At 39.2% G+C, this 277,405-nt stretch overlaps 6 protein-coding genes and 1 pseudogene across 6 annotated transcripts; 2 read left to right on the forward strand and 5 right to left on the reverse strand.

Moving 5' to 3' along the window:
- The first annotated feature begins 9,039 nt into the window (after window positions 1–9,039).
- LOC139442526 (UDP-GalNAc:beta-1,3-N-acetylgalactosaminyltransferase 2-like) lies at window positions 9,040–150,240 on the forward strand. The gene is made up of 8 exons (XM_071223345.1): window positions 9,040–9,086; window positions 121,250–121,366; window positions 122,920–122,998; window positions 126,765–126,948; window positions 145,415–145,537; window positions 148,702–148,861; window positions 149,608–149,664; window positions 150,014–150,240. Exons 3-8 carry the CDS (start codon window positions 122,923–122,925, stop codon window positions 150,155–150,157), a joined length of 744 nt encoding a protein of 247 aa, XP_071079446.1. The 5' UTR covers window positions 9,040–9,086; window positions 121,250–121,366; window positions 122,920–122,922; the 3' UTR covers window positions 150,158–150,240.
- LOC139443657 (chloride intracellular channel protein 6-like) lies at window positions 22,785–23,174 on the reverse strand. Its single transcript, XM_071224601.1, has one exon. It carries the CDS (start codon window positions 23,172–23,174, stop codon window positions 22,785–22,787), a length of 390 nt encoding a protein of 129 aa, XP_071080702.1.
- Window positions 108,537–116,456, reverse strand: LOC139443658 (fap1 adhesin-like). The gene is made up of 4 exons (XM_071224602.1): window positions 116,403–116,456; window positions 114,693–115,819; window positions 113,372–114,615; window positions 108,537–108,706 (listed from the first exon to the last, which is right to left on the reverse strand). Exons 1-4 carry the CDS (start codon window positions 116,454–116,456, stop codon window positions 108,537–108,539), a joined length of 2,595 nt encoding a protein of 864 aa, XP_071080703.1.
- Window positions 150,241–158,202: 7,962 nt separating the features above from the next.
- Window positions 158,203–188,172, reverse strand: LOC139443292 (UDP-galactose transporter senju-like). The gene is made up of 5 exons (XM_071224267.1): window positions 188,070–188,172; window positions 167,235–167,352; window positions 165,517–165,563; window positions 164,944–165,083; window positions 158,203–163,814 (listed from the first exon to the last, which is right to left on the reverse strand). Exons 1-5 carry the CDS (start codon window positions 188,149–188,151, stop codon window positions 163,131–163,133), a joined length of 1,071 nt encoding a protein of 356 aa, XP_071080368.1. The 5' UTR covers window positions 188,152–188,172; the 3' UTR covers window positions 158,203–163,130.
- Window positions 188,173–192,426: 4,254 nt separating this feature from the next.
- On the reverse strand, window positions 192,427–207,727 carry LOC139442170 (solute carrier organic anion transporter family member 4C1-like; annotated as a pseudogene).
- An 8,233-nt stretch (window positions 207,728–215,960) lies between these two features.
- Window positions 215,961–243,050, reverse strand: LOC139443150 (solute carrier organic anion transporter family member 4A1-like). The gene is made up of 14 exons (XM_071224104.1): window positions 242,957–243,050; window positions 235,259–235,432; window positions 234,528–234,586; window positions 232,548–232,864; window positions 231,368–231,586; window positions 230,430–230,535; window positions 229,982–230,103; window positions 227,572–227,687; window positions 226,726–226,864; window positions 222,377–222,572; window positions 221,784–221,931; window positions 218,635–218,822; window positions 217,797–217,861; window positions 215,961–217,352 (listed from the first exon to the last, which is right to left on the reverse strand). The coding sequence occupies exons 1-14, from the start codon at window positions 242,975–242,977 to the stop codon at window positions 217,129–217,131; spliced, it is 2,094 nt and encodes a 697-aa protein (XP_071080205.1). The 5' UTR covers window positions 242,978–243,050; the 3' UTR covers window positions 215,961–217,128.
- Window positions 243,051–254,005: 10,955 nt separating this feature from the next.
- On the forward strand, window positions 254,006–269,076 carry LOC139443905 (alpha-(1,6)-fucosyltransferase-like). Its single transcript, XM_071224796.1, has 10 exons — window positions 254,006–254,065; window positions 257,206–257,452; window positions 258,643–258,695; window positions 261,467–261,638; window positions 262,477–262,591; window positions 263,341–263,572; window positions 265,981–266,242; window positions 267,034–267,210; window positions 267,551–267,698; window positions 268,459–269,076. The coding sequence occupies exons 2-10, from the start codon at window positions 257,256–257,258 to the stop codon at window positions 268,783–268,785; spliced, it is 1,683 nt and encodes a 560-aa protein (XP_071080897.1). The 5' UTR covers window positions 254,006–254,065; window positions 257,206–257,255; the 3' UTR covers window positions 268,786–269,076.
- The last annotated feature ends 8,329 nt before the right edge of the window (window positions 269,077–277,405 follow it).

Raw genomic sequence — 277,405 nt, forward strand, 5'->3', positions numbered from 1 at the left:
AATCAATGGTTCTATGGATTGGTTTTGAATTTTAATTAGGAAAATTGAAATTCTAAACATGTCAAATTAAGGATATTGGCATCCCCTCTCCCCAAAGAACCCCCTTTTAAGTTTTCTGTTCTTCATTACAGTTGATCGACATTTGGCAAGTAGATCACGAATCTGTCAGCACCATGCCTGTGCCTTCCTACACAGACTTCCTACATTATATAACTTAAATATTGTTATTTATAAGTGACATTAAGCTGAACACAAATGGATTGCATGATATATCAGTGTTTAGAATTCAGATAAATTACAGCCAGACACATGGACTGGTACTTCAAATAGATTTAGTGAGTCAAGCAATTTGTAAATTGACTGAAATTTTCAGTTAGAATTTGAATTTGGATATTGACTGTGACATATCAATTGTCCTGTGTTAGTAACATGGGCAGAGAGATTCTTCTCACAATCTGTACTGATGAATCAATTTTTAACAGCCATGTTGGAAATTCCCTTTTGATTCCCCCAGGTGTCTTAATTCTCTAAGGGACAGGTAGTTAGTGTGAACTCTTGTATTTATTTCCAATGAGAAATAAAAAAGAAGTAACATCTTTAAGTTGCATTTGGAAGTTGGTATGATGAACAAGGGAGATAGTTCTGTGGAGATACAATAGATAATGCAATTTTGATAACAAAGTTGTTTATCCATAGAACTATGTTCCTTGTCGAAAAAAGAAATAGATAAAAGAAATGAAAAACAAAAAATAGGGCCATGCACCTTTAATGACTTTCATAATAAACTCTAATAAATTATTTAGAATTGGAGATTGCTACATTATAAGATGTGGTGAATTTTGCAATTGAGTAGGAAATCTAATTGACAAAGGTCAGAATGAAGCAGTCTCAAGAAGACAAACACATGGAGTGTCATCTATGTCTCGTTCATTTTGATGTGACGCATATTTCTGAAGTTCATTACTCTTCCAATTAGGAGCTCTATTTCAGACAGACTGCCACATACCCTTCCTTAACCTTAATAATGAATTTCAGAGACAGTGTGCTAATTTCTGCCATTGACACTGTCTGTATAGTATCCTCAGATTAACCAGACTATTGAACCACTTTATTGGAATTCATATAACCCTGTGCGTAAACACCCTCAAATGTATATACATTATTAAGGGCTTGTCTTGGCTAACCAATATTGCCAAATTTAAACATGACAGAAATCTGAGAAAATGTCTTGGAAAACAATTTGGTATAACTAGTATCCATTTCTTCAATCTCTTCAAGATTTTGAAAATATAGATACTCTGCTGCTATTTGTGAAGAAAGCAGATTTAAGATTTCCTATTTTCACATGAGCATGTTTCAAAACAATGTATCCGTGAAGAGGCACACATTGTGGGGTAATTTCAACAGACTTTATCATAAATGGTAAATAGTGAGTGATTCGGGTTACTTTTAGCAATATTCCATCAATATTCTCGATCGGCAGCTATGGAGATACACCAATGCATGTACAAAAATATTCACTTACGTTTTTTCTTTGATAAACTTATGGGACCTTGGTGCAACCTGGTTTGGTTTGGTCTGGTGCAACTAGCTTTTCATGTCAATGTGTACCTAGTGTAAGTTAAATCAAGTTCCTTAAATCGAGCCCTGTACAGGTTGAATCTGCAGGGTGAATCTGCAGGGTGAATCTACAGGGTGAATCTGTAGGGTGAATCTGCAGGATGAATCTCAGGGTGAATCTACAGGGTGAATCTGCAGGGTGAATCTGCAGGGTGAATCTGCATGATGAATCTTCAGGGTGCATCTGCAGGCTAAGGTTTGCTTGTCAATGGTGACATCTTGAGTTATGTAAGGTTAACAAGATGAATGAATGAAAAGTTGCTGTGGTCATACACATAAACATTCAGCTGCTGCTCACACCTCCATGGACTGAACTGATGACAGCTGAATAAAGACACCAGACAATTATGACATAAAGACACACTGATAAACGGATATTGCTTATAGCATCTAGCTATCAGTGTCAGTGAGAGACTGAGATGTATGTTGATTAGTTGGTTATATGCAACCTGTCACTGGACTGTTTAAATGTAAATATGTATAGTTATCCAGTCCTATATTTATTATTATTTGAGAACTTTAACATCTCATCTGGAACACACAAAAGAATCCAATTATCCAGGTCTTTCTTGTGGAATCTTTGGTTAACGAGAGACAACTGTAATTAGTCTTTTGTCAAGAAAATCATTTTGGTCCCAATACCCTCAACTACAACATCATGTTTGGATGCGCTCTTTCAAAACAACACTGTGGGACTAATAGAACAGAATATTAGACGAAATTAAGTTTTTAAGCCGATATTTGTCGGAAGACATGTGAGGTCAAAGATCATATGATCAATGACAATCCCGAATTCAGTTCCATGAGTAAACTGTTCCAGCTGTTTCAAGGTGGTTGAAAGCATGAACAGTGATGCAAGACACTGGGGCCTGACACTTAATTACCTAGGTTACAACCAACTGGTCTTCATTTGTAAACTCAGCTACCATGGACAGAATCTCCATGGAGTTCAGTATCAGAACTGGTTTTGAATCAGTTTCTTTGTTTTGTCGACAGTTTCATGAGTTTTGTAAGATTGTACAGTTAAAGTTGGGAGCCAGCCAAATGGGTTATAAATCAGGTCACAGCTAGCTAGGTCACAAGGCCAGTGCAATGTGTGAGTAAGACTAAATCAGGTCACAATTTTGGCAGATATTGAGTGATCTGAATCAAATTGAGTGTCTTCCCAGTTTTTAATAAGAGACATGCAGGTCTCTTTTCGTAACTTTATAGGTATGCAGCTAAATTAACCATTTATATGTTACGCCATCAAGGGGCAAATAAACAATTGCCAGACAAGAGTTGGAAGAAGGTTTGAATGATAACCTTAATAAAAATAAATAGATTTGGACTAAACTCAGTTTGAAGACATGTCCTAATCTTCAAGATGTCAAGGTTGCTATAACTGGATCATTAATAAAATGATCACAGAGATAGGTTCTGACATATCTTGGCAACACTTTCTTATGATGTTGATGGAATGCAATCAAATAAGGCTGTAGACATTCATATGTAAACAGAGGTCATGGTTGACAGGGAGTAATGTAGGTCAAGGTCATCTCACCAATTGGAAGATCTCTTAATGATTCTAGAAAATTGATCTAATGAATGACCCAGATATATTTCATCCTGAATTCTGTAAGACCAAATGAAATAGATATATTGAGTAAGGAAATAAAGGGATAGGTATAGCCTTTATTTGGAAAATGGCTTTGTCCAGTACAATTAAATTAATGGTTTTCATCGTGTTTTGGGAAAAGGTTAGTGGAAGTGAAAACAAGTAGTGTATGTGGCACCAGTTTTGTTAACAGAAGTGCAAAGCTTTGTTGTTGAAACAGTTTGACTTCTATTTTCGTTTATGCTCCAATAAAGTGGTAGTAAATACTTAATTCATTTCACAGATGTAAATGCTTGTAAAGGCATGGCATGTTTTAACAATGTGTACATTTCTTTAAACAGAACACACACAAAATTATTATGAATTACTGAAGAAAATATTTTTTTTAACTGTAAGGAACTTTGGACAAGACTTTTTAATCCACTATGTATTGATACAAAACGTGATGAAGATGTTGAAATGCAAGTACAACAATATTTACTAGTCACAAACATATGTCAAATGGTATACATGCAGATCTTTTGTTGATTGAACTACAAATGTATTTTCTGTAGTTGCACACTCGGCCATTACAGAAGCCATGACTTGTCAATGACACTGTTGTCTGAAACTCAACAATAATTGACTTCAGAATTCTTGAATGTTTTACCATTTTACAAGAAAAGTTTCGTATGTGTCTAGACAGTGTTAGAAAGTCTCTTGAAGGTCCTTCGCAAAAGAGATGTTGATTATTTGATGGTTGTAAATTGAAACACATTTCAGGTAACAATGCTTCATATAGGAGTCTCTGTGGTTGGTCTTTTACAACATCTGTTGATGGATGCATCGTCCACTTTTTGTGACGGAAGACTGTCGCCTGCTAATTATGGATATTCTTTGAAGTCCTTGTAGGTCAAGGTCACAGTGATGAGTGAAGGGCTGTGGATCAAGACATCCATTAGCAACTCTTTAATAATTCCCAATTCCCAAACAGCCATTGAGGCAAACATCTACATTCCCTTCATGAACCGAATACCCCTTGATTACCCTTCCATGAGTCACTATGGCAAATTACAAGCCATAGAAACTTACAAAGTTACTTTTGATGTTTCCTCCATTGTAGATGTCAGGCTTAATTTTTTTTTGTCTGGGACATGTTGTTTTGAATTTACTCAGTGAAAATAATAGTTTATGAAAGAAATAATAATAGTTGTGATCTTGTCAACAAGATATTATGTTATTGTTCCACAACAGCATCTGGGGTTTCTCTCAGGATTTTTATGAAGTAGCAACATGAGACAGTGTTACTTTTAAGAACTATTCACATGAACAAAATTTTCTTAGATTTGTAAACTTGCATGTTTGTGAATATACTTTTGTTAAATTAAATTTGACGTGTTTACTAGGTATTTATATAGAATGTGGAAATTATGCGTTCAAACTGTGAAAGATATTTTTCTACTTAGAATTTCTCACTTTTATGTCAAAGATGAATTATATATTTTCTTATCAGTTGTATTTACCCTCGGTATTTATACATTAAAACCACTTAGCTTATTGGTAAAATCTGTTTCTACATATCCTCAGGAATCTTTGTTCCCAGCTAGACCTGGATAAATTAAGAAATGAATAAACCTTTAAGAAACTGTTATGGAAACTATTGTAAATATTCAATTATTGTTCATAGGAACACTTGTATGTTTTTAGGTTATAATTAACACATTAAATGGAGATTTGAGGTTTTACTATTTTGGAGTTTTCTAAAAACCTTTTTTCTACTATTTCAACAAGAAGTCTTTGATTGAAAGCCTATTATGTTGGGAAATGTAAGTAAAGATGAAATATGTAGGTTGAGGCACAGATTTGCTCATGATTAAAATTTCTCTGGAAGTTTGGAAACCATGTCCACTGATGACCAGGCTATATATCAGTGACATGAAGATGTCCTGTCGTATTCAAGACAATATTTCTTACTTTTTTGTTGTCTAGAAAGAGTCCAAATGTTACCCAACACTTCCTTTGCACACATCAGCAGGTGAATATGAATAATGTCTGTGTTATCAGGTACACTTGAATAATATTCCTGTGTCAGCAGGTGAATATGAATAATATCCCTGTGTTAGCAGGTGCATGTGAATGATATTCCTGTGTCAGCAGGTACATGTGAATATTATCCCTATGTTAGCAGGTGCATGTGAATAATATCCCTGTATTAGCAGGTACATGTGAATAATATTTCTCTGTGTTAGCAGGTGAATATGAATAATATCCCTGTGTTAGCAGGTGCATGTGAATGATATTCCTGTGTCAGCAGGTACATGTGAATATTATCCCTATGTTAGCAGGTGCATGTGAATAATATCCCTGTGTTAGCAGGTACATGTGAATAAAATTACTGTGTCAGCAGGTACATGTGAATGATATTCCTGTTAGCAGGTGCATGTGAATAATATCCCTGTGTTAACAGGTGCATGTGAATAATATTCCTGTGTCAGCAGGTACATGTGAATGATATTACTATGTCAGCAGGTACATGTGAATAAAATTCCTGTGTCAGCAGGTACATGTGAATATTATTCCTGTGTCAGCAGGTACATGTGAATTATATCCTTGTGTCAGCAGGTACATGTGAATAATATTCCTGTGTCTGCAGGTACATGTGAATTATATCCTTGTGTCAGCAGGGACATGTGAATAATGTTCCTGTATTAACAGGTGCATGTGAATGATATTCCTGTTAGCAGGTGCATGTGAATAATATTCCCGTGTCAGCAGGTGCATGTGAATTATATTCCTGTGTCAGCAGGTACATGTGAATAAAATTCCTGTGTTAACAGGTGCATGTGAATAATATTCCTGTGACAGCAAGTGCATGTGAATAATATTCCTGTGTCAGCAGGTGCATGTGAATAATATTCTTGTGTCAGCAGGTGCATGTGAATTATATTCCTCTGTCAGCAGGTGCATGTGAATTATATTCCTGTGTCAGCAGGTACATGTGAATAAAATTCCTGTGTTAACAGGTGCATGTGAATAATATTCCTGTGTCAGCAGGTGCATGTGAATAATATTCTTGTGTCAGCAGGGGCATGTGAATACCCCATGTGTAAACAGATGTACATGAATGGGATAGTTGGCACCTATTAACTGATTGATAAAGGTATAGGAGACATTTTATCAATAATGCACAGATTTGACTGTGGCAGCAAATTTGTTCGCAATACATATGTCCATGCACCTCCATGTTCTTTGATTGCCTCCATTGATGTTGTTTTATGATCTGCAGTCCCCTTTCATGTCCTTTCTGTTAATATCTTTTGGCTTGGTCACTTTATTTGTGTGGCTTTGTTATTGAGGAAAAAGCTAGTACAATGTAGCAAGCAACGTAATCAATATATGTCTCGAGTTAATTTTACCTCTCATATTTCTTAGATGTCACAGCAATTGCATTGTGAAGAATTGTGTCCCTTTATTAGCTTGGCCCATTTCATGTAAGATGTGAACGGGGGTGGGTGGGGGTGTGTGGGGGTGTGTGGGTGTGTGTGTAGCTTAATAGTTAAAGCTTTCGCTCAATACACCGAAAACTCGGGTTCGATTCCCCACATGGGTACAATGTGTGAAGCCCATATCTGGGGTCCACCGCCGTGATATTGCTAGAATGTTGCTTAAAAGCGGTGTAAAACCATACTCACTCATTTATGTAAGATGTCCCAATTTCCTGTGCAGAGTTTTGTCCCTTGTCTGTATGATCAAGATATGTTGTTCATGGATTTGAACCCCAGATTCAATCTGTCTGTCGGCACTAGACCAGATAGTTCTGTGATCTGCAATCTTTCCACCCCCATGAAGCCCAAATGTTTTGATATTCCGGATAAATTTGTTTCTTGTGTACAGTGTGCAGCTTTTGTAAAGTATACAGCTGGGTTGAGGGGTCGAGTTAAGGAGATGCATATCAAAACGTTTGATTTTACTTTTCACCCAACGCAACGACATTACCATGAGCATGTAGCATCAGAAATAGCATGTCAACAAATCTACACAGACGTATGCAAGTTAGCCCTGTTATTACACTAACTGGATATAATATGTGTTCATTGTATATCTGGACTTATGTTTGCAAGCTGTTTTATATATTTTATTCAAAATTTTATTTATATCGTTTACATTAATTTCAGCTGATCGTGTGTGAACTCACCAACTCACTCTTATTTATAGCAGCCATGATTAGGTCATTGCTGTTGAGTACCTTGACCAAGTTTGTTATCTCAAGGTCGTTCACCTGAAGCAATACAATCAATTTTTTATCTGTGTGCATTACACGAAATAGAAATTTTCCCAAAACCTGTACCCAAAACTGATGTTGAGTTGTGACGGTTTGGGGGTAGCCTTGTGCTTTAAGTGAATGTTTGCAGGGTATCAGTGTCCAATGACCATTGTCTGTTTGAAAAGTCCAGTTCTTTTACAGAGTAGACCATGGGAATTCCAAGGCATAATAGGTCCCCAGTTTGGTGCCCATGTTTGTCATGACGATTGGATGGATGATCATTGCTAACACAATCTGGGCCAGATGTATTTTGAGCCTGACCATCATATCTTGAACAGTCTCATCAATAACAATATCAAAATGTTGTGATTGATTGAAGATATGGTTCTTTATCACACCTTTTTGTCTTGGTGGCAATTTATTTCCAGAGCTCTTTTGGATCGATGCTCATGATGTAAATCACTGGATTGTTCTTGGTCCAGACATGATTATTTACAGACCGCCATCATATAGCTGGAATATTGCTGAGTGCAACTTTAAACAACAAACAAACAAGCAAATTTTAAGTCATTCACTGATTGCCTGCCTGCCCAAAACTCACCCACACAAAGACTCACTGTTTTGCAAACCCCGAAAAGAAATTCTCCACACAACTCCGTGTGTTTACAGTTATCAAACTGGACATCTTGAGAACCCAAGAGTACAGAGGATGCCATCACATGAGATTTCAAATCTGTCACGAAACTACCACAATTAAAGTACAAAGAACATGAAAGATAAATTTGATTTTCAAGCATGGCATATTTTCTTTCCTGAACCATGCTTGAGCATCTTATTAATGGCTATCAGAATTTTCAAAGACACGCTGGTGTTTTTTAAAAAGGAAACTGTGCTTTAATCAAGTATTCGGGGACACACGTTTACCTTTGTGTTCAGATGTCTTGAAACGGAAATCCATGAATCATAGTTACTCTTAAAGGGGGTATATGCTATTAGTTGTACACACATCTGAATTGTCAACCAAAAAGACTGCCTTAGAGAGAAAGTTGTTCTTTAAATAAATAAATAAATAAATAAATAAATAAATAAATAAATAAATAAATAAATAAATAAAAGCTTACTTCTGTTTCATTGAGCATTTATTTTGTAAGGATTTTTAATGTGTTCATATTTATACTTAACTAATAATGCTAAAATAAGTGGTATAAAACTTTAAACAGGGCTTTTTCTGGATATTTAGATAATTACTGTACATTCTGCTGTTATTCATTTTGTCAGGTTCAGATTCATTTTCAGATTCAATTATTAACTCAAAACAATCCACAGTGGTGCAAGAGTTCAATATATAACTTGCTTCCTTTCTCATTTCTCGGGTATGGATTCAGGGTAAAAATTGGTCCCCAACCTATGCTGGTCGTAATGGGTGGCAAATGGATCGGGTGGTCTAAAGCTCAGTAATTTGATTGATTGTGTGTCATCATACACATAGGTGTGGGACATTTCTTGTGTAGCAGCCATAAAATTTCCAAGTCCCGTGATGGGATTCAAAACACGGACCTTCTGATCTGAGGTCAGACGCCTTGTCCACATGACCAAAGAGGTTAACCCCATCAGCAAGCTGACAAGGTAAGGATGTCATCTGTGGGATGAATCCACGCCCTGCTACATAATCCCGTCAACGGAAGGCACGTCCCAGGCCGCATAGTAGGGTGCTTATCTTGCACAAATTTAATATGAACGTGCTCAGCTCCACGTTGGACGCCAATGTAGCGGCCATAAAATTTCCGAGTCCCCTGATGGGATTCGAACCATGGACCTTCTGACCAGAGGTCGGACGCCTTGTCCACATGACCTAAAAGGTTAACCCCCGTCAGCCAGCTGACAAAGTAAGGATGTCATCTGTAGGATGACTCCATGCCCTGCTACACTTGCAATATCTGTTATGGCGTGTGTGGGCCAGACTTGAATATTTACAAAGGTCACAACAGCATGTTTATATCCTGAAAATACATTTTGTTTAGATACATTGATACCCACCATTTCAAGGCCATGTATACCACCGCAGCAGTAATGATTTAATTAATTGCTGTTGTCAATTTGCAAACTTCCTAATTCAGGATGTGTCTGATATGTCCCTGGTGTTTGAGTGGGTGGAAGGCTTATGCCACGCTTTTACATTGTGAATAGAATGTCGACAGGGGAAACAAGGTGTAAATTTCTCCTTGTTATGGATCACTAGGGCTGGCTGCCATTTAGGAAATGAGCTATTGAAAATAGATACTGGTTCCGTGAAACAAGAAGTGACACAAGGCAATTCACAGGAAATGACCAGTTTATGATATATTACGCTTGCTTTTATACTATACAAGAAGATGGAGTATAATATGCTTGATGCGATTCCATTGTGTGCTTGTGAATAGTATGGCATGCAATCAATACGCACTGTTAAGAATCAAATATTGAAGCTGAGGAACAAGTTATTTGAATAGTTTCGCACAGTCGTATAATATCCCAATGTTATTGTGGGTACTCATCTTGGATGTCTGACACGGAGACTGCGATATTGAGATCACCATTGATACCTTATTGAAACATGCACCAAACTATGCTTACAGTAATTGCCTGCTCGCTACAGCAGCATCCGGGTGTCTGGGTTGTCAGTGCTCCCCGGCTCACATGTTTCATGCTGTCTCAATGCAATATGGAGAAACAGTTATTCCCATGAGGGTGAAAGTAAATTGAAGAATACAGCTGACATGTTTGTTTTGTATGATGTCTGTCATTGTTTATGTTGATGATATTCAGGTGATATTCAGTTGACATATGTGGGATAAAAATAGAATGATTTCTCTCCCAGTTGTGAATTGTAGATTTTCTTTTCAGTGGGTATGTGGTTTGTTGTTTAACACTGCGCTAAGCAACATTTCTGCATTATGATGGCATCCTGTAAATAATGAGGTGTGGGCCAGACAATCCAGTGATTGATATTATGAGCAATGATCCACGCTTCCAGGGTAAAGTCATGTGCAATCAACCATATCAAAGAGCCTGACCATCCTATCCGTTAGATCACCTCTTACAACCAGCATAGGTTGCTGGGGATCTTTTCTAACATGTAGGCAGTCACTCACTAACATATTCATGCACTCACTCAAACACACATGCATGCAGTCACTCAAACACATGTGCATGCAATCACTCACACATGCATGCAGTCACTCACTAACATATCCATGCACTCAGGGGTGGTCGGGTAGCCTAATGGTTAAAGCGTTTGCTCGCCATGCCGAAGACCCGGGTTCAATTCCCGACATGGGTACAATGTGTACAATGGGTACAAAGACCATTTCTGGTGTCCCCCGCTGTGATATTGCTGGAACATTGCTAAAAGTGGCGTAAAACAATACTCACTCACTCACTCACACCATGCACTCAGTCACTCACATGCATGCAGTCACTTGCTAACATATTCATGCAGTCACTCAAACACATGTTCATACAGTCACTCACACATGGGGGGCCCAGTCGTCTAAGGTGCCGCGATTCGCTGTGCAGAGTTGCATCCCTTGGGCTTGCCAGAAACCTATGATTGTGGGTTCGAATCCCTGTTCGCCCTGATTATGTTTCTAGGTTTGTCAGCACCATACCCGTGCTCGTGGGTTTCACTGAAGTGGTAAACGTCTGAGACCTGCATCACTTCGGGCTTTCGCCCCACATTACTGGAATACTGTTAAAAGCGGTGTTCAAACCAACTCACTCACTCACTCACACATGCATGCAATCACTCACTAACACATCCATGCAGTCACTCATTAACACATCCATGCAGTCACTCATTAACACATTCATGCAGTCACTCACTAATTCATGCATGCAGTCACACACTAACACATGCATGCAGTCACTCACTAATACATGCATGCAGTCACTCACTAATACATGCATGCAGTCACTCACTAATACATGCATGCAGTCACTCACTAACACATGCATACAGTCACTCACTAACACATGCATGCAGTCACTCACTAACACATGCATGCAGTCACTCACTAACACATTCATGCAGTCACTCACTAACACATGCATGCAGTCACTCACTAACACATGCATGCAGTCACTCACTAACACATGCATGCAGTCACTCACTAACACATTCATCCAGTCACTCACAAATGCATGCAGTCACTCACTAACACATGCATGCAGTCACTCACTAACACATGCATGCAGTCACTCACTAACACATGCATGCAGTCACTCACTAACACATGCATGCAGTCAATCACTAACACATGCATGCAGTCACTCACTAACACATGCATGCAGTCACTCACTAACACATGCATGCAGTCACTCACTAACACATGCATGCAGTCACTCACTAACACATGCATGCAGTCACTCACTAACACATGCATGCAGTCACTCACTAACACATGCATGCAGTCACTCACTAACACATTCATCCAGTCACTCACAAATGCATGCAGTCACTCACTAACACATGCATGCAGTCACTCACTAACACATTCATCCAGTCACTCACTAACACATTCATTCAGTTACTCACAAATGCATGCAGGCACTCACTAAAACATGCATGCAGGCACTCACTAATGCATGCAGTCACTACATATTTATGCATTCACTTACTAACACATGCATGCTGGCACTCACTACACGTTCATGCATGCAATCACTCAAACATGCATGTAACCCATGCTGCATACATGATTCAGGTAACTTTCATCACATGTTGCTTTTCATGACCAAAGTAATTAATACAGAAGCAAGACCTAGTGGAAGAGACTCTGCCCAGAGTGCTGCCTCATACTCTGCCTAGTGCTCATCTTTGAGGAGCTAAAACAAGGATTGGTCATCTCAGAGTTAGTATTCTGTGTCCGAGTGGTAGAATAACATCTTGTCTCTGAAATGAACATATCATGAACATACAGAAAAAAACAGTTGTTCAATTATCTTCATAAAAATATAATAAAAGGGAGCCCAGAGACTCTCTTCCTTTTCAGAAACTGCAATAATCTAGACTTGCCAAACATGTTAGACTTGCATGGGCTGTATTTGATATATTTGTATCAGGGTCTGTAAGACTATCCGAGTGGGAGTGTTCATGTTTAACCACGGCATGGTATCTTAGTGGGCTAGCAATAAGTTCAATACTCTTCAATGCAACGACGTTAAACCCCATTTCACCTCACCACCCACCTTACAGTAGCACCACACATCTTGCTGGAACACAAAACATTTATTCATGTTGTATGGACAGGGACAGATGGTAAATGTTATCTGTATGGTGTACAGTTTCATGTAAAGTATCTGTAATCTGACACCCAGCATATGCTGCCAAGAATCTCCTGTATGAAAATATACCTCCTGTATCAGATATCACAAAACTTCAGTGCTAAAAATGATTGTTACAGTGTAATTAACTTAAGCAAACACTTGATATTTCTTCGGTGTAAAAAAGAAATGACAAAAACAAATCTGGCATCATAAAACACACAAGTCATAAGAGATATTCTAGTTGGCTAATAACCTTTTTGAAACATGTTTTATATTTCCAATTTTCAAAACATATCATATTATTATTTCTCGTTGCCTTGTTTTATCAGTTTTTGTACTCCAAAGAGTTATATCCAAGCTGCACCTGCCATGTTGAAAATATGGCTTCAGAGTTGAGATGATATAATATTCTTTATCTTGCATTTTTCATACAACTTGCAGGCCAATGAATCGGTTTAGTCTGTTGCATGCCTGTTGAATGTCAACACATGATTCCAAGGCAACTTGTCCAAGAAACATCAGGTCTTTGAAACCCAGTTGTCTAAATCACCAGGATTTCCCTGTGATAAGTTTCTTCCCTCAGTTGTACCAGGATCTAGGAAGGTCTTGGCTTGGAATCCTTGATTCACCCTAATTATGATGACTGTATTTTCTTGTGTATAATGCACACTTTTTGTCCCAAAATTACAGCTGTGTAGAGAGGGGTGTGCAAAATACTCGTAGTCAATGCATTCTGATTATTGTTCCCGACACTAAGATTCTACCGTTAGCATGTAACACCGGAAATATCATGTCAACAAATCCATACTGAAATGCACAAGTTAGTTCTGTTGTTATATTGTCTGGTTATAAAACATGTTCAAAGTATATCTGGAATGATGATTGTGATTCATTTTATTAAATATGTTCAAAATTTTATTTTGTACTGTTTGCATTAATTTTGGAAAAATTGTGTGTGAACTTTTGGCACTTTTGAACCAACTTGCCATTATTTACAAAAAAGCATAATCAGATTACTGCTGTTGACTCCTTGAAACCTTAGCTGACAGAAAATGGATACATTATCATAGATGCCATACTTTTTATCATAAAAAGTAATATTTGTTATAGTTTGGCTGTTATTAATCAACATATTGTTTTTACAGTACAAAAAGCAAGACCTTTGGGAAGCCTCAGTTCTTATGATACTCGTCTGTTAGCATAATCGTAATGGGTTGCAATGGTAGACGTTTACAAGTTGTGTAACTTTGTGCTTTCTACGTTTACCCTTACAAAGATATGGAAAAAAAATGTTTATAACATTGCATTCAACCTGCCCACTCATAAAGACACACAGTAAATTTTGTATCTTTTCTAAACCTTGCATGTATATATGTTGTCACTGACAAAAACACTTGTATTACTTGGAGAATAGATTAATGTTGACCTGCATTATACCAACAGATGTTAAAAGATGGTACTTGTTGTTACCCTGCCTGGCGCTCGGCATAAAAGAAAGGAAAAATTGGTTTTTCTTTTTCACAGATTTTCCTATGAAAATTTCTTTTTTAGTGCCAAGGGACTTATTCAAGAAAGTGATATGAGTGCTGCTACTGTTATAACTCCATGTTACACTGTGTTACATGATGTTACACTATGTGATATAATTGTGTTACACTATAAGTTGTAGCAGGATCACTTGGGGTACATGGGGTTTTATGTGTCCTGTGTTAGGTTAGGTAGCCGGAAGCGAGTGGTATACAACCTAACAAGGGACGCATGAAACCCCATGTACCCCGAGTGATGCTGCTGCAGCGAATTTTTCTTCCTGCTGCGACTGTTATGACTCCATGTTACACTATGTGATATGATTTTTCTTACCGACATGTTTTAATGTGGCATTAAAATATGTCGGTAAGAAAAATCATATCACATAGTGTAACATGGAGTCATAACAGTCGCAGCAGGAAGAAAAATTCGCTGCAGCAGCATCACTCGGGGTACATGGGGTTTTATGTGTCCTGTGTTAGGTTAGGTAGCATTAAAACATGTCGGTAAGAAAAATCATATCACATAGTGTAACATGGAGTCATAACAGTCGCAGCAGGAAGAAAAATTCGCTGCAGCAGCATCACTCGGGGTACATGGGGTTTTATGTGTCCTGTGTTAGGTTAGGTAGCCGGAAGCGAGTGGTATACAACCTAACAAGGGACGCATGAAACCCCATGTACCCCGAGTGATGCTGCTGCAGCGAATTTTTCTTCCTGCTGCGACTGTTATGACTCCATGTTACGCATGAAACCCCATGTACCCCGAGTGATGCTGCTGCAGCGAATTTTTCTTCCTGCTGCGACTGTTATGACTCCATGTTACGCATGAAACCCCATGTACCCCGAGTGATGCTGCTGCAGCGAATTTTTCTTCCTGCTGCGACTGTTATGACTCCATGTTACACTATGTGATATGATTTTTCTTACCGACATGTTTTAATGTGGCATTGCAAAAAATTTAACACAAAATTGATAATTGATAGAAAACAGCTGTTTGATTGAGCTGAGGTTAACTTTTGCTGTGTCACGTGACTTCCATTGACTCGGAAAAAGCATGTGGCTTTTCGCTTTGAAGCGGGGTATAAGAGATTTATTCTGTCTCTCAGAAATCCTTGTGCAGCCTGTATTGCTCATGGAATGCTATAAGAGATTTATTCCCCCAAGGCGGGTTACACAGTATTTTCTGAAAATATCATGGACCAATCATATCTCATCATTCTGAATGGAGGTATGATGACATGTGATATGAGTGCTGTGACTGCTATAAGATGTACTGGAGGAGGTACTATGTGGTCCAGTTACAGGTTATATTATTCACGATAGAAGAGCTAACTGGTTCAGTTATAGGTTATATTGTCCACAATGGAAGAGCTTATAATAATCACTGGTCCAGTTACAGGTTATATTGTTCACAATGGAAGAGCTACTGGTCCAGTTACAGGTTATATTGTTCACAATGGAAGAGCTACTGGTCCAGTTACAGGTTATATTGTCCACAATGGAAGAGCTACTGGTCCAGTTACAGGTTATATTGTCCACAATGGAAGAGCTACTGGTCCAGTGACAGAATTTATTGTCCATGATAGAAGATCTACTGGTCCAGTTACAGGTTATGTTGTTCGTGATGGAAAATCTACTGGGCCTGTTCCAGGTTATAGTGTTCATAATGGAAGATCTACTGGTCCAGTTCCAGGTTATACTGTTCATAATGGAAGATCTACTGGTCCAGTTACAGGTTATATTGTCCATGATAGAAGACCTACTGATCCAGTTTCAGGTTATATTGCTCTCTATATAACAAGCAATGGTCCAGTTACTGGTCCAGACTCGATTATTTACAGACCGCCGTCATACCAAAACCAAAACAGGTTATATTGTTCACTATATAACAAGAAATGGTCCAGTTACAGGTTAAATTGTTCACTATATAACAAGCAATGGTCCAGTTACAGGTTAAATTGTTCACTATATAACAAGCAATGGTCCAGTTACCGGTTAAATTGTTTACTATATAACAAGCAATGGTCCAGTTACCGGTTAAATTGTTCACTATATAACAAGCAATGGTCCAGTTACAGGTTATATTGTTCACTATATAACAAGCAATGGTCCAGTTACAGGTTATATTGTTCACTATATAACAAGCAATGGTCCAGTTACAGGTTATATTGTTCACTATATAACAAGCAATGGTCCAGTTACTGGTTAAATTGTTCACTATATAACAAGCAATGGTCCAGTTACAGGTTATATTGTTCACTATATAACAAGCAATGGTCCAGTTACAGGTTAAATTGTTCACTATATAACAAGCAATGGTCCAGTTACAGGTTATATTGTTCACTATATAACAAGCAATGGTCCAGTTACTGGTTAAATTGTTCACTATATAACAAGCAATGGTCCAGTTACAGGTTATATTGTTCACTATATAACAAGCAATGGAACAGTTACAGGTTAAATTGTTCACTATATAACAAGCAATGGTCCAGTTACAGGTTATATTGTTCACTATATAACAAGGAATGGTCCTTTGGAAGAGCCAGAGGATTTTTTTGAGCCAGTGCAGATTTGATTTGTTTTCACACGCTCCATGCAGGAAATGTTGAAACTTTATTTGATGTTCATCTCGACTTCTGTACAAGGTTCACTGTGAAACACTAACACTGACAAGTGTGGGAAGTGAAGTTTGATGTTTCAACACCATAATGTCAATAAACATTTACAGTCATCTGTTCCAGAAAGAACTGACATGAGGAAGTTTGTGATTCAAATCAAGTTAACACCATTTTGTAATAAAATCTCCATGATGTTGAAATTATATCTAAATGGTTCTTTTTAAGTGAATTTCTATGTTTTTACACAGATAATGTGTCACAAGTGTGTAATGGTTTTGTACATTTATGTTTACTCGATAGATACACTGTATCTTTTAGTGCATTCAGTTTATGATAATACCTTGTGTATTCACAGGGGGATATTTCCACAGAGGACCTTAATCAGTCATTCACTGTTCGGATTAGAAATGGATTTTTGACATGCAAACTCTTGGGAAGATTTAACTCTAAAGCCTTTGATCCAAATGGTGAAAAGAGTAGGTTCAATATGAATTAAGTATTGTGTTGTTTATTTTACTTTGTTTTTATGGTGATGGAACATGCTAGTCTGATGTTATGTTGTGTATCATTGCTGACTGTTTTGCATGTACTGTAGATGCCTAAGGATTATCAAATGAAGTTGATTGTACTGATACAATGGGTCGATAATATTGAGAATGTTACAATCACATATGCATGAACTCACATATGCACGCATGAATAAACTTTTTAATACTCGGAAGCATTATCACCCTTGCATATAGTTTGCAACAGAATTATTTTCTTTGAAGTTGTAATGTTCTTTTGTCAAAGAGGCACTTTGTCTTTGTTTCTGGATTCTTTTTAATAAAATAAATGTCGACAGAAAAATAATTAAAAGGCTGGCTTTCTCTCATGTACAATTTAAAACATTTTGACATTTTCACAAAAATAATTATGGTTTAAGGAACGGATATTTTTGTTCAATGTGTTTTTTTATTTTGTTGGAAAGGCAAGTTACAATTTTGTTTTTGAAGTATGGATTTTCTAGGAAACTATGTAAAGATGTGGTAAGAAAACTAATTGTTTGAATAATGATCAATTATTGAAAACATAATACATGTAGAAATAATACCATAACACAGGTGCTTATTATTAATACTGCTACTTTTTTTATTTTTCCCGAAAGGTTCATAATTTGAAAGAAGTAGTGGTTTTAAATAATCACATACTTTTTTCAATTGTCTAATTTTCCAATTTTTCAATTTTCAAATTGTCCTGTGAATGAAACAAAATACATGTTTGACCTTTCTTTATTTCACATTTTTCAGACTTGATTTGGCTGAGAAATGACCCAAATTATAGATTTGAAAATTCCAAGTTACCAACATGACAAAAGGCACCAGTTCCCAACTTTGATGATGGGTCTGTCTATTCACATGTCACACTTCATTTCCGGAACACAGCCTCAAAGATTTCAAAAAGAACAACCTCAGCACTTTGTTAATGTATAAGGAAAGGTTGATGAAGATATATTTTAGCCCTTTTCTGGACAGGAAGGTGAAAGACAAAAGAAGATGTTTCTCTTTTCCACAGCAGCTTTGTCCTGCAGGGTATAACAATTAGTCTGTTACAGGATTTCAGCTGCTCCCAGGTTCTTCCATATGAAGCCTTTAATCATTCATACTGATAAGAGCATGTCTCTCTGATGCTGCATAAAGCACTGGAATTACTTTGAGGTTTTACCTTACTTAGACCAACAATATTCTCACAGCAGCCATATTGAAAAGAATATTAATGACCATTGATCATTTTTTTCATCCACATCTGTACAGAAGAAACATTATCCTGAAAGGTCTCAAATTCATCCAAGGCATGAGAATTTGAAATTCACATAGAAGCTCCACTGGTCTGTTAGGTACCGGTAATATGGGCGACAATTTAAGTTGACCCCTTCTCATAATTACTTGATGTACAGATTTATTTGTTATAACTATCAGCCATGGTTAAAAGTTTAATAAATACAGAATTTGATGTTATCTGAAAGGATCTCTTAAAAGTTTTGTCAGCCTTGTGAAATAAAGAAAAAGTGAAATAAAAGAAAGTATTTCTACTTTTTAAATGAATCAGTGGGTCACATACTTCCATTGCCATTGACACACTTCCATATTTTTTGTATTGAGACTCAATGGGAAATATAAAAAAAAGTTCTGAAAATGTAAATTTTGTTCTAAAATTGTAAAGGTGATCATGTGATGTAAGTAATTAAATTAATTTTGTCATGGTGTGTTGTGTGTCAGTAGAATCTGCATGCTGTCTACTTGTCAATGTGCTTCTAAATTAATGCTTGCTCTTTTGAAAAACAATAGAAACTTTTTGTGAATGATTATGACCATGAGTGAGTGAGTGAGTGAGTGAGTGAGTTTGGTTTAACACTGCTTTTAACAGTATTCTAGTTACGGTATATCACAGCGTGTTGGCTTTATGTAGGAGGAAAGCCTGTGATGCAGGTCCCAGATGTTTACCACTAAGTGAAACCCCACAAGCACAGGTATGGTGCTGACATATCTAGAAACATAATTGGGGCAAATAAGGATTCAAACCTACAATCAAGGTTGGCATGCCCAAGGAACGCAGCTCTGCACAGCAAAATGCGGCACCTGTTGATGGCAGGACCGATCTTTGTTTGAGGCAAATTGTTCAGTCATAGTTTATGATATTGCAAATTAGCACAGTTTCAACTTTATCTTAGAACTGCATCATGGATGGAGTTGAAACTTCTGTAGTACGTGTCCTTAATTGTTTCCTCTTGATATGATATATTTTTTAATATCTCACGGATTCACTCACAACATGATAATGTTCATATTAACTCATTTACATTGGCCTTTTTATTATTATCAATAGGTTTATGGATCAACCGACTGTAAAAATCAGGAAAGTCGAAAAAGAAATAATCCCAATTCAGAGAGTTTTGTATTACCACAGAGTCTTAACACTCCATTTAGCAATAAAGGGTATCACAAATAGTTTTCTGGCATATTCCAAACCAAGATCGATATATAAGTCACCACAACAGCTTGTTTGAATAATTGTGCAGGGTCTTAGTCATCATGACACTGAATATATATTCTGCCATCCCCTGCAATAACACGGGTCTCGGGGTCCAATTATGAAATGTAGGACGGGTGATAGTGCAACTAAAGAGGACACAAATACATGTACTGTATATGCACACGTGAGGACATATGTGCATAAATGTGCATGCATGGTTACGACAGAAAAATTGATGGTGTTTGTGAGAAAAATAAAAGAACCTGTCCTGAAAGATTGAAGCGGTCATCCACGCATTCTTGGTCACAGCATAGTAGACAAGTAGGGACCATCGGTTCAGGTGATGGAAACATCATGGATTCTGTGCTGTGCCAATGATCAGGGACTTGGGTTTATGATTCTCTGTCTTGTTTGTAGTCAGTAACACAGTTATCACGAAAGTTCACAGCACTGATCTCAGTAACTACTCACTGTTGCAACATATGAAAGGGTCACAACTTACTTACGAGGTGAATGTTTATATATATTTTGAGTAGAATAGGTCTTCAGCAACCCATGCCTGCCGTAAAAGGTGATTATGCTTGTCGTAAGAGGAGACTCACAGGATCAAGCGGTCAGGCTTGATGACTTGGTTGGTTGTTGCATGTCATCGTTTCCAAATGCTCATGATATCAATCACTGGACTGTCTGGTTCAGACTCACTTATTTGCAGACCTCTGTCATACTGCTGGAATATTGCTGAGTGCAGCATAAAACAACAACAAACTATTTTTTATAACCTTCAAACAATATGTTTACTCAGAAGACCCAAAAAATTGAAAGTGCTTTCTGTTTATATTTGATCACTAACTTCAGTTTGTGAAAGAAAAAATCTATAAGCCTACAAATAACAAAATGCCCAGATGAGAATAAGATTATCACCTTTTTCACTCATATATTCATACTACTTAAGCTTGCAGACATCTCACAGGACATGCCTTCTTTTGAGTGACAGGACAATAAGAAATAGGTGATGCTCTCCTTATGATCGAAGTCCATAAGACATGTGCGATGTATCTTACTGTGGGTTATTATCATGGCGATCACACACCGATTGAGATACAATCTGATTGGATGCTACTGACTTGACAGTTATAATTGACTGTGACAAATGATAACTTGTCCAGGATTAGTGGTCTGAAGGTCACGATAGTCTTGGCATGCAGATTCAGCATTTCCATGATTCATTTATCAATAATAGCGCTGTGCCTTCACGTTTCTGTCTGTTTCTATCAAGGTCTTCTTTCACTTGTTTTCAAATACCAACCACTTGACAAAATATCAGCTGCTCATCCATCAAGATATGCAATGCCCATCCAAATACTATGCATTCGGACACCATCCACTTATCCAAATATCATCAATTCATGAAAAAAATATCAGCTGTTAATCCAAGAAACCTTTACCCATTTGAAAATCAAATGATCCAAATCCTTCCACTTTATACCAACTGTAGCTTGTTATTGGTGGAATCTTGCTGTAAACAGTGTAAAACCATATAGTGACTCACTCAAGCATGCACCTGAACTGTCCACCACAGTTCACATATGAACCCGTGAAGATCCGGGGTAGAATTGATCTTCAGCAACCCATGCTTGTGTAATAGGCGCCCTCTGGCGGGCTGCCCAGTGACAGCATTGCAATCGGGGAGTACTAAGTTCGAACCATGTTCATATAATTTCGGACTTTGCGTTGTGTTCTACTGTGATCAGTCATGAACAGTGTACTCTCTCGAGGTGCTATGGTTGGTCAGGTTCTCAACTTTGCCAAAACAAAACTAAGACAAAATCATAAATTAAATGATTTATTAAACTTAACAAAATGTACAAATTAACAGTAAACCAGAAAAATACAAAAAGAAAGCACTCACACACAGTTAAACCTTTGCTATTAGCCTAAATGTCTTTATCGTTAACTGCCTAATTTACTGCCTATTTTCTCCTGCACCTACTTCTCCCCGACGCCACTATTCCAATAACTATACTAAATAAATACCTTACAAAACCTACATTTTAACTTATTTCTTACTTTCCAACCTACCTAAGTCCTTATTTCTACATGTTTTTCCTACAACTAATTTTCCCCCTCCCGACTACCACATAAAATAAACCTACACCTAAAACTAGTCGTAAGGAAAACCTTATTGCCTAGAGGGATGTTCCCCCGTAGTGGGTGTTGTGGACTTACTTTTCAGGATACCAGAAACTTCAGACGACTAATCTCGGTCGTATCAGGCTTTTATACCCACGAAGCTAACCATATTCATAGGTCACGGGTCATACAATCTTCTAAGCTTCCCATTGGTCAAATGATGATTCCTAACATAGCATGCTCGGCGACACCTATAGATCCGGAAACACGCAGGAAGACATGTGGACCTCGCAACCATCATAGGGAATTCCAATGGAATTTTACTGCCAAACATGAGTAATAAATAGATTAATTGACTACAAGATAACGACTTCCACCAGATCTGCTGAAGCACTGCAAAGCCCTATAGTTTACAACCCTTACTGTACATGAAAATTAAACTTACCGCCATACTACCCGATAAATTACGATCTATTTTTAGCCCAACTACCACATTTGTAAGAGGCAACTATGCTTGTCGTAAGAGGCGACTAACTGTATTGGGTGGTCTGGCTCACTGACTTGAGTCATACATGTCATCATATCCCAATTGTATAGATTGATGCTCATGATATCAATCACGGGATTGTCTGGTCCAGACATGATTATTTACAGACTGCCTTCATATATCTGGAATATTGCTGAGTGTGCCGTTAAACAACAAACAAACCAAACAAAACAGACATTTGCATCTAAATTATCCACAGTGTGTATACAGCTGGCGCTGAACCTAAACTGTCCACAGTGTGGAGAGCTGGCACTGAACCTAAGTTGTCCACAGTGTGGAGAGCTGGCACTGAACCTAAACTGTCCACAGTGTAGAGAGCTGGCACTGAACCTAAACTGTCCACAGTGTAGAGAGCTGGCACTGAACCTAAACTGTCCACAGTGTGGATAACTGGCACTAAACCTAAACTGTCCACAGTGTGGAGAGCTGGCACTGAACCTAAACTGTCCACAGTGTGGAGAGCTGGCACTGAACCTAAACTGTCCACAGTGTGGAGAGCTGGCCCTAAACCTAAACTGTCCACAGCATGTATACAGTTGGCACTGAACCAGGAGACCCATGTGAACCAGAACATGTCCACAGACAGACACCTAAACTATCCACGGCTTGTAGAGCTGGCACTAAATTTGGCTCTGCTGGACTGAGGCTATTCCCTGAGTAATACGAAATACAAGCTGACAGCTTGGACAGTGTCCTGTCTGTCATTAATTCCATGGCTGGCGAAACAGGAAATGATCATTAGATCTTCTTACTTTTCTGAATAAGCAGGATGTCATCTGTGCAGTCTTAGGGTCATTGTATTTTTGGAAAGAGTTTATTTTCTCAATGGTTAATTTGGTTGTGAAGACTTTGACCTCATTTCTTTCTATGAACTGTTGGAGTGGCTTTTGTCTTCCCTTTAGTCATCATTCTGTGCTGCTCGTTGTCCTTCCCTTTGGTCATCATTCATTGTTGACCTTTGTCCTTCCCTTTCGTCATCATTCAGTGCTGACCATTGTGTTTCCCTTTTGTCATCATTCATTGTGCATCATTGTCCTTCCATTTAGTCATCATTCAGTGCTGGCTAATGTCCTTCCCTTCAGTCATCATGCATTGTTACCCATTGTGTTTCCCTTTAGTCATCATTCAGTGCTGGCCATTGTCCTTCCCTTTCGTCATCATGCATTGCTAGCCATTGTGTTTCCCTTTTGTCATCGAGTATTGTTTACCATTGTCCATCCCTTTAGTCATCATGCATTGTTGACCATTGTGTTTCCCTTCAGTCATCATGCATTGTTGACCATTGTGTTTCCCTTTAGTCATCATGCATTGTTTACCATTGTCCTTCCCTTTAGTCATCATGCATTGTTGACCATTAGTTTTCCCTTTAGTCATCATGCATTGTTGACCATTGTCCTTCCCTTTAGTCATCATGCATTATTGACCATTGTGTTTCCCTTCAGTCATCATGCATTGTTGACCATTGTCCTTCCCTTTAGTCATCATGCATTGTTTACCATTGTCCTTCCCTTTAGTCATCATGCATTGTTGACCATTGTCCTTCCCTTTAGTCATCATGCATTGTTGACCATTGTGTTTCCCTTTAGTCATCATGCATTGTTTACCATTGTCCATCCCTTCAGTCATCATGCATTGTTGACCATTGTTTTTCCCTTTAATCATCGTGCATTGTTCATCATTGTAATTCCATTTAGTCATCATTCAGTGCTTGCCAATGTCCTTCCCTTTTGTCATCATGCATTGTTGACCATTGGTTTTCCCTTTAGTCATCATGCATTGTTGACCATTGTCCTTCCCTTTAGTAGACCGCCTCCGTGGTCTTGTGGTAGAGCGTCCGCCCGGAGAGCGGAAGGTCCAGGGTTCGATCCCGGGCCGCGTCATACAAAAAGACGTTAAAAGATTGTACTTGTTGTTACCCTGTCTGGCGCTCGGCATTAAGGGGCTAAAACAAGGACTGGTCGGCTCGGAGTCAGTATACTGTGTCTGAGTGGGGTATTCATGTTAAACTGCGGCATGGTATCTCAGTGAGCTAGCACTATAAATCGGCATCAGTCCGGACTAGTACAAGCAGCCACACACACACATACACGCGCATGCACGTCGCTATATAAGTGCAATAATCTTGGACGCGACGTTAAACCCAATTTCACCTCACCTCACCTTCCCTTTAGTCATCATGCATTATTGACCATTGTGTTTCCCTTTAGTCATCATGCATTGTTGACCATTGGTTTTCCCTTTAGTCATCATGCATTGTTGACCATTGTCCTTCCCTCTAGTCATCATGCATTGTTGACCATTGGTTTTCCATTAAGTCATCATGCATTGTTGACCATTGTCCTTCCCTTTAGTCATCATGCATTGTTGACCATTGTGTTTCCCTTCAGTCATCATGCATTGTTGACCATTGTTTTTCCCTTTAGTCATCGTGCATTGCCGGCCATTGTGTTTTCCTTTAGTCATCGTGTAATCCTGACCATTGTCCTTGTCTTTAGTCATTTTGAAAGAAAAAGGAAAAAGTGTACAAAAGCTACAGGAAGAGGATAATGTATTAGAGATAATGTATCAGTAGGGTGAAGGAATGTATTAGTTGGGTGAATGAATGAATATCTCAGTCGGGTGACTTAAAGGATATATTAGTTGGGTGAATGAGGGGATATATTAGTTGGTTGAATGAAGGGATATATTAGCTGGGCGAATGAGGGGATATATCATTTGGGTGGAGTGATGTCATTCTGATGAAGGGATATATCAGAAGGCCAATATGTCAAGTAGAGATATGACATCACTAGCAAACATGGATATAAGCAGCAAGAAGCTTTATAAAATGTCAGTACTCCGAAGGTCCAAATTAGCAGAGACTGATGCTGGAATGAGCAGTGCCTGAAGAGGTAAGTGTTGGGTGTTAAAGCGCAGCAGGTAATCTGACTTGATAAATGATGCTTTGACTTAGACTGCAGGTCAGGAGATGTGATCCAATTATATGTTAGACGATCTTCAATATCAAGTCAAGCAGACTTGATGCAAATGTGTGAATGAATTTCAATCCAGCAAAAGTCTTGAACTTTTCATTCAAGAAGGAATTAGGTTAAGTGTTGTCGTGCAATGTTATTTTGGTTGAAGGGTATTGGAATTTCTCACTAGAGCAATATGTACAATTTTTTTCAGGTTAAGTAACCTTTCTTCCTTTTAAGGGATATTTTTTCAACTCAATCCCATGTAACACTCTATAAGAAAACACACTCAAGAATAACCCAAACATTATAATGTAAAAAACTGCAAAGGATGAAAAGTTCTTGAGAAGGAAAGAGGTTTTTTTATAGTTCTGTGTTGTGTCAAAGAAAAAGGAAGAATAAAAACTGGTAATAATTTTTTGTCAAGAGATTGTATCTGTTTGCTGAGATTCAACCAAAATATCTGTGAAGTATTCAAACAATTATTGAGAAAGACAGGAGATAAGGTTTTGCAGGACATTATCAAGATTAATTACACGTTTCTTAGGATCCATAATTACTGTGAATAGGTCATGAACGTAGTGAGCACATTTGTCACTTTGTAGAAAACATGAAAAAGTAGGGAAAAGATAAAGAATGAAACAGAAACAAATAAAGAATGAAGGTTGACAATTGTAGTTTTCTGGAGTGGAGTGAGTGTGTATTTTGTGCTGCTTTTAGCAATTTTCCTGCATTATCACAGAGAGGAGAACCACCAATGGGAATCACATTGTACCCATGTGGGGAATGAAACCTTTGACTTCAGCTTGACAAGTGTTTTGTGGCAGTAGATATTGTTGTGAGTTTATTATCCCTTGCGACGAAGTGGGTTGGGGGATATGGGAATAGAGTTTGCTTATTTGAGAGATACTTGTCAAAACTGATTTCGAAAATAGGTCCCGTCAATTATTTGTTTAATGAGTTATGGCCCTTGCTCTATACTTTTCAAACTAGTGCATACTGTGTGAAATGTGGACAAGTTTTCTCAGAAACTAATGAAATTGCATGAATGAAAGTTTGCATGCCTATCAGAGAGATACTTGTCAAGACTGATTTCAAAACTTGATCCTGTAAATTATCTTTTGACAGATCGAGTTACAGCCCTTGATCCAAGTTGTTTTTACTTAGTGCATAGCGCCTACAATGGGGACAAGTTTTCTGAGAAACTACTGACGTTAGCTTATTTAAGAGATACTGATGAAGACTGAGTTATTTTTTCCAGAGAAGAGCCTTTTGTGTGTATTAATTTAACATTTAATCATTTTTACTGATGACATAAGGCAACGCAAGTGTCTATCTCTTTTTGAGGCATTATAAGACTCTATCTTATAGTTTATATTCACTACGACATGAACAAACAAAAAATTCTAATGTGCCCCATGGCGGAAGATAGTGATAATGCTGTTTTTTGTAGTGATTGTCAGTGGCAGCAAATGATTGAAGCACTGGTAAAATGTCAAGTGTTGTAGTGGCTAGATTTAAACAGGAAGTGTGATTAGAGTTAAAAATTACCACCCCTGGTTGTTGTAGCAAGCTCGATTGTTTGTGAAGTGCTGGGATGGGACAGTTTGTGGAGAGCAGTGTGATGATAATAATATTTCTGTGTGAAACAATAACACAACTTCGCCAATCAAGAAATTGTTGCAATTGTTTGATTTTACAAGATGGCAGAGTGACCAACTTGTATTCTACTGGATGATTATGATTAAAGAATAGGGTTTATTAAATATTTAGGACCAAAAAAAGGTTTGTATTGAGGTCCAATGGTTTTCTGCGTTTACTGTTAGCTATTCATCACTCTGAAAAACGAAATAGTGTATAATTTGCACAAGTATTGTTATTCATCCAAGCTGTGATGAACTGTGACACCGCAAGGGTCCAGTCAACACTATCTGTCATCATTGATTCATTGGTATGTCAGTAGAGATCTGCTCTGTTTGCAGGTGGTCCACATGTGTACAGATCTGCCAATTTTGATAGCCTCTGCACTCAGTTCCCTGGGGAACATAGAGATTCAACAGCTATTTCCGTGATATCCGTTTATTGTAGATAACCTTGAGAATTCTGATAAACTTCTGTTCAGTTCAGGAATTGTACCATCGACTGGATCACTGTCTCTTGTCATGTGCAGCAAGAATGATGATGTCAAGATTCATCCTTGTTAGGGGATTCCACAGCCAAAGATGGCCCTGCAAGAACTCAAGAAATGGTGATCTGATGGAACTGGTATGGAAAATGCATGGACATACAGTTGGTAGTTATAAGATTTGAAGAAATGGGGCTCGGATGGTAACAGTGCCATCTGGGTAGGGAGATGGAACTGGTATGGAAAATGCATGGACATACAGTTGGTAGTTATAAGATTTGAAGAAATGGGGCTCGGATGGTAACAGTGCCATCTGGGTAGGGACAATACATGGTGAGACAGTCGGTAGTTATAAGATTTGGAGAAATGGGGACCGGATGGTAACAGTGCCATCTGGTTAGGGACCAAACAAGGTGATACAGTCGGTAGTTATAAGATTTGGAGAAATGGGGACTGAATGGTGGCAGTGCCATCTGGGTAGGGACCATACAAGGTGATACAGTCGGTAGTTATAAGTTTTGGAGAAAAAGGGACCGGATGGTAACAGTGCCATCTGGGTAGGGACAATACATGGTGATACAGTCTGAGCTGATGTGAACATGGATAGATTGCCTTCTGTCACATCAGATCAAACCAGGGGTCCGGAAACCGTCATATGCGCCGGACATGTCCAATTGGGAATCTCAAATGTCCAGTTTAAAATATTGCTTACCGGACATTTAAATTTTTCTGTCCAGACATTTTAAAAAGTATTGTCCGGACATTCTTAAATTTTGACCGGACATGATCAACAGTTAGGACTGAGCAGTTTCTGTCTGCAGTTGTAACACAATGAAGATTATCTACACTGACAAGCGTTGTTTGTTTTGATTGCTGTAAATACATTGTACCTACATGATAGTCCAATCGGTCAATCACTGTAACAGGCAATAAACTGAGTTTGAGTAAAATGTGTTTACAACTGTACATAAATACCTTGCATCATCGATGTACCTTATTATCCTCACAATGCTATGATACGTCACCTCAGACAAGAAGCGAAAGCGTTACGACAGCCAGTCGACCGATGCAAATCAGACGAGCGGATCTACCAAACCCTCAAAGTCTGAATAATCATTTTGTAAGTCGTGGCTAACGACGTTCACTTGGTTGACATACAATGAGGATTTGCAGATTTTATTGTTTTCAGTAGCTAGATCTAGTCGTATATTGAATCTTGATTGACCCCCATTTTGCTTTCTGTGACGATCGATATCAAATTTTTTTATGGTCAATAATTAAGAACAGATGAAAAAAGTATTCAAATAACTATTGCTATCAACGATATTTTAGTATTTATGATTATATTATCTGTCTTGTTTTTAAATAATCTTTAGTTTAAAAAAAACCTTTTCCCGTGAGGTCACGTGATAACCAAGTATGGGTTAATAGTCTCGATCCAAATATTACAACACGCACACTTGAGCAGACTCATGAATATTAATTAGACCATTCACTACGTTAACAGATCGTTATTATAACAGAAACAAACGTATGTTTTCCATATATATCTAAAATGATATTATTTGTTATTAATTGTCTGGTGAATTAAACAATTTAAATTGAAACAATTCATAATTCATCATATTATGAATACGTAACAACTTGTAATGTGTGTGTAAAAAGTCGTACTAAAATACGCTATTTGCAGGGGGCATGGCCTAAATGCAAATGTCCGATTGGGATTTTAAATTTTCCGGACCCCTGGATCAAACTCAGTCGTTCTTTAACCTCATCTACAATCTACATCCAAGAAACATGACATTTGGATATATTTCATACTTACATAAAAGGTTATTACGTCATTTCTTTCCATCAGCTTTAAGCAACTTTTCTTTTTTACTTCTTCAGGAAGTGTATTTTCTTTCTTGACCAAGATCATAGAATTCATCTTCTGTGTACAGTTCATACTTGATTTTGCAATAGTAAAATGAAATAAAAAAATATATCCTATGTTTGATTAAAAATATTTTTTTAATCAAATTGATTTCTTTAGGAAAATAATCTCAAATTAACCATAACTATGTTAACAAACATTTTGTTAAAAATGATTTCATTATTACCATCAGATTGTGATTTTCGTTTCTTTTCTCCTGATCACATATATCATGATCAAATGTGTGTTTCTGATCTTAAGTAAACAGCAAAACTTCTAATTAGTTTTACAGAAACAGCATTTGGAGCTTTAACACTTGGCCAGTCCTCAGTGAAGACACTTTTCATCTACCGGTACCATTTTCAAAGGTTAAAAAACAGAAATATTTTGTGTAAGCTGTGATCCTTCAATTAAGGATATTCTACTTCCCCAAAGATAGTATTTTATCCAGGTTTTATTATGTTAACTTAATGTGTCTCCATTCAACTCTACATTTTCAAAGCCAGTTGCATTATTGTCTGTTGGTCTGGATATCCAGGTTCAATCACAAGTTAAAAACCTCCGACATCCAGTCTGGATCGACTCCAAACTTTTCTAATGATAGTCTGCACAAACTGTATCGGAAAACCAACCCCAGCAAGAAAGGTATAATTGTAGCTTTTGAGGAGAGTTTTCTGACGCCACACAGCTGTGGGTTTTCCTTTGAGAATTTTTTGTTTAATTTTTTTGGCCATCAAGGACGACAGGCTGTGTTTTGTGTGAAATATAGGAATATTCTAATACGTGCCTTATGTAGTTTTTCCTGATCCAGGTGAAGTATGGGGAATTAAGTTATTTGGTGTTTTTGTTTTTTGCTTTTTTAATTATTGAGTCCTGTTTTGTTGGTTTCACAAGATTTGAAGTGATACCATTGCTTAAAGGAGGTTGCCTTTGTGATTGGGATCCCTTATAAATGCAATCTATTAACCACAGCTTGAACCTATCTGACTGAGGATTGAGTCAGTGTGATAGTCACTTAGAGCTGTTTTTATTGCTGTCTATTGATCTTGGGTAGCTTCTGAATGGCAGTGGAAAACCAAAATATAATAATAATAATGATGATGATGATGATGATGATGAGGCTATCTGAAGGACCACTGCATAAAATCTATGTGCAGTGTGTTGAGAAGGTCAGCAACCCTACAGAGTCCTTCGCATGAATGAGGCAAGTTGTCCTACTCCCCTTTGTTCTCGGTGCCTTAATTTTGCTACCAGGAATACAGCCCTTCTGACAATCTGGGTAATGCAGAAGGCTGCAGTGTTGTGGAGTCTTCACATTCTCCGAAAAGTTCTGGGTGGGTTTGACTAGGCAGCGCTTCCTGGGAGAAGTACCATTCGCTGTCTGGGCAGTGTGTAGTGGGGGCATTAGGGCCATGAACTGATGATGAGCTTAACCAGCCTGACTGTGCCAGGATCACCCAAACCCTCTTTGCTGCATACATAATTGCACGAGCCTCCGTACACTAAGTGCATGCTCAAAGCACAACAATAATCTTGCATTAATTTCATGTTCATATTAATTTCATGATTTACAGAGTCTATTCTTGAATTTCAAACTTAGGGGGGCACGGGTGGCCCAGTAGTCTTAGGTGCCACTATTTCGCTGCGCAGAGTTGCGTCCCTTGTGTAGGCCACAAACCTATGATTGTGGGTTCAAATCCCGATTTCCACTGAGTGGGTTCGTGGGTTTCACCGAAGTGGTAAACATCTGAGATCTGCATCACTTCAGGCTTTCCTCCCACATTAAGCTGACACGCCGTGATATAACTGGAATACTAGCTGTTTAAAGCGACATTAAACCCAACTCACTTACTCACTCAAACTTAGACTGTGCAATACTTTGTGAAAGCTCATTCAACATGAAGGGATGCTGGGTAATTGATTCTGCCCTGGAATACACACAGTGCATGTTGGACAATGAATCTTCATTCTGCCCTTGCATCCTTACAGGGCATGTTGGACTTCGACCCTGTATTCTGCCCTGGAATCCTACCCTGGAATTCTGCCCTGGACAGTGAACCTTTAATCATTTGATATATATCATTTATCATACAGTGACCCTTCAACACATGGTGACCTGTTATCATGTAGTGACGTTTATCATATAATGGATAGGTTTCTCGGCAGGATAAAGCCAATGGATACAAACGATACCTGTTGAGGTCATATGCAGACAGAGATGCAAATATTAAAGGTTTAGTAGTAGACTACTTTCAGTGTTTATAAACAAACATGGCGTCGCCGTTGTCATTAGAAGATCGAGTCAGAATTAATCACCGGGAATCTGGAGAAACTACTGGGATAATTGCTATCATTATCAAAAGAATAGTCTAATGTACTGAAAATCAGTGTTTAACTGTGACATAGCTGAGGCGTTTTCCAAGTTTTGGCAACTTTGGAGATATAAATTGCTAAACAATTTTGCAAGGGCACTAGCCAAGCGGGTTTAGTTTCTGTATCTGTGCTTGTAGACCACTGAGGCTTGGAACCTTTTCCACGAATTAAAACAGTTGAATTTGTCCGAAATATGTTTGAATTGTTACCTTGTCGGGAAACAATATGACTGGGCAATTAGCTGTCAATTGCATAGAAGAAAGAGACACATTTCTGAACTCAAATTGAAATATTGTTGTTTTTTATATTGTGTTATACAAAATTTGTTGACAACAATTCAGGCAATATCATGTTTTATGGACCAAAGAAAGTGATATTGACCTCGGCCTCTGGTCGCAGTCAATATCATTTTCTTGGGTCTATAAATAGAGGATGTTTCATGTGTCGAGTGAAATATCATGTTTCTCTCATCGAGTGAGGGTGCAAAGGAGATATTTTCATGAGAGGCATTTTATTTCATGAGACACATGGAATATCCTATTTATGATACACTTTGTGTGTAGTTGTCTACCAGAAAAATAAATATTTCAATACAAATGTAAAACCTTGAAATGTAAATTCTACCTACCGGTACCTAACACACGGGGATGATTCACTACCCCTTGTATTTGCGATACTTAAAAAGTGGTTTTGTGTTTGCAAAATCTTAAAAACTATAAACAAAAGCATCAAAAACTATTTAGGGTCATGAAAATTCTTTGTCATACATTTAGATATGAATATATACAAACCAACTTTAACCAAAAATATTTTTGAAAACTACAAGACCGCTGTTGGAAGCGAAAGAAGGCACTTTGTGAAACAGTCTCGATTGACAAGTTAAAAGAGAAATTTACAGTTTATAGCAAAACATTTTTGAGAGAATAACAAATGGCAAGAAGCGATATTAACTCCTTAAATGACATCTGTCATTTTTTGCCCCACGAATGTAGAACTTATAAATGTAAAAAGTTTACGATAAAGGGAGATAATTTAAGGGGAGGTAATTCTTGTATGACAATAGTTCTGTCAAAGTGTTATGGTCACTGCAGTGAAATATCAAGTATTCTGTTCACTGCAATAAAAATATAACTTTTCTCAACTTCGGAAAACGGAGTCTTTAACTCTGAAGTATCTAATAATACTTGATTTTGCCCTCATATAGGGTCTAGCCCATTTGTGGTGTCCCCCGCCGTGATACTGCTGGAATATTGCTAAAAGCGGCGTAAAACCATACTCACTCACTCACTCATATAGGGTCTATAATTGATAAATATTATCGTTAGATTATTGAAATATAAGACCATATTGATTAATTTAATCTACCAGATTCTGAGATAAATGTATGCTTGGATAGAATAATGTCTATGTTTTCCTGACAGATGGTTCAACATTACTATATGTAGCTGTTTTTCTATCATATCCATGTGTATAATAATACATATTTTTTCTAGTAATGGCATAATTTGGACACACAAATGTGATAGTTTCATAAGTAGCACCACAGAAGTAGGATGAGACATTTAAAAAGAATCTATCAGTTTTCTGTAAATTTAAATCGCTACAGCCAAGTCAAGAATGTGTTACTTGGCTGACTCTGTATCTAAAATTCATACCAAATCCAAGTTTCTGTCTTAATTTCGGGGTGAGACCATATGGAGACCATATATTCTATCTTACATAATGACCAAGGGATCCAGAAATTTGTCAATCAGACATTTGTGTTTTTTTGTCACAACCGCCTCACGTTTGACATTTACTGGTGGACGTTCATCTATAAATAAAATAATGAAAGAATAACACCAAGGGTCACTTTCATAACATATACTATATTTTCTTGAGTAAGTGCACACCATTTTCCAAATTAAACACACCTCAATGAGTTTTTAGTTTTTTACCCCAACACAAACTGCATTATACCATGAGCATGTAATACCGGAAATACCATGTCAACAAATCCATCCTGAATTATGCAATTTAACCCCGTTATTACACTATCTGTTCATTGTATATATGGACTTGTGTTTGTAATCTGTTTTATTAATTTTATTCAAAATTTCATTCAATATGTTTGGGTTTTTTCATTCATTTTGGCAAAATCGTTTGTAAAGTGACTCACCGTTATTTATTGACGCCATGAAATGAACTTTAGTTGACAGAGAATACATACATATATCATAAAGGCCACACTTTGACTCATTTAAAGTCATATTTGTTATAGTTTGACAATTATATTTCAACATAACGTTTTTGCAAGTCCGTGGGAAGTCTCAATGCTGACATCAAATTGTTCCTTATGTAAAAAATATCCAGCAATGGCCATCAGCTTTCAAAAAGTGCTACTCTTATGATTATTATTATTTGAAGTAATATGAAGTAATGGTAAAAGCTGCTTCTAAAATAACACAATACTTGAATATATTATTTCTGAAAAAATGAAAGTTTCAAATACTATTATTCCAATCATTGCACTTAAATTCTTTGAAGTTTTATTATTGTATAATTTTTAACCAAATCACTTGTAGATTGGTGGAAATTGTGTACACACACAAGAAATTATACGCTGTATTCTTAATTACTGCATACAAAACATTGCCAATCAGAACTGGAAATACAATTTAAATGGTGAATCATCGTGTCTACTGATATTTTATCTCAAATTTCACATTTTTATTAACCAATTTAAGTTTTCTTACCAGCTGAATTTCCTGGATGGATACATTGTAGTTTTTTACTGCGCATAATATGATGTTGACTGATAGCACTCGGTCACCTTGCAAATCTTGTATACACTAATCAACAACGAAAACACATGTCAGTCTGCCTGCACCTCTTTATTTTATATCCCTTGTTATGATATGTGGTCTCAGGTTGTAATGTCTGTCAAGTACTTTCTTGAAAATATCCGGTTGGCAAATTTTAAAATGTCCGATTTGATCCTTGTAATGACCCTTGTAGAATAGAATATATTCAAGAAAAATGCACCATGTACTATATGTTAATAGCTACAGTCATTATAGCCCAAGTTTCACACTCTCATGGAGAGTCTGGCTGCAGTAGGCCCCAAGTACTCAATGGTTTGAGATAGCTCCTGAAGTTTGGAGAATGTGTGACCTGACTTTAATTCCCCATAGTGTAGACAGGGCATGGAGTCATACCACAGATGACATCCTTACCTTGTCAGCTTGCTCACGGGGTTAACCTCTTTGGTTATGTGGACAAGGCGTCCGACCTCGGATCAGAAGGTGTTTCGAATCCCATCACGGGACTCGGAAATTTTATGGCCGCTACATTGGCGCCCAACGTGGGGCTGAGCATGTTCATATTAAATTTGAGCAAAATAAGCCTCAGTATCCTACTATGCAGCCCGGGACGTGCCTTCTGTTGACAGGGGAGTATGTAGCAGGGCGTGGAGTTATCCCACAGATGACATCTTTACCTTGTCAGCTTGCTGACGGGGTTAACCTCTTTGGTCATGTGGACAAGGCGTCTGACCTCGGTTCACAAGGTCTGTGGTTCGAATCCCATCAAGGGACTCGGACATTTTATGGCCGCTACAATAGCATGAGATGTTGTTCATATCAACACCTGTTTTGCCTGCCCCATACTGGACATGTACAGGGTGCAGTTGTACAAAGAGATCCTAGCGCTAAGGTGATCGTAACTCCCATACCTAAACATAGACTCACGACAGTCATAGCGCTAAGGTTGTTTTGAACAATGGCAGACAGATCTTCTGGTATAGCTGGAACATTGCTGCTGTTTGATGTCATTTACTGACTTACCACAGAGCTTGATGACGAAGTTAAGCTACATGATAGATGATTCCTAGAAACCATTCTCCTGTGATAACATTATCGCTGTATCACATCCAGTTATACATCACATGATATCTGAATGATGGTACATGCTGTTCTTGTAATGCCCATATTAGCATACAGATAAATCTATCAACCATGATATATTGAAATGATTCAGACAATAACTAATATATATGCTTAATCAGCTTCCTAGTCATTAATATTAGGAATATATATCCCTCAAGACTAAAGTTTATTGATAAACTACATTTAAGCTATATAGAATTATCAGAGACAAAAGCAAGATGGCTTCTTGTGAAAACCCTTGCCAAGATAAGAACCAGGCGATTCAAGTCTCCACCCTCAAACATGTTCTTTCCATGGATTTATCGCCTTGCACAAAGATGGGCATCTTTTTCAAGTTTTGTGTCTAGTTGCCACAGGGTTTTAAAATGTGATGAAAGCTCCATCAAACAAAATATAATCTTTTTCCATTAGAAAATGTCTTTTTTATCATTCAACTATTCTTCAGAACAGTGAACAGGAAAGAACCTATCCACATGTCGAGCATGGGGAAGGGATGGTTAGTCAGCTTAGTGGAAGACCCAAGACCAGTTCATGCATGGGTGCTGTTTAGTGGAGAAGGACAAATATTCACGATGTCAAAGATCTCTTCTACAAATCAGATATAGATATAGAAGAATAACGTGTACAAGCTGTGGGTTAGTCTACAGATGAAGTGTTCACATGTTCCACTGAAGATCTGGGTTTGAATCCACATATGGCTACTCTGAAGTCATTTAATTCTGGTTTACCCCCACCCATCAACAACCTCATCATTAGTGGACATTCCACTGCTGCCCTAATTCTGACTATTCTACAGCAGTGCTGAGACACACACACTCACCAACTCAAATGAATGGCAATGTGCAGCAATTTGGTTAATTTTCATCAATTTGAAATGTTGGTAATGAGGAGACATTGAATAAGTCTGTTTTAGATGGGCTCAACCTTGGGGTCACATGACATTATGATGATGAGCTAATAGAATATTGGTGGGACTGTCACATGCTGCTGGTGATGGACAAAAGATCAGCACACTCCCACCCTCACCTTACATTCTTTAAGTATTATTTCATGTCTATTTCTAATTTCTTTATCTTATGGGCACATCATCTCCGTGGTAGAGTGTCTGTATTGAAAGCAGAAGGTCATGGCTTTGATCCCCCTCAGAATCATACCAAAAGATGTTGAAAGATGGTACTTGTTGTTACCCTGCCTGGCGCTCGACATTAAGGGGCTAAAACAAGGACTGGACCGCTCGGAGTCAGAATACTTTGTCTGAGTAGGGTATTCATGTTAAACTGCGATGTTGAACCAATTTCACCCTACCCTCATCTTATAGGAGTTTCAGTTCTGTACATTAAGCCTGTTAATTATTGGCATCATGCTTGTCGTAAGAGGCGACTATATGGGACCAGGTGGTCAGAATCGCTGACTTGGTTGATGCATGTCATCATATCCCATTTGCATAGATCGATGTTCATTATGTCAATCACTGGATTGTCTGACCCAGTCTCTATTATTACAGACCTCTGGCACATAGCTGGAATATTTCTGAGGGTGGCATTATACAACAACAAGAAACATTAGCGTAGTTAATATGTCATATATTTTGCATTTGTTTGTATTACTCAGTCGTTTGTAACAAGTAGTCATGCCTGAAAACGTGCCGTGATTGAATGACATTTAAAGACAAGAAATTTTCCCTTCATTCTTAAAATGGATTTTTGGGGGGGGTATTTGGCATGGAGACATGAAAATCGCATTTATTTTATGTTGAGTGTGATTAATATTCATCTGATATCTATAATAAGGTTTAATTTTTTCGTCATTCTGTGATCAATTTGGGTTTAGTTTTCCTAGAAACGTAAGACTTTATTCATTTCTATTTTTGTGTCATAAACAGTGTATGATAATTAAAGTTTAGCAGATAATCTACCTTTTGAGAGTTTCTTCACCAGATTTCCCATTGAGCATCTCTCAGTAATAACTGTTGCCATGAAATGTCCAGATGAGGGACGTTACAAGGACTTACTGGCAGAATAAAGTGGAAGTGTTAGGATGACATCTAAGGAGGTTTATAAGATCATCAATTAATACCTCCTGTAGCATATCTTAGATGGATAAAGACCCTGACGCCTATAAAGGTCAGGTCCAAATACAGACATGTTTCAAGATCCTCACTAGGTGGGTGAAAGGTCATGACCTTGTCATACAATATGATGTTATATGTTATAGTTACAACATTACTCCGAGGTTTGGGTTGAAAATATACTTTTCCCTCAGTACATTTTAAACCAAAACCGAGCTGGAGTGTTTTAGCTAGTTTTTAGAACTGTCTAAGTGAAAGAAATACAACAAAGAATAAGAAAACATTTGGATATGCTGTTGTGAAAAAGTATAGTAGTCAGGGTATCAAACGAATTTGATGACAGCGGGCAACAGATAGACAACATGCAGCTTGCAAACAACTGAAGACATGACATGTAAGATTGAACACCCTATCATCAAATGCCCCTGTGGTCCAGTGGGAAAACAATACAAAACATGATATGTGAGGTTGTAGGTTTGATTCACATCGTGGAACTTTCATGTGGAAAGAATTGTGACTTTTAACCAGTCGTAAATCAACATTAAATGCATATATTAAATGGCTGTGTGTACAATTCAGCTGTAAAACCTAGATCTCACAATTTTCATCTTGTAAAACCTCCATTCAGGTTTTACAATTCGATTGTAAAACCTCCAAACAGGTCTTAAAAAACTCACCGGTCTCACTTGAAAGTTGTACCTATCACAAGGTTACTATAAAAAAAAATGAAAAGTTGAAACTTAATTAATCTGAAAATCACTACTTTCAAATGTATGTTTTTTTGTGTGTGTTTGTTGTTTACCACCGAACCCAGCAATATTCCAGCTATATGATGGCGGTCTGTAAATTATCGAGTTTGGATCAGACAATCCAGTGACTGACATCACAAACCTCTATCCACGCAATTGGGATATGATTACATGCATCAACCAAGTCGGTGAGCCTGACCACCCAATCCTGTTAGTCGCCTCTTCTGACAAGCATAGTCAACATTTACAGCAAGCATGGATTGCTGAAGAACCGTGATCCTCTCAGGTCCAACTGTATCAAAAAACAAATGTGCATGACATTATTTATACATACATACTTCAAAATCAACATATAATGATTTTTTTAAGTCTGGCCTGAAAGATCCTTTCCAGGGTCTGGGGGAGTGGGTGGCCCAGTTGTCTAAAGCACCGCGATTCGCTTTGCAGAGTTGCATCCCTTGGGCACGCCAGAAACCTATGATTGTTGGTTCGAATCCTGGTTCGCCCGGATTATGTTTCTAGGTTTGTCAGCACCATACCCGTGCTCGTGGGTTTCACCGAAGTGGTAAACGTCTGAGACCTGCATCATTTCGGGCTTTCAGCCCACATTAAGCTGACACTCTGTGATATAACTGGAATACTGTTAAAAACGGTGTTAAACACAACTCACTCACTCACTCACTCACTCACTTTCCAGGGTCAGCAGATCATTGGTTCAAATCAAAGTTGTGACCCTTGATCTGTCACCACCACAACGTCCACCAGTGCAATGTCTACATCCTGCATTGGTATTGGCTTTCATCCCACTTTAAGTTGACACACAACTTCAGAAATACTGAAATACTGTAAAAGCAGCTTTAACGCCAACTCCCTTTCTCACTAACTTATGTTTGTCCCATAATTCACTTTTGTAATCTCCATAGAAGCTTTTTGCATCAAGGGCAGGATATGCGTACCACACATCATGATGAAAAATTGATCTCTGTTTCCTGATTTCTAGGCTATTGCTTATTTCTTATTATATACTTAAGTATATAGGTAATGTGTTCTTCATTTCCACATGTATGGCACCCAATGTTATTCAGGTAAATTAATTACGTGTGCCATGTTTTTAACAATGCTTTTAGCCTAATGCACTGTCTAGTCAAGGGAGGATGAGGATTTGATGCTGCAATCATTTGACATTATGGAGGGGAAATATGATCCAAAAGGTTACGCATTTAGCACATCTGAAACTACTTGATAAATTGTCTGTTTTCTCAGTAATAGAATTATGACAATGAATACTCATGACCGGCAGGTACAGGTGTGTGCTGATACTGGAACAAAACATCATGATCATTTTGGAAATTAACAGCATAATTCTTATGTATCCTCTACCTCTTTTAAATCATTGCCATAAATGTGTATTTTGGCTGCAATCACACTATAACTAAATCTTCAAATTTTCAACATAAGTCCTCTTCACTGTCAACTATGCATAACTAGTTGTTTCCATTATGTTTTTAGATTAAATTTTAAGATACGTTTTAGTTGTGAATGTCGACTGGTCTGTATGCCAAGTTTTTAACTTTATAAGGAAGGTATCCTTAGAAGTTCAATTGTTTATCTGACTGTCCAAATAAAACACTGAGGGGAGTAGTGTGCCTCTTATTTTGCTTCTTGTACTGTGTTAGCCCTTAAATACCTTTTTCTGTATTAGCCCTTGGACATCCTTTACTGTATTCGCCCTTGGACATCCTTCACTGTGTTAGCCTTTGGACATCCTTTACTGTGTTAGCCTTTGGACATCCTTAACTGTGTTAGCCTTTGGACATCCTTTACTGTGTTAGCCCTTGGACATCCTTTACTGTATTAGCCCTTGGACATCCTTTACTGTATTAGCCCTTGGACATCCTTTACTGTATTAGCCTTTGGACATACTTTACTATATTAGCCCTTGGACATCCTTTACTATATTAGCCCTTGGACATCCTTTACTGTATTAGCCCTTGGACATCCTTTACTGTATTAGCCCTTGGGCCTCTTTCACTGTGTTAGCCCTTGGACACCCTTTACTGTATTCGCCCTTGGACATCCGTCACTGTGTTAGCCCTTGGACACCCTTTACTGTATTCGCCCTAGGACATCCTTTACTGTATTAGCCCTTGGACATCCTTTACTGTATTTGCCCTAGGACATCCTTTACTATATTAGCCCTTGGACATCCTTTACTATATTCGCCCTTGGACATCCTTTACTGTATTCGCCCTTGGACATCCTTTACTGTATTAGCCCTTGGGCCTCTTTCACTGTGTTAGCCCTTGGATATCCTTTACTGTATTAGCCCTTGGACATCCGTCACTGTGTTAGCCCTTGGACACCCTTTATTGTATTCGCCCTTGGACATCCTTTACTGTATTAGCCCTTGGACATCCTTTACTGTATTTGCCCTAGGACATCCTTTACTATATTAGCCCTTGGACACCCTTTACTGTATTCGCCCTTGGACATCCTTTACTGTATTCGCCCTTGGACATCCTTTACTGTATTTGCCCTTGGACACCCTTTACTGTATTCGCCCTTGGAAATCCTTTAGTGTATTAGCCCTTGGACATCCTTGAATATCTAGTTTTAGCCCTTGGACATCCTTTACTGTATTAGCCCTTAGACATCCTTTACTGTATTAGCCCTTGGACATCCTTCACTGTGTTAGCCCTTGGACATCCTTTACTGTATTAGCCCTTGGACATCCTTTACTGTATTAGCCCTTGGGCCTCTTTCACTGTGTTAGCCCTTGGATATCCTTTACTGTATTAGCCCTTGGACATCCGTCACTGTGTTAGCCCTTGGACATCCTTTACTGTATTCGCCCTAGGACATCCTTTACTGTATTAGCCCTTGGGCCTCTTTCACTGTGTTAGCCCTTGGATATCCTTAACTGTATTAGCCCTTGGACATCCGTCACTGTGTTAGCCCTTGGACACCCTTTACTGTATTCGCCCTTGGACATCCTTTACTGTATTAGCCCTTGGACATCCTTTACTGTATTAGCCCTTGGACATCCTTTACTGTATTAGCCCTTGGACATCCTTCACTGTGTTAGCCCTTGGACATCCTTTACTGTATTAGCCCTTGGACATCCTTTACTGTATTAGCCCTTGGGCCTCTTTCACTGTGTTAGCCCTTGGATATCCTTTACTGTATTAGCCCTTGGACATCCGTCACTGTGTTAGCCCTTGGACATCCTTTACTGTATTCGCCCTAGGACATCCTTTACTGTATTAGCCCTTGGGCCTCTTTCACTGTGTTAGCCCTTGGATATCCTTAACTGTATTAGCCCTTGGACATCCATCACTGTGTTAGCCCTTGGACACCCTTTACTGTATTCGCCCTTGGACATCCTTTACTGTATTAGCCCTTGGACATCCTTTACTGTATTTGCCCTAGGACATCCTTTACTATATTCGCCCTTGGACACCCTTTACAGTATTTGCCCTTGGACATCCTTTACTGTATTCGCCCTTGGACATCCTTTACTATATTAGCCCCTGGACATCCTTTACTGTATTCGCCCTTGGACATCCTTTACTGTATTCGCCCTTGGAAATCCTTTACTGTATTAGCCCTTGGACATCCTTAAATATTTAGTTTTAGCCCTTGGACATCCTTTACTGTGTTAGCCCTTGGACATCCTTTACTGTATAAGCCCTTGGACATCCTTCACTGTATTCGCCCTTGGACATCCGTCAACTGTGTTAGCCCTTGGAAATCTTTTACAGTATTATCCCTTGATGACTGACAGTTCCTGTAGAACCACTGCTATTTATTTAATGATTGACTGTCTATGTGGAGATTTGTTCAAAGGGACAATTGTTCAATAATTTTTCCATGAGAAATATAGTTAACATTTTCATTGAAGCATATTACCTACAGAACAACATCTTTTTGGAAAAACACATTTGAATATTAGTTCAAATCTAATTTAGTTGCTAATGTTGAGTCCTTGTGAACACCCCTTGAACTAACGAGACATAGTCTTGTCAAATCAGAAAGAGCACATTTTATATTCAGCATCTTAAAGGTGAAGCTCCTTTCTTATTTTGAATATTTAAGCTCGTTATCCTTTAATGCAAGGATCAGACAGCATAAGAGAGCTTATCACATCAGAAAAAATAGACATTGATGTACAGGCAGTCCCTGGGGTTTAGGGCTATTATACACCCTCCTTTATATTCCCACCCACATACATGGGTGGTTCTTAGGTCAGCATGCTGGTCAAGTCATGCCTTTCTGTCGCCTCTGACCATGGGTGAGGTTGACAAGAAATAGGAAATGTAGCGAGTAATCACATTTAGAGGTGTATGGACAGTCTATTTGTATGTAATATATTTGGGCCATTAACCAATTAGGATCATGTTGGGGAAATTAGGAAGGCTAGTTTGGGTAATTGGATTTTCCCCTGATGTGAGGGCTCAGTGGTTGATCTGTACGACCTGGTCAGTGGTCAGTCTGGAATGTGTCTAATCCAGCTTTGGCTTATCTGTATGATCTGGTCAGTTGTACAGAATACGGTTAATCTGGCTTTGGTTTATCTGTATGAACTGGTCAGTTGTCACAAAGAATAAGGTTAATCTGTCTTTGGCTTATCTGTACATTCTGGTCAGTTGTACGGAATGATGTTAATCCGTCTTTGGTTTATCTGTACGTTATGGTCATTGGTCACACACAATAAATTTAATCTGGCTTTGGTTTATCTGTATGAACTGGTCAGTTGTCACACAGAATAAGGTTAATCTGTCTTTAGCTTATCTGTACGTTCCGGTCAGTTGTACAGAATGATGTTAATCCGTCTTTGGTTTATCTGTACGTTCTGGTCAGTGGTCACACAGAATGAATTTAATCTGGCTTTGGTTTATCTGTATGAACTGGTCAGTTGTCACACAGAATAAGGTTAATCCAGCTTTGGTTTATCTGGACGTTCTGGTCAGTGGTCACACAGAATAAATTTGATCTGGCTTTGGTTTTCTGTATGATCTGGTCAGTTGTCACACAGAATAAATTTAATCTAGCTTTGCTTTATCTATATGAACTGGTCAGTTGTCACACAGAATAAGGTTAGTCTGGCTTTGGCTTATCTGGACGCTCTATTCAGTTGTCGCATAGAATAAGGTTAACTTAGCTTAAGGCTAATGAGCTTGTCAGTGGTCGTCTCTTACGACGGAACCCTTAAGACAAGCTATTCTAACCTGGATCATCACAAGTTGTTTTTTTATATAAGATCTTATAGGTTTATAGATAACAGACCATCAAGGATGAGTACATAAACCATGAAACTTCAGTGTATCATTCATAACAAAAATATAAAACTCAGTTTGTTGCTTTCCTAACTTTTGTAGATCCTGAAAAACTATCTGTTATCTGAAAGTTCAAGTGAACATTGAACCAATGAAATTGCCTGACATGTCATAAACCTATCAACTGCATGTGATATAAGGGCGCTTTTTCTATTTTTCTATTGACTGTAAAACTGTACCCGACATTTTGAAGAGACTGGATTGAGGTTATATAAACATCAGTGCTAAAGCAAAGTGACCAAATTTACACCAATGTGCTAAATTCCCCTTTTTTATCAAAACAATCCTTTTGAAAAACATTAGTAGTTTAAGTTGGAACTATTTTGCAAGTCCGATCTATAGGTTTAATTTTTTACAAAAGTTTTTTTGGTAGTTACGTGGGTGTATCCCCATTGTAATTGATACAAAATGCAGGCTTCCTTTTGTGTCAGGCCACCTTGATATAGCCAAGTGGTTTTGAAGAAAAGAATTGTCATTGTCAGTTAAATCATGTTTGTGTTAGAGCCATTATTTTACAAAACCTTGTGAAGCCTAGCTTTAGTTAAAAGTAAATACTTAATGATTTATGAGCAGAACATGAAAATAAGCTGTGAGGCCAATATCTGTATGTAGATTTATTGGTGGAAGTGAAACATCATGTATCAACCGCTGTTAGCGGATAAAACATGCGATGTCTTCAATCTTTGTAAGAGATGTTGTAGACATAAACCAACCACCTCAGACACAGGGAGAAGATCTCAAGTCATGCAAAGGCTATACTAAAAAATCTGAAATGATTATGGAGGCACAGATATACTGTGCAGAGTTGTGTCCCTTGGTTTTGTCAGGAAACAATGGTCATGGTTCCACATAGAAAACAGGTCACAAATCAGGCTACACAGAGTAGGGTTGGTGGATGAGTGTTTCTGGGCCCTTGGTCTTGACCCACACTGAAACACTCACTAGGCTGGAGGCTTTCCCCAAAATTTGCTTCGAGTGTGATTGTGAGAGTGGTGTGAAAACAAACCTTGTTACACCTTTAGGGCAGTTATGGTTGCATATTCCCAAGGGAGCTGAGAATGCAATATCAATTGGAATGTCTTCTGATCTTTTGATCTTGGTAAAAATGGATCTTGCTTTATAAGTTGTGTGTTGTTGTTGTTGTTGTTGTTGTTGTTGTTGTTAGGTCTGAGCATGGACCTTGGTTTGTCAGCATTCATGCTCATGGGTTTACCAAAATGGTATCTGTCCATGACCGTGTCAATTTGGGATAACCAGTCTTTAATACTTTAAGCTAACAGTCCTTGCCAGAAACCTTTTTGTGTCGGCCAGCTGAACATCTTCTCAGCAACATTTTCAGTGGATTTTAGTGTTAATTTATGGACTATTAATGGCTCCGCTTAATGGACAGGAATAAGTTTAACCAGACTCAGGCTTCAGACAAGTGGCTACTTTCACAGATTGTGCAGTAATATAAGTCCATAAATGTCAGGATGATATTAACATTTTCAAAAAATAACACATGATTTTGTTTGAAGTTTGTCTGTCATTTAACATTTTCCTTTTGACTTAAGCAAATAATTAAGAATTAATGCAGAGTGTCTTTATTGACAATGAATGTTTAACCCCATTACAGTCCGTTTGACTCCAAATGAGAACGATGAATTGCAAAATAACCTGAAATCCAGAAAAGTGTATGAAACATCAATACGGTACTTGACCATGAATACCCTGTACCCAACAAAATCTGAATTTTGTTTATTTTAAGACCCATGACGGATGAAGTTCTTTAAGAAACTATCATGTAATTTTGTATAGAAATGTGTACATGACATGTAGGGGGGACAAACCGTGGAAGGCACAGCGCAAGCACGCATGCACTGCACGTTCTGTGGTAGGGGAAATGACAGAGCGTTAGAGGGGCCGTCTCATGATAATTTCAGTCGCAATGTGACTCGATCATGCCATAGATCTCGTCGTCGGAACTGCTGGTGCCTGAACCGACTGCCACTATTATAGGTTGGACTGTTGCTGGCCGTAAAGGTAATGTACCTCCGTTGCAGCCAAGTAACCATGTCTCCTTTACGGTTATTAGAGGTTGGAGTCTTGCTTTCTGGATCCTGCACACTATGATACGGTGCATTGTCCATGACAATGAGAGACTTGGTAGGCAAAGCAGGGACTAATTTATCTTTCACCCACTCCAGAAATACATTGCCGTTCATTTCTGTGTGGTAGTCCCTGTTGTCTTTGGCCTTGGCTCTAAAGTCGACGTCACAGTCTGGGAGAAAACCCTGACTAGCAGAACCAGCATGGAGAACTACGAGTCTTTCACCCTTTCCCATTGGTAACTTTCTACCAGACTCCTTACAGTCACCACTGGGAACTCACTGACTGCTGGCTGTGTGTGACGCATTTACCCATGTCTCATCTAAGAAGACGGGCTCATATCCTTCTTCACATTTCTGCTTGATGGTACAAAGGTAATGATTTCGGAGACGAATGATGTCACAGCCCTATTTTCTCCAGTTATCGTTTTGTATTTATAACCAAATGTATGCAACAGCTGCCATAGTTTGTACTTTGTAACACGTAAATCATGGTCAGTTTCAAGGTGTTTCTTCAAAATTCTTAGGGACAGGTACTTGCAGTTTAACAATTGCATGTCTGACTTGACCCCTCTGAAAACTGTCTAATTTATATCAACCTTGCGTGGTTTTGACATGTTCCCTACCTCCTTGGCCTGACTATTTGTATCTCGTCGACTAACAACTTAATCAGTCTTAATCAATCTGGACAGATTTTTTAGTCAAAATGACTGAAATATTTACACATTTTATCAATTGCCTGAGAGGATCACATTTTACAAATTGACGGTAATCTATACACGCTTACAAAGGAAATGACCTGTGAAAACAACGTCTATCGCGCATTGAAGAATTTCCCAACCAAGACGTAGAAAAACAAGAACGAATCGGTTCAAATGAAGGAAAACAAAATGCAAATACCATAATTACAACTTACCAAATTTATGTGTATAAATAGGCAGCTTCCTTATTCGAGGAATGTATCCGTGAATATCCACACAAAGGAATAATATCCCACTCGTCTGCAGCTATACAAAATAACTTATTCGATGTCACTTGTCTCTGTAACTATCAAATATTCTTAAAGATATATATCGTTTCGGGTGTCAAGTCTCAAGGGTCGGCTGAGAAAGGCCACGTGACAACTATTTTCATTACGTCGACGGTTCCTAAAAAATCCATTGAGTTTGATAGAAATGAGCAACCAATCAATGTATTATCAGTTAACCCTTTGAACAAATTGTATGTTGTTTTTACATCGGCACTTCACGCCATGATATGAGTGTATTCCCTTTGTTTTAGTAAACCTAGAGATGTAAACACTCACTTTTGACATATCCACTGTGCAAGATAACAGTGATTAATCAATCAACGTATTTTCTGTTAATCCTTTGATGACAAAAAAAAGTAAATCAACTGATCATTTATCTCTTGCTTGGCTGCCACGTGCATATTACATAACCTCACTTCAAACCTGGATTTAGATTGAATAATTACCCCAGACACAATAAATGCCAAATGAGAACCTTTGTCAGGTAATCTAAGTTGTGCTACCACTAATTGTACCTGTAATAAATTCATTAACTGAGCATCAAGTGAATGACAACAAATACACAAGTGTAGGGTTATACGAAAAAACGTGGATGACAACAAGGGAGTAGTAATCGTATTACGCAATCCGAAATCCGAAATCCGAAAATGCTTTCACTGCATGGATACTTTTTTAGTATTAAACTATAACCATCTGGGGTATTTCCAAATGACGATTTCCGATGAGCTCCGCCGTTCTTTTTATCTGTTTGTTTAGGCTGAAGAAATTATTTAACATGCGCCCTTTGTCGAATCTTTATAGATCACAGTTAACCAATCAGTGTTTATGCAAAAATGCGTAAAACAAATATTGCCTCCAGCCTCCAAGTTTATTTAGCTGTCCTTGCAGACGGTAGCCCAGTCTCTGGTCACGCTCAGTTGCGTTGCGTATCATCCGGGTACTCACGGGGGGAAAAAACAATAACAAAGGCAACAACCAGTCCGGGGAATGGCGTTAGATCAGTGCCCCTTTAAGAACCAGAGATCCTGAAACCGCTCTGTGCGCTCTTGTCCAATTGTAACTGCAAAATGTCCAATTTGAAATAGTGCAAACCTGACATTTTCAAATTTGCCAACAGAACATTTTCAAAAAAGTAATAGCAGGGCATTACAACCTGGGACTGGATATCAGAACAAAGGATACAAGGTAAAGAGCTGCAACCAGGCTGACATGTGTTTTTGTGGTTGATTAGTGTATACACAACTATGAAAGTGACACTTGAATTTATTCTTTTTATTCATGCGTGAACTTCAGATATGAAGTGGGCATGGCCAAAATGCAAATGTCCGATTGGCAAAACAATAGCTGTTTTCCATCAATAAATGAGCATGTATTTCAATTTGTTTTAATTCTTTTACAATGGCAGATTGAAGCATGTCGGCAAGATAGGCGAGTGGTATAAAACCTAATGAGGGATGCATAAAACCACATATACATGTGTACCTACAATAGTAATGGTACTCTACAGAGGCCATGCCAATCCTGAAATGTCAGTGAAACAGCGACGTTCCTCACTTCTGTATCCTCTCAATAAGATAACCTAAACAACCCGAGTAGCTCTCAATTACATTGTAATGATCATTTTTTGTATTTTCGGTCAGATGACCTTTATGCATTGTGTCTGTTCGTCATCCAGAAAACTTGGTTCGTTAGGAATGAAAATGTTGAATTGAGTGAAACGAGGACACGATTGAAGGAAGCATTCATAAACTGTTAGAATATCTATTGTTTAACAACAAAACAGTTTCATATTGTAAAGGTTAAAGCTTTGAAATGTGTAAAAATCAACTGGATGTCAGTATCTATAGTTTCAGAAATTACAAACCTGTTGATTGTATAAAAGAGTTAGACACACTGTTTTTAAATTCATGTACACAGTATCATTGATTATGAAAAACAATCCAACTGAAGTGAGTTTTAGTATCTGTGACCAGTTCAGCTGTGTGTATAAGTCTACCATCCAGGTGATATAGACCGGTTCAGTTGTGTGTATAAGTCTACCATCCAGGTGATATAGACCGGTACAGTTGTGTGTATAAGTCTACCATCCAGGTGATATAGACCGGTACAGTTGTGCGTATAAGTCTACCATCCAGGTGATATAGACCGGTACAGTTGTGTGTATAAGTCTACCATGCAGGTGATATAGATCAGTACAGTTTTGTGTATAAGTCTACCATGCAGGTGATATAGACCAGTACAGTTTTGTGTATAAGTCTACCATGCAGGTGATATAGACCAGTACAGTTGTATGTACAAGTCTATCATGGAGTTGATATAGACCAGTACAGTTGTATGTACAAGTCTATCATGGAGTTGATATAGACCAGTACAGTTGTATGTACAAGTCTATCATGGAGTTGATATTGACCAGTACAGTTCTATGTACAAGTCTATCATGGAGTTGATATAGACCAGTACAGTTCTAAGTACAAGTCTCTCATGGAGTTGATATTGACCAGTACAGTTCTATGTACATGTCTACCATGCAGGTGATATAGTTGAGATCATTATGGCATCATCCCCTCTTGGCCATGTTGGAGACGATGTGTCTGGCTTATTGTGCCACAAAAATGTGACCTGTCACTCCATATTTCTGAAAATTTACACATTCTCTTGTGACACTGCAGGCCTTGAGGTAAAATGAACAGCCACTTCCACACCAAGAAACTTAGTCACTTAGCCTGGAAAGATTTTTTTATTTCACCCCAAAGTCCCAGTTTTGCAGTTGTCAATAAGACATGCAGGTGTCTTTTTTGTTGTAACCATTCCTTCGTGTCACAAAACTATTAGTCTGAGACAATTGTATGCTAATAGTCCTTCGGAGATGTTCCTTGGTGTCAGTAGTTCAAGTGATATTTGCTAACAGACTGACCATTTAATTTACTGGTGGTGGGTGGGGAACTGATGTCTTTGTTAGGGACAGAATAATGTTATTGTCAGTACATACAGTTGTTCTGTCTCAAATAAAGAGGTAAAATCTTGTATTTGCACACAGTGTTTTTCTTTTCCTGACAGGGGGTAGCATTGTGGTTTAAGCTTTAGCTTGTCATGCAAAGACCCGGGATCGATTACCCACATGGACACAATGTGTGAAGCCCCTTCCTTGTGTCCCCCGCCTCAGAAATCCTGAACTGTTGCTAAAAGGGGCATTAAAAACCATACTAACTCACTCACTCTTTCCATGACAGGGCAAGGGTGGCCCAGTCGTCAAAGGTGCCGCAATTCGCTGTGCAGAGTTGTGTCCCTTGGGCATGCCAAAAACCTATGATTGTGGGTTCGAATCCCAGTTTGCCCCGATTATGTTTCTAGGTTTGTCAGCACGATAGCCATGCTTGTGGGTTTCACTGAAGTGGTAAACATCTGAGACCGGTAGACCTGTATCACTTCGGGCTTTCCTCCCCACATTAAGTTGACACGCCATGATATAACTGGAATACTGTTAAAAGCGGCATTAAACCCAACTCACTCAGTTTTCATGACAATTTAGATGTCCAGTTATCAAATATTTTGGGATGTAAAATAAGAGGCAAAATGATTTATGCAAGTGTTTTCTGGAATATTTTCAAAAATATCTCATCTCTCCTTACCCAAACCCTTACCCCAATTATCAAATGGTCAGTCCCCCAGATTATGTTCAGCTCTCATTCCCAGGATGCTCAAAGGAAGTCCACAGATGCCCCTAATAACTCTGCCATCAGACGGTATCCTGACTGCATTATTCACCCTTTTGTGAGAACTATCATTCACAACACTTGTTCTATGTTAATTACTATTGAAATTGTGTGGTTGGCATTGGTGCATTCTTTTAGAAGTAAATGTAGTATATCATGGATGTTGATGCTGGTTTACATACAATGGGACAATGGCCCAGAATAAACTGCTCTGTCTTAAGTTAACTACAAAACACCATTTCAGTATTGTTTTATAAGGATGGTAGCTTTGATTGACAAAAATGCTGAATACTAAAAACCAATTGCTTTGGATAAGGGCCCTAACAGGGTCCACAAATTTGTGTTGTGATTAATTCGAAGAATATGTGAGGTGTATGTATCATCAGCCTTTTCTAAAGCCTTAGCAGTGGTGGTCCTATCTCATTAGGAAAACGAAACTGGGCGTTTATCGCATCTTGACCCATGGTCACCAGATTATTGGGTGAGTCTCCCATCTGTCTGTCAAATTGACCATCGATTTCTCTTTCGTTCATCTTGAGAATTATCTCCACGAATCTTTTAATTCCTATCTTCCAGAGGATCTGATAATTCACATCTAAATACTGATTAATTAGTTCTTTGCACTGTCTCTGAAATTGACCATTAGCTGGGTTGGTCACTGAAGAACGAATATTGACCAGTGAACATTTCATTGTAATCAAAATAGACCCTTCAAAGTGCTGTGGACAAAATGCATTAATGTTAAATTTTAGTGAGATGTCCCTGAGATATCGGGCACTATAGAAAAGTACAAGAATATTGTGATTAATGGTCTCTCTTTTCCAGGAACTATTCTAAACACCTTTCATCAAGAATATCCCCTTTTCAGTATAAGTGCCGAACATATTTGCAGATTCATTTGCCTGATGGGATATGCGAATACCAAACAAATACGCTTCACAGTGGAAACACAACCAAATAGACCTTTATGTGACACTGAGGATATAAACATGATACACTGAGTAGGGTTTGTGTCCTTCGTCTTCACTGCATCGGTGCTATAAACGTGAAGAATAGGTTTCATGTATTGAAATAAATCCTTGAAAAAACATGTGCCTAGAGGAAATGGCTTCCTTGAATGAGAAAAGTGATGGTTCAGAAGAAATAATACCTTGCTTTGATAAAAGGAAAATATGAGCTACATGTGAACTCACTCGTATCCTGACACTGCCTACATTATTGAAAGAGCCACTGTTTTCCATCAGCTGGCATGTGGTCACATTAAAGCCCCATGTCCAATATAAGTCAAAGGGCAGTGGGGTAGCCTAGTGGTTGAATCCCAAAATGGGTACATGGCGTGAGTCTCTTTTATGGTGCACTTGTTGCGATATTACATAAAATGGTGTAAAACTTTACTTGCTCACTCACTGACTCACTCACTCATGCCGGCAGTCACTCACTCACTCACTAACACATGCATGCAGTCACTCACTAACACATGGGGGCGGTCGGGTAGCCTAGTGGTTAAAGCGTTCGCTCGTCACGCCGAAGACCCGGGTTCGATTCCCGACATGGGTACAATGTGTGAAGCCCATTTCTGGTGTCCCCCGCCGTGATATTGCTGGAATATTGCTAAAAGTGGTGTAAAACAATACTCACACACTCACTCACTAATGCATGCATGCAGTCACTAACACATTCATGCAGTCACTCACTAACACATGCATGTAGTCACTCACAAATGCATGCAGTCACTCACTAAAGCATGCATGCAGGCACTCACTAACACATGCATGCAGTCACTCACTAACACATGCATGCAGACACTCACTAACACATGCATGCAGTCACTCACTAACACATGCATGCAGTGACTCACTAAATAGGGATTGAGTGGCCACAATGGACACAGAGTACTGATAGTTCTTGGGTTGATGAGCATCTGAAATATAATTTCATAAATAATCAGTTGTTTCCTTTTCTTCAGAAATGTAAGGTGTGGTAGTCCACTGGTAAAAGTTAGCTGATCACACAAAGCCCAAGTTCAAATTCACAAATTGGTAAAATGTGTGTAGCTCATAGTTAGTGAAATATATTAGCATTGATGTAAAAATGTACTCTCCCACTTTTTCTTGTTTAAGGTTCTTTTGTGTACATTTCTGTTTATTAATTTAAGAAATTTAGTTGTTTATTACTAGGACATTGATTTCAGTATCATGCACCAAGGAAGCTCAAGTTTTACTTTTATAATTAATACATATTTTTTTCAATGCATAAAAGAGTATTTAGAAAAAACTATTTCAGCCTATACACTGTCCTCATTCTGTAAGGAGTTGTCGCATATTTAACACAAGTGGAAGTTATGGAGCGATACAATGCCTTCTTTCTTTCTAACAAGACTGCTGCATCAACTGATATTGGTAGGCAAACTCAATTAATAAATGCTTGATCTAAATATATCTTTATCATACAAATGTTATATTGCCTTTGCAAGAGGTATATAAAGATTAACAAGGCCATGAACATTCCTTATAATTCCACTATCATTAATATTAGTCAGTCTCCCAGATCTATTAGTTTGTATTTGTAGTCAAGCGCAAACTAAGTTGACTGGAAAGACAAATAAATGAGGTATATGCAGACATATTGACAAGCTAGCCTTGTCGTAACACTTTGATTACGGAGTATTTGCTTATTTTTGTCTCATCTTGTACCCAGTAGCCATGTTAAGCTGACAACCAGTATACGATGTTAAGATGAAGTAATTGTCATTGATTATCATGATACATGTATCGATAGATTTCCATTGACCATTGGGCAGTCTGGAGGCAGGACTAAATGCAGGATGTTTGGCAGATATTTGCTGTGATTCCTCTCAGGTTTTGAAGGATAAAACGTGTGTAGGAAGCCTAGTCTATATAATACTACAGATAAAACCTATGGTTAAGACAAAAGCAAATTAATGGCTTTATTTTTGTCTTAGCATTTTCTTTTGTGACTGCCTATTGTACAAATGATATGTTGATCAGGCAATGACATCTGACATTTTCTTGAGCATTATCTGCTTTTAGGTAATAGATGAGGATTGTTGCCTCCAGTCAGAAGATACATGTCTACATAAACTGCTACAGGATTAGAAGATTCATACATTACTGCCAAACATTCCAAGGAGTTTGGGTCATGGCATCATGTTCTTTTAGGATTTCTTTTTTTCAGCGCTGTATACATGTAGTGTTGTAGTACATACAATGTGGCCATATTTGCCACCAAAGTTCTGTTCAAGGTTTTATTGGATCCATGACTAAAAGTGCATGTCTGCCCCTGTTTTGAACAAAGCCTCTTGCCTTAGGACACAGACACCACATGTTACTCGAGTTTCAGAGTTGGGCAGGACCAAAGCCCTAATAACTCTCAGAAGTCTTCCCGGTAATCATGGTCACCCATCCACCTGCTCTTCTTCACCTGATTTGTGAACTGTGGGCTGTTCACAAGACCACATTCCTTCCACAAGGCCGAACTTAATTTGTATATTGCTTGGGACATTGTTGGTAGGTAATGTACGGTTGCTTCCATTACTGTCTGATAGATGTCATCAACTGCTAGAGGATATTTCATTTGTCGAGTGAAGTATCATGTTTCTCTCAACGAGATGTGGGAAACATGATATTTCACAAGACACATGGAATATCCTATTTATTATATGCTTTTTGTGTAGTTGTCTACCGGAAAATTAAATTATTTCATTACAAATGTAAAACCTCGAAACATAAATTTGATCTCCCTACCTAACACACGGGGATGTTTGAATTTGGGACTTTAAAATTAGTTTCATTTTTGCAAAATCTTAACAAATGTAAACAAAAGTAACAAAAAATATTAGGGTCTGGAAAATTCTCAACATATATTTAGATATGATTATTTGTACAAATCAACTTTAACTAAAATTATGTAATGTAAGAGAATAACAAATGGCAAGAAGCCATATATTAACTCCAAAAATGACCATCTGTCATTATTTTGCCTTTGTCAGCAACATTTCCATGCTCGTGGGTTTCACCAAAGTGGTAAACGTCTAAGACCTGCATCACTTCAGGCTTTCCTCCCACATCAAGCTGATACTGTTAAAAGCAGTGTAAAGTCCAACTCACTCACTCACATTATTTAGCCTTCTCAGAGTGGAACTAACATAAAAAGAAGGTCAACAGTTTGTGTACAGGCCAGACACTTACGATAAAGGGAGATAATTTTGTGGAGGTAACTCTTGTATGACAATAATTCCATCAAAGTATTATGTTCACTGCAGTGAGATATCAATTGTTATGTTCACTGCAGCGAAATATCAAGTGTTATGTTCACAGCAATGAAAATATCACTTTTCTCAACTTTAGAAAACTCTTTCACACTGAAGTATCTAATGAATACCAATATGTCCCTTCAAACAAGATTTGTTTTGCATACAAACAGGAACTTATTTACAACAGACGCATGAAATACATGCTTTACCGTATAAAGGATGTAATTCCATGCCCAGCTCAAATGTGTCAATAATGGTTTAATTACTTGGTACAGTAGCTATGTCCAAATGACACCTTTTGTCCAAAGATGGATGTGGTCAAGTAACTATCAGCTCAACATATATCACTTCCAGAATATCTCAGTTTCTTCTAAGTTTGAATACATGTGAAGTGAGCCTTGAAATACAAGCGTCCGGGATAATATTTAGAATCAATATGTGGCTTATACCTGTCATAATTTGTGTGACATGATCACTAAAGCAGTGTATCTTCCTAAACACCTGTCAGATTCAGGATACTAGTCAAGCACAAAATACAAGCAAATATGACGTGAAGTGATAGGATAAGGCCATTAAATGTACATGTCACATGAAATTGAACACTGTCTATTGCAGATAGATCCAGCTTTGGATGAAGACAGTAAGATAAGCTGTACATCACATCAGCCAACAGGGTTACAAGTATAGGATAAATCACGCCTCTGAGGTTTTGGTTGAAAATGTAAAACTGCAAGCGAGGTTAAAAGGCCTGAAGGCTTTTCCTTAGCTCAAGATTTTACATTTTCAAACAAAACCTTGGAGGCATGTTTTATCCAACTTAAGAACCGTCTAAATTCAAGAAATATCATAATAAAAAAGAAAACACCCAAATACTTTATAGTGAAACAATACAGTGTTGTCATGGTATAAAAGGAATTTGATCAAAGCATGGGAGAGAAAAACCATGTGCAGCATGAACCAGCTGGAGTCATGACATGTATAACTGAACAACTTCTTGTCACCTGCCCCGGTAGCTCAGTGGGAAAACAGTGGGTTACACAACTTAACACCTTATGTGAGGTTGCATGTCATGGAATTTTCATGTAAAAGAAAATGTGACTTTTAACCAATCATCAAACACAATTTTGTTCATATCCAGAGACAAGTTTAGATAAGGTTTATAAAAGGTATTACAATTGAAATGTAAAACCTCAAAGCAGGTTTAAAAGCGACCCATTTCAAAACCTAGGTTTGGAAGATGAGCTGGTTACTAGGTTTACCAGAGGTTGTCAGGAACCTAATGCGATATAGGGTAGTACGGTGATGGGTTTATAAATACAGGAAAACATTTATGCAGTTTGGAAGTTTGTTATATGTGCATTAAGAGTTGTTGTCCATGTGAAAATATTGGTCAGAAATGGAGATTTAAGTTTAAGTAAATTTCACATTCTGCCTCAAAATTTGTCATTCTTTTAACACAAGTAATAATGAAATGTCTGGCTTTTGTCATTTTCCATTAGAGGTGTACCGGTACAACGGTTTGAAATTGAAAGTAAATGTTATGTGTGACAAGATACAGCATCAAGTTGAATATGGCCTGCAAGTAACTGGTTTGATGTGTATTCACACCCTTCATCAGTCTGTAAAACAGCATAAAACCATACACACTAGTAATACAATAAAATAGTGTATATAGATGTTGCATGATTGTTTAGTTCACCTGACAAAACATCAAGTGAGGTTGTGTGACTTCCCTCCTGGTTATCCACCTATCTGTCCTAAACATTTACATTTTCAGCATCCCCTCTAACACTACAAAACCTATGAAACTGAAGCTTTGTATGACTGATCTCAGCTGAGGTGTCTCTGAAAAAGGACATACTGAATTTCAATCTGACTTGGAACATTGCAATATTGAACATGTCATTTTTGCTTAATCATGCCGCATTTCTGCATGTGTGATTATGAAATTTTGTATAAAGCAAGTATGAGGTATGCAGAATGACATACAATAGGTTTCTGTGGTTCTATTATTTATTTTACAAAATAATTTAGGTGGCCATGTAAATGAGTTAATTGTCATTCTAAGGACAAAAATACAGTAGGTTTGATATGTGATACACATAACTGATGATGTATTGGAAAAAGTCAGGAAATTGTTTTCAAAATATGTGTAAAAGTTTCTTTTCAAATGTCAGGTAGTGTTTGCATCTTTAACCTTTGTTTGGATATGCAATCTCTCTAAAGATGTATCAACAAAGTTGATAATTAAAATGTACTTTTTTCTAAATTCATACATCCAACACAAGCAAACGTGATGTTTCCCTATATTTCGTAATCTAATGGCTGAAAAACTAGTCCCTTCAAACAAGTATCATGATTTCAAAGGATCATGCTGAAGGAAATGGCTTCTAATATCAACTCAGATGTTGATGAAAAGAAATAAATGTACCTGGAAGAAGGATATGAGATTGTTAAAACATTCAGGATTAATTTGGGAAAGTAGTGATACTTTTCAAGATTGTGGCAGAGATAAGGCCTTTGATATCATATCTTATTGCACAAGATATCTTATATTGGTAATCATTTATTCAGTCCTGAAATGTCAATAAACTGTGTGAGGCGTTTTGTAACAGATACTCTGAAATACAGTGAAGCGGCAATAGCTAGTTTATCAGAATGTTTCTTCTTTGTGGTTGACTCCAACCCCAAGTCAACCATCAACCATCATGTTATATCATACTGTGTCCTGCATCCTGATATACTGTAAATCATGAAATTAATGAGTCTCCATTAGTCTTCCAGAAGAATGCGACCACTGGACCCTAGCCAAAAATGCGACTCAATATGAATGCGACACCCCCTCCTCTCAAACATCAATGGATTTCTATCTAAAGATGTCCTCAGTCAGGTTTAGAATCCTCACCTTAATCAAACCTTACATTAATCCAATCACACACCAAATAGCATCGCTTATTAGCGCTGAGTAAAGTACTTCTGCAAAAACAATACATGCATGCTGGCTCGTGTCTGCCTTTGACGCAATCGCAAAGAACAAAGGGTGCACGGCGTCTGTCTGGACTTGCAGGTGTGATCAGTGATGACATAAGTTAGTAGAACTCTAATTGTCTTGACCCCAGCAGTGACAATTCACAATACCTAATTGGTGTTTGAATGACATTGTTTATATACTTTATATACAAATGCTGCTCAATAAACAGTGGTGTGGAATACATCTGCGTATATGTCTAAGTTGGTATTTTTGCTATCAAAAATGTCTTATTGTTGATATAAATGCGATGTTTAAAAATGCGAGCAAAGACCACTCGCATTTAATTCATGCTCACGTTAATTTCAAGATTTAAAGTATTGGCTTAGAAATTCTGTAAAACAGGTTAATTATATATGAGATTGGTGTCCTTACTGTTAGAACAAAACTACAGACCTATATATGCTATTCTAAAGAAGTTAAAGAATGTCTCTGATTCTTTCACTAACAAAAAATATCTCCAAAAATATTCATAATCCTAATTTATTTTGTTCAGTATATAATTGGTCATCGGCGTGGTTCAACAGCTCTGTACAAAGAAATAAAGTGTATATTTGAGGCAGAGGCAGTGATTAATGAAAAAAACACCCTCCTCCACACTCGCATAAACCTTCACGCTCCGATGAATATCAATATGTCATTTCATACATTGTATATACATAAAAATAAAAGAGAGGTAAATGTGGATGCTTTGGGATAAAAGAGTATTGTTGAACACCATCAGTTGTGTCGCACTTTGTCTTTTTAGAGCTGTATTTCTAAAACTGTGTTCTATTTTATTAAAGTATTTTTAACTACCATTATGTCAACTCCGGCGCTGATTTTAATGACTGTTTCTTCTTTAATTTTATGCACATGGATATTCCGTGTTAAAGATTTATCTCTTCGTACTACTTAGGTTTCCTATTATTTCAAGTCATTCTACTTTCGATACTGTCATGTATAGGTCAATGGTTACCAAATGAACAGAAGGATTGAAAACATTAACAAAAGGTTTTACTATATACATTCTCTGTAAACGTTTGAAATTCTTGGCTGTGCACATTTTGTAAAGAAATGAGTTTAATTTGTGTTATAGTGTCTGATATATACTGAACAAAAAAAGGGATCACAAATATTTTGGGAGTTAATTTTATGTAATTTTATTGGAATTAAACAAGATAATGATAAGTGACAAAATACAGTTTATCAAACTGACTGCTTTTAGGAGTTTGGCTTCTCACCTCTAATTCTGTAATGAAATATGAGTGTTTATTATTTGATAACTTCATAATTATAAAATGCTTCAAAATGTAGCAAATAATGCCTGACTATACCAATAAATTGTCTTCATAATTCAGGAGGGGAATTAATTTGCAATGTGCATCAAACCATTTAAGGCCCCTGTACTGTAAATTTTAATTTTATTTTAGGTACTCACACTGATTCCTAAACTTAACCTTGTGAAGAAAACTCACCAATGATATCACATGTTCCACATTTACTGTGATATCTCACCATATCCTGTGTTGTTTTCTGACATCCTCGGTCTTCCAGCCATCGATCATCAGGAGCTGCATGTTTCTTGCAGACCTTGCAATCATTTCTTCTGTTTAAAGAAAACTGCGTATTGTAAGAAATGATTTTCTGAATTAATGCAGAACCCCATGCTTGTTGGTATAGGTAACCGCTATGGGCATCCAGTGGACACATAGACTGTAAAGGTTTGGTACTATAATTATGTGTTTTTATTTCAAGAAGCACTAAATAAATTGTGTATGTATATATTGTAAGAATCACTTCTGATAAGATACCTGACACCTCTGTTGGCCTAAAATACCTGACATGTGTTTTTTAGGTTAGATAATGCATAATGTGACCAGTGATGGATGAAAAGAGGAAATAGTTGATTCAATTTACCACCATCCTCTACTTGCTTCTGAATTCTGTGCAGCCATTGCTTCAGAAAAATAAAAGTTGCATTGTCCTTTAATTATGAAATTTCTACCTCTATTACATATCTGCCATAAATCCTGTATTTTGGCTTCAATCAATTTAACTAAAATTTGCAGATTTTCAACAGACGTCCTCTTCCCTGTCAATTACACACAACTAGTTGTCGCCAAGTAGTCTCATAACTACCCAAGCTATGACATAATGGCGGCAACCTCACCTTTTTCTTGTGTGTGCTAGAGTCAACACTTACTATAGTAGTAGTCACAGCCAAGCACCTGATAATCAATGTTAGACAGGGCAATGTTACTGCTGAAGAAAAACAGATCTCAAACTACAAAAAAGAAACATATTTATTTGACTAATGATTCATTAGCAAATTGAGTTTAGAAGTGGAAGGTAGATGTCACTGTTCTTGTTCCAGTGTAGTTGTTCAAGGTCACCTTTAACAATGGTTAATGACTGACTTTCAACATAATTCAATTTTCTGAGACCTCGACATTGCAATTATATCCTGTGATAGATGGAAACGTATGTACTGGATGCTTCCATTCGTCACCACTCGCCCCTTTCCGTAACCTGCAAGAAGACTCGTCCCCCTATCGATGAATGTTATGTGCAAAAATACGACAAACCAATCAGAATGCGCATATGATTTCAAGTTCTTTATCAAAGAATCCCTCAGAAATAATTTTTGATTTTATATATGTCCTGCATCTAAAAATATACCCAAGACACAGCTAAGTGTGTTCAATCACATCCCGATGTGCTTTAAATTGCATCTGAAATATATATAATATATGGGGAAATATGTGTGAACCATTACGCAACGAGTTGACAATTGTTTAGGTATGTCCGTTTGCGCTAAGACGGAACCCGGTCGCAAAAAATGGCCACGAGAGGGGCATGAGTCGCTATTTGGCTTGTCCTGGAATAACACGAGTTGGTCACGAATGGGATGCTTCCCAACTGCAGCAGTAACAAGGATTTGTATGAGGCAATGTGCCCTGATGCTTTAAATAGAGATTTGTTATGCACTGAGTCCCTCTATACAGAGGTGTCATAAACTGAGGTCTTTCATAGTGAGGTGACCCGTGAAGATCCCGGGTAGAATACCTTTTCAGCAACCTCTGCTTGCCATAAAAGGCGACTATGCTTGTCATAAGAGGTGACAAACAGGATCAGGTGGTCGAACTCACTGACTTGGTTGATGCATGTCATCGTATCCCAATTGTGTTGATCGATGCTCATGATGTCAGTCACTGGATTGGCTGGTCCAGACTCGTTTACTCACAGACCACTGTCATATAGCTGGAATATTGCTGAGTGCGATGTTAAACAGCAAACAAACAAATCATAGTGAGGTGTCCTATGCAGATCTTGTAAAGTGAGGTGTCCTTTTGTAAGGTGTACTACACTAAAGTATTTTCATAGTGAGGTTTCCTATGCAGATCTTGTAAAGTGAGGTGTCCTTTTGTAAGGTGTACTACACTAAAGTATTTTCATAGTGAGGTTTCCTATGCAGATCTTGTAAAGTGAGGTGTCCTTTTGTAAGGTGTACTACACTAAAGTATTTTCATAGAGAGGTTTCCTATGCAGATCTTGTATAATAGGTCAACAACAGTTGACTATTCTTGTTGTAAGAGGCGACTAACGGGATCAGGTGATCAGGCTGACTGACTTAGTTGATGCATGTCATATTCCAATTGCGTAAATCGATGCTCATGATGTCAATCACTGGATTGTCTGGTTCAGACTTGATTATTTGCAGACCGCCATCATACAGCTGGAATATTGCGATATTTCATAGTGAGGCAGTATGATACTTGCACCACTGACTTGCAAGCCACTATAGCTTATTGGTGACAGCTTTTAACTGGTACAATGCTCCACACTCCAGATTCATTATCTTTCCCAAACAAAACAGAAAACATTGTCACAGCACATATTCATATTATATTCTTCACAAAAACACTTTAAAGCAAGATTGCTTGTCACTCCTCAGTGGTCAGTTTTAATCAAAGATTAGTCAAACTTGATTTTATACTCAAGGCAAGATGGCCTTTAAAAAGTATCGATTTGAAGAAATGTCATAAAAGCATATCCACAAGAGACACTAAGGCACCAAAGGCTTTCAGCGAAAGCGGTAAATCTATATGTAATTCCTCATAAAATATTCCAATTTTGAAAATCAACTCCACATGTCGATTTCATGATATACAACCGCTGAATACATTTCTTTTGATCAGTGAAAAAAGCAAAGAGAGATCAGCAACACTGCTGACAAAGTGGGCGACCTATACATCATAAATAATTGGTCAGCACAACACCTTCTTTGACAGAATTGGTGAAAATGATTGATGAGGGAGGCAGAGGGTGGGTCAGAGGTCAACATATATCCAGCTCAGTACATCATGCTCGTCTATTCATTTGGGCATTTATGTGGAGGAAAGACAGTGTATTAAGACACTAGTTTATCACCTCATTACCCATTTTCCTTATCTGTTAGCATAAATCACATCAAGTAATCAAAGCCTAATAACTTTCTTGGTCAAGATATTTATTTTCCTCAATAAAAACCAGTTTCAGCATGATTAAGCAAACTGTATGTAAGAGTGGATAGTTAGGTGTGTAATCTGTCAAATGGTCACAAACACTCATCCAATTTATCCTATCATCACAGTACAAATATTGAACACCCCCACTTCCATTGCTTTTTCTCAGTAGTGATGAAAATAAGGGGGTTGTTTAACCTTATCAGATGCTGTTACCAGTTACGCAACAGACCAAATACTTTACTCAGACATCTTTTTGAGAGAGATGAGAGTTACGTCCCTTGGATGCCAAAATCTGTTCATCATATCTTTGAATCCTATATGTCTATATGTCTATATCATGTTCATGGTTTTCTCAAGAACCTGATCTCATCAAATCTTTTACTATGATTCAATGTCTCTCTGCATGAAGATCTGTAGACTGTGGATGCCTGTTAAGTTTATTGCTTCCTTTATTCTTCTTTTGTGATGGAGATCTAAATATGCATAGCAATAATACATTATTTGTATAGCATTTTGCATATAAACATTATCAAGTTGTGTCAGATTTGTTTGACACTTACCGTATTCGACGTAATAAGCACCCCGCTCCAATAAGCGCCCATGGTGATATTTGCTAATATATTGGCAGGTGAACAATCCTGTTTGATCAATGTACGCAAGACTTATCTATTCGTGTATAGTACGCATTCGTGTTTTATATGCACCCTTAATTATGGGCATTTAAATTCTGGAAAATATATCTGTCGTTATAATACGCACACACTTTTCTTTTGTATCATTTCAGGCTGTCAGCATAAACCACAAAATTTACGATCTTTCAGCTCTGTTTATTTTTACCAAAAATTTATTCTAATAAGAACCCTCTATTGCTAATTTTGAGAGCGCCCTGGGCGCTTATTACATCTAATACGGTGATTTGTTTGGCACTTTATCTGTTTGGCAAATAAGTATGTATAAAACAAAGCAAGAATTGCTTTATTTTTTTTATTGCAATATTTTATTTTTTGAACAAGCAACAACATATGCATTCACGTTGGTGCAAAATTTCGGAAATGCAACAGTAATGCAACAAACCGATAATTAGCTTGGGGCTCAAACATCCTGTTACTGTCTGTAATGCACCTACACTTTCATACAATATTTGGGTTTGAAGAAATAAAGCTTTCTACAGAATCCTTTTGAAAATCCTCAGGGGTATCATCTATTAATATTGACTTTTTAGATTTTGATTGGGAAAGAATACACCTATTACAATACAACATTTTCCACTTTTAAACATACACTGGCAGAATAAGGTACTGACATTTGATAAAGCTAGACTTGCAGTCTGCAACAGTAAGATTAAAACACACATCACACAACCAGTTCCATGATTGTGCTGGTAAATGGCTTGAAATACTTTTGAACTTTTCTGAGTAATTGATAGCCTAGGGCCTGGTCTGCAAATGGAGTCAATTTAAGCAATAATTATTCTTCAGATTTCTTTTTTGTGATCTTGCAGAAAAGAGTTATATTTTGCAAGACGTACATGTACAGATTCTACTTGTAAGGTATTGGAACATTTGTACACTTGAAGTGTTAAAAGTTTTACTTCAAACAAACTTTGATGTAGATACACTAACAGGCTAAGCCTTCAAGGCATCAAATCGTTTTTGTTTTGTTGCAAGTCACTAACAGACAGATAAGAAAATTGAAACAAGGGTTTTGCAAAGTCAATTATTGATAAGATAGGGAAAAAGGTAATTTCAAAACAATTTGTGCAAGAAAATATGTTTCAACTTTAATGTAAAATTTATTTTCTTTGACAACCAATTTTAAAAAGTTACTTTTAAGAGTAAGTAATACAATTGAATGTTCAATTTGATTTCCCTAGCTGAGTGGGTTTTACATTTTAGTGGAAAAATATTTCAGTGCTTCCACAGATATAATCTGGTGAAGATGAATGTAAGGATATTATAACCCTTTATTACGGTTAAGCCACAAATTTGTAACATGTTCTTTCGGAAAATTTAAAGATGGAAGTGAATGTCGATTTCCGATACAGTCAATCCTATTCTAGCTATATCACAAAAGCCTGTAAATATTTATGTCAGGGACACGCACACAGGTGCTTGACAGAAAATGAAGATATGTTGGTGAACAGGTCAAGGATGTTTATTATGATAGATTATAGATAACCAGATAATGAAGAATACGAGGAGCTGGTTGTTAGGTGGATTAAGATCTTACAGAATTTGACATTCATGATTGGGTGTTATTATTGTGGCTCATAATGTCGAGACCATGCAATTAAATAATTATTTTAGTTTTGTCAAAAGTTCAGTAAAAGTGGAAAAAGCAGAAGAATTATAATTTAGTTTCCCAATTTACCCTAGCCCCTTATTTATTAAAAACTGTGTAATATACTGATATGTATGTTTTGAAAAGGCTAAATTTAATTGGTCATTTGCTCACGTTTAGCTTGTATTGACGGGCATGACAAACATGTGGAAGCATTCCTGTTAATTTGAAATTAATATAAATAGAGGAACTACATAGAATTTCATCAACAGCCTCAAAGTTATTTTTGTTGCCTTCTTCATTCTTTGGAAATATTCATTCTCATTAAGTTTTAAATTCTGTACTGTCTCTGTCAGTATCTGTCAAATAATCTTTTGATTATGTCATGTGAACTGACATATTTGACAATCAGAGAAGAGGCTTCTGAATTCTTAGGACAAGTGAAGCATTTGGAGCAGCATTTCTGACATTTGTATCTAAAAAAATGAATGTAAACAGGAAGTCACAAAAGGCAAATAAAAATGTCTGCCAAATATTGTATGTATTTTACACTGTCATTTCAGTCCAACTTGCAATTAATGAAATATCAATTTCTTTAAGCTGTGATTTTATTTCCCCTTCATAAGATAATTTGTGAAACTGCCTGTAAAGTGCTTTCCATGACAAATCATATAAGAAAGGCGACATCTGATTGGCTAAAAAAACACCTAAGCATCCTTCTGTTGTGATCAAAGTTCATCATGATTCCATCTAGATGCCAACTCTATATGGTGTTACTTGTCAGATCAAGATTGTGAGAGGTACTGAATCAAAGTAAAAGTTTTGATATCAATGACAATTCCTTGACTTGAAGGTTAGCTACAGTGTCTATTGTGTTTTACAACCTTGTCATAGCATTTGATTAATGTTGAAATAGACAGCTACAGAGGAAATTGACAAAAACTGTCTGCCGAACCCTCGGCGCCTATGACAGATATTTGACAAACACATGCTTCTTTGCCTGGAGCAGTATTTGCTGTTTTGCCAGAATACATAATTATTTCTCTATGACCCACCATATTGTCTATACAAATAAACCAAGAGGAGTTTTCTGCCTATTAGGTTGACCTCCAATAAATATGATATTGACAAGAAACATGTAACTAATTGATCGAGAGCAAACCTTGCTTCGAGCATTTTATATAACAGATTCTACCTAAGACTTGAAGCATTGCAGGTCATCATTAAAGACCCTAAGTAACAAGCTTGAGCAGACATACCACGTCAATTGCAAGTCGTTGAAAAAGGACTTTGTGGCATAACAACAAAAAGAACTCCGGTGGCATTTGGGTGTTAAAAGTGAATTGTGTGAATTCCAATTCTGGAAGAAAATGCTTAATCAAGTAGCTAGCAAGAGATCTCAGCAGTGGCTCTCAACGAGTTTGAAAGTGAAGATAAAATGGATTTAAATTCTGAGCTGAAAAAGTTACGCTCTCACCAAGGTGTTGGTCAATGGGGTGTGAAATTGATTCGATGCAAATGAAGGGTAATTGTCAGCTAGGGTCGCCGATTCCAGATCTCCTTGCCAGAGGGGAACAGTCATTGATCGAGTTTGGCACACATGGTATAAAATATCAATGCAAAGTAAAAACAGTCAAAATGCTTGATAAAAATTAAGAAGGATCTAAAATAACCCCACATGACCCTATCCATCAAATAAATAGGTTTCATTGATTAAAGGAAATAAGGCTTATACATGGAATTGAGTGATTTTCTAATGAGTCATACCCTTTAACTTTTCCTGAGGAATGTTCCAGAATTAAGGAGTGCCCTCTACTATTACCAGATAACAATACTCAGGAATGACTTTGTAGCTGACAAGTGCTGAGTATTCTGAGATTTGGTAATGTGAATGCAGATGCTAAGTGTCAAACATGTCTAACAGACAGCTTGAGTATACTGCCCAGGGAGTTGAGAATGCAATTTGAATGGGTCATGCATGCACCTTGAAAATATTAATGATCATTTTTATTTTTATTTTTGTTGTCGTAATCATCATCACCATCATCGTTGTCGTCGTCGTCGTCATCATCATCATCATCATCATCAGTGATCAAAGTGTAATGGTGATATCTGCATAGCAGTGCTCATAACAACACTTTTATTTATGTAACTTTAATTATTGTACCAACTTTCTATTACTCTACCATCCAATGCAGATTCCATGTCAGAAATAGTCTCCAACAATCTGTGTATTGTAAGAGTGAGTGAGTAAGTATGGTTTAACGCCGCTTTTAGCAATATCACAGTGGCGGGTGACACCAGAAATGGAAATCGAACCTGGGTCTTCGGCATGACGAGCGAATGCTTTAACCACTAGGCTACCCAGCCGCCCCTTGTGTATTGTAAGAGAAGACTTAATGGTTTGGGTGGTTAGACTGTGGCTGGTTGATTGCCTGTCATCACTGCTCACAATATCAATCACTGGTTTGTCTGATAAAGACTTGATTATTTACAGGTTGCTGTTGTATAGATGGAATATTGCAGAGTGTGCTGTTAAACCAGAAAAGGAACAAACAAATATTACACTAACCCAGCCAGATTGAGGTTTGGAACTAGTGTGTGTGGATGGGAGAGGGTGCATACTTATGTTACCCAAGTCATGTGAACAAAAGCACATGACATAGGCTGACCTGTGTCTGAAACGAATGGTGGGTGTGCACTCACTTACCATGCATTGTCTCTCATCCGTCCTCTGTCCCATCGAGCAGTCATGTAGCCTAGTAGTTAAAGCGTTTGCTCGTCACGCCGCAGGCCCTGGTTAGATTCCCGACATGGGTACAATGTGTGAAGCCCATTTCTGGTGTTCCCCGCCATGCTAAAAGTGACGTAAAACCAAACTCACTCACTCACTCACTCACTCACTCTTTCACTCACTCACTCACTCATCTGGTGTCCCCCGTCATGATATTGCTGGAATATTGCTAAAAGCGACGTAAAACCTCACTCACTCACTCACTCTCACCTCTGTCCCATCACGAAACTACTCACCTCAAGCATTCAGCAAACCTAGTTTCTAGATACTTTTTTCACTATTGTATGCTTATTTGATAAGGCTCAGAATTAAATTAGAGACATGTGACTTAAAAGAGGCCCTCGGGAGGCCCTTCAGAGCCTATTTTTCTGGAATTTCAATTCAAGGTGGAATTTAGCTTAACCAGGGCATAAACTACTTTTGGATTGAGTACTGTGTCAAGTGACTGGAAAAAGAGGCCCTCTAGGGGTTGGTACCTTATATATGCTGCTCTCTTCCATGGCAGATATTTTGTTTCGAGCTTTTGGTTTTTCAATAGGATAATTTCTCTACTTTGCAATTGCCTGTAGAAAAAATAAGTTCTTCTGCAAGACAGTTTCATTTTTTCATTTAGGTCTGTTTTCCCAGGTACTTGAATACCACATGTATGAAGGAGTCTGACATTTAAATGACTCTGATAGTGACACAATGTAAGTTTATTTGACTTGAGTATATGATTTGTTGTAGTCTGCATGGTTATTATTTCCACAGCTATAATTCAGAAGATATGCTGTATTGAAGATTTTTTTCTGAAAACATTTTAATCATTAATCGCTTCACAGTCAGTAATTTATCAAGTCTGCAGTGAACCTTAGGTCCAATTTCATGTTTATACACTACACTACACTACACTACACTACACTACACTACACTACACTACACTACACTACACTACACTACACTACACTACACTACACTATGGTTTGTAGGGTGAGGCTTTAATGTTTAGTTTTACATTCTTGCACTGAATGTAATATTCATATACAATTTTCAAAGACCACTGAAGTTCAAAAAATGAGAAGTTATGAAAATCCAATTTGTGTAACAAAATAACAGCTTTCCCAATTTGGCAATTGGGATTCCTAGATAATTCCCTGTCAATTGCTATTGGTGTCTTATGACTATTCAAGTGCACTTAATTTAGAATCTCAGATAAATCCTTGTCAATTGCTGTTGATGTCCTATGATTTCCCAAGTGCACTTAGTCTATAATCCTAGAGAAATCCTTGTCAATTGCTGTTGATGTCCTATGGTTCCCCAAGAGCACTAAGTTTATAATATAATCCTAGATTATTTGTCAATTGCTATTGATGTCCTATGGTTCCCAAAGTGCACTTAGTTTATAATCCTAGATTATTTGATAATTGCTGTTGATGTCCTATGATTCCAAAAGTGCACTTAGTCTATAATTCTAGATTATTTGACAATTGCTGTTGATGTCCTATGATTCCCCAAATGTACTTAGTTTATAATCCTAGATAAATCCCTGTCAATTGCTGTTGATTTTCTATGATTCCCCAAGTGTATTAGTTTATAATCCTAGATTATTTATCAATTGCTGTTGATGTCCTATGATTCCCCAAGAGCACTAAGTTTATAATCCTAGATTATTTGATAATTGCTGTTGATGTCCTATGATTCCAAAAGTGCACTTAGTCTATAATTCTAGATTATTTGACAATTGCTGTTGATGTCCTATGATTCCCCAAATGTACTTAGTTTATAATCCTAGATAAATCCCTGTCAATTGCTGTTGATTTTCTATGATTCCCCAAGTGTATTAGTTTATAATCCTAGATTATTTATCAATTGCTGTTGATGTCCTATGATTCCCCAAGAGCACTAAGTTTATAATCCTAGATTATTTGTCAATTGCTGTTGATGTCCTATGGTTCCCCAAGTACACTTAGTTTATAATCCTAAATTATTTGTCAATTGCTATTGATGTCCTATGGTTTCCCAAGTGCACTTAGTTTATAATCCTAGAGAAATCCTTGTCAATTGCTGTTAATTTCCTATGATTCCCCAAGTACACTTAGTTTATAATCCTAGATTATTTGTCAATTGCTGTTGATGTCCTACGATTCCCCAAGAGCACTAAGTTTATAATCCTAGATTATTTGTCGATTGCTGTTGATGTCCTATGGTTCCCCAAGTACACTTAGTCTATAATCCTAGATTATTTGTCAATTGCTGTTGATGTCCTATGATTCCCCAAGTGCACTTAGCTTATAATCTTAGATAAATCCTTGTCAATTGCTGTTGATGTCCTATGATTCCCTAACTTTTGAACTGAATTTGAGTCATTAAAATTTTAGAAAATGTCAAATGGGATTCAATAGCACATCTAAATCTCTAGTCCTTTTCAAGCCATATTTGTTATATCTTCATACTTATAATTCGATTGTCAATCCTAAAAAATGAAGAAACTGAAGAAAAAGGACCTCTTTCATTGAGCATGGTAACATGAATTTAGCTGAATTTAGCTGTTATGATATAATGCCTAGCTGTGATGTTTTTATCCCTGCTACCTCATACCACATAGGAATGGGTGCTTCCGTCCGTCACATTTCGTTTCCGGAGCAGAATACCAAAATCATGAGAGATATCTTAACCAAACTTCGCACAGAGATAGGTCTACTGGTGAACTGGTGACGTTTGATACTTTGGAATTTAAATTTTTTAAATTGTTGTAGTTTCCCTGGCAACGTCTTTGAATTAGACTGAAAATGTGGGTAGTGCTTGTTTCCAGAGCAGATCTTGAAAACCGTACAATATTCTGTCATGGTTGAAAGAAAAAAGTATCCAGGATCTTTAGCATGGGGCCTCACAATCCACAAGTCTCAAGGTAGCACCTAGGAGCAGATGAATGGGAAAATGGCAATTACACAAGGAAGTAAATTTAAAGGCCAGCTTGGTAAAGTGTAGACGATCAAGGAAAGGCCTAAAACTTGTAAGTTTTGCTGAACACAAAACTGTAGTAAACAAAAAAGCATTGGATGAGATGACTAGATTGCGGAATGAAAGACTGTTCACCTGGACACACCCTGTAGAGAACATTCATGGTGATGGACTCAAGGTGGCTCACTTGAATGTTCAATCCCTCTTTCAAAAATGTGAAGAAGGAAAAGTTTGTTGGTGTGCTTGGTGTTTTGTGTTTCACAGAAACACACATCAATGATTACAGTGAAAGAGACCTGCCAGGATATCAAGTCTATCCAGGAGACACTACACATGGTATTGCTGTGTATGTTTCAACAAGTTTCAAGAACATTCTCTGGGGATTTCTGAGTGAAAACTGCATGACTTAACTAGGTCATTCTCCAACTCACTGTCTTGGAGCTACACTGGACTTGTTGTTTACTAATCATGCCAATGCTGTAGCATTCCAGACTCCAGTCAACTACTCAGATCATCAGATGATTGGTGTTGTACTTCTCAGTACACCTCATGGTGATCCCCGCTCTCATTGATCTCTAAGTAAAGTAGGAACTACCTTACTTCTCTGATCATTGTTTAAGTAATAACACGACTCATTACAAATACAACAGTGTAACTATATCTTAAACCTACTCAACTGTATAAACACTGCCTCCTATCCTGTATATATTCTTGTCAACCATACTCTGTACTTCACTTGCTTGATAACTGTGTTAGAACCTCCACCGAAACGTCACTCCTAATTGTGATAAAGAAGTTGTTCGTCCATATGTCTCATCCTTACTCATTAAAAATACAGTTACTTATTCTATCATAAACTGCAGATGGCAAAACAACACCAGAAATAACTTTTTTAGTGCTGCAATAAGGCCATTTACAAAAAGGTCCAGTGAATATAGTTCACAGGAGCTAATGCATTGCAGACAACCAGACATGTCATATTGGCGGGGGATATGAGTATTTCATGCTTGTGTATGATGTTATACTTCTTATATATGTTCTACCACATGACTGATGTTATAATACCTGCTATAATGTTATGAACACTAGGGCTGGTGGGGTCTAAACCTAGTGGTTAAAGCGTTCGCTCATCACACCAAAGGCCCGAGTTCAATTCCCCACACAGGTACAATGTGAAGTCAATTTCTCATGTAATATTGCTGGAATATTGCTAAAATACTCACTCACTGTTATAACCCCTACCTGTAATGTAACAGTCCCTAACTAAACAAGTTATATTACCTAACAGATGCTATAACCCCTTGCTATGTCATAGACCCTGGTTATGATGCTTTAAGATCTGGTTGTGATGTTATAACACATACACCTAATCAGTTATCCACAGATAACACACTGACAGTGTCTGCTGCCACAAGATCACATCAACCTCATTACTTCCGATGCTTGTCCAAGGGCATCAATTCACAATCACAGCAAGTTGAGAACAGCCACATTGTAGTTGTTTCTGACCAGACAGAAATCTGACCTCCAGAACAATGGTAACGCAACATCAAACACACATGAGCTGACAATAGTCTTCATCTATGAGTCTCCAAATTTACCACCATCTCCATGGACAATTCGCTTGTTACGAACTGTCCGTGTAGAACTGGCATGAGTTCAACTGTGATTTATGTTCATAATGTGATTGATGGATTTATGATTTATACTGTGGAGCATGAAACATTGACTTGAAATGAATTCCAATATGTTCCAAAGTGTGAGGCTGATGAGGATTTTAGTGAACCATGGCTAGATATGTACACAGTGTATGACAGTGATCATATGAGAGTTTCAGTTTTGGAGTTATACCCACTTGCCATATTTGCCAACTTATTCTGCCCATATTGATGACTCATGCAGTGTGGATCCATAATTAGTATTAGTACATGGCGAAAAAAAAATAGGGATTCTTTAAGATTAGAAATTTTGAGGTTTTTGCTTCACTATGTGTCTCATTTGCAATTTTGCTGAAGACATTTTCAAACAATCCAGTGCAGATTTACTCACTTGTTATAGTATATTGGGCTCAGGGAACTCCATTTAATTATATCTAGGGGCTGGGGGCTGGGAGTTTTTTGAGACATTGCGATATTTTATTAGTCGGCGCTCAAACCCAAAACAATTTTCTTCTTTTTATTCAAAAGAGTAATTTATCATCAGGATTTTCAGAAACATTTGTTATTTAAAGCAAATAAATCCTGATCCCACTTGAATATCAATTCATTTCAACGAGTTTGATGTTGACATATATGTTATTCATCTGTATGTTGCAGTTGTTGTAGTCCCTAACAAAGCCTGGTCATAATAAGCTAGGGAGTATTAAATTCACTTTCCCATCTATTTTGTTGGGCCTCTTTTTGTAAATAGTTTGGATAATGTATTGTTTTCGAGAATCATCATGTTGGTGTTTGAAACAATTCTGAAATCCATTCTATATTTTTCTAGGTCTCGTTGGTATATGGTAAAATAAGGACACTGTTAAATGAAAGGAAACATATGGGAATGACCAGTTATCTAATTAAGTCTGTAAGAGTTTCTTCTCTTTCCCAAAATGTGTAGTCTTTTCACTTCTGTAATGAGTTAGGGTCTCCGTGGAACAAAAAGACTTCTTGCAATTTTAAGTATATTCCAAATTCATGAGATTTCGAGTTGCCAAACATGTGAACTCGGTGATATTGAAACACTTTTGGAGGCAGTTCTTCCTTCTGAGACTTACTGAACCCTGTCAACATCAGGGAATTCTACCATGACATTGAAGAATGGTTGATTCTGATTGGTTAAAAAGAGGTATTCTTTTTCCTACTGCAATCTCTTTTAAGTATTAAGCCTTCACACAAATACGATCCATATGACTACATTGATAGCCGGCCCGTGAAGATCTAGGGTAGAATACGTCTTCAGCAACACATGCAACTATGTTTGTCGTAAGAGGCGACTAACAAGTTTGGGTGGTCAGGCTCGCTGACTTGAAAAAATTGGTTGATGCATGTCATCAATCCCAATTGCGTGGATCGATGCTCATGTTGTCAATAAACTGGATTGTCTGGTCCAGACTCGATTTCTTACAGACCGCTGTCATATAGCTGGAATATTGCTGAGTGTGGCGTAAAACAACAAACAAACAAAACATTGATAGATTACATATCAATCCAGATGGCTGCAATCAGTAAGGTAGTGAGTTGCCACTGTGCTAGCATAAACAGAATAGACACAAGGCCTCTTATACACACCAGCCTCTAATAGATGCTGGGTCAATGGCTCGTAGGAAAATAATAGACACCTGGGTGCCTAATAGAGGAAATGCGGGACATTTAATATTGGGTGTTTTTGGCAAAGATTTCCATGATGTCAAAGGCTGAAATCCTGACTTGTTTGATGATAGGATGACAACACTTACAGAGGGCATATCTTTTGCAAACAAATGATAACGTTCATAAAACTTTTAAAAAAATGTTCAGTAATTTCCTCATTGAAACAAATGATATTGACAGTAAAATGAAACGTTATAAAAGTGTTTTGAAAAACTTTATTCATGACAACGTGTTTACAAACATTTTTTTGTGATCGATATTCATTGCAATCTCCATCAACCACAAACGTTAGGATTTTGCAGGATTGGTTTTGAAAGTCCATCAAAAACACTGCTCAATTCTAAAGGTCACGAGAACTCCCAAACAAATGTCCCAACATCTCACTTGGTCACAACAGCTGTATCAGGGCAACAACTGTCACATTTCTTTCACTCGCTGGGGTTGGAATGTCTTGAAATCATGAAAATGACAAGTCACAAAAATGAAGAATCCCTTATGTCATACAATTCCAGTTTGTCTGCAGCTAGGCCTAAAAAACAGCTGTATTCATTCTTACTACAGGGTGGTTCCAAAGGCAATCACATTGTACCAGCAGGCTTATTTGCAGTAATTCTATAGGTTAATGTTGAACCACATCATAAATCGGGGTTGTCATCTGACTTCATCAGAAGCATGGAGACTGTCAACATCAACACTGGCAGCCATTGACATTAGTGATGAGCAACTGCAATGTAGGTCAAGTGCTGCCACATCCTAATTCGGGATAGAGAGGCATTTATTTTAAATTTGTATTTGTATTGGGCCTAATTGTTAGCTAACTAATAATAAGATTTCCACATTGAAAATAAGTAACAGAATGTTAAATAATAAAGTTTGTCCAAACAGTGCAAATATGCAACAGGTTGCGATGAAATAAAACATATATGTGGTAGAGCGTCCAGCAGCGTTATGCCAAAAGATGTTAAAAGATGGTACTTGTTGTTGTTACCCTGTCTGGTTCTTGGCATTTATGGGCTAAGACAAGGACATACATGCACGCACGCACATGTACGCACATGCACACACCTGGTAGAATGTAAATTTTATGTAGTCACACTGTAGAGTAGATACCTCTTTTATCTTCCAAAACTGGCACCCACAGGAGATATCGCTTGGATGAGATCAAGCCATATCTACACTGTAGATATCTCTGCAATGAAATTACATCACAATGCTTTGCAGACCATAGTGACATCACTGGTTACCATGACGTCACAATCAAATGACATCACTAATGGCTCTGCTACTGAAGCTGTTAGCAGTACTTTTTACACTGAAGACACTGCTAATTATTGTCTACAAATTGAAAAAGTTGGAAGATGATGTTGGATGAAAAATAAAATCTCATCCTCGTGTCATTTGATATCAAATATATCAACTCTCGTTGATAAAAGTGGCAAAAATCCTCAGCAAGCCTCAGAATTTTCCACTTTTATCAACTTGAGTTGATATATTTGATATCAAAAGACACTCGAGTGAGATTCTCTATATGTATACATTTGAAACCGCATGTCAATGTGTTTGGTTCCAAATTGAAATAAGAGGTATCTACTCTACATTGGGAATTTCATAACACAGTAGATTTATCTACAAACGGTCAAACCTTTTGTTGCATTATGGAGTATTAAAATTAAGAATGTCTTTTTCACACTCAATCTGTAAACTGCTCTTCACTTTCATAAATCATTGAAAAGGGCACTAATTATACGTCCTCCTTTGAAAAAGGGGTGGTCGGGTAGCCTAGTGGTTAAAGCGTTCGCTCGTCACGCCGAAGACCCGGGTTCGATTCCCGACATGGGTACAATGTGTGAAGCCCATTTCTGGTCCCCCGCCGTGATATTGCTGGAATATTACCAAAAATGGCGTAAAAGCATACTCACTCACTCTCCTTTGAAAATATTTTTTGGTATGTGTGTGTGTCTCTGTTCTTCTCTGATCTGTAAGAGCTATAAGTAACTGTCTACTAGAAGCCATCCATTGTGATCGTGCTTCATAATTGCTAACTTCTGCATTAACAATAATTTACTGACTCTCTCACTCACTATATCACCCTGGTATATTAGGATGTGTGGGTAATGGTACTTCATAACACCAGATTAAATCAGCGTCCCCAAGTCAAGCACTGCCCACTCCCTCCCCCACATCCAACGGTCATTGCTGTTCTTGGGGGGCCTACAGCCTTGAGAGAGCCATTACCTGTCTAAACAGATCAGCCTGATTAGATTGTCCCTAATATTGGTAGGTAGTGTCACACAATCAATAATTCAGACCCCTGTCCCTCCTTGTTGTACTTTGGAGGGGATTGGGAGATAAGCTGTTTCTATACCACCATCAGCCTGTCCTTGTGGACAAAAAGGGATTAAATTTCACATGATGAAGGAACTGTATGTTCACATTGATTAAGAAACCTTAAATGGCTTGTGGACAGTTTGAAAGAAGAACAGGTTCCATCATTTTCTTAGAAAAGGATTAGAAATGGACTAAAGAAGATTAGTTGTAAATCTGGACTTGAATATTTCAAAACTAGGGCAGTTAATTATGACCATGTCATGTATTGAAAACAATTCCTGATCACAAACTTTTCATGTCAGACACAAATCTAAATAAATCTCTTCAAAAATTCAAGAATCCTTTCAAGAGAAATCTTGATGACATTGTAATTTATTTTTAGTAATTTGCCTTTTGGCATATTGACCAAATAGATCTCTAAAACAATTGGTCTTGCCAATGAGGAATTATCACCTGCCGGTATGTCTACAGATGTACTGTTTGACCTGTGTGACCTTGGTGTCTGTAGATGGTCGTGATACCCCCAGGTCAGAGGAAGAATATCTGTCTATGAATGGAAAGAACTTCCTCTTGGCAAGCGCTTCCTCATTAACCTCGCTGAGACAGCCAAAGGTTGTTTTCTCTTCATTCATAAATCCTTAATCCCTGTTTCCCTACGTGTTGGACTGAGGCTATGGATGCAAATACATCTACAAGAGCCTCTGACATCAGGTTTAAAGCATGAAAATACATGTTTTTCCGTCTTATATTATTATCACTGTCATTATTTTTGTCATGGTTACCAGTTACAAAACGGTCTTGTCATTTTTAGTGCAGTTTCTTTATGAAAATGTGTAGGTGTGGATTGATATTCCCCCCACTGATGCAGATGTAAATCATGTTTATGAATGATTATTATTTATAGCACATGTTGGAAATCAATATCATGAGTGATTGGAAAATGTCAATATCAAGAAGTTATAGATGACTCTCTGATGTAACGCATGTCTTGTAACAATTTGTCAAAACTCCTAACTCTAGACTGACAAATTCAATCATGTACTCAGTGGGGCAGAATAAAAGCCTGATATCCATGCTTGTCAACCTGAGAGGATTCAGGAGTAGAATAGGTCCCCAGTACACATTACTTGTCTTCCCATGGGGATTCTGGGGCAGAATAGATCACCAGTACCCCATGCTTGTCTTCTTGTAGGGATTCAGGGGTAGAATAGGCCTCCATTACCCCATGCTTGTCTTCCTGTTGGGATTCTGGGGCAGAATAGGTCCCCATTACCCCCTGCTTGTCATCCTGTGAGGATTCAGTGGAAGGATATGTCCCTAGTACCCTATGTTTGTCTTCCTGTGGGGATTCAGTTGCAGAATAGGCCCTCATTACCCAATGATTGTCATCTTGTGAGGATTCAGGGGTAGAATAGGTTCCCAGTAGCCCATCCTTGTCTTCTTGTAGCGGTTCTGGGGCAGAACAGGTCCCCATTACCCCATGCTTATCTTCTTGTAGGGATCCAGGGGTAGGATATGTCCCCATTACCCCATGCTTGTCCTCCTGTGAGGATTCAGGGGTAGAGTAGGTCCCCAGTACACGTTACTTGTCTTCCTTTGGGGATTCAGGGGTAGAATAGGTCCTCAGTACCCTATGTTTGTCTTCCTGTGCGGATTCAGGGGTAGGATAGGTTCCCAGTACCCCATGTTCGTGTTCCTGTTGGGACTTTGGGGTAGAATAGGTCTCCAGTATGTACCCTTGTCCGCCTGTGAATATTCCATGGTAGATTATAGATGATAAAGACATCATCATTGTGTTTTTGTAGGATCTTGAAGATGGATTAGGGACCCAGTTCCAATGCTTATCACTCTGGAGGGAGTCTTGTGCAGTGTAACAGTGCCCATGCTTGGTGAAAAGAGAATTAAAATGAGGATCAGTGGTTCCACTTTGTGACATGTGGTTATTTTGTAGTCCCTTACGGCATGGGTTGTTTCTCATGCCACCAACCACTTGGTTGCCTGGCCTGGTATATTGACGAGGAATCTCTGAACTGTTAAATTGTTCTTCCCTTTCATGAATGCTAGCATTCACTGAAACATATAGTCTCTACTACATTTACATGTTATTTGAGGTAAATTATATATTAAAAATGTAATTAAGGGTAGCATGTGGTCCGGAAGTTGGGATGCCCTTGAACAGCTTTTTTTCTAATTAGTCAATTTCAGTGTAAAATTACCTTGCCATTTTAAAACCTTTGCAATGAACAATTTATCTTGCATTAAAGCTACATCCATTAGAAGAGAAAGTGTTCTAATAACCCCTCAAACTGCATGTACACAGCAATGCTGGAAGTGTCATATGTGCATTAAGTATGTACATCGATGCAATCATCTGAGAGACCCTTTAAGGTCAAGTGCTGCATATGCCAGGAGGATACATAGTGAGATGCTAAATTGTTAACAGCAGTGAAGCACAATCGAACACATCCATACTGCTTAGACAGATGAACAAACACGAGCCTGGGCAGAGAGCTACACCAGGGTGCACTAGAGTATGCTTCCCTACCATGGGGACTTGTACGCCTACACTACTGCCACAGTCAAAGGGATGCGTTGGAAAGGAAAACAGTAGCAGATTGTTGAGCAAGACAGACAGATTTATTGGGTCAATGACCAATTGACATTAAATAATGATTTCAACTAGATGGTGCTTTCACATGTGTCTCTCTCGGCAACATTTTAGCTTCAAGCATAATCATCTTCACACCAGTTTCTGTCATTAAGGCAGTGACAGGTTAATGCCTGGTGGTCTGTATTTAGGGTACATGTATTTAACTTATACTAAGATAGGTATTGTAAAATCTAGAAGCATTTAATCTATGCTCTTAGTGGGAATTCTGTTGCACAAGGCACAGTTTATAACTACCCAATCAAATTTTGACTTTACTAAAGAAGCTGACAGTAAATGCAAACACTGTGTTAACAATTTTGCATCAAAGTATACAGAGCAGTATCAGGTATTACCGCTAACATTTATATAAGGCCTTGGACGGGTAACTCGGGTACTCGGGTCAGATTGGTCTTGAGTAGGACCCGGGTACCCACAGGACTACCCGGACCCGTGGTTAGTCACGTGATATGCTGTAATGACGTTAACAATAAAACTCAAGGGTTACACTACAAGTACAGCTTAGGTTCACATTTCTTTCTCACCATGCAAGCATTCGTTCTGACTTTTATAAGTTGGAGTAGGGAAAAAACGTCTATCAACTGCAGTGTATGCATGATCAGATCGTTTTATACATTATCTTAATAGATTTTGCCAGGGCTGCGGTAAAACAATTCTCATTCAGATATTTTGTACCCAACTCTTGAGACCTATTGCGAATCAGACCTATTGCGGGTATCCGGGTAGGGTCGGGTAATAGTGTGTCGAGTACCCGGGTAGTAAATTTGGACTCATCCCAGTCCTAATTTATATCATACCTAATTTCTGCTGTGCTGTTATTACATGTAAGAATCGTAAATGCAGCCAACAAACCTTTGAGGGAGAATCATATTCACATGTATTACATGTATCTGACGTCCAGCACACTTGTTACAAATCAATTTTTAATGGTGTCAACTTATTTCACATTTTGCCCAGATTGGCCCTTGTGGTGTTCAGAACACACAGAGGCGAGGGTGATTCAGGACTGTTTTGTCCAAAGTTTCAATGCTCTACCATCATACTGTTTGTTCAAGACTACTGAGATTTACATGATAATGTCTGTACCAAGAAAATGGAACGAATGTAATATTCCACAGGTATCTTAAATTCTGATTAAAATATGAAGTACCTTTAGTTATGAAACAACTCTCACTATTGCATTCGGATGACCCTAGGGACTGCCTTCAAGACCATGCACTGCAAATAGTGTACATTGTAATTCTTTAGTTGACGTGAGTGCAGTACTGCAAAGTTATGACAAAGACATTTTTAACGAAAATTTGAATTAGCATAGAACTTTCCTTAATGATGCAGATAACAAGAATCTGGAAAGTAAATCACTGTAATGTAATCACCGATAATCCATCCTCATAGCTTCTCTGTGTGATGATTGTTAACCTATAATTAAATACACACAAATGCACACTGATTGTGTTATTTAGATACACGGTCATTACTATTAATAATTACATATTTGATTGACTGCAGTAGTGCAAGCTTTCAAAGTTGTTATATTTGATGAAGGTATATGTCAATCAGATGTTGTATTTTTTCACTGATCAAAATATCAGAGTATTCTGTGTTGATCTGAAAGAAAAAATAACAGACTGTGGCGATGAATATTGTGATAATATTTTTTAATTATTTATTATGAAGTGGAAGGGGGATACATGTATAGGAATGGGTGCCGTCCATCCGTCCTTCCGTCTTTCCGTCCGTCACATTTCGTTTCCAGAGCAGATCTTGAAAACCGTACCATATTTCTTCACCAAACTTGGCACATAGATAGGTCTAGTGGTGAACTGGTGCCTTTTGATAGTTTGGGATTTTAAAAAAAAAATCATTTTTTAGTTTCCTTGGCAACGACTTTGATTTAGACTGAAAATGGCGGTAGTCCTCGTTTCTGGAGCAGATCTTGAAAACCGTACTTATATTTCTTCATCAAACTTTGCACATAGATAGGTCTAGTGGTGAACTGGTGCCTTTTGATAGTTGTGGATTTTTAAAAAAAATGTTTTTTCGAGTTTCCATGGCAGCAACTTTGATTTAGACTGAAAATGGCGGTAGTCCTCGTTTCCGGAGCAGATCTTGAAAACCGTACCATATTTCTTCACCAAACTTGGCACATAAATACATCTAGTGGTTAACTGGTGGTTTTTGATAGTTTGGGATTTTTCAAAAAATTATTTTTCGAGATTCCATGGCAACGACTTTGATTTAGACTGAAAATGGCCGTAGTCCTCGTTTCCGGAGCAGATCTTGAAAACGGGAGATGTGAGTATTTCATGCTTGTTGTTTATTTGTGATGCTTTCAACCTTTAAATGGCTATGGGGGAACTGGTGTCCCAGTCATCTAAATTTGTTGTACAGAGTTTAATCCCTTGAATATGCCAGAAACCGGTGATTGTGGGTTCAAATACAGATTCCCCCCGATTTTGTCTCAAGATCTTATCAGCACAATACCTGTGCTCGTGGGTTTCACCAAAGACTTAAGTGGTAAATGTCTGAGACCTGCATTACTTCGGACTTTCCTCCCACATTAAGCTGACACATTGTGACATAACTGGAATGCTGTTAAAAGCAGCATTAAAACACAACTCACTCACTCACCTTTGTCCATGGGAGACCTCTATACAGTCAAGGTCACCAGAAGTCATTACTCAAATTTCAGGAAATTTCAGATTAATTCATGAAACAATCATTTCAGTTAAGATCAGTTCTGTGCGGAGCTCTATTGTATTGGTTTTCAAGAATTGAATTGTGCATGGAGTAAAGGTCTGACATCACCCTGAGAAAATATTTCATGCATGATTTGAAAACACATAGAACTGTCAAAGTGCTGTCCCTTTAAGATAAATTCAACACCTATCATGTGTCATGATTGTGTCAAAATGTCAAGATGACTCTGATGGTCATTCACTCATGAAGTGATTGGCAGAAATAGTTTCATTCAGTGTTGTCAGTACAGTATGGAGATTCATATGGGCGGCCATTCGGTAAAAAAATATGAAGTTGAAATAAAGGACAATAGTACGCAATAAAAGTCAAATGTTACGAATAAAGTATCAAATGTTACCGATAAAGGTCAAAATACAAAACAAACAGACCCTGGTTTAAAAAATACAAAGTTGAAATAAAGGTCAAAAGTATGCAGTATGATAGTCAAATGTTACGAAAAAACGCACATGAAAAAGAAAGAACAATGTGTACTAAAGAACATCAGTGCACACAAAAGGACAATAAACTGCTAAAGGACGTTCACAATGAAGAACGCCAGATGGCGCTGCAATTTGTAAAACATTCCGAGTTTACACAATGTATTATGTCATTCCTCATGCACACACCATCTGACGTCACATGTATGCTTGATGAACCACAAGGGTGTTATGATTTATGAGTTGTGTTTCATATGCACATTTTCATAACATCTGAAAAGTGAACGATGTGCAAGAATTGCGCACTGTGTCAATCTCATTTATGGCAAGCTATTTTTCCTATCGAATGTATAACATTTTACACATGCATACAAATCCATTTGGTATATATTTTTGTTGTTCAGATATTTGGCAGCATTTGTTCGTTCACAGTTTCTGTTAAATAAAACAAATTATCGCACAATACTTATATCTGTGTACGATAATATGTGGCGACATTTGCTGTTTTTTATGCACAACAAAATCTCTGACAACACTTAGCAGTGTCTCTTTTTCAAATCAGTTTAATATTTGCAGTTACATTTACACCACACCATCAGACAGGAAAGTGAACATTTTACATCTCTGTGCAATTTTATAATCTAAGGTTGACACAGTGACGCAAGAGCGCAACATTCTCATGTTATGGAAATGACGTAATACATTGTGCACCTCAGCATGCAGTTATCATATACACAGCAGAACAAGCAGGTTAAAGTTGGAGTAGAAAGTTGCACCTCAACTCATCTTCCCCTTTGAGACTGCTGCATGCCTCTAATGTGAATTACCAGAAATCTACCAACATCTGTTGAAAGATGACAACACAACAAAGATTAGATACCCATGAAGATCCAGGTTAGAATAGGTCTTCAGCAACCCATGCTTGCCGTAAGAGGTGACTAACGGGATCAGGTGGTCAGACTCACTGACTTTGTTGAAACATGTCATTGTATCCCAATTGCGTGGATTGATGCTCATGATGTCAATCACTGGATTGTCCGGACCAGATTCGATTATTTACAGACCGCCATCATATAGCTGGAATATTATTATTATTTCTGCTGAGAAGAATGATCAAATTCCCTGCATATAAACACCTTTGTGTGAAGGTTGAAGGGACCTACATAAATTCTTTGCGTTATCCGAGGTTTGACACAGCAGAAAATGATCAATAAGGAAGAAATATGCAGGGACGAAGCTTTTGCTTTGAGACAACATACCGCACGTTCGACACTTCATAGTTCAACACAACAGTGTTTGACTGTAAATGTGGATTAATAATATAAAGTGTTTTCATGTGAGAACCTTGATTAGAAATTGTGTAAGTCCAATCACCAAAGTTATCTGTTCATGAGAGACATTTTATGACTATGAAAGAAATGTTTTGATCATTACATGACGATGTCATCACATATACAATAAATTTAATAACTGTTGCAAATGTCATGATTTTGTTTCAAAGAAACATGTTTCTTTGAAGTATGATAGCAGACTTTTTATTAAATGGTGTTCGAAAATAATATTTCATTTTTTCAATCACAGTCTATTAAAAGATGTGTTGTGAAAATCTTAATAACTGATCAAGTACATCAAAAGTCAGTATTGATGTTGGAGTTTTTGTTAATGATTTATTCATGAAATTTTGATTGGGTATCTATTTTGCCTTTGGTAACACAAATCTTTTGGATAATCAACATTGATCAAAGGTGGTGTAGTTCTGATTAGAGATCGATAATGCCTCAGAGTAAAGCAATGTCTTAAAAGCATCTATCAAAAACTGACAGCCATGTTTTGCTGATCGTACAGTGAACTATAACTTCGTCACAAGGTCAAAGAAGAAAGTTCCAAAATTGATAATAACTTTACAAAGCCTAACAATTATCTTTCAACATGATCAAAGGGGTATTGGAAATGAACTTTTGTTTTTAGACCATTTTTTATTCAGCACAGTTTGATATCTTATGGTGGCCATTTTGAAAACTCTATTTTGAAGTACTTTACCACAGAGGTCTATGGTGTAGCCATTATAATGTGGGACAGATCTTGATGGTGCTCATGGAAGCATAGCCAGTGGTCAGTTGTGTCAACATAATCCCAGATTGTCCAAGCATGGGCAATAGGGTAGCTTAACTAATGGTCAAACCTGGGTGAGACTCCCCACATATACCGTAGATACAATGTGTGAAGCCCATTCTTGTGTCCCCCATTGTTGAATGACTTGAATAATGCTAACAGTGGTTTAAAAAATGTCAGTTTCTCACTATGCAGGTACAATGAAATACTGCTGTGAACGCCAGCAGAGGGCGTTTTGCCTGGCACTTGAGCTCTGATTCTATGACTGTAACCTTGAAAACTTGCACAAGATGAATACTGTATTCCAAACTATGACAACAATGTATCTTAGATTTGAAAAAGTTAACATCATTTTCATAAATTTGTAGAAAAGTATTTTGCAATTCAGGTATCATCTTCCCAAGGCAAGGGCGTTAACTGACTTTAAAAGTCTGGGAACTGGACTTTTATAGTCAGTTAACGCCTTTGCCTCGGGAAGATGTTCAGATATAAATTATACAATTACTCCACAGTTTTAGACATCTACAAAAATTTCATCTTCCCGAGGCAAGAGAGTTCACTGACTATAAAAGTCCACTTTTCACCTTTGCCGAACTAGGCTGGTATTATGGAGTTACATTTTGACTGGAATAATGAGTCTTTGCATAGTCTAATCAAAATTGTGCAACGAAATCAAAGTCCTGTTGGTAAAGTGTGATGTTGATTTTGGCTGATTGCAGGATTTGCAAAGCACCACCAACTCATTGTCAACACATATTTTTCAAATCTTTTCATGTTTATAATCAAGGTGCTCACGTGATTTGATGCACTTTGTGATGTAAGACCCGTTTTATCACAATATGATCTGGATTATCGATCAGATCACTGCCATTTTGTTTGAAGCAAATGCTAGTGATACGAGAGGTGGAATCTGGACTTTTAAAGTCAGTTAACTCACTTGCTTCGGGAAGATGCAAAGTTTTGTTTAGAAAATATATTTACACTTGGTTGTGCTTCAACGTGCTGGAACATGTATCATGCCGGAAATGATGTAGGCAGTAGATAGTTAGCTTTGGTGAATTCCATGAACAGGGGTGTAATTGGTGAATCTTATGAACAAGGGTATATCTGGTGAAACCCATGAACAAGGGTATATCTGGTGAATCTTATGAACAGGGGTATATCTGGTGAAACCCATGAACAAGGGTATGACTGGTGAAACCCATGAACAAGGGTATATCTGGTGAAACCCATGAACAATGGTAAGACTGGTGAAACCCATGATCAAGGGTATATCTGGTAAAACCCATGAACAAAGGTAAGACTGGTGAAACCCATGAACAAGGGTATGACTGGTGAAACCCATGAACAAGGGTATATCTGGTGAAACCCATGAACAAGGGTATGACTGGTGAAACCCATGAACAAGGGTTTATCTGGTGAAACCCATGAACAAGGGTATGACTGGTGAAACCCATGAACAAGGGTATATCTTGTGAAACCCCTGAACAAGGGTATATCTGGTGAAACCCATGAACAAGGGTATGACTGGTGAAACCCATGAACAAGGGTATATCTGGTGAAACCCATGAACAAGGGTAAGACTGGTGAAACCCATGAACAAGGGTATATCTGGTGAAACCCATGAACAAGGGTATGACTGGTGAAACCCATGAACAAGGGTATGACTGGTGAAACCCATGAACAAGGGTATATCTGGTGAAACCCATGAACAAATGTAAGACTGGTGAAACCCATGAACAAGGGTATGACTGGTGAAACCCAGGAACAAGGGTATATCTGGTGGAACCCATGAACAAGGGTATATCTGGTGAAACCCATGAACAAGGGTATATCTGGTGAAACCCATGAACAAGGGTATGACTGGTGAAACCCATGAACAAGGGTATATCTGGTGAAACCCATGAACAAGGGTATGACTGGTGAAACCCATGATCAAGGGTATGACTGGTGAAACCCATGAACAAGGGTATGACTGGTGAAACCCATGAACCAGGGTATATCTGGTGAAACCCATGAACAAGGGTATGACTGGTGAAACCCATGAATAAGGGTATGACTGGTGAAACCCATGAACAAAGGTAAGACTGGTGAAACCCATGAACAAGGGTATGACTGGTGAAACCCATGAACAAGGGTATGACTGGTGAAACCCAGGAACATAATTTACTGTCAAGAATCATAATCAGGTTGATCTTAGATTCCGACTCATGATCAGTGGAACCTAACATGACAGAGGGACTATGGAGTTTCATGTACAGTATGTGTGAGGTATGTGGAATAACATATGGTCAGTTTCGGTGTGTTTTTTAACAAATTCAGATTTGTTTCACCCTGCTACGACCTTTGACCTTCTCATACTCCTGTTTATCTGGTTTTTGCTGCGTTTCTACATCTCACCTGAAACCACTGGCTGTATGGTGCTGAGTTTCATGTATGTGATCCCAGCAATTGTCTAAAATATTACTCATAGAATTCTGATTGGACTTTAAACATAGCCTCTGTAGCAGCCAGACTGACATGTCATTTTGATGTTGAATTTGATTGGTGTGTTATTGCTCAACAACATGTTTACAAATTGTCATGAATATTGAAATTGTTAAAACTATGACCTTTTTCCTCCATGTACTGCTACGGCTACAAAGGCAGCCATGTTGAAAATGTAGATTTGACCCCTCTACTCAGCCTATTAATCCTCTGTCAGTTGTACTGAGGTCCTAATCTGGTTTAGCAAATATTCCAGAAGAAAACAGTGTTAACTACAGAGCCTTGCTGCTCTGTATGAGTGTTGTGAGTGCATCTGAAATAATTATCCAGGGGAATGACATTGGCCTAGATTCTGTGTTTATCCATGATGTTTTTGAGACTCAGAATAAGTTAAAAAAAAGTAACCATATCTGTTATTGTTAATTTCCTATGCCCGTGTGTACATCATATGGAAAGCTGTGGTAAATAGCAACTGCTTGGGCAGTGTGGATAAATGACAGCAGCAAAATGCAATGAATACATGTGTACATAATGTAGCGAATCTGTCAACAAGTCAAGTGAAATTGTGCAATGTATTGCCAAGATTTGTATATAAATGGTCTGCACGGATACTGCATCAGGATATCACTATATGATTGTTCTGAAGCAACCCTAAACGTAAGTTTCATCCCGGTTAATTTCCCAAAGTGGGATTAGGTATGTAAATATTTCATTACAATTGGCAGGATCTGTGTCTGTGAGTGTTTGCGGGAATTGGACATGTGGGGAATTATTTCGTCCTGGAAGCTCCGAAATTAATGGCTGTATGATCCTGCAGGGTGACATATGTCGGGCGGTGTGGGAAGTTAACATGCCACATCCTGTGTTATTATACAGTTTTTACACACTGTGTCATATTTTGTCAGGGCAAGTCTTTTATTTCTAGAGGAATGAGTCTGTGATATTTGAAGGAGTTAATAAATATGAATCTCTTTATGTGGACGTTGTTGTTCACCCTCTCCTGTGTCCATTCTTTATATTCTCATCTTATAAAGGATGCATATATATATATATATATATATCTATCATGGCAAAGATGCATATCTATCATGGCAAAGATGTGTATCTTTCATGATGAGGGATCATATCTGTCATGATGTAGAAGACTATCTGTCCAAAGACGTATATACATCTTTGATCTGTCACAGCAAAAATATACCCGTCAAGATGAATAATGCTTATCTGTCTTGACGAAGGATTCATTTATTTGTCAGGTCAAAGGATCCATATGTCTGTCATGATGAATGATAAAGGATCCATTTAATTATCAGGACAAAGGATCTATATGTCTGTCATGATGAAGGACGAAGGATCCATTTATTTGTCAGGACAAAGGATCTATATGTCTGTCATGATGAAGGATCCATATATCTGTCATGACAAAGGATCCATATAACTGTCATGATGAAGGATCCATATATCTGTCAGGACAAAGGATCCTTATATCTGTCATGACGAAGGATCCATTTATTTTTCAGGACAAAGGATCTATATGTCTGTCATGATGAAGGACGAAGGATCCATATATTTGTCAGGACAAAGGATCTATATGTCTGTCATGATGAAGGATCCATATATCTGTCATGACAAAGGATCCATATAACTGTCATGATGAGGGATCCATATATCTGTCAGGACAAAGGATCCTTATATCTGTCATGACGAAGGATCCATCTATTTTTCAGGACAAAGGATCTATATGTCTGTCATGATGAAGGATCCATATATTTGTCAGGACAAAGGATCCATATAACTGTCATGACAAAGGATCCATATATCTGTCAGGTCAAAGGATCCATATATCTGTCATGATGAAGGATCCATATATCTGTCATGATGAAGGATCCATATATCTCAAAAGATGCTTATCAATAATGGTCACAAATACATGATGAAGGATGCAAACATATCTTTGTTATCATGAGGGATCCATGTATCTGTCATGACAACAGGCCCATGACACCCATGGTCATGATGCACGACATAGAGATGGTATAGAAGAAGTAAACTATTGGTATGAATAGGTAGCATGAGGGAAAAGCTCAGTCTTTGATGCTGCCAGTATTTTTATGTATGGTAACAACTCTCCAACTAGACAATGACATTTTAGAGACATTGATCTCCTGTTCTATCTCTATGTTGTTATGTATGTTCATGGAGATGTCTTCTCGGAAGTTGGGAGCCATTTCCTGGCCTCGGGTTGTCCATTTCCTGATCCTAACCCTATGTTGTACACATCTGGCTGTCTGCTGAGTGAGACAATGATCACTCATGATGATTATGCGGTCATGTAGACACCATTCTCCACACAGGTTGCACTGTAACAAATATATGCATGGTCTTTTAATTCTACAGGACATTTGTGTCGAAACCAGGGAATATATTTATGTTTTCACTGTAGTGTAAAGCAGACCTTATAATTTCCTGGTTTTGTCATTTTAATCCTTCCTAGGAAAGGATAAAAAGATTACTTTGCCTGATGATATCAACAGGTACTGCCACAAGACACAGCAGTGGAGAGGATATATCTACTGTATTGCTGGAGGGTTGGGAAATTTGTATGTGTTGTTCCATTTACCGCATGAAAAATGGATGTACATTGTCACTCTATGGTCTTGTTTTTTGTCTGAATCACAAGCTGGTTGGATCTGTTCGAATTGGTGAGACTTAAACAACATGTTATGTTTTGCTGAGATGGAAGACTAATGACTGTTATGAAATGATTGCTATCAAACCTCTCCCTTATAGTGGTTAAACTAAAACAATCAACCCACACAACTCACACAACTCACACAACTCACTCAACTCACTGAACTCAGTCTGAAACCACTCAACACACTTGACTCACAAAACTCACTCAACTCACTGAAACCACTCAACTTACGTGACTCACTCAACTCACTCGGGGTAGACTGCAGTATTTTGGTCCCCAAACTGGAACCAACGTTTATACGTTTTTTGGCCGCCATTTTTCTACCGAACGCTGTCTGCAGTTCAGTATTTTCTTACATAAAAGAACACACGGTGGGTTCAAAATATTAAAGTAAAAAAACGGGGGATTTTAAAAATAAATTGCATGATGGTAAGTTCATTCTGTTTCTAGAACAATATATTTTGTTAGGCGGACACCACAGTGGGGTTCAAGGCAGGCACAAACCCACCTTTATGGCATTTTTAAAGTAAAGTACAGGTTGTTTTTTTAAATAAATCAGTTCATTCATGAACGCGTGTGAATTTTCATAGGAAAATGATTATCGATAGATACTTACTCATTCAAAAAAATATTTGGTGACATTGAATTCGCCTTGACAGTCAAATAAGTTCATCTAGACCTAGTTCAGTATCTTCTGCTGCTTCTTTTTCATCTTTTTCTCAAACGATCATTTTGCTGTTAAGTTAAATAAATGTAATCACAGCTGATGAACTTAGAAACTGAATAAAATGATCAACAGAACAACTGAAATATTTCTTTTCTGATACTGTATTGAACAAATAATTGTCATTCGTCCCATACCTATGCAATGGGTCTTCACTGCTCTCCAAGTCGACTCTGTTTTATTTGTACAAGCCACAGTTTATGAATTTACAAGTTATGAGTGTAGTTGCTTTCATAGTAACGAGTCCATATAAGGAAAGTCACATGATCAGACACAAGATGTTTTACGTCATTTATGTCCTGTCCATAACCAACACGAAATCGACACGACGATAATCCGGCTTCACTTTCTGTCGTAAAACTCATGGCTCCCATAGGGGTGGAGTTTTAGAGCATACTCACACAACTCACTCAACTCTCACAACTCACAGAACTCACTCAACTCACACAACTAACTCACACAACTAACTCGCTCACCTAACTCACTAGACTCGCTCAACTCTCACAACTCACTCGACTCACTCAACTCATGCGACTCACAGAACTCACACAACTCCCTCAACTCACTCTAACCACTCGACTTGTTTGACTCGTTCGACTTACTCAACTCACACAACTCACTCAACTCACTCAACATACTCAACGCACTCAAACCACTCAACTCGCTCAACTCACAACCCATGAAGATCCGGAGTAAATTATCTCTTCAGCAACCCAGTCTTGGTGTAAAAGACTTGTCATAAGAGGCGACTAACGGGATCTGGTGGTCAGGTTCGCAGACTCGGTTGCTTCATGTCATCGAATCCCAATTGTGTGGATCGATGCTCATGTCAATGACTGGATTGACTGGTCCAGACTTGATTATTCTACAGACCGCTGTCATATGGCTGGAATATTGCTGAGTGCAGCGTTAAACAACAACTCACTCTACACACTCAAACCACTCAACTCACTCAAATCCCTCAACACACTCAAATCACTCAACACACATAAATCACACAACTCACTCAAATCTTACTTGACACACTCAACCCACTTGACTCACTTAACTAATTTACTCTACTCACTGACTCAAAGCACTCAACTCACTCACACACTCACTCACTGTTTTTAATCTAAAATATATTCAGCAAAATTATCTCCCCACATGAACAACAGATTAACTTGATCCCTTGTTTAAGTCCCTAGGCAGGACTGGGATTGAGGAAGACTGTCACTGAATATATTTCACAAGGTGCGAGAGTTCTTCACAAAATTAATGACATAAGATTTTATGAATTTAATCAATAATTTTAAATATTTTGCCAAACAGATAGCTATTTTATGGCAGATTTAGCATCAGTAACACACACTGAATCATGACTTTTCATTGAAATATTTCCCTTGAGTGCAGTGTTCATTAGCATGGGCCACACTATGCAGGTATTAGCTTGAAAAAACAGTCATTTAATACAAATACTGGGAACCAAATGCAAATCTTGAAAGCAATTTTCAATGATAATTCACGTCTTTGATTGATCAAATATTGCCCTTTATTCGTTTTAATGCTTGAGTGAGTTGGATTAAAGCCGCTTTGAACAGTATTTCAGTTCTATCACTGTGTGTCAGCATCATGTTAGCGATAACACCTGAAGAGAGGCAGGCACATTTACCACCATTTCAGTGGAGCCCACTGACACTGTGCTGACAAACCAAGCATCACGTGTACAATCAGGGCAAATATTGGAGTTGAAATGCAGCAGATCCTGACCTGCCTGTGTGTAACCAAGTGCCACCTAGACAAATGTGCCACATCTTCTAAATACTGTAGATCCTGATATTAATGCGAGCGTGAATTAAAAGCGAACAATGAGAGTGGTCTTTGTTTGCATTGATGAAACTTTGCTGCGTTTATGTCTCCAAAACAACTTTCAACCAGAAGACAGCCTCACTGCACACTTTGGATAACGGCAATACTAACATAAATACAAACACAAACCGGTTTATTGAGCAGCAGTTGTGATAAGTATATAACAAAGTCCTTCTAAGAATAGGAATTACACAATTGGCATCCAGTGAGTTATCACTGCTGTGGTCAAGAGTTCTATCCACTCGTGTCAACCTGGGCATCATTGACCACTCCAGCAGTCCAGATAGACACCACCCACTCAACATTTTGTCAGAGGCCCACACGACCCAACATGCACCAATAGGCTTCATCACACTCCAGAGATCTACAGTCATTGTCTTGTCATCTGCCTTCAAATTTGTTGACACCTTCTCCGCATAGTAATCAGTGAACTGTTGTTGGTTCAATTGTTTTATTGCATTTGAACTTCCAGTCGACAGAATAAACATATAAACTGTATGTTGTATTCAGGAAAACACTGTTTATTTTTTTTAAGTGCTCTACTCATCGCTAATAAGCAGTGGTATTTGTGTTTGATTGGATTAATTTAAAGTTGGATTAAGGTCAGTATATGTATCATTCCACCCAGGCGATGGGGAAGGGGGAGTTGCATTGATATTGAGTCACATTTTTTGGCTAGGGGTCAGCAGTCGTATTAATTTGGAGACGCATTAATTTCTAGATTTACAGTATATGCTTGAGATACTAGACAATAAGAGTGGATATTGACCATATTGAGGCGTGTTGTCTTAACCGTGAAGCATGGATCATTGTTTAGGTTTCATTAGGTGATTATTCATTTTTATCCCTCCGGCATATAATGCGGGGGGGATATAGCGATCAGCCAGTCTGTCTGTCCGTCCGTCTGTCCGTCTGTAATCATTTCCTTTTCCGGGGCAGAACTTCAAAATAATTCAGTGTATTTGATCGAAACTTGGCATATCTATCAGTCACATACTGAAGTTGTGCCTTTTGATATTTAGGAATTTTAGAAATTTTTATTTTTTACGTTTCCATGGTAATAAGTTGGACTTAGGTTCTATAAGGGTGATGTTCGTTTCCAGAGCGTAACTCAAAAACCGTTAAATACTTTCTTACAAAACTTTGCATGTCTACCAGGCACATACTGAACTTTAGCTATTTAGGAATTTTTATTTTTTTATTTTTTACGTTTCCATGGCAACAAGTTGGATTTAAGTTTTCATACAGGGTGGGTTCACTTATGGAGTATTACAAATAAATTGTTAAATATTTCCTTGCCAAACATTGCATGTCCATATATAAAGTACATACTGAACAGTTGCCTTTTAATATTAAGGAGTTTTAGACATGTTTATTTTAAAATTTCCATTGCAGCTATTTTGACATGGGCTAAGAGAAATGTTGGGTCAGTTACCTGGTTTGGGACCATAACGTGTTAAAATTGGTAGGGGATATAGATGACTTCGTTGACTATACGCTTGTTTCTTGTAATTTGTCATTTGTTTGCATAAAAAAAAACCACAGAAACACACGTTTTACTTTCCATTTCATATGGATGCGACCATGGTGGATCTTTTGTTGGTAAACAATGTATGCTTCAACAATGTATGTAACATTCAACTCTTGACTCATTACATACAGAATTGCACATTAACTTGTGGTTACTTTATAGACAACTGCCGGGGGGGATATGTCATCTTTCTTATGACTCTTGTTTGTATTGGCATAAATGTTTGATTTGAGCAGTGAATATTTGATCACCTGACGAAAAATGTTTGACAGTTGTCACAAGTGTGAAAAGTATTAAATATTCTGAGTTACTAAATAGTGGCAGAGAATGAAAATTGTAACCATTCTGACTTTGAATAGCCTTTCAGAAAACCCCAAATGTCACAGGCTGAACCCATGAGTACATAGTGCTGACTAAACAAGGTGCATGGTCAGGGTAATATAGCCTGAGATACAGACCGGGAGCAGCTACACCTGTGCTGGAAACAACAACATCCTTGCTGAAGATGTGCATCATTGTCACATTTGAAAGTACTTAACTACAACAATTGGTCTGACTTTAACCATTCGCAATTAATTATGTGCCACTTAACAAGGAGCTCTATGCATGACAATCACACATGCCTATCAATCCTTTATTAGTTTGGAAATAAAATTTTAAGAAAACAAATTAGATTGTTTTTAAAGTTTTTTGCATTTTAACTAGCACTTTTAAAGTTGTACAAAATATACCAGCTCAGAGTTTTGGTATTTCTTGCACAGTATGAATCTTTACTGGAATAAGTTCAACATGCTATCAGTTTTGTTATAAAATTATAAGAAAACAAATTAGATTGTTTTTTAATTTTTTTGGGGAATTTTAGCTAGCACTTTTAAAGTTGTACAATATATACCAGCTCAAAGTTTTGGTATTTCTTGCACAGTATGAATCTTAACAGGAATAAATTCAACATGGTATAAACCAATCAGCCTATTTGAAAAATTCCTCTATTCTGCATCAGCCGTAATTAGACTTGAGATCCAAAATTGTGACATGTTTGGTTTTTGTCCAATTACTCCATTCTTAACAAGAACACGTTTTTTTGTAGACGACTTGCTGTTCTGGAGATATTCCTATAAAGAGATGTTAAGCTTTGTTTCCTCTGTGAGTTGTAATTAACTTTTAAAAGAATATTCAGAAATAGATCTGATAATATTGTACTAGCTTACAAACCCACGACATCACGGCACCCACTGTCACTCTGTCTTAATGTAACCTTTCAAACATATCAAATGGATTTTTTACAAAGAAAATTATCAAATAGTAACTTATCCCTGATTAAAGAGACCTTGTAATTTATCTTTTAACTTGACAAGCTTGGAATGCATTCATTACACTTAATTACTGTAATCCAATTTGGTGTTTTGACATCTTCAGGAACTGAAAACCTTGGAACAGGATGAAATGTTTTGCAGTTTGTTCCAAAATACTTAAGAGCAGTCTGACGCTAACTAAGTCCCTTATGAGGAGACTTTGTCATGTTTGCTGACCTACGTATCCATCTGTGTCAACCTTGCAACCTGACACCTTCATAACTTATCAAGAATCAAGCTATCTGATTGGCCAGTTACTGTCTTGTAATAACCAATGCAGTTAGTCTGTATGGTGAGAAAGGTTGGCATAGCGCCAACAACTTAGTTCAGTGTTTGGTATGACGTGTTCCGTTATTGGTCTTGAACAGTTTCGTGGACTAGATGAATTACATGTAGTGTTGGTTTGTTAAATTACATGTATAAGTGCATAAAATCTTTCTCAAACTTCAACAAGTTTATCTATATTTTTTATGAAAACTTGGTCATGTCCTAAAGGGAAGTGACTCCTTTTGCATTGTGACTGTGTAATTTCATTATTCTCAACTGTCCAACCACAACCCCAGCACAGTGGTGACAGCATAACACCACTGCCACAGGCTAATGTTCATATCATGTAACCAGACTTATACCTTTCGGGGAGCTTTACATATTGTTGCACATAATGATACAGATATGTTACAACAACTGCGACAGTGAGGCGCATGACAATATATACTCTTACATCAAAGTGACCACATCACTAGCTTCAATGTGAAAAAAGAATTCCTACGCAAATGGAAATAGTTTTCGAATTTAGGGATATTTTCTCAATGAAAGTTAACCAGCCTATGACCTCAATGTTTATCTAGATAGGTAAACTTGTCAAATATGAAATATATGCGAAACTCCAATAGCTTGAATTGACTTTCTAAGATGTGACTAATCGTCACTTGGCTCTGGCCTGTAACAGATGTACTATGCTGGCCACTTGGAACTCTGGGTAGGAAAGTGTTGTCCAGCAGCATGAGTATTTATTGTTACACATGACTAAGACACTGAACTGGAATTCTTCTAACAGAGTCATGATAAATTTCCTACAAATACCATTAACAGGGCGTACAGGATTTTACAAACAACTCATGGAAATAACTCATAATATTAACTTGAAACTTATGTTTGAGGTCTGATAAAAAGGCATTCAGGCTTAGTTGTCGTTGTTCATTGTAATAAAAGAAATAATTCCTTCTTTGGCTTCTCCAAGTCCACATTTGGTTATTTTCTTGACTGCTGGTTCCCAGTACAGGGTTGATGGTGAACAGTAGTTAGTAGACTGATTGGAGGTAATATGGAAAGTTGGAAACTTCTAAATAGCAGTAATAGTTAGAAAACATTTTGATTATTGCAGTCGATAGTGTCACAATGAATATTGTCTTATCTAACCTCTGTAGACATATTGGACATGCTGCCTTATGGGTTGATTGCCAGTGAAAGTTGGGCTTGCATCATAATGCATTCTTATCTCAGCTAGACTGACAGACTAAATGTGAATAGTTTTGTTGATTATTTCATTTTGTTTGCAAGATCTCAGATTTCAGTTTCCAACATGGATACCATGGTAGCCATGTTAAAAACACCAGCTTGCAGTAAGTGAGTGTTGTTCTATGCTGCACTGTATTGCAAGTCTCAGATCTCAAAATGGATATGAACATGCCATATTGTTTGTTTGTTGTTTATTTGTTGTTTAATGCAACACCTGACCACACAATCTATTTAGTCACCTCTAATTACAAGTTTGGGTTGCTGGGGACCAATTCTAACCTGAAATGTATGTCTGCATATTAAAGATCCCTCTTTTTGCACCGGCAATATTGTGTGTTTTATGAATGAGTTAATGTTGACTTTCAGCTTTACCACAGCAAGCTGCGAGTAATCAAGCCTAGAGCAGACAAACCAGTGGTTAACAGTGTGAACAACAATCCACACTCTCTCAGGAAGTAGCTGATAGTAACGACACAACTCCCTTTCTTTAGAAATGAGGACCTCTTTTAAGCCAGGCTTATCACAGAGACTTTGTGACATTAATCAGAAACTTATCTTGCAGCGTTCATCTTGTCCATGTGCATCTTGATATTGCCCAAAGCCTTCTTATGGTATGGTTCGTCAGTCAGACTGATTGATACCAGGGACAGGTTTAACTTGTTTTTGGAATAAATATTTTGTATTTAATGAATTAGTGTGTTGGGTTTAACAGTGTTTAAACAGCATCCTCAGTTTTATTTCATGGCGTGTTTGCTTAATGTAAAGGAAACGCCTAGGGTGATGTAGGACATTGACACACACAGGGTTTCAAGGTGTTACTGACAACTATGATATTAACTGGTTGTAATTTATTGTACTGTACTTAGAGTGTATATAATAATTTCTACTTCTGCATAAATATAAGATGGTTTCTGAGTGCCTTCAGCTTTGTGAATGGATTAATGTTCCCTCCTTACACATCTACCCTCAGTATCTTCATGGGCACGATTCTACCCTCTCATTGATTGTGTTGTTTGTACCACTACAGTGCAATATTCCAGCTACACCTGCCCATGTATGATCAGGTCAGACTAGTGGCTGATAACATGAGCACCGATGATATACGACTACTCACCCTCATGTCACATATGGTAGGAACTCCATCCTCATGTTAGATGGCCACTCTGACATGGACACCACAAGGGATTCGAAAATTTAATGTCATCTTGAAAAGAATTCCATAATGTCCTTATCACTTTATGGCTGAAATATGACATTAAATTTGAAGTCACTCACTATATATCACCTGTATCTGGCAGTAAAAGTTAAAGAAAACAATGTTATCTCAAGGATTCAACTCTTGTATATATGTTCAAGTCGATGGGAACTGTTTTGTGTCTTTATCTTTTTTTGAATTGGTAGCAAAAACGTAAAACAGTGAGGCTATCAGAAACATAAAATGCAAAACCATTCCCCGGTCATATAACACATGTGTATCACGCTGATCGCACACCTACAAACTGATCTCAATTACAAAAAAACAGGAAATTAACATCTATTTTTATAAATCATGTTAACCAAGAATCCTAACCAAAGTAACTTCTGTTAAAAAATACTTTTGACATTCTAATTATAACGTCTTTGAAATGAAATAATGAGAGAAAGACGATGTGTGGTTGGTAATTCCTTTTCAATTGGACTATCTCACATTGGTCTTCCGTAACGCAGGAATCCTGGTGTAACACGAAATCATTTCTTCTCTTCCATTCTGAATTACTTTTGACCCGCAGGAAAAGAGTCCTGCTGTTCCTGACACCCACGCCTAATTGATTATAGTCATTGGAATTTTCAAACTACTTCTTGATTTTATGAGTGTTTCAAACATTTTCAACTTCCTTTCAATCTTTCCTTTTTTAATGTGGACGTTTCTAGAATCAAGAGATTCTTTTGTATTCCTATTCTGAGGAATGCAAATATGTGAAATGCTATTATCATTGGAGTCCACATGGCTTCTCTCCAGTCTATTCTTCATGGGGAGTCACAGGCAGGATTTATGTTCACAGTGGCCCCTGCTTGTCTCCGGTCGTGATTCAGTAGCAGCGTAGGTTCCCAGTGCCCCCTGCTTGTCTCCTGTTGTGATTCAGTAGCAGCGTAGGTTCCCAGTGCCCCCTGCTTGTCTCCTGTAGTGATTCAGTATCAGCGTGGGTTCCCAGTGCCCCCTGCTTGTCTCCTGTAGTGATTCAGTAGCAGCGTGGGTTCCCAGTGCCCCCTGCTTGTCTCCTGTTGTGATTCAGTAGTGAGGTACATTCCTAATGCCCCCTGCTTGTCTCCTGTAGTGATTCAGTAGTGAGGTACATTCCCAGTGCCCCCTGCTTATCTCCTGTAGTGATTCAGTAGTGAGGTACATTCCCAGTGCCCCCTGCTTGTCTCCTGTAGTGATTCAGTAGCAGCATAGGTTCCCAGTGCCCCCTGCTTGTCTCCTGTAGTGATTCAGTAGCAGCATAGGTTCCCAGTGCCCCCTGCTTGTCTCCTGTTGTGATTCAGTAGTAGTGTACATTCCCAGTGCCCCCTGCTTGTCTCCTGTAGTGATTCAGTAGTGAGGTACATTCCCAGTGCCCCCTGCTTGTCTCCTGTAGTGATTCAGTAGTGAGGTACATTCCCAGTGCCCCCTGCTTGTCTCCTGTAGTGATTCAGTAGCAGCATAGGTTCCCAGTGCCCCCTGCTTGTCTCCTGTTGTGATTCAGTAGCAGCGTAGGTTCCCAGTGCCCCCTGCTTGTCTCCTGTAGTGATTCAGTAGCAGCGTGGGTTCCCACTGCCAGTGATCAACTTTGCTCTAATTGACTGTACAGAGGAATGTTCCTTGGATGTGCTGATCATAGGTATATCAGATTCACCCATCATTAGTCAGCACCATACTTTTACTAATGGGTTTCATCATGGTGGTAAACATCTCATGCACTTTCTCCAGAAAGAAGTCTGACATGTTGTTATCTCTATATAATCAGGCAGTCATTATGATAGTCAATATCTGAGAACATTTCCCTTTGATATCCTTGTAACCCTTAATGCTTTCATGAAGTGTTTACAGGACCAGGAGTGTTTACATATTCTCTACCAAACCCAACGGGGGTGTTTTATCTGACTGATATGATTGATAAACAGTTATATTTTTCCCCAACACTTTCAATGAACCTTAGGGAATGGTATCAATTCTGTAGATGCACCAACTGAATATGGTTGTATTCTTGATGAGACGGCCCATATGTGGACAACTGGCCCTTGGCAAGTCATGAATGTTAGAATGAAAAAAACATGTGGGAAAGTAACTGTTCATCCATAAATCCTATCCTTACTTAGTACTCCAACTTCTAAATGCCTATCAAAGAAGTTTATATGAAACAGTCTTTTTTCATTTGTATGTATATTATGTTTGTATACTGTAAATCTTGAAATTAACACGAGCATGAATTAAAGTGCGAGTGGTCTTTCGTTGCATTAATTAACTTTGCATTTATGTGTCCAAATGACCGAACAATAAGATGGCCTCACTGCACGCTTAGGATAGCGGAAATACCAACATGAATATAAATACATACACGGTTTGTTGAGCAGCAGTTGTAACAAGTATATAACAATGTCATGAATAGGTATGTGCGACATACGCTGTTAGTCGGAAAGCGCATGTTAAATCCCCAACCTCGGTCTGTTAGAATAGGCATTATACAATGGGCATCTGGTGAGTTATCACTGCTGGGGTCAAGAGTTCTACCCACTTTTGTCAAGCTAATTTGTTGACACCTTCTCCGCATACCAATCAGTGAACTGTTGTTGATTCAATTATTTTATTGCCTTTCAGCACTAATAAGCAGCGCTATTTGCTGTTTGGATTTATGTAAGGATATGTACCGTATTTTCTTGAGTATAGTGCGCACTTTTTTTCGAAAAAACACAGCTGTCAAGAAAATACGGTATCATTCCACTGGGGTGGGGGGAGTCGCATTGATATTCAGTCACATTTTTGGCTTGGGGTCAGCAGTCATATATTACTTTGTAGAAGCATTAATTTCCAGATTTACAGTATATTGCTGGCATTTATGTACTTGAAAAAGAGACTACTTACAGTCTTGTGATTTATCAGTGACTAAAGGTTCACTCACTCAGCTACAAGTCCAATTATTGCAAGTTCAATGCCATTGAAATATAAATATATATTTGTCGTTTGATGTTCCTACTGGGTTTCCTAAATTTAGCATTATGATCTGTGACATGAAGATTGTGTTTTATAGCAAAATAAATCTCTAACTGGGTACATTCAGAATTACAGGTGTTTCCCTGTGGAAGACTTGGGGACTTTCTACAAAATATCCCTGGGACAGAGACATATTCTATGGAAAGTCCCTGCTAAGGGGTTATTCTACGAAAACAAGGCCCTGAAAAAAACAACAAGATGGGGTTTATAATAATCTTTGTTAGAATAGGTCCCCAGCAACATATTCTGGTCGTAAGAGGTGACCAAATGGATTGGGTGGTCAGACTGAGTGACTTGATTGATTGTGTGTCATTGTACCCTGATAGGTCGTTAATGACAATATTAATCTCTGGTTTGTCTGGTCTAGACTTAGAATATTTACTGGCCACCATCATATAACTGGAATGTTGATGAGTGCATTGTTAAAGAGAAAAAAAAAATGTTTTAGAAAGAATATTTTGAAGTGTGTAACAATAGACATTTGTCTTGAGAAGTGTTTCAAGACGATTTTTCAACCAATTAATGCATCTCATGTTCTGCTTTAAAGTTTAATTTCAATGGGTTTACTTTGTAATTGTTCTTGTCAAATCATCCTGAAGGTTTGCTATTCAGGGCATGCAACGGATTCTTTTCTTTGACTGATAGAATTAAGTCAGTTGTCCGTAAAACGTGCAACACTTAATCCAAATGAAATGACGTGCTGTTTGATGGATGTGTGCACATGGTGTTTCTGATGATCCATGCAGATATTTATTGCATATTGATTTTGTATTGTTTTAGGAAATGGTACATAAATATTGATTCATATATTTTATCATGTTCTGACAAATCAGGATTCACCAGTGCATGAGAACAAATATCATTGAAAATAGCTAATGCGGATTGAATTAAAAAGTCCATATTGAAAATGTCTGTTTTACATTGACTCAGACTTTTCTGCATGTATGATGTGATGTCTCATGTGAAGGAAGTATTTTCTATTTGGAATAACAGCTATAATTGATAAGTCCTTTTGCATATTTTGACCAAGCTGCAACCCTTGACCTTTGAGTATAGTTTTGACATCTCCCTCAGAAACCTCTGGATTTGGGGACCGACTCCGTGGTCTAGTGGTAGAGCGTCCGCCCGGAGAGCAGAAGGTCCGGGGTTTGATCTCCGTCGGTGTTATACCAAAAGATGTTAAAAGATGGTACTTGTTGTTACCTTGTCAGGCACTCGGCATTAAGGGGCTAAAACAAGGACTGGTCGCCTCGGAGTCAGTATACTAGCTGTGTCTGAGTGGGGTATTCATGTTAAACTGCGGCATGGTATCTCAGTGAGCTAGCACTATAAATCGGCATCAGTCAAGACTAGTACAAGCAGACACAAACACACACACGTACATGCATGTTGCTATATAAGTGCAATAATCTTGGACGCGACGTTAAACCCTATTTCACCTCACCTCACCTCTGGATTTGTGACACCAGTTCATCATGTACAATTATAAAGTATGTGCTATGCCAAGTAATACCTTATATAGTTTGCCATGTATTTGTGAATATTTGACACACTTTACCCTCATATACTACAGCAGTTGCCGGTGTCATTCTTGATCAAAATGTATGTTTGGCTCACAGTTATACATGTATAAATCTGTTTTGTAGAAACTTCTGTTAATTAAATTGCTTGCTCTTCTTTACCTCTATATAACTTTAGCATCTAATGTATACCATACAAATCCAGTTGCACTACAGTGCCTGAAATATATTTTAATTGTGTGTCTATTTGTAGTGCTGTGCCTTGCCTTGAATTTTGATTTGCTAAATATTGCAATATGTAGGTGTGTTTTGTGATACATTTCTAACCATAGAAATGCGTTCTAACTTTAACAACATCAGCCATGACCTCCATTCTACAAATACTGATGATTTCTGACTGAACCTAGTACTTGTGTGGTATATGCAGATTCTTTGATAAGTACAGATAGACATCATGTTTTGGATGTGCTTATTCTTTGATAAATGCAGACGGACACCATCTATCTGTTGCTGCGTCATATAACATGCATCTCTCGAAACTAGTCTTCAATAACATGCATGCACTTTGAAACCAAATTTTGGCCCATTGGAATTGTGCTTTTGGCAGTTATTAGCCATATATAAGGTTAAATCGAAAAGATTGTGACCTCATACAAATTGCTTTGTGTAATATGAGGTTTCAAGAGGTGTCTCAAGAATATCTTCTTTTGGAAGGCATAATATAGTTATAACTGATAACTGCATCTGTTTTGAAGATGTCACATAGAGATCACACGAATCATATTGAAGACCAAGGCTTAAATCTCCAGTGTGTGGAGCCCAGGGTCCCCTTGCTGTGATATAAATATTTCTTAAAGTGTCTGGATTATTGTAATAGCTTACTGTTGAGAACCTCAAGCAAGTACATTTAAAAAGGGGCAAACTCAGTAGCTCAAGTGATTTCCAAGAACTGTTTTGAAGATATATATCACCTGTGCTGTTATTAGGTTCTTCATTGGCTTCGGATGCAGGAGAGAATTGAGTACAAATTTCTCACTTGATTTCTCATTCATCAAGTCACTGTCAACTCCTGTATCTACTAGATGGTCTCCACATTCATTGAAAAATCATGCTATCTTTTGACATTTTCAAATTTAATTACAGAACTCATCTTTTTTTTTTGCTTCTCAGGGGCAGAGGTGGACCAGTTGTCTAAGGTGCTGCAATTCGCTGTGCTGAGTTGTGTCCCTTGGGCACACCAGAAGCCTATGATTGTGGTTTTGAATCCCGGTTTGCCCCGATGATGTTTCTTGGTTTCTCAGCACCATACCCATGGGTTTCATTGAAGTGGTAAACGTCTGAGACCTGCATCACTTTGGGCTTTTCTCCCACAATAAGCTGACACGCTGTGATATAACTGGAATACTGTTAAAAGTGGCATTTAACCCAATTCACTCACTCACTTGTTGCTACACTTCTAATGTAGACTTCCTGTTGATCAGTGCTTTGAGCATGCAATCCGATGTGGAGTTGCACTCATCAGAATATGTGCATTACATCATCAGAATTGGTGCATTACACCTTCAGAATAGGTGCATTACATCAACAGGATGTGTCTCCCGTGAAGGAAGAAGTAGTTGTATGTATAAATGGCCCAAAAGTTGCATTTTATAATGATCAATGTCCAAACTTAATATTAACTTAAACTAGACTTATCCCAATTCAAATTGCCAAGATAACATGTCTGGATCTACTGCCCAAATTTCAGGAGACAAAGTAAATTAGGATGTATATCTAGGCAAGAAACTCGGGACAAGAAACTCATAACCATCTGAGTTGAGTCAGATTATCAGGAGCTTATTCTGGAAGCCTACGAGATAGGAGTCTTGCCTCTCACCTCATGCACTCATGACCACCCCACGTTTCCTGAGATAATACAAATCTATCGAGACCATGAAACAAAGCCAGACAGTGATATTCATCTATAATTCTACATCAAATCATAGGAAAGACAGATCCTATCAACTTAATATGGCTGAAAAAGCAAGGCGGACACATTTGTCAACGTCCGACGCGTCTAAAAGAGACGTGGTCATGGAGAATCAACACGTGGGGATTTTGGACAGGATCATATGACTTCTAGACATGACTTTTAGCCATCATCATTGTTTTTTCAGCATTTTTCTATTAATGGTGTTTCCATTATTCAATTTTCTCACACTCTCTGGGTATTAAATAGATTCCAAGTTGTCTACTTATGGTATCGAATCTCAGCCGTTATTGGGCAACCATTCCCCAAGATTCCATTGAGTACATTTAAGTGCTTTACATGAAAGACTCATCATGACAGGAGAGTGCCTCATGCCCCAATTGCGTAATTTTGGAAAATTACGAACATGCACCATGGGTCGTTTTAGTTTGATTAGTGTACGCTTCAGAATGATTGGCCTCTAGATCTGTTGAGTTACTGGGTCGGAATCTATCTTTCACACATATGATGGCAATTTTGTTCAGAAAAAGTTACCACTGTGGTCAATAATATTTTAGGCATCCATTTATACAACCATTATAAAAAGTAAACTGAGGTCTTCTTTTTCAAACAGAAATATGCAAATCAATGGTTTCCTTACACAATTTGTTTAAATGTTAAAAAAAGATTAAAATCTTAATTGAACAGTTGATGATATGTATAGTAGAGATCTATAAATAATTGATTCTGCCAATCTAACCACAAGATCAATATCTATTCAAGTACTTATATCATGCTTGTGATCCTTGTTAATATCAACTTATGTTTCTTTGTTTGTTGTTTAACTTCACACTCAGCAATATTCTAGCTATAAGACTGCATGGTGTCTGTAAATAATCAAGCCTGGACCAGACTATGCTGTGATTGACACCATCAGCATCGATCCTCACAATTTTGATATGAGGACAAGCTATCAGCCAAATTGCTGAGCCTGACCACACGATCCATTTAGTTGCCTCTTACGAAATGCATGGGTTTTGGGGGATCTCTCTTCTTACCTGAATTCGCAATGGATCAACTTATGTGACTACCATGGTATATAGATTATAACTGTAAGTAGTGGTAGATATAACTGTAAATAGTGGTAGATATTATAATGGTAAATAGTGGTAGATTATAACTGTAAATAGTGGTAGATTATAACTGTAAATAAGGGTAGATTATAACTGTAAATAGTGGTAGATTATAACTGTAAATAAAATTGACAACCCTTTCCATAATCATGAGAAATCTCTGCTAGAAGCAAAGTCCATTGCATGATTCAAACTACGTTGCATGATTCCGACTACGTCATTAGCATGTGTTTATGAATCACTACCTTATACTGATGTGATACCTGGTGCAGGTAAAAGTAAGAATGATGTCATTGTATCCCAATTGCATGGATCTATGCTCATGATGTCAATCACTGGATTGTCTGGTCCAGACTCGATCATTTACAGACTGCCATCATATAGCTGGAATATTGCTGAGTATGGCGTTAAACAACAAACAAACAAACAAACAAGTAAGAATTTGGAATTGCATCAAACATCAGTTTAGTCGATGATGCATCAAAGCATTGAAGTATATCATTTTTCAGTTGACTGATCCAAAAACAAAACTCTAGTTCAGGCATGTTATTCATCCTGTGAACATGATATATATTCTTCTAAATTTGGAATATCTTGAAGAGTCATGTTATTGTATCATTCAATAAAGAGTAATGAAAATATCGATTATCATGTGATAGCATTTAGAAGAAACATGTACAGGATTGTTACTTTATGTCATGTAATGTAATGTAGTGATTCTACATATCATGTATTCCAAAGGGGAGAGGAGAGATTGTCTTGTGTGTTCGGTTACCAGTGCTCATGAGTTGATGGTAGCTCTCTTTAGCGTCAGCACATCTGATCAAGAGAAAGGCATGGTGTTGTTTAACTCATAACATTTTTTGCATTAGCTTTGTCCTCATGATCCATCAGGTTTATTCCTATTCTTCTTCTTAGGGCACAGGTAACTAAGTCCAGAGTTGCGTTCCTTAGATGTGGTAGGATCTGCTGCTGATCAGCTTGATTACCAGATTACCCTTTATTATGAGAAATGGTCTGTCAGCACAATGTCAGAGGACATTGGCTTCATGGTAGTTGTTAATATTTTAGAGAAATGTGGCTTTAGGCTTTCTACACACATTAACCTTCATGGTCTGATATTACAGAAATGCTGTTAAACTAGCATTAAACGTTACTCATTCTCTCTTCTCACACATCATATTGGCATTTACAGAAAAAGTAGTTCTGTGATGATTCTTGTTCATTAAATATAACCCTGAAACTTATAGGCTTATTAGGTTTAAGAGAATACAGAGAACATTTTACTTTATGTACAGTTGAATAACAATGAACACATCGGGGAACCATTGGCGTTTGCAAGAATGTACATTTTCCCCTGAACCAAAGAAATTGATTCTCCGTGGGCAGGAGGTCAGACAGGAAGTCTTGGCATGGGATTTGTCTGCATGACCATGCATGATCCGTCCTGATAATGTCAGAGGTGGAAGGTCAAAGGTTAGAAGATTTGCAACTGTCTTGTGACAGTTAACCGATTGTATTGTCACCTGTCTGGGGTCTTTCACTGCCTGACTCACAATCATCAAATAGCGTTAAAATATTATATATTAAGGTTCTTCTTATTTTCAATCTTTCTTGTGCCCTGGTTGTGTGTGATTGTGCCCTGGTTGTGTGTGAATGTGCCCTGGTTGTGTGTGATTGTGCCCTGGGAGGGTGGAGGGTACACATGCAGTCCTCATGCATGCATTACCAAGTAAAGACCTGATCACTGACACAGCTGGAATAGTGATGTATACCATTAAAACCTCACTCATTCTGAAGACTATCCTCTCTCTATTAATAAACAATGATTAGTAGACTATTTTCTGTAATTACATGATGCAGCGTCAATAGTTGCTTGCACTATCAACATCTGATTTGCCTGGTTCAGGCCTGATATGACTCTATTTTAACTGTTACAGTTTAACCCCACTTAAACAGTACAATCGAAGCTTGTTGTGTCAAACTTGGAAGTGTCAAACCCTTGGTTGTCTCGAACTCACCTTCTGGTCCCTGCAAATTCCTTCCAAATTTATCATCAATGATACCTCGATCGGTCAAACTGGACATGTCGAATTCCCAGTTGTCTTTACCTCGTTTAAGAGTTTAAAATATCAAAACTAAGAATAAACTTCACTTTGTTGGTTACCCTGATCCCTGAATAACTCATATCTTGTTCCAGGTCCCCACAAGTGTGACACAAGGTTCAGCTGTGTTTTGGTTACGTTATAGTGTATCTAAACTGGATCAGTTTGAGGAAAGCTCCATGTGATGGAGGTCGTAGACATGTAGCACTTGGGTGAAACCAAAATACACAGGTACTGATTCAGGAGGTGAATCTTGGATTTGAACTCATGACAAGCAGACCCAGACAACTTAGGGACACACCTCTATTTAGACACCTAAACCCCTAGCCGCCCATGATATTTTTTATAAAGCCATAAAGATATATTCACTCACTTCATACCAGCACCAATAAATCCAGGTACGACTTAACAGATACGCCATTCAACAAAAGTATTTTAGGATTTTGTAGAGAGTTAGTGTGTATGAATTTGCCCAGAGAAAGAAAGTTTTGTTAATCAGCAATAGGTTTAATGGTCCATAGAATGATTATCTTGGAGGAACAGTCCCTTTTGGAAAGCAAGCGTTCAGTCTTGCATGAGAAATTCCCTATTCATGGCAATAACTGTGTCTACGTACACTCAGGGATATTCGAGTGCTTCAGTGCTACTGAGAATGATGTGAATTATATCATTACATTTCTTTACAAGGCCACGATGATGGAAAGGAGCAATAGTTATTTATCCCAGCTTGGCCATCTTGCTGAAGTGAATGTGGAAAATAATTCTCACATATATCACTTGAAACAATCATCAATCTATTCACATGAATGAGTTTTCTAACATGCTAGCATTTACTTTTTCACAAATGTAGTATTGTATTACCTCAGATAAATACAAAATAAAAGTGTTGAAAGTATTGAAATGCTTATTTCAATGTATGGCTTGATGTGAAATAACTTTTTCAGAATTCTGTCTCGTATAAATTCTCAAAAAGTATTTTCCATTAATGTTATCAAACTGCTCATGGTGAAATTTTGTTTATATATTGGAAAACTACTTCAGTGCAACAGTAGAGAAAGAGAAACAGGGGAAGAATGGGTCTCCAGTACCCACTGCTTGTCTCCTTGTGGTGATCCACGGGCAGAATAGGTCTCTAGTATGTGCTGCTTGTCTCCTTGTGGGGATTGGGGCAGAACACATCTATAGTACCCCCTGCTTGTCTCATTGTGGGGATTGGGGCAGAATAGGTCTCCAGCTCCCGCTGCTTGTCTCCCTGTGGTGATCCCCGAGCAGAATAGGTGTCTAGTCCCCCTGCTTGTCTCCCTGTGGGGATTTGGACAGAATAGGTCTCTATTACCCCTGCTTGTCTCCCAGTGGTGAATGGGGCAGAATAGGTCTCTAGCATGGACTGTTGCTCAGGTTATCAACCACTGGTTTTGCTGGACCATTCTTGGACATTTACAGGCAGCAGTGATAGAGCTTGAATATTGCTGATTTGGCATGAAAAAACAGTCATTCACTTCATTGCAACAACTCTCATTCACAATTTCCATAGCAACAATACAGTTGACAGACCAGAACCAACAACTATTGCAGTACCCTTAACCAAGTATTAAATTCGACCTTCATTTTTCTATATATAGTTTTCCAAGTGCTGAATGATCAAACAGCCTACAGGAGCAATTATAAATTGATCATGCTAATTAAAAATCAATATTTATCTCTCAAGTTTGGTATTATAGTTTGATGGATCGATGTATAACTGACGATATATCCCACTTGTGAAGAATGTTGTTTGTTTGGTGAGGGTTGAGGGACCATTACCCTATTAGGGTCATTAGTTCTCCCAGCTAATTCTCCCTGCTGCCTCTAGTGCTGCATTGATGACAGGAATCATTATAACAGTGCTTGCTACATTGTGTGCTTCCTTCTCCACACCAATATTGCAGTGTAAGACAGTTTTAAAGAGACACTGTCATAGTGAATGTCTTAAACAGACAATCCAAAGTGAATGTCTTAAAAAGACACTGTCGTAAAGAGACACTGTCAAAAGTGAGTGTCTAAAAGGGACAGTCAAAGTCAAAAGTGATTGTCTTAAAGGGACGGTCAAAGGTGATTGTCTTAAACAGACTGTCAAAAGTGAATGTCTTAAAGAGAGACTGTTAAAAGGGATTGTCTTAAAGAGACGCTGTTAAAAGTGATTGTCTTAAAGAGACACAGTTAAAAGTGATTGTGTTAAAGAGACTCTGTCAAAAGTGGCAATCTCGAAGAGAATCTATCAAAAGTGATTGTCTTAAAGAGACACTGTCAAAAGTGATTGTCTTAAAAAGACACTGTTAAAAGTGATTGTCTCAAAGAAGGACATTGTCAAAAGTGATTGTCTTAAACAGACACTGTCAAAAGTCAATGTCTTAAAGAGACACTGTAAAAAGTAATTGTCTTAAAAAGACACTGTCAAATGTGAATGTCTTAAACACTCTGTCAAAAGTGATTATCTTAAAGAGAACCTATAAAAAGTTAATGTCTTAAAGAGACACTGTCAAAAGTGATTGTCTTAAAGAGACACTGTCCAAAGTGACCATCTGAAAGGGACACTGTCAAAAGTGATGGTCTCAAAGGGACAGTCAAAGGTGATTGTCTTAAAGAGAATCTGGCAAAAGTGATTGTCTTAAACAGAATCTATCAAAAGTGATGGTCTTAGAGAGATTCTGTCAAAAGTGGCAGTTTTGAAGAGAATCTATCAAAAGTAATTGTCTTAAACAGACACTGTCAAAAGTCAATGTCTTAAAGAGACACTGTCAAAAGTGATTGTCTTAAAAAGACACTGTAAAAAGTGATTGTCTGAAAGAGACACTGTCAAAAGTGAATGTCTTAAAGAGACACTGTCAAAAGTGGCACTCTTGAAGAGAATCAATGAAAAACAGAATCTATCAAAAGTGATGGTCTTAAAGAGATTCTGTCAAAAGTGGCAGTTTTGAAGAGAATCTATCAAAAGTGATGGTCTTAGAGAGATTCTGTCAAAAGTGGCAGTTTTGAAGAGAATCTATCAAAAGTAATTGTCTTAAACAGACACTGTCAAAAGTCAATGTCTTAAAGAGACACTGTCAAAAGTGATTGTCTTAAAAAGACACTGTTAAAAGTGATTGTCTGAAAGAGACACTGTCAAAAGTGAATGTCTTAAAAGAGACACTGTCAAAAGTGGCACTCTTGAAGAGAATCAATGAAAAACAGAATCTATCAAAAGTGATGGTCTTAAAGAGATTCTGTCAAAAGTGGCAGTTTTGAAGAGAATCTATCAAAAGTGATGGTCTTAGAGAGATTCTGTCAAAAGTGGCAGTTTTGAAGAGAATCTATCAAAAGTGATTGTCTTAAAGAGACACAGTTAAAAGTGGATGTCTTAAAAAGACACTGTCAAAAGTGATTGTTTTGAAGAGAATCTATCAAAAGATGTCTTAAAGAGACACTGTCAAAAGTGATTGTCTTAAAGAGACACTGTCAAAAGTAGATGTCTTAAAGAGACACTGTCAAAAGTGATTGTCCTAAAAAGACACTGTCAAAAGTGAATGTCTTAAAGAGACGCTGTCAAAAGGGATTGTCTTAAAAAGACACTGTCAAAAGTGATTGTCTTAAAAAGACACTGTCAAAAGTGATTGTCTTAAAAAGACACTGTCAAAAGTGAATGTCTTAAAAAGAAACTGTCAAAAGTGATTGTCTTAAAGGGACAGTCAAAGGTGATTGTCTTAAACAGACTGTCAAAAGTGAATGTCTTAAAGAGAGACTGTTAAAAGGGATTGTCTTAAAGAGACACAGTTAAAAGTGATTGTCTTAAAAAGACACTGTCAAAAGTGATTGTCTGAAAGAGACACTGTCAAAAGTGAATGTCTTAAAGAGACACTGTCAAAAGTGGCACTCTTGAAGAGAATCAGTGAAAAACAGAATCTATCAAAAGTGATGGTCTTAAAGAGATTCTGCCAAAAGTGACAGTTTTAAAGAGAATCTATCAAAAGTGGCAGTTTTAAAGATAATCTATCAAAAGTGGCAATTTTAAAGAGATTCTGTCAAAAGTGATTGTCTTAAAGAGATTCTGGCAAAAGTGATTGTCTTAAAAAGACACTGTCAAAAGTCAATGTCTTAAAGAGACACTGTAAAAAGTAATTGTCTTAAAAAGACACTGTCAAATGTGAATGTCTTAAACACTCTGTCAAAAGTGATTATCTTAAAGAGAACCTATAAAAAGTTAATGTCTTAAAGAGACACTGTCAAAAGTGATTGTCTTAAAGAGACACTGTCCAAAGTGACCATCTGAAAGGGACACTGTCAAAAGTGATGGTCTCAAAGGGACAGTCAAAGGTGATTGTCTTAAAGAGAATCTGGCAAAAGTGATTGTCTTAAACAGAATCTATCAAAAGTGATGGTCTTAGAGAGATTCTGTCAAAAGTGGCAGTTTTGAAGAGAATCTATCAAAAGTAATTGTCTTAAACAGACACTGTCAAAAGTCAATGTCTTAAAGAGACACTGTCAAAAGTGATTGTCTTAAAAAGACACTGTAAAAAGTGATTGTCTGAAAGAGACACTGTCAAAAGTGAATGTCTTAAAGAGACACTGTCAAAAGTGGCACTCTTGAAGAGAATCAATGAAAAACAGAATCTATCAAAAGTGATGGTCTTAAAGAGATTCTGTCAAAAGTGGCAGTTTTGAAGAGAATCTATCAAAAGTGATGGTCTTAGAGAGATTCTGTCAAAAGTGGCAGTTTTGAAGAGAATCTATCAAAAGTGATGGTCTTAGAGAGATTCTGTCAAAAGTGGCAGTTTTGAAGAGAATCTATCAAAAGTGATTGTCTTAAAGAGACACAGTTAAAAGTGGATGTCTTAAAAAGACACTGTCAAAAGTGATTGTTTTGAAGAGAATCTATCAAAAGATGTCTTAAAGAGACACTGTCAAAAGTGATTGTCTTAAAGAGACACTGTCAAAAGTAGATGTCTTAAAGAGACACTGTCAAAAGTGATTGTCCTAAAAAGACACTGTCAAAAGTGAATGTCTTAAAGAGACGCTGTCAAAAGGGATTGTCTTAAAAAGACACTGTCAAAAGTGATTGTCTTAAAAAGACACTGTCAAAAGTGATTGTCTTAAAAAGACACTGTCAAAAGTGAATGTCTTAAAAAGAAACTGTCAAAAGTGATTGTCTTAAAGGGACAGTCAAAGGTGATTGTCTTAAACAGACTGTCAAAAGTGAATGTCTTAAAGAGAGACTGTTAAAAGGGATTGTCTTAAAGAGACACAGTTAAAAGTGATTGTCTTAAAAAGACACTGTCAAAAGTGATTGTCTGAAAGAGACACTGTCAAAAGTGAATGTCTTAAAGAGACACTGTCAAAAGTGGCACTCTTGAAGAGAATCAGTGAAAAACAGAATCTATCAAAAGTGATGGTCTTAAAGAGATTCTGCCAAAAGTGACAGTTTTAAAGAGAATCTATCAAAAGTGGCAGTTTTAAAGATAATCTATCAAAAGTGGCAATTTTAAAGAGATTCTGTCAAAAGTGATTGTCTTAAAAAGACTCTGTAAAAAGTGATTGTCTGAAAGAGACACTGTCAAAAGTGAATGTCTTAAAGAGACACTGTCAAACGTGGCACTCTTGAAGATAATCTATCAAAAGTGGCAGTTTTAAAGAGAATCTATCAAAAGTGATTGTCTTGAAGAGATTCTGTCAAAAGTGATTGTCTTAAAGAGATTCTGGCAAAAGTGATTGTCTTAAAAAGACACTGTTAAAAGTTATTGTCTTAAAGAGACACTATCAAAAGTGAGCATCTGAAAGGGACACTGTCAAAAGTGAGCGTCTGAAAGGGACACTGTTAAAGGTGATTGTTTTGAACAGACTCTGTCAAAAGTGAATTTCTTAAAGTGACACTGTCAAAAGTGGCAGTCTTGAAGAGAATCTATCAAAAGTGATTGTCTTAAAGAGATTCTGTCAAAGGTGATTGTTCACACTGACCCCCATTACTGACACCCTTACTGAGACCTTCACTGACACCCCCACCGACACCCTCACTGACACCCTCAATGAAACCCATTACTGACACCCTCACTGATATCCTCGCTGACACCCTCTCTGACACCCTCAATGACACCCTGGCTGACACCCTCAATGACACCCTCACTGACACCCTCACTGATACCATTACTGAAACCCTCACTGACACCCTTACTGAGACCCTCATGGACCCCATTACTGACACCCCAACTGACGTCCTCGCTGACACCTTCGCTGACACTCTCGCTGACACCCTCGCTGACACCTCAATGACACCCTCACTGATATCCTCGCTGACACCCTCAATGACACCCCCACTGACACCCCCACTGACACCATTACTGACACACTCACTGACCCCATAACTGACACCCTTGATGACATCCTCACTGACCCCATAACTGACACCCTCACTGATCCCATTACTGACTCCATTACTGACACCCTCACTGACACCCTCACTGATCCTATTACTGACACCCTCACTGACACCCTCACTAATCCCATTACTGACACCCTCAATGACACCCTCAATGAAACTCTCAATGACACCATCAATGACACCTTCATTGATACCTTCTATGACACCCTCAATGACACCCTCACTGACACCCTCACTTAGACCCTCGCTGACCCCATTACTGACACCCTCAATGACCCCATTACTGACACCCTCCCTTAGACCCTCGCTGACCCCATTACTGACACCCTCAATGACAGCCTCACTGACCTCATTACTGACACCCTCAATGACACCCTCACTGACACCCTCACTGACCCCATCACTGACATCCTCATTGACACCCTCACTGACACCCTCGCTGACACCCTTACTGAGACCCTCACTGACTCCATTGCTGACACCCTCACTGTCACTTTCACTGTCACCCTCACTGACACCCTCACTGTCACCCTCACTGTCACTCTCACTGTCACCCTCACTGTCACCCTCACTGTCACCCTCACTGACACCCTCACTGTCACCCTCACTGTCACCCTCACTGACACCCTCACTGTCACCCTCACTGACACCCTCACTGACACCCTCACTGTCACCCTCACTGACACCCTCACTGTCACCCTCACTGACACCCTCACTGTCACCCTCACTGACACCCTCACTGACACCCTCACTGACACCCTCACTGTCACCCTCACTGACACCCTCAATGACACCCTCAATGACACCCTCACTGACACCCTCACTGATACCATTACTGAAACCCTCACTGACACCCTTACTGAGACCCTCATGGACCCCATTACTGACACCCAAACTGACGTCCTCGCTGACACCTTCGCTGACACCCTCGCTGACACCTCAATGACACCCTCACTGATATCCTCGCTGACACCCTCAATGACACCCCCACTGACACCCCCACTGACACCATTACTGACACCCTCACTGACCCCATAACTGACACCCTTGATGACATCCTCACTGACCCCATAACTGACACCCTCACTGATCCCATTACTGACTCCATTACTGACACCCTCACTGACACCCTCACTGATCCTATTACTGACACCCTCACTGACACCCTCACTAATCCCATTACTGACACCCTCAATGACACCCTCAATGACACCCTCAATGAAACTCTCAATGACACCATCAATGACACCTTCATTGATACCTTCTATGACACCCTCAATGACACCCTCACTGACACCCTCACTTAGACCCTCGCTGACCCCATTACTGACACCCTCAATGACCCCATTACTGACACCCTCCCTTAGACCCTCGCTGACCCCATTACTGACACCCTCAATGACAGCCTCACTGACCCCATTACTGACACCCTCACTGACCCCATTACTGACACCCTCAATGACACCCTCACTGACACCCTCATTGACACCCTCACTTACCCCATCACTGACATCCTCATTGACACCCTCACTGACACCCTCGCTGACACCCTTACTGAGACCCTCACTGACTCCATTGCTGACACCCTCACTGTCACTTTCACTGTCACCCTCACTGACACCCTCACTGTCACCCTCACTGTCACTCTCACTGTCACTCTCACTGTCACCCTCACTGTCACCCTCACTGTCACCCTCACTGACACCCTCACTGACACCCTCACTGTCACCCTCACTGTCACCCTCACTGTCACCCTCACTGACACCCTCACTGTCACCCTCACTGACACCCTCACTGACACCCTCATTGTCACCCTCACTGACACCCTCACTGTCACCCTCACTGACACCCTCACTGTCACCCTCATTGTCACCCTCACTGACACCCTCACTGTCACCCTCACTGACTCCCTCACTGACACCCTCACTGACACCCTCACTGACACCCTCACTGTCACCCTCACTGACACCCTCACTGTCACCCTCACTGTCACCCTCACTGTCACCCTCACTGACACCCTCACTGACCTACTTCTGCAGTCATTCAGCTGTCAACTGACACCCTCACTGACATACTCACTGACATACTCACTGACCCCATTACTGGCACCCTCACTGACATACTCACTGACACCCTCACTGACCCCATTACTGCCACCCTCACTGACCTACTTCTGCAGTCATTCAGCTGTCAACTTACTTACATGAAGATTCAGGTTGGATTAGGTCTTCACCAACCCATGCTTGTAAGAGATGACTAATGGGATCGTATGGTCAGGCTCGCTGACTTTGTTGAGGCATGGCATCGTATCCCAATTGCATGGATCGATGCTCAAGATATTAATCACTGGATTGCCTGGTCCAGACTCGATTATTTACAGATCAGTGTCACATAGCTGAAATATTGTTGAGTTAAACAACAACAAAAATAAAATTACTCACTCACTGGGCAGCATACCTACTCACTCACACACCAGCACACCCACGTCCTTATTCAGTAGCCCACTAACCCACTCACTCTGCCAATAAAGACCTTTTTACCTAATCTTGCCTTAAATAATCTTAAAGGAAAACAGTATTTTTAACACTTTCATCATCTTTTCATCCTTGCCAGAGAACAGCCTTCAACATCCTTAGCATAGTTTTCATGGACACAAATCCCCATTACGTATCTAATCATCTCAGAATACCAAATGCGTGTCTGCATCACCTAGAATATTTCGGCTATAAACAAACACCTAAAATAGGCGTTCATAAAACAGTTGTTACTGGCACTGTTACTTCCTTTGCTGATCAGTGAGTTGCAACATTCTGACTCTGGTAGACTGTGATGGTAGTTTATTGCTGGTGATTGTCATGAAACATTGGGTAATAGGTATTGACGGACTATTTCTGTTCCCAATACATCAAAATAATAGTAGGTAAAGGCTAATAACATTTTGATCTGGACTGTCCAATGGAACATAGTTGAGGCTTGATGGAGGCACATTAAAATAAATCTGAAATAAAGTTGTTATCAGCCCTCCCAGAAATCAGTCAGTGTCACAAAATATGTTTAATTGACTAGTGACTTTAGGGTCTTGTTATTTCACACTTCTGTTTGCAGGGACAGTCTTGACATTACCAAAGTTTGGTAATCATCACTAGCTCATCATGCGTTTGTCTCCAGAAATGTGTTACTAAATTGACATTTCATGTGTTACAAGCATGGATGTGAGTACACTATTCCCTTGCTGTTGCGCCCTTCAATATAGCGCTAACTCGGTTATTATAGCGCGTGGTAATGCATGGCTCTCAAAAGTTATATACAGTTTTAATAAGCTATGTGCTTGCACTAGTTCTTGCACAAATGACCCTATCATCTAAGGATCTATGGATCTTATGATCCTGGATTAATGATAGTTACGTCAGCATCAAAGATTTCACCAAAATGGTTAATGTCTTAGACCTGCATCACTCCAGGCTTCACTCCCAAATAAACTGATGTGTCCTGTGTTAAACCCAATTCCCTCACCCCCTCCCTCCTCCACTCACTCACTCACTCACTTGTGATACATATCAGAATCCATGTGTCATATGTCATAAAGTCATGTTGCAATATGGACAATAGATTATCATGTACTTAAGCAAATAGGGTTTAACTTGTGAAGGCCAGCATTCAGAGAAAAATCTGTGAAGACAAGCTTATAGAATCAACCTGTAAAGGCAATCATATAGGGATTAACCTGTGAAGGCAAACATACAAGGTTCAGTGAGTGAGTGAGTATTGTTTTGTGCCACTTTTAGCAATATTCCAGCAATATCATGGCAGGGGACACCAGGAATGGGCTTCACACATTGTACCAACATTGGGAGTGTACTCTTTAACCACTAGGTTACCCCACCATCCCCTACAGGGTTCCATCTGTGAAGACAAGCATACAGGGTTACACATGTGAGAGCAACAACATAGGGATCAACCTGTACACAGCTAGGTTTAACTAATAACTTGCAGAGCTCAAGCTGCTTCTTGAATCTATTATGTCATCAATAACACCACTTATTACCAGTTGTATCACTAACATTATAATATTACCATCCCTAATTTTGTAATAGATGATTCTAAATTTTTGTCATATATAAATTTGATCAAATGTGACCAAAGAATTATTCATCTCATCACAAGATCTGCTGGTTTAATGCTGTACATGTGATGCTTTTCTCAGGCTCTGACTGTTACATACTGTATGTGCTTGTATATGGCAAACAACATGCTCTGTACTCCAGCCTAGGGTCAATACTGTCATGATTGATGCCAGGAATGTTCTTTACAACTCTTCTGAAGGTTTTTATAAAAGTTTCTGGCCAATTTGCTTACCGATTGATCATGCGTCATAATTATTGCCTGTCATAGCTCAATATGGAAGTCCATCACCCAATCTGGAAGTGCGGCGCTGAAGTCCATTACAAAACTATATTGGGGTCCCAATTAAAAAAAATATAGAATGAGGCCACAAGAAATTAATTACTTGTTCATCAGATGTTTTTCCTGAGTGCAGAAGAGGAGGGCATTGATTGTGTGTTAGTGTTTTCGGTTCAGGGAAGTAATTTTGTATCTTGAGTAGATTAATTGCCACAAAAATATACCGCTAGTTTTTATGATTTCAGAAAAATGGAAGAGGAAAATTATCAAAAAAATAATCAAGTTTTGTGGCCTAAGAGTGTTTTTTGTTTTAGCCTGTGTTCTGTTACTTGTCTTGGATCTTATTAGGACCTGGATACTGTTTCAAAAACTGTCATCTAGGTAATTGGCATAATCATTTCACATCAGAAATATGTGTAAGCCTTTTTCTGCACGATGTCATGGAGGACAGTTATTATAGCGTCCTTCAACAACATAGTCTGTTGCACTAGAATAGTCTTAATAATAGATGTGTTGATGAGCTTGTTATTCCACACCTGAAATTAGCCATGAAGATTGCATGCTTCATATTTAGATCAAGGTGAAACAAACACTGATCTTATACATTTCTGTGTAAATCACATTGTCAATTTCAGTGTTGTAATACATCCTTTCTGAAGCAATGGCATCCTCCTCCATTAAGTTTTAAGCTTCAATCAGGTCAACATTCTTGTCCTTTTCCACAACTGAGGCATTGGGGTATTGGATAAAGTAGTTTATCATCATCCCAAACAATATGTCAGATTAACTTTACTTCAAATGTTTCAGTTGAACCTTGTTGTCTCGAACACCCTTATCTCGAATGTACCAATATCTCAAACCTATTCTCCAGTCTGACATTTCTGTATATCTATCATGACTCCTTATCTCAAATGTACCGATATCTCAAACCTATTCTCCAGTCTGACCACTCTGGGGTATCTCTATCATAACTCCTTATCTCGAATGTACCGATATCTTGAACGTATTCTCCAGTCTGACCACTCTGGAGTTTCTCTATCATGCCTTCTTATCTTGAATGTCCGGTTATCTCGAGGTTACAACATGGTCCTGTTGGGTTCGCGGTTACAGGGGTTGACTGAATATCACAATGTGACAGTTTAATGGTGGAGGTAAGCCCAAAGTGATGCAAGTTATGATACACAAATCTGTTTTATCTGACACTAATTTAGAGAAATAAACACACAGTATGTTTCAATATAAAGCTGTTATCTTTAGATATGATGATGCAAAGTTGAATTTGGATCCAAATACGAATTTAGAATATAGATCGAGGTGTCAGCAAGTAGTATCGTTGTACATTGAGTGAATGAGTATGGTTTTACGCCGCTTTTAGCAATATTCCAGCAATATCACGGCGGGGGACACCAGAAATGGGCTTCCCACATTGTACCCATGTCGGGAATCGAACCCGGGTCTTCGGCGTGACGAGCGAACACTTTAAGTTGTGCATTGAAAACAGTATTCTGTATTCTCCTCTGACAAAACTTAACATGAACAATTAGGAGTTAGTGAGCTGGAGGGTGGAGGCTTAAGCTTTGAGCACCAAACTGAATTGAGGAATCACTGATAATTGCCTTTTAAACAGAGCATGTTGTATGTGTATACTTTACTTAAATGAATGAAAGGTATTAAATGTATTGGTATGGCGATTGTAAGCATACATTGCCCATATTAGGGGACAGCCCTAGTGGAAATCAGTGGCCATACATATTGGTATATGGAAATACAGCAAACCATGCTAGCTTAAGAACAAGCTCCCCACCACTCTTTACCATTATGAATCCTGTGAGGATTCTAAGTTAGTATAGTTCACCAGTAACCTAAAATCTTTGGTTGCCATACGGGTTGACTTTACCCTGCGAGGATTGTGGATTGAATAGGCAACCAGTAACCTATAACCTTTGATTGCAATAGGGGGTGACTTTACCCTGTGAAGATTCTGGTTTGGAATAGGCCGCCAGTAACCCATAACCTTTGATTGCAATAGGGGGGTGACTTTACCCTGTGAGGATTGTGGATTGAATAGGCAACCAGTAACCTATAACCTTTGATTGCAATAGGGGGTGACTTTACCCTGTGAAGATTCTGGTTTGGAATAGGCTGCCAGTAACCTATAACCTTTGATTGCAATAGCGGGGTGACTTTATACCCTGTGAGGATTGTGGATTGAATAGGCAACCAGTAACCTATAACCTTTGATTGCAGTAGGGGGCGACTTTGATTGCAGTAGGGGGCGACTTTACCCTATCAAGATTCTGGATTAATATGAAATCAACTGTTTCAATTAGAGGTTTTATGTTAATTTGAACCACTTATTTACCAATTTGAATGGTGTTAAGAAAGACCAAAATGGCACATTTTGTAAGATACTGAAAGACTAAGGATCATGATCAAAGTTAATCTGATTTTCAAACCAACAATCAGCCGATTCAGTAAAACACTGCACAGCACATCACAGCCCCCAAGACGAATGGGCTACTCGTTCTCCACCAAAAGACTAAGGGAAGCACCTCGGCACAGCAAATTATGGCAACTTTGACACAAGGGCCACAAGTGACCCCACCAAGATAGCATCCCATGACTGATGGCCATGCTAGCCCCCTAAAAGCCTGTGAACAGATATACTTGTTTTTGTTATAAGTGCTTTAGAAAGGTGTTTCTCCATCTCCTAAAAGCTTGAACATTTGCAGCTTGGGAAATACCATATTCGATGTAATGAGTGCCAAGGGCGCTCTCAAAATTAAAAATAGGGGGCTCTTATTAGAATATTATTTTGGTGTACATTGATCAATCAGAAGGGGTGCTAATTGGGATTGTTCTCTAGCCAATATATTAGCAAATATTGCCGGGGGCACTTATTACATCGAATACAGTATCTCACACATATACTCTTTAAAACAACTGCCAGTTTATTATTTGTAGATTATGCTCCCTTGCATGATATAAGTTTGTAAGTGAAGATTTTGTCAGGTATTATGCACTGAATTAGTAAGTGAAATAATATTCCGTTTCAGGGTTTTCATGGAGAGCTAACTACAAACCTGACAGAACCCGAAGATCAGTTTTACACATCTCAAGATAATCTATGGCACCAGGAGATAAGCATCAATGGAAGAACCCTCCTTATTCAGGTACACTTTTCAGTCTATGACCTTTACTTCTCTGGGAGTGCTAAACTTGCTGTTTAAAAATTGGTAGTATCTTGAACATTTCAACAACAATAACTGCCATCTAGTAATCTAATCACGACATGAGTTTGATGCTTGCCATAAGCCATTTCCAGCTTGATTTAATGCTTGAGATGATTTGCTTTTTTTTACTGATATTGCTAGTGTAAGAAGTTGATACATGAAATCATTTAATGTCTACTATTACGGAAGGTAATTGCAGATCCAGCAGATTGTCCTATTGATCAATACAAAAAAGGGTCAATTACCTGAAAATATTTGCCGTTTTGAATCTGTTTAGCTGCTTGAGTGCACCAATTAATCATTATGACTAACCCTTTCAAAGAAACTTTTTTTATGTTTCTTAATTTTTTAGTAACTTTGTATGATCTTCATTTTTGTTCTTCTAAAAGTATTATGTAGAAAAGGTAAGTCACAAGGCTACAGCGGAATCGGTAAAAACTTTGAGTTCTGGAGCACACAAACTGGTGGTTGATAGTGTGCTGTCTATGCTGTGTGGTTATCATTGCAAACTCCATCCAGATCCAGTTCTTGGCATTCCCAGTGTGATGTGGCTGGAATATTGTGTTAACAGCCATATTAACCAATAATGAGCCAATTGTAATCGGTTTTTCAAGGGCTGATGATGATGACTACCGGAGGAAGATTAGACTTCTGTGTCTATCATTGTAGCCCAAAACATGCACACTAGTTCCTACCAAAGGTTTCTCTGGTCCAGGTTGAATGACGGTAGGTTCTAGGTTTGGGTTGGTTACATTTTTGATTGAAGAAAATAATTAATTCCTGAAAATACTGGAAAATAATCATTCTGCCTCCGGTTTCACGACAAAAAACATTATTCACAAGACATGTTGGTTGTCCTAATAGAAACCCCCCTGCCACTGATCCTCTTCCCGAGGCAAGGGAGTTAACTGACTATAAAAGTCCAGTTTCCATCCTTGCCAAACTAGGTTGGAATTATCTAGTTATATTTTGGCTGGACGAACAAGTCTATGCTTAGTCCAATTAAAATCGGGAATAAACATCTGGTTCGTAAACTGCCAAGCAGATTTCTGTCAATTGCGGGATTTGCGAAGTATGTGTACTGTCAACTTAGTGTCAACAGATATTTTCCAAATCTTTTCATGTTTTTAATCAAGATGTTCCCATGATTTGATGCACTTTGGGAAGTTAGACCCGTTGATTATCAATCAGATCGTCTTCACTGGGTGCCACCATTTTGTTTGAGGCAAATGCAAATGAATGGGAGATGGAATCTGATTGGTCAATAGAAGGGACATTACTCATAATAGCCACTGGTGGCGCTACAATAGAACCAAGAAATTCCAGCCCAGTTAGGCAAGGGTGCAAACTGGACATTTACAGTCTGTTAGCTAACTCCTTTGCCTCAAGAAAATTGACATTGATAAACTTGATCAGTCTCTTGAGGATAAAGAGAAATGGCTGTAAAATTGTTGACTAATCGGTTGCTTACTCAAATGGATTGTTATTTTCAGGGAATGAAGGAAGATAGAACTTTTGTGAATCTTACGAGGAAAGCAGGCTCACTTCTGTCCTTTATGTTTACAGTGGAAGGTAAGGAAAATCCTTTATGGTTTTATGACTGATTGTTCCATCTATATCCATCAGTTACTGAAGGCGAGTTTTTAACTGACTGCACCTGAAGTTAGAGCTGTCAGCAGGTGTGAGGTGTTACTAGGGAGCTGTCAGCAGGTGTAAGATGTTACTAGGGTGCTGTCAGCAGGTGTGAGGTGTTACTAGGGAGCTGTCAGCAGGTGTAAGATGTTACTAGGGTACTGTCAGCAGGTGTGAGGTGTTACTAGGGAGCTGTCAGCAGGTGTAAGATGTTACTAAGGTACTGTCAGCAGGTGTGAGGTGTTTCTAGGGAGCTGTCAGCAGGTGTGAGTTGTTACTAAGGAGCCATGATCAGGTGTAACGGGTTACAAGGGAGCTGTCAGCAGGTGTAAGATGTTACTAGGGTGCTGTCAGCAGGTGTGAGGTGTTACTAGGGAGCCGTCAGCAGGTGTGAGGTGTTACTAGGGAGCCATGATCAGGTTTAACGGGTTACAAGGGAGCTGTCAGCAGGTGTAAGGTGTTACTAGGGAGCTGTCAGCAGGTGTGAGGTGTTACTAGGGAGCCATGATCAGGTTTAACGGGTAACAAGGGAGCTGTCAGCAGGTGTAAGATGTGAGTAGGGTGCTGTCAGCAGATGTGAGGTGTTACTAAGGAGCTGTCAGCAGGTGTGAGGTGTTACTAGGGAGCTGTCAGCAGGTGTAATGGGTTACAAGGGAGCTGTCAGCAGGTGTAAGATGTTACTAGGGTACCATCAGCTGGTGTGAGGTGTTACTAGGGAGCTGTCAGCAGGTGTGAGGTGTTACTAGGGAGCCATCATCAGGTGTGAGGTGTTACTAGGGAGCTGTCAGCAGGTGTGAGGTGTTACTAAGGAGCTGTCAGCAGGTGTGAAGTGTTACAAGGGAGCTGTCAGCAGGTGCGAGGTGTTACTAGGGAGCTGTCAGCAGGTGTGAAGTGTTACAAGGGAGCTGTCAGCAGGTGTGAAGTGTTACTAGGGAGCTGTCAGCAGGTGTGAAGTGTTACAAGGGAGCTGTCAGCTGGTGTCAGTTGTTACTAGATCACTGATTTTGTGTGCTTGGGATTAGGTGCCTTACTCTGGCAGTGTGGGTAAGAATCCCAGATGGGACTCAACCCAAATAGTACGAGCATCTGTACTTTATTGAGAAAGTGTTATCCCAAATATATCATTTGTTATATTTACTGGATGCTTTGAAAGAGATTACAATATCACAACAGATGAGCTTGTATGGGGTCTCAATCTTAACAAGCCTAAATTAAGTAGCCTTAGTATTCTAATATAAGTGATGACAGGTTTACTTATATAAAATATTTCAAGGCCATCTGTGAAACTATGTAAACATAGCCTTTGTCTTATTGAACAGTAAGTCTGGGATATGGGTTCTTGTGACCTCCAGTAACCTATAACTGAAACAAACATTTCATATCTGTATTTTCCCTGAATCCTCAGCTATCACATTATTATGGATCTATACGAAATTTTGTGTAAATGTAACATCATGATAATTTTATTTGGGTACAATGTGTGAAGCCCATTTTTGGTGTTCCCTACGGGGATATGCTGGATTATTGCTAAAAGCATCATACAACCATACTCACTCATTCTAGTGGCTGAGAGAGTCCAATGTATCCAAAATTTAGAATACCGTATTCGACATAATAAGCCCTAATAAGCGCGCCTACAGCGATATTTGCTAATATATTGGCTAGTGAACAATCCCATTTAGCACCCCTTCTGATTGATCAATGTACACAGGACTCATTTATTTGTGTATAATACGCACCCTTAATAATGGGCAATTTAATTCTGGAAAATATATCTGTCGTGTATAAAACGTACATATTTTTCTTTTGTATCATTTCAGGCGGTATTAAACCACAAAATTTATGATCTTTCATCTCCGTGTTTTTTTCTCACCAAAATTATATTCTAATAAGAGCCCCCTATTTCTAATTTTGAGAGTGCCCTGGGTGCTTATGTCGAATACAGTATTGCAATAATACAGAGTTGCCTCCCCTAACATTTTCAGTCAGTGTATAATAGTTTTAGCCTGAAGTCTTGTTACAGTTATTATCACATTTTGCATCTAAAAACTACATGGTGAATGTTAAAGGTATTAATGCAGTGAAATGTATGGGTTTGGTAGTGGTTTAATCAGAGGGATTTCCACGAATGAGGCAATGTGTAGTCTGATGCTTATTGTCGATATCACTGAATGCACACTTTTTGTCTCGCTGCACTGGTTTTGTTACTTGGGAACTTGATCCCATTGTTCAATGAATTTGTGCTTCTCTGACTACACAATAAACCCTTTTCGCAAGGATAAGTGAGCATAGTGTCTGCCAATCGTGTTAACTGAGCAGAGCATTAAAGTCTTTGATAGGCATTTAGAAGGTGGAGAACACGAATACATGAAACTTTTTATGGATAGCAACTGCTTTTACTCTTTGTCACAACGTTTCAGAGCTACTCCTTGCTCCTTCATCAGGTGAATAATCATGAAGCCCATGAGAGTAAAGCATTTTTACTGACAAAATGGCTGTGACTGTAGTCATCAGTGACATTCAAGATGACAGCACCAGAACATGGTCACTTTTATGCATATTTGCTTATGATTAGTTAGATTACAAATACATTTTGAAAGATATTAAAATCATTGTTTGCATGTCTTGTTGTAATAAGAAATTTATTAGACAATATTGTTTGGGCAGTCAGAATCTTTTATTTCTATTTTCTCTAACATCTATACCTCAAAGCTTAAGGGCGGTCAGGTACCCTAGTGGTTAAAGTGTTCGCTCGTCATGCCGAAGACCCGGGTTCGATTCCTGACATGGGTACAATGTGTGAAGCCCATTTCTGGTTTCCCCCGCCGTGATATTGCTGGAATATTGCTAAAAGCGGCGTAAAACCATACTCACTCACTCACTCACTCACTCAAAGCTTAAATAAACAGTGAAAAAAAGTATAGTGTTGATCATTTACAATTTGTTTTCAATTCAAAGTACACGTTCTCTGAAGAACCATGTATGTCTCAATTCAGAAAACGTTCACACATTCATACCAAGACTGCAGACCTGCATGCACCTAAACAAACACACTAACATCCTGCTGCTTTGAGAATGTTTAGCTAAAACATTTGAGTATTGCTAGGAAATCTTCATTGTGGGAAGGTAAGGGTAATATTCATAATACTACTGTAAATGTTGCAATAGTGATGCCATTATTGTAACAGTGTTGGCGACTGTTGCAATACTATACTTTAGTTAAAATGCCCAAACTAGCCATTCCTCCTGTATATTTTTTTGTTATGTATTCAGTGATGAAATACTGTATTTATCATAAAATATAAAATTATTTTCTGACTGGAGTGAAATAAGATTTTAACAAAGTCTGCCTCAATGATGCTATGATTTTGGAAATTAGATAATGAAGATTATTCAGACATATGTAGTATTGATAATATGTCCATTTATACTGCACCAGATTCCATTCACCGAGTTAATGCTCATGGTGCTACATAGTATTAGCAAATACTAATGAAAGAGGAGTAGAGTTGATAGTGTTGTCTGAAAAGGTGTGTTTTCAGATGAGCCTTAAAGGATGAAAGTGATGGCGACAGCTTAAGATCGGATAGTAGTGAGCAGAGCATCTGTGTTTTCTATAACATTCATCTCATTGTCATGAAAAAATCAACTATTTCAGGTTATTCGATGACATAAAATCACAATATATTTTTATTTTCCGAAATAGATATCATCGACCTCCACAACCATGTCATGTCCCGAATGAAGAGGCAGGACCAGTGGGGGGAGCATTTGAAGGCGGAATCAGAACGTTTGCTTCAGGAAGCAGAGGAGAATGATGACATGATGTTTGTGAATGTGACGGACGTATATCGACATCTTCCTCACAAATTGCTATCATGTCATCAGTGGTGAGAAGCAAATTTTTTCTCATATTGATAGACCGTATTAGAGACAAAATTGGGCCCAAAAAATCTTTTAGAATAATCAATGCTTGTTAGCAAATTGAAATGTTTTGGAAAAAAGATCTTCGCCATAGGTGCTTTTTGGTGTAATTTACATTATGAAAAGAAATTGAAAATTATTAATCAAGTCATAAATTATGTACCCAAGCCATTGATGGGATAGTGAAATGTAATGTAGTGCTTTCTAGTGGTATGATAGTGGATATAAACCTCAGATCTCCCAAGCCTGATTCTAGCTTTTGCCTTGTTGATCAGAGCCATGCCCGTTTGTTCATCAGTGATGACTGAATTGATTTATTTTGGACCTCTCTCATTGTGCTCACTTAATTATTATTATTTCACAAAAAAAGCACTTGTATTAAATATTCTTGAAAGTTGTGTCGAATTTTCATAACTGTTCAGAATAAGCTACAACCTTGCAGCAATGTCAGGGTTGAAAACAAAACTGTTGCATGCATAAATGCATCCCCCTTCAACCAGGAACATGATCCCCATTCCCCATTCCATTGTCAGTACTTGTTCTTTGTCCAGACAATCATAATTAAGTGTCATATATCTTCATTGAATTGTTATTTTGTACTATTTTCTATGTAATAATACTCATTTTCCAATGACATTTAAGATCTATATTTTGTTGCCCATAAGATCTGTGTAATAGGTCACCATGGTCTTTGTATAAATAGTATCTCTATGGAGAGATAGATAGTAAGCGATGAAGAGGAGCTCTTCTCTTACACAGAGCAGACCGGATTGTTGTCGAACATCTGCAGAATATGGTTCAATGTTGACAGTATAACCCTCATTGACCCCTCCCTCCCACATCTAGCTGACATGACATAATTTTAGAATACTGTTCAAAGCACTCGTTCACTCACTCACTTGCACACTCACTCACTCACTCACTCACTCACCCACCCACCCACCCACTCACTCACCCACCCACCCACCCAACCACCCACTCACCCACCCACTCACTCACCCACTCACTCACTCGCATGCTGCCCACCCTGACTTGCCATATAATTTGATAACTGAACATGTACCTTTTGACTGTACAAAAGATTTAGTGAACATTTTTGCCAAAGTAAATGAAAACAGGCTGAGACTTTAATCATTAATTTTTAAGGAGAATCTTTATCTTAAGAAATTTTCAGAAGACAGCCTCTTTTGCTTCAGCATGACACTGGGTGTCAGAATGATCAGTTGTGTCTCTGAGCAGCATTATAATGATTTCCTAAAGGCAGTTTTCCAAACAGAAACTTTTTAAATTCTTTCAGATATAATTTTAGAGCCGACCTACGTTTGCCTTTTTTAAAACAAACCTTTTAGCTGCAAGTTATGAGGTACTAGAAAGCACTTGAAAGATCAAGGGTAGTCCAGACATCGTGAGTCAATATTAATTCTCAAAATCACTGACACATCATATCCTCATCTTAGTTCTTGTATCTGGATGCTTGCTGTATAATTTCACCTGCAACAAACTGTTATGTATTGCCAATTATATTGGAGCTATTTATCAAATTGCCAGGAATACGTGAAGAAAGTGTTGAGTCAATTTCAACCTCAACTGACTGCATTACTCTGCACACTTTTTTCCTCTGAAACCTTTTCCAAAACTTTCCACTTGAGAAGTAAGTAGAAATAGGAGATTCCTTAAAAAACATCAGCGTTGAAAAAAATCGTTTCAGATTATTCTGATCTGGCAAGTTTACAAAGCAGGGACCATTGGCCGTCCTTTGTAATAATTCAGTTTTGTATGTTTGGAATTATTTCAAATGATTTATTTTGCAAAATACACTTATTTTCAATCTTCAGTTAAATGTAAGGTGAGTGTGGAAAGTGTAAATGAAATTAAGACAGACTTTGAAATGATTGCATCAAAGTCTCTGCCCAGTTTCGAAGGGTTGCAGATTCTTTTCAATGTTTCTTCTGCTTTGAAGCAAGGGGACGATGTTCGATTTTGAGAGATCAATCAGAAATAATAGCCAGTGAAAACAGCAAGGATTGGGACAAGAAAATAGCGTTAAAGAGCTGAAATACTGAAACAAGTTTGCCTTCATGAGTAACAATCCTTTTCCGGATTTCACATGATGGTAGCGAGAAATCGAGACCCTCAAAGTAGGTTTTGAAAAGCCAATTTGGATCAATTGGATCACATTTGACAGGTTATTAGAAACTATGTGTGATTCTTTTCAAAAGGACTTGCCCTTTTAATTCGTAATCTCCATAGGACATTGAGAAATCGATGCAATGAAATTATAGCAATACCAGTCTGGGAAAGCTGAAGTAATGTGGGGTAAGTGATCCTAGTATCTCCATGAAAGTTCATTTCCAGAAGGTGTTATTTTCATTAAAGATTTTAAAATCTTTTAGATTTGCTCCCTTTTTTCAAAGACTGCTTTGATGTCCGAGAGCGTTTCTTGGAGTCATGAATACAGTGGTTTATCAATTATCCTTGATTTCATCCAAACTTTCTCTGAGTAATGACCTTGAGGAAAGAAAACTGATCGAAGTTCAAAATGATGTATTAGACTAGAGGAAGAACGTTTTGATGGGGGAAAAAAGGATGAAAAAAAAGATGAAATCTAAGACCTATCATTCATGCTTGGCCACACCAGCCAAGAATATACACTTCACGATTAAAGAAAACAAAACGAGGATTTGAAATGTGCTTAAATGTTGGTGATCGATAACCTTTGAAAAGTCATAGGGTGAGAACTTATAACATGGAAGCACTTATGCGCAAGTAAACTGAAAAAGGTAATATTTTTCACCGAAAAAAAATTGAAATAAAATGCTAAAAAATTGATTCAGTCAAGAAGGTACTAAAACCTGTAAAAATATGTTTGGGAGTTTGCAATTTCTTCCATGAGCAACTTAATGAATGTTTTGTGTGAATTACAATATTTGGTGGTAAACAATCTCTGGAAATTGACGGTGACTGGTCAGACATGTTCCATGTAAAAAATAATACCCGGGAATAGCGATCAGCTGCTTCGCTTAGGGTTATTATTATTTCAAATATGTTTAGTAAAGGCTGCATATAATTAAGAAAATAATGGAATGTATTATCCCTGATAAATAAAATAGTTTCAGATACATTTGTTGCCAATCCTTGCATTAAAAATCCTATAAAGTTATATCATTGGGTGTGTCTTGACCGAATCACCGGTCATTTCCAAGAAAACGTGTGTACAGCTGATTGCTGTTTCCGGCTCAGTTTACGAGAAAATACACAAGGTAATCTTAATCCCTAGATATAAAACAATGCCTAGCAGAACAATAAAGGGTGAAAGGGTACGGTGTAAATTTTTTCTGCGCATAATATTCAAATTTCTTTTTTTCCAAAATATTGAACCCGCTAGAGGGGGGGTGCGCATTATACATGGGTGTGCACTATACTCAAGAAAATACGGTAGTACTTCTGCTCTCTGATTGGTCAATCTCACTTTGAGACATAATATAGTATGATAACTATGTGGTGTTGTAAAGATAGCATGATATCGATGTTGTGTTGTGAAGACAGTAGGATATCGATGTGGTGTCATGAAGACAGAATGATATGGATGTAGTGTTGTAAAGACCGTATGATATCGACCTGTTGTTGTGAAGACAGCAGGATATCGATGCGGTGTTGTGAAGACAGCAGGATATCGATGTGGTGTCGTAAAGACAGAATGATATGGATGTAGTGTTGTAAAGACCGTTTGATATCGATGTGGTGTTGTGAAGACAGCAGGATATCGATGTGGTGTTGTGAAGACAGCAGGATATCGATGCCTTGTCGTGAAGACAGCAGGATATCGATGTGGTGTCGTGAAGACAAATTGATATGGATGTAGTGTTGTAAAGACCGTATGATATCGATGTGGTGTTGTGAAGACAGCAGGATATCGATGTGGTGTCGTGAAGACAGAATGATATGGATGCAGTGTTGTAAAGATAGTATGATATGGATCGTAAAACGGAGATAGTATCAATGTTTGTTTGCATTCTCATTACTTCATGGGTTTGTATACACTATGTTCCAATAACACATACAATGGCTTTGCGGTGTAGTCGCTATTTATAACCAACCAATCAAGCCATGACCTGGTTCCAGCAAGAGGCAGCTGGCAAGTTCTCTGACCAGTCAGCACTCAGATAACATTTCACAAACAGCAAAAGTTCATGCAACCCTATGGCAAAGGTATGTCTTTATGGGTGATGGAGAAACAGCAAAACAATAGTTAACATTGTTAATAATTCTAAGAATACAACCCTTATTACATCATCGCCATAATCCTTTATTTTGGCTGCAATCACACTCAAAGTAAACTTTCAAATTTTCAACAGAAGTCCTCTTCACTGTCATCTACACATCACTACTGGTAGTTGTTGCCCAGTAGCATTGTAACCATCCAAGCTATGACGTATGCAATGGTGACAATCTCACTTTTTCCGCACATCTAACCACTAGAGGTATGAATTGGGGAGGTTGGTGGGAGTACTTCAGAGGTAATAGAGGTATTATTATTAGAATTATTAACAATGATAACTATTGTTCGATAATTCTTACAAAACTTCTACATCTATTACATCTCTGCCGAAATATATCAGAGGGACCCATAGGGATCTGCCTCTAGTAAGTCCCTGTGTAACAGTAATCCTCTTCTGAAAACCATGATTCTATTCCTAATTCGAGATAACTTCTCTGAAATTCCCCCTGGGGACTTGAAAATCAGATATGTATCAAGAATCAGTCAAATATGTGTTGCATTCACTAGATCTAAATGACTTAATTTCATTTCTGGATGTCATTTCCAGTCTCATATAAGTCATGACACTAGACTGGTGGCCCTGATCTCAAATACTGAACATGTGCCCAGGATGGGAAGGGTGTCCTGAGCTTAGCGATAACTGGAAGCTATGGTGCACTTAAGCCAGGCAGCTATTGTGGCTTTAGTATTGTATTAGTATTGGCTACAAAGTCAAACAGAGTATATAATGTGATTGATTTCAGGTCCTTCTCATGAATAAGGCTTGAGTTGTCCAGGGTGTGTAATTTGGAAACCCTAGTCGCAGTTGCCATGCCTAACAGAGAGGCAGCTTTCTTTGCCTTCTAAAGAAATGTGGCATTAGCGAAGGGTTCATAAGGGTCAGTTAAAAGAGCCGATAGAACTACAGACAAATTCCATATAGGAAATGTCCTAGGAGTGCAAATGTCTTCCAGAGGAAAAGATTGATCGCATGAGTCTGTTCAAAATGTTGATAGACAGGTATGATCATTCTGTTTGAGATGGACTAGAAAAGCAGCAACCATGGGAATAGTGACATGGGAGTCTTCTTTTTTGCATTGTCCTCCCCACTGAACAAACGTCAAGAAGGGAGGATGATGGTCTCCATGATCGAGCAAAAGCTGTGGAGGCAGATATAGAAAATCCGAAGGCTTGCATATTCCGTGGGATGACTTGGAGTGTCCCACAGCGCCATTATCCAATGGAAGACATCCAGATGGAGGATCCATTCTGTGGACACGATCCTGCCTGTCCAGGAGAGACTGTGGGCCAGGATGTTCAACTTCCCTGGGACATGTCTCGCTTCTATCCTGCAATTGCAAGAGTCTACCAAGGCAAATATCTGAGAAGTTTCCATCATGAGGGAATGGGAATTGGTTCCCCCCTATATCAGGATGTATGGCACCACTGTGGTGTTGTCTGTGGCAACTAAAACTGACGAGTTGGGCATTAGACCCTTCCAGGACTGAAGGGCATGAAATATGACCTTCATATCTGGACTATTGATTTGGAGGAACTGCTCCACCAAGGTCCCTGGTCCCTGTATATGGAGGTCATCCATGTGGGCTCCCCATCCTGAGTTCGATGCATCGATGAACAAATGATGGGCTGGTGGTGAGTAAGTGAGGGGAATGCCCCAACATTACATGATCTCTGATAGTCCACCAGTGCAGTCCCAGATGTAAGTTGGTTGGTAAGGGTACTCGGGTGAAGAGAGAAAGATCTTATTTGGCATAGATCCATGATTGTAGGGAGCCTAAACCTTGTAAGTCATATCCTGTAATGAGGTCAACTTGCCAAATATGGACATCCACCACCTGATCGAAGGACGTGGATGAGATAGTGCCTTGTTGATCATTAAGACCATGGAGGTATATTTATTGTCCAGAGGGCAGAAGGAAGTGGGCTCTGACATAAATGATGTACTGAGTAGGAGGGATACCAAGATCTGTCATGAGTTGTGTCAGGAAAATCTCATCTTGATAACTGAGATTTGTCCTGATTTGCCGCTAGAAAATTGTCCATGTATCCGTGGAGGTGCACCAGATGGAGATGGATGAAACTGATGACCTGCGCTGTTATCCAGGTAAACAACCAATCTGGCAATCGAGAACTTGCAGCAGTGGTAGATGACTGCAAACTGAAGATATCATTTGGACAGGGGCGGTTGGGTAGCCTAGTGGTTAAAGTGTTCACTCATCACGCCAAAGACCCGGGTTTTGATTCCCGACATGGGTACAATGTATTAAGCCCTTTTCTGGTGTCCCTGTCGTGATATTGCTTGAATATTGCTAAAACTTGCTTAAAACCATACCCACTCACTATCATTTGGACAAAGGATGAATCGGCACATGGTACATATCTTGGAGGCTGAAGAGCCAAAGCCCTTGATGCAGTGTTTACCATTTTTGTCAGACAGATTCCATCTGAAATATTGGCAGAGGGATCAAGAAGGACTTGTTCAGGACCTTGAGGTCTGTTATCATCCTTATTTTGGTAGAACTTTTCTTGGGAACCAAGTGAACCGGGGAATAGTCTTGGACTTACCAAAAAGCCTGCTTGAGTAATAGGTGTTTTTATGGCAAGTGTGGCAGCCACCAACTTGTTCCCTTTCTGATGGAATCGGTGTCCTTTGTGCCGGGATTCGAAATGAAGTTTGTATCCATGTTTGAGGACCTTTAGGATCCAGTGGTCGGATGTACTGAGTCTCCAGGGACAGACATCCCTCCCACTGGTACCGGGTGTTGGTTGTATAGGAAAAGGTTGAAGTCGTAGGTCTGTGGACATAACCAAGTCACAAGGGTCTAGGACAGTAAAGGGCATGGGGGTCCACGTGGACTTCTGACACTTGGATTTAGATGGACATATGGAATCAGGCTGTTGTTGGCAGTGGTCAGGTCTCTGAAAAGTCTGAGAGGATTCTTTGCCGATGGGATGAACTTTTTTCTCAGAGATTGATGGAAGGAAGCATCACATGGAGTGCTCACATGGTCGCTTAGCCGAGAATGATGTGCTATGAGCCTTCACTGCAGTGGTGGTATCTTGTCTGACTTCGTTGATGATGGTCCCAAGCCAGTCATTGGAAAGTTTTGGGGCCGTAATGGGCTGTGTCTCTTTGGACTTGAGCTCCGCCAAGTGTCCGTATGGTCATGGCGCTTGCGGCAGATGATGATGGGTTTTGCTTAACTAGAAGCTGAAGAGAGGATTCTTCTAAGCCTGTTGTGAGGCATTCTGTTTAAGCTGTTCTATCTCCAGGAACAGGACTGAAAAACGTCATTCAAACAATTCCATTGAAGGTTTTCATTGGGCGAATAATCGCTCCAACATGGCGACAGGAAAATTTTGTGCTGGCCCCATCGGTTGTGGTGTCTGAGGGGTAGCAGAAACTGAAGTGATTTCTAAGGTAGCTGGAGGCATGTCTGGGAGCACCATAATGGCGTCCACCATATTCTTAGCTCTGTTTTCCTCCTTGCTTTGGTGATCGGATTGGAGAGCTTGGAGAAGGCCTTTTTTGAGAGGGGATGCACAGATCACAGCGGATATCCTCAGAGCAGGGGGAGTTTCTGCATTTCAAGCAGGACGTACGTGGATTGCCAGCAACCATGTATCGGCCACACTTCTTATATGTCATTGAAGCAGATTATGATATAGTTGAAATCACACCAAACACCCACTATACTCACGTGAAACATGCCCCTAAACTGCTTATTAACTTTATATCTAGATGAATAAATAGTAAATACTGACTATTTAAACTGAAATCAGACTGGAGTTAGTATGACTACATTAACCAAATTCTAGAGGGACGAAACTGTATTTGGATATTGACTCTAGCACACACAGGAAAGAAGTGAGGATTTCCTGCCTTTGCACATGGAAGAGTTCGTCCAAAGTGCTATTAGGGATACAAGTAGTGATGTGTAGTTGACAGTGAAGAGAACTTCCTTTAAAATATTGAAAGTGTCGTTTTAGTGTGATTGCATACAATTAGAGAAGTATGTTTTGGCGTTAATTTGTTGTTTTATGATTTATTCTATCAATATCATGGCAGCCTGTAAATAAGTCGGGGCAGTCAAACCAATGGTTAATATCATGGTCAGCATTCCACATTGTTTGGCTGTGATGACAATCAGCCACACCACAAAGCCTGATCCCCAATTTTCATGGCGTCTTTCAACAAGCATTAGTGAGTGAGTGAGTTGTGTTTAACGCCGCTTTTAACAGTATTCCAGTCATATCACGGCGTGTCAGCTTATTGTCGGAGGAAAGCCCGAAGTGATGCAGGTCTCAGAGGTTTACCACTTTGGTGAAACCCACGAGCACGGGTATGGTGCTGACAAACCTAGAAACATAATCGGGGCGAACCGGGATTCAAACCCACAACCATAGGTTTCTGGCGTGCCCAAGGGACGCAACTCTGCACAGCGAATCGCGGCGCCTTAGATGACTGGGCCACCCGTGCGCCCCAACAAGCATGAAGTACCGATGGCATATTTGACCCTGAACAAGGGCTATCAATTAGTAAGTCAGCTTGTTAAAACATAAACTTTTATGGGGAAGATTAGTATAAGATGCTTGATTGAAAAAACATTGTTAATGGGTTTTTTCTGGATTATATACTTATTTAAGTACTCTCCTTTTACCCTTTTACCAATAACTTTGGTATTGACAGTTTTGATAATTATTGTGTATTTCATATTTTAAGGTATTATTTGAAAACACATTATGATTATCTATCTACTATAAAACTGTTATTTTATTTAATAAATACATAAACAAACAAATCAAAATTCATGCTAAAAAAATGAAAATGTACCAACGTTGCGTAAACCCCATCATAATAAAAAAAATTATAATATTTTGCCAGCCATATGTTTTGGCTCAAAGCAGTCCAAAATATATTTCTTTGAATGTTCATTTAGAAGCTGGTAGAATATGAAGATGTGGAACTGTATGGGCGACATTTTTTGTGTGTCTCATCATTTTTGTGTTTCTTATCATGAGATAACATAATAGTTTGCCTGTGTTGGTAAAGTTAACATTTGCAAATAAGAGGTAAAACATAAACCTGACAGAAAAGAGCCCATAAAACCTTACAAGCAGTATTCTTAATTGTGGAATAAATGACATCCTGCTGTTGTCCCGTCATTCATTATGATAAAAACTGTCTGATGTAACAATGGATTCTACTAAATGAGTTCAGGCGCCATTTTTAAATGTCACCTTTCTAAGATGAAAGAAAGGTAAATTGTTTAAAGCCCATTCCTGGTGTCCCCTAAAGTGATGGGAACTTTGCTAGAAAGAGTGTAAAAAACAAACTCACTCTTAGAAGATGGAAATGTATGTTCCACTCATCTTGGTGACCTGGTCATTTTCTTATGAAAAGTGTGGTCCAGATGAGCAATTTCATCATTCATATATTGTCCACCTCTTCTTTAAATTGTAAATTTTATGAAAAGTATAAAAACTTGGTGTAGGAGTTTGTTTGTTGATGAAACTTGGTGTAGGAGGTCCTGACTGTAAGCAGTATGAAACTTGGTGTAGGAGGTCCTGACTGTAAGCAGTATGAAACTTGGTGTAGGAGATCCTGACTGTAAGCAGTATGAAACTTGGTGTAGGAGATCCTGACTGTGAGCAGTATGAAACTTGGTGTAGGAGATCCTGACTGTGAGCAGTATGAAACTTGGTGTAGGAGATCCTGACTGTAAGCAGTATGAAACTTGGTGTAGGAGATCCTGACTGTGAGCCATTTGTTGGTGAAACTTGGTGTAGGAGATCCTGACTGTGAGCAGTATGAAACTTGGTGTAGGAGATCCTGACTGTGAGCAGTATGAAACTTGGTGTAGGAGATCCTGACTGTGAGCAGTATGAAACTTGGTGTAGGAGATCCTGACTGTGAGCAGTATGAAACTTGGTGTAGGAGATCCTGACTGTAAGCAGTATGAAACTTGGTGTAGGAGATCCTGACTGTGAGCCATTTGTTGGTGAAACTTGGTGTAGGAGATCCTGACTGTGAGCAGTATGAAACTTGGTGTAGGAGCTCCTGACTGTAAGCAGTATGAAACTTGGTGTAGGAGATCCTGACTGTGAGCCATTTGTTGGTGAAACTTTGTGTAGGAGATCCTGACTGTGAGCAGTATGAAACTTGGTGTAGGAGCTCCTGACTGTGAGCAGTATGAAACTTGGTGTAGGAGATCCTGACTGTGAGCAGTATGAAACTTGGTGTAGGAGATCCTGACTGTAAGCAGTATGAAACTTGGTGTAGGAGATCCTGACTGTGAGCAGTATGAAACTTGGTGTAGGAGCTCCTGACTGTGAGCAGTATGAAACTTGGTGTAGGAGGTCCTGACTGTAAGCAGTATGAAACTTGGTGTAGGAGCTCCTGACTGTAAGCAGTATGAAACTTGGTGTAGGAGATCCTGACTGTGAGCAGTATGAAACTTGGTGTAGGAGATCCTGACTGTGAGCAGTATGAAACTTGGTGTAGGAGATCCTGACTGTGAGCAGTATGAAACTTGGTGTAGGAGCTCCTGACTGTGAGCCATTTGTTGGTGAAACTTGGTGTAGGAGATCCTGACTGTGAGCAGTATGAAACTTGGTGTAGGAGCTCCTGACTGTGAGCAGTATGAAACTTGGTGTAGGAGATCCTGACTGTGAGCAGTATGAAACTTGGTGTAGGAGATCCTGACTGTGAGCAGTATGAAACTTGGTGTAGGAGCTCCTGACTGTGAGCAGTATGAAACTTGGTGTAGGAGATCCTGACTGTGAGCAGTATGAAACTTGGTGTAGGAGGTCCTGACTGCAAGCAGTATGAAACTTGGTGTAGGAGATCCTGACTGTGAGCAGTATGAAACTTGGTGTAGGAGATCCTGACTGTGAGCAGTATGAAACTTGGTGTAGGAGATCCTGACTGTGAGCAGTATGAAACTTGGTGTAGGAGCTCCTGACTGTGAGCAGTATGAAACTTGGTGTAGGAGATCCTGACTGTGAGCAGTATGAAACTTGGTGTAGGAGATCCTGACTGTGAGCAGTATGAAACTTGGTGTAGGAGGTCCTGACTGTAAGCAGTATGAAACTTGGTGTAGGAGATCCTGACTGTGAGCAGTATGAAACTTGGTGTAGGAGATCCTGACTGTGAGCAGTATGAAACTTGGTGTAGGAGGTCCTGACTGTAAGCAGTATGAAACTTGGTGTAGGAGATCCTGACTGTGAGCAGTATGAAACTTGGTGTAGGAGATCCTGACTGTGAGCAGTATGAAACTTGGTGTAGGAGGTCCTGACTGTAAGCAGTATGAAACTTGGTGTAGGAGATCCTGACTGTGAGCAGTATGAAACTTGGTGTAGGAGATCCTGACTGTGAGCAGTATGAAACTTGGTGTAGGAGATCCTGACTGTGAGCAGTATGAAACTTGGTGTAGGAGATCCTGACTGTGAGCAGTATGAAACTTGGTGTAGTAGATCCTGACTGTGAGCCATTTGTTGGTGAAACTTGGTGTAGGAGATCCTGACTGTGAGCAGTATGAAACTTGGTGTAGGAGCTCCTGACTGTAAGCAGTATGATACTTGGTGTAGGAGATCCTGACTGTGAGCCATTTGTTGGTGAAACTTTGTGTAGGAGATCCTGACTGTGAGCAGTATGAAACTTGGTGTAGGAGGTCCTGACTGTAAGCAGTATGAAACTTGGTGTAGGAGCTCCTGACTGTAAGCAGTATGAAACTTGGTGTAGGAGATCCTGACTGTGAGCAGTATGAAACTTGGTGTAGGAGCTCCTGACTGTGAGCAGTATGAAACTTGGTGTAGGAGATCCTGACTGTGAGCAGTATGAAACTTGGTGTAGGAGCTCCTGACTGTAAGCAGTATGAAACTTGGTGTAGGAGATCCTGACTGTGAGCAGTATGAAACTTGGTGTAGGAGCTCCTGACTGTGAGCAGTATGAAACTTGGTGTAGGAGATCCTGACTGTGAGCAGTATGAAACTTGGTGTAGGAGATCCTGACTGTGAGCAGTATGAAACTTGGTGTAGGAGATCCTGACTGTGAGCAGTATGAAACTTGGTGTAGGAGATCCTGACTGTTAGCAGTATGAAACTTGGTGTAGGAGATCCTGACTGTGAGCAGTATGAAACTTGGTGTAGGAGGCCCTGACTGTGAGCAGTATGAAACTTGGTGTAGGAGATCCTGACTATGAGCAGTATGAAACTTGGTGTAGGAGGTCCTGACTGTGAGCAGTATGAAACTTGGTGTAGGAGCTCCTGACTGTGAGCAGTATGAAACTTGGTGTAGGAGATCCTGACTGTGAGCAGTATGAAACTTGGTGTAGGAGATCCTGACTGTGAGCAGTATGAAACTTGGTGTAGGAGGCCCTGACTGTGAGCAGTATGAAACTTGGTGTAGGAGGCCCTGACTGTGAGCAGTATGAAACTTGGTGTAGGAGGTCCTGACTGTGAGCAGTATGAAACTTGGTGTAGGAGGTCCTGACTGTGAGCAGTATGAAACTTGGTGTAGGAGATCCTGACTGTGAGCAGTATGAAACTTGGTGTAGGAGATCCTGACTGTGAGCAGTATGAAACTTGGTGTAGGAGCTCCTGACTGTGAGCCATTTGTTGGTGAAACTTGGTGTAGGAGATCCTGACTGTGAGCAGTTTGTTGTTGGTGTAAGAGATCCTGATGAAATATGATTTCTTTCTGTGACCCAAGTTGATGAATTGAGGTGAATCGTGGTAAAGGATTTCCTCACTGCAAGAGGGGTTTGTTCAAGACGTCAGGCTCAGAAATGTATTGATGATTTATTTCTTTGAAATTGCCTAAAACCAAACTCCTTAACTGGTTATCAATTTATACATGAGATCTGATAAAAACAACAACTCATAGCAGACATCTTAGAGTAATCAGAAGGCTGCTATTCAATGTTAGAAATAGCTTGATGTCAATTCATGCCTTTACACAGTTGTTTGCAGACACAGAGAAAAGGGGTGATGATGGAAATAAGTGATAACTTATGATTTACAATATCAATAAACATGATGATTTTTCAGATTTACAGGAGTCTCTGGTTCCAAATGAAAGTACTGGGCATCCAACTGCTCATTATCATCCACAAAATTGAAATTATATAGTAATTTTCTTCTAAATGTTTGAAAGGATTTATCTAGACCTGCTCAGAGGCTGATATTCAACCTCAAGTCTGCAGCAAAGGTCAATAAAATTTCGCAATTTCGAAGAAAACATTTCCCATTTCATGTTACAAAAAATGTAATAATAGGTATGACTATAACTAACTGTATGGCTTTGTAGAAGCAACTTGTATGCACTTATAACAAGACCAATAAATAGGAACAGATTTTAATGATCCATTGCCTGGCAGTGGCACTTAGTTAGAAATCCTGGATAAATCCCTGGTGTGATAATTCATCAGATACAAACATTTCACTCATTTGTTGAGTGAGTGAAAAGGGTTATTTCAGCAATATCACTGCAGGACTCCAGCCATGTGGAGTATCAAACCATATTTTTGGCATCACAAGTTAGTGCTTTAGCCATGGGGATACCCACATCCCTTTTTTGTTTATATGAAATATTTACATAAAGACAACAGTATCACTGTTGCCAGCCTTACTGTTTTATTTTCCTATTTCTTTCCATCATCCTGTAATTGCCATTCTGAGTTTCAAATGGCTCGGAAGTTAAGTGAGTGAATGGGTTTGGTTTTACAGTGCTTTTAGCAATATTCAAACATTATCACGATGGGGGACACCAGAAATGGGCTTCACACATTGAACCCATGTCGGGAATCAAGTGAGTGAGTGAGTATGGTTTTACAGTGCTTTTAGCAATATTCCAGCAATATCATGGCGGGGGACACCAGAAATGGGCTTCACACATTGTACCCATGTCGGGAATTGAACCAGTTTCATCGGCGTAAAGAGCGAACGCTTTAACGACACGGTTGTCGACTGCCCCCTCTGAAGTTGAGACACAACATAGACAACATTTAATAACAGCTTAGTGAACATGTGTGAGTGTGTGAAGGAATTTGATTTTATGCTGCTTTTAGCAATATTCCAACCAAGACATTTGAAGCCGCGAGTGGAGTCATCATTCAGATGACATCCCTACCTTGTCACCTCTTTGGTCATGTGGCGACATCTTCCCGAGACAAGGGAGTTAACTGATGTTATAACTCCAGTTTCCACCCTTGCCAAACTAGACTGGAATTTCTGGGTTGGATCGTAGCGCCACCAGTGGCGCTAACAAGTTGTCCCTTCTATGTCCCCCCAACCAACTGACCAATCAGATTTCATCTCTGATATCACTTGCATTTGCAATGCCCAGTCAAGACAATCTGATCATTAATCAAGACCTTTAAAATAATAAAATGGTCTTACTTCGCGAAGTGCATCAGATCACTTGAGCACCTTGATGAAAAACATGAAAAGATTTGGAAAATATCTGACAATGCCCAGTTGATGGCACACATGCTCTGCAAATCCTGCAATTAGCTGAAATCTGCACATACTTTTAATTTTTGTCAAAATAGTCTGTTAAAACATACAATAAAAACAGCTTTCAGTTGCCAAACGATGTCAGATGTGTTTATTCAGTGGTGTATTATATTTGAATAATTACAGTAATAGAATTTTTACATTATAACAATAAACGAACTATGACTTGCTTGATGTCCCAAGGCTTGATGGTTGTATGTGACTTGCCATAGAAGCTGATCATTTGACACCTAGCTAAATAAAGACCTCTTTGCCTTGTCTCTTGAGCACAGCTCTGTGAATTACACAGATCAAATAGACACACTACAAATATTGGACAGTCATTTCAAAGTCGAATGTATGGCAGTGTAATTTTTCTAATGGATTCCTGGCACATCATTGCTAAAGAGATGCTCTCAGGAGTTAGTCGTTTGTGCTTATTGAAGTCCCAAGACCAGAGACTCCCTGAAAGTACCAAGTAGGTGCTTGATTGAAGTTTGTAGTATCAGTTATTTTAGTAGGATGACTTATCATGAGTGTATAGTTGTGTGTCTGTTGATCTTTCATGAAGGACATCTTTACTTTCGTTTGAATAATCGGGTTGTTCTATTACTCTACTTTTTGTCAAAGATAGATGTTCAAAGGGATTTATATTAATACCTTCTTGTGGCTAAGATATTGACCAGATCTGATACAAATTGAATGGTTCTTTTCACTTTTACCATCTGCCCTTGAACCAACTTCAAACGGTGAAGACACTTAAATTTACATTGCAATTCAGAATTTTGATTAAAACAATAAAAATTCTGAATTGGCTGATAAACCTTTTGACACTTACCAAAAAGAATTGAAGCACCCACTTCAGTTTTCAAAGTAATTTGCGAGAAATGATAGTTTAGTACTACTCAGTCTTGATCAGTCTTACACAAGTCCAAACTACATAGAATTTGCAGCCATATTGAAAAACTAATTAGTGTGCCAATTTTGTTTCAAATGTAATGACATTTGATATATGTATAGTAACTAGTGGTTTTGAAGACAATTGTTCTGTTTTATGCAGTATTGTTTTGACCATCATTCTCTCAAAATGTTTTTTAGGCTCTGCAAACATTTTCTCTGTTAAAATTGTCAGACTTGGGAAGGTAAACTTTTGCATGTATATTTCTTGTTTTGATGACATCATATTGTCTTCAGGTCTTTAGAATTTTAGTGTTGGTTTGGTTTTGGTCCTCAGAATTTAGGCTGGAACTATTTGAATATCAATGCTGACAGAAACTTAAGTTTTAAACTGTTGACTACTCACCAGGGAGTTACAGTGCTAATTTTCACCATTTATATGTGCTGTTTTTATGCTGTCTTCTGAGAAAATCTGTTCTAGTTAAAGTCTTGCTAATGTTCCAATATAAGGAAAACGCTTCCTGCAAAAACTCAACCTGTTTGATACACATTTATTCTTCATCCATTTAATATGTAAATCTTGACCCCTTTTGGGATTTCAGGAAAGAATGAGGGGTGGCCTGTTGATTAAATCCTCCTGCTGGGATTGATTGCTCAAATGGTCTCAATATGTGAAGTTAATTTCTGGCATCTCCCTATACTTAATATTTCTGAAAGTGGCGTAAAGCAATAATCACTCTCACACTCCCAGGAAGAAAAGGCCCCCACATCTCATGCTTCTTGTTGCAGCTGACTCAGAAGTGGCTCAGATGGTGAGACCTAGACTAACATCTAGTCCCTGAAATAAACATATTTTAAAGAAAAAACTGTTGTTGAATTACAGTTGTAAAATATAATAAAAAGGAGCCCAGAAATCTTCTTCATTTCCTGATTCTGCAGTAATCTAGACTTGCGAAGCATTATAGACTTGCATGGGTTGTATTGGATAAATTTATTTCAGGGTCTGTCATCTAAGGCGCCGCGATTCGCTGTGCAGAGTTGCGTCCCTTGGGCTTACCAGAAACCTATGATTGTGGGTTCGAATTCCGGTTTGCCCCGATTATGTTTCTAGGTTTGTCAGCACCATACCTGTGCTCGTGGGTTTCACCAAAGTGGTAAACGTCTGAGACCTGCATCACTTCGGGCTTTCCTCCCACATTAAGCTGACATGCCGTGATATGACTGGAATACTGATAAAAGGGGCGTTAAACCCAACTCACTCACTCACTCATCCTGCCCCAATGGTCCTCATGCTTTCTGTCACTTGTGTGTCTGAGTGATGATGAAGCCTGCTGATATCAATTGTTTCTAAGATTGAATAATGTGTAAAAACCTTAAACAAGGTTAACGTGAACTCCCTGCTAGAGCTAATTGAAAGAGATAACCTTTATCATGCATCAGCATGTTAGTTGTCACAAAAACACTGACACCAACTCTCATGGGACAGGCAAATTAATTATGAACAGTGGTGGAAAAATTGATTTAAATTTTAGTATAAAACATCGACACCAGAGAATACCCAGTCTTGATCATTTGCCGAAACAGATTACATTGGGTGTAAAAGACAAAATAGCAGTTAAAATGATATGAATGGATCACTGAAAATCAGTGCTGACACCTGGTGTTCACAGAAAGGGTAAGCATGTGCTGCCCTACCCTTTGCACGCACCACTCACACGATTTGTGTAAAAAAGTAAGTGTTAGTTAAAAGATTGCTCCTTACTGCAGCCTCCATGTGTCTAGATGGGCCTAGCCATGCCAGGATGTGCTGTCCGTGGGTCAAATGCAGGATTTGACCATGCAGGGAATTGCCTGGATCTTTCTACTGGGGGTGGGGAAGGCTGGGGGACTGATTAAAATATTATATATGATAGCTACGCAATAAATTGCAAAGAACAATGAAGAACGAAGTGTGGTTTATTTCACGATAAAATGTTGCTCTATTGTGATGTCATTTCTGGAGATTCGAACATGCGCTCATAAATAGGACGATGTTAGTTTTGAGAGGGAAGTGTCTATTGAGTTGATTCTGATAGGTGTATCTGGACAGTGCAGATGAACGCAGTGGCCGAACGATCACTTCCAAAAGTGAAAGAGATATGATAATCAGTATTGGGAGAAAATGTGCCGATAATTGATGTGAAAATTTTTAGAATACCAAACTTAATGCACCTGCACATAACAAGGAATTGTCCGACATTGGTCGAATTGTATTCAGGGAGTCATCATTATTCAAATACGGGTAAATGTTTTTAAAGCTTGTACAGTTTATTGACATCCTTAAAAAGGCTGTACAAAATGTTGATATCCCATATAGGAAATAAATGACGAGTGGGAGATGTTTATCATACAATAAAACACTGCTGGGAGAATAAACCACTCGGGGCAGCACCCCTTATGGTTTATTCTCCTTGCAGTGTTTTATTGTACGATAAACAACTCGTCATATATTTCTTAAAAACATTTACTACATCAAATATACAACACTGAACAGAGAGCTGGGAATCGGTGTGAGCATGGTGATTTAGAAGGGGTGTTGGCAAAAGTCCATCAACATCATGGCAGGGGACACCAAGAATGGACTTGGACTCATGAACTAGTGTAAGGAACAAAACCCAGATCTTCATTGTGATGAACAGATGCTTCAACCACTAGACTATTCCACAAGATGGAAGTCTCAACTGGTGACTTCAGTGTAACATATATGTTTGTTCTTGCAGGTTGCACACTCATGCTGAAGCCAGGTTTGTCCTGAAGACGGATGACGACTGCTTCATGGACTTGGTCAAAATAACTGACGACGTTAACACACTGTCCTCTGTCCAGAAACTGTGGTGGGGCCAGTACGTACATTGACTCCCTTCAGACAGAACAATCATTTAGGGATAATACTGGAAATATGTATCTTTTATTAGAGTCTTAGCTTGTGATGATAAAAGTATTCTATTCATTGTTAATAGTGATGAATCCAGGATTTAGAACACCAAGTCTCTATGTGAACAGAAACATGTAGGGACTGACACCGTCAAGTATCTGAGAAAGGTAGAGTGGGGAAGTTTTTTACTCACACCCAGCATACACCCTTTCACTCGACATAATAAACCCTGCTACCCTGGGTGTGGGTAACTGTTGCTTTATGCCACAATTTTTAAATCTTATATTTACAGCTTTTCCGAACAAGGTTGGTCAAAATGAAACACATAATGTCAATCATTTATTTATATCAAAATTATTCTGCTGTGGAGTTGAAACTGCATGTGGCCTCTTGAATCACTGATAGAGACATGGGAGTTATATATTACATTATCATATATGATGAGATCTCATTGGTCCACGTGATCTTGATAAATACTATGTAACCTGCCTTGGAGGGTAATAAATTTCTCAGCGGGGGAATAAATCTCTTATAACTCGCCATGAGTTCTACATGCTGCACATGCCTTTTTCTGAGAGACAGAATAAATCTTTTATACCCCGCTTCAAAGCAAAAAGCTGCTTGCTTTTTTCCATGCCAACGGATGTCACATAAGCTCAGCTCAATCAAGCAGCTGTTTTCTATCAATTTGGAATTTATTTGAATTATTTCATAAGGTCTTATTTAAACATGTCGGTAAGATAAATTCGTTGTAGCAGGATCACGAGGAGTACATGGGGTTTAATGCGTCTGGCTCGTGGTATAAATCCTAACGAGAGATGCATAAAAACCCATGTGCCCCTCATGGTCCTGCTCAACTTATTTTATTTATTGTATAAGTGGGTCTATATTACAAGCAGGAGAAATAATGAAAAATTAATATTTCTATGTGTAATTAATTTCTTCGACTGGCTGCTTTCCAGTAGGGACGGTGGGCCTGTGGAATGAAAAATATATATGTGTGGCTTTAACATCAGCAAACTGGCAGCTCTTCAGACCAAACACTCTTCTAAGGGTTACTTTTCCACAGATAATTAACATTTCTGATTGTATATATCTATACTTGAAAGCATCTTGACAGATGACTGTTACTGTATCGTAAAGAGAAATCATTAATTGTTGTTCCTTGATAAATGATTTTCTTCCAAATTTGTTTGAAATGTACTTTGTATTTCATCAAGTGACGGAAGGCAGGAACACACATTAAAGTGTTCTTGTGAGGAGATACTTCGGACATTAAAGTGTTGATTTCTCAAGTCCATAGTATTATCACAAGTATTACAGATTTTACCAGTTAAATCAAGATCACATTTTTACTCCATCATTCACTTCTTAACACAGTTTTTAATTAAAATATCAGGAAGCATATAGCTTAATTGTACATGAGAGCTGCCTTTTGATACTTCATCACAATCAAAGTCTAGCTTGTTACAGTTGCACTGCAGAATTGTGGTCCAAGGGAGATAATCATGCAATCAACTATTTGTCATCAAACTGTGTCACATCTGGAGGTTATGGGTTCAAACCCCATGAGATTTAACTGAAACAGTCTGAAACTTTTTCAAGTACAAATGGTAATGTTTTATCTTCCCTTTTGTGATTTGATCATTTTTGGATTTTTAACATTTGGTTAAACTTAAGGTAAGGTTTGTTTGTGGTGTCGAACTTTAGAGTTACATGGTATATTTCATAACTCTGCACACATCCCAAGTGGAACTTGCAATCATTTAATTTGGATTTCTCAAACATGCCTTAATACCATTAAGTAATCTTCATGACCGTTTGGTGGGCACTGGCCCAGTTGTCTAAGGCGCTGCGATTCGCTGTGCAGAGTTGGGTCCCTTGGACATGCCAGAAACCTATGATTGTGGGTTCGAATCCTGGTTCGCCCCGATTATGTTTCTATATTTGTCAGCTTCATACCCGTGCTTGTGGGTTTCACTGAAGTGGTAAATGTCTGAGACCTGCATCACTTCGGGCCTTCCTCCCACATTAAGCTGATACGCCGCGATGTAACTGGAATACTATTAAAAGCGGCGTAAATTCCAACTCACTCCTTCACTCAGGACAGTTTGCAGGGTACTGTCATCTTCTGTGGATGGTTTTGTTAATGTTGTGAATGTTTATCTTCTATCCCAACTGAAGGCATTACTTCCTCTTATACAAAGATGCACAATGTTCATGTTCTTGACATACAGAGGTGCACAATGTTCATGTTCTTGACATACAGAGGTGCACAATGTTCGTGTTCTTGATATACAAAGGTGCACAATGTTTGTGTTCTTGATATACAGAGGTGCACAATGTTCGTGTTTTTGATATACAGAGGTGCACAATGTTCGTTTTCTTGATATACAGAGGTGCACAATGTTCATGTTCTTGACATACAGAGGTGCACAATGTTCGTGTTCTTGATATACAAAGGTGCACAATGTTTGTGTTCTTGATATACAGAGGTGCACAATGTTCGTGTTTTTGATATACAGAGGTGCACAATGTTTGTTTTCTTGATATACAGAGGTGCACAATGTTCGAGTTCTTGACATACAGAGGTGCACAATGTTCGAGTTCTTGACATACAGAGGTGCACAATGTTTGTGTTCTTGATATACAGAGGTGCACAATGTTTGTGTTCTTGATATACACAGGTGCACAATGTTCGTGTTCTTGATATACACAGGTGCACAATGTTCGTTTTCTTGATATACAGAGGTGCACAATGTTCGAGTTCTTGACATACAGAGGTGCACAATGTTCAGGTTCTTGATATACACAGGTGCACAATGTTCGAGTTCTTGACATACAGAGGTGCACTATGTTTGTGTTCTTGATATACAGAGGTGCACAATGTTCATGTTCTTGATATACACAGGTGCACAATGTTCGTGTTCTTGATATACACAGGTGCACAATGTTCGTGTTCTTCATATACACAGGTGCACAATGTTCGTGTTCTTGATATACAGAGGTGCACAATGTTCGTGTTCTTGATATACACAGGTGCACAATGTTCGTGTTCTTGATATACACAGGTGCACAATGTTCGTGTTCTTGATATACACAGGTGCACAATGTTCGTGTTCTTTTCCTCAGATTCCGGGATGAGTGGCTGGTGGAGAGACATGGGAAGTGGAAGGAGAGGATTTTCCCATCATCCATCTACCCAAGGTTTGCCTGTGGGTCTGGGAACATCGTCTCCTGGGACATTCATACCTGGATTGCAGACAACTCGAATCAGCTGCACCATTACCAGGTCGGGATTAAGTGGAGCTTTTCCTTCTCACACTTGAAGTTCTGAACGCCACAACTTTTTCAATTTCATGCAGCAACTTTAACATTCCACAACTGTAGTATTTCACTTTGATTGATGTTAAAAGCATACTTCTTCTAGTAGGGCTGGGACGAGTCTAAATTTACTACCCGGGTACCCATCACCTTATTACCCTACCCGGGTACCAGCTGTAGATATTTAGAGATAGGTACAAACTGTCCGATGTGGAAAAATTTGACCTTAGCCCTGGCATAATGGATCTAGATACACGTGTAAAACGATCTGGTCATGCATACACTGAAGTTTTATCTTTATTCAAACATATAAAAGTCAGAAGGAATGGGTGCATTGTCAGAAAGAAATGGGAACATTAGTGACTTATTGTGTAACCATAGAGTTTTAAATAATTTTTGTCCTTTACAATATATCACGTGACCAACCACAGGTCCAGATAGTCCTGTGAATACACGGTGTAAAGTCTGAAAGTATACCCCCCTTCAAAGTATACCCAGGTAGATTTTGGGAGCTCCCAGAATCTACCCGGGTATACTCTGAAGGGGGGTAGATTTTGGCACCTTACACCGGGTCCTACTCAGGTCCCACCCGAAACGAGTACCCGAGTTACCCGTCCTAGCCTTATCTTCTGGTTTCATCAGATATGAAGTTGTGCTGACAGTGTTACTTTATAAAGAATATATTGAAGATTAAAATGTCATGTGTTTGTTTAGGGAGAAGATGTTTCTCTGGGTATTTGGCTTGCAGCAGTCGGTCCACACTATCAGCAGGTAGGTCTCTGGAATGTCTAGTGTCAGGGAGTACATGGTGAATTATCCATACATATCCACAAAGCAATTGCTGTGATGCAGCGTGGTTACTCCAGTGTAGCAATGTTTATGCAAACAGAACCAAGCTCAGTACAATCATCTGTTTTAAGACATTTCTGGATAAATGCATCATTGATGCAGATTAAAGTCGCTTTGTACATTCAGACATTGCAAACAAGATTGCCTGGTGGACAGGGTTTCCAAGTTAGCAGGGTTACATTATTAGATTTGATTCTGTAAGATATGCATTTTCTTGACTTCCAATGAGCATTATCTTCCAATCTGTGTCCTCTAGGCTTTCGCATGGCAGTGTTCCAAGGAGTGTGAGGAGGGTTCCTATGTACTGCCGGAACTGAGTGTGGAGGAGATACGGCTCCACTGGGACAGGAAGCAGCAGTGTGGAGATCCCTGTGTGACATGTAACTTAGGAACAGGGGAGACAATGCTAGACTAGTCTTAGATGTTCCTATGTACTGCAGGAACTGAGAGTGGAGGAGATACAGCTCTACTGGGACAGGAAGCAGCAGTGTGGAGTGAGGAGATCCCTGTGTGACGAGTAACTTAGGAACAGGGGAGACAACTCTAGACTAGTCTTAGATGTTCCTATGTACTGCCGGAACTGAGAGTGGAGGAGATACAGCTCTACTGGGACAGGAAGCAGCAGTGTGGAGTGAGGAGATCCCTGTGTGACGTGTAACTTAGGAACAGGGGAGACAACTCTAGACTAGTCTTAGATGTTCCTATGTACTGCCGGAACTGAGTGTGAAGGAGATTCGGCTCTACTGGGACAGTAAGCAGCAGTGTGGAGTGTGGAGATCCCTGTGTAACTAAAGTACAGGGGAGACAACTCTAGACTAGTCTTAGATGTTCCTATGTACTGCCGGAACTGAGTGTGAAGGAGATTCGGCTCTATTGGGAAAGGAAGCAGCAGTGTGGAGTGTGGAGATCCCTGTGTAACTAAAGTACAGGGGAGACAACTCTAGACTAGTCTTAGATGTTCCTATGTACTGCCGAAACTGAGTGTGAAGGAGATTCGGCTCTACTGGGACAGGAAGCAGCAGTGTGGAGTGTGGAGATCCCTGTGTAACTAAAGTACAGGGGAGACAACTCTAGACTAGTCTTAGATGTTCCTATGTACTGATGGAACTGAGTGTGGAGGAGATACAAAACAGGAACCAACAGTGTGGAGAACCCTTTGTAACTTCTCACTTAGGAACAGGGGAGACCACTATCTACTTTCTTAGTGGTGCTCCAGATGAGGATGATTGATCAAGGAAAAATCAAAAGTGCTTACACCACAGACTGTTGGCTGACCTTGTATCATTATGACCCAGTTTTCGGGACCAGTGCTCTCACAATATGATGCTGGTTACTGTAAACAGGGAATTTTTTGCGACCGTTTTATCATTGCGAGTTTTGCGAACGAGACTCAATTGCAAAAATTAAAAACGCAAAAATAAGTATAAATAATACATACATACTTTATTCATTGCAACACGTCATCAAATGTTGAAATCACCAATCAGAACCACAAGTTACTCTATAGGTTTAATAACACAAATGAATGCAGAACGGTCACACAGTGCATCACAAATGACCGTGTAAACAGACCAATTAGTGTCACTGTTAACTCACAGTAATCATGCCTTCTCCCAACCTCGCTTGATTGCGCCAGTGTCCTTTGCAATTTGCTTACTTACTTACTTTGGAGATTTAACGTGTGCTTTCTGACTGATGCGTATTTCGCAATTTGATTTAAATCCTTCTTATATATTTTGCATTCAAACTCACAGTCATGACACTGAGTTGAGTCAATTATCAATTATTAACTTTCCGGCCAACTCAGATTAACTAGCTTCGGAGAGAAGCTGTCTATTGTTTAGTAATCGAGGGGTCATCTCAACACGGCAACTCGCAAAAATATCTCGTCGCAGTATTGTCTTTGGTGTGGTATTCGCAATATTTTAACGGCGCAGAAATAAAGCTGTTGATAGTGAGTCATCGTACCCAAAAGCCATGGTTAGCCGGAATATCGCTGACTGTGACATAGTACCTACATTGATTATAATTATAAAAACAGAAAAAAGTAATTGTGCTTCATATAAAGGGGTGTAAATGTTATGTTATTGAAAATAACATCATAAAATTTGGTCATTCGTCTGATCAATGCTTTATCATAACACATTTATTGACATAGGAGACAGAGCAAGACCACCTACAAGAGGGGTGGTGTTACAACTCAATTAACAATGTCAATTTCAGGTGTGACCATTTTTGGGGGTGATACAGGCAACTCACCCCCAAACTGACACCTTTAGCCATGCTTGCATAATTCAATGTTATCTCCTGGACAGCTGTATACCCTCGCACGACCATCAGAGTTCTCCAGATGAAACCCGGACTCACCTGCATACTTGATATCATCCCAGATTTGTCTTCTGAACCTCAGATGCTGTCAACACCAACCTAGGTGTGCCTGCAGTGACATGGAAGCAGAATTGGGCGTATCGCTGGACGTTGGGGATGAAATTGCGAAACAGAGTCGAGGAGATGTCTTCAAGAATATATATGGAAAGATGCATTACTTAATTTCATTGAACTCAATATGAAGCACAGTTACTTTTTTCTGTTGATATATTAAAGGTTGTAAACACATAAGCTCCACACAAGCTCCGCACAAGCACCATCTGTCACAAGTGATTCATACAAAGGCACTTTCAATATTTTATTCCCGCATAAAAACACTACATATAATTCTGTAAAAAGGCAACCACACATCAAACATACATATAACACTGTAACCATGATAACAAGTTACCATCCAATGTCTCCTTGACTTCACCCAAAATTTGTAATTATGATTACAGCTGTTTGCTTTACCAAATGTTTACCTGTACCAAATTATTATTGAATCTGATGTGAACATCGCATGAACACACTATAATTCTTATATATATATAAATATATTATGAATTACATATATTATGCAAAAACATCAACCAAGAGGTGTCCTACAACAAAACCCAGGGTGAAACATGTTGATTACTATATTACAAGCTTAAAGGGAGATTTGTTATATATACTCAACACAACAAGTTAAGGGTCACTAGTAGTTTCGTAAACTGATATGGATGTAGTGTCATGCATGAGATTATGATACTGCAATTCAATCAAGAATAATATGCTGATTGAAGTTGAGCAAGGCCAACCTTATCATTTTTCATGCAGTCACAGTATCACTGTTAATGGCATTTTAAAAACTGAAAGACAGTAGGTTTAGTGGAAGCTAGGTCATCTCAGGTGGAAAGCCAATCTGTTGCAGTCTGATCTTTGATATGTCATTTCTATCTTTTTCAATGGCTTCAAAGTAATTTTGTAACCATTTCAACCTCAATAAAACATTCATTGCTCCAAAATATAGTGACAGGTTGCCCTAACTCTTTTTATTTTTGACGTACTCTATTTTCGAAAGTTAAGATGGCATTGCTGATATTTCGAGGGATGAGTGAATCAAAACTCAAATTCTACTTCATTCCAGTTGGTGATAGCTTCAACAATAGAATTCAGCTACAAAGAAAACAAATCCTTGATAAAAGGCTTCTGAGTGACGTTACCTATTCTTGAACACCTGATTGGTTGGTACTGTAGCAGGGTTTTCGTGAATGAACAGACGGGTTTCGGTGCAAAGTTCTCAACATAACTCTTGCAGGTCAGCATTATAACTTAAAAAATAACTGAAAGTTTGAAAGCGACATACAAAATATGAATATTTGTCAAATTAGAGTGTTCACACTAATTTACTCTTCCTCTTCATCATACACGGACACCAAAACTCTGACAACAGAATGTTCTGACAAGTGTACAGTGCTTCACATGAACTCAATGTTGACAGGCTGAAAGCCTGCATTCTCAAGTTGCCAGCTTAAATGACGTCATACCTCTCATTATAATGTGACAAATCAATATCATATACGTCTGTTTCGAAAATAGGTGTCGTTCGAAAATTTGGTGCTTGATGTTATATATTGTACAAAATAAGTTAGGCAAACCTGTCTCTATCACTATATTTTGGAGAAATGAATGCTTTATATATATGGTCCACCAGTATAGTAGGTGCTTGCTATGTCAAGTTGGTTTAATACATGTCATGTTTTTTTATTTCTCAGAATAGATCATTTAAAACCTACATAAGTTGTAAGCCAGAGGTTTCAAATGTTAAAATTTCTCCATATGAAATACTCAATAACGCTCACAAATCTGAAAACACATGTTGATCTACAGTGTAGTAATAATTACACAGAGTTTCCTAATCATAAATTTATAAGAATAAAAATTGTATTATGCAAGCATAATAATCATTTTATGAACGTTCATACTCAAACTGAAAGTCAATTCTTAAATGTAAATTCTCAAAATGGATACAATGGGAAAGGTACCTGTTTTCTTCAGTTTTGAAGAATATGCATAACATGATACATATTGTCTCCATAAAAAATTCTTTCTACAAATGGCCAGAAAGTAGTGTTGGTGAACTAATGCCATAGGAAACAGATTGATGATGTTCAATGTATGCAGAATTTGCAACAATGAATCCGTAAGTGCCATCGCATCTGTCACTGATGAAGCAAGTGATACAGAATAGCTTCACTGCAATATGTATAATCACCTCCATGATTGAACTTTAAACATAACATAGCTAAATAACAATGAAGGAAGAAGTGTGGTTTATTGTCATGATAAAACGTTGTTCTATCATGATGTCATTTCTGGAGATTCGAACATGCGCTTGCAACTTGATGCCGTTGTATATTGGACGACTTTAATTTTTGTGAGGGTAGTGTCTAGTGAGTTGTTCCCCATCGTTGAAGCTGGGCAATGTAGATAAATGTGATGGCTGAACAATCACATCCAAAAGCGGGAGAGATATGACAATCGGTATTGGGAGAAAAGGTACAGTCAATTGAGAATATGGGAAATATCCTCCTGTGCATAAAATGGACTTGTCTGACATTGCCAAGGTCGGATTCTATTGATTCTATATTATGTTATCATCCATAAAGAGGCTGTAAATAAACAACTTGTGGTCGTTAATCGTACAATATAACACTGCAAGGAGCTGTGCCCCTCATGGTTTATTCTCCTTGCAGTGTTTTATTGTATGATAAACGACCACAAGCTGTTTATTTCTTAAATCTGTTACCATAATACCCAAAACCCAATCCATAATACCTGACATACTTTCCATTTTATATATATATACAAGACTTACCATATTCAACGTAATAAGCGGCCAGGGTGCTCTCAAAATTAGAAATATGGAGCTCTTATAAGAATATAATTTTGTAGAGAGAGAAAAAAAGAAAAGATTTGAAAGATTGTAAATTTCATAGTTTATGCTGACAGCCTGAAATGATACAAAAGAAAAGTATGTGCATATCTAACACAACAGATATATTTTCCAGAATTTTATTGCCCATAATTATTGGTGTATTTAACACAAGAGTGTGTATTATACACGAACAAATAAGTCTTGTGTACATCAATCGGAAGGGGTGCTAATTGGGATTGTTCACTAGCCAATATATTAGCAAACATTGCTGTGGGCGCTTATTATGTCGAATACGGTTGTCCCTTACGACAACCAAACTAATAACTCTGTAAATATCCATCACTGGTGCTATTAGCCCAAGGATCATAATGAGAGAGATTTGAACATAATCAACAGATGCTGGCATAGCTAAGGGGTGCATTCCTCACTGTAAATTGTAGTGCCTTATATAACTGGACTGCTGAGGTTTGAAGCCATTTTGGGCAAAATTTCAGCCATTTCACAGCAGGGGACACATTACACCAACATGGGGAATGAGACCCATGTCTTCAGCATGACACAAACTTTTGAACCACTTAGCCACCCTATCACCCCCTTTAATATGGTGAAAGCTTATCGAGTTTTGTTAAGGACCAGTTGGTTAAAAACAAGATTTTTGTGATTTACGATAAATAATTTATCCTTTTCTCAACTCTTGTCAAACGATGTATTCCATTACATAAAAGAAATTCAAATGCACTTGTGTTTTGCCATTTCACTGTTTGGATTTCATTTATAGAGAACTATTGAAAATATAACAATAAATATAATCTGTTGTTGATTTCCATAATGATTTATGTACATTTGAATATAACAATCACAAATTAATCATGGTTAACTCTCATGTAATATAAACAATATGAGAATAAATAATATACATGTATAAGGACAATATGTGTTGTTTGACACGTTGGAATGTTAGTTTAAAGAGAAACAATGTCCAGGCAACAGAGATGGCATCACTTAGTAACCCCAGGCAACAGTCTTGGACAAAATGGCAAAAGGCTGGGTCTGAAATCCCCATCCAACCACCAAAAAAACAAAACATTGTTGCTAGGTTTCATTTCAGGTTAATTTCACAGCAATCATTATTCTTTTTTAAATTATAGTTTCAATAGTTAGGGAAGTCATCCATCATTACACTCAATCTGGTACCATGGTTACAATCATTCTGTGTACAGAACTTATTACTATTTTCTGATATTGTTGTTGTAAGGCAATACAAGGCACTGTACCATAATGCAGTCCTCGTATAGTCTTATCACTGTATGTACACTTGTAGCTAAGACGACAATATCCACCAGCTGTTCACAACCATTGGGCCTGTACAGTGTGTAGTACCATAAGCTGGGTGAATTAATGTAAAATTTGTTCAAAAATATTTATGGAGTAAATAATGGCGCTGAGAATGATATTTGTTCAGTGCAAATAATATGAGGATACAATTTGTCAGTATGAAAATCCTCATTTGAAAACAAAACAACTTTTTTTTCATTCTAAATATTATGCCTTGAAAATTATGTCGTGTAGAATGTCAGAACATATTTAGAAAAAGTATCTAGTCAAGCTTAAGAATGTAGGAATTTATGCATAAGGCGTGGAAATGAACACATTTCTTAACTATAACAATTTTAAATTAAACAATGATCTGAAATTAATCATAATTGGCAAGAATTATTTATGCAAAAAATCAACAATGAAGAAAACCTGTAAAAATATACAAACATTGCTAAAAACTACTGAAAAAAAGAAAACATCACAACAACATGAACAAAAACATATGTTCAAATCAGATTTGACTCATTCTGTAAGAGAAGGAAGTGGCAGATATCTCGTCATTTTGTCTTTACATAGAATCTTTTGGAACCATGACGAGAGGACCATAGTAACAGCTTAACAACTTGAATCTCAAAGGACAAGGTGTGATTAGGGGTCTTTTGGACCCTGTAGTTCACTAAACATGCAGAAAAAATTCAGAAATTGTCATGCAAGTTCTTTGATGTCTTCCAACAAATGAGAATTGGACCACATACATGTAGTTGAATATTTTTCTAAGGTATGAAAAAAAGTCCTGTTCATTTTCACCACACTTTGGTACTTAATCATGCCTCTCGGCTCTCTGTCAACATTAAAAATGCCATTTTAGTGAGTGAGTGAATACGGTTTTGTGTCACTTTTAGCAATATTCCAGTTATATCATGGGGGGAAGACACCAGAAATGGGCTTCACAAGTTGTACCCATGTACATCGAACCCAGGCCATAGGCGTGATGAGTGAACGCTTTAACCACTAGGCTACCCCACTGCCCCCGCCATTTTAGAGGCCAAAAGGCCCTTACCATACCTTGTCCTCGCATAGCCTTTACATTCTTTGACAAAACGTGGGCTGTGTAACTTCACTGTTGGGACAAAAGTCATCATAGCGTTACAGAGTTTGACTTACTGTTTAAAAGGCAAATTTTGGTTTGAAAATTATTTTTTTACAACTCAGTCATCCCTAAAAATTGAAGAAAAAAATTATCTGAAAGAAACATTCCAACACATGCTGACCCGAATAAATTGTTTATCATAACTGCAAGAGTTTCATTTTTCAGCATGACATACATAACATGTACATGTGTTTTGTTGACCTTTCTCCAATAAGAAATGCAAATTAGAAAAGAGTCATACTTTGTACAATGTTCTATTTTGTATTTTTGTCCCAACGTTATTTAGATTATCGTTAAGTCGTCATTACTTCACGATCTTGTCTGCACTATATTCTCCTATCATATAGGAGGAAATTCGTATATACAAGAATGTGAAATGTTGTTAACACAGTTGTCCGATCTTCCAATCACTTCACACATGATATTGACGAAATGAAAGTAAAGAATATTGATTTAAATTTTGAATAAACTTAATAAAATACATTACAAACATAAGTCCACATATACAATGAACACTTTTTATAACCAGACAGTGTAATTACATGATTAGTTTGCATACTTCAGTACAAATTTGTTTACATGGTATTTCCGGTGTTACATGCTCACAGTAATGTCTTTGTGTTGGCGAAAACAACATCAAAACTCTTTAACCCTGTGTATAAGAAGACCCCCCCCCCCCCCTCCCAATGAAAGCCCCGTAATTCTAGGTATGAAAAAATCACCTTGTACACAGCAATATATGGTATATTGTTTTCATCTAACTAAAAAAAAGCCACCTATCAAAAGAAAAGATAAAATCAACAGAACTGCACACATAATTGGAAATTCTTAACAAAATCAACACTGCAAAAAGCTCTCTTTCCATCAGTAATGAAATAGGACAACTTGCCTGATGGCCAGTGTCAATGGAAGATGCTAATACTGTCAACACAAATGTCTTGGAAGCAAATAGTAAACAGCCAGGCAGTTTGTTGTGAACCTAGCTTATATCAAGTCAATATAAGACCTTTGTCAACAACAATATACATGGACATAGTGTAACACAATGTGAACACTCTGTAACAGGATAACAACACAATAGTGATACTGGTACCTAATATGCAAGGTGTGTTAAATATCAATGAACAAGTAGGAACATGATGAAGGCACTTTATCCTGATTACAATCCCAAGGCTAGAGAGGAAATCGAGCCTGCAAGAGTGTGTGTTGGTTTCAGGGCTGAGAGTGTTAGGGACATGAGTTTTGGCTAGTAATTTTTCATCCATAAACAATAGTCCCCTTAGGTATGTCGCTTCTTGTTGAACAATATTGCCAAAGCCTATTTGCATAATAATAACATGAAATGGCACAATAACTAATTATTAGATTTTCATCTAAATACTGAAAATAGTGCCTGCCTTAAAATTGAGCATTGCTACTCAAATGTTTTCTGCATAAATACTGAAGGCCGAAGTATTAACAAATATGAAACAAGTGACTAACTATCCACAATGTTTCTAAGTCTTCACTGGAGAGCGAACGTTGGTGGTTCTATCCCCAGCAGTGTCCTTCTGAAAGACTTTAAAAGATCTGGTGCCCCTGCCAAGATATTGCTGGCGGCGTGAAACCATACTCACTCACTTAAAAGATAGTTATTGTCGTTACCCTGCCTGTCGTTTGGCATTAAGAGGCTAAAACAAGGACTGGTCAGTTCCAGATCCAGGTCAGTGTACTGTGGGTATCCATGGTACACTGTGGGATGGTACCTCAGAGGGATGGATACACAACAGATTCAAGTTACTTTACACAACGTTTCAACTCCGAGCCTCATAAACCTTTGAAGGAGAATAATGAGTCTAATACCATCCAGTTTGTTTAAATGTTTCACACACAAAAATCCTAAAGATTTGAACAAAATATGATTTCATCATAAGGAGAACAATACATGCCAAAGAAAAGCTTCCTCAGTCTAGCAACTTCGGAGATGTGTATAGAGAAAACACTGTATTTTGAGGGAATTTAATATTACAGCACATTTTGAGCAGAAACTGTGGATCATCCGCCATAAATAGTTTTATAAATAGCCATACTGAAAATCATATTCAAACATGTTGATCAATTTCAGGAGTCATTAATGGTTCTGCGGTTTTTGAGGGAAAGCTGTTACAGTGTAAGGAAAGCTGTTACAGTGTGAGGAAAGCTGTTAAAGTGTGAGGAAATGCATTTTGAGAGAATTTAGGAGCATGGTCAAATGAAGGTCAAAATTTATAATGTATCAGAAACAAATCTGGAATGTTTTGAGCCCAACGACTAACTACACATAAATCAAATATTAATACATTTTGAAACAAAAGGTTGAGTTATGGCCGCAAGATGTCAAATAAAGGTATTGTCGTGAAAAAACATATATTTTGAGGCCAACTACCTATTACACATCAATAATTATTATAACATTTTGAAACAAAACATTCAGTAATGGCCACTAGAGGTTTCAGCTTTCAGTACGGCAAAGTACAGAGGTCAAATAAAGGTCATGTCGTAAAAATCGGAACATATCTGTTGAGCTCCACCACTAAGTACACACACTAAATTTCATTCAGTTGAACAAAAATGGCTGAGAAATGGCCAGAAAGAAGTTTTTCACTATAGCTACTGTGGTGGGCATATGGACATTCGGATTCATTCAACAAGAAGAAATTAGGGGGTTTGTGGAAACAAGTATGTACAGTTTCATTCTCATCAGTTCCGTGGTTTCTGATGTTTAGGGCAGACATTGCACACCTGGTGTAGTTTATTTTTAAACAAACTGTCCAAAGCATCTGTGTACCAACTGTTGATAGATGTTTTTCCAATACGCATGAATGTTTGTCATAAGTAAGAAAGAAGGCCACCATGTGATAATTTTGTCTGCAGGAAAATAAGATTATGTGAGGCAGTGTCTTTGGTACTGTAGAGAGGCAGGCTCAGATGAAAGCCTAATAATTCATTTATTAAAGCCAAATATAAATAATTTCATTTTTATATGAATATTTTATCTTCAATACAATATATAAAATGTTCCCACCCTCTCCTTCTACTTGCATTGTTGACCTGCCCTTCCCGACCTTACAATAACTGAACAATACCGAACTACTAACAAATGATACTACCAGTTATCAATGCTGTTTTTTGCCCGTCCAGCATATAGTGACATGGTTACCGAAGACATAAAACACGTCCCACAGATGCCTCTTTAAAGTGCAATTATGCATGGGCATCCATCTGAATGTAAACGAGTGAGTGAGTGAGTGAGTGAGTGAGTGAGTGAGTGAGTTGGGTTTAACGCCGCTTTTAACAGTATTCCAGTTATATCACGGCATGTCAGCTTAATGTGGGAGGAAAGCCCGAAGTGATGCAGGTCTCAGACGTTTACCACTTCGGTGAAACCCACAAGCACGGGTATGGTGCTGACAAACCTAGAAACATAATCAGGGCGAACCGGGATTCGAACCCACAATCATAGGTTTCTGGCGTGCCCAAGGGACGTAACTCTGCACAGCGAATCACGGCCCCTTAGACGACGGGGCCACCCGTGCCCCCTGAATGTAAACGAAGTCCAGGAATGTTTTCAGTGAACATGTACATGAACAAACATACATCACACGTGTGTTTACTGAACATGCAGAGGTTGAATACAAAACTATGAATCCATCACTTGGTAAGGCAAGCATATTGTCAAACTTCTAATCACATAAAAAACATATGATTCAAACTTCTAATCAATATAAAATTAAAACACAGTATGGTGTGACTGAATTTATGTTCCTAAATTCTATTTCTTTATAGAGTTGGAATAAAAATGAGTATGAAATATAATAATACATATAACAGTATAATTTGACAGAACGTATTTATCATCTCTCCCGATTGCACTAATGATGATGTTTATTAATAAGCATGTCAATAGTTTCAATATATATCATTATCTCCAATGAATTGCATGCCAATTATTCAGTATTTTAGCTTGTCAATACCGTCATACCTTGCTGAGAACAGAGCAAGTTGGGTTTAACACTTTGAAAATGGTATCAGTTACATAACTGCATCACTGTTGTGTTGCCAGAGTGATGCCAGAGGGATACCTTGTACACCACTAGCACAGGTAGGATGCGTACACAATCTGGGATTTGAACCCATGACAAAGGGGAGCAGCTTTACATGGGTGCCTTGGATCAGTCCACCAACATATAGACCTGATGATGTTTTAAACCACGTGGCAATCCATGCTGGGAACATATCATACCAAATATTATGCATATGAAGTCGAACCCCATTGTCTTGAACTTCTGGGACCTGACAAATAGTTAGGCATATCTTGGGTTTGACACATCCGACTCAGCCTTACTACCATCTGACTAGGCCATCAGACAACAGACAGAAAAGGATCACATTGCGCACATTATGTTAATAACATTTGTATAATAATGACGATCCCGTGATCACTATTCGTCAGACGTGGGTATTGTCTACATGGTCCATTATACGGGTTAAAATAGTCATACATATAGAAAGAGTTTGCCGAAATGTACTGTGAGTTCGACACAACCGGGGATTTGACACATCCGGGTTAAAATAGTGATACAAATTGAAAGAGTTTGCCGAAATGGACTGTGAGTTCGACACACCCGGGGGATGTGACAAATCCGGGTTAAAATAGTCATACATATTGAAAGAGTTTGCCGAAATGGACTGTGAGTTCGACACACCCGGGGGATTTGACAAATCTGGGTTAAAATAGTCATACATATTGAAAGAGTTTGCCGAAATGGACTGTGAATTCGACACACCCGGGGGATTTGACACATCCGAGTTAAAATAAAGCGTTTGCCGAAATGGACTGTGAGTTCGACACACCCGGGGGATTTGACACATCCGGGTTAAAATAGTCATACATATAGAAAGAGTTTGCCGAAATGGACTGTGAGTTCGACACACCCGGGGGATTTGACACATCCGAGTTAAAATAGTCATACATATAGAGAGCGTTTGCCGATATGGACTGTGAGTTTGACACAACCGGGGATTTGACACATCCAGGTTAAAATAGTGATACAAATTGAAAGAGTTTGCCGAAATGGACAGTAATTCAACATAACTGGGAATTCGACCCATTCACTTTGACACATCCTGGTTACAGTAGAGATACATATAGTAAGAGTTTGCCGAAATGGACTGTGAGTTTGACACAAGTAGGGATTCGACACATCTAAGTCCGAGACAAGGAGGTTCGACTGTACTTGTACTTGGATATCTATGACCGCAGGATCATAGATGTTCAGCTAACTTACCACTATCATGGCAAATGAAAAATAAAACACTGTGCACTCATTATGTATTTTCTGAGATATCATCCTGAGATTATGTTAACTCTCATCCACAACAAATTCGGAACAAGAAGAAATATAAAAATATTATCTTTTCACATCCATGTCATCAAGTTTCAAAACTATTATCTATTATTAAATTTTTTGAACTGAAATATAAACATGAGAAATCACATAAAATGTGAAGAAATACAGTAAACAAAATAGTGATAATCATGATTATTGGGAGCCCTGATATCAAAGTGATCAATCTTGATCAATATTAAAATAAAAACAATAATCCAACAATCTAAACAGTTTCTCTACTTTTCTCAGTCTTGCTTGGTTCCTCAGTTAACTCATTCTTTGCTTTATTTACGATTGGATTCTGAGCGTAAAGATAGATGGAGGCACTAACTACAAATATAGCTGCCACCGTGTATACATCGACCGGAATGTTGAAAATAAACCAACATAAAATAGCAGTGAACATGATTTCTAAGGCACTTGCAAATGTTTTCAAAATACAATTCAATGATCGAAGAAACAAACTTGTGACGATGCCACAAGCCGCAGCATTGAACACAATTGCTATAACACCTGGCCGTGAAAAAATGGCCATCACATCGTCGACTGAAAAAACACTTGCTAGGTCTCCACGGAAACCGAGCACAAAGATGTTGCATATGATAGAGTTTACATACATGAAAATGTTCTGCATCATAAGATGCACATCACAGCCTTTGTCCTTGAGTAAGTATTCGTTATACACCCCAGCGAACACGGAGCAGAACACCTGTAGCATGATGAACAGCAGGTGAATGTCCAACAGTTTGTCAAAGCTGAGGAACGATGGGCCTACTGTGCTGGGAGATTCCGTGGAACCGGTTTTGGTGCCGCTGCCGTGATGGTTTAGTTCCTTTATAATGCATCCAAATGTGAGGAGAATGAGAGACGCCCATTGTATTCGGCTCAGCTGTTTACGGAATAGAATCTAGAGAAAGAAACAAAGGCAATTCTGAATGGTGTGAAAATGCATGGCTTTGTCAAATGGAGGCAATGAGAGAGCATTGCTATTCATCTCTCTTTGAAAAGAAAACAAATAGCACATGTGGTAGCCAGGATATACCTGGAAGAGAATCCTGTGATGACCAACACCTAGAATAAAACTCCAGTGGTAAGTAAGACTCACCTAGAATAAAACACCAGTGATGAGTAACACTCGCCTAGAATAAAACACCAGTGGTGACCAAGACTCACCTAGAATAAAACACCAGTGGTGACCAAGACCTGGAATAAAACACCAGTGGTGACCAAGACACACCTAGAATAAAACACCAGTGATGACCTAGAACTGGAATAAAACACCTGTGGTAAGTAAGACTCACCTAGAATACAACACCAGTGATGAATAAGACTCGCTTAGAATAAAACACCAGTGATGAGTAAGACTCGCTTAGAATAAAACACCAGTGATGAGTAAGACTCACCTAGAATAAAACACCAGTGGTGACCAAGACTCACCTACAATAAAACACCAGTGATGAGTAAAACCTAGAATATAACACCAGTAGTAAGTAAGACTCACCTAGAATAAAACTCCAGTGGTAAGACTCACCTAGAATAAAACACCAGTGGTGACCAAGACTCACCTAGAATAAAACACCAGTAATGAGTGAGACCCACCTACAATAAAACACCAGTGATGAGTAAGACCCACCTACAATAAAACACCAGTGATGAGTAAGACCCATCTAAAATAAAACACCAGTGATGAGTAAGACCCATCTAAAATAAAACACCAGTGATGAGTAAGATCCACCTACAATAAAACACCAGTGATGAGTAAGACCCATCTAAAATATAACACCAGTGATGAGTAAGACTCATCTAGAATAAAACACTGTGATGAGTAAGACCCATCTAAAATAAAACACCAGTGATGAGTAAGATCCACCTACAATAAAACACCAGTGATGAGTAAGACCCATCTACAATAAAACACCAGTGATGAGAAAGACTCATCTAGAATAAAACACCTGTGATGAGTAAGACCCACCTAGAATAAAATACCTGTGGTGACCAAGACCTGGAATGAAACCCCTGTGGGGACCAAGACTCACCTGGAAGAAAACCCCTGTGATGACAACTCTGAACTGTAGGAGCAGGTAGTATGTGGTTGGGTCATAGGCAGCGAGGTTCACAAACTGAAGGTTGTTGTACAAACAGTAGAGAAACGCTGGCACGAAGTACAGTCCTAAAACTGGGAGACAAACACAACTATGGTCAAAGTTAATTCTGTGTGTTACAAATCTTAGGTCATTAATTAAACTAAATCAATGAAATAATCATGATAATGGGTGAAATCTGGGATATTTTTTAAAAGAAAAATTTGGCATCATGGAAAGTATATTGTCCCTCCAATGATAAGATGTATTGAGGGTGATAACAAGTTGTCAAAACCAAGGTAGGAAAAGTAGAATTTCAATTAAGTAGATATTTTTGGTTTGGTTCCTTGAAACTTCACTTAACAAGAGTTGCTTGTATATATAACAGGACTTATAGCATTACACACATGGACGTTTCTATCAAACATATTTTGTTATTCCAAAAATGTAAAAAAGAACATAAATTTCAAACATGGCTCTTCAAGAAGGCTTTCACCACAACTTGACCACATCAAGTACCCCACCTACCCTGTCTATGTTTGATGATGTCAGCCTTCAGTGTAGTACAGGAATGGCTAGAAACAGAAAGAAATGGCTGTTACCATGGTTACCAGTGACCTGAGGTCAAATAAAGTTTAAACATGCTCCTCATCATCACAGGGGTCAATTAAAACATGCTTTGGTTCCTAACGTTTTGTTATCTGTTTAACACCTGGTGTCATCACTATTAGATTGTGATTCATAAACACATGCTCATGATATAGTCGGAATTGAAAATAGACTCTGACTTTTGGCAGAGATTTCTCATGAAAATGGAAAGGGTTTTGTCCCTTTTATTCATATCAGTACAAAGAATGTAACATGATGTAATGATCTTTGCATTGGAATGATTTTGTGTTTTCTGCCAACAGAAACAAAAGTAATGAAACAAAAAAATAGTGACTGCATATTTAGAAATAAGCTTGTGATGAGAAACATTTAATCTTCGGGAAAGTCACACAGATATAGCAATGGTTCCAAAAGGAGATATTACTTTCCTGATCAGTAAATGGTTGCTTTACGGAAATATTTACCTATAAAATTTACAATCTTACCCTGGCAATTGGCAATTCTGTTTTAGACTACTTTCTACTAAACAAATGTTTAGGTTTTATAAAAAATATATTAAAATATCATTTGTTCTGTTTGTTATTTAAAACCACAATCAACTATATCATAGCCATATGAAGGCAGACTGTAAATACATGACATTCAACAGAGACAAACACTTGACAATTGTTGTTTTTTGTTGTTGTTTTTTTGTTGTTTAAAGCCTCACTCAGCTTTATTCCAGCTATATGATGGTGGTCTATAAATTGTTTGTTTGTTTGTTTGCTGTTTAACACAGCACTCAGAAATATTACAGCTATATGAGAGCGGTCTGCAAGTAATCGAGTCTGGACCAGACAATCCAGTGATTGGCATCCTGAGCATCGATCCACGCAAATGGGACACGCAAATCAATCAAGGCTAACCACCCAATCCATTTAATAGCTTCTTTTGACAAGCATAGGCTGAATCTATTTGTTGTAACCAGACCGCCTCCGTGGTCTAGTGGAAGAGCGTCCACCCAGATAGCGGAAGGCCTGGGTTTGATCCCTGGACACGTCATACCAAAAGATGGTACTTGTTTTTACTCTGTCAGGCGCTTGGCATTAAGGGGCTGAAACAAGGACAGATCGGCTTGGAGTCAGTATACTGTGTCTGAGTGGGGTATTAATGTTAAACTGAGGCATGGTATCTCTGTATCGGCATCAGTCCGGACTAGTACAAGCAGACACACACAGGTGCATGAGCGTCACTATATAAGTGCAATAATGTTGGATGCGACGTTAAACCAAATTTCAGAAATGGGCTTCACACATTGTACCCATGTTGGGAATTGAACCCGGTTCTTAAGTGAACGCTTTAACCACTAGGCTACCTGACTGCCACAAAACCGAATTTCATGTCACCTCACATTTGTTGTAACCAAGCTACAAAAGCGGGTACTGTGAGAGCAATTTGAGCACACATTCACCTGTCGCATCCCCTTTAGAGGATCTATTATATTCAGGGATACAGCTGCTTGTCATGGTTGTCAGTGTAAACATGAAGTCACACATTCTTAAAGGTATAAAATAGTGATTAAAAAAGTATAGGAATTGACATTGGCTTTGCGTGAGTTGTCTGGGGTGTAAAGTTCCGTGAGTGATGGTATTACTGACTCCTTGAGGTACAGGATGAGGGACGTCACCAGCTTGACACACTCAGTCAGGAGAACCACCGTCACTGTGTTGTACTTATAGGTGTTACTGGACGTCTTCGATGCTGTCACCAGGATTGCTAAAATGCAACAAAGAAAAAAGACACTGATTCTAAACACATTCAATTTAATGTCTCATTCTATTTGCAACAGTTCTGTAAAATGGCTGTGGGCACATTGGGGTTTATGGGTAATTGAATAGGAAATTGATGCAATTCAAATTTTGTCTACAGTTGTCTGTGACAATTCAGTTTTGGTGTATGTGTTTCATACATAACCATGATGTTGTTAGTTGTTCAGTTTCATTTTAACCGTCACCGTAAATTCATAAAATGTGTTGGGGAAAAAATGTCATAATAATGAAAGGGAGACCCTGAATAGTCTACCACGCTTATTCCAACAGTGTAAAGGAAATCAGTAGGGTATGTAACCACATACAAGGAAAAGACAACAGTGAAACATATAGATGTGGAAAAAGTGAACAAAAATAGGGCCTTTCAAACGATTAGTTTTTTCCCCCTGCTAAAAGTGTCTGTGTTCATACAACATGTACAACATTCTTAATAACTCATTTTTCTGATTGTAATTTATTTAAATTTAAATTAATAATGTAATTTTCTGTAAGCTATTATATTCTTTTGCTATTTTCTTTCCTAATTCATAACAACATAAATCCGTATTTTTATCTCATTCAGCCATTCCCGGCCTTTCGACATTTACAGCAAGAGTTAACAGCTTGTTAAATATTTTAGAGATACAAGAATTTTTAAGTCAGGGGGATATAGGAATGGGTGCTGTCTGTCATCCGTCCTTTCGTTCGCCCATCTCATTTTGTTTCCCTAGCATAACTTAGAAACCGTTTAATATTTTATTACTAAACTTTGCACATGTATCAATCACATACTGAAGTGGTGCTTTTTGGTGTTTTGGGTACTTCTAAAAGTACTTTTTGGTTTCCATGGAACAAATAGGGCATAGCACTTTTTGCCGAAGCATATCTCAGAAACCATTTGATATTTCATTTTGAGTCTTTGCATATATATAAAACACATGTGCCAGAACTTGTGATTTTTTATATTTTCGGTATTTCTGAAAAAAATATTTTTGTGCTTTTCTTCAGCAATAAACCGGCCTTAGACTCAAATATGCGTAGCATTCGTTTCTGGAGCATAGTTCTTAAATATTTTATTATGAAACTTGGCATATATATCAAACATATGCTGAACTGGTGCCTGTTGCTGTTTCCTTGGCAACAAGTTGGACTTAACCCAAATACATGTTACTTTCATTACCAGAGCATAACTTAAAAAAGCAGATGGGTTGTAGTGTTCATTTCTGGATCATACATCCATACAAACCACAATTTACAATTTGCCTACTTCCTGCTTCCCCGCAGACTTTAATCATTTCTTTAGTGCGTGCCATTAGGCCATTCATGAAAACTTCCAGTGAACTTGTCAAGGCTGATGCCGTAATGTTTTTGTTCTAGAGATACACACGCCCTTTTTTCGTGTATTTTCACTACTATACGAACAAATGAAATTTCAATGTGCCCCATGGCAGGGATAATGATAACATTGTTTTCTTGTAAATTTAATCAGATGAACAAACAGTTTGCCGTCATGTTGATGCAACGCATCAAACGTTTTCTTGTATATAAGTTTTTATTTGTTTGTATGATGCATGTTTGGAAAGCTTCTACGACATTACTTAAACTAGCCAAGTTGTATTTACCTCTAGGCTGTCTAGTTTCTACTTTTGATATACTATCGTACCTATTCTACTTTATGGTTGTGGAGTTTGGTGCGATGAGAAAGGAGATACAACAGATCGTGTACATCTAAAGTTCCTAAAAATGGCCCCTGGTTTAAAATTTATCACACTCACTGATATCACGAACATTGAATTGGGTAGAGAACCACTTAGCCTTAAAATTGCTTAACATGCTATATCCTACTGGTGCAAGTTCGTGAGAAGATATTATACAAAGGGATCACTAATTTTAGTTTGTGATAACCATAGTTCTCTTTAAGCATATTTGCAGCATATATACAGCACACGGTCAGGACAAAAAAATAAGTCTTATATCCGTCTGTTTGTTATAAGCGTGTTCCTTATAAACTGTATCTCGATACTGCATATGTAACATTTTGTCCAGAAAACCCAGTCATTAGTCTGAGAATAGAGTCCATAGACTCACTCATAAAGGTAAAGAAGGACAACTGACTTATACCCATCAACATGACATTGACTTCTGTGTGAGAAAATAATAAGAAACAAACATGTTTACGTACTGTATTATTGTTTTCACATCCAAACTATGAAAGCATGTTATATTCAAGACATTCAACAGAGACAAACACTTGACAATTGTTTGTTTTGTTTTTTATTGTTAACGCCGCACTCAGCTATATGATGGTGGTTTTCAATTGTTTGTTTGTTGTTAAACACTGCACTCAGCAATATTTCAGCTATATGCATGATAAGACGGCGGTCTCTAAGTAATCAAGTCTGGGTCAGACAATCCAGTGATTGACATCATGAGCATCAATCCACGCAATTGGGATCAATGACATGTATCAACCAAGTCAGCAAGCCTGATAACCCGATCCCCTTAGTCGCCCCTTACGACAAGCATAGTCGCCTTTCATGGCAAGCTTGTGTTGCTGAAGACCTGTTCTACCCCGGATCTTCACGGGCTGGTCTATAAATAATCAAGTCTGGACCAGACAATTCAGTAATTGATATTATGAGCATCAATACAAACAATTGGGATACGATGACATGCATGACTTGTGTCATGGTGCCTGTTATTCACTGTTGCCGCCACATGTTTGACCCATTGTATTGCCTTTCTTATTGTAATCCTGTGTGTTTTAACATAATTTGTTGCTTGTGCATTGTCCTTGTGCGGTTATTTTCTGATTTTACAATTTAATCCTGTAATTTCAGGGTTCACCATAGTTCAGTTTGGGAATCAACCATAACATATATGTCACAGATCTCGGGCTGGGACAGGTCAAAATTTACTACCCAGGTTCCCACCTCCCTATTACCCGGACCCAGCCGACCCGAGTACCTGAGTTATCCGTCCCTGCCCTACACAGATTGATTTGTGTAGAAGTTCTGGGGTCTGCTTTGCCCATTGTGTTATAGGTCACTGCTAGATCCAGGTGTTCCAAGAAATCAATAACCCATTCAAGATAAAACATATTCAACACAGACGCACACACAAGTATGGATCAGTATGATTTCTGAAAATTTGGGAAATTATTATCATTGAGAACTTGAGTTACTTGGTTTTGTTTGTGAGTACTGCACTTCATCACATGCACTTTTACAGGTTTCAATTAGCACAGAGGATTGAACTCCAGCTGCCAGCTTGAACTTTGAAGCCAGGCTAATGACTTTATCCCATTAGCCAACACTTTACCACGGCACGGGTGCCATCATGAGAAATAATTAGTGATTGTTTACCAACTGATTAGCACCCGATTTTGTACCTACATGCTAGTGTATGAAAGAAGTGCCCATGGCAGGTAAATCTCGTGTTGGGCCCATAGTTTCAATTGTAAGGGTCCTCATGGTCTGCAGTAAAGTTACGTGACACAATTTATTTGTCCCAATAAGCTGCAGTTTTTAAAATGAGGGCCTGAAGAGTTTGGTCAGGACCTGATGCTTCTAAAGTATGTGGGTCCAAAGCCAGCCAGACAGTTTATTTTATTTCAAACACTGCTTGATCCTACATGAAACTAGAAACTTTATAGACATGGACATTCCTCAAAGTTATTTAGATTAATTTCGTTGAGATAACCAGGGTTTTACACGACACAAAAATGTGCATCCAGTTCGCACACATGTTGAGAATGGATGCAGGAAAAAGTATACTGCATTCTGAAGGATGCACAATAATATTCATTGTACCCACAGCGCGTCAAGAGCAATTATGTGCATCTGTCGTTTCATCAATCAATAATGACTGTCCACATGATCATTGATTCATTCCAGGCTCTAATGTAATTATCCAAATGTACAGTACACTATACCATTTCATTACATTGGCTGCAGAGACCCTTAAAATACATTATTGGGGGTCCCCTGGATCTCCACTTTTGTAAGTGAAGGTAAAACCTTGGATAACAAACACATTCCAAACCACTAAATTGACCCTAAGGATAATGGGGTGCCTAAGCCTATGGATCAAAAAGGGGTGTTTGATCGAAAAGGAGTATCAAAGCCTACTGATCTAAAACGGAGCTTGATCGGTAAGGAGATCCTAGGGGTAATGTAGAATTGGTGGTAGCCTACCTAAACCCTAACACAACTAACCCTAAGGATAAAAAAGGCAGGCAAGACCAGTGAAGCAAGAGGCATAGCCAGCAACCAGAGCCAAATAGCTCTCTATATGCTACGCCTGGTAACCATGGTAACTGCGGTCCTTACCTTGGTGTCTTGTATACATTGGTGAATGCTTATCTACGGAAATGACATGATGCAAACATAGCAGTCCTAGGTGCCACACAGACTTTGATGACAAAGCTGTAGAATGGTACACTATATTATCACGATAGTTAAAGGGAAACAACACTCCAACTTTCAGTGGTCATCTAGTTGGCCCATTTTAAATTAGCCTGCGTAATCATCAGAAGCCAATTAGCACCAGCAACCCAATAAACTGGGTTTCTGACCAGCAAGGTGCCAACTGGAAAACCAAATTGACAGCAAGGGGTAATCCCCTTGAATCCTTGCATTTCACCTTGCAAATTCATCAGCGTGTGTAAATCTGTATGTACAACTACCGTATATGACCGCGTATAAGCCGAATTTTAAGGACCAGAAAAAAGATTCTGTAGAAAGGGGTCGGCTTATCCACGGGATACACTTTCATGAGATTATTTTTAAGATCGTGATCTGTCAGAAACATCGCCTGAATGACGGTCCAATAGATTACAACTTCCCGAAAGTTTGGAAGTTGCCACGACTAGAGCCATTATTGTTATAAATTATCAATAAAGTTATTATTATACACCAATGTTGTCATTATTAAAAAAATGTTATGCATGTTACTACTTCCGATAATAAGTTTTTAATTGAATGTTCAAAGTTTATCGTTCTTCATAAATTCCACAATCTTTACATGTAACAATATATGTATTTCACAGCTATAATATATAATCCCCAGATGAAATCGCCAATAGCTATTATGTACGTTTTGCAAAGTTCATAAATTGATAGTGAACAAATGTCTACCTTTATTGAAAGAGGCAAATAAACAACTGTATCGGCGAGTTATTCCGTTCGCCATTTGCAAAAACATGTGATCAGCTGTTTCCCGTGACGTCACAAACGGTGATCACTGTGATTGCTTCCTGTTGTTTAAAAAGCAACACGGTACACATGGAAATGAGCACTGATAATTACGGGCCGATTGGTATTGTCATGTTGTTTACACAAACATTTTCAAGTTGTGGGTGCTTAGCGATCGTGTTGGGAGTAGGGGCTTAATTCCTTTGTTTTCGAGAGATTAGTTTAATAAACTGGAGAAGCCTGTGAGTAAGTGATGGTCATTCAATGTGTTCATAGTATGATAGTTTATTTAATTCAATTGGATTAACATACAATAGTGGTGTAAAGGGGGTTATAAAAGTTGGTATATATTTACTGACTGACAATCTCATCACGAGTTTGAAACAAAAACGCCATGCTTACGATGCTGAATTCAAACAGCTTCTAGCTGATATATTTTCTCACGGGTTCATAATTCTATATACACCGATTCACAAAATGGCGCTTCGTTGTTGATGGCAACATATAATGATCATTATGAGATTAAAAAAACCCAAAAGAAACGGCTTCCCACATTATGAAAGTGGATGACTGGTTTGTTAAATCTTTATTAGAAATAATAATGACTTTTTCAATATAATTACAACGTTTTTCATCTTATATTTTTTTATATCTGCGAGTACCGGCACATGTCTTGCAGTCAGACTTCGCAGTGTTTTTTGCCTTTCACTTCCTGGTTCGGCTTATCTGTGGGTCATATCATTTTCTCTCGTATTTCAATGGTCATGTTAGCACCTCGGCTTATCTACGGGGTCGGCTTATCCGCAGTCATATACGGTTTGTAGTTTTGTATCCAAAAAAATATGTGTATGTATGAATTTTCTAACAATGACATCCAGTTCACATACTCAACAGTAAAGACCCTTATTTTTCAGGCAAATTGCACATAGTACAACAATTACTACTCCCTTTTTGTCAGATATGTAACACGGTATAACCACCCGTCTGTGTATTTGTCGTCATTCACTTAATGCTCAGTTAATGACTTTATTACAGGTATAATTAGTGGTAGAACTACTCAGATTACATGACAAGGACTGCAAATATCTCAATAACATTCACCGCTGCCTATGAGCATGATGAGGGTGTCCAGGTAATAAAGCACTCACTTCTCACTGCCTGGGGTAATCATTTAAGAATTGACTTTCACTTTGTGCTGAATGAACCTTCATTGAGTGAGGGCCAAACTGTGTGAACGTCGGTGCAAAGACAACATAAGCAAAATTCAGCATGTGTAATAATTAATAGGTATCCAAAGCATATTTAACGGAAAGTAAGTTCTTTTTCAAAAGATGAACAACAAAAAATCAGAAAAAGATATTTTAAAAAATTGGATGCAAATAATTTGTCAGAAGAAGTTGACAATAAATATATAAAAAGCACACCTTTAATGACAGCAGTATGTATTTATCATTTGGCTACTAGTGTTGCTAAGTATGCATGGCATTGGGGCCCTTATTATCTTCCTAAACATTTCTGGCTGCATCGTGGGAAAACTGTGTAGATTACTTTACTTCCTTATTTGAGATCACGAATATGCAGGCCATCTAGCTCAGGTCGATATAGAAAGTTTACTTGGGAAACTGGGGGTAAAATCATAGTCCATTGATAGATGGATAAGGCAATATTAAAAAGATACCAGAAGTAAGTATAAAAGTGTTAATAAATGCCTACTTACAGTAGTCGGAACAATGTCTGATTGGGAATTGTTTTACCGCAGCCCTGGCAAGAACCTGTTAGATACATGTAGGCCTATCAAACAATCAGATCATACGTACACTGAAGTTGACTGAAGCTTTATATTTACTCAAACAGTAGTATAGGTAATGATGGTTCTACCGCAACTCCACTGGAGCCAGATTTATACACCTATACTGCTACTACAGGTGGCATTTTTTATGCCAAAATGACTATGCGATTCAACGATAGTCATGAGATTAAGTTAAATTGACTCTAGCTCACCACCACCTGGAGTCAATGATATAAATTTGTATAGGTAATGATGGTTCTCCCGCAACCCCACTGGAGACGGATTTATATACCTATACTGCTACTACAGGTGCCATTTTTTATGCAAATATGATTATGCAATTCAACGATAGTCATGATTCGTATTAAAAGAAACATCAATATTAATTAATAATGAATAAAATTTACTATAGCCCACGAGGATATTGGAAAGGTGTAGGAGCAATAAAAAAATTAGCCACCGCGGCTAAGGTATCTAAAGATGTGGCCAAGGATTGGTTAAAGAATCAAGCGATGTGGCAAATATACTTACCGGCACCGCGTTATATACAGAGGAAGAAGTTTGATATTTTTACAACGAATGAAGTTCATCAGGCTGACCTCTTGTTTCTTCCCCATGATAAGGTAAGACGCAAAACATATAAATACGCTTTAACAGTAGTGGATGTGGCTAGTCGATACAAAGAGGCTGAGCCATTAACCTCGAAAGATTCAACAGAAGTAGCTAATGCACTGAGCCGCATATATAAACGCGGACCACTAAAATGGCCTAAGCTATTTCAAGTAGATCCCGGTCGCGAGTTTATGGGATCGGTAAACTAAACTGTTAACAAAGCACGATGTCGAAATCAGGCGTGGTGAAAGAGAGGCCCACCGCAGTCAAGCTATCGTCGAAAGATTTAACAGGACATTAGCGGAACGTTTGTTTGGCTATCAGTATGGGATCGAAATGAAATCCGAGCGATTGAAATCAACCGAATGGGTGACACGATTATCAGCCATTATATCAGCGCTGAATAATGAAGTAACGAGATTAATAGGGAAGAAACCATCTGACGCGATTAAAATGAAATATGTGACTTCCGAAATCTTCAGCACCGAGGAGAGGCAAAGAACAAAAACTTCCGGCTAGAGTAAGGGTAAGATATTTATACCAGGCCGGTGAACTCGAAGGAGGCCTACGTCGCGCAACCAATTTGATTTGGTCCCTCAAGACATATAACATTAGTCGATTGGTTTACGAAAGAAGGAGAGCTTATTCTTTATTATCTTAATGATGGACCGGGCAGGGCATTTGTACGAGAAGAGTTGTTCATAGTTCCCAACGGTACGGTTTTACTGCCCTAAGTAACCATAAGCATAGGTAGTTACACCATCATTATCAAACCATCTCTTTGTATCTAAGGGGGATAAGGATGTCTTGTTCATTCTTAATCCATATATCCTATGATTGTAACTTCTTAAAGAGTTCGTCTCGTGTTTGAACGTTCTACCATTGAATAATGATTCTTTATACTGTTCGTGTTTGATATGCTTTTTTACCACATACTTTTTAACACCCTTAGCTTTTCTTATCATTATCAGACTTTTTTTATAGAATACATCTTAGGTCTTAATCCTACATACGCCGCTATAGGGGTCCCAGCACATTCATCCTTCATCTTACCTAATACCTTTTTTTTTACTAAGCTGTGCAGGGGATTATCTTTTGGGTAATCGCTTGTGTCGTACATATCTATTTTTTCTGCCATATCTTTATACACATCCTCGGTTTGTATTTCCATCAACAAAGAATCTGTGTCGGTATATAACACCTCACATCTATCGCCGTATTGCATCTTAACTTCGTTGTAATAAAAGTCATACATTAAGTGTTTTGACAAGTCGAGAATACTCATACCAACGTACACCGGTCTTTTGAATTTTACATTACTCTTCTGCATATGCAACGCGGCTAAGTCATTATCGAATATCTTGCTTCTGTTAAAAGCCGGACTGGCTATAAGTTTCCTGAGTCTTTTGTCCTCATTAGATCTGACTAATTTAACATCAACACGCTTCCTTAGATTCTCCATAGTTTTACCAAATACCTTGTGAGACATGATCAGTATATAGGTTCTTTTCGAAATCGCTGGTAGCTATCTTTCTTAAATCTGTGTTCAACCTTATATAGGGCTCCATCCAAGGACTTTGATCAAACTTTAGAACTCTGTGTATTTTCTTAAGTTTCATACCTAACGATAGATATAACTGGAGATTTCTGTAGTGAACTATATATTTGTTTTTATCCATCAAATTTGGTACGAGTTTTTATACGTTAGCTAACCTACTATTACCCATCAAGGAGTGTTGATATTCCAACATCCAATCCTTATTAACCATTAATCTTTCGGGAGCTAGCGGATAACTGTTATGGTCTTTAAATAAGGAATTTGGATATTCCAGGTCAACTTCTAGTATTTACCCTTTATTCACATCGATATTATTCACATTGATATTATTCACATTGATATCATCGACCCACTCAAAACCACCCGTGGGTAAAGGTTGACTCATAGCCCATCGGTACAAATTGTTGGCGTTGAGATATAATATATGAGTGTCGGGTTAACTCGGATCATATCCTTCCACTAATTTATTATTAGCCTTAGAATAACTTTTCACTACCATCGATATACCCCCTCTTAATCCTTTCTCAATAAACAAGTGCATATCGTAATCTGTGAGTAGTTTTAGTTCTACGCCGGTCTTCTTCAACAATGCATCCCACGATAGTCCTGGACTGGAAAAGTACCATGCAGGATCCAAACCGTATTGTTTTAAACATGTCTTTCGAAATATCTTGAATATATCGGCGAGTAACAGTACATCGGTTTTTAAGTACAGATCGTGATAATCACCTAAATTCTTACAACCTAATTTATCCCAGACCGTCAAAGCGTGTTCATAATCGGCACCTGTTATTTTAGTTTCTGTTAAGATACTATAGAATGATTCAAGGGGTGGTAATTTAGTTTCATCGAATCTAGACCAATCATCCATATATTCGTAAGGATATACACCTTTTCTCAGCAACAAATGAAGTGTTAACCTATCGGTATATTGATTTGTTATCTCAAAGTCATCCGGATTGTTCGCATTAGCTAAATTGACTTTTTATAGGCCCTCCAATTATCCCTCGTCATACACATGGGTTTCTTACGCAATAAATTTTCCCTGATTATTCTCTCTTCGTTTTGTAGATATTCTAGGAACTTTCCAGATGCATCGGGACCTCTGTAAATCACGACCGGGTTTGTTTTCCCATCATACCTTACAACTATATATCCAAACCCACAAGGAATATGTTCTTGAGTTTTGTACGTAAAACTATCTTGATTATTGCTATGGTTGGTATTTTCTATGGGTTTGATAAGCGCTTTGAAATCGGCGTAAATTACGTATGGTACTGGCATTTGATTACAATAATGTTCAAATTTTAATATATTTTTCCCCACTTTAGGCATATCGATCCTGATAGCGGTCTTCCCAACACCTCTTGTCTGCTGTACCCATGTAGGCATCTTTCGCAGAAATATTTCTTTCTAGCATGTTTAGTTTGATCGTATAATAGCCTGTTTAAACTCTTTATCCATGTATAATGGTGTTTTCGATCTTTTTCGATCAGAAATGAATTGATTCTGGGAATATGTTCCGGAGAGGAGCTTATCCTGTGTACAACAATTCCTTTAGAATGTCCGAAAACATTTATAGCTAAATTATTTTGCTTTTCCACCTTATCAATTTGTGATATTGGTGTAGGTTCGTCTATACCATCCAAGTTGAGTCCATCGTTTTGGGGATAGCTAGAAGGTCTATTTGCAATTTTAGAATCTACGGGGAACAATGCAGATCTTATCATCATTCTTAAACAGTCATCTGAATTATTTTTTACATTAATTATGGCTTTTTTCTTCTTATAATACAGGGGTAAATCTATGTAAGATCCACCTTTGAAGGGCATATAATTTGCTATATCTAAATATAAACTATCGATTTTATCCACACCCCAACCCGAACCTCTATTAGTCCAGCGTTCTAAAGTTTCCTGTATCCTCTGAATTGATGTATCTAATGATGCGTTTATAGTATCGGATTCGGTTATAACTTCTTGATTGCTACGGAAATATGGTTCGGTATATTCAGTGCTATCGTCTGTGTGACTTTTACTCAATGACATTTTAATCGTCAGCTGGTATTTTATACTATGTAAATCATCTAACTCCTCGTTAATTTTGCTCGATATGATGGGCTTAACATCATTAACATCCATTTTAGAATTAATATCTATCTTCCAACCTCTTAGATATTTACCAACACCGGCGGATGTGGGTACAAATATTAATTCTTGTTGTTTTTTATCAACATCATCAACATCATTAGGTGGATTATTATCTAGTAAAGCGATCAATTCAGCTTTTCTCATTCGAGAATATCCACGTAGACCACGTTGCTTTGCCATAGCCTTAAACTCTCTGACAAAAACCATTGTGGTTTAATGGTATATGCAAAATGATTCATTTGTCTAATTGGTTGTTTTTCATATATCTAAATACGTATTCTCCCAAACCTATTCCTCTCATTGATGTTAACTCTCTTCCTAGCGTAAATAATCTGGTTCCTGACCCTATCAGCACCGTGTTTCTTACATAAACAATAACGACCTTTGACCCCTATCCCACATACAGAACACGTATAGTTTATATTTCCCCGCCTGATGTAATAAGAGTGTATTCCACAGTAATTATCAACACAGCGTCGGTTACATTGAATTTTTTTCCCCATGAGTGTTAATCTGTATAGATTCATGGTTATACATCTATCATATCATTTGTCTAAATGCAAAGCAAATCACATCTCCACGGCTATTTATAGTTTAGCAGTCATGGTGATTAATTGATTAGCTGTCACTATGACTAGGTCATGGTTTATGTGTAGTTATTGTGTAGCTGAAAATCAATACAGCAGTTAACCCAATTATCACGAATATGACCTCGCGGTTCTTTTGTTCCTCTGACAGTGTATAAAACTGATTCATTGTTGGTCACGGTATTGGGTCAATTTTTTTCCCATAAACGAGGAAGTATTCGTGCATGGCAGATTCGACATCCTTAAACGTTTGAATTGAATGTCCTTCCTTACGCAGTTCTTCATGAATAAAATCTAATCTCTTCATTCTCTGCCACGCCCATTGTGACTGAGCTTTTTCGAGTTGTTATTTATTATGTCTTTTACGCTCCTCTTCAACTTCTTTAGCGTTTGATTACCTCATACTAGAAAATAAAAAAATAATCCCGAAAAAGCTAGAGCATTAACAATAGCTCCATCGACCATCATCGCAATTGTTGCCATGTTTAATAATAGAAAATATTCAAATGTTTAATTACTTCATTATGTCTTCCGGGATAAGCCCTTGTTTGATGACCATATCTTTCGTTGCCATTGCTAATCCAATATCCAGAATCATCATACCGATATCATAACCATTAAAATCTAGCTTGGGAGGTGTGGCTTTAGTAATCATTTTAGCCATATTGGCATAGCCAATGGCCGAGCCAGTGACCACCGCTGAATGATACGTTGCGTTTACCAACATTTTACCATCTGTAACTGGAGAAATCATGCTTCTTATAGCATTATATAGGGGCTAACCTCTAATTGAACTTGTTGTTGTGACATCGGGGGAGACGTTTTCTCTTCTCCGGTCTTATAAAACAACCATACAGCCACTATAGCAGCAACTCCTACTAGTGCCCATGTTTTAATTGGATCAATATTGGAACTATTCATTAGTTTCGCTTTGAGAGTGAGTCCTCCCATCCTGCCTGCAGAGATTTTAGGGGAGTTTTTCCTCGTAACTCTGGGTTTTAGTATTTTCTCATTCACAATCGCTGGTGGTGGTTCCTCATTCACTCGTTCCGCAATCGGGGTTATTATTTCCTCGTTCACAATCTGTGGTGTCTGTTGAGTCTCCATTATTATTAAGTGGGCGCTTATGTTTGAATTGACAATACCTAGCCGTTATTAATGCTGCGGTGAGTGGAGCTAAGAACATTCCGTATCTATGATAAAACTCACAGCTCACTGAGCTAATAGCGTGTTCGATGAATGGGTCTTTCTCGAGAGATTCGCATAAATACATGCCATGTTCTGCTGGGATAGGGAGAAAAGTACTAGCTACGACTGTGTATAGTTGTGATATAGCCGACCCTATCGTTTTAGTCATGGTAGCTCCCAGTCTAGACTCGAACGCGCGTACAGTTTTTTAATTTCTTCGTCGGTCATGTTATCAATTATTTCAATGGTATAATTTTCCCCAAAATATTGGGGACATTTTCCATCGGCTACCAAAGCGGTGAGTCTTTCTCTATTTTATCTAAAGATTTATCTGTAACTACTTCAGCATGTTGATCAGATTCTTTGAGCATTTGTTCGATGAGTTCGTCGCATTCCATAATGTAATACCTAAGGAGATATTTAAGTCTAACATAATATAATATGGCATATCCAATACAACCCGTAATAATGAACTGTTGCGAAAGAATGAGGATTTCAAACCACATTATGTCATATTAACCGCTAATGTTCAATTTATCGTATTTTTGCTATAATTTTGCTACATTTGCTATAATTTTGCTATAATTTTGCTACATTTTTGCTACATTTTGCTAAGCAATTGCATAAGCAGCTGGTTTTTAATATGAGTTGACAGTGCTTCGTTGCCGCTAACAGTTTTCTGACTTTATCTCGTTCGAGCTTGGTATAAATAACATCATTTTTGCATAAACATTCCTCGAATGAATCTCAATCTTTGCAATGAAACAGTGCTACCCATTTGGTTTGCTCTCTTAGATCTTTCAGGACAGAGTTGTATTTTTGAGAAAGTACTCAAAAGCTATGGTGAGTATGCCGTTGGGAGAATGCTAAATACGAAAGCATATCTTTCATTTTTGTGCGTTCTTTACTCGCACTGCAGTCGTCTATTACGAAAAGGGTTGATTCTCCTTTGTATTTTTCATGACATACTCGTAAACGACCGCCCGGATCGACTCTGTGTACCCCGTCATCATTCATTACCCAATCTCTCGATAAGTTTGTTTTATTAACGCTTATAGTCGGGCACAGAATAATAATATGATCGAAAACGTCCCGATAATGACTTTGCAAAATATCTAGAATAAAAGCTGTTTTTCCACAGCCTGTTTGCCCGCATATGATAGCGCAGTGTGGTTCTTTAGGTAAAAGATTATTAATAGATTGCTTGCACAAATCGTCCATTCTGTATATTAAGTTGCGCATCCATAATCACGTACAAATATATTTTTAATTTACCAGCTGATTCCTGAAGCTTCGTTATTTGTATAGTGACACCCTCGCTAGCATTTTCTATTCTCCTCCCACTGCTGTGTAGTTGGCCATCGTCCGTTGTTCGCATGTCGAGCCATAGCGCGTACTTCGTGGTGAGGTATTCACCCATCGATACACCCCCGAGAGACAGATCTTTCACGATCGCGTTGACTTCTGGGCTTCGTTTTATAGAAGGGAGTTTTTTAATCTCATCCCACTGGTGATAAGCTAGCATTCTTTGGCTATATAGTTGATTAGGAACGCCCTCGATAGTCAATTCTACTTTTGTAATCTTGGGATTGTAGAACTTCTCGGTGTTTCTTTTAAATGCATCGGAGGGGTCCTCGAACAACATTAAAATACCCTTTAACGATCTCGTGGGGACGTTTAGATTGATATTCCACGTCGTATCTTTTTTCCCTCGTTATCTTTCCGTGTCGCAGCACGCGATCATACAAAATGGCTAAACTTTGCCGCTCTTTATCCGTTCTCCAGAGATCCATGTAACAATAGTATACATCGCTATCGTCAATACTCAAAACCTCATTACCGCTAATTTTAATCGCGATTTTCTTAACGATAGCACAACCTATGTTTTGAACGGGCTCCCTGTTAACGTCGGTGGAAGTCAAAATAATCGTAAATGCTACTTGGACAGTTCCCGGAACTAACACATCGTGTGCGCCGAGATTAGGAAAGCGAACCAGAAGCGTTTGATTCTGATCGATGGTACTAGGGTTATTAGTTATAGTTACAGACTGATGAATTGCTTTGACCCCTAATGGATCTCGAAGTCTACGTTGTGGGTTTAACTTGCGTCCGTATTGCGAAGACATTGTTATATTGAAATTATATAACCATATGTTTAATATAAAAATGGATGATTTTAATCTAGATGATTTTGATAACCCGAGTACAATCGAAGAGGGTACTGATGAAACCAGCTTTATGAATCTTAACGATGAACTTTTACAATCAACCCTCAATGATTATTACGATACCTTTAAAGATGTTAGTCCTATTGTTCGTGACTATACAAAGTTAGATTAGATAGTAAAGGAATATTGCGACTGCGTGGCTCTCCGGATATTGATCTTATGCATTATCGTACTCGTAAGCCCCTAGCCTTGTCTACAATAGTCAGTAAACACGGCATCAGCACTGTTCGTGATGAATTAGGTTTTGTAGACTACTCACGAGGAGCAAAACTTTCCGAAAAGACTACTAAGGTTCTTCGGACTGTGCGTGATGAACTCGGTAACATAGATAATTTGGAAGCTTCCTCGAGGGTGGCCTCGGACAGACTCGGAGAAATCTTGGATACCTATTACGATAATTCCACATTACAGGTACCATCCTCGGAGTTCAGTATTATGGAATTACGAGGTCTTGACAAGGCAATACGAACAATGCGGGGAGAACTCATCAATAATATAGCCAAGCTATCCGAAATCAACAAGCATATAGCTTATGAGAAAACAAAACTTGAACAGGCGGGTGATGAATTCAGTAGACGCCGCGTAGCGGAAAGATTGCGTAACTTAGAAGAGGAAAGATCGGCCCGCCTCGAGGCTGCTTCCAGTAATAGAAAGGCACTTTGTTCACAAATCAGTCGAATTCGCGAAACTATCGATCAAGTTCTCAACGATGACACTACACTGGCCGATAAAATTAAAACATTGTTCAGAGAACAGGGAATAACAATTGCCAGTATTTTAACCGCATTGGGATTTATTATTTCGACTTTGACTCTCGCGTTAACCAGTGGCAGTACAGGTGGTAGTGGCAGATCACCGCCTAGTGGTAGGGATGGTATAAAATAGTGGATAAAAAAGCATTTAAAAGCATTAGGTTCAGCACTGGGAAAGCTCGCTGAGAAAGCCGCGTCTGCACTTCCCGGTATAATAGGGAGTATAGTTTCCTGGCTCTTGAATTTATAAGCTAAGACCACCACTTGGCTTAGTCAAAACCATTTAACCAAATCAGTTCGCTAAGAACTATTTAACCAAATCATGAGTAAACCAGCCGCGACTCCACCTAGTACAAGCGCTGTTTTTTCATCGATATGTTGTTGATTTTTAGGCGCAATATGCAGTGGCACTTGTGGGTTGTGCGTCAGTAGATGTTTTAGAGATAGTAGATAACTGTGGCTTGACTATTCCCGTTTCGCCTGTGTTTGTTTGCGTTATTAATTCTGCGTTAATATCTGAATTCATAACTGTTTTTTGTTGATCGGTAGCAATAACAATTTTATTATTATAGCTTATCACTTGACCGATCTTAAGTTCCATATTACTCGGATACATGTATAGTCCCGGTGCATAAAAGTAGTCTACTTTGGGTTGAGCGTACTGTAATACATCTTGATAATGCTTTATAGACGATGGTATGTCAACTGGTGAATAAATGGCGTCCTCCACGTTTGCGACAAACTGTTTTTCCATGCTCGATCCTGCGGTAATGGCGCACTAATTTCTTTAAGTATACGTCTAATCTGATAGTACACGTGAAATGTTACAACAGACTTATTCAGTTCAAATCCTGGAGCATAAAGAGATACACCACATCCCGTTGTGGTACACCATATGGCAAAGTTTAACTGATTCTGCCAAAATTGCATCGGATTGTGAAACCAATCGTGCACCATTCTATCGCTAGTTGCCGTGAACCTGTACTTTTCAAAGATATCGTGGAATTTAACGATAAACTCAGCACTAGAGGCAGTTACTAAAATCGACTGATTAGTAATGTATCTCGATTTCATATTTAAGTTATGATATAGTATCATTGTATATTTAATATGTATGTTACACTCCCTGGAAAAACAAATGGTCAGTCTATTGAACTGCTTCATACTATCGATAATTCAGATGGTCAACTTGAAGTCGCCCTATGCGATGTAACATATTACCCACGGTGGACCAATATAAATACTGTGAAAAGAAATAATGAGATGTCTATATTAAGTGGGAAAAACAGCATTATTATACCTGATGGGTATTACAGTATATGCTCACTCAAAGATAAAAATTTTAAGCCTATTGGAATTAGTCTCACACAAAATGAGTCGAATGGGACAGTGAATTTAAGCGCTGGAGAAAAAGGTGTAACTTTTTACGATAACTTAGCAGCTAAACTTGGATTTGCACGCGCATTACCCGATTTAGTTCCCTATAAAGAGTTGTGCATCCATCTTGATCAAATAAGCACGACGGATAATATTCAACTAGAAAGTCCTTCAACTCTACTCAGATCTATTCCAGTGAAAAATGAAAAATACAATAGCGGTAGAATGGAATCTTTCTCAACATTACAATATCAAAAATTAAAGCGGGGTATTATTTCAGACCTCAAAATTTCTGTATTAGATGTAAAACACCAACCTGTACATATAGGATACTTAAGTGTAACACTCCATATGATAAATAATGGTTGATTCATCAGGCCCTGGAACGCTCAGACAATGTAATACAATTGTGCTTTCCGATCTCGGAGACACAGAAGGATTCGGTAGACCCTGTACCAGTGGTAAGTTATACGCTTTACACTTACAACATAATGTATACAAGTGGAAAGAAGTCGCATTCACTGGGAATCTAGAAGATTTAAGCGATGTCGACGTTAGTAGACTCCATAAAAACACTTTGTACAATATTATTCTCAATGGCGATAATAAATGGACTATGGTCGAAGCAAACATCGAGTGGCTACTGAATATCGTCATTACCCCACCTTATGTGATGACGGCTAAGGCACATAATTTAACTAAGATAATAAATAGTAGCATCATACTCGCGGCTTATATCCCGTTAAAACGAAAAAGTGTGTTAGTCAACCCCCTACCAGAAGACCCAGGTCATATGTTATATAGTCGTTCGGCCGTAAAAAATGTTAGTTTAAATTTGGTTACTGAATTCAATGATATTAAAGTTAACTTGAGTGCAATACCTAATATTTCTACGCTTATTATTGAAGTCTTGTTCGGAGATGCACCGGAAGATGCCTTCGAAATATTACCAGGTCTATTGATTAAATGGCTCAAGAAACACGACCGTCGACGTTGCAGTATTATTCATATCGGAGCATCACCCGTTGCAATCCTCGAGGGGGTCCAAATTATTAAAAGTGGTAGTATTTCTCTTACTAAGATATTCTTGCCATATAATATTAATTTGATAAGTTTGATGTATACTCTCAAAAACATTTAAGCAAGACCAATTAAAGACTATTGTATGACCCTAATATACACTATGAGTTTATATCCGGCGCTCGATGAGGCATTTGAAAAGATGGATACTGTTGATGGATTTCAATTACATCAAATAAGCGACATAAAACATCGAATAGAGAAGGAGAGGGAGTTAAGACTTGGATTGTATAAAAAGTATCGCAGAGCCGTGAATGCTCTGGACGGAGTTGACACCGCGCTTGTAGCAGCTGGCATGGGACTCGGTGTAGCAGGTGTTGGTTTATTATCAACTATAATCGCCGCGCCTTTCGTGCTCGGCATGGAAATAGCTGCGGGAGTCTCGAGACTGGCAGGAATAATGATAAAATTCATTTCTCGTAGGTTGCAAAAGAAAGCATTAAAACACGATACTATTAGGATACTCGCCGAAGCAAAGTTGAACAGCATTGAGGATCATATTTCGACAGCAATGGCTGATTTTAAGAAATCTGAGGAGGAGTTTCGTTTAGTGTTGTCAGAACTCACCAAATTCAACATAATGAAGCAGGAGATTCGATCAAAATCTAAGATCAGTGGTATTAGCGAAGACGAGAAAAAAAAGTTCATAGAACAGGGGAGGCAACAAGCACGTCATTCTTCCGTGCCAAAACCAAAGAACTGGTTGGAGATTAAAAATAGATTGCTTACTATCATTAGATCACATTTAGACAAATGCTTACATAATATATAATAATGGAGCATTACAACATTTATGTTCATGGACAAAATTATCAAATTGAGAGAATTACCACAAGGTATATATTATATCAGTAAACCAAACAAATACGATCATCAATTACCAAGAAGAGTATATAATCTGGCCTACTTGTAAAATAATAGAGAAATTTATATTATAGACTCCAGGTGGTGGTGAGCTAGAGTCAATTTAGTTTAATCTCATGACTATCGTTGAATCGCATAATCATTTTGGCATAAAAAATGCCACCTGTAGTAGCAGTATAGGTATAAATTGTTTGATAGGCATTACTTAGAAGATGACGGATGACAAGATAGACACAATTTTTTTATATTTTTTATGGATAACAACTTCTTTAATACTGTAAAAGGCCTTTTACAGTATTAAAGAAGTTGTTATCCATAAAAGTTGTTATCCATAGAAGTTGTTATCCATAAAAAATTGTGTCTATCTAGTATAGGTATATAAATCTAGCTCCAGTGGAGTTGCGACAGAACCCCCATTACCTATACTACTCAAACATATACAAAAGGAATGTGTGTCATCGTCAGAAAGAAATGCGAACATAAGTGACTTGTAGTGAACCATTGAGCTATAGTGAGCTTTAGTTATATCATGTGACTAACCACGGGTCTGGGTAGTCCTGTGGGTACACGAGTCCTACTCAGGACTCACCCGACCCGAGTTACCCGTCCCAGCCCTAGATGAATGGTACCACAGGGTCCAAGCATCATGACGTACCCTATTTTTGAACAGTTAAGACGGCATTGCTGATATTTCTCAGGTTGGCAGATTAGATGATGTCACATCTCTCCCTATAATGCGACAAATCAATATCAAATACAGCTGCTCGAAAATAGGTGTAATTCGGAAATAGGATACTCGATGATATACTCTTGAGTGTTGCTTTTTGCATGCAAGTTCACCATTCACTTCATGTTCTTGGTTGAAATCTCCAGTTTAGTTATTTTTTCGCAAAAGGTAGGTGGGTCTACTGAAAACTAACAGTCAATTTGTAACTTACTTGAAACATGTTTCATATTAAAGAAGTTGGAAAAACTCAAGTGTGTAGGCCTACATACATGACAACACCTGTTCTAACTTTTATGACACACAAAAAAGCACGCACGTTTCAGAGCCCGAGTTTCTTTTTACGCTTTCATCTTAATTATAACAGGTAAACAGCTGCTTGTAAGACACGACATAGTATAAAGGTTAGACAGTAAGGGCCTAGCCTGTTAGTGTTACACAAACGTACAGTGTTACACTACATTTTCCGGGCTGCTAGGCCTAGTTTTCATGGCTACATTTTCGCGTTACAAGTTCTACTATTTTCAAGTAAACAATTGCAGATAATACTTGATACAGGTAATATGAAGCAAACTACTTACCTTGGTTAATAAAAAGTGCCATATACGATATAAACACTACAAAACTTAGTTTTGTCGGGAAGACATCCCCGAACCAACCCATTTCTATATCATCGGGCACCGACTTTAGAGTTGCCTTCCTTGTATTTTCAAGGGACGTAATTTCACCACTAACCCAAACGAACAGACACTTATTTTAGTTCATAATGTCGAGATCCGAGGTTCGAGTCTCGTCGCAGCAAGGCAAAAACGAAAAGAAAATAATTTTTGTGTTAAAATTGCGAATTAAAGTATTTTTAACAAATACGGCAACGTTTACAACTGCTAATGTTCTTATGTACCTATTTATAATATTAATGGCTTGGCGGAATGGGAATCCTGTATATCTGATTCCAGACATTCAAACACCATTTATGTTATCTGCTTGCTATATTTTATATTGTTTTATGAAGTGTATCGGTCTAACAGCAAACTCTGACTACCCAGATACAATATCCCACTTGTACTGATTGCATTATATTTTAACACATTTTATTCACAAAGAAAAGGACTGGACGCAAGATTTCACAACTTAGATAGTCCTCTCCCAAAACATTATGATTATTACAGAATTCTTGTGGGTAGGGATCACATTCCGGCGCAGTGGTGACTCAGCATAACACCGCTGCCACAGGCTAATTTGCATATCACGTCACCGGACTCTTCTCTTGTTTGTAAACAAACGTGTTTTTGCAGAAATCAGTATAGAACAGACTAATGCAAGTATTTTGGGGCGCTTATCATATCGTTTTGCATAATTATATAGATATGCTACTACAACTGCGACGGGGAATTTCATGACAATATATATTTATACATCAAAGTGACCGTGTCGCTAGCTCTCCGTTAGGCTTCGACGCCAGCACGTGGAGCCGTTCAACCAATGTAAACAAAGGATACCATTCTTTGACATTTGTTTATGAAAATGTGTGGTCTTGTCAAACATGAAACGGATGAAAAGCTATTCAATATCTTGAATGGACTGTGAAAGATGTGACAAATCGTCACATGGCGCTGGTCTGTGGCAGAGGTACTATGCTGGCTGGCTGTCGGCCGCATGGAACTCTGGGTAGGAGAGAGGGTAGGTATCGCCCTGATCGTGATCCTTGGTGTGTCAGAACCACATCCATGTTCTTGTTAATGCCAACAGTCACGAACGAAATGATAATGAAACCAATTTCAAATCTCAAAATGATAGGCGGAAAGGATTCAAATTAACGACTTTTTATAAAAGGAATATCGGTATTATGCCTGAATATCTGAATGAACTTTGGTACCAGATTTTGTGACATCCTTTACTCTCGCCTCAGGCTTGGTTGCAGCATGTTAATCGCTGATAAATTTAATCGACATGTTGCAGTCCAGAGCAGACTGTGTCTGTGGACATGCACGTATCAGAAGTCATGTGTATTTTACACCCATCGTTATAACATGGAAACAGACAGACAGATATTTTCGCAAATGTGGCCACTGGGCCAATAGTACAAACAGTTACATGGAAACGGTTCATTCAATGATTCAACCAACGTGGTAATTCTTAAATCAGTCCAAGACTTTGTTGTCAAGAACGAAATATTCGAAACTAAATAACGCAAAAGATAACTTTGTATAGAATATTTCACTGCAATAGTTATTTTCCTGACACATTACAGCTTACGTTGGTGATTTAATTTCATTTATTGTACATTTAATTATGTTCATCATTAACATGTTTATGATGCCAGCTGTTGTAAATCGTGGAGACAAGTCTGCCGTATTTGGGTTCTCTTATTTAGAGGCCTCGTGGGGATTTCGGGGGGAGACGTGGTCCCCAGTAACCCATGCTTGTCAAACTGAAATGGTTTGGGTGAGCAGGCTCACTTTCTCAATTTAGAAATTTCGAAAGTAAACACGTTAGCATTCATCTTAGGACATGGTGAGTGAGTGAGTGAGTTGGGTTTAACGCCGCTTTTAACAGTATTCCAGTTATATCACGGCGTGTCAGCTTAATGTGGGAGGAAAGCCCGAAGTGATGCAGGTCTAAGACGTTTACCACTTCGGTGAAACCCACGAGCACGGGTATGGTGCTGACAAACCTAGAAACATAATTGGGGCGAACCTAGGACATGGTGTTCATGTATTCATGTACGATGTCTCATGTCTTGTACGATGTCTGACGTTCACACACGACGTCTGACGTTCATTCAAGTCTGATGTACGATGTCTGAAGTTCACATACCTCTGATTTACAATATCTGACGTTCATACACGACGTCTTACGTTCATACACGTCTGATGTACGATGTCTGATGTACGATGTCTGACCTTCACACACGTCTGACGTTCATACACGTTTTTTGTACGATGTCTGACGTTCATACACGACGCCAAACGTTCATACACGTCTGATGTACGATCACTGACGTTCATACACGACGTCTGACGCTCATACACGTTTGATGTCCATGCAAGATGTCCGATGTTTATGTACGATGTCTGTTGATCATGTGCGATGTCTGACGTCCATGTACGATGTCTGTTGATCATGTACGATGTCTGGCGTCTATGTACGATGTCTAACGTTCGTGTACGATGTCTGACGCCCATGTACGATGCCTGACGTCCATGTACGATGCCTGACGTTCATGCACGATATATGTTGATCATTACGATGTCTGACGTCCATGTACGATGTCTAACGTTCGTGTACGATGTCTGACGTCCATGTACGATGTCTGTTGATCATGTATGATGTCTGGCGTCCATGTACGATGTCTGACGTTCGTGTACGATGTCTTACGTCCATGTACGATGTCTGACGCCCATGTACGATGTCTGACGTCCATGTATGGTGTCTGACGTTCGTGAACGATGTCTTACGTCCATGAACGATGTCTGACGCCCATGTACGATGTCTGACGTCCATGTATGGTGTCTGACGTCCATGTACGATGTCTGACGTTCACGTGCGATGTCTGATGATCATGTGCGATGTCTGACGTTCACGTACGATGTCTGTGGTTCATGTACGATGTCTGACGTTCATGTACGATGTCTGTTAATCATGTACGATGTCTGACGTTCACGTACGATGTGTGTTGTTCATGTACGATGTCTGTTAATCATGTACGATGTCTGACGTTCACGTACGATGTCTGTTAATCATGTACGATGTCTGACGTTCACGTACGATGTCTGTTGTTCATGTACGATGTCTGACGTTCATGTACGATGTCTGACGTTCATGTTCAATAGCTTACCTGTCTGGAGTTTGTGTACAAAGCCTGGTGTTAATGCACGATGTCTGTACACAATAGATCCCTGTAAAACAGGACAACTCCTTTGCCGACATGTTGCAGCGAGAACTAGCGGAGTGAGATTTCGCCGTGTCTAACCGCACATACACGCCTGGGATGATTATTTATAAACAAATACATGTGTTCTAGAAGATTCTAGGAAATTAGGTTTTACCCAAACTCTTTATTGTTGAGCATGCTGGATGTCCGGAGCAGACTGTGTGATAAAATGATAATTGTTCGGCTTTTCCTTCAAGAGTCAATCGATCAAGCACGGTCATGTAGAATACAATTATGATTTTGAGAAGAGTCTCTTATTATTTTCTTGTTTGCCGCTTCTAGTAATAAAACTACACACTTACAGGTAGACCAATAGGAGAAGGGAAGTAATCCTTTGACTTGTCATGTCAAACAACACTGGCATAAAGAAAAATTGAATATAGAGTTTAGTAACAGTGCAGCAGTATCGGTCTTAGAAGAACAAGGCGCTCGTTACCATGTGGGGGATTCTAATCCATGCCATAGACTCTAACACAGCAATACAATGGCGGAAAAAGGAACCTATGGAAATAAAACAAAGACATATGCAATGCAGGACAACGACAAGAGCGAAATCTTCGCCTATGTTAAGAATGATATAAGCGCTACATACTACAAAGTTTTACTTTCGCTGTACAGAAACACTGTACAGAGAAACTACTCCAGCGTACGCCACAAGACTTCCTTGTATATCACATCATTTTACGTTACAGCCGATTCCGGATGTAGATGAAAATTTGAAACATTGATCTGAAACGTTTATGAAATAGAGACTACAGATGTTGCAAAGGGACAAAATAGACATAGCCTTTCATGTATCATTTGGGAATAAATTTATTTTGGAAACTACAACTGCTTCTGGTCTTTCCTTAAGTAAATACGAATCACAGATGTGTATGCTAGTATTCAAACAACGTTCCACATCTTAAAACCCTTCACATTTTCGAAGTCCTAATTTTGTAAAACAATTCACAAAAGGATGATAAGTATTTTCCATATATATTAAGATGATGACAAAATCCGTCTCATAGTCTCGTGTCTTCATCTTTTTGTGGGTCGGTCTCCCTTCTGCGCTCATTTCCTTTGTTTTGTTCCGTCGTACATTGACGAAGGACGCCATTAAGAACAAACATGCGCTCAAGAGGTTCGCGGACAGCCATGTGAAACAAAATCCGTAAGCTAGCTTCTCCTTGTCATACACCTGGCAATACCGAGTTCCCACCCCTGGCACTGGATCACTCCACACCAGGCAGATAGCGTCCAAGATGGCCCCGATGAACACAGGAGAAGGAATGTTACCTGTTGATAAAATGGCAGAAATCAGAATCAGTTGCAGTTTGTATGAAAGAACAACTAATTCCATAGGTTAATTACTCAATTTCCATAATATGAGATGCTTATCCCCATTTACAATCCTCATCACCATTGTTGTACTGTCAGCCAACATGAATAGCTATGCATCTATTTATTACCGAGGCATATACATGTACATGTATTTATTACTTACACACGTGTCAGTTGACCTTGGCTGTGTAAGCCTTGGTCCAGAGACGAAAACAGTAAGGTCTCATCTTTAGCCTAGATAGTGATAGGGTAGGTGCTTCGACACCATCTACCCCTAAATTACATTGTTTGCTGAGTGCTTTCTTATGTGATTCATGTCATTGTGACACGTGGAGAACAGAATAGGTTACACCGGTTTTATATTCTTTCAGCGGCTTTTTCAAGTATATACATCGGTAGTCAACCAGATTTGACAATTAACCCGTGCAAGAATGTGTCATTAATGCTCGCATTAAATTCATGATTTACATTAAATATTCCCTGCATAATTTCCGATATAAATATTTCATATGTCGTTGTTGCATTTTAACGTACTTTTCTGAAATACCGGTGGTAACATTTTCACGACCAGTATATTTTTACCCTATCAACGAAACATATTCCTTACACATTTACACAACACTTGAATTCGTAGATACAAAGCATGTGTTCATCCAGGTGGTTTTACATGGTGATTCAAAAGGATTCTTTGTGTCACTGATAACGTCACATAGCCAGGAGGACGTAGCTGATTAAGAGAACATACCAAGAAGACGCATGATCACCCACTGCACCCCGAGGGCAAACGGACGCAGATCCTGATCCACACATCTGAAGTAACAAACACAGACATCAGCTTAAGGCTACACACATATATAATACATTCTAATATGTACATAATAATACAAGGTATGACGAGGACCACTGTACCGGCCTAATTTACCAAACAGACAACCCTATGTGTTTATATGAAATGGAAAAAGACTTCAATTCAACATAAAAAAAAGATAATTTATGGATGTCAACTTCTTTATTACGAGAAACACAACGTAACACAGAAATAAGCATACACTCATAATAAAGAAGTTGACTTCCATAAATTCTCTTCTTTACGTGTGTATCACTTCTAAATGCCTTTCAAAGACTTGATTCGATTCGACAGTTTTACTTGTAACAATCCCATTACAAAAGGCTCATTTAAGTATATATGAGCATAGCAAGAACATAGCTGATGTATTAGAAAGCTTAAAAATGAAGAACAAGTAAAATACGTATCATTGGCCGCGGATATCCTTCACATGTTTAGCTTGATCTGTTCTTCATAATTTCCGATGCTAGCAAGACTAGTTGTCAGTCACATGAATATGTCTTTGGTACATCTTGTTCCAAAAATGGTTTCCCGAAACTCGATAATTTGCCTTTTCCAATGTATTCCAAATATAATTCGTCACCTTTTCCTGACCTCTCAAAATATCAAAAGAATGCCGAAAAAGTCACGTGTGTGTTGTTTGTGTTGCACTAGTCGTATATTGTGGAGTATCAAGCCTGTTACCTTAGGGTGGCTATCGACTCGTTCGAGATGCTGATGACCATAAAGAGCGTCATTAGGAAGGTAAACGGCGTTGATATGTAGACGCCATAGCAGTCGGTTTCACACTTCCCGGATCTGGCTGTAGGGTCAAGGTCAGAGCTGGACTCAGCCCGATGTTGAATGCAGCTGCAGTTGGTGAATGACTGAAGTATCAATATCAGAACATCTATCTTTTTGCTTCCCAAAATCATTTGAAAACCTTCTAAATTGTTTGATGTTTAATTTTACTAACAGTACCTTTAAGAGCTCTTTCATTTGGATCAAGTTTTCAATATAAAACGTCACTGCTAAAAATTAAGGCAAATCCTCGCAAGTAAAATTCTTCGAAAAACACCACTATGATCGTTTTAATAACATTTCCCCATGCCAGTCCTAAGTGAAAAAAACAGATCGCGAACCATGAGAATGCTTGAACCAGGTACCTCGTAGCGACGTCACGTCAACGTCCACAAGAACATATGACACTAATTGCGACATCATCAACAGGACAACACCGTCAGATGCCGTCCCCGTAGTGTTCCCACACCCCGACAAGGACTGAAATGATTGTGATTGATTGGATACCCGGATGAGATTTTATAAGCGGAGATTTTACCGTTTTTGCAACAGAACGATTCAGAACAAATCTGACATGTCTGGGATTACACAGAACGACGTTTACGACGTGTTCCAAAACATCCCCCCAAAACGTTGCAGGAACTCCGGCCTGTCACTTCTCAGAAATGCTGCCTTTCCCCAGGCCCTTATTCAACCGCTAGTGGCCCCAATTAGGCCAGGTCTGCCTCATTCCACAGGGTTCTTACACTAGTCACTAACTGCGTGAATGTGTCTCTGAACCACCTCGTTTCATTTGAATGTCAGGAGTGCTCTTCATATGGACTGTTGCTTGTTGACGCACCTTCAGACGTTGTCTTTCCGTGTGAAACCATTCCATCCACGGAAGAAAAAAAACATATTTTTTGTACGTACCATCACAATAACCTGCCTTTGAGTATATATAGTATATGCCATTTTGGAATACAAGCTCGTGTATTGTAGGAATGCTTCAAACAATTACTGATATTTAATCAGGATTAGCTTCAGCCGATTCGTCTTTAAACTATTAATACCACCCAACTCTTTGAGAAAGAGAGAGAAGCAATCGTACAACAAGAACGCTTATTATGCATCTCAAAATGCCGGTGACCATCTCGTAATTTACGGGTTCTTGAACAACTAAAGGACGTAACTCTGCACGGTTTAATGCAGCGCCACCTGGACACCACTTATGCACATAACATGTTCCATTACCCGGTCCGATCCATTGACCATCATATCTGTACAACCAGCATGACACGGAGAGTAGTACACAATGTCGTCTGCTCCACAAACTGGATTGAAGGGGTGGCCTTGACATCGACAAGAACGTTGGCACTCCGCCAAAAGACCGTTTGTTGCGCTAGAAATAAACATTGAGCCTTAATCTCACGAAGGCCATATTTCTCAAGCAAAGACGATGCTAAACATACGTATTAAAATACAACAACTTTATTGTTGGTAATTTTACATCAAATATATAATTTTGTTGTTTTGTATTCCGGTACTGAAAGAGATAAGGGGACGGTGGGGAAGCCTATTTATTTAAGCGTTCCATCTTTACGCCAAAGGTCCGTGTTCGCGGCCCCACGTTGGTACAGTGTGTACATCCCATTGCAATGATATTGCTGGACTATTGCTAAAAGTTGGGTAAAACTCTTCTTACTTACTCAACAGAGACAGTCGGTTTCATGAAAGTCGCCAAGAGTAACGTATTGACTGCTCGAAAGGACTTGTTTTTCCACCGCATCCGTTACCATGCATTAAAACACCCAAAACATATTGGGATAGTATGTTGTTTAAAGACCATGGTTCATGATCGGGTCGAATCTAGGATTAAAACCCACGTTAAGCAGGTCGTGGCACGATCAAGTGGCACAACTCCGCATTGATAATTGCATTGCCTTAGATCGGTGCGCGCCATTCCCCTTTGATTTCCGACAGTCGTACTGCTCTTAGACCATTCTGTGAAAAACGGGACCCATACTGTTCTACTTGAAAAAAATACCCAAATGCGAAATCGGATCAATAGGAACCGCAAATCAAATCATCACCACCACCACCATCATCATCATCAGACCTACTTCTCTCCCAGATATGGGACTTCCACTCCTGCAAGCTGGACATTAGGACATCTGGCCAGCAGCCCTATGCTCATGATGGCGGAGGCCAAGGACAGGCCAAAGCTCAGACGTTCAATACCCAGAGCGTGTAAGTTGAATCTCCGGATTACAGCACTGCAAGCAATGTAGCCCAACCCTGATAAAGCTGACTTGGTACCTTTCGTGTTCATGGAATGATAACAATCATAAATCACCAATGATTATAACTGAAGTATAGACCTAGCTCCCTGGCACCACAATCAATCAAGATCCGTGAAGATCCGGGTTAGAATAGGTCGTCAGCAGTCCATGCTTGTCGTAAAAGGCGACTATTCTTAGTCTTGTCGACTAACGGGATAGGGTGGTCAGGCTCCCTGACTTGGTTGATGCATGTCATCGTATCCCAATTGCGTGAACCGATGCTCATGATGTCAATCAATGGATTGTCTTGTCCAGCCTCGATTATTTACAGACCGCCGTCATATGCCTGGAACATTGCTGAGTGCGGCGTTAAACAACAAACAAACACAATCAATCAATCAATCACACACTCAATGTCCACTATTGTTCTGTCATGCAGGTTTCATGGCTTCCTTCGTTTGATAAGAGAATATCCCGTTTATACAGTGCGCATGCATGTCAGTTTCATTCAACACTCGGCAGTTTCATGGTGGACTTATCCGAGGTCATAATGTTAAAATATGCGCCGAGGTTGTTGAGGTTATATGCGAGATGTTCTGGCAGTTTCGGTAAAATAAGTCAATATTAATTCCTGTGGTTCAGAAAAGTAACACAACCCAATGGCCAACGAGAAAACCTTCCACCCCTGCTGTTGATATGGACTGCACGAACTATGCAGATCCGTGTGTTCAACTGTGTGGACTGATTACTAGTAATCTACAAACCTACCTGATATGTACCCGGCGACTTGGAAGTTGACATCGTACTGCATAGTGAGAAATTTGTATGAGAAGACCCCGATTCCTATAGCAGCACACGTGGAGACGGCCGAGGCTACGCTGAGAAGGACGAATTCAAGGTTGAAAAGCTGTAAAAGTGTAAGAGCGGGAGATGGATTTCACTGTGCTTTGATCAGTATTTCAGTAGTTTCTCGGCGGGTCAACATATAATAGGCAGTGTCCTAAATTGCCAGGTCGTATCCGTTTATAGATCTTGATAAACCCGTTCAGAAGGGTATTGTGCTGACAGATCATTGGTTCTGAGTTTGGAACCCACGTGCATCCTGGTACGGATCAATCGAAAATGCGGAAGGAATATCTGAGCAAACGAACACCGCCGAATCTAATCTATGTGGGGAAAGGATGCATGTGCCTCTTTTCAGACAGCCTACGTCTGACAATGGCCGTGGTTTCATCTGGTGGCCAGAATCGTGATATGGCTAGAATAATGTAAAACTCTCCTAACTAATCAACAAACGACAACAAGATATGTACACATAGTAGACATGTTAAGCGCCCTATAACATTTTGACCATGAGGTTTGAAGACTTATGTGCTTGACCGTACCCTATGGCAAAGAAACCAAGTAATTTGCTGTTTCCCCAAAGAGTAATTAATTGTCGATACATAAGGACAACAATCATGACCTTCAGAAAGTGGTATTCAAAATGTTGGTGGACATTTCAGTGTGCGTGTTGATAAATTTAGTACGTCACTCAGGTACGGAGCTGTAGGTTGCCCTGGAGACAGTTGTGGCTGGTTGTTGCTAAAAATGACCAGCATGACTTCCAGTGACCAGATGGTCAATGACATGTTTCGCCGCCACGTGCCCGTCCTCCTCATGCCCCGTATAGGCTGTTGTCATTCTCGGTGCAATGTTTGCGCCAGTTCCTGTAGATTGGCTCTGGTGGATCCAGCCTATGTTCCTTGCGTCCCAAATGTGTTTCAGCGAGTTGAGATCTGGGCCAAGGGATTGTCGTGAAGGCGTTATCTGTCGGGAACTGTGTGGTCTCGCGTTATCGTCCATGTAGTGGTCTTCTGGTAACCAGAAAGTGGTTATCAAAATGTGGCAGAACGATCGGAGCCAGGATTTGACACCTGTATCTCTCACCCGTTACATTCCCCTGCACAGTGACCATGTCCAGTCATGGGACAGGCAACCCCAGATCGTGACTGATCCGCTTCCAAAGGGGACTGTGAAATGAATGGTCATGGGCGTCTATGTCGTGTTTCTTTGCCGCCAGACCCGAAAACGCTCCTGCTCTTCCAAGATCATAATATGACAGCATAGAATGCTTAATCACCATTTTTAGACTTAAACCTGCCGACTGGAGTCGCTTTACCATTGTCAGTGGTGACAATTTTCTCTGGGGCATCCAATTCTCATTCTTGCAGGTGCTTGGTACCCGTGAAGATCCGGGTTAAAATAGGTCTTTAGCAGCCAATGTTTGACGTAAAGGCGACTCTGCTTCTCGTAAGTGGCGACTAACGGGATCGGGTCGTTGACATGGTTGATGCATGACATCGTATCCAAATTGCGTAGGTCGATGATCACGATGTCAATCACTGGATTGTCTTGTCCAGACTCGAATGTTTACAGAACGCCGTTATATAGCTGGAATATTGCTGAGTGCGGCGTTAAACAACAAACAAACCAAACAGGTGCTTAGGGAAAAGGGTTATAGCCGAACCAAGCGGGGCAGGTCGTGATCTTCACGTGCTCACCCACACCAGGCCGTTCAGACCTTGGGGGGTCTTTCTCGACATTCCTGCATTAATCATACTTATTATTCGCCACCTATTGCAAGGGGCTTGTAGCACGTACTACATAAACGTGCTTTGCGCATCACAAGGAAGCTACTTTTAAATGTTTTTGACTACCAAAGTGATTTTAACAATTACATTCGCGGTCGCGTGGCAGTGATTAACTTTTTCAGGGGGACACTTTACTTTTTTCAGGTTAATTATATATGCAAATTGAATTACTACATTAATATCATTTCTAGGTGCAGTAATAACTAAGGGTGTGGGGTAAATTGAGATTCATTCTTTCCACGATACGCATAACAATATCATTTTCCATGCTCGATATATCGAGTGATTTCAAATTGGGATTTTTATCATGTGTTCAGTGTTATATACTTGCCAAATGCCTTTGCTGAGCAGAAGCGAGCATCTGGGGCTCCAAGATGGCACCGTATTTATTGAAGGAGTAAACATTATGTTGTACCAGTATCTTGTTTATTTTCCATTTATGAACTTTAGTTCATACCTTAATGTATCAGGTTGTTTTTGAGTTACAAATTTAGAATTATACAATATATCGTGATACGTATCGCAATACGACATTGTGCATTGCAAAATTGTGTAATGCACTATAGACCTCCAATACCCATCTCTATTAATAACCATTGTCCGTAGGACAAAACATGAAATGATCCCGTAAATCAACAAATGGTATTCAGAATCTGGAAAACGAAACACCAAGGTCCTGTTGCCTACAAGGTGCAACCTTGTGTGATGAATGTGGTGTTACGTCTCGCAATTGGGATTCGATGACATGCGTCAACCATGTCAGCGAGCCTGACCACCCGATCCCGTTAGTCGCTCAAGTAAGAGAAGCATGACTTCTTGGAGACCTGGGTTAGAATAAGCCCCTGGCACTGATTGTTGTAAGTGCGAATAAATTGAATAGGGTGGTGAGGTACCGTGACTTTGTTGACTGCGTGTCATCGTGCCCGACGCCCCCGACGTGTCGACGTTCAGTTGCTGACTGCCTGATATAAACGTACCTTTCGAAAATCTAATAAATAACGGCAGTACTTACGAGTCGCCGGGCTGCATTTACGAAATCTCGAAGCAAGTTCTTGATCATTTCACGGAGTGTATTTCCGCTTACAACGACCTTGTCCTCTTTGTCCTTCTCGGGGCCTGAGTTGCCCTGGTTACCTGATATATTGTATTATAATACAAATCCTCGCCAAAAGTATCCCACCACCAAGATTTCTTGATAATCAGATAAGAGATGGATAAGGAGATGCTAGAAAGCGAAACAAACGCAATCAAAATTGTTACTTAATGTCAAATAAGGTGTTAATTGTATGAATAATAGGAAAATGAGCATTTGCAATGAACAAAAGCAACTTTATTCGCCGGCGACTACAATGATTCTAATTTGGGATAAATGAAGGCAGTATAAGTATGGTTACTGTCAGGAATGAGATGGAAAGGCCAAAACGAACGTGTCTTAGTAACGTTGTACTCATGTCATAGTTAAATTATCAACAATGTAAATCAATATCTGGGGTAGCCATCCCGTACACGAATCACATCAGCAAGACGTCTCCTCAAGCTCAAAATCAGATGTCTGATCGTCAACTGAGGGATGCGTTGCCATTCCAGATTCTGTACTGGAGAGTCCCTGGCTCTAACCCTACGTCCTAACTGGTCCGATGGACGCTCGATTGGATTCAGGTCTGGGCTTCGAGAAGGCCAAGGCAGAGTCTCAATGGCGTTGTGCCCGGTAGGGTCGGGCATTTCGTCCATAAAGACAGGACGTGCCAAATGCATGGTTATCAAAATGAGGCACAACAAAACCGTCCAATATTGTATCTTGGTACCTGTGTCCATGTAATGCCCCAACCCCCCCCCCCCCCCCCCCCCCCTTTCGAACTCAAGTTTACAATCAAGGGAGCAACATCTCCATACTGTCACTGAGCCGCCAACACATGCCACTGTTTTCCTGGATGTTGCGATGATGATAAGATGTTCGCTTTGCCCCCCATCATCGTGGTGCAAGAAAAACCGATTTTCGTCAGCCTACGAATCATCCATGACCTCAAGTTACAGTGTGATCGAGCCTTACACCAGTCTAAACGGACCCGCAAGTGTTAGGGTGAGAGGAGTGGACGTCTTATTGGTCGCTCTGTCCATTCATCCTGCTGCATTCAGTGGACGCCCGATGGTGCTAAGGGGCACTCTGTTGTGGGTTTGCCAGTAATGGCGAAGTACAGTGCAAGTTGAAGTTGGCAGACGTTTAGCCTAGCCTATAAGACCCTGTCCTCTCTGGCACTGGTCTTCAGTGTATGTCCTTATCTTGGCAAGTCCCTCACATGTTCAGTCAATGTCTGTTTACTAAAGAGTCGACTGATTACGGTTTGATTCATGTTCAACACGGTGGCAATAGCCCAATATGACATGCCAGTTTGGTGCATGCCAACGATTTGGCATCTTTGATATTCTGATAGTAGGCTTAGGCATTTCAGTGAAATCGTTAAAAATTAATAGCAGTAACTTTGTGTCATCAAACATGAATTTCTCTATAGAGACCCCTTAGGTCTCCCTTCGTGCCCACTTGGTTGGGCATACCATTCTACAGGCAGATCATGCGTCAACACACAGTGTACCATTTGAAAATCTCTACACTGAAAATGAACTCGCAATTACACTTCAAAGTTGGTGGTGAGATACTTTTAAAGAGATATATAGTATTTTTAAAACCGCGTCGTAATAGTATTCCCTCTTGTGTTAGTGCCTGGCCTATCGTTCCATATAAACATTTCCTTGCGAGTAAATCTGTAGTTATATTTCTGCAACTGTGCTCACCTGGTAATCTTTTAGGGTAACCATACAAGGGTACGACTGTCAAAAGAAAGAGCCCGGTCGCGTACATGAAATTCAGCCACCAAGCACCGATCCAGTTGGGGTCTTTGGGGTCTGGAATTCTGAAACGTAAAATTTATGTGTCAGACAATTAAATTTGAGTTTTTTTAACACAAAACTTAAAATCACTTTTAGAAGACAAAAATTATGAATCACAATTAATGACGAAATGTATCAGAGTTAATTTAGGTTCTTCTTCTCTAACTAAAATGAGTTTGATGATCAGGATGTCGGAAAACTTGATACTGTAATAATCTTCTCACTCCACATAATTCAGATTTCATGTGTCGCACGAACTGAGTAGAATCTGGTGTAAACATAATTTCTTTCGAATCTCTTGATATACCGAAGTTTATACCCCTTCACCTTAAAGAGTCGAATATATTAGTGGAGAACCGTGTCTTACTGAGAAGTTTTCTTACTGAGATGGGTCCACCTTGTCGAAGTCCACGTAGACGTTGTCCATGATGTAGCCGCTTAGGACGGCGTTGGCTGAGCCACCAATCTCCGAGGCTGCGTACGTCACAGCTGAATATAAAGTCGGGTCAGTATCAGAATAGTAATGCGTGAGTATGTCAGGTTGTAGGGTTCACGTTACGCTTCTTTTAGCATTAATCCAGGAGTTTTAAGTGATGACATAAGAGAGAAACTTCTAAAGTAGATTTCAACAAAACACTTGTACAATATCCACAGAAAGGTGTGTCATAATAGTTAAGTTTATTCTGTTCAGTTAGAATGTATCTAGTGATACACATTTATTTTATGCGAACATTAATATCAAGAGCAAATAAGACAATTCACCAGAACTGCTTTGATTCCGCCTCAGTGACTGGTTTTCAGACTAAAATCAGTAATAAATTGGAAATTTTTGTTTTGTTTTCTCGTAAAAGAAATGTCATGAGGCAATCTGTCAACGTTAATCTTTACCCCTTGGCTGTGTCTTTCGACAATATTAGTCTTTTCCCCTCAATATACATACTTATAAAGAGCGTTGACAAAGGATATTTGCCATTCTCGTCGATGTAGGCGGTTCCCAGCGTGAAGATGACCGTTGTTCCAAACCCCCTCAGTAAATCGCCCACGACCATGAAGGCGTATGTAGTGTAGAGGACGCTTGTTGGCGAGCTGTCGTTGACGGCTGTACTGATTGTGCTCAGTGGACAAATATCAGCATTGGAGGCATTTTTAACGTTTTCTAGAATATTTAATGGAAATTAAAATCGATAAATGGTAAATGAAGTAGAATATCTGGAGCCATGATGTCATCATAGTTGTCACTATAATATGATCTACTTTTCAAAATTGACACCGCCCTGGGTCGAACGATCCGAATATTATCGGGATTTGATCTTCACAAAGTCAAACGTATTCGGATAAAACATATATTTCGGATGGATAACGTTGAGCTAATTTGCATTAATCGCGAATGAAATATAATATGGTGCACACGTAGTGCAAGTGGGTGACAGAACGTTTCAAACACCTTTCCCTTTGGGGTAAAACGTTACTTATCAATGAAAATGAAGTTAAAGGGAAAACACCGTCAGTTCAGAAACCCGCCTTTAAAAAGAGTGAGTTGGGATTAAGGCCACTTTGAACAGTGTTATATTCATGTGTGTTTTCTTGATGTTCGAGAAAAGGCCGAGATGTTGGACTTCGATGCTTACCACTTTGGTGAAACCCACGAACGCTGGCCAAGGGTCATACTGTTGGATTTGAAACGACCAGCGGATCCAAGGTGACGTACATTTTTGATGACGTCATAGACAATTGGACAACCCGTGTCGAACAAATAGAGGATATTTCACGTGTCGAGTGAATCAAGTTTCTCTCATCGTGTGGGGGAAGGAGATATTTTCACGAGTGGCGTAACAACTACCGGAAAATTAAATTATTTCATTACAAATATAAAACCTTGAAAATTCTCTCTACCTCACACACAGGCACGGTTCACCACCCCTTAAATTTGCGACGTGAAAACGGAGTTTTGCACAATTTCGTGTTTGCACAATCTTTAAAAATGTAAACAAAAGTAACAAAAGTATTTAAGGTGATGAACATTCCTTATCATACCTTTAGATATGATATATTCAAAATCAACTTCAACAAAAATATGCTTCAAATGTACGAGACCGCTGTTGGAAGCGAAAGAATACACCCTGGTCAAGTAACAAAATACGAAAACGAAACGAACAGTCTCGATTGACGAGTTAAATGATAAATTTACACTTTTCAAGAGAATAACACACGGGAAGAAGCTATATCAACTCGATAAATGACCATCTGTCATTATTTTGCCAGAAACCTATGATTGTGGGTTCGAATCCCGGTTCGACCCGATTATGTTTCTAGGTTTGTCAGCACCATACCTGTGCTCTTGGGTTTCACCGAAGTGGTAAACACCTGCATCACTTCGGGCTTTCCTCCCACATTAAGCAGACACGCTGTGATGTAACTGGAATACTGTTAAAAGCGGCCTTAAACCCAACTCACTCACTCATATCAAATATTTTGGAAGTGTTTAAGGCAAAAGTATCTAAACGGATACTAAAGGTAAAATCTTGCTACAGATGACACTTACCAAACTTAGGTGCCTCATAGAAGAAGTGTGGGATACAGAAGACTAAGGCTCCGATGGCATTGACAAATGCTCCAATAGCGAGCCCTTTAGCCATGTTGTACCTCGTACCAATGAAGCTGACGAACAGCATTATACTAACTCCGCCGATGTCCAGGCAGCTGGTCAACACAGCGGTCATCTTGCTGGTCAGACCAAACTGCTTCTCTATGTGCGGGATGCCGGGGCCTAGTGAACACGACGACCACGCCAATATGAACACCACCGACCACGCTGTGAACCACGGCAAGGTATTCATCGGCTGCAGACATCTGGAATATGTCGATACACTGAAAACACACCTTTCATGTGGATTTACGCCACTTTTAGAATTCAAGAATATCAGGACATGACATGACTCAAGAATGGACACAGATTTTAATCATACGGGGAATCGAACCTCGAATCTTTGCGTGACGACCTAGGGCTTCAACTACTAAACAACCCCTTGTTACTAATATAGAAAAATATAACATACGTCCACATTTACGACGTTAGTTAAACCAACGAGCACAGGCCTGTCCAAGCAAACCAAACATAATATTTCTACATAATATAATACTAGCTAAGAAACGCAACTCTGCATAAAAAATCGTCATAACAAATGGTTTACCCGTATCCCCGTGTGTTTTATGAAGAAATGCAAGCTGAAAGTTCGTCCTAAGGTATTCACCTTCGAATTTGGCCTGAACAACGTGGATACCTTGAAAGTGAGGTGACTTGGGGTTTAACGTCGCGTTCAAGATTTATGTACTTATATAGCTACGTGCATGCATGTGTGTTTGTGGCCGCTTGTACTTGTCCGAACTAATGTCGGTTTTATAGTGCTAGCCCTTCGAGATAGGAAGAGCAACAAGAAGTATCAGCGTTTTACGTATTTTTGTATGACCTTGCCAGGGGTTTGAACCAGTGCCAACCCTCGGCCTTCCGTTCTCCGGGTAGACCAGTCTGGTTCCCTGGGTATGTTGCGCGGCGCTCAGCGTAGCACCAACGCAGCATACCCAGGGAACCAGGCTGCGGGTGGCCTCTCTATCCTCTAGACGATACCTTGGAGAACGGAACACGATGCGGCGACGACACAAGGGCTCTTTACTGTGTCCTCAACAAGCTCAAAACGTTCAACTGTAGTTGGTTGAAAAAGCAGATAATGACAGTGTGCTTGGGTTTACAGGATCATAAGACTCGTATGATTTAAACCAAGATTCTTCTTGGAAGAGACTGCACTTTTGCTGCAGTTGAGAAATGCGGACATCACACCAGGTAGGAGAGATTCTCACCTTGGTTTGAATGATCCCCAACCATATAGACAAGACTCGTCTATCTTGAGACATGAAATAAAGATAAAATACTCAAATGAGTAACAATGCTTCACATCTCATTTAGAGGGAGATGGGGCGGGGAATGTAGTGTGAGATGGGGCGTGGGCGGGGGCGCGTCAAACATGGGTCTTCGGCGTGACATGTACATTCAACCATTCCCCGCTAGCCAAACCCAATGACCGAAATACCCTATTAATAAGCCCATATATATATATATGGAATCCTAGAAGGGATATTATTGAGTTGTCGCTCTTACAGAAATAAGCACACAATGACAAAATTAACCAGAGACGCATTTCAAATAAAACCCTCAGGACGACAATATCACATAATCAAAATATCGAATTGTCGTAGATTACAATGTCGTTTTTTTACGCGTTTTTAGATATTATTGGATAATGCGACACATTTTGACCTTGTCGCACTCTGTTTGAAGCCAGAAATACTATTCACATCGTGACAGCTGACCTAAATGTCGGGTTGTCTCGTTATCCCGCTTTGGTTAATTTTGTCACTGTTTGCTTGTTTTTTTAAATGGCGGCAACACGACAGCGTCCCAAGGATAGTAATTTAGAGCTTACTTGTTTAGATTGTTGATGTTCCTCCTGGTGGTTGGTGGTGTTCCCTGTTCGGTCTGTAGCTGCTTCCTCGGCCTTGTCAAGAAGGGATAGCATGACCACAAAACATTGATTATTTGATCTTTTCCAAATTCAGAATATGAAAGGCATTTACGTTTGAAAATGACACCATTAATTGCTTTCAAATATAATATTTTCACACGTTAAGCTCGATTACAAAGATTTGATACTCAATATTAGATACGATTTCATTTGTTCCCAATCTGTTCTTGTCAGACATTGGGCTAAAACAAATAGAAAAAAACGGTGACGTGAAGACGGAAGTGAGTGAGTGAGTATGGTTTTACGCCGCTTTTAGCAATATTTCAGCAATATCACGGCGCGGGACAACAGAAATAGGCTTCGCACAATGTACCAAGGTCGGGAATCGAACCCGGGTCTTCGGCGTGACGAGCGAACGCTTTAACCTCTAGGCTACCCGACCGCCGCTGAAGACGGAAGACCACGAATACATGCAATAGCAATGAGCATTTCTTCTGAGAAGGGGCGGTTACAAAGGCCTTAACGGGCTAGCCGTAACCATACTCACCAGCAGACGCCAAAAATCTTAAGACAGAATTTTGGAATATAAGAATTTTATGCCAAGATTGTACGTGACAACGACACCTATGTCATAGTCCCGTAACGGTTTGATATATACTGGTCATATATCTATGTTCTGATTTTCTTGAACTCCACCGCTCTACGCTGTGCACGTAGATTTGCCTTTTAGGGTAAATGATCCTCTGGTTCTGTGTTCGAATCTCAGGTTTGCCCCTATCAGGACACATGGTCTATCAGCTCTATTTCCGTCGGTTTCACCAAAGCGGTATACAACTATACCTGTGTCAGTTTGGCCTGCCTACCATATTTTGCTGTCACACCAAGATTTATACATGGAACGGAAATGTTTTTTGAAGCGGCAGTAAACCCATCTCACTCACTCACTCGCCGGTTTGACATTTTCGCTTTAAAACTGAAGCACTTAAGCATTTAAATGATAATGCCAGGCAACGCCAAGGCAAAATTGTACAAAGAAGTACCTTCTTCGAGCTTTCCATTGCGTAGGGGAGCTTTATTGCACGGATGTGCGTCCACGGAGGCCGCTGTTAATCATCGGTCATCTCGTGCTATGTAAAATGTAGGTTGTTGTTTCAGAGACGGGAGAATGCCGTTGAAGCTTATCCCTTCTATACAAATAAACTGTAGATGACATTGTCTTGTTGTCCACAGACCCGTGCTGAGAACACAAACGTTTTCGTTACACCTGCTTACCGTATCACACATATAGCACATCATGTGACCGCAGTAAGCATTTCTATATCGTAAGGATAAGAATTTATGGATAAACAACTTCTTTATTACAAGTGAGGGAGTATGGTTTTACGCCGCTTTTAGCAATATTCCAGCAATAACACGGCGAAGGACACCAGAAATGGGCTTAACACATTGTACCCATGACCGGGAATCGAACCCGGGTCTTCGGCGTGACGAGCGAAAGCTTTAACCACTAGGCTTACTGCCCGCCCCTCTTTACTATAATTAAGAGCGACGTTTCGGTGTAGGTTCTAACACCGTTATCAAGCAAACTTGCTTGATAACAGTGTTAGAACCTACACAAACTTGCTTGATAACGATGTTAGAACCTACACCGAAACGTCGCTCTTAATCGTAATAAAGAAGTTGTTCATCCGTAAATTCTTATCCTTACGTATTCCAACTTGTTAATGCCTATCAAAGAAGTTATATCTATATAGTGTCACACCTTAGCACACAGCGTCACACTAAGTACAACACATGTACAGTATCACACTTGCAGTATCGCACCTTATCATGTCGTAATGCAACGTATCGCACATTATTACCAACGGGATGACGAGACAGGTGGATAGTGCTAAATCCGTACGTCACGTATGTGTTGTACAAAGTTGACCCACCCTTTAAGATCCGGGTTAGAATTGGTCTTCAGTAACCCATGTTTGTGGTAAGAGACAGCTTACAGGATCGAGTGGTCAGGCTCTCAGACTTGGTTGATGCACGTCACCGTATCCCAGTTTCATGGGTCGATGCTCATGATGTCAAGAATCGAATATTTCAGACTGCCGTCATATAGCTGTAATATTGCAGAGTGCGGCGTTAAACAACACACAAAACAAGGTTGACCTCGTTTTGATAACATGAAATATCACGCTGGAATGTTTTTCTCATTCATAAAAAAAACGAGATTTAATCGAGATTAACACTTCATAAAACCAAAAAAGCACGTCGCACGCTTCAGACACTTTGCATTCCACATTACAGTACATAGTTCTCCTACATACATTATATACATTTATACCAATTTTACATGAGCACGAAGCTCTTGATCAATGTCTATGAACGAGATGCACCCGGCCACTTTCGACACTCAGTTTCGTTTAATGCAAGAAATCCCCTTGTCAGCCTTAGCAGCCTATACTCATCCACTTCTTGGCTCAAGCAGCCTATACTTATTCCCTTGTCAGCCTTAGCAGCCTATACTCATCCACTTCTTGGCTCAAGCAGCCTATACTTATCCCCTTGTTCAGAGTTGCAGCCAATATTCATCCCCTTCTTGGCTCGAGCAGCCTATACTTATCCCCTTGTCAGCCTTAGCAGCCTATACTCATCCACTTCTTGGCTCAAGCAGCCTATACTTATCCCCTTGTTCAGAGTTGCAGTCAATATTCATCCCCTTCTTGGCTCGAGCAGCCTATACTTATCCCCTTGTCAGCCTTAGCAGCCTATACTCATCCACTTCTTGGCTCAAGCAGCCTATACTTATCCCCTTGTTCAGAGTTGCAGCCAATATTCATCCCCTTCTTGGCTCAAGCAGCCTATACCTATCCCCTTGTTCAACACTAGAAGCCTATACTCATCCACTTCTTGGCTCAAGCAGCCCATACTTATTCCCTTGTCAGCCTATACTCATCCACTTCTTGGCTCAAGCAGCCTATACTTATCCCCTTGTTCAACACTAGCAGCCTATACTCATCGACTTCTTGGCTCAAGCAGCCTATACTTATCCCCTTGTTCAGAGTTGCAGCCAATATTCATCCCCTTCGTGGCTCAAGCAGCCTATACTTATCCCCTTGTCGGCCTCAGCAGCCTATACTCATCCACTTCTTGGCTCAAGCAGCCTATACCCATCCCCTTGTCAGCCTTAGCAGACTATACTCACCCACTTCGTGGCTCAAGCAGCCTATACTTATCCCCTTGTCAGCCTTAGCTGACTATACTCATTCACTTCTTGGCTCAAGCAGCCTATACCTATCCCCTTGTCAGCCTTAGCTGACTATACTCATCCACTTCTTGGCTCAAGCAGCCTATACTTATCCCCTTGTCAGCCTTAGCTGACTATACTCATTCACTTCTTGGCTCAAGCAACCTATACTTATCCCTTTGTCAGCCTTAGCTGACTATACTCATTCACTTCTTGGCTCAAGCAGCCTATACTTATTCCCTTGTCAGCCTTAGTAACTAGCCTATACTCATCCCCTTCTTGGCTCAAGCAGCCTATACTTATCCCCTTGTTCAACACTAGCAGTCTATACTCATCACCTTCTCAGCTCTAGAATCCTATACCCATTCCCTTTTCAACTCTACCAGCCTATACTCATCCCCTTCTCAGCTCTAGCAGCCTATGCTCACATCTTTGTCAGCTCTAGCAGCCTATACTCATCCCCTTCTCAGCTCTACCAGCCTATACTCACCCCATTGTCGGCTCTACCAGCCTATACTCATCCCCTTGTCATTTTAAGAGATTTCAGAGTTCATTTAATACTCGCGGGCTCCCGTATTCAAATGAAATTGATTTAACTCTATTCGTAACTTTATTTCACCGACTTCAGGTTGTCAACCACTTACTGAATCACGTTGTTTAGGAAGCATTGAACACACAACCGCAGTTTACTGCATGTATACAACGAGAGGAAGATCATGAGATTCGTATTCATTTTGGGATGCTGTGTTTGTTTGTTGTTTAGCTCCGCACTCCGCAATATTCCAGCTATATGCAGGCGGTCTGTAAATAATCACCTGTGGACCAGACAAACCAGTGATTGACATCATGAGCATCGATCCACGCAGTTCAGATACGATGACATGCATTAATCAAGTCTGCGAGTCTGACCACCCGATCCCGTTAGTCGCCTCTTATCACAAACAGTCGCCTCTTACAGCAAGCATGGGTTGCTGAAGACCTATTCTTACCCGGATCTTCACGGGTTCATTTTGGTATGTATACACCCACCGTGTGTCATCGTAATGAAGTGTGCAATATGCAAACAGGTGTTTTCTATGGAATACTGTAAGGGACATTCTCGCGTTCTCGCATTCTCGCGATCTCGACCTTTGGAAACGAGGTAAATATGCCAAAAACACGAGAATGCGAGATCGCGAGAACGCGAGATTTGGCCAAAATGAACATGATGTAAAATCTCGCAATCTCGCAATCTCGACTTGTCAAATTAGGCCACAAAAACACGAAATCGCGAGAACGCGAGAATGCGACATTTCATTTTCTCGCGATCTCGCGTTCTCGTGTTCTCGCGTTTTAGACGCTGTCCGTGCGCATGCGTAATATCATATGGTCAAGGCCCATGCGCACGTTAGTAATCCTTTGGTCATGCTTCTTTCATGCTCTTCATTCTCCAAGTAGCATTTAGCAAACTTATGACTTGAGCTTGGAAATGCTATGTAATTTACATACACAAAGTCTGAGTCATCTCCCGTTGTTACAGTTTCCTATGTACTTTATAATAAAACCCTCAACATGCTCAATATATTTTACAAAAGAAATTGTGTGCATGAATGTCCAATGATGGTGAAAACATTAACTATCACCGTCAGTGAGTGAGTGAGTAATATTGCTTAAAGCCGCATCAGCAGTATTGCAGCTATTCGCGGCTACACTGTGAGTTACAGAAATAATCACAAGCCAGTGAGTTTCTCAATGAGGCAATTTTATACACGGCTAGAATATTCATTAAAAGAAAATTCTCACAGACCAAATTGTAGCATTCGGATAAAATGATATTGTCCGATGGTTTTTTTTGTTTTGTTTTTATACGATACCATATTCGCTACTTTAATAAATTGATGTTCATCCGCGCCCGCCTGACAACAAAACATCCTGCCTTACATTATTTTAATGCCCTCAAATTCCTAGAAATAGAAGTATCGTTAATATGAGTGTTTCTACTTTCTTTACCTGATAAAATACTCCGTACACGTAGCCCTACTGAACACACATGATGCATGTGAATCGCATCCGTCGACAGCAATTGTACACATATGCCTAAAGTAGGTCGATAAGAACAAAATAAAACGTTAAATTTAAATGTCTCCTGTCTCCCATATTTTTAAAAAATCAATCAAACTGTAACTATTAATTTATTGCGGCAATAACATCCAAATGACAGGCATGCTTATACTGGAAAAGTACCCCCAATATCAAGCCTGCGGGACCGGCATGGCTCTGAATAAGTGAGTGAGTTTGGCTTAACACTGCTTTGAACAGTATTTATATTTCAGTTATATCCCGGCTTGTAGGTTTAAAGGGGCACTAATCTTCTTCTCGGCTGTCTAACACTGCCAGCTGGGGTTCACTATCTGCCGATTTGCTCGCTGACGCAACTGAGTGTGACAAGAGACTGGACTACTGTGTTCAAGAACACTGATTGGTTACCTGTAATCTCTGAATTTCAGACACAGGGCGCATGTTATTTAATTTCGTCAGCCTAAACAAACGGACAAAAACTCATCGGGTGTCGTTATTTGGAAATACCCCAGATGGTTATAAACTGAGGGACAAAAGAAACGTTACCAACATTAACTGATTTGTCACTTTGAAACAAAGATGCCAACCTTTATGGCTATGTATGAAAAGGTTGCTGAAACACCCTATGGACAACTCACCATCGATCTAAAACCTACCACCAAAGATAAGGATCGACTGCATGTTAACCTCATAAATGAGGAAAACAGGAGAACAACAGCACAGTCTGAACCTGATCTGCGTAGGGAGAAGTTGACTACAACAGAATCTCTGGATAGTCCTCTGACACAAGAAGAGAGATTGCCCAAACATCAGCTCACTCCAATTGAAACCGATTCAGACACGAGTAGTGAGACATCATCGACTATGGCCACGGCTTGCGCAGATTGCGGGGTGCTGATAGATAACATGCACGATCAACAGCGACATATCAAACACTGGTGTCCGGCCAATAGCCTTCAACCTAAGAGAAAGCGTGCCAGACTCGAGAGTGATGACGATGACAGTGACTTTGATGACCTAGCATCTTCCCAGAAAGGCAGTGGTCTTGTCGTCAAACCTCCACGTGGGAAGTCAACATTCACTAATATGGAAGCCGAGGAGTGGCAAAATGTAGGCTTACAACGCATCTGGAAGCAGGTGTACGATACGTTTCATTACAAGAGGAAACTGCAGAAAAAACAGTACAAGCGACAGGGACGAACGCAAGAATGGATTGAGAGAAGATTGAAACTGAGGTGGGAGGATCTAGTGCGTAGTACTCTCAACTATGCGATGGAATATACCACGTACTTTAAAGAGGCACCTCTGTTTCAAAACATGCTATACAACCTGGGAGACATGAATCCTTCCACGGAACAATCCGTTCTCAAAAATAAAATCAAACTCCTCCTAAAACCCAAGATGAAAGAGATCCTGCCTTTGATGGATATGCCGGAAATAGAAAGTGAGACTGAATCTGATAGCGTTGCAGAGGATAACGACGGTGATGACGAGGAGGAGGATGATGATCGTGAGCAGAACGAGTAGGCATAAATACCCATCACTACTATATCAGTCTAACAGTCAGAAGAGAATGCCGAGTCAACGCCACTCGTCTAGTTTGATTCATATTTTGAAAACACCTCGTAAACTGAGGCGTTTGAACGATAAGAATCGCCGAATTTCCCTCTACGTGAGAGGAATTGTGAAACTGGGACCTCCTGGACGGAAATCGTTACAAGCAATGGATAAAGCATAGACTATAGACAACCATTCAACCTTAAAACAGCGTAGGAAAGGAAACATTCAACAGTGCGAAATGTGTTTCAAAACATGGACTCGCTGTTTAAACAATAGGGCCTTCGAGCAGCAGTAGCATGTGTATATGAGTGACTAAATAATGTTCCAGAGTGAATACTATTGTCCATTCGTTTATCACGGCTTTTTATGGAACCGATTGACTCGAATCAATAAATGATACGAATGAATTGTTTGTTTTTTCTCAGTTTTTGCATATTAGTATATAGTCTTCGTCATACTACACCCGTGAAGGTCCGGGTTATAGAATCGACCTTCAGTAACCCATGCTTATCGGCGACTGACGGGGATCGGTTGGTCAGTCTCGCCGACTCGGATGACACGTGCCATCGGTTACTAGTTGCACAGATCGCTGCTCATGCTGTTGATCACTGGATTGTCTTGGCACTTATAAGTTGTCTATCTATTTTCAAAATAGCACGTTCTGAAGTAAAACTGTGCACATCATGTTACACGGTTATAACTCAAACCGTGCGGCTTATTTGTCATCGCGTTAAAAGGAAACGCTAGCATTGAAACATCAACTATGCAACCCGTCTCTATTGTGGTATGATTTACTTTCAACACACACCCTGTATTCATCAAACCAGGTCGCACGCTCTAGCGAGCGCGGGTTATTTGAAACGACGAGGCCACGAGAGTTGTCAAGCGCACTCAATTCAAACTGGGCTGACGGGTACGGTGTGTCTATTAAGGGCAGCACGCTATACACATAGCTCTATTCATAACCCTTTACTTTTTTTTTCTTATGAATTCTTTTCTGCCTTATAAACACACACCTTTCATCCCCCCCCCCCCCGCCCCCCCCACCCCCCACCCCTTTCCCGACGCGCTGTTGATGCATGAGTCATCCTATCTGATCACGTGACTTGGATCAGCCAATCAACTTCGGATCCGCCTGGATCAACCGGATCAACCAAAAAAGGTTTCTGCGGACTGAGACTATACTACTAATGTTAAGTGTGTTTTACAACATGGACCAGGTTTATATTGTATCTTATGAGTGATGTCGGGATCGAGTTATCGCCCTTGATGAATTGTTTGTTCATTATAGGGTTAATATAATGATTTTGTATATCATTGATTAGTAAGTTCATGTTCATGTACAGAATAAGGATGTATGTTTATATGAAACGAATGAATGAAACCTATGCAGTATTGTCTTTATAAAGCTATTGTTTTGTACATTAAAGGATGTCATTATCTACTCTGGCAATAAACACTCACACCCGTAGTCTATGTTTGAAATTGTATTTTCCATCACAATCCCCGGTTACAATATGAAAATATGAAAGTTAATTTTGTATTACAAATTGGTCTATGAGAATTTTGCCTTTCATGAATATGCTAGCCGTGTATAAAATTGCCTCATGGAGAAACTCACTGGGTTGTGATTATTTCTGTAACTGTAGTACTGCTGATGCGACTTTAAGCAATATTACTCACTCACTGACGGTAATAGTTTTGTTTCCAGCTTTCAGACACATTAATATTTTCACTATCATTGGACATTCATGCACACAATTTCTTTTGTAAAATATATTGAGCATGTTGAGGGTTTTATTATAAAGTACATAGGAAACTGTAACAACGGGATATGACTCAGACTTTGTCTATGTAAATTACATAGCATTTCCAAGCTCAAGTCATAAGTTTGCTAAATGCTACTTGGAGAATGAAGAGCATGAAAGAAGCATGACCATAGGACTATTAACGTGCGCATGCGCTTGACCATATGATATTACGCATGCACACGGACAACGTCTAAAACGCGAGAACACGAGAACGCGAATTCGCGAGAAAATGAAATGTCGCGTTCTCGCGATTTCGTGTTTTTGTGGCCTAATTTGACGAGATTTAAGTCGAGATTGCGAGATTGCGAGATTTTGCATCATGTTCAAATGTCGCATTCTCGCGTTGTCGACTTTTGACAAAAATGGCTATGTACCAAAAACACGAGAATGCGAGATCGCGAGAACGCGAGATTTTGGCCAAATCTCGCGTTCTCGCGATCTCGCATTCTCGTGTTTTTGGCATATTTACCTCGTTTCCAAAGGTCGAGATCGCGAGAATGCGAGATCGCGAGAATGTCCCTTACAGTATTCCATAGTTTTCTGTCGTAACATTTCCCGTAATGGGATGTCCTCAGATCATCTTTTAACATCTGATTTTAATGAGTTTGTAAGGAAACAATACAATATCCAACAAGAACATTTTATTAACTTGTCAAATAAAAATCAAAGATTACATACTACATAAACGTAATCATTTTGAACAAATATATAACAAAATGTGTAAACATTAGACTATACTGATGTATCCATGTACAAAGCAGGGACAACAAAATGTTCTTAAGGGCCAAAACAGCCATCCAACAGTTATTTCACAAACACCTGAAGTGTATGTACCCTTTGTGTAAGAAAACCACAGGTCTCTATACGATACCTCCATTATTTTGAGAAGTAGGTTTAATCAAGTTGTTATGCTGCAAACGTATGCAGAAAACAATTCAACTGTGACGTATTTAGGTCACGTGTTAATTTAAATCTTCTATCCTTTTAGTACGACTCGATGACTACCTTTGAGTAATTAAAGTGAGTAGGATGAGGGTGCAGCGAGAATTCAACGAGCATGGAACTTAGACTACAAACAATGTGTAACATAGATAGCACCATGCGCGTACATTTAGGCAGTATTGAACAGTATTGCAGTTATAACAGTGCATGTCATCTTGTTGGGGTGTGGTGTGTGTTGATAGCTGTATGTGTAAATGTATCGATAAATGTAATGTAATGATAATAAGTTTGATATGTACTATATGCCTTTGTAGGCTGATCAGTCATCTAACGCTTATCGTTACTGACAAGAATCAATTATGTCGCTATATCAATTGTATAAATAACACAAAAACTTTTAACGTTTAACCGAACGATTTCATTGAGAACGATGCTGTCTGGGTTAAGGAGGTTTGCTTGGACAGTACATGATGATAAGTAATACCGCAGGTTTTGTGACTTACGGCCAGCAAAGTGATATTGATTCTAATGCGCATGGATAAGTATTGTCTCGCTCCACTAACAAGTGTTCATACGTATTGAATATTGCCACCGAAAATAATAATGCTCCACATTTCGACCCCATGTTTTTAATTTGTTGACCAATCAGATGCAGGTGATCATGTCACCTTGGGACTTGTCTCTGTACCTTTATATGCATATGATCTCTGTACAAGCGAAATGTTACCATGGAAGCCAACCGTTGACCAACGTCCACAGTCAGCACTGAACACTCCTTCGAACCAAAATATGAAGGAAATTCAATGTAAAGTCACAATCTCATAAAAAAAAAAAACTGTTGCTCGTAGGTCTACAGGTCCATTGACTTCCTCTTCCGTGCACTGGCAATGGAAGCTATCAAAAAGCAAAGTGCCGCAATGATGTTGACAACAATCCACCACGTGAACACACCTATGGACATCCTGTGCTTGTTATACAGCATGCAGAACCGTGTCCCATCTGGAGAAGGGGGACTCCAGATTTCACAGGAGGAATCCAGAACGAAGCCAATCAGCACCGGCCCTGGGATGGAACCTGCAGTAGAGGACAAGCATGTTTATTCCACAACTGATTTTCGTATTGCATTACCTAGTTCACTGGACCGCAGTCTTAACATATCACAAATATGAGATAAATTTACGATTTAAGAACCCTTTGTTTTCCGTCCCTTAGAGTTCCATAACAAATAGTAATACTGAAAAACAAAAACAAAAAGAGATCGATATTGCAAGAGAAGCAACTGTTCAAAAACCTCCTATAAACACATTTATTGGATTCCATTGTGTCAATGGCAGTAAGGTCCATACTGATTGTACTGTTAAGAGATGACCTCAGAAGAATTCCAGCACAGATCTTGTGGTCCGATACATAATCCGTAGACCAACCATGAATTAAATTTTGAAAGAACGTCTTTGCTGGTGACGGTGTCGGATGTCTAAATAACATGGGCTATTCATCACGCAGGGCGCTAAGTCTTACCTAACAGTCTCATCAGCATCCACTGGAATCCCAGTGCAAATGGCTTCAGCTGCGGATCCACGCATCTGGGACGGAATAACTTAAACTTTCAGTCGAAGTGAGACATATTTTTAACAATATGATAATACAAAAACAAAAAAGACAACACAACAATGAAACGAGACTAATGACTTTGTATATATGACTAAAGATATGGTATTAGGTTTTGATCTTATATTTCACAGGTGCATTTTGACTAACATCGGTTCGTTACAGCCGTTATGGCCAAAAGCGCTTGTCCGTTTTGACGGGTACTCTGCTTGACGACTTGTTTCAGAGTTGATCAGATTTCAGCCTGGAAATCCGGGTAAGAGTCAGTCCAGAGCAACTTATGCATGCCGTAAGAGGCGACTAAATGACTTGGTTGAATGTGTGTAATCGCACCCCGAAAGTCTTGATCAGTGCTCATAATATCAATCATTGGAATGTCTGATCAAGACTCGATTATTTACAGACCACCGTCATATAGCTGGGATATTGCGGAGTGTTGCGTTAAACAACAAACAACAAAAACAAACACAAGGAGTTTGTTTATCAAAACTAAAAACTTAAACTATATTTCAGATGGTGTCTAGTGGCCTAAAGCGCCGCCATTAACTGTGCGAGTTGTGTCTCTTTTCCGTGCCAGGATCCTATGGGTTAGAATATCAGCTTACCCTGACTATGATCTTGTCAGCTCTAACTACAAATTGACACGAGTGTAGTAAATCACCCTTTGTGGACATAACTACATGCAATGTGATACAATTAATTGTTTTGAACTCGTAATATTGAAATCTATATATGCAAGGAAACTCACCTGAGTGTTGCCATGGAAACCGGTGTTGTTGTCGTTAATACTGATAGAAGCATAACAAAAAGTAGAGGCGCTAAGATGTACAGGTTGTTACAGTCAATATCACACCGCCCCTTTACGGCAGTGGAAATGACGTCATTGGTAGTCCTGTTCATAGTACTATGTGCCACACAACTGCAGTTGCCGTAAGTCTGAAATAGAAGGGTGGATATTACTCAGGTCGTCGTTAATTATTTTTGTGTTTCTCATCTCGCGTCGCCTGCAAATTTCCCTTCCACGAAAAGAAAAAAATAGTTTGAAAACCACGGTCATACATATAAATGACAGCCTGCGTTCTTAAAGTGAAGTGTTGAAATTTGGAATACAAGTATCTCTTTGCAACTTTTTTTTCTGTGTTGCGATATAGGATTCGCCTCAACTATAGTTCATATACAAAGCGGGGAGCTGTGTTGATGTTGGAGAAAGTACATTGCATGAAGACCACCCAGACGGGCCTGTTATTTGTGAAGTTCGGAGTTCATGCAACCTTGGTCGTCAAACTTCTGACTAACTTTGGTGATTCTCTCAGCGATAAGAGAGTTAAAATGACTTTGTACCACCAGCTTGAATCCACAGAGCCTGTTCAAGTTTCTCTTCATTAACGTATGCGCACGGTTCACTAACAGAGGGCCATTATGGTAACATTTACTGTTCTATTTGTACGTATATTTATTATTTCATACTTCATAAATATAAAATATATACATACGAAACCGACAGGGTAGCCAAAGCCTACCGGGTAGTTACAACTGTTAAAAATAAACACCACTGTGTGCTTGTCTTATTTAAGAAAATTCAAGAAATTCTTATTCATGTTTGATTGTGCAAAATCCTCAGTTTAATCAATGCCAGCAATATTAAATAGAATTTGCGTGACATCTGTGAGATTATATTTTACTTAGTTGACTGTCCTATTTTCGTTCAGTTGTGAAAATCGAAAACAAACATGTAAATATTGTGGAAATTTATTTATGAATGATGCTAGGATATGAAACCTGCTTCACTTAGGAAAGGTAATTTTGCATTTCTTTGTTGTAACTGTAGACGTTACAAGATCAGGCCTGTCTGTGCTTCATATTCATATGTTCTGGTGTCCCCCGCCGTGATATTGCTGGAATATTGCTAAAAGCGGCGTAAAACCATATTCACTCACTCACTCATATTCATATGTAAAAATCACATTTAAGAAACTGTCTAGATTGAACCCCGTGTAGAACGTTTTTCCCTTGTTCGTAGATTTACAACATAACACGCAGTTCCATTTTCCCGTATCAGAAAATACATATTTGATTTAAAATTGAGGTGATTTTAGAACTGTTTTGAACCCGTGTTTTATGTTTCATGACTTGAAATAGGTCAATGGAAAAACGTTCTTCATTACAGTATAACTTTATAGTGATGGTTTCTTTTTATATAATACGTGTGCATATCTGTTACGCTTTCCACAGTGTGTTTAAATTTCGGTTTTCGGGTTCTTTGTGTGACATAAACTGTCGTCGCATGATCCCAATAGACATACATACATAAGAAACAGTGAATCAAGATAGAAGTAAACACGAAACGTTTGTTAAACGTTATTGAAAGATTACCCTACCGCGCCATCAATGCATTTAATGGTCTAAGGGAGATAATCATGTTATGATAGACTGGTAATATAAGAGTAGGGTCCCTTGTCATGAGCTCCGTACAGTTTGTTCACGTAAACTCCGTACATCGTGTGGAATGTTCCGAGTTCTATGGGGAAATTCAAGCTCTTCACAACGATAGTCCATTCACGCACTGAGCTTAGAAATTACTATTACCCTTGTCGTGATAACTTAGTTCGGACATGCGCATTATTTTACAGGTTAAGGACAAGGTACCAGTCTAAGATTATTTTCTGAACACAGTAACTCTAAAAAAGTACAAGGCAGTGTCTGAAGTTTTCACATAGACCGGGGCGGAAGCTCAAGCTGCTTCCCAGCGCGTGTGACACCTTCGTTACACTCTCGGTACTATACAGAGCTCCGCGAACGGGCTATCGCTGTGAGGAGCTTGACGGAAGCTTGTACAAGGGACATAACTTCGTTTGTAACTACAAAGTAAACTGGTTTCACTGTTGGTATGCGCCGCAAGTTTAGCGCTTTTAGTCAGACAGGAGCACAGTCTAATTATCGAGCTGAATTACTTCCCTTTGACCACAAACAAACTTTAACACATGGAATAAAATCGATTGAATTGTCTCCCTTTGACCATGACAAAATGTGAAACGTCGCAGATTGTAGACCAACATTAGGTCCATCTGTCATTCTTATTTCATAACTAAACCATATTTAAAGAATACACGTAATCTAGATCTTAAGCTGTGTAGAAAGATTTGTCCTTGTTCGTAAGTTAACAAAGTGTATACATAGTATCTGGTTCCATTGTGCCCGAGACTGCAAGTCAGAAGATACATATTTGTTTATAAAAGTGATTTTAGAAGTGATTCGAACGTGTGTTTTATTACTTGAAAAAGGTCAATGGTAAGAATGATTTTTAATTACAATGTGACTTAATGGTGATGGTTTCTTTTTTTTATCTGTGTGTGCTTTCCTCCTAAATGCTTTCCACAATGTGCTTAAATTTAGGTTTTGGGGTTAAGCTTGCTTTCAATAGTCGACCAGACGTGTTTAAATTGACGAAAATTTGGTCTCGATCGTCAAAGCCATGAATATGTATTCTGCAACCTTTTTACCCTTTTTTGTTTTTCTCTGTAAGCCCGCCCACCTCCTCTGGGAAAAGCTTGGCAATAAGAAGCACAAAACTAAGTAAGGACGCTCAAACAAACTCGAACAACTTTTACTTATAGAGTGTCGTGAGTGAATTGTTGAACATTTGTCTTAATTAATTTGTAGTACGGGTAAATAATATCTCTTGTTTCATGTTTAACATAATGCTTCTAGTATAGGCATAATTCTAATCCACATTGCAACATTAAGAAAAGTGGCAGACATATGTGTTCTCAGCAACAAATGAGAATATGGTCAACACGTGTACGCAATACACCATACATATACTATATCTGGTCGTATTATGACATGAGGTAAATAGTTTCTTTCAAAATTAATACAGCTGACTCAGCGCATTCTTACAGCCAATGGTCCGAGGGTGTTCTGGTTGATACAGCCGGCGTGACACGGGGAGTAGTAGACGATGTCGTCAGCGCCGCACACGGGGTTGTACATCTGCTTCGAGCAGTCACATGACTCACGACACGTTGCGGTGTTGGCATCCACAGAGCTGAATATACATCACACACTAGTTTGTGTTGGGCGGAAATAGGTCAGTATTCTAACAGTAGCATACTGATTGTGATAATGAATGTCTAACACTTAATCAATGAAAACATACTTCCTTACACTATAACTGCTGATAATATTTTTATATCAGGTAAAAATTAAAAATTAAAAAACATAGTTATTTATTTGTGTTGTATTTTTTAAATATTTGTTAAATGTTTGTAAGGTGTTATTTTCCAACGAATCCTCAAAACCTCTGGGTTATGTTGTAATCTTAATAAGTACTTTAAACATATAGGTATTTGTGTTCTATTAAGACACAAATTAAACACATTATTCATCAGACCTTTTATATGCAAAACGTGGTGTTAATTAAATAAAATTAAAAATAAACATTTCAATGAATGTGTTAAGTGTATGTTTTCCATGCTTCATGCAAGACTCACCTCTCGCCCGGGTAAGGAATTTCCATGCCTGCCAATTGGACATTGGGGCACTTGGCCAGCAGTGCGAACCCCAGGATGCTTGACAGAACACACAGGCCGACGTTGAGTCTCGCCATCCCTACCCCTTCAAGGTGAAATACCCGGATGAGGATACCACCAAGCACCATCCCAAAAGCGCTGAACAATATTAGACCTCCTGCAAATATTACAACATTTATACAGGTATAAACGGGAAGAGTTTGAAACACCTGAAAAAAAATCACTTAGTAGCCGTACAAGAATGGTGAGACCGTTGAAGAATGCTCTATGGATATAATTTGTTTTTTGTTTGTTTGTTTCTTTGTAATATTGACATGTTATAGAAAAAATGTTGGTTTCCATGGGCGAATGTGTTTCTATGAGTCTTTCTATGTTTCTCTAAACCGACACCTGCAAACAATTCCGTTAATCGTTCTCCAACGCTGTCAAGGGTATAATTAAATCGAAAAAAAATATTCAGGAGTTGATTTATACTCCAATATGAAAAATAAGCATTTTCAGTAAGAACAATTTATTTCAAATCGTACAAGGTAACCATATTTAGCTACTGAATTAGCTACCCACTAGAAAATATCTGAGAAAGGGTGTATGTAGATTAATTGTAAACTCATGCTTATCATGGAGGGCAGCGAATAGCTGGAAAATTGCTGATGCGGTGTAAAACAATATTCATTCATTATCATACAGGAATGCTCACTCCATGAATCAGTAATATCCTTTATGTAACATCGGTTAGATAAGCATTGTCATTTCAAGATAAATAAATTTGAACTGAACTGACGCCCAAAAGAAACTTTACCAACTGAAAATATAAATTTCAGACAAAGTATAATTTTTTTTCGATGAAGTCTATCTAAAACACATAACCTAAATACAACAATAGTGTATGCAAGAAATGTTAATCGTCTGTTACTCGCGAAAAAGTGAAAAACACGTGCACCATGGACAACTGCAAATGCACGTGCGGGTAAGAGTATAAAACGATTGTAACGGCAAGTCAGACATCCACAGTGATAAAAAAAACCACAAAAGAAATACCACCACTCACAGTCGAACAACGTGAACGAGCCTTGGGTAGGGTACAGATGGGAGCCACCCACGCCCATATTGCACGAACCTTCGGTTGCTCCCGTGTTGCCAACTTGATGCAACGTTACAGACAGACAGGGCGGACCGCTGACAGGCCAAGAACAGGCAGACCCAGGGTGATCACGCCCCATGATGACCGGTACTTGCGTACCTTGCACCTCCGAAATCGCTTCCTGACTGTGACGTCATCGGCAACAAATGCCTTAGATCACAGGGTTAGTCGACAGACAGTGGCCAGGAGACTCAGGGCTCATGGAATCAGGGCTTTTAGACCATATAGAGGACAGCTATTGACAGCGCAACATCGTCGTCTGCGATTGAGATGGGCCCGGAGTATACGACGTTGGCAACGACGTGACTGGCAGAGGGTTGTCTTCACTGACGAAAGTCGATTCTGTATGTTTAGGGCTGATAGAAGACAACGTGTTTACCGCCGAAAGGGTGAACGAACGGCGGCGTGTTGCGTGCAGGAGGTCGTACCATATGGTGGAGGGAGTGTCATAGTGTGGGGAGGGATCTGTGGGAAGGAGAGGAAACCGCTGGTCATCATTGACGGAAACTTGACAGCTCAGCGGTACATGGATAACATTCTTCGTCCAGTTGTCCTACCATTTCTCCAACAGCAGCCACGTGGTGTCATTTATCAGCAAGACGACGCTAGAGCCCATACAGCCAGAATTGTCACTAACTTCCTCGCAGCCAACAACGTCAACATCCTGCCGTGGCCTGCACGCTCACCCGACATGTCCCCCATAGAACACCTCTGGGACTTTATGGATCGTCGTGATCGACAACGACCACACTCTCCAGCCAACCGGCAAGAACTGATCTTGGCCCTCAAAGACGAATGGCGTCAAATCCCACGTGACCTCATCAGACGACTGACTTTTTCTGTGCGTCGAAGAGTTTTTGCGTGTATTTAGGCATTTGGTGCTCACACACGCTACTCATGACTTGTTATTGAACGTGAGCGATTGTTTATGTACTCTGCCTATTGTCCATGATTCTGAAAGCTCGAGTTTTGTACCACACCCAACTTTGGGGGGCTTTGACGTCATTCTCGGTCCCGGTATGATTGTCATTTTCAGTGTTGATTATGTTGATATATTGATCTTCTCAATACACTTTACTTCATGCATGTATGTTTTGCTCTTTTTGAGCAAGAGTGATTTCAAACTCTGGTAAAGTTTCTTTTGGTCGTCAGTTTATTTCGAAATCAAATGTTGTTACCATGTATAATACCCTCCGAATTTCACTGTAGACAAAGCCATCTAAAGAACAGATACAATGGAATATGTCGAAATGGACTTCATATTAATTTCGGATTTCTGTCAATACCGGACCAAATTTTATAGTTTTAACTTTAATGTAACTTTATGATTTAGGCAGAATTGGTATGGGTACCATTGTCTAATAGCGAGTTTAGGTCAAAGAAACACTCGACGTGAATTCGATGATACCAAGAACCCATACCATACTTCAACATAGAATTACAATAGTCGAACTTGGAATAACATTATACACTCTTAAAAAAAAGAAACTTGACACTGACTTTCAAAATGTAATATAATGCGATTGTTTCCAATAGGACACAGAAACCATAAAATTGAAACACTGTTTGAAGATCAATGTACACAATGTTCAAAACATTAATCGTGTCACCTGGACAGACACACGTACACGATACAGTTAGTGTCACAGGGGTACAAAAAATGTCAGTATCGGTTGTGCCCACCACGTGCATCAATCACCGCTTGACACCGACGACCCATAGCTGCAATCAAGTTGTCAATCACATGCTGTTGGATGTGCTGCCATTCATGCTGAAGTGCATCAAGAAGCGCCGGAAGTGTTTGGGGCAGTGGATTCCTTCTGCGAACGCGTCGATCCAACTCGTCCCACAGATGCTCAATCGGGGACAAATCTGGTGACCGGGCTGGCCAAAGTAATGTCTGGATGTTGTTGTGCTGTAAGAAGTCCTGAGAAACACGTGCAGTATGCGGTCGAGTGTTGTCCTGCTGGAACTGTCCGCCATGAACGTTGACGTGAGGAAGAACGTAAGGCTGTAGGATCAAGTCTCTGTAACGCACACCTGTCAATGCACCTGCCACATGCACGAGAGGCGTCCTACCACGGTGATGAATTCCGGCCCGTATCATGACCCTCCCGCCGCCAAATGGGACAACCTGCTGCACAAAGTTGGGGGCGTAACGTTCACCCCGACGTCTGTAGACACGTGGGCGCCCATCAGTACGTGTGAGTAGGAAACGGGACTACATGACGTCGAACAGGTCTTCGTGCAAAAAGTCCAGCCTCCCTCAGTCTGTCCGTTTGATCTGATATTCTGCGTACCCCAGGGATCTGTGTGGTTGTAGACGTGGCTGTGGTAGTGCGGTCTCGGAGGTGTCGCAGCCGGATGTATCGATCTTGAGCTTGGGTTGTCACCCTTGGTCTTCCTGACCTTGGTCTGTTGTCAACTCTGTTGGTGTTGTTGTATCGGGTCCACAGTGCGGAGATTGTCTGTCTGGATACGCCAAAGTGCCTGGCCACTTCTTGCTGAGTTGCTCCAGCTTGTAATCTCCCAATGGCGTTGTTCCGTTGAGCTGCATTCATTCTTGGCATTCTGTCACCGCCTCTACTGCCGTTATAAGGACTGTATGAACAGCCGTTGATGTGGATTTTTATACCCATTCAGGAGGGGGGTCTGCATGCCTAAATGCAGGATCCTGTGCAGCACGTTTTTTACAGGCGGTTGCGTTTGGATGAAGCTGTAAAATTGATCCCCAAACACTACGTTTATGTGCTTTGCATGTGTTTTCGCGAATTATAGACACATCATCTTTCTGTTTAACGTATTTGGTTCTCATTTAATGTAATTATTTTAGATATTTGCCAAAAAGTGGTTTTACATCTATGTTACGTTTCTTTTTTTTTGCAGAGTATATATTGTGTTCTATTCATGTACAAAAGCTTTACGTTACTAGTCATATTTAACTATTATCAACTCCAATGCACGTTTCTAAGAAACTGCAATTCATCTCAACACATATGCATTAAGACCTCTTTGATGTGGAATTAAAGAGAAAACGCCTACTCGAGTTATTTTATAATCACATCTTTATATAATCTTAACAGAAATACACATTCATGTGTACTTGGTGGATCTTAAACGAGACCAACCTGTCCTCTTTCCCAACATCAAAGTAAAGTCACTAACTCACCTAACAGGTAGCCGGCCTGATCAAAGGGCATGTCGTACTGTTCAGCCAGGTATTTGAACGCAAACGCCCCAACTCCGAGGATAATGAGCGTCTCGGCAGCTCCCCCCAGACTGAGAAACATCAACTCCAAATTACCCAGCTGAAACATAGGAGATCTGCAACTTTGCGGGGACGTCAGTAAGATCGGTAGTGATGGAAGCCGTATGTTAAAATGTTCACGCATGTAGGTACAGGGGACAAATGAGTTGTGTAAGTTCAAGTGTCAGTGCATGTTCATATATAAATGTCAGTGTCAGTCAACTTACGTGTAATTGTCATTGAGTGGAAGTCAGTGTAAATTTTAAGATTAAGTGTCAGTGTGTGTAAGTATGAGAAAGTGTCATTTATTTGTTGTTTAACGACGCACTCAGCAATATTCCGGCTATATGACGGCTATCCCTAAATACTCGACGGACCAGACAATCCAGTGACTGACATTATGATCATCGATTTTCGCACTTGTGATACACGCACTTGAAAGACATGCATTCAACAAAGTTAGCGAGTCTGACCACCCGATCCCGTTAGTCACCTCTTACGACAAGCAGGGGTTGCTGAAGATTCCATCCCGTATCTTCACTGGGTAAGAAAGTGTAAGTGCGGGTGTAAGGTAACATCTTCATCAAGTAAGTGAAATTATATGGTAATATCTTTCTAGACAAAAGAGATAACAAACTGTTATGAAGTGAAACTTGGGTACTTGCGAGCGTGCGAGGATGCACATTTCGCTCCAGCTGATCAGTTAATGTGAAACTTCAATGATAAATTAAAGAAATCACTGCAATATCTGTGATTGTTTATACTTACAAATTTCAAAACAGCTTTAAAGAAATCTACGACGGTGTCTTTGATCACAGTCAGAACAGGTTTCTCCTCACGGTCATTCGCGTCTTGCGCCAGTTCATTGCTGTGTTTTTCACTCCCTGTAATATGAAGGTTGAAATATTTGTCTCTTTAATCTTAAATAATGGACGTCCAACATATCAGAGAATGAATTCATGTCATTCTGTATCTTTCACCTAACGTTTCTACCATCAAGCTAAATATCTGACGAATGTATAACTTGAGGTAACAGAAGAAAATCCACGGAAGACCGATAAATAAAACAAATTTGGAAATAAAGAAGAAAAAGAATATGTTGCATGTAACAAATTACATTAAGTTCTTTGTTTCACGGAAGTGGTCCCCTTGTACCCCTTGCTTGTTAGTGTGTGTCACCATAGAGGGGTTCCGATCATGTTTTCCATATATTGTTTGTTTGTTGTTCACCGTCGCACTCATCAATATTCATCTATATGACGGCGGTCTGTAAATAATCGAGTCTGGGCTAGACACTCTAGTGATTGACATCATGCGCATCGATCCTCACAACTGGGATACGATGACATGCATCAACGAAGTCAGCGAGCCTGACCACCCGATCCCTTTAGTCGCCTCTGACGACAAGCATGGGTTGCTGAAGATCTATTCTACACCGGATCTTCACTTGAGTCCATACATTCACATTGACCCACCACTGCCGATGCTGATGTTTTTTTCTGTTGGTTTGCCTGGCTTAGGCTCGATCATTTACAGGTCGCCATGATACAGACATCCCCGAACATCCAGTGTATTACATCTCCATTCTATGATGATACAATACCTGGAACTATTCGGTACTCGATATAATACTCAGGATAGTAAAGGTCATCTTCCCGAGGCAAGGGAGTTAACTGACTATAAAAATCGAGTTCCCGTGGAAACTGGACTTATACAGTCAGTTAACTCCCTTGCGTCGGGAAGATGAATAATCCCCCCGTCACACCTATTCGGAATCAGCAGGAATCAAGCAGAATCAGTCGGAATGAAGAATTTTCAAAATTCGTGCCACATTCGGGAGGGAATTTCAGTTTGACTAAGCTTTGTAAGAATGCCGTTTTTTACTTAGAATGCGCTTCGAACCCGCCGCGTATTATTCTCGCATATTCCGGGTGTATCAGCTCTCGAATGCAGCTCGAATGTAGTTGGAACACAGTAGGAATATTTAGAATGCTGTAAGAATGCAGTCAGAATATTTAGAATGCACTTCGAATGCCATACGAATGCGGTTCGATTGCTGCCCGAATACCACCCGAAGACTGGTTGGAAGGTGCCTCGAATGCTGTACGAAGTCACCTCGAATACAGTCTGAACGCTCCCGGAATGGCCGCCGAATATGGTTCGAACGTCGAAGATTTCAAAACGAATGCAGCTCGAATACTTAGACTGTAACACGAATGTTCCGAGTGTATCAAAAATGCCGCCGGAATGGTCCCCGATAGGGTATAAAATGCTGCCGAATCTAGTATTTTCATCAGTCTCAGCCCAAGCATCATAGAGTATGGATCCCCTGTACCATGTTGCTTTGCTCCAGCAAGACCTGCTTGAAGGAGATGTGGAGGAGGCCAGGAGAAGAAACGGAAGGAGAAGACCCAGAAGAAAGCACACCCGACCATGGCCGCGGCCAGTGGTGGAGATCTTGACCATGGCTCCCTTCTTCCTGGCGGCATGGCGTGATGTTGACCAGGTGACTGCTCAATGTAGACTGACGTTCCAGCGATGGCTGGCCGCGTTTCTATGTAAATCGGCGGTGTTCTGAAATACTTCCGGACTCATTCGAGGGACAATCGGGACGTTCCAACTGCTTTCGGGCCGCATTCGAGCTGCAATCGAAAGATTCTGACGGCATTCGAAGTGCATTCCAGCTGAATTCTTTTATTATCGAAATAGATTCCGGCAGCCATCGAGATGCATTCCGGCTCATCCTAGACGCATTCGGGACATTCGGGCAGAATTTGAAGTGGCTTCGATCAGAATGTTTCGAACGCTGTTGGAATGCCGTAAGAATATTTAGAATGACTACACTCAGAATGCCGTTCCATATTTCTCCACTTCGAATGCACCTCGAAAGTTTTGAGAATGAGCAAAACATTCGGGCCGGCCACAAGAATGGGCCCGAATATTTGGAATGCACTTCGAATATGCAGGAATAAACTTAGAATTTTCATTCTGACGGGATTCAGGCTAATCCTGCCTCTAGTTTGACTAGGGTTTAAAGGCCGTCTGTGGCGTCACAAACTTCACTCACTCGCTTAGCTTTATTTGTGAAATATTCAATACAAACTTCACAAATTTCTACTAAGATAATTGAAAGTGTTTGCATTTGAGGATGCCCATAGAAACCCGCGCTGATACCCACCTGGTATAGCCCTCGGGAAGCCAAACAACGGGATGGATGCCAACGCGAACAGCAAAACCGATACTGTAAACCCAATCCACCATCCTCCGATCCAACGCGGGTCGCGGGGCCCGAAATCTAAACTAAAACACAAGCATATAGTAAAGACACTTCTTGCACCAGACAACACACATGCTCTAACGTACATTTGCTACCTCCAAACAAACAGAAACGACATACATCCCAGCCTGAACCCTTCGCACATGTAAGGAAGAATGTCAACATTGATTGTAAATTGTAGAATTTCTGCAATTTGAAGTTAGGTAAACTTTACGCTTATATTTTTTTTTCAAATCAGTATGCTCATATCGACCGATAGACATGGGAATGTTCTCGCGGTTAATGCAAATTTTATAACATATTTTTCAATGTTAAACGAACTTTCAATCACAGAGCAGAGTCTCCATACCTTGCCTGATCCACCCTGTCATAATCCACGTAAAATTTCTCCGTCAACTGGCCTCCGGCGAAGAACCCAATAGCGACCCCAACTGCAGCCGCAGCATACGTCAAACCTAGAGGCATAATTATAGAGTGATGTCAGATTAATACTGAACTTTTCAGTTTACAACTATTTAACTGGTGCTAAAAGATCCGAACACAAATATATAAGAAATAATTCAAATCCATTTCTTAGCCATCCGCTCTATTTTTGTGTATTGAAATAAATAGAAAAAAACTGTGATAAGCAACTACTTTTTACATAACAATGATACATGTAACCCACCAAGTACATGCTGAGTATGCATGTCAACGTCAACTGCAGACCTCATTTATAGAGAACAAACTTTGACGGATGTGAGTACTTAGGTTATAATATCCTTCACAAATTAACATTTATTTACCTACACAATGCTTGGTCAAATAGAATTTTGATAATGAATACACAAATTATATTATTCTTTAGCTAATTTGCGCATCAGTGAAACAGGTTGAACATGTTGCAGCTTTTGATTTTATGGCTGAACGTTATAATACATTCCGATTGCGTCACACGAACAAATCCGAATGACAGACCGGGTATCGAAGGGGCTGACGGGAGATAGATCATGGCAACCCGCATGTACGTCTGGATGGAATAAAAATGTCAACATTAATAGACTACTTGATATGATTTGTTCTTTCCTGGCGGTCAGGAAACTCTTTCTTCAGTTCTTGAAGAGTTTTCACCATGAATGTGACACTAGATTTGTCCACAACACAAGTGCAGATGGGTTTCACCACCTAGATAGATAACGTCTTCAACCCGAGTCCTCTCGAGGTAAGCTGTCACGCAGTGATATAACTGAAATATTGAGATTTATTTAACCCAACACAGTCATGTATTTCAGTTGCCTGGAGACTTACCGACGTATATAGCTGCTGACGCGGGTTCCGCGTTCTCATCAATATAGGCTGTTCCAAGTGATAACATAGGTGTGAAGCCTACCCCGTGAACCATCTGAGCGATCATGAACACCCCTAGATAATGGGACAGCCCACTACCGTCCCCAGACGTAGGACCGGAACCGGAAGTCGAATTCTGGAGATCACATATGGTTGACACAGAAGAACTACCAGAAGAAGCTGGTGAATAAAACATGAAATATTATACTTCAAAGTCCTCACAAGCGTCTCCGCTACAATTTAGAAGCTATTGGCTAATCCAATCTCATTAAACTCAGATCTTAGTTCTTCCAAGGTCAATTTTCATCCGACCAATCAGAGCGTCGCTTCCCAGATCAGGAAAGTGACAGTCGGAATGTGTTTTCAATGCATGCAACCTCGAAGAGATTAACATGGGGTATTCCGAACAACAATAACGTATGGAATCCTTGAAAGGATATTCTCGCGTTGTCGCCCTTACAAAAACAAGCAAAAAGTGTTAAAATTAACCAAAGCGCGACAACAAGACAATTTGGCCATTTGTCGCAATGTCGCGTAGTCGCATTGTCGGGCTTTGAATGATACTCTTTTATTTTACCAAAGGGCGACAACGCGACAATGTCCCTTCTTGAATTCCATCGTTACGAGCTGTACGACTAAATCCATCCCAATCATCATCTATCTATCGCTTCAACGGGACAGACATTCGAAAAGAAAGTGACTTTGCATAGCCCCGTTGGAAGTACTGCCATACAATGTAGGCCATTTATTTGACATTCCAGAATGTTCTGATTGGCTAATGTCTTTTTCTTATTAGTCATTTCATTGGTCGGTGAAAGTTGGCCATAAAGTCCTTCTGACGTGACCTGAAATGGCTTGCCCTCAGATCTTTGTTTACCGGTAGCGAGAAGTAAGATCAGATTTTAATGAAATAGTTGGCTAATCATGCTACTAGGATTCATTTATTCTGTACTCCGACATTAAAAGTTCTAAGACTGAGGAGATATTAGTATTTTATAACGCTACGGTTACGAAGAGGAACAAACCACTAAGACTCTGTATTGAAGAAGACGTAGACTTCAGTTTACAATGCAATCTCTGCAATACATGCTGGTCACTGTCATCCCACCATCAGATACCATGGGTTATCGAAACAACTCACCTATAAGGGGGGCATTTGTAGCCAAATGAGGAACCATAAACAAGAAAGACCCGACGGCACTGATGAGCGAGCCCCCGGCGACCCAAGACGCCTTGTTGTACCGGCCTCCGATGAAGCTGACGAACAGGACCACGGCCAGGGCTCCTATGTCCTGGGAACTTGTTATCAGGGCAGATTTGGAGCTTTGGAGGCCGAACTGTTTCTCTAGATGAGGTAAAGCTGCATTGGCTATCCCGTTCACTGTAAAACCCTCGGTAACACAGAGTACTATAGCCCAGAAGACGAAGATTCCGATTCTGTTGAATTTCTGTATGAAACTAAAGAAAATAGACTTTGTTAATTATGAATTGCTTTCGAGCAGTTTTATTATCTATATAGCGAAGTGATATTGAGGTGTATCACATATTTCTTAATTAGAAACAGGATTAGTGGCATGTATAACATATTTCTGTTTTAGAGACATGATTAGTTGCATGTACAGCGATCACAAATCATGTCAGGCAACATTGGTCGCGGAGAGTAGATGGATGGGTGACGAGGTCGGTAATCCTGATCCCTAACAGTTTTTAGGGTCTTGTTCCACATTGTACTGAAAAACATGTTACATATTGTGTCCTTTTGGCACGCAGTGAATGGGTACCCGGTAGGATAAGATGGTAAGATGATGACTGTAAACCTTCTAGCGCCTCATGGGCAGCAAGTATACGCCTCAGGGAGCTGAGAATGAAATTGGAGTGCAAACTGATCCATTGTTCGTGGTGAAAATAATGCAATGCCATGAGCATGCATATGTGGGTGGATACGACTCCCGACAAATTAATATTATTATTATTATTATCATTATTATTATTATTATTATCATTATTAATGGTGGCAGTTCACATAGTTCTGTGCTGAGAGACAGGGTTAGTGGGAGTGGTATCTGTCAAATATCCCTGTGATGGGAGTAGTGTTTTCCTGGCACTACTGGCCAAGGCATCATTAATCCTAAACATCAAGCACCAAAGACAGCATTGGTGGCGTGTGTCACGTTTTCAGAGAGTAAGTCCCAAGCTTCCCATACAGCATGAGAGGGCGTGTGTCGCAGTGTCCTGCATGTCTCGTAGGAATCAGTGGGGATTCCCGGGTAGAACAGGTTCCCGACAACCTCTGCTGATCGTACGAGGCGACAAAACGGATGGGTGGTCATGTTCGATTACTTGGTTGATCAACATCAATCACTGGATTGTCTGGTCCAGACTCAAAGAGGCGGTCGTCATATAGCTGGAATAATGCTGAATGGGGCGTTAAACAACAAAAAACACACATGTTTATCATACCTCCATGTCAGAATGATGAGATCTGATTGGTCCAAGTGATCTTGATAGAATATTATGTATCTCGCCTTGGAGGAATATAAATTTCTCAGAGGGAGAATAAACCTCTTGTACCCGCCACGAACAAGTCAGGTTGTACGTGGATTTCTGAGAGGCAGAATAAATCCCTTGTTCCCGACTTTGAAACAAAATGCCGCAATCTGTTTATCGAGTCAATAAAAGTCACGTGACATAGCACGAGTTAACTTAATCTCAATCTAACAGCTGTTTTCTATCAATTTTGAATTTGTTTTAATTCTTTTACAATGTAATATCAAACCTGTCGATAAGATAAATTCGTTGTAGCAGGATAACTCGAGATACATGGGGTTTATATGCGTCTCTCGTAAGGTGTCATACCACTCGTCTCCGGCCTGTCGTTTTAAATCTAACGTAGGACGCATCCGGCTCCTAGTATAAAACCTAACGCGGGACGCATTAAACCCTGTGTATCCCTCTTGCTCCGGCTACAACTTATAATGCGAACTCTCCCTCTCCCTAGTCTTCATGCTACATACATTACCTCAACGGATTCCCATTTCAAGCGATATTAAAAGATCATCAATTGTATCTGAAAAGAACTAATATACTTGAAAAACAGGTTATATCTGTGTGTCCAACTTACCCTGGTTTAAAACCACGCCATCCGTACCGGTACATCTTCTCCTCGTCGCCTCCGTAGGGCTGAAACAGTCTCGTGGATTAGACCCGTGCGTTAGTACTGTTGATGCACGCTAGAACATTCACCAACTCATTATTTATGCCAAGATAGCAATGAAAGTTACTGTCACCGTCAAACACTGACACCAACCGTCACATTCCAGGTACCTCAAAGTAAAAGTATAAATATTAAAGCTGTTGGCAATCTACCCAAGAGATTACATCTAAACTTAAGGGCATATTTGAGACATTAAGCCATGAACTGACACAACGTATTGAAGACAAGATAACGTTTGATCTCCGTGAGACTGCTGTGTCAGACAGTACATGCCTGCGTCATTTTAATTATTCGTAGATAATAATCAAATAACTAGTCTCATTTCCGAATACATGTCATCATCTTGTCTGTTCCCGCTTACCCGTTTCAAGGGAGAAGAACTCTTCACATGGACAAGATATCGTTCAAACACTAAACATATCGTTTCCTGAGGTCGATATCGCGAGAATGTCGCTTGTGGTATTCCATACATTAGGTAACCCTTACCAAGGTACAACTCTGCATGAGGAGTTGGACTCAGACCAGTAGGAAATCCTAGCAGGTTAGGTTCAAAAGTATTTTGGGTATCAACTCCAATTTCTTTTGTAAACCAATCTAGTAGTTGCGGGGAGATTCGTTTAAATGTTATCATGGCCAACCTTTGCGGGTGTCGTCGTCACCTCCTTTGACGCCGGGATGGACACGAAAACGTCATCAGCCGATCTGGAGAAACCGACATTCTGAAATCCATCCTTCTCTTGTTTAGGTTTGACCTCGTGGTTGGTCGAGCCATTGGCGTCACACTCGTATGCTTTATTGTCCAAGTCATGGTCCTGAAAACACATTACTTTACATCAAGCTCCAGACTAGCGAATATAGCACCTCATAGCACCATCACACAGGACGGCTTCGTACTGATCTATGGTGCCCAACAACATGCGTGATTATAACATATAATATGACACACTGACTTGAAAAGGAATGAGGATATTTCCACAGGTGCGGATGTTTTTGTTTTTCTAAACGGTCGGCCACTTAGTCATCGGTTGTTTTGTTGCGATGACGTGTGAAAATATGTTATTACCGGTACATCCTTCCTCAAGAAAAAAATCCCCTTTAAAAGGATATGTTCGTGTGTAATTACGTGTGTGTTAGTGCGTTAATGTGTTAGTGTATGTTAGTGTGTGTGTGTGTGTGTGTGTGTGTGTGTGTGTGTGTGTGTGTGTGTGTGTGTGTGTGTGTGTGTGTGTGTGTGTGTGTCCTGTATACTGTAGACAGTATTGACCCTCCGAGCTATCCTAGTGACTGCTGGTCGTTATCTCCTGTATACCGTAGACAGTATTGACCCTCCGAGCCATCCTAGTGACTGCTGGTCGTTATCTCCTGTATACTGTAGACAGTATTGAGTCTCCGAGCCATCCTGTTGACTGCTGGTCGTTACCTCCCGTATACTGTAGACAGTATTGAGTCTCCGAGCCATCCTAGTGACTGCTGGTCGTTATCTCCTGTATACTGTAGACAGTATTGAGTCTCCGAGCCATCCTAGTGACTGCTAGGCATTAGCTCCTGTATACTGTAGACAGTATTGAGTTTCCGAGCCATCCTAGTGACTGCTGGTCGTTATCTCCTGTATACTGTAGACAATATTGAGTCTCCGAGCCATCCTAGTGACTGCTAGGCATTAGCTCCTGTATACTGTAGACAATATTGAGTCTCCGAGCCATCCTAGTGACTGCTAGGCATTAGCTCCTGTATACTGTAGACAGTATTGAGTCTCCGAGCCATCCTAGTGACTGCTGGTCGTTATCTCCTGTATACTGTAGACAGCATTGAGTCTCCGAGCCATCCTAGTGACTGCTGGTTGTTATCTCCTTTATACTGTAGACAGTATTGAGTCTCCGAGCCATCCTAGTGACTGCTGGTTGTTATCTCCTTTATACTGTAGACAGTATTGAGTCTCCGAGCCATCCTAGTGACTGCTGGTTGTTATCTCCTTTATACTGTAGACAGTATTGAGTCTCCGAGCCATCCTAGTGACTGCTGGTTGTTATCTCCTGTATACTGTAGACAGTATTGAGTCTCCGAGCCATCCTAGTGACTGCTGGGCATTAGTTCCTGTATACTGTAGACAGTATTGAGTCTCCGAGCCATCCTAGTGACTGCTGGTCGTTATCTCCTGTATACTGTAGACAGCATTGAGTCTCCGAGCCATCCTAGTGACTGCTGGTTGTTATCTCCTTTATACTGTAGACAGTATTGAGTCTCCGAGCCATCCTAGTGACTGCTGGTTGTTATCTCCTTTATACTGTAGACAGTATTGAGTCTCCGAGCCATCCTAGTGACTGCTGGTTGTTATCTCCTGTATACTGTAGACAGTATTGAGTCTCCGAGCCATCCTAGTGACTGCTGGGCATTAGTTCCTGTATACTGTAGACAGTATTGAGTCTCCGAGCCATCCTAGTGACTGCTGGACATTAGCTGAGCGGATGTTTACTGTAGACAGTTTGTTGGCTCTCCTAGCCATTTTAGTAACCGCATTAATTCTGACTTTCATTCCACAGTCATGTGTTTTGATATGCCCGAGTCTAACTGAAACACAATGCGGTGCCTCGTTCACAGTGCTATTACTGCTTGTACTACTGCTGCTGCTGCTGCTAAAACTACACATACTACTTTTTTGGCGATAACAACTCCTATTGGAACCGCTACTACTACGACTACGACTACTATGACTACGACTACTACGACTACTACTACTACTACTACTACTACTACTACTACTACCAGTGTGTTGCCCACATGAATACAGTCAGTGTGTTAAACCAATTCCTGGCCTCGGTGTTGCTCCAATCGCTTACTGTAACTACCTTTTCCAATTTCTCTACCATTGGCGTTAGCACTACCATGTTTGCTGTTACTACCACGACCATGCAAGCTACCACTGACAGGGTTAAACGCACCTCCACCACTTCGTGTGTTTTGTTTGTATGTTTGAGAATTTACATTTAAAACGTGTCGCCGAAACGTGTGTAAAACGGGGTCGATCCCCTGCGCATTATTCCCCAGGGCTGTTGTCGAGTTAGCTCTGTGGTTCGCATTTGCATAAATCAGTTCCACTTTTTGTAAATTGAAATGCGAGAGTCCGACCTCGTGTGTTCTCACGGCCTGTACACAATGTCTTCAGATACACTCAGTCCCTGTGCATGCTGAGACTAATCACCTGGGACCCACTTCAGCTGTCATCTCGCCTTTGTTAGTGTCAGTTATATGCGCATTGCACAACAACGCACTCAGGTTTGCATGCTTATGTGGGTTATGTATCAGCGACGACAACGAGCTGCGTGAACACCATGGGGAAAAGCATGGCCAAGCGCCTACCTACTAAAAACTTACAGTCTGCAAACTACACAGTCTTTGTTGTTTGAAGCCGAAGTCCGGCTATATCAAGGCCATCCTCGATTTTACAATCGACCAGTGAGTGACATCATGAGCAACATGAAAGCCACATTGGCATGATGACACACAACCAGCTGTCGACCCTTATATGGCTCCAAGGTACTGAGGACGGTCCGACGGAGCAAGCACGCACATTTTTTTGCATGTATCTATTCGCCCGTGATGCATCGGTTGATCTGAACACAAAGTCAGATATAAATAAATGACTGAGGTTTGTCAGACACCCAGTGGTGAGTATCATGAGCACCGACCATCGTGGCAGGACCCCATCCTAATTAGTCGCTCACGACAAGTATTGAGTACTTGAGATCTGTTGTAACCTAAATTTACAAGTGGCCTCAGTTCAATATGGGTGGAGTGAGTGAGTATGGTTTTACGCCGCGTTGAGCAATATTCCAGAAATATCACAATCTCATTAAAATCAGACCTCAGTTCTCGCTACCGCTAAACAAAGATCTGAGGACATCCCATTTCGGGTCACGTCAAAACGACCTTTCATTCGACCAAACAGAGCATCGCTTACCAGATCATGAAAGTGACAGTCGGAATGTGATTTCCAATCATGCAACCTCGAAAACTTTAACCCTGAACGATATTTACGGGTTTAACGACTGAATCCATACAATCTAGACCATTTATGTTTCGAAGCGTAGTCGCCAATTTGAAATTGGTGCCGTAAAGCACGAGAAAGCTGCCTTTTTAATGGTCATTTCATTGGTCGGTCAAAGTTTCCGCAAGGTCGGTCTGACGTGACCCGTAATGGGATGTCCTCAGATCACCATTGTTTTGCTGTAGCGAGAACTATGATCTGATTTTAATGAGATTGGCAATATCACGGCAGGGGACAGCAGAAATGGATTTCACACAATGATTCCATGTGGGGAATCGAGCCAGGCCTTCGCCGTGACGACGAAAGCTTTAACCACTAGGCTACCCCAGCGCCTCCTTAATATGGGTGGAAGTCCAAGGACAGGTCAAAAGGGGTTTAGTGAAACCAACGGGTGTTTGTAGCGACAACACATGTGAAGGGCCACACCGGTAGCATAACCTGAGATCTTAATGATAATATTAAAAGCGACAAAACCCTTTCCATATTCATAAGAAATCTCAGCCAAAAGCAGAGTCGATTGTTCGATTCCCGATATATCATAACAATCTTAAGAATGAAACATGATTTAATCACATGTAGAGAAACTTTAATGTGCAAATATTTCATAGCGTAATTTCTCCTGACCCCTTTGTCGACGATATCCTCCAACGATCTTCGACGCACAGCATCATGGGTAATAAAGCCTCCAACATTTCAACTATAAATCCCTCTTGAACTTTTTATTTTTTCATTGTTTAACGCCACAATTTTCCAGCTATATGACGGCGGTCTGTAAATAATCGAGTCTGGACCAGACAATCCCGTAATTGGGTATCATGAGCATCGATCCACGCAATTGGGATACGATGACATGCATTAATCAAGTCAGCGAGCCTGACGACCAGACCCCGTTAGTCGCCTCTTACGACAATCATAATCGCCTCTTAGGACAAACATGGGTTGCTGAAGACCTATTCTAACCCATATCTCCCTTGGTCTTCGACCTTTTGTCCTTGGTCACAATGAAATTCAAAAGATGACCAATCTTAACCCCCAGGCTGTATTAACTAAAACCTGTGTATCGTATCGTCCACCGATTTACCTACATGGGTGCCGTTGTACAAAGCGATTTTAACGTTAAGGTGATCGTAACTCCGAAACCGTAACATAGACTTTCGACAGTCGTAGCGCTAAGGTTGATTGGTACAGCGACACCCTGAACTAGAAATAAATGCCGCCTCATCTGTTTCATATTTAGGTCTATGCATAAAGATTTTGTGTGACAAACAACTTTCTACAAGACTGTATGACAAGTGGGATGACTTCAAATTTCCAGTAGTCAACTTTCCGTGTCTACATTTCACAACTTTTGAGGTACAAGCCAGCATGCTTTCAAAAATATTTATTATGGTATTGTTGTCTATTCAGCAAGGTAACGTAAGCCATCGGCCCATGTTACAACAAATGTACAGCAGCCATTATTGTAATTGAAAGCTTTGTCTTTAATTGCATAGGCTTATAAATATAAATAGCCAAATTTCTTTAGATATTAAATTCATCACTTGAAATCAAGACATTGAATTTATGTCATGTGGGAAATACAAAAAATATTACGATACAATTCCTTATTTTTATCTGAACCACATGTTCCCGTGTTGTCAGATGAACAATTTACTTGCCTTTGCATGGGTTTGTGATGGGCGCCACTGATGTGGAAGACGTGAAAAAGGCATTTACATATTATTTACATTACTCTTAATACGGCACATCGTGATTTCCCGATATTACATAAGACACTATTTGTTTTTACATATAACACAGCTTTATGTCCTGTTGTTTAACACCGTGTTATTTCACATTGGGGCGATGAGGTAGCAGAGTTGTTAAAGCGTTGGTTCGTTACTCCCAAAACCCTGGTTCGATCCCCAACATGAATGTTGCATAAAGCGACGGATAACCGTACATTCACCCACAATAAAACTTACAATGTTACTTCTGCATATAACCCAGCGATATGTCCTGTCTGTAGGTGTAATCTGTTTTTTTATTGTTACAGTTTAACAACTGTAAGCGAATACAAAGTATTTGCCTTGCCATTTACACATGCCCGTGTTTAATGCGAGCGAAACTGTTCTTTACAAATCTAAACTTCATACTTAAAGGATTTGAAAGGGCAATGAGCCATATCTTTAGAATACGGTGCATAACTCAACGTGTGTGATCTAGAACCAACCAGATCAGATATCAGATATGTTTGTTTACTGCAAGTTGTTCGCGTAACACCTGATCGTTATTACATTAGATATGACCTAAATCATGAGCGTTTGTTTGAGGTATTTACGACATTATTATTTCTTAAGATATATTCAACCGTCTTGGTGATATATACATAACACTAAGCGGCAAAAGAAAGTATAGGTTGGCAATTTGTAATTTTTCTAAAAAAGGCGATAACTAGTGGAAAGTGGGTATTGGGAATACGACTGCCAAGGAACAGGTATCAAAGAACACCTAACCCGAACGCGCCACCATTGACGGCGCTCGTGCGGTGACAAAAAAATGGTGAAACAGGTTTCCCGCCTATGTCATAAATTGCACGTGCATGTTAGCTGTATAAATGCGTTCGTCTGCAGTGTATAACTACACGTGATGAAAAAACACAAAAGAAATGCCACGACTGTTACAGGAGCAGAGAGAGAGAGCCATCGGTATGGACGAAATGGGGGCAACACAGGTCCAAATTGCCAGAAAGTTTGGTTGTACACCATTGACAGTAGCCGTGCTGATTCAACGGTACAGGCAGACAGGGAGGGCACAGGACAGGCCTAGAACCGGACGATCCCGAGTGACAACACCACTGGAAGAAGGTCAGATACGGCTCATTCACCTGCGAAACAGATTCGTAACGGCGACGGCGACGGCAGCAACAGCGTTGGGACATCCCATTAGCCAAAGTACAATACTACGACGACTTCGTGCTGCTGGAATAGGCATGTTCGACGCTGGCAAGTGAGTGCTATTTACTGATGAAAGTCGGTTTAACTTGTTTCTAAATGACGGCAAAGAACGAGTTTCTCGACGCAGAGGGGAAAGTTTGGCCCCAGCGTGTATTTGAGAGGTCCATCCATTCGGCGGGGGAGGTTTCATGGTGTGGGGCGGTATTTGTGGAGATCAGAAGACTGATTTGGTGATTATACAGGGAAACCTGAACGCTGTGCAGTACAGAGACCAAGTGTTGCAGCCAGTTGCGCTTCCGTTCTTACAAAACCAACAACAGGGGGACAATGTTTCAACAAGACAATGCCAGGCCCAATACTGCAAGACTGACTCGGAACTTTCTTAACCAGCAGAACGTTGACGTTTTGCCCTGGCCTGCCCACTCACCCGATATGAATCCTATTGAACATATGTGGGACCATCTTGACTGACAGATTAGAGCACGCCATCAGCCTCCCGTCAACAGACAAGAATTGCAATTGTTTACCTTGAGCTTACATTACCTGTGATTGCACAATTTCATTCAAACTGTGGTTGATCAATCATTTGTTACCCCTCCCTAGATTATATTATAAGTCACAACAAAACCTCTTCTTGTTATTTTTTTTATCGATCATGGAACTCGACCTATACTTTCTTTTGTCGCCCAGTTTATATATAAATATTTCAACTTCATTATTCTTATTCGTAAAGGTGGACATCAATCATTTGAACAAGCAGCCACACACACACACGCGCGCGCGCGACGTTAAACCCCATTTCACCTTACCTCACTACTACTACTACCACTAAATACGCTCAGTGTGGACAACCAACGCCTTTAAAGTGTGTGTTTAAGAATAGAAAGATTGAAATCCATACCACCATGCGTCGCTCTTTAATGACAACACGTACAGAGACTTTAATCCTTATGAGGCGTCAACAGATGGCGTATTTCCGTTTACCCATTTTGCGTGACATTAAATATCAGCGATTAATCATACGGTCTTAATTTCATGACAAAGATAATAATTACTCTTTCCTCATCCATCATTGTCAATTTATACACAAAACCGGTGGATATATCAATATGGATACTTCCTATTACACACCAACTTCAAGCTTACTCTACATCATACACAGAGGACATACAGTATTTCGTAAAAGCAGGCCATTCAAAACAAACAATGTTGAGTTTTACGCCACACATCAGTAACAAGTGAGGGCTAAGCATACAGCCCTGTTGCGGATCTTATTTCTCTCTTAAACAACACACGTATTATGACATACGGCTAAACAAAGATTGATATATTATGCCATACTGATAATAGCTTACCTCCGACTCTGATCGCATCATATTGTGGGTGCTTACTCAATGCTATATCAACTCTGAGTGACCGAGAAAGGTGTTCACTCCTCAAGGAACGAGCGAAACTGCGAGTGAGTCTACTAAAGGGAATGTCAAGCTATAAATAGCAGTGTTACGCTTTAGCGATTTAGGGAAGAGGGTCTTTTGTCAAGGAGGGAATTTATGAAACGCATTCCTCAACACAGAGTGTATCGCTAGCGTTTGTCCGTGACATTCTTTTGACATGATCATTAGATTGTTTGACTGAAAGGAACGGGTAACAGAGTACCTGGAAATTAAAGAAACAACGTTTTGTTTTCCATAGGAGATTTGATTTGCGGAGTATGGTTAAAGACGTCATTGAAGTGTTGTCGTAAAAGGTGTCATTTGATAAAAGGTTTCTGTATTTCAAATTGATGTAGTCAGTTTCAACAACAATTTCGTCGGATAATTTTTAAAATGGTTGTTTTATGAGCGATGCTAATCTGTTTACAGGAGTACACAGTCGAACCCCATTGTCTCGAACTTAGCGGGACTGTATTGTAACTTCGAGATATCCGAGACACTCGTAATAAAGTGGCAACTGTGATAATTTTTGTACTCTGTATATGTAATACATGAAGGATTGACAAGACGTACATGTACACCAGAGTGAGTGGCACGTGGTCTTGAATTATTTTTTTATGTAAAAAGTCGATATCGGCTACAATCAGCATACTGCCATATTCCCAGTTTAATACATACACACGAACCTATTTGTCCCAAACTCAAAACTGGGATTAAACACACAAAGCATATAACTGGAACAAAATTAAGCATGATCCATCAGATAACACAAAAGAAAACATATCACATTGTCAATTTAAAGTAAATAACATAAATAAAAATAAGCATTTGTCACATCTACATTTATGTATCTACATGCGATTCATTCATATCCCTGGAATACCAAGCCATTATATAACAATATCAACAGGAAATAAATACATTTAATTGATTGAATATATTTTTATACTTACTTTTGAAAATCAAACTTTCAAAAAATCTAATATTAATACTAATGCTGCTGCTACTACTACTACTACTACTACTACTACTACTACTACTACTACTACTACTACTACTAATACTACTACTAATACACAGACAGACATACAGATTTATTCGGTAATGTGGACCACATGGCCTATATTACAATGTCAGTACAATATAAATTTAGTCACGTGTTTTTCGAGATTTAAATATCTTATACAGGTATACAGAAGTCAGTTTTATTACATCGACATTATTGCAGTTAAGAATATTTGGAAGTGACAGGTAACCGTCATACATATCCTGTAGTTGAGTAATATAATGTTTCCGTAAAGTCTGGTAATAATCACAAGTAGAAAAAGACATGGTCTTCATTTTCAATACAACCCTTGTTACAATATCTACATACACTATTTTCATTATCTGAGGGTTTTTTACGTAGTAACTGAACATTAAAATTATGTAAGCTAATCCTAAATTTACAGAAGGTTCTTCTGAGAGATTTATCCTGCAAACAATCAATATAATTTCTACATTCAGCAAAGATTTAACAGTTGAATAATGAGATAAATATTTGGAAGCAGACAATTTTGCAAACCAATTTTGAAATGCAACATCTTTTAGTCTTTCCTGAAATTGATACAAAAAAATATTTACATCACCAACATTTTGGTAGTCCCAGACATATGAAAAACCATTAACATATAAACAATTTTTAAGATCTGTCACCCAACTGTGCTTACCTTTCTCATCTAGCTTTTTAAGGAAGTAATAACATTGTACAGGATATCTATTTGATCCCATGTGCAATAGTTTTAGCCAATATTTTATAGCTCTGATCTGACTCTGGACAAACATATTGTGGCGGCCAGTTTCCCCTAAGATAGCTGTGCTTGAGGCATATTTACCTACACCAAGAAAATATTTAAAATATGAAGTTTGAACTTTCTCTATACATGCAAAATACCTTAGTCCCCAAATTTCTGCACCATATAAAAGTATAGGACATATTTTACAATCAAATATTTTACAAGCTGTGGAGAATGATAGGAATGAATTTTGTTGGAATAATTTATAAACAGGGATGCATGCCTTAACAGCCTGAATTGCCAGGTTCTCACATGATTTCGTCCAACCAGTCTAGATGAAAATATTACCCCCAGATATTTATGATATGAAACTGTTTTTAATAAATGGCCGTTATAGTACCATTTTTCAAAGCGATTTAAAATACCACCATTTCTAAAAACTCCAATTTCTGATTTTTAAAGTTTATCTGGAGACCCCACTTAAAACAAACACTTTCTAAAATATCTAACTGCCTCTGAAGACTTACAACATTATAAGCAAAGAGTACAACATCATCCGTAAAAAGCAACAGCATCAAATCCTCAATATCTTGAGAAATAAATATCCCCTTTTGACAATTCTTGTACATTTCAGTGACAAGATCATTTATAAAGAAAATGAATAATATCGGACTCAACATACAGCCCTGTCTAACACCCACCGTTGTTTCGAACAAATCTGTTTTACCAGAATCTACTTTAACACATGCTTTCACAGAGCTAAACATACTTTTAAGAATAACATACATTTTACCATGACAGCCTTTCTGGAGTAGGGCATATTGTAGTTTTTTTCTGTCGACATAGTCAAAGGCCTTTTTAAAGTCTATGAAGGCAGTATAAAATCTTCTTTTTGGTTTAGAGAGATATTTAGTAACAAGAGATTGCAGAGTAAAAATGTTGACCGTAGTTAAATAGTCTTGTCTGAACCCGGCTTGCGCTTCAGATATCAAGTTGTTTATTTCCATCCATAATCTTAGCCTATTCTCTAGTTTGTAGTAAATAGTTTGCCAGTTGTATTCAAAAGGGATATTCCTCTATAATTTGATGTGTTATTTATATAACGGGATAATCATGCCTATATTCCAATTATCAGGAAATATTCCTGTATCAAATATCTTATTGAATAAAATGTTCAAGTACGGTGTAAAATATGGCTGTGACAGTTTATAGAAGGAGTTAGGAATACCATCTTCGCCTGAACTTTTGCCTTGTTTTAAGCCTGTGATAGCATCAGTAATCTCTGTATCTGTGATAACACTTGACAACAACTGGTCAGTAAATGGGAAGTGTTCGCAGTTTTCACAAGTGTTTCAATGAAGTCTGTAACTATAGTCCCAAATTCACATGTTACACTTCATTCCGGATTTAATAAGTTTTTGAACTACTTTTTACTACTACTACTACTACTACTACTACTACTACTACTACTACTACTACTAATAATAATAATAATAATAAGAAGAAGAAGAAGAAGAAGAAGAGTGTTGACTGGATCACTGTTTCTACTTGGAGAACCAAGTTGTACTTGTCTCTTTGGAATTTCAAATTTGATATGAAACCTTTTCACAAATGCGTCAAATGAAAGTAAATTTCAATTAGCCTTTATTATGCCATCTATCCAACGGACACCATGGTTCTCCCGTTCTTTCAAAACACACCTTTCTCACAAATGTATTTGTTTGTTGTTATATCAGATTCTTTCTGTCATTACGTTTAACAACTAAAATATGGCAGAGCCATAGCCAGACATATTGGCAGCAACTACCACGGCGAAACGCACTATACTTCATATCCCACCATGTCTTTGAACACCTATAATTAAGAATGTTTTATGAGTCATTGGTGGTAGAAACTGTTTGAATAATTTTCAGATTATTCTTATCTTTAGTTTTAAATATTACGAAGTACTCTGGTGCTCAAAGGAAAAAAAGCCGCCCGAGAAGAAACGCTCCAGGTTCTTCAGCTGTTGTGAGAATTTACGTTTTGAAGCACACCCAGCTGAGGAGGCACTGCTGCAGCTCAAAGGAGGCAGGAAAGAGACAGAAGCATTGCTATGGTGTCCTAAGGGTTGCCGTTGTCGCCGAATGGAGGCACGGCGGTCGCCACAGTCATCGTTTGATGTACGCTGTTGGTCGCCCTAAGGAGGCAGAAGCATCGCCCAAATTGGCGGGAAAATATTTCAGCAGAAAGCCAATATGCCTTCATTCTGCAACAATGGCAGTGATTGTGCCTCCCTTCTGCCTCCTTTGAGCCACCTTTGAACAACCAGACTCCTCGGCGACCTTTGTGCGACAGTTTTGAACAAGTTCGAAACTTCACGGCGGTCATGGCGTCCATGGCGATGTCTGAACCTCCTGTGTACCACCTTGGAACGACCTAGGCAACCATTTTGCCTCCTTTGAGCCACCAACGACGACCTGGCAAATTTTATGGTCGCACACGGGAGGCACAAAGGTCGCCATCCTGTGTAAGGGCCCCATTAGACGATTGGGCCACCCGTGTGCCATCCGAAGAAGCAGAACGTGTTGCATCAGATGATGGCTTAGGTTTTCTGGGATTCCAAAGGAATTCTTCGGGGGAACTACCTCCCGATAGGTCAGACCATAATTGGCCCAAACTATATTAATCTGTTTAGGTAGCTGTGTGAGAATATCGAGGCTAAACGTCGTGAAAACTTCCACCATGACAATGCACATACATGTGTACACGTCTTGTCACCATAGATGCAATGCATGACTGTGGTTTTGAAGTCGTTGACCATCCTCAGTATTCACCAGATTTGGCACCGTGACATTTCCACTTCTTTCCAAAATTTGGGGCGGTCGGGTAGCCTAGTGGTTAAAGCGTTCGCTCGTCACGCCGAGAACCCGGGTTCGATTCCCGACATGGGTACAATGTGTGAAGCCCATTTCTGGTGTCCCCCGTCGTGATATTGCTGGAACATTGCTAAAATCGGTGTAAAATCAAACTCACTCACTCACACTCACTCTTTCCAAATTTGATGAAAGAATTGCCTGGCAAGCGGCGAGTATGGTTTTACGCCGCTTTTAGCAATATTTCAGCAATATCACAGCGGGGCACACCAGAAATGGGCTTGGCACATTTAACCCATGTGGGGAATCGAAATCGTGTCTTCGGTGCGACGAGCGAATGCTTTAACCACTAGGCGACGCAAACGCACCACACCAGGAGGAGGCCTTCGTCATCAGTGGGATCCAGGCACTCCATCATCGTTGGTAGAAGCATGTGGACCGCGGAGTTGATTGTGCTGAAAAATATTAGCAAGGCTCCAAAAGTTTCAGCCACCCCCAGTATACCAAAACAGTTTCCTCGATGCGATCCTAGGTAAAAGTAGGAAACCTTCTTTAAATCTCTTACTAAATAGGCTATATTAGTGCCATAGCGACTGATTTACGACAACCATTGTCTGAATGAACATATAACTCCAAAGGCTAATTACCTTGGAGCCATGACATCTATATGGCTTGAAACATGCCGTTGTTAATCTCCATTGTAGTGTACATCGACTGTCTGCCATCCTGAACAAGATGTGCAAGTATGCCACTGATGAATTACTGTTTACATTTATTCATGACTGACTAAATGTCACTTGACCTTGGCTAAATTTTGATCCAGAAAATGAGAGAGAGAGAGAGAGAGAGAGAGAGAGAGAGAGAGAGAGAGAGAGAGAGAGAGAGAGAGAGAGTGAGTCTTTCCCTGAGCCCCTGAGCCTAGCTGTATATAGCGCAAGCTATCGTAGCCATACGCCGACGCCTTGCATATCATATACGGGTATGCACATGATTTATCAGCAACGTCACGTGTGGCTGCAATAATGTGAGGCGTTATCTCCCCTGTCAAAGCCATGTTTGAGCCCGTTTCGGTCGTGGAGCAGGATACGCTGACCTTTTCGCGAACACCTGGTGCCATTACTATTTGATATTGATTCATAAACACAAGCTCATGATATAGTCGGAATCGTACAATAGACTCTACTTAATGCAGAGATTTCTATGGGTATTGGCTAGCTTGGTAGCATTAACCATACAAATGATGAACGAACACAATAGAAACTGTTTGGGCCGAGACAGTAAAACTGTGTAACTTCTCTAGATCTCTTGTTGGCAATAACAAGATTCGTCAGTTATTCAAATATGGACCAAAATACCGTGAGCAACCTCCTACCAATTGGGATCACAAGTTTAAAATCATTATTGATGCTGTCGAAGAATATGCTAAAAAATTGTAAAAAAGACAAGCACCTGTTGAACGTCTTTCAGGGTCGGTTAAGTCATTGGTTGAATGCACAAACAGAATTGGAATAAACCCATTCTGTCCCAGCCAGCTTTCATCCAAATTGTGGCTGTCCTACATGAAAAGTTTGAAGTTGTTCCCGCTAACAAGGCCTCAAATAACATAACCATTATATGTAAGCATCACTACATTAATTGATTGATAACAAACTTGGTATAAATGACATATCAAATAATGCCACATATAAGGCCGATATGTTATCTGAGGAAGTAATCTGCCCAAACCATTAATCAGTACAGTCATGTTTTCATTTGACTCTAAAAACTGAAGACATGTCCATTCTTATTTTGTACTGGATTCCAAATCTCCATAAAAATCCGTACAAAGAGAGATTTATTGCTGGGTCCAGCAAATGTACCACCAAATCCCTGTCTCAAAGACTAACCATAATCCTTAAATACAATCAAGGAAGGATTGTGGATTCTCAAAAACTCAAAGGATTTGCTGGACTGTTTGCAGTCTCACAAGAAACTGTGTATCATGTTTATCGCACCTTTGTATACATATATTCTCTCACAAGAAACTGTGTATAATGTTTATCGCACCTTTGTATACATATCTTCTCTCACAAGAAACTGTGTATAATGTTTATCGCACCTTTATATACATATATTCTCTCACAAGAAACTGTGTATAATGTTTATCGCACCTTTATGTACATATATTTTCTCACAAGAAACTGTGTATAATGTTTATCGCACCTTTATATACATATATTCTCTCACAAGAAACTGTGTTTAATGTTTATCGCACCTTTGTATGCATATATTCTCTCACAAGAAACTGTGTATAATGTTTATCGCACCTTTATATACATATATTCTCTCACAAGAAACTGTGTATAATGTTTATCGCACCTTTATATACATATATTCTCTCACAAGAAACTGTGTATAATGTTTATCGCACCTTTATATACATATATTCTCTCACAAGAAACTGTGTATCATGTTTATCGCACCTTTGTTTACATATATTCTCTCACAAGAAACTGTGTATAATGTTTATCGCACCTTTATATACATATATTCTCTCCAAGAAACTCTGGTTGCCAAAGGCCATTCCGATCAGTTTCTTTACGATTGTATGATTGCCGATAAGGGCCCTTGTTCCATGTGTGAGCGATGTAGCGATGCCGCAATATGATGGAAAGATGGAAAATGCACAGGGCGAATGATGGCACGATGGAATAAGACAGTAGTTATGTTGGATGGAGCGATGCAGCCATGCGTTAGATCGAACGATGCAGCATTCGCTTCGTCATTCGCAACGTTACACGACTTCATTGCGTCGCGCCATCCTGTCACTCCATATTTCCATCGCATCGTGTCTTCGATCACCAAATCAAACGATGGCCATTTTCAGCCGTCATATAATTGCTTTGAAATCAACTAGTATTTCGTTGTCTGTATTTCTGGTATTAATGCGACTAGAAACAGACTCTTCCTATAGTATAAAGCCCTAGCTGTGTTTTATGTCTCGCCATTGGTGTATTCCTCATGCATTAACATCCTATATTAATAAACCATTTAGTCTTACGGTTAAATTGCATGTTGATAGTTTCTTTGAACCAGTTTAGCGACCGAGAAAGTCTATTCGCGAAACATCTGGCATTATCTACTCGCGTCGTCGGTTGTAAGTATAACATTTTGATCTGGTTATTGTAAAAAGGTCCAGGAACACTAAATATAAGACACATATTGATTAATGTAATCCTTCGCGCGTCACGCTAGTGATCTAGGACCATTCCTTACAATAGGTGTTTGCAAGTTGAAACAGGCAACAGTTTGATTTTCGACAATTATACAACTAGGCTCATCCAGCGGGGATGTCGTCATCAAACCTCTCTCGTCTACGGCCTTGGTTTCATTGTCTCCCGAGTTATAGACATTGTAACCGATATCGTGTCTAAAACTTAGGCATTGTAACCAATATTATGTGTAAACCTGAGGCTTTGTAATCAGTATCATGTGAAAAACGGAGGCATTGTAACCTATGTCATGAGTAAACCTGAGAGATTGTAACCTATGTCATGTGTGAAACTGAGACATTGTAACCTATGTCATGTGTGAAACTGAGACATTGTAACCTATGTCATGTGTAAAACTGAGACATTGTAACCTATGTCATGTGTGAAACTGAGACATTGTAACCTATGTCATGTGGGAAACTGAGGCATTGTAACCTATGTCATGTGTAAACCTGAGACATTGTAACCTATGTCATGTGTAAAACTGAGACATTGTAACCTATGTCATGTGTGAAACTGAGGTATTGTAACCTATGTCATGTGTGAAACTGAGGCATTGTAACCTATGTCATGTGTAAACCTGAGACATTGTAACCTATGTCATGTGTAAAACTGAGACATTGTAACCAATATTATGTGTGAAACTGAGACATTGTAACCTATGTCATGTGTAAAACTGAGGCATTGTAACCTATGTCATGTGTAAACCTGGGACATTGTAACCTATGTCATGTGTAAAACTGAGACATTGTAACCTATGTCATGTGTAAACCTGAGACATTGTAACCTATGTTATGTGTAAAACTGAGGCATTGCAACCTATGTCATGTGTGAAACTGAGGCATTGTAACCTATGTCATGTGTAAACCTGAGACATTGTAACCTATGTCATGTGTAAAACTGAGAATTTGTAACCTATGTCATGTGTAAAACTGAGGCATTGTAACCTATGTCATGTGTAAAACTGAGGCATTGTAACTTATGTCATGTGTAAACCTGAGACATTGTAACCTATGTCATGTGTAAAACAGACATTGTAACCTATGTCATGTGTAAAACTGAGGCATTGTAACCTATGTCATGTGTAAAACTGAGGCATTGTAACCTATGTCATGTGTAAAACTGAGACATTGTAACCTATGTCATGTGTAAAACTGAGGCATTGTAACCTATGTCATGTGTAAAACGGAGGCATTGTAACCTATGTCATGTGTGAAACTGAGGCATTGTAACCTATGTCATGTGTAAAACTGAGGCATTGTAACCTATGTCATGTGTAAACCTGAGACATTGTAACCTATGTCATGTGTAAACCTGAGACATTGTAACCTATGTCATGTGTAAAACAGACATTGTAACCTATGTCATGTGTAAAACTGAGGCATTGTAACCTATGTCATGTGTGAAACTGAGGCATTGTAACCTATGTCATGTGTAAAACTGAGGCATTGTAACCTATGCCATGTGTAAAACTGAGGCATTGTAACTAATATTATATGTATAGCTGTGTAATTAGGGTGATCAACAAATGATGGAATGATATTCATAATACAATTTGAAGCAGCGGACAAGCAAAGTTGTACTTGAGAGACAAAAACCAAAATTGATAGGACTGCCAAAAAGACAGAATTTAGTTCCCCTTTAAGACTAATAAATTGTGTTTTACGCCCCTTTCGGTAATAATCTTAAACGCGCCGTTCATCTCCCCTCCTTTCATCAATATCCCAGCAAGACCTCGAAGAACTGGTTTCACATATAGTATAGAGGTGTGATGAAGTGAACCTGGGTGTTAGATGGAGTGAGCCAACGCTACAACAACTTGGCTACACCACCAACCCTTAACTGCCGATCGAAGGTACTAAAACATTACCTATACAGTGTCTCTTGCGTATCCAAGATAAAAACATCACAGCAGTTGTAGTTTACCCTGGCGGGAAACACATGGTCCGCTGAAGAAACAGGGACAGCTGTTAACGGGCTATCAATTTGTACAGCTCAATAGGTCGATGTAATACTTTTATGTCGTCCCACTGGTCACGTTGCTAAGTGTATACACACGGAACACAATCAGCTATAACTTGCTTGTTTTTATTTAAGGCCCAGAAAACCCATATATTAGACAAACACGTGTTTTTACCTTCGAATATGATTAACGATAATTAACGATAACGATAATTACATGGCATCACCAAGTAGGAACATATAAGGAAACATAATCTTTAATTTCCTCCACGAATTAACCCAAAGGGATGTGAAAACATGACGTTCATTATGTGTAGGGAGATGGTGTTTCAGCAGAGGTTTAGGAGGATGGTGTCTACTAAGGTCTATATGGTGATAATGTTTAGGTAGATTGATTCAGAGAAAATGTGTATTCAGCTCACATAAAAATACGCTTTATAAGAAGAGTGAATGGGTATAGTTTTACGCCGCTATTAGAAATATATTCCCGCAATACACCAGGAATGGGTTCTGCAGATTGTACCAATAGGAAATGGAGCCAGGGCTTTAAGGAGCTGATGTTTGAAAAAGCATCCACTGGGGACATTGACAACCTGTGTGACGCATGTGCATTATTGACTGTATAGGGACCCATGTCACAGTGCTTTATTGACAAGCTATGTACGATGTGAAATACGATAAGGTTCGTATCGATCAACTGGACGTAGTTTTCGGTAAATATATTTGATATGTTCAATATTTCGAAATTAAAACTATTTTTAGAACGAGCACAAAATAGTTAACCATTTGTTTTCGGAATTAGTTCGTCAAAAGTGAGATGCTTAAGGGGTTGAAGTAGAGATTTCGTTTCCGTTGTCCTCTGTAGAAGAGTACGTTGTGGTTACCTTTGAGGCAGCTGTCTCCGACAGGTGTTTAGGGGAGAAGCATTCGCTTTCAGAGGTGAATAGTTGTGTTGTGGCCTATGTGATATGCGCTTACAGGCACCTTGTGTGCAAATACACCACTTATCTGCGTGGGGAGTGTATTGAGTGCCACAGCTCGCTTGTTCGGATGAGTTTGTGCTGGTATTTCGAGACTAAACAATTACATAATTGGGCAGCTGCGTTAATACAGCAATCAGCGACGTGGCGTTCAATGGTAACTACACTGGAATACTTTCAGAGATGTGAGTTCAACATAACGAAATATGTAAGTATTTACACCTTATCAACCTGACAACAAGGAATATGTCAACAGTTCGCCTCTTATGTTTTGATATATACTGTATGTGACCTAAGAATGTACGCGAACGTTTGGCTTGGTTGTCATGGGGTAACGACACAGTAAGCAGTATTTCACCTGAATATGGTAAAAAATCTCCGCATATCTCCGATACCTGCCAAAATCAAATACCAAGCTAAAATATCCGAACCCTTGTGAATCAATGTTTAATAACTGATATTAAATTAAATATAAATTTTATAATCTAAGACAAGGCCAAAAGATTTGCATTTTCAAAAGTGGTATTCTTCACTATGTTTACACAATAAGTTAAATCATTACTCCTGTTTTTAATAATTCATTCTTACTGAAAAATATCTTTTGGACATAAACGTTAAGAAATTCCGAACAGCACATTTCCGTTTCAGATGTAGTTATCATGACCTTCAAAAAGAAAAAAAGGTAGACATTTAGGGAAAACCGATTGTGTAAAAAATGTACTTGTCATGAGATAGAAAATGAATACCCTTTTTAGTTTGTTTGTCCATTGTATGCAAATATCAGAAAAGAATATATAAAGAGGTATTTCTATTCAATCCTCGAATAGACAACTATTATATCCTCATGTCATCTCAAAATCAAACAGTCACAAAGTTAATTGAATGGTAATGTGTATATACCATTCAATGAACATCATTTCCTCTAATCACATCTTATACATTATTTATGATGTATTTATTTAAATTGCACCCATTGCTACTGTATGTTGATATTTACTATGGCCTATGTCGTATTCCAGTACTGAAAATAAAGATTAATTGAATAACGAATATGATTTAATATATGTCCATAAACTTACTTACTTACTTTGGTGATTTAAAGTGCGCTTTCCGACTGATGCGTATTTCGCACACGGGCCCGGCCAGGCCATTTAATGTGTTTCCGAAAGGGGCGAAAGTGGTCTGTGCAACCCAAGAGGGGGGTTCAGGGGTTGCTTATATAGAATTTGGGAATTTTGAGATTTGGTATAGATGCCGATGGGGTTGGGGAGGAGAACTAAGGGAGCTGGGTATGGTGGATGTTGGTTTATTTGAGTTTGATTTGGTAGGTTATTGTGTATTTAGATGCGTTTTATTAGTTCCGTTTTTATTAAGAATACGCCTAAGGCCTTGAAGTTTTCTAGTTTATTTTGTGGGTTTGGTGTTGCTTCTAGAGTGAGAGCTTTGTTTAGATTGAGGGTGGTTTGTAATGCGGTTCGATGTGTTAGGTAGTGTGTGCAGTGGATGGGTGCGTGTTCTGGGGTTTCTGATTGTTTGCAGTGTGGGCAGTTACCTGTAGTGTGTTTTTTTATTTTTTTTAGGTGGTTATTTAGGTTGGTGTGTCCTGTTTGGAGTTTATTGATTACTCTGTCAATATTTTTTTGATGGATGGAGAATTTTTGGTTTGGTTAGTGGTTTGCTGAGCACTTTTTTGATTTGGCTATTTGAGTTTAGATATAGGTTATGCCATTTTTTGTGATGTTTTGCTTGTTTACGCTTTTAATTTCTGATTTTGAGATGGGTAAGTTTAAGCTTATTTCTGGGATTTTGAGGGATAGTTTAGCTGCTTTATCGGCGTTTTCATTACCGTATATTCCTACGTGGGCGGGTATCCACAAGAAGGTTATTTGTTTGCCTGCCTTAGTTAGGTCCTTGGAGCTTTTAAGTATTTGATTTATTAATTTAGGTCGGTTTTTGGTATTTTTGTTTTGGAGGGCTTGCAGTCCACTTAGGGAGTCGGTAAGTATTAGGATTTTTTTGTGGTTTTTGGATTCTTGATTATGGAGGGCTGAGGCCATGCCCATTAGTTCTGCCTTGAATATTGATTGGTTGTTTGGGAGTCGGAAGGATTGTGTGGTTTTAGTTGGTTGTGTGGTATGGACTCCAAAACCTGTGTGTTTGGAGGTCGGATCTGAGGATCCGTCCGTGTAAATGTGTCACCAATTTGGCCAATTTTCGTGTATGTATGCTAGTGTGGTAGTTTTAGGTATGTTTGGGTCGGTTTGTTTATTCATTTGGCTAGCTAGTGTTGTGTCTATTTTGGGTATTTTAAGTTTAGGGGTGAATGTCCATAAAACAGCTGCAGCGTAAATAGCCCCGCCCCGAGTGCCCACCAGCTGCCTGATCATGTATATTGAGAAAATGTGCAAGGTGTGATTGCGATATGTATAGTTAGCAATAAGTCCACGCTTGTGATGTGAGTGCAGATACACAGAGAAAATACACAGGTCAGTAATATTAGAGTCCTGTCAAATGTCATGTTTACCCTGTATTGAAACGTATTGTTTCATTGATCACTTGTTAAAGTCGACATGCTAAATTGGTTATATTTTCTCATAGTCTTCGAATTCTTTATTTCGCCGCGTGGCACCGATACAGCTCTTACACAAGGGTCATCCTCCACAATGTGGTGACCAGCTTCAGGCAAGATCTATAAGTTGTAATTGGTGCCGTGTTTGTTTGTTTGTGTGCTTGTTCTTTAACACCGCACACAATATTCCGGCTATATGACGGCAGTCTGTACATAATCGAGTCTGGACCAGACAATCCAGTGATTGATACCATGAGCATCGATCCACGCAATTGGGATCGATGACATGCATCAACCAAGTCAGCGAGCCTGACCAGCCGATCCCGTTAGTGGCCTCTTGCGACAAGCATAGTCGCCTATTACGACCAAGCATGGGTTGCTGAAGACCTATTTTACCCCGGGTTCACGGGTTATTCAGCGTTGGTAAGAGCGTAGGTAACAAATGTTCGACAACAAGCATGGCTGAAAGCCATTAATAAAGGATTGCAATTGATAATAGATAAGGGATTACAAAAAAATGGAAAAGAATTAAATTGGATTTATTTTAAACGTTCGGCAGGATAATTTATCAAGTTATGTGCACATGACGCAAATGAAGACAACAGACCTTTGTACGTTGCAATTGGTTCGAGTTTGCTTGTTACAAACCTGAATCACTTCAGGCTTTTCTTCCACATAAAGCTGACACGCCGTGAAATAACTGCACTCACGCACTAGACAGCCGGGTATTGATATATATTTCTATATAAATATGAAAACAATTAACTATTTCCTTAAAGCAGTTCGCCGTCACCTTGAACACTGCGCCAGGATACAGAAAGCCCTCATTATGAAGAGCTGGATGCAGGTAGCTACGTTAATAACATGGATTGCTACTGTCAGTATCATTGTCCGTCGAGTTACAGAAGAGAGACCCAGCGCCGTCACGCTCAACGACAACAGCGTAGCTATCAGCCTCGTCCAGAAAATCGAGACGGTCTTGTCTGAAAATGAGAATCTAAAAGCCGCAATCTTGGACGAAATGAGGTACACTGTAAAAATGTGTTTCAATTCAAAACACAAATACTATTAGTCATACAGCAGCAACAAATTTATGAACGCAACACTTTTTAAACCTGGTCGGGACGCGAACTTGCAACCTCTTGTTTTGTTGTCCTTCGCTCTACCAGACAGTTGTCATCACAAATGTCATTTTTCCTAGTCACTATTAACCTAGCCTCTGTATATTTTTCTGATAACATTGTACCAAGTTCGGCGTAAGTCCTGGTGGTATATGCGTTCTGCATGTGCCTGTAAATGTTATTTGCATCTAATTTAAGTATATATTGTACATCTTATCCATATTAGACTTATTGCCTAATTGTATGCACTTTATCTAAACATGATTAAATTCTAAACATGTTTAGATTATGGGGATGTTGTGTTTAGGCGGTGTTAGGCTGTGAGACAATAGTTCATTACATGTGTTTAGATACTAAACGTGTTCAGAAAGAACAGCAAAGGTGTATTCCGTTTCCGATTTACACACACTCCTAAATATGTATTTACATTCTAAACACATGGTTTGCAGTGAAGGCGACGACAATTTTTCCAGCACTTGATTTTCGCACACACATCCACACACCCCGTACACACACACACCCCGTACACACAAACACACACCCCGTACACACACACCGCACGCACGCACGCACGCACACACACACACACGCACACACACACACCGTACACACATCCCCCTCGCGCGCGCACATACACACACGCACACATACACACAACATAGATACACACACAACAGACATAAACACAACACATACAACAAACACATGCAGACACATACACACAACCAGGACACACACACACAAACACACAAACAAATACACACACAAACACAAACAAATACACACATACACACTCACAACACACATATATACATACGCTCCAGCGTATCACCACACAAACCCTCGCATAAAGATTTGCGCTTTCATATTAGATTCAGGGTCGATGTTGTAACGTGTATTCGATACTTAATTAAGGAATGTTAGTACTGTTTCTCGTTTGTATATAACGCCGGTTGCATGCATCAGACAACATGTCAATACTGAACACCATGACAGCTGTACATAATTTGCGAACTGCACAACACCATCTGATCCTTGTCATGATACAACTGACTGGATGACTACAATTTCAGTTTGTTTTATTCCAATGTATAGAATGTCCTTGAATGCAGTGCCTGGTCGGAACGGTCCCAGGAAGGAACAACCAGGTGAAGTCAATAACAAAATTATTGATTTATATTTTTATTATTTACTTCAGCGTGAAAGACTGTGTTTTTGAATTTGAGTAATATTTAGTGATATTTTCATTGCAGTGAACATGACTCTTAATATTTCACAGCAGTGAAAATAACACTTTGACGGAATATACCAGAGCTACCTCCCCTCAAATTGTCTCCCTTTATCGTAAGTGTCTGGCTCGTACACAAACTGTTGACGTCCTTTTTATGTTAGTTCCACATTAAGAAAGCAAAATAATGTCATTTATATTCATGGAGTTAATATTGCTTCTTCACCGATAGTTAATCTTTTGCAAATGTTATAAAATGTAAATGTTATTCGTAAATCGAGGTTGATCGTTTCACAAAGCGCCATTTTTGTTACTTGACTAGCGTGTATTCCTTCACTTCCAACAGCGGTCTCGTAGCTTTCAAGTTGATTTTGCATACACTCATATCCAAATGTATGATAAAAAAATTTAGTGACCTCAAATATGTTTATTACTTTTGTTTATTTTTTTTAAGATTTTGCAATTACTTTTTCGGAATTACTTTTTAAGTCGCAATTAAAGGGGTGGTGAAACGTCCCTGTGTGTTAAGTAGGGAGAATATACGTTTAAAGCTTTCCGGAAGATAACTACAAAAAAAGTTTATAATAAAGAGGATAGCCTTTCCACTTCACTCGATGAGAGAAACATCTTTCACATGGCACATGAAATAGCCTCTATATATCACCATTACAATAAAAACATGATTTTTTTATGATAGTAACGATATTGTCAACGCTATATAGAAGGTATCGTGTTGACATACGATGGATGATAGATATGTACTGAGCCTCACGTAGAAAGACTTGACCTAAAGACATTAAAATTATTTATTGTTCAACATGCCCCCTTCTACATGCGAACGATGTTGGAGGTAGTTTATCCCAATTTCGCTGAAATCCTTCTCTTTCCAAAATGTTTTCCACAGATACTATGACGTCATCCTTCGACTAGAAATGAGTCCCGACAGAGCTTTCTGAATGTTTGTGAACATATGTTAGTCTGACGGAGATCAGGGCCCCGTTCCACAAAGCCATCTTAGCGCTAAGGTGATCGTAACTCCCATACTTTAACACCGGCTTACGATAGTCGTAGCGCTAAGATCGCTTTGTGGAACGGGGCCCAGGAGAATAAGGGTGGTGCTAAAGGAGTTCAAAGTCACACTCGCGGAGTGTAGACTCGACAATGGCTGATTAATGCACTGATGCACTCAGCTTTCTACGTTTCTTAGTCTTAATTTCATAAGGTAATTGGTTTTAAAGTGAAGCACAACATGCTCCGTTTATTGTCTGGCCTTTTGGAAGATAGTCCATCCTGCTTACATCCTCGGCATCCAAGAACATGGATGCCATAACCTTTCCAGCTGATGGGACAGTCTTGATGACATTAGAGTATTCCCCTGCCTTGATTGATGTTTTGGAATCAGCTTGGAGTGAGTGAGTGAGTTGGGTTTAACGCCGCTTTTAACAGTATTCCAGTTATATCACAGCGTGTCAGCTTAATGTGGGAGGAAAGCCCGAAGTGATGCAGGTCTCAGACATTTACCACTTCGGTGAAACCCACGAGCACGGGTATGGTGCTGACAAACCTAGAAACATAATCGGGGCGAACCGGGATTCGAACCCACAATCATAGGTTTCTGGCGCGCCCAAGGGACGCAACTCTGCACAGCGAATCGCGACGCTTTAGACGACTGGGCAACCCGTGCCCCCGGAAGTCCACAACAAAAGATTTCACATTTAGGCATTTCCTTCTGCGTGAGGTTAAGAACTTATCTGTCAACCCTCGTACATGAAGCTCACTTGCGCATGAATACCTTGTATTTTAAATATGGTGTTAGAATCTATTTGCTAACAATTCTTGAATTGAATGAGTGAGTTTGGTTTTACTTCACCTTGAGCAATATTCCAGCAATATCATGGCGGGAGACACCAGAAAGGGGCTTCACACATTGTACCCCATGTGGGGAATCGAACCCGGGTCTTTGGCGTGACCAACGAACGCTTTAACCACTAGGCTACCCCATCCGCCGCTTGCAATTCTTGGAACATGAATCATAAACACTGTTCATTTTGTATTTATTCCCACGAGGTGTCTAAACATACTTCAGTGATTAAATTGCGTCTTGAAAACAGATTATTTTAAGAATCACATTATGTGATAAAGGGATTAATACCCCCTGTAGTTCTGACATAGACAATTTGTATTCCAGATATATGCTATTTATCATCGGCTCCCATAATACAATTATATTGCTGATGTATGCTATTCATGATAAAAAACACCCGACTTATCTTCTCTATTAACATAGTCTTAAAAAATATTGAGCTATGGAGTTAAAGTTAACAATGTTTCACTTCAAATAAATTCAGAAAAGCGATCAATTTGGGGTTTAATGTATTTGTTAACGTGATGGCATTTTACCTATATAGCAAAATCCCCTTGATTTCAAATGGATGTCAGTATCTTTATTTTTAAGCAAGAAATATTCACAGAATATAAATCACTACATGTCAGTTTCAATTTTTTCCTGTGAGTATCGTGGGACAGTGGGTAAAGCGTTCGCTCATCACGCCGAAGACTGGTTTTGAGTCTGCACATGGATAAGTTATGATACTCATTCCTTACAAGCTAATGTCCCCTACCCTGATATTGCTGGAATATTGGTAAAAATTAAGTTATGCCACATTGAATCACGGTGGGTTTTTATACCAGATGATGACCTTCTCTGGGGCGGGGACAAGGCCGCCAGACGAGCTGTGTACTTGCTGGATAACTTCTGGTTCTATTTGAGAGATAAACTCGACCGGGTGTATAACATCAGAAGCCGAAGCCAACTGAAACAGACGGTCGACCACATGCGCAAAACTGTAGACCAATATCATCGGTAAGTCTAAATTAAATGACACCTCCTATATAGACGATAGGCACCCCCCATACAGACAATAACAAACTTTTCAACTCCTACACACACAATAGGAACCTATGCACCTCCTACACAGACAATAGGCACCTAGGGAGCTCCCACACAGACAATAACGACATTTTCAACTCTTATACACACAATAGGAACCTATGCACCTCCTACACAGACAATAGGCACCTAGGGAGCTCCCACACAGACAATAACGACCTTTTCAACTCCTATACACACCATAGAAACCTATGCACCTCCTACACAGACAATAGGCACCTAGGGAGCTCCCACACAGACAATAACGACCTTTTCAACTCCTATACACACCATAGAAACCTATGCACCTCCTACACAGACAATAGGCACCTAGGGAGCTCCCACACAGACAATAACGACCTTTTCAACTCTTATACACACAATAGGAACCCCTGCGCCTCCTACACAGACAATAGGCACCTAGGGAGCTCCCACACAGACAATAACGACCTTTTCAACTCCTATACACACAACAGAAACCTATGCACCTCCTACACAGACAATAGGCACCTAGGGAGCTCCCACACAGACAATAACGACCTTTTCAACTCTTATACACACAATAGGAACCTATGTACCACAAGTACAATATATAGGAATAACACACACACGCGCACACACACACACACACGCACGCACGCACGCTGGAGATTTAAGAATGACAACGTCTGCAGGTCGTATTAACTCATATCTGCTAGTCGTAATAATGCATGTTTATGTGTGTTCTTAATTAAATTCAGAAATAATATTTCCTTTAAAAAATATTTCAAAGAAGGGTCAAGCACAAACTAAAGGAGATACAAGATGGAGACGGTAGAGAGAAGAGAAAGCGGGTCATCATGAATGAACTCGGTCAGAAAGTCCAGAGACGTCTTGCCTATATACAGGTACAAAACACACTGAGTTGTGTTAACACAGCCACATTAGAATGTATTTCCGCTATAAACCTAATGAGGCCACCATGACAGCAAGCGATTCTGCATTAATTTTGCTTTCGATGGGGATTTGACAGACACTATTTGACAGTGATTCATAAACACATGCTTATAGTGGGAATCGCACGGAATGTGTACATCGCTTGTATGTGACTTCCGATAGCGCTAGAGTCGCTTCGTGAAACTGGTCCCAGGTCAAAGAGTCAAATAGTATTGTCCAAACGGATGAAATGAAAAGGGTAGTTACAATTGTGTAAAGTGGAATATCGCTTTTAAGGACCTCAGATGTCCGGAAACCTCTCCTGTCGGACGATATTTAAGCGGAACAAAGTATGTACTACATCAAATGCTCCGGTTTCCTGATCCGAGACAGTAAATTTCAATTACCAACCTCTGCAAAATACACACCATTGTTTCTTACTTAACGGACAGTGGACTGTAATAGGCCAACAGTTCACTTAGGGTTGGGGGTGAATGGCTGGAATGTTTGTGAGAGAAATCTTTACAAGATTTCAATACTTTTTCAACCCTTTAAAAATATAACGTGTTTGAAAGGTTAAGTGTAACAAACATAATTTTTAAGTATAAGCTTTGTTGTCGTTTTTTTAAAGAGTTGGGGTAGAGTCGATTAAGTATTCGAGTTGACATTGATACTTTTCGTGACTCATAGTTACGTTATGACTTCTGTTTATCTGCTACAGAATCCTAAGCATTGCCCCACTGCACGGAAGTTCATTTGTTCCCCGAAGCAATGCGGGTATGGTTGCCAGTTGCATCACATGGCGTACTGTCTCATCATGGCGTACGCCTCAAACAGGACCTTGGTCGTAAATACGCTTGACAAGAAGACTCAGTCCTGGACGCCATTCTTTAAACCACTCAGCGAAACTTGTTTGAAGTCATATGATGGAAACACTGTGGTCGAATGGAATGGTAAGCATGTGCTGCTTAAATGCACATGTACAATCTATTGTACAATATTTGTGCACAGCACAATCTATTACACTACAGGAATGACGTGTTGGAATTCAGTCTCCTTATTTAAGTCAATATCTGGTCCCTTACCCCGTGAGCATCGATGCAGGAACGACATCTTCTGGGCATATTGGAAACCAATTGTCAGATTGTCTCACGTTGTAGGCGTTGTCATTTTTCCTGGGAGCAAACACGTTGTCCACCAACAAAGCGGAAAGCGTAAAAAAGTACCTCGATTCTCCAGAAAACACGGTGTATGTTCCCTGTCGCTGTTGACGACCTCCAAGCGTCTGTAAAATAAAGTAGAGTAAAGCTTTTCCTGTATGGGTGGAAGATTCTAAGATTACTTTATGTGTGTATGGTTCCTATATGGTGTAGAGGCTTTTTTGTACTGTCTACGAGTTAATGTATTTCGCTGGTCACACCAAAGGAAGAATTGTTTCATTGTTTGTTTAGAACCGATGTTTCACCGAGTTAAAGCTTTCATGCAGCCATTTTGACAGCAAGCTAGCAGACGACACAACAAACGAACCGAGTTACTTCCCTTCCCTTAGAGCTCCCGATAACTTTTTGAGCACTTGAGTTTTTACTCGAAGGTTTCTATTCTAATTCATCTTCCCGAGGCAAGAGAGTTGACTGACTATACAAGTCCATGTTCCACTTTTAAAGTCAGTTAACTCTCTTGCCTCGGGAAGATTATTTTAATTGGGTTATTACAATTTTCATTGGGGAACCAATATTTTTTAACTTATCTATTCATCACTCTATTGGGTTTTTCACAAAATATGTAAGCATTTTGAGATTTAAAAAATGAAATAATGTTTTAGATGTATATAACGGTTCTAAATATAGTCCTGACATGGAAAGTAAATTCGCTCGTAGTTGTGTTTTTGAAATTAGCTCTGCTGTACGCATGCTGAAAAAGCTTCATTGAGTATTTACGGTTGCTGTTGACAATTGAGTTTTTCATTTAACGCATGCATCTCTGTACGCAAGTTAATTGAAAGTAATTGGGTTTTGAATGGTTTGTTTGTTTTGTGTTTTTTTTGGTGTTTTTTGTGTGTTTTTTTGTTTGTTGTTGTTTTTTGGGGTTTTTTGGCTTTTTTTGGGGGGGGGTGATTTTAAGATTATCTGTAGCTCTACTTTACCCAATGTATTCGGATAAACATCGGTTTACATCAGCTCAACGATACTATGCGAGATAAGCAAGTTACATACGGTGTGTGCCGATTGATTTCTCAAGGGGTACATGAGCGAAGTATATGAGAGGGCTTTATGGAAAATAAGATAACTTTAATCCAGAGGATCAACACGGCGCAAAGAACTTAAGCATGAAACGTAGCATGACACGTCAATTATTCACGCTGTCCAAAAGTGCTAATGTCTCGCTACACGGAAATTGGTCAACGTTTCTCGCATAGCGATATGCCGAGGGCCTGTCTCCATCTCTCTCGACAGACATTCCCGCTTCACGGAAATGGGTTAACGTTTCCCCGCAGAGAAATGCTGTGTGGGGAAAGAGGTCCGACAGAGCTAAACTGGTACTCTGCCCTTCGCCTCCTAGCGGCTCTAGGGAAGGTAAACCAGTCTAGGACAGGACGTGGCTCCCTGTTTTGATTGTTGCCAGATAACATGAACATGTTTTGTGTTATAATTTACAGTTAAGAATGTTTTAAAATATTTTCATAATTATTTCGAATGTACGCCTATCTCTATGCATATGTGAGACAAAGATCAAATTTCTTAAAACGTTTGGTTATATCTTTCCAACAGTTATTCATCCTTATGCCCTCATGTGAGTTTCTCAAACCCATAAATAATAAGGCACTTCTCCTGCAATAATTGGCCGCTCCTTAACCAATCAGAAGCCAGTTTTTTTATTGTAAGGTAAGATAAACCTTGCTGTCCCTTCAATAATGACGTTGAGTATACATGTATACAATGTGATTGAAGTAAATTAAATTCGAGTTGAACTCAATAGACATGACGCGGTATTAACATATCATGGCCTCTTATCAGGGTGAATCTGGGATTCGAACCCAAACCTAGCGGATCATGGCAGCTAAGGTGGCTTCCCTAAGCTAGTATGAATTTGAATACAGTAAACTACGGTTATAGCGAACACGCTTATAGCGAACTGAACTTAACGAACTTACTTATTTGGTCCCGGCTATTTGCTGTAGTTATTATGTATATATGCTTATAGCGAACTAAGGTTATAACGAACTAAAATTAGCAGTCCCCATGAGTTCGTTATAACCGTAGTTTACTGTATTTGAAAGAGAAACGTCATTACAAACCTGAATTTGGAGTGTACAGGTCATTGACTTTTGTCTTAAATGTCATGAAAAACATTCTTTTATTAGATGTCAAGGACATCTCTGAGAAGAGAGAACCAGACAATGTGGAGATCTTGCTGCCTTACCTTGACAACATGCTTTTTCGTCCGGACTATCTCCCCCTAGCTATCCCAGCAGACCTTGCGCCAATATTACAACGTTTCCACGGGAATCCAATAACTTGGTGGATAGGTCAAGTTGCAAAGTATTTGACAAGATTCGATGACGAAACCGAGCGTAACGTTGAAGAATATGAAAAGACAATCAATTTTACAGGACCAATAGTTGGGTATATATTCAACCTTTGTTCCGTTTTATTTGTGTTCGCTTGTTTGCGTGTGGAACAGACAGAATACGGTTCACAATAGGATTGAGTTTGAGTCTGACACTAGACTTTTATTCACACCCCGTGGAAACAATGCGAGGTTTCCATGTTACAAAATGCAATTGCGTTTCATGCTGTAGACTTGCTCAACACAACATGGCGCACAATGCTACAATTACGGACTGATTTAATTTGGTGTCTGATTGAGACGTTTTGGGACATTTCAAAGATTGGTTTGTTTTAGTTTAAGATAGACCAACCTTCTTTATTATTACATATGTAAATGAGAAATATTAAGGACATTTAGAAAACAACCTGCAGCTGTTATCGTTTTTTTCTTGATGACCATTGCGGCCTACGATTCATCCCCTTAAAAGTCTGTCAATGTACATTGAAGGGTTTACAGCGCACTTCTACATCACCTGTTGACCACAAATCCGAAATTATATTTTAATACCGGTACGGTCTTCAGCAACCCATACTTGCCGTAAGAGGCGACTGGCTGGTCAAGTTTGCTGACTAGGTTGAAGCATGTCATCGTATCCCAAATGCCTGAATCGATGTTCATGATGTCAATCACTGGATTCTCAGGGCCAGACTCGATTATTTACATATGGCTGGAATATTGCTGATTGCAGTGTTAAACAGCAAACCAACCAAAAACAACACAACACAACACAACAAAATTAATGTTAATGTGTTCATTCTGAACATGTAGGTTGGTGTCTGACTCTGTTCTTGGTTTAACCCTTTAGGGTTCACGTCCGCCGTACAGATAAACTTCACCGGGAAGCAGCTTTGCATTATCTTGATGAATACATGGCGTATGTAGAGGACTACTTCAACGGCCTTGACATTCAAACAGGGTCGAAGGTCGAAAGAAAGGTGTACTTAGCAACGGATGAACCTACAGTCATCAACGAAAGTAAACGGTGTGTATAATTTACTTTGTGCTTTATTTGATTTGTGACACCAAATTTCGTACATTGACCACCAACTATAAACGCCTGACTCGGGACAACCTGAACATTTCAAGATGGTCACCGAATCCAAGATGGCCGCTTTTTCGATAAAAAAGTTCTGTGCCTCCATTAATCACAACTTAGACTCCATGAATAACATCATATGTAGTAAATAGCAAATCAAAGACCACACTTCCGTGTATTAATGTTTTTAAAATGCAGTATACCAGTATTAGGTTTCTCAGATTTTTAGCGTCTGTTTTCATTCATCCTCCTATATCAATTTCGGTCGGAAATCCATGTGTTCCAGGTACAGGAATTATACTTTCATCTATAATATGGACATCATCCGCAAGGCTGAGAGAGTCGCTGGGTCCTCTGGCGTTATGACTGGAATCGTTTACGACATACATTTCCTTTCTAAATCGGATTTTCTTGTGTGTACGTTCTCTTCACAGGTAGGTTAAATTCAAATTATGTTCGTTTGGATTTGTTTTTGTTTTTTTAACACACACACAGCTTTATTAAAGCGATGTGACACGTGGCATGTCCTCGAGCCTACGCCCAGACAGACCAGTGATCGTTTTTTTTGGGAAAGTCCCATGCCTTCTTGGCACCATGAACCGTAATCAGCCAAGTCACTGGCTTGTCAGCCGACGCATATAGTCTAGTCTGTTGACTGGCAATAGTTGGTGTGTACCTATTTGAACACAGAATCTAGCCCTGAATTGTCACAGAATCACAGGTAGGTAGAAATAAATTTAACATGAACTGATACGTTCAAGGTCAAGGTCATATCAGACCTTGGTCAAGTAAATATCTCATCTGTCAAGATAAATTAAATTATTTAAGATATTGGTGAAATTTGGATATAATATATTAATCCATAGGATATTGTGTATGAAGCCAAAATATACACCTATAAGCCATATCTCCACAAAATTCTGAAACACGATCAGCGCGTTTTGTTTGGCGTCTCTGCGAAGCAGTTCGGAGCCTGTGGTTAAAGCGTTCCCACGCCGACCCTGGTTCGATTCCCAACGTGGGTACAATATGTCAAGCCCAATGGTGGTGTTTCCTAATGTGATATTGCTGGAATAGTGCTACAAGTGGCGTGAAACCCTTTCCATTCATTGAGCAGCACTTTGATTCAATAGATATAGATAAGATTACACCCATTATCATTTGTGTCATTTTCAAGTCGTCTTCTTGTTTCAGGTATGTCGCGCAGCATATGAATTAATGCAGACTAAACATGTCGATGCTTCGTCCAATTTTCGATCACTTGATGATGTTTATTATTATGGAGGTCAAGGTCCGCACAGGATGACCGCAGTGGAAGACCACGAAGCGCTGAGTAACGAGGAACTAAGTGTAGTGAAGGGTTCTGACGTGTACATCGCCGGAAACACCTGGACCGGCGACGTGGTGGTGAGGAACCACGGTTACTCTACAAATGGTCTTGTCCCAGCTTATAAGGTGGCGGACATCGTGGAGACTGCCCAGTGTCCGCTTTATGAAGAGGTTGACACGACCGGTTCATAATGGAAACAAACAATAACGTTCTCCGAAAAATTATATCTATGCAAAAATTGTTTTTGAAATATGCACCACGGAATTGACAGCAATGTAATTGTCTGGAATATTTCAAACAGGGTTATCAATGAGGTTTTTTTTACCGATGTTGGTGGTTTTTTAACATACTTTTTGAGAAAAACAATTTGTGGTCACAGTGCAGTTGGGATCATTCGTCACCACTCGCATCTTTCCGTAACCTACAAGGGGTCTGTCCCGGAATGACATGTGTTGGTCACGAATGTTATCGGAATGTGTGCAGGAGGCGGTCGCCTCAGTCAGCTGCACAGAGTTGCGCCCCTTAGCAAGATCTGCGGATCACTGGTAATGATTATAGATTCGCCCCGATTATGCGTGCAGGGAGTCTGAAATCTGCAAAGCTGCTGCAGGAGACTTGGCCAAAAGAGGTTTCACTATGTATCCGTGTCTGATGAAAGTCACGCTTGACTGAGTATAGAAACATTTCAGCAATATAGATGTGTTGGACAACTGGACTATGAAATCGTGATCCTAGGGAAAAAGACAAAAGCTTTTAGTCATGCGACAGTGGAATTGCATTGATAAACGTGAATATCATCGCTATTCCAGCTATCTGACCGAGCCTGACCACCAAAGGTTGTTGGATTGTTTCCACGCCGGTCGAGCAGTTGGATTTAACCTTTGCACAATTGTTAATCTTCTGGCTTGGGTTGTATACTCCCCAGGGAGCTGATAATGATTCTTGAGTGCACAATGATCCAGTGACCGGGGTACTCAGCATGCCCCTGACTGGTGTGGAAATGTGCGCAATACGAAAAGCCCATTATTAATATTAGATAAATTCATTACTTAAACTCAAGACAATGTATACATATGGAAGGCAAGTTTATCAGAACTCTTAATGAAAGGAAAGATGTGACTGTTGACTGACTATCTGATTGGTTGAAACAGGTCGATGGACTACAACAGTGAATGGCTGAGTTACAATGTAACCTTGCATCAGCAATGTTTCTGCCATATTGCAGCTCGTGACTGCAGGGGTTACATATGGAGTGAGTTTAACGCCGCTTTTAACAGTTATATCACGGCGTGTCAGCTTAATGTGGGAGGAAAGCCCGAAGTGATGCAGGTTTACCACTTCGGTGAAACCCACGAGCACGGGTATGGTGCTGACAAACCTAGATACATAAACGGGGCGAACCGGGATTCGAACTCACAATCATAGGTTTCTGCCCAAGGGACGCAACTCTGCACGGCGAATCGCGGCCCTTTAGGCGACTGGGCCACCATGCCCCCAGTTACATATGGACGTGTATTGCCCTGTGTCCAACTTATATGTCGTGGTTCTGAAGATGGATCAACCAGAATAACATATATGAAACCTACCTAAACCCGAAGTACAGGTGATCATCTGAACCAGTGACCCTTAATGCAAGACAAGAAGGGCGTCGATGTGAGACCTTCGTCTTCATCGATATCTTGAATTGATGGAGTTGGGATTAACGAGGTTTTAAATGTGGTATGATGTCTTTGTGTTAATGTACAACATGTTTAACTTCTTGATGCCAGTCTGGTATAACGACTGCTTGTCCGCCTACGTCTGGGAGCAGGGTGTGACGTTCGGAGGGCGAGTGGGTGAGTGTGGTATAGTTTGAATATTAATTCTGTTATATAACGGTGTGGTATCGATGTGGGAGGAAAGCCCGAAGTTATGCAGGTCTCAGATATGTACCACTTTGGTGAAACCCACGGATATGGTGCTAACGAGAATAGGTTTCTGTTATGCCTAAGAGACACAGCTCTCTACAGCGAATTGTATGGTTTTACACCACTGGGCCACCCGGGAGTACTGCGCGGAGGTTGAGCTAGATCTCTGCTCATCTCTTGTATGTCTGAGCTGGAGCTCCGGTCACCTGTTGTATGTCTGAGCCGGATCTCCACTCACCTCTTGTATGTCTGAGCTGGATCTCCGCTCACCTCTTGTATGTCTGTGCTGGATCTCCGCTCACCTCTTGTATGTCTGTGCTGGAGCTCTGCTCATTTCTTGTATGTCTGAGCTGGATCTCCGCTCACCTCTTGTATGTCTGAGCTGGATCTCTGCTCACGTCTTGTATGTCTGAGTTGGATCTCCGCTCACCTCTTGTATGTCTGTGCTGGATCTCCGCTCATCTCTTGTATGTCTGAGCTGGATCTCCGCTCACCTCTTGTATGTCTGAGCTGGATCTCCGCTCACCTCTTGTATGTCTGAGCCGGATCTCCGCTCACCTCTTGTATGTCTGTGCTGGATCTCCGCTCACCTCTTGTATGTCTGAGCTGGATCTCCGCTCACCTCTTGTATGTCTGTGCTGGATCTCCGCTCACCTCTTGTATGTCTGAGCTGGATCTCCGATCACCACTTATATGTCTGAGCTGGATCTCCGATCACATGATGTATGTCTGAGCTTGTTTCTTGTTTGTGTTTGTCATGCTCGAGCAGGGATTAAACTCACTGTGTATTTGTTGGTTTATCGTTTCTAAAATGTTCCGGGAAAGTGATGTCACTGTTGTATTTGATTCTCCAGAAGCTTATTCCCTGGTGTCAATTCTAATCTGGAATCACACCGATATATACTCTAAAGGACTTGCACAATCAGTTCACGTAGGGTAAATAATCTCTGTGGAATAAGTTAGTCTAGGTTCATTATATATGAGACTCGTTATATCCCATTGTATGCGGTGTAAATCAATATTCACTCACTTTCTCACAACCGGAAGCCATTTTCGACCACAGTGTAGACATGTCAATTAGAGCCTAGTGTGAAACTGGGGTAACCAGTTATTACTAGATTGAGTGAGTGTATGTCTACTATAAATAGCTGTAGAAGGAGTGATTCAAACAAACTCGTTCAGCTGACATGACGAGGCTAACGTGTTAATTGTCGACATATATATATATATATAATCAATCATTGTGAACGTCACGATGCAAAACATTGGTAAATTGCTTGAAGCGTGCGTATAATCGTCCCATTGTGCCCTACTCACACCACCTGTACTGAAGAGGGTTTGCGTGCTGCATGTATGACAAGGATTTCTTATAAACAATCATTATGAAATAGTTATTATCAAGTTTATATTTTGTCAGGATTGTCTAGCATATGTATAAAGTGGTCAATACACACTCTGGAGATTTATTGATGTTATATGTCGAATATAACTCTGTGTACATTGCATGCTATTTAGTATACAATGTATAGTTAGTGCCCGTGAAGATCCGGGTTAGAACAGGTCTTCAGCAACTCATGCTTGCCGTAAAAGGCGACAATGCTTGTCGCAAGAGGCGAGTAACGGGATCGGCTTGGTGATTTGGTTGACGCATCGTATCCATTTGAGTAGATCGATGCTCGTGATGTCAATCACTGGATTGTCTGGTCCAGACTCGATTATTTACAAACCGCCGTCATGGAGCTGGACTACTACTAAGTACTACTACTACTACTACTACTACTACTACTACTACTACTACTACTTATAATAAGTGCATTTATAATGCGCCAGATTCCATTCACCAAGTGGATGCTCATAGCGCTACACTATCATTACCCCGGTCAATGGATCGATTTTCATGCTCCTCTCCCTGGGGAGTATACAACCCAAGCTGCCTGTGAGCCGCTGATTGTGTTGTTAAACAACAAACAAACAAACAAACAAAACACTGTAGTTAGAAGTATATTACGACAATCTGCAAACAATCGAGTCTGGGTTTGAAAAGATAACTAATCAAGGACCCGTGTGATCCGGGCGCGGTGACACACGATCAGCTAACCCACAGAGCCTGACTCACTACCCGACTTAGCAACCAGCAACAGGAATAAATACTTGTTATATTTCCTCTGAAAAGGAAACATGTTTTCAATGTCCGCAGTTATCAATGTTCCAGCCACACCACGACAGACTGTACCACAATAGGGGTGCACTGAATACACAATGAGCCAAGTCTGACCCCACAAGCCCAATGGTATGGCTTAGTTTCTGGCGTGTCAACGTCCCAAGGATCGTTGCGCATAATATCATTCACAAGATTGTCGGGCCCATATTCAATTATTTATAGGTATTTACTATACACGTAAGCAAAACTTAAATAAATGCGCTCATGCTGATGATGTAATTACATATACAAGCTAAAAACATCCTTTCTATTTTGTGGAATATCACATACGAGACCCCCGTCTGTTTTAGTTCTCTTGCATGGTTCGCATTACTGCATTACATAAATACAAGCTGTGAAAATAGAGTATCTGGTTAAACGAACTATCTATGAAAGCTGATTCGTTAAAAAATGGTATCTACATCTTGCAAAGAAAACATTTCCCCACTAAACAGTAATAACATTTTGATATGAATCTTACTTTGCCCAAATACGGAAGACTGAGTACCGTGATAGGATCTAAACTACCCAACCAAATGAGGAGTTTATTGCATTTTTTTATATCTTAATCATATAAGATGTAATGATATCTTGATAGATTTGAAAACGGAAAATAATTTATAATATTTGCTTGCCTCTTTGAATTTGATTTTACGATTCTCACAGTTTTGGGATAATGTTCCGGGGAGTGTAGTGTCATGTGCAATGCCATTATGTTGACGTTTAGTAGGAACCAAACCAACTTGTTGCATACACCTGTATGCAACAAGTTGGTCCACCTGTAGACCCGTGAAGATCCGGGGTAGAATACGTATTCAGCAACCCATGCTTGCCGTAAAAGGCGACTATGCTTGTTGTAAGGGGCGACTAACGGTGTCGGGTGGTCAGGCTCACTCACTTGGTTAATGCATGTCCTCGATCCCATTTGCTTGGATCGATGCTCATGATATCAATCACCGGATTGTCTGGTCCAGTTTATTTACAGACCGCCGTCATATAGCTGGAATATTGCTGAGTGCGGCGTTAAACAACCAACCAGCCAACCAACCAAACATACACCTGTAACGTCCTGGGTGTTGATTACAGTCACTAAGGTACTGTTCACATTATTAGTCTGTAGGTTACACTAAGGTACATGTCTAGTGGGAACCATGCCAACTTGTTGCATGCGCCTGTAACGCTCGGAATGATATAGTCCAGAGAGGTGCCAATTGGATTCCTTCATTTGTACAGGACATGCTGCACGTGCCACTATTTGGTTACCAAACAAGAACGGGGCGTGCAAAGTGTGATGGGGCACGCGGGGTCAAAGAGGTCAGGTTGAAAGTGGCAAGTTTAAATACAGCGTCAGACATTATTTGTTTGTTGTGAGGCATTTTACTCTATTTTGCATATGTTGTTAGACTGTATAGTACGCTAAGGCATATGTGTTATTAGACCGTATTATTACACCAAGTCACATTTGTTATTAGACTGTAGATTATACTAAGGTACATGTGTTATTAGACTGTATAGTACACTAAGGTACATGTGTAATTAGACCGTGGATTACACTAAGACACAAGTGTTATTAGACTGTATTATTACACTAAGGCACAAGTGTTATTAGACTGTATAGTGCACTAAGGCACAAGTGTTATTAGACTGTAAATTACACTTAGGCACAAGTGTCTTTAGACTATATAGTACACTAAGGTGCATGTGTTATTAGACCGTATTATTACACAAGGCACAAGTGTTATTAGACCGTATTATTACACCAAGGCACGTGTATTATTAGACTGTATAGTACACTAAGGCACATGTGTTATTAAATTGTATATTACACTAGGGCCATGTGTTATTTGACCATATTTTACTAAGGCACATGTGTTATTAGACATATTACTCAATTTTACTTATCTCGGACAAACGTGTTCATTTTATTGATAGCTCAGTATCAATTAATATATAGTAAAATATTATTATACATGACACCACGTTAATATATAACAAATTTCACTTGATAGATTACACATAGGCAGTACAGTATAATTGACCCGTGTACGTTCGTATCGTTTATGGGGACACAGGTGGCCCAGGCGTCTAAGGCGCCACGATTCGCTGTGCAGAGTTGCGTCTGGGAACGCGAGAAACCTATGAGTGTGGGTTCGAATCCCGGTCCCCCTCGATTATTTTTCTAGGGTTGTCAGCACCGTACCCGTGCTCGTGGGTTTCGCCGAAGTGGTAAAGGTCTGAATCCTGCATCACTTCGGGCTTTCTTCCCACATTAAGCTGACACGCCGCGATATAACTGGAATACTGTTAAAAGCGGCGTTAAACCCAACTCACTCACTCACTCATATCGAATACTTGCGACAAGGTTCTTACAAATGTATCTGTTTCAAACTATTTTCGGATAATTCCCTTTACTTGCCTTTGGGTAAATACACCATCACGTGTTACGCATGTGACAAGCACAGATGGGCGGCTGTAGAACTACATAACGTATTCGGTTGTATTTCACTTTACTTGTCAAATATAACAAGATTATAAAATCAATATCACACACGATGTTTCGGGGACTTTATCTTTTGCCAGTTGTTTAACGATGCACTCAGCAACAGTCATACTATGTAACGGCGGTCTGTAAACAATCGAGTCTGGACCAGACAATCCATTGATTGACATCGTGAGCATCCATCATTGGGACACGATGACATGCATCAACATGCGTCAGCGATCCTGACCATCCGGTCCCACTAGTCGCCTCTTACGACAACCATGGGTTGCTGAAGATTAAATTTTATCCCGGATCTTCACGGTGGAGTTTATCTTTACTACATTAAGAGCTTAGTGACAATGGGGGTGGCACCATACACTTTCTGTGGAGTCTGTATCACCTCATGCAGTACGTCACGCCCAGCACTTCCCCTTCCATCCATTCCTAACCTGACATGTCTGACCTATATACCTCTGTAATGAGTGTTTCACAAGTCGTTCGCCTCAACATCAATGCCTCCTATACCCACCATACAATGCATTTTCATACCTGCCTCGTCAATGCTATATATTCCTACCCGTAACATCAGCGGTTAGTTGGTTGGTTTGTTGTGTGTTGTCACACAATGCTATATTCCTTCCTACTAGTCACACTAATGTTATATTCCCACCTACCAGACACACAATGTTATATTCCCACCTACCAGAGGCACAATGCTATATTCCCATACACTAAATACACAATGCTATTTTCCCACCTACTAGACACACAATGCTATATCCCTACCTACCAGACACACAATGCTATATTCCCACCTACCAGACACACAGTTCTATATTCCCACCTACCAGTCACACAATGCTATATTCCTACATTCCAGACACACAACGCTATATTCCTACCTTCCAGACACACAATGCTATATTCCCACCTACCAGACACACAATGTTATATTCCCTCCTAACAGACACACAATGCTATATTCCAACCTACCAGACACACAATACTATATTCCAACCTAACAGACACACAATCCTATATTCCAACCTTCCAGACACACAATGCTATATTCCAACCTTCCAGACACACAATGCTATATTCCAACCTTCCAGACACACAATGCTATATTCCAACCTTCCAGACACACAATGCTATATTCCAATCTTCTAGACACACAATGCTATATTCCAACCTTCCAGACACACAATGCTATATTCCAACCTTCCAGACACACAATGCTATATTCCTACGTTTCACCTACCAGACACACAATGCTATATTCCTACCTACCAGACACATCAACGTTATTCCTACCCGCCAAACCAATACACGCCACTTTTTCCGATATCTCTATACGCGAATGACAAATCCACTAATCTGCGTCATTTGTTCCACTTACAAGTACGTGCCATTCTATCTGAACTTGCATGTTCAACTGATACACGCACACGTGTATAATCACTGGGACAAAGTTACAAGCACAACAAGTGACAGTCCAACATCGTGCAATGCATAAAGGCTGTCGGTTGTATGCACGCAGAGTCGTTAGACGGCATTTGTTGCGGCGTAAATATAAATGTATACAATCTACATACACTTATATTGTCTCTTGTTATACTAATAATGTTTCTTGTTGTACGCACAATGTCTCTTGTTATGGTTATAATGTCTCTTGTTATACTGACACTTGTTCATGTCGTGGTCTTGGGAAAATAGTAATTTTGTAAGCCGACAAGTATCGACTAAACCCTATTTTTATGTTTGAGAGAATGTTGGAAGATAATATAATGAATGAATGAATGAATGAATGAATGAATGAATGAATGAATGAATGAATGAATGAACAAATGAGTCCCTTGTCCAGTCACAGCATTCACGCCTCAATTCTACTTGCTATAGAAATAGCCTGTTTTGTTCAGTAATGCAAGGTCATGCGCACTATCCTACACGAAGACATTGCAGGGAATCGCAGACAGACTCGATGAATACAAGCATTGCTGAACACACTGCCTTAGGCAAATCTGTCGTTGCTGGCCACCCACACTGAATATAGGTTATGACATGCACAGGTCTATCATGAATTGTTGATAACAGTATGTGTATAAGCAGACACCATGGGCATTGTGTAGCTCATGGGTATTTAGTACTTTATTCCATAGGGGCCCTGGTGAGAAAGTGCCACATCACCACGTGTTAATCAGATGGTGTATTCATTATGGTGG

Source organism: Haliotis cracherodii, unplaced genomic scaffold (genome assembly GCF_022045235.1).
Source record: "Haliotis cracherodii isolate W230 unplaced genomic scaffold, xgHalCrac1.p SCAF_5, whole genome shotgun sequence".
Classification (NCBI taxonomy): domain Eukaryota; kingdom Metazoa; phylum Mollusca; class Gastropoda; order Lepetellida; family Haliotidae; genus Haliotis; species Haliotis cracherodii.

Bases quoted from the DNA above. Each gene is read 5' to 3' on its own strand.
- LOC139443658 (XM_071224602.1), bottom strand. From the start codon at position 116,456: ATGGGGATTTGTGTCCATGAAAACTATGCTAAGGATGTTGAAGGCTGT. The intron at 115,820-116,402 runs GCAAGGATGAAA...CTGCAGAAGTAG, and splicing joins ATGTTGAAGGCTGTTCTCTG to GTCAGTGAGGGTGTCAGTGA. The intron at 108,707-113,371 runs GTCAGTGTGAAC...AAATCCCCACAG, and splicing joins TAAGGGTGTCAGTAATGGGG to GGAGACAAGCAGGGGGACTA.
- LOC139443150 (XM_071224104.1), bottom strand. From the start codon at position 242,977: ATGATGCGATCAGAGTCGGAG. The intron at 234,587-235,258 runs GTTGGCCATGAT...AGACTGTTTCAG, and splicing joins TGACGACGACACCCGCAAAG to CCCTACGGAGGCGACGAGGA. The intron at 221,932-222,376 runs GTGAGTCTTGCA...ATGTATATTCAG, and splicing joins ATTCCTTACCCGGGCGAGAG to CTCTGTGGATGCCAACACCG.
- LOC139443657 (XM_071224601.1), bottom strand. From the start codon at position 23,174: ATGTTCTGGTTCACATGGGTCTCCTGGTTCAGTGCCAACTGTATACAT.
- LOC139443905 (XM_071224796.1), top strand. From the start codon at position 257,256: ATGAAGAGCTGGATGCAGGTAGCTACGTTAATAACATGGATTGCTACT. The intron at 257,453-258,642 runs GTACACTGTAAA...TCCAATGTATAG, and splicing joins GCAATCTTGGACGAAATGAG to AATGTCCTTGAATGCAGTGC. The intron at 263,573-265,980 runs GTAAGCATGTGC...TTCTTTTATTAG, and splicing joins CACTGTGGTCGAATGGAATG to ATGTCAAGGACATCTCTGAG.
- LOC139443292 (XM_071224267.1), bottom strand. From the start codon at position 188,151: ATGGGTTGGTTCGGGGATGTCTTCCCGACAAAACTAAGTTTTGTAGTG. The intron at 167,353-188,069 runs GTAAGTAGTTTG...GTTGCATTTTAG, and splicing joins GGCACTTTTTATTAACCAAG to CAATCCTGGTGACAGCATCG. The intron at 163,815-164,943 runs GTGAGTCTTGGT...TTCTTTCTCTAG, and splicing joins TCACAGGGGTTTTCTTCCAG to ATTCTATTCCGTAAACAGCT.
- LOC139442526 (XM_071223345.1), top strand. From the start codon at position 122,923: ATGAAGGAAGATAGAACTTTTGTGAATCTTACGAGGAAAGCAGGCTCA. The intron at 122,999-126,764 runs GTAAGGAAAATC...TTTCCGAAATAG, and splicing joins CTTTATGTTTACAGTGGAAG to ATATCATCGACCTCCACAAC. The intron at 148,862-149,607 runs GTCGGGATTAAG...GTGTTTGTTTAG, and splicing joins ATCAGCTGCACCATTACCAG to GGAGAAGATGTTTCTCTGGG.